The 277902-nt window shown below is 49.3% G+C and overlaps 15 protein-coding genes, 2 non-coding genes and 2 pseudogenes across 30 annotated transcripts; 8 read left to right on the top strand and 11 right to left on the bottom strand.

The window, feature by feature from the left end:
* The first annotated feature begins 39704 nt into the window (after positions 1-39704).
* On the top strand, positions 39705-45189 carry Eid2 (EP300 interacting inhibitor of differentiation 2). Its single transcript, XM_075987205.1, has one exon. The coding sequence runs from the start codon at positions 39858-39860 to the stop codon at positions 40563-40565; it is 708 nt and encodes a 235-aa protein (XP_075843320.1). The 5' UTR covers positions 39705-39857; the 3' UTR covers positions 40566-45189.
* Positions 45190-56567: 11378 nt separating this feature from the next.
* Positions 56568-58380, top strand: Eid2b (EP300 interacting inhibitor of differentiation 2B). Its single transcript, XM_075987191.1, has one exon. It carries the CDS (start codon positions 56643-56645, stop codon positions 57096-57098), a length of 456 nt encoding a protein of 151 aa, XP_075843306.1. The 5' UTR covers positions 56568-56642; the 3' UTR covers positions 57099-58380.
* A 6905-nt stretch (positions 58381-65285) lies between these two features.
* Selenov (selenoprotein V) lies at positions 65286-68418 on the bottom strand. The gene is made up of 5 exons (XM_075958282.1): positions 67611-68418; positions 65904-65928; positions 65736-65789; positions 65461-65535; positions 65286-65363 (listed from the first exon to the last, which is right to left on the bottom strand). The coding sequence occupies exons 1-5, from the start codon at positions 68354-68356 to the stop codon at positions 65286-65288; spliced, it is 978 nt and encodes a 325-aa protein (XP_075814397.1). The 5' UTR covers positions 68357-68418.
* Positions 68419-70431: 2013 nt separating this feature from the next.
* On the bottom strand, positions 70432-79672 carry Dll3 (delta like canonical Notch ligand 3). The gene is made up of 9 exons (XM_075958269.1): positions 79498-79672; positions 79078-79359; positions 78017-78074; positions 76287-76529; positions 75896-76113; positions 73741-73963; positions 71577-72159; positions 71276-71357; positions 70432-71166 (listed from the first exon to the last, which is right to left on the bottom strand). The coding sequence occupies exons 1-9, from the start codon at positions 79558-79560 to the stop codon at positions 71161-71163; spliced, it is 1758 nt and encodes a 585-aa protein (XP_075814384.1). The 5' UTR covers positions 79561-79672; the 3' UTR covers positions 70432-71160.
* Positions 79673-84939: 5267 nt separating this feature from the next.
* On the bottom strand, positions 84940-92775 carry Timm50 (translocase of inner mitochondrial membrane 50). Its single transcript, XM_075987178.1, has 11 exons — positions 92624-92775; positions 91628-91778; positions 90939-90970; positions 90720-90741; positions 87965-88023; positions 87753-87872; positions 87376-87480; positions 87196-87294; positions 86452-86608; positions 86042-86148; positions 84940-85407 (listed from the first exon to the last, which is right to left on the bottom strand). Exons 1-11 carry the CDS (start codon positions 92729-92731, stop codon positions 85306-85308), a joined length of 1062 nt encoding a protein of 353 aa, XP_075843293.1. The 5' UTR covers positions 92732-92775; the 3' UTR covers positions 84940-85305.
* Positions 92776-97109: 4334 nt separating this feature from the next.
* Positions 97110-124815, bottom strand: Supt5h (SPT5 homolog, DSIF elongation factor subunit). Of its 4 annotated transcripts, none has more exons than XM_075987220.1 (30): positions 124600-124815; positions 124276-124359; positions 115664-115826; positions 114897-114962; positions 114336-114350; positions 113854-113923; positions 113668-113736; positions 113508-113573; positions 113281-113311; positions 112928-112996; positions 110692-110943; positions 108715-108804; positions 108547-108617; positions 107366-107471; positions 107127-107220; positions 106900-107036; positions 104703-104858; positions 104455-104601; positions 103416-103562; positions 103201-103326; positions 102257-102341; positions 101908-102018; positions 101383-101485; positions 101150-101277; positions 100959-101064; positions 100465-100623; positions 100192-100360; positions 99891-100094; positions 97577-97672; positions 97110-97501 (listed from the first exon to the last, which is right to left on the bottom strand). In XM_075987220.1, exons 2-30 carry the CDS (start codon positions 124348-124350, stop codon positions 97355-97357), a joined length of 3258 nt encoding a protein of 1085 aa, XP_075843335.1. In that variant the 5' UTR covers positions 124351-124359; positions 124600-124815; the 3' UTR covers positions 97110-97354. The 4 variants fall into 4 exon arrangements, with proteins under 4 accessions (XP_075843335.1, XP_075843355.1, XP_075843345.1 ...); XM_075987240.1 differs by having other exon boundaries at positions 114336-114347; XM_075987230.1 differs by having other exon boundaries at positions 124466-124615.
* A 6232-nt stretch (positions 124816-131047) lies between these two features.
* Positions 131048-131144, bottom strand: LOC142842841 (small nucleolar RNA SNORA40; annotated as a pseudogene).
* Positions 131145-131625: 481 nt separating this feature from the next.
* Rps16 (ribosomal protein S16) lies at positions 131626-134078 on the top strand. 2 transcript variants are annotated; one of them, XM_075987153.1, is made up of 5 exons: positions 131626-131785; positions 131913-132014; positions 133554-133650; positions 133740-133787; positions 133880-134078. In XM_075987153.1, the coding sequence occupies exons 1-5, from the start codon at positions 131738-131740 to the stop codon at positions 134023-134025; spliced, it is 441 nt and encodes a 146-aa protein (XP_075843268.1). In that variant the 5' UTR covers positions 131626-131737; the 3' UTR covers positions 134026-134078. The 2 variants fall into 2 exon arrangements, with proteins under 2 accessions (XP_075843268.1, XP_075843278.1); XM_075987163.1 differs by having other exon boundaries at positions 133717-133787.
* On the top strand, positions 132422-132547 carry LOC142842838 (small nucleolar RNA SNORA40). Its single transcript, XR_012909499.1, has one exon. It is a non-coding gene; the product is annotated as a small nucleolar RNA SNORA40 (small nucleolar RNA).
* Positions 134079-140255: 6177 nt separating the features above from the next.
* Plekhg2 (pleckstrin homology and RhoGEF domain containing G2) lies at positions 140256-153308 on the bottom strand. 3 transcript variants are annotated; one of them, XM_075987130.1, is made up of 19 exons: positions 152501-153308; positions 151739-151869; positions 150859-151118; positions 150680-150780; positions 149337-149403; positions 149179-149225; positions 148835-148985; positions 148531-148668; positions 148181-148381; positions 146042-146134; positions 145871-145957; positions 145495-145528; positions 145302-145403; positions 145171-145218; positions 145057-145095; positions 144890-144906; positions 143600-143776; positions 142611-143475; positions 140256-142003 (listed from the first exon to the last, which is right to left on the bottom strand). In XM_075987130.1, the coding sequence occupies exons 2-19, from the start codon at positions 151845-151847 to the stop codon at positions 140493-140495; spliced, it is 4047 nt and encodes a 1348-aa protein (XP_075843245.1). In that variant the 5' UTR covers positions 151848-151869; positions 152501-153308; the 3' UTR covers positions 140256-140492. The 3 variants fall into 3 exon arrangements, with proteins under 3 accessions (XP_075843245.1, XP_075843253.1, XP_075843236.1); XM_075987138.1 differs by having other exon boundaries at positions 150859-151115; positions 152501-152628; XM_075987121.1 differs by having other exon boundaries at positions 140354-141674; positions 141711-142003; positions 145057-145218; positions 152501-152628.
* Positions 153309-153629: 321 nt separating this feature from the next.
* On the top strand, positions 153630-153722 carry Trnai-uau (transfer RNA isoleucine (anticodon UAU)). The gene is given in 2 exon segments: positions 153630-153667; positions 153687-153722. It is a non-coding gene; the product is annotated as a tRNA-Ile (tRNA).
* Positions 153723-157189: 3467 nt separating this feature from the next.
* Zfp36 (ZFP36 ring finger protein) lies at positions 157190-159618 on the bottom strand. The gene is made up of 2 exons (XM_075987107.1): positions 159520-159618; positions 157190-158881 (listed from the first exon to the last, which is right to left on the bottom strand). The coding sequence occupies exons 1-2, from the start codon at positions 159559-159561 to the stop codon at positions 157949-157951; spliced, it is 975 nt and encodes a 324-aa protein (XP_075843222.1). The 5' UTR covers positions 159562-159618; the 3' UTR covers positions 157190-157948.
* A 5964-nt stretch (positions 159619-165582) lies between these two features.
* Med29 (mediator complex subunit 29) lies at positions 165583-172125 on the bottom strand. Of its 2 annotated transcripts, none has more exons than XM_075987322.1 (4): positions 171853-172125; positions 171037-171095; positions 170796-170880; positions 165583-167443 (listed from the first exon to the last, which is right to left on the bottom strand). In XM_075987322.1, exons 1-4 carry the CDS (start codon positions 172063-172065, stop codon positions 167090-167092), a joined length of 711 nt encoding a protein of 236 aa, XP_075843437.1. In that variant the 5' UTR covers positions 172066-172125; the 3' UTR covers positions 165583-167089. The 2 variants fall into 2 exon arrangements, with proteins under 2 accessions (XP_075843437.1, XP_075843436.1); XM_075987321.1 differs by having other exon boundaries at positions 167223-167513; positions 171853-172119.
* A 204-nt stretch (positions 172126-172329) lies between these two features.
* Paf1 (PAF1 component of Paf1/RNA polymerase II complex) lies at positions 172330-178358 on the top strand. Its single transcript, XM_075987289.1, has 14 exons — positions 172330-172669; positions 173050-173079; positions 173892-173984; positions 174247-174368; positions 174454-174520; positions 174594-174695; positions 174777-174882; positions 174956-175024; positions 175109-175212; positions 175438-175554; positions 175638-175766; positions 177427-177532; positions 177631-177721; positions 177799-178358. The coding sequence occupies exons 1-14, from the start codon at positions 172623-172625 to the stop codon at positions 178221-178223; spliced, it is 1608 nt and encodes a 535-aa protein (XP_075843404.1). The 5' UTR covers positions 172330-172622; the 3' UTR covers positions 178224-178358.
* A 139-nt stretch (positions 178359-178497) lies between these two features.
* Samd4b (sterile alpha motif domain containing 4B) lies at positions 178498-217664 on the bottom strand. 3 transcript variants are annotated; one of them, XM_075987266.1, is made up of 13 exons: positions 217549-217664; positions 203486-203886; positions 192179-192649; positions 186986-187225; positions 186490-186599; positions 186263-186349; positions 185346-185664; positions 184984-185069; positions 184531-184649; positions 182865-183063; positions 182606-182729; positions 180799-180882; positions 178498-180592 (listed from the first exon to the last, which is right to left on the bottom strand). In XM_075987266.1, the coding sequence occupies exons 2-13, from the start codon at positions 203679-203681 to the stop codon at positions 180564-180566; spliced, it is 2064 nt and encodes a 687-aa protein (XP_075843381.1). In that variant the 5' UTR covers positions 203682-203886; positions 217549-217664; the 3' UTR covers positions 178498-180563. The 3 variants fall into 3 exon arrangements, with proteins under 3 accessions (XP_075843381.1, XP_075843372.1, XP_075843390.1); XM_075987257.1 differs by lacking the exon at positions 217549-217664 and adding an exon at positions 216902-217063; XM_075987275.1 differs by lacking the exon at positions 217549-217664 and adding an exon at positions 216902-217063 and having other exon boundaries at positions 187151-187225.
* On the bottom strand, positions 193554-193650 carry LOC142842798 (U6 spliceosomal RNA; annotated as a pseudogene).
* Positions 217665-217699: 35 nt separating the features above from the next.
* Gmfg (glia maturation factor gamma) lies at positions 217700-230263 on the top strand. 3 transcript variants are annotated; one of them, XM_075987301.1, is made up of 8 exons: positions 217700-217764; positions 221523-221572; positions 223751-223847; positions 223961-224010; positions 225236-225285; positions 228689-228771; positions 229723-229796; positions 230096-230263. In XM_075987301.1, exons 1-8 carry the CDS (start codon positions 217701-217703, stop codon positions 230165-230167), a joined length of 540 nt encoding a protein of 179 aa, XP_075843416.1. In that variant the 5' UTR covers position 217700; the 3' UTR covers positions 230168-230263. The 3 variants fall into 3 exon arrangements, with proteins under 3 accessions (XP_075843416.1, XP_075843434.1, XP_075843425.1); XM_075987319.1 differs by lacking the exons at positions 217700-217764; positions 221523-221572 and adding an exon at positions 218187-218306; XM_075987310.1 differs by lacking the exons at positions 217700-217764; positions 221523-221572 and adding an exon at positions 223229-223325.
* Positions 230264-235038: 4775 nt separating this feature from the next.
* Lrfn1 (leucine rich repeat and fibronectin type III domain containing 1) lies at positions 235039-251141 on the top strand. Of its 3 annotated transcripts, none has more exons than XM_075987073.1 (5): positions 235039-235206; positions 237654-237686; positions 240980-241034; positions 241670-243097; positions 249447-251141. In XM_075987073.1, the coding sequence occupies exons 4-5, from the start codon at positions 241707-241709 to the stop codon at positions 250345-250347; spliced, it is 2292 nt and encodes a 763-aa protein (XP_075843188.1). In that variant the 5' UTR covers positions 235039-235206; positions 237654-237686; positions 240980-241034; positions 241670-241706; the 3' UTR covers positions 250348-251141. The 3 variants fall into 3 exon arrangements, with proteins under 3 accessions (XP_075843188.1, XP_075843197.1, XP_075843208.1); XM_075987082.1 differs by lacking the exon at positions 235039-235206 and adding an exon at positions 235287-235498; XM_075987093.1 differs by lacking the exon at positions 235039-235206 and adding an exon at positions 236080-236706.
* A 7237-nt stretch (positions 251142-258378) lies between these two features.
* LOC142854180 (interferon lambda-2-like) lies at positions 258379-260441 on the bottom strand. The gene is made up of 6 exons (XM_075979432.1): positions 260316-260441; positions 259966-260094; positions 258928-259071; positions 258743-258829; positions 258633-258659; positions 258379-258477 (listed from the first exon to the last, which is right to left on the bottom strand). The coding sequence occupies exons 1-6, from the start codon at positions 260439-260441 to the stop codon at positions 258379-258381; spliced, it is 612 nt and encodes a 203-aa protein (XP_075835547.1).
* Positions 260442-277902: the final 17461 nt, after the last annotated feature.

Genomic DNA, 277902 nt, shown 5'->3' with positions numbered 1-277902 from the left:
AATAAACAGGAACTGTTAAAAACACTGAGGTATGCCAGGCAGTGGTGGCTCCGATTTTTAAACCCAGAACTTGAGAGGCAGAGGGAAGAGGACCTCTGTGAGTTCAAGACCAGCCTGGTGTACAAAGTGAGTTCAAGACCAGCCTGGTGTACAAAGTGAGTTCAAGACCAGCCTGGTGTACAGAGTGAGTTCAAGACCAGCCTGGTGTACAGAGTGAGTTCAAGACCAGCCTGGTGTACAGAGTGAGTTCAAGACCAGCCTGGTGTACAGAGTGAGTTCTATGGACAGCCAGGACTGTTACACAGAAGAACTCGAGCTGGAGAGATGGCTAAGCAGTTAAGAGCACTGCCTGCTCTTCCAGAGGTCCTGAGTTCAATTCCCAGCAACCACATGGCGGCTCACAACCATCTGTAATGAGATCTGGTGCCCTCTTCTGCATGCATGGTCTCATGCATGCAGACAGAACATTGTATATATAATAAATAAATGTTTAAAAACAACAAGAAATAAAAATAAAAACAAAATATTGAAGGTGAGACATGAGGGCTGTCATCTCTAATCTCAGTACTCAGGAGGCAGAGACAGAAGTAACTCTTTAAATTCAGGAACAACCTGATCTGCACAGCAAGTGCCAGGCCAGCCAATGAGACCCTGTCTCAAGAATAATGTAATATCAACGCATGCTTGTAAATCAGGCATGGGGGACATGTGCCCACAATCCCAGCACTGCTGGAGGTGGACGAACTGAAGTTCTAGTCCAGTCTCAGACACAAGACATGTTCTGTCATCAGATCAAAAAGCCAGGTGGTGATAACATATGCCTTTAATCCCAGCACCAGAGAGACAGAAACAGGTAGATCTTTTAGAGGTCAAGGCTAGCCACGTCTACAGAGCAAGTTCCAGGACAACCAGGACTACACAGAGAAACCTTGTCTCAAAAAACAAAAACAAAAACCTGGACAGAAAGAGGGTGGAACTGGAGAGAGGCTCAGCTTTAAGAGCACATGCTGCTCTTGCAGAGGACTCAGGTCCACTCCCAGCACCCAGCACATATAACTCTTTCTCCATGGGACAGGACGCCCTCTGCTGGACTCCTCAGTCACCAGGCATACATGTGGTGCACACACAGAAAAGCAGGCACAAACATATATAAATAATATTAAAGCTTTAAATGACAGCGACAACGCTCACAGAAGCCTTTCCTAGTTGGCTACTGTGAGCCATGATCCGCACACAAACCTTCACCACTGTGTCCTTAAGCTGGAGCCCTGAAGCCAGTTCCTGGGTTTCCTGCTCTGTGGGGAACATGTTGAGGTGAAAGGCCTCTTGCAAGACCCTGATTTGCTCCAGACTGAACATGGTGCAGTACTGGTGAACTTGCTGGGGCTGTCCTGCTGAGGGAAGAGACAAGAGGACTTCCATTTTAAAACATTTAGTTTGGTTTGTTTTGCTTGCTGGTTTGCTGTTTTGTTTTTCAAGACTCAGTTTCTCTGCATTGCCCTGGCTATGCTAGAACTCTCTCTCTCTCTCTCTCTCTCTCTCTCTCTCTCTCTCTCTCTGCAGACCAGGCTGGCCTTGAACTCACAGAGATCTGCTCGTCTCAGTCTCCCGTGCACCACCACCACCAGGCACATTTTAAAACTTCTTAAATTACATTCATTTCTTTATTCTCTGTGTGTGCATACACATACCACAGCACACATGTTGCGGTCAGAAGACAATATGGAGGAGTTGGTTCTCTTCTTCTACCATGTGAATACCAAGGACTGACCTCAGGTCTCCAAGCTTGGTGGCTGCCCATTTACTCAAAAGCTATCTTGATTGTTCTTATTTAAATATCCCAACTGTGGGCAGAGCATGGCACTACATGCCAGTAACCACGGCACTTGGGAGGCTGAGGCAGGCATAGCAGTATATGATTGATAATCAAATGGGAAAGTACTCAACATCTCTAGCTATTAGGAAAATGCAAATAAAATCGACCACAAAGGGATGGAGAGATTTATGTGGGAAGTCCTTCTGTAACAGTCTAAAGTTGGGGCTAGAGAGAGGCAAACACTCTTCAACTGAGCTACTTCTGCTCTTGCTAATTTGCTTCCCAGCACAACAGGGCAGCTCACAACCATTCATTTCCAGTTGCAGAGGCTCTGATGGCTCCTTCTGATCTCCTTGGCACTTCACACGCAGTGCACAGACACAGGTGCCGGCAAACACTCTATTCAGGAATGTGACTGGTGATCTTCATGTTCAACACGGCTACATCTGGAATTAACTGAATCGCATGCAGTTGGGCACACCTGTGACAGATTTTTCTTAACTAGAACATTAGAGATCAAGACGCACCCTAGGGGCTGGAGAGATGGCTCTGAATTTACGAGCACTGACTCCTCTTCCTAGACGACCTGAATGCAATTCCCAGCAACCACATGGTGGCTCACAACCATATGTAATGATAGATGGTGCCCTCTTCTGGAATGCAGGCAGAACAATGTATACACAATAAATAAATAAATATAAAAAAAGACCCACCTTAAACCAAATCATCTGAGATTAGAAAACCTACCCTGTCCAGGCACTGATAGTGCACACCTTTAATTCCAGCACTCGGGAGGCAGAGGTGAGCAGATCTCTGTGAGTTCAAGGCCAGCCTGGTATACAAAGTGAGTTCCAGGTCATCAAAGTTACACACTGAGACTGTCTTTTTGGTTTTTTTTTTTAGACAGACCCACTATAGTGCTCTTTGACCTGGAACTCAGAGATCCTCCTGCCTCTGCCTCCCAAGCACTAGGATTAAAGGTGTGTGCCACCAGGACCAGCTAATAATCAAAAGAGAGCGTGCAAAATGCTGGTGAGGACGGGAAAGGGGTCACTCTATACTATCAGAGGAAATGTAAAATAGTGTGACGACTGTAGAAACCAGCAGGGAAGTTCCTCAGAACACGAGAATTAGAATTACTGTATGATCCAGCTGAACTATTCCTCGGCAGAGCCAAAGCGTCGGAATCCAGCGGATTACCTGGACACCCTGTTGACTGTGGTCTTACTCACAGTATCCAAGAGATGGGATCAGCTTAGATGTGTCTCAGTGAGCCAGTGGATGAAGAAAATCAAGCTAGGATTGCTGCTTGATCACATTGACTAAAACTGGGATGTTTTATTTGAGGACAAGGGAGAGGGAACTGTCATGTGCAGAAAACAGTAGACTCGGAGACCATTCCCTTAGCTAAATAGCCAGGCTCACAGAACACCATTGCTCTGCGATCTAAATGAAAATAATGATAACTAAGTGGAACACAGTGGCCAACTTTAATCACAGCCCTCAGAAAGCAGAATTAGAAGGATCTCTGAGTCTGAGCCCAGCCTGATCTATACAGCAAGCTCCAGAACAGCCACTGTTAACTACAAACCCTGTCTCAAAACAAAAAAAGAAGACAGGAAGACAAGAAAGATGGACATAGAGAAAGAAAAAGGCAGAGAGAGACAGAAAGAGAGAGAGAAGGGAGGGACGAAGGGAAGGAGGGAGGGAGGGAGAGAGAGAGAGCAAGGGAGGGAGGAAGTAAAAAGAGAAAGAAAAGGGACTGGGCAGTGGGGGCACAAGCCTTTGATCCCAGCACTCAGGAAGCAGAAGCAGAGTGATCTCTATGAGTTGGAGTCCAGTCTGGTCTACAGAGTAAGTTCCAGAGGAGTCAGGACTACACAGAGAAACCATGTGTGTGTGTGGGTTGGGGGGGGAGGAGATAAAGAAAGGAGAGCACCATAGGAAAAAGGTGGAAGGGATTTTGGAGATAACAGTGGAAGAATAAATATAATACAAAAATAAAAGACTCATTATTTCGTACAATTAATAGGTAGTAATTGATATTACAATTTTTTTAAACTGTAGTGCAAGAGATAGAAAAATAAATACTTTTGGGGCAAGAAGGTTCGAGATGAGGTTTCTCTGTGTAACTTTGGAGCCTGTCTTGGAACTTGATCTGTAGACCAGGTTGGCCTCGAAATCACAGAGTTCCACCTGCCTCTGCCTCTTCCTTCCGAGTGCTGGGATGACCTGTGCCACCGCTGCCTGGGGAGAACAGGCACTGTGGGCTTACCCTGCAGATGAGCAGCTAATAAATTTGCGGACGGTGAAAAAAAATGCATGCACACATACATACACCCATACAAACATACATATTTTTAAATAAATGTGGGTTTTTCTTTATTTTTAAATGGGCTGTATAGGTGGCCCTGTGGTTAGGGAGCACTTGCTCCTCTGATAGAGGACCCAGTTCTGGTCCCCCAGCACACATCAGCAAGCCAACTGTCAACATCAAATTAAATGAAGAGAAACTTACGCGATTCCACTAAAATGAGGACTCCGAGGCCCTGATGGGCTATCTCTCCCCAAATTAGGCATCTCCCATTTACAGAAGCTACAGCCATCCGCACCCCAACCCGGGCTCCCACCCTTAGCCCACCTGACATCGAATCCTCCTCCGGTTGCAGATTCTGTCCAAGACTGTGTCCACGGCTATGCAGAGCTTGAAGATTTAAACAAAACCGTCTTCTCAACCCCTCTCTGAACCAGGAGCAAGTTCTGTAGAACTCATTTGACTTGGGTTGTTCTGGAGGATACAGGTCAAAAAAACGTAAAGTCTAGAGTCATTCGAACGGTGCAAGAACCCAGAAAGGTAGTCACATGAGCAAAGAAAGCTACAGTCCTGCCTGGTGGCCTGTCATTGCTGTTCTGGGGACGTCGAGGGAAGAAGCATAAGGTCAAGACCCAACTGAGCTACACAGTGAGGTAGCCTGGGCTCTTCTGTCGTGACTACGTCTCAAAGTACTTTTCTTAAATAAGAGCTGGGGGCGGGGCTACACGCGCCTTTAATCCCAATAACCGGGAGCAGAGGCGAGTGGATCTCTGCTTGAGCCAGCAGTTGCATGAAGAAACCCTTTCCAAGACGATGACTGGTTAAAAGCATAAAATGTTAAAAAAAAATAGTGTTTCAAAAATATTTAAACTTCACTGGCGTCAGAGACTCACTACGTAGCCCTCTCTTACCTGGAACTCTCCTCGGAAGTCAGGCTGGCCTCAAATTCACAGCGATTCGCTTGCCTCTGCCTCCAGGGATTAAAGGTGTGTGTCACAATGCCTGGTGTGAAGCACACGTTTATTTTTTGAAGCCAGCTTCTGGGTTTTGTTTGTTTGTTTTCCCTTGTTTCCAGGGTACTTAGTGAGGTGTCTTTATGGTTTTTGTTTTGTTTTCCAGACAGGGTTTCTCTCTGTAGCCCTGGCTGTCCTGGAACTCGCTCTGTCATTCAAATTAGCCTTGAGAGATCACCACTCCACGCCTCAAGGTGCAGGGACTAAGGCGTGCACCCCCAGTGCCACACCCCATGCCTGGAGTTTAGTGATTAAGAAACCACACCCAGTTCCAGACTGCAAAAAGCCACTGTGCAGCTAATGTTATAGTGATGGCTAGAGTTATGTTTAGAGTTAAAAATTACTGTTCTTAAGAGAACTATAAAGTACTGGGCAGTGGTGGGGCTCGCTTTTTAACCCGGCACTAAGGAGGCAGAGGCAGGTAGATTTCTGAGGCAGGGTTTCTCTGTAGCTTTGGAGCCTGCGTTGGAAGTCACTCTATAGACCAGGCTGGCCTTGAACTCACAGAGATCTGCCTGCCTCTGCCCTTTGAGTGCTGGGATTAAAGGTGTGCCAGCCCTGCCGGGCAATAAATAGATATTTTTAAATAAATGCATTTCTAAAAATATTTTATGGGGGCTGGAGAGATGGCTCAGAGGTTAAGCGCACTGACTGCTCTTTCAGAGGTCTGAGTTCAATGCCCAGCAAACGCATGGTGGTGCATAACCATCTATCATGAGATCTGGTGCCAGAGCGAGTGCCAGGACAGCCAAGGCTACACAGAGAAAAACCCTGTCTTAAAAAACAGAAAATAAAAGCCGGGCGGTGGTGGCGCACGCCTTTAATCCCAGCACTTGGGTGGCAGAGGCAGGCGGATCTCTGTGAGTTCAAGACCAGCCTGGTCTGCAAGAGCTAGTTCCAGGACAGGCTCCAAAAAAAACCCTTTCTCGAAAAAAACAAAAAGAAAACAGAAAATAAGCTGGAGAGATGACTCAGAGGTTAGGAGCACTGACTGCTCTTCTATAGGACCCAGGTTCAACTCCCAGCACCCACACGGCAGCTCACAACTGTCTATAACTCTAGTTCCAGGGTATCAAGCACCCTCAGAAGACATACATGCAGGCAAAACACCAAAACACATAAATCAAAAAATAAATAAACTATAAAAAACAAAAACAAGAGAATGTGAGAGAAAGTCTTAAAGCAAAAATAAACGCACTGAAAGTGAAGGACTAGCCGGGCAGTGGTGGTAAATGCCTTTAATCCCAGCACTTGGGAGGCAGAGGCAGGTGGAAATCAGTGAGTTCAAGGCCGGCCTAGTCTACACAGCGAGTTCCAGGACAGCCAGAGCTGTTACATAGAGAAGCCACGTCCTGAAAAACCAATAACTTAGTGAATACATACATATATATATATATACATATATATATACATACAAAAATACGGAATACACAATTACATAAAATAATAGGAGCTAAGGCTTGTTTCTAAAACTGCCTGGTCTTTTACAAATCTAAGACAACTGGGTTTTTTTATAGTTGATTTTTATTGATCTCTATATCTTTCTCTGATTTCCTCCCTGCTTCTCCCCTCCTCCCTTTAACCCACCCTCAAGGTTCCCATGCTCCCAATTTACTCAGGAGATCTTGTCTTTTTCTACTTCCCATGTAGATTAGGTCCATGTAAGTCTCTCTTAGTGTCTTCATTGTTGTCTAAGTTCTCTGGGATTGTGGTTTGTAGGCTGGCTTTCTTTGCTTTATGTTTAAAACCCACTTATGAGTGAGTACATGTAAAAGCGTAAGTCACAAAACAATTCCACACCAATTTGGAATTATGATTAATAAAAGAGTTATTTATTTAAGGGGAAAACTTACAGATCACTGTCCTAGACAACAGCCCTCTGAACAACAAGAACAGATTCTAGCATCCAGAAGCAGGAGCTGGAAGCAAGAGAGAGAGAGAGCAAGGCTATGGTTGCTTTCTAAAGCAAAAGAGACCACACCCAATTAGGTTGAGTTGATCTTGTATCCTGCCACATCACTGAAGGTATTTATCAGCTGTAGGGGTTCTCTGGTAGAGGTTTTTCGGATAACTTATAAACACTACCATATCAAACCGGTCTGATCCAGTCTAAACCAGTCTTGTCCAGTCAGAAGGGGTCTAAATCAGTCTGGTCTGGTCTGGTCCCATCTGAACCTGTCTAAACTGGTCTGGTCCAGTCCAAACCGGTCTGGCCTGGTTGGAATTCCCACCCCACTGTGAAAGGAAAGGCTTAAAATTTGCTTACAGTGGGGGAAGAGCTAAACCCCTTTAGCAGTAGTTCCGTCCACTGATAGACTGTAATAGTGTAGGGATTGCTGCCTGTGATACTGACCTGGATGTATGGTAGGTCATGTTGTATCCATAAGAGACCTCCATCCTTGATGTCCCTCAGGATGAGGAAGGTCATTTTGGTATATCGTACTTATCTAAAAAATGTCCATTTCTTTCACATTTTCCAATTTTGTGGCATACAGGCTTTTGTAGTAAGATCTAATGATTCTCTGAATTTCCTCTGTGTCCTGTGGTTATGTCCCCCTTTTCATTTCTGATCTTGTTAATTTGCGTGTTCTCTCTCTGCCGTTTGATTAGTTTGGATAGGGGTTTGTCAATTTTGTTGATTTTCTCCAGGAACCAGCTTTTTGTTTCATTGATTCTTTTTTTTTTTTTTTGTAATTTTTTATTAAAAATTTCAGACTCCTCCCCGCCTCCCTTTCCCCTCCCCCCCACTCCCTACCCCCCACTCCCCTCCTCCTTCCTCTCCAGTCCATAGAGCAGTCAGGGTTCCCTGCCCTGTGGGCAGTCCAAGGTCCTCCCCCCTCCATCCAGGTCTAGGAAGGTGAGCATCCAAACCGGCTAGGCTCCCACAAAGCCAGTACATGCAGTAGGATCAAAACCCAGTGCCATTGTCCTTGCCTTCTCAGCAGCCCTCGTTGTCCACCATATTCAGAGAGTCTGGTTTTATCCCACGCTTTTTCAGTCCCAGTCCATCTGGCCTTGGCGAGCTCCCAATAGATCAGCCCCACCGTCTCAGTGGGTGAGTGCCCCCTCGTGGTCTTGACTTCCTTGCTCATGTTCTCCCTCCTTCTGTTCCTCATTTGGACCTTGGGAGCTCAGTCCATTGCTCCAGTGTGGGTGTCTGTCTCTATCTCCATCCATCGCCAGATGAAGGTTCTATGGTGATATGCAAGATATTCATTAGTATGGCTATAGGATCAGGCCATTTCAGGCTCTCTCTCCTCAGCTGCCCAAGGACCTAGTTGAGGACATCTCTCTGGACCCCTGGGAACCCCTCTAGAGTCAAGGCTCTTGCCAACCCTAAAATGGCTCCCTTAATTAAGATATATACTTCCCTGCTCCCATATCCATCCTTCCATTATCCCAACCATCCCATTCCCCCAAGATCTCTCAATCCTCCCCTTCTGACTTGTCTCTCCCCATCTCCTCTTTCCCCCATCCCACCCTACCCCCAGTTCCCAATTTTTGCCCAGCAACCTTGTCTACTTCCATTATCCAGGAGGATAACTATATGTTTTTCTTTGGGTTCACCTTCTTATTTAGCTTCTCTAGGATCGCGAATTATAGGCTCAATGTCCTTTATTTATGGCTAAAAACCAATTATGAGTGAGTACATCCCATGTTCATCTTTTTGGATCTGAGTTACCTCACTCAGGATAGTATTTTCTATTTCCATCCATTTGCATGCAAAATTCAAAATGTCATTATTTTTTTACCGCTGAGTAGTACTCTAATGTGTAGATATTCCACACTTTCTTTATCCATTCTTCCAATGAGGGCCAATCTAGGTTGTTTCCAGGATCTGGCAATTACAAATAATGCTGCTATGAACATAGTTCAACAAATGCTTTTGTAGTATGATTGGGCATCTCTTGGGTATATTCCCAAGAGAGGTAGGTATTGCTGGATCCTGAAGTAGATTGATTCCCAATTTCCTGAGAAACTGCCACACTGCTTTCCATAGTGGTTGCACAAGTTTGCATTCCCACCAGCGATGGATGAGTGTACCCCTTCCTCCACATCCTCTCCAGCAAAGGCTATCATTGGTGTTTTTGATTTTAGCCATTCTGACAGGTGTAAGATGGTATCTCAAAGTTGTTTTGATTTGCATTTCCCTGATTGCTAAGGAGTTTGAGCATGCCCTTAGGTATCTTTTGGCCATTTGAATTTCTTCTGTTGAGAGTTCTCTGTTCAGTTCAGTGCCCCATTTTTTAATTGGGTTAATTAGCATTTTAAAGTCTAGTTTCTAGAGTTCTTTATATATTTTGGAGATCAGACCTTTGTCTGATGCCCATCAAGATTCACTATCAGTGATGTTGAATGTGTTTTCCTACATCAGTTAGCCACTCCTAGATCTTCTTTGAAGAAATATCTATTTGAGTCCTTTGCACATTTTAAAGAACAATTGTTTTATTTTCTCTTGGTGTTCAGTTATTGGAGTTCCTCACATATTTCATGAATTAACCCTTCATCTGAAGATGGTTGGCACACGTTTTCATCATTCCACATTGCCTTCTCATTAATCATTGTCTTTGCTGTGAAGGAGCCTTTTGTCATCCCATTTGCTCAGGTTTTTCTTCTTACCCACACTTCTGGTGTCATGTGTGAAAACAAGGCCAGTGTCAAGAACTTTCTCCCTGTGTCTTCTTCTAGAGAGTTTGCAATTTTAGTCTTATTGTCAGCCTTTCCATCATTTTGAGTCAGTTTTATGTACGATTTAGGGGAGAGGGGCAATTTCACTTTAACTGTTCAACTTATGTAGCATCTTTATGCCAGTACCATACTGTTTATATCCCTTCAGTTTTTGTGAGAAATTCTGAGATAAAAAGTTGAGTAACTTTCAGCTTTGGTCGTGTAGCTGGTCGATATCCTTTGAGAGTGCATAAGGATTTTTTTTAAATTTTTTAATTTTTTTTTAATTTATTTATTTATTAAGGATTTCTGCCCCCTCCCCAACCGCCTCCCATTTCCCTCCCCCTGGGATTTTAAGATGGGATGAGCTCAAAAGTAGATTGCTTATTTAACCCAAGGAAGTTACTTAGTTTGACCTCTAGCAATGCACACACACACACACACACACACACACACACACACACAGCTAACGCCATTGGAATCTTGACAGGGATTACATTAAATTTTTGGATTAATTCAGTAGTATTGATGTCTCAACAGTATTAAGTCTTCCAATCCACAAAGGAAGGATTTCTACTTATTTGAGTCTTTAATTTCTTCCAGCAATATTTTGTATTTTCTATTGTATTATTCTGTCATTTTAAGAATGCCACAGGTATGGAGGTCATCTAGTACATAACTTTTTATAATTAACTTTCAAAATACAGCTAGTTCTTTTTTTTTTTTTTTAGTTTTTCGAGACAGGGTTTCTCTGTAGCTTTGGAGCCTGTCCTGGAACTAGCTCTTGTAGACCAGGCTAGTCTCGAACTCACAGAGATCCGCCTGCCTCTGCCTCCCGAGTGCTGGGATTAAAGGCGTGCGCCACCACCGCCCGGCTAAAATACAGCTAGTTCTTTTGGAGAGAGTTGTGTTACTCACAAGGGTTTGGTTGTTTACATTGCTGAGTAGTCCTTCCTGGAATGAAAGTACCACATTGTAACTGTTACCTGTTGGAGGTATTTGATTTGCTTCTGTTTGGGGCTCAGATCTAAGCTTTTCCCCACTTTCAAGCCGGATTGTTTCCAGGTCTACAAAATCTAGAGCTACCTGATGTAAATATCCAGCGACTGGGCGTGTGAAACATCTGGCAACATCAGCTGTTTAACACAGACTTCGTTTAAACCCCACCCCCATATCCCCCAATTGGTGTATAAATGATACTTCTTTGCCTCCATTTGGTGACAACTCTGACAGCAACTGTTCTGGGTTCGTTTTGATTGACTATGGCAGGAGCGTGCTCTGCGCCAATTCTGCGCCAACTCTGCATGGTTCCCTTGCTGGAAACACATGCTCATCTCTGATTTCCCATGGATGCCGCTTCTGCATCTCCTCAAAGCTTGGTCGAGGAGATTCGACCTAATGTGCACCTTTCCTTCCGGTCCCTGAAGTCTGTAAGGAGTACCCCAAATTTCTCACCTCAGGGAATCATTTCCTCTAAAAACCACACCGCTCTCAAATGAAGGCATCAATTCTCTAGGTTTTGTTTTGTTTTTTTTTTTTGCCAGTGCTGCTTAAAATCTATTGTGTTAAGTACTTTCTATGCAAACCACCATAGATGACAGCAGATGCTGTCAGAGGAAGCTTCTGAAATATTCAAGATGCTTTTGGGTTTTTATTTCTACACAGACTTAGTTTGAGAGGCCTGGTGTGCTGTTTTGACATGTGTATGTGCGTGGAACTGCTGAGCCTATCACCTATTGTTTCTTTGTGCTGAGACCATTTAAAATCCCCCCTTTTTGCTCTTTTTTTCTACTGCATATTCCAGGCAAAACTATGGGAGATTTGGCAGAGCTATAAAGAACTAATCAATCAGCATCATGCAACAGTTAGAAATGGCAGGATTTGGTATTGACAGAACGGGGGGTGGGTAAAGAAAGACACAAAAAGACTCTGAATTTCTGCTTCGTGCGTTCACCGAGCCAGAGATCCCTATAGAAGGAACAGATTACTTATTATGTGGAGACTTAGTGGGAGGACTTGGAGCTCCATTCAGCAGATAGGAGAAAATGTCAGTCAGCAGTTGCATATACATTTTCAACCTTTAGAAGAAAGGTCAGGCCAGCAGATAAAAATTTTACCTTTAACAATGGTTTCCAGGGCCATGAGAATCATAATTAGGAGGAATAGAACGATTAGAGTTGTTTACGTTAAATCTAAAAGTTAAAGGTCGGTTGGGTGGTGAATCAGAAACAATGCTTTTAGTTATATATAATTAGGGAAACCCAGACTTATTTGAAAACAAAAGGTGATGTAGTAGGAACTGGAGGATGCCTCAGTTGGTAAAGCATTTGCCTTGCAAACATGAGGATTAGGTTCAACTACAGAACCCATTTTTTAAAAAAAGCCAGGCATGGTGGCACATTCTTAAAATCCCAGTTCTAGGGAGGTAGACCCTGGAACTCGATAGGCAAGCAGTATAGTCTGCTCGGTTGGTTCCAGGCAGTGAGAGACCCTGTATCAAATAAAGATGCCCGAGGAATAACACTTCATGAGATGGGCCAGCCCAAAGGGAGGTAGGCTTCTGGGTGGATTAGATGCAGTAGTTGAGCAATGCCATCGATTTCCACATTCCTTTCCACATCTGGGTACTGTTTTTATGTGGTACAAGTTTCCTTTTAGGCTGAATCCGTTATGAAGTTGTAGGGTGGCCGTCTTTACTCTCCATGATACATAGAACAAAAAAAGAATGTGTTTGTTATTTCCTCAGAAACTGTTTTATTTTTTCTTAAACGTTCCCAGCAAAGCCTGCCTTTCTTTCTTTCTTTTTTTCTTTCTTTCTTTTTTTCTTTCTTTCTTTCTTTCTTTCTTTCCTTCCTTCCTTCCTTCTTTCCTTCTTTCTTTCTTTCTTTCTTTCTTTCTTTCTTTCTTTCTTCTTTTTTCGTTGGGTAAAATTGGGTCACTTACTCATATCTGATCCTATCTGATCCCAATTTTGTTATCCTCAGAATGAGATTATATTGACTGACACATATTGAGAGAGGAGTCTAGTTCCTTATTGCTCATTGGTTGTGGCAGTGAATCTCGAGGCCTGCAGATTTGAACAACATCAGTTGCAATGTATCAAAATAAGGTAGCCTGAATTTGGGAGAAACAATTGCAACTGACCCATCAGAACCAAGAAGAAAGATGGATGGAGAGGCTGACGGTCAAGAACAAATGAAGACAGCGCCACATCATCTTCATGTTCAGAATGGGAGCCGTGGTTGACTGGGAGCTCCTACTGACTGGCCTGGCAAAAGGAGAGAAAGGGACCTTTAGCTAGGATTGCTGGTTCCGAGGGGCCACAGTGCAGAGCAGAGGCAAATAAGGAGACAGGGTTTAAGCATCCTTTTGAGAAATGAGGATGGGAGAGATGCAATCTGCGGTGGAGAAAGTATTTGCTTGAATGCTGGTGTGTTCGCTTTGAGTATAGAAATTGGTGTATCTGGCCGGGCGGTGGTGGCACACGCCTTTAATCCCAGCACTCGGGAGGCAGAAGCAGGAGGATCTCTGGGAGTTTGAGGCCAGCCTGGTCTACAAGAACTAGTTCCGGGACAGGCACCAAAGCTATAGAGAAACCCTGTCTCGAAAAAAACAAAAACAAAAAACAAAAAAAAGAAATTGGTGTATCTAAGTTATTATTAGAAGAATCTACTACAGAGAGGTCGTCTCTTCATGAGCAGGAGAACAGCACATGTGTGCATATATCCCAGTACATACTGTGTTGCTGGACCAGCATCCCTTGACAAACTGTCTAGGATGACAGGGGGCTCCTTGGTTGTGAGAAGGATTATTAGGCAATGTTGCCTTCCTAGAGATGCCCTGCAGTGCTGGTTTTCCTGTTTATACAACTTTCTTCAATAAGAGTCAATTTCCTGCAGTGCAGTAAGGTGACTGGAGTTCACCACACTTGGTCACTTATTTTATAAAACAACTCAAACTTTGAAGCTTCCCAAATCAAAGAACTAATTTATCATCATCATCATCATTAGTGTGTGTGTGTGTGTGTGTATGTGTGTGTGTGTGTGTGTAGCTAACTGTGGAGGCCAGAACAGGGAGTCAGTTTCTTGGGGCTGGAATCACAGGTATACATGAGCCACCTGATGTGGGTAGTGGGATCCTAGTAAGTCTGGTCTACATGACAGAGCAGCAGGCTCACAGCTGATAAGCCATTTCTCCAGCCACAGAAAATGATGCGTATTTAGGAAAGAAATACCAATGTCCCTAAATTTTTCATTACATATTAAATACACATTAATTATCCTACCATAACCTATAAATATATAAAATGATTATAAGTCAGTTAAAAATGGTTGGTACCGGTCTGGCAATAAACATCGCTCTGGCAGGTACCTCTGCCATGAGCCTGGAATCTCAGAAAGCTAAGGAATGGGCTGGATCCAGCTGTCAAAGCCACGGCTTTAATCCTACCCATATTGCTTAGCAAATTAAAGACTCATGTGGTCAGAAAAAGAGAGAGAGACACAGTAAAGAGAGATTCAAAGATGAAAAAAAACCTCTAAATGGTTTACAGTATGTTAAAAACTAAATGCAGGCTTAGGAGAAAAAAAAAGGTTAAAGTCTGATCCCCAAAATATATAAAGAACTCTAGAAACTGGACATGAAATTTCTAATTAACCCAATTAAAAAATGAGGCTCCGAACTGAACAGAGAATTCTCAACAGAAGAAGTTCAAATGGCCAAAAGATACCTAAGGGCATGCTCAAACTCCTTAGCAATCAGGGAAATGCAAATCAAAACAACTTTGAGATACCATCTTACACCTGTCAGAATGGCTAAAATCAAAAACACCAATGATAGCCTTTGCTGGAGAGGATGTGGAGGAAGGGGTACACTCATCCATCGCTGGTGGGAATGCAAACTTGTGCAACCACTATGGAAAGCAGTGTGGCGGTTTCTCAGGAAATTGGGAATCAATCTACTTCAGGATCCAGCAATACCTACCTCTCTTGGGAATATACCCAAGAGATGCCCAATCATACTACAAAAGCATTTGTTGAACTATGTTTATAGCAGCATTATTTGTAATTGCCAGATCCTGGAAACAACCTAGATTGGCCCTCATTGGAAGAATGGATAAAGAAAGTGTGGAATATATACATATTAGAGTACTACTCAGCGGTAAAAAAATAATGACATTTTGAATTTTGCATGCAAATGGATGGAAATAGAAAATACTATCCTGAGTGAGGTAACCCAGATCCAAAAAGATGAATATGGTATGTACTCACTCATTAGTGGACTCTAGCCATAAACAAAGGACATTAAGCCTATAGTTCACAAGGCTAGAGAAGCCAAATAACAAGGGAACCCAAAGAAAAACGTATGTAGATCGTCCTGGAAATTGAAAGCAAACAAGATTGCAGGGCAAAAGTTGGGAGCATGGGGTTCAGAATAGGGATGGGGGTGAGGTTGGGGGAAGGGGAGAGGGGGAGAGAGAAGGGAGAAGAGAAAGACTGGAGAGAGCTTGGGGGAGTGGGAGGGTAGAAATGGAGGAAGGGCGTATATAAGAGCAGGGAAGAAGATATCTACATTAAGGGAGCATTTTAGGGTTGGCAAGAGACTTGGCTCTAGAGGGGATCCCAGGTGTCCACGGGGATGTCCCCAGCTAGGTCCTTGGGCAACAGAGGAGAGGGTGCCTGAACTGTCCTTCCCCCACCATCACACTGATGATTATCTCGAATACCACCATAGAATATTTGTCTGGCGACAGATGGAGATAGAGACAGAGACCTTCATCAGAGCAATGGACTGAGCCCCCAAGGTCCAGTTGAAGAGCAGAAGGAGGGAGAAGATAAGCAAGGAAGTCTGGACCACAAGGGGTTGGTCCACCTGCTGAGACAGTATGCCTGTTCTAATGTGAGTTCACCAAATCCAGCTGGACTGGGACTGAATGAGCATGAGATCAAACTGGACTCTTTGAATGTGGCTGACAATGGGGGCTGACTGAGAAGCCATTGATAAAGGCACTGGGACTTGTTTCTACTGCATATACTGGCTTTTTGGGACCCTAGTCTATTTGGATGCAAAGCTTCCTAGGCCTGGAGGTAGGGGGAAGGGCCTTGGACTTCCCACAGGGCAGGGTTCCCTGCCCTCTCTTAAGGAGGGAGGGGGAGGGAAAAGGGTGAGTGGAGGAGCTGGAGGGGAATGAGAGGAGTGGAGGAAGTGAAAATTTTTTAATGGAAAAATAAATAAATTTAAAAAGAAAAAAAAGGTTAAAGTCCTTAAAATAAAAAGGAAAGATGGAGAGTAGTTGGGTTTAGTGGTACACACCTTTAATCCCCAACACTTGGGAGACAGAGGTAGACTGACCTCTGTGAATTCAAAATGTGGTGGCACAGGCCTTTAACGCCAATGTTTGGAAGGCAGAGGCAGGCAGATCTCTGTGAATTCAAGGTGTAGTGGTACACACCTTTAATCCCAGCACTTGGGAGGCAGAGACAGCTGGATCTCTGTGAGTTCAAGGACAGCCTGGTCTACAGAGTGAGTTCCAGGACAAAGATACATAGAAAACCTGTCTCAAAAAGCCAAAAATTAAAAGTAAAAATAAAATAGAGGTTAAAATAAAGCCATGTAAAGATGAAAAATACACAGAGTCTGGATACTGTATGTTATTATGATCTCTTTGAATTGTTTGAATACTGAGGAAGGAGCAACAGCTGCTTAAAGTTATTTGTTTATAAATGCTGCTAAATTAATCCAATATAAGTATTTTGAAAATACCTTGACTTCAAAATTGAAGTCAAAAGGTATGTTACTTTGGAGAAGATGATTTGCTTTTGTTTTCACAGGAAATCAAAGGCTATGGATTTATTCTGAGTTAAGAAAAATCAGGTTTTCCGGGCGGTGGTGGCGCACGCCTTTAATCCCAGCATTTGGGAGGCAAAGACAGGCGGATCTCTGTGAGTTTGAGGCCAGCCTGGTCTACAAGAGCTAGTTCCAGGACAGGAACCAAAAAGCTACGGAGAAACCCTGTCTCAATAAAAAGAAAAAGAAAAAAAGAAAAATCAGGTTTGATCAAGGAAGACCACTTGAGAAATGACCAGTAGGAACAGATGTCCCGCATGTCTGATTTCTACATCCAGAACAGAGTCAAGACTGCTGCCTGAGATGATCAAGACTCACAGGATACTACTCCCTGTGAGGAAGTCCCTAGAGGGCTGGGGTGTTTACATCTCATGTATCCCCATGTATGGCACTCTAGAAGCACTGAATTTTAGCCTTGGCACAGGAGAAAAATAAATAGAAGGCAAGAGTTTGTTACTGCGGGCTGAGGATGGGGGGGGGGACTTGATTGGGGAAGGGGGAGGGAAATGGGAGGCGGTGGCAGGGAAGAGACAGAAATCTTTAATAAATAAATAAATAAATAAATAAATAAATAAATAAGAATACACGATGAGCCCTTTCCATTCAGAAGCAGAAGCCAAACAAATCAATAATGCATGAGCAAAAGACTCAAACAAAACAATTTCCAAAGAGATGTGCGAATGGTTAATAAACACATAAAGAGGAAAAAAAAAAGAGTTTGTTACTGTTCTATGCTATGAAGAGACACCATGACCGAGACAACTTTGATGAAAATAAGCACTTAGTTGGAACTTGCTTACAGTTTCATAGAGTTAGTCCATAATCCTCATGGTGGAAGCAGACAGGCTTAGCGCTGGGGCAGGAGCTGAGAGCTTTACATCCTCATCCTCAGGCAGCAGGCAGAGGAAGGCTAGGCCTGTCAAGGGTTTTGGCAAACTCAAATCCCGCCTTCAGTTACACACTTCCTACCCGGCCACACCCCTCCCACTCCAACAGTTCTACTAACTGGAGACCAAGCACTCAAACATAGGAGCCTGCGGGGGTCATTTTCATTCAACCACAGCAGGTTTAATCAGTGCACCATTTTCTATGTGTGAGTTAGCCAGGGAGGAAATTCTAGGAATTGTCCAGCACCTGCTTGGGTCTGTGGGACCTCTACTGCCCCTGTCCAGTTAACTCCCTCAGGAGGCAGTTTGGGAACTCAGCCAGGAAGAGTGTGAGTTCAGCATCCTGGTAATCTCCCTCTGAAAAGATCACAGCTGTGAATTTCCAGATCTTTCTTCAAAGCTACAGATGGGTTTCTAGGTTGTCTCAACCCTCTGTCTCAGTCCAGTCACCCTGTGTGGAGTTACTATTCAAAGTTATGGGGTCATCATCCCCAGGCAAGGCATAAATTTTTGCTAAAGTGTCTACGTCAAAGGGCATGGTTTCCCAGGGAATCTGTACCAAGCCCAGGCTGGTTTGGTAAATGTACAAAAGCTCAGAATGCTCTAGGGACCTCCCAGAAGAGTCCCAGGCATCTTCGGGTTGCTGTATTCCAAAATTCTCCCATGATTCCTGTTGGCTGTTGTCTGAACTCCAGGTACTCAGTAGATGAGCATAGTCAGGCTTTGGTGCTAAGATCTTATCATCTTTCAGGAAACTCACCTGCTTGCAAGGTGCTTCTCCATCTGCCTCAGACTGGTTGGATGCTGCATCCATCTCTCTTGTTACCTGGTTGGATGATGCACCCATCTCTCTCACTGACTGCTTTGATGATGTACCCATCTTGCTTGTTGCCAGGTTGGATGATGCACCCATCTCTATCATTGCCTGGGTGAATGGGACACTTCTACCTTTCTTGGCCTGGTTGGATGATGCACCCATCTCTCTTGCTGTCTGGTTGGATGATGCACCCATCTCTCTTATTGCCTGGTTGGGTGATGCACCCATCTCTCCTATTGCCTGGTTGGGTGATGCACCCATCTCTCTTGCTGTCTGGTTGGATGATGCACCCATCTCTCTTATTGCCTGGTTGTGTGATGCACCCATCTCTCTTATTGCCTGGTTGGGTGATGCACCCATCTCTCTTATTGCCTGGTTGGGTGATGCACCCATCTCTCTTATTGCCTGGTTGGGTGATGCACCCATCTCTCTTGCTGTCTGGTTGGATGATGCACCCATCTCTCTTATTGCCTGGTTGGGTGATGCACCCATCTCTCTTGCTGTCTGGTTGGATGATACACCCATCTCTCTTGCTGTCTGGTCAGATGATGCACCCATCTCTCTTGCTGTCTGGTTGGATGATGCACCCATCTCTCTTATTGCCTGGTTGGATGATACACCCATCTCTCTTGCTGTCTGGTCGGATGATGCACCCATCTCTCTTGCTGTCTGGCTGGATGATGCAGCCATCTTTATCGTTGCCTCAATGGATGATGCACTCATGTATCTTGATGACTGATTCGATGATGTACCCATTTCTATTGTTGCCTGACTTGAAGATGCACCCATCTCTCCTGCTGTCTGGTTGGATGATGCACACAACTCCATTGTTGAGTGGTTGAATGGGACGCTTATACCTTCTTCCTTAGCAGGATTGGATGATGCACACATCTCTATCATTTCCTGGTTGGATGATGCACTCATCTCTGTCATTGGCTGATTGGATGATGCAGTCATCTCTGTCATTGGCTGATTGGACGATGTACCCATCTCTTCCATTGGCTGATTGGATGATACAATTCTTACTCTTATTGTCTTTTTGGATAATGCACTCATCTCTCTTGTTGCCTGGTTGGAAGAATCTCTTCTCACTCTCTTGTCCTGGATGGGTGATGCAGCCTTCTTTATCACTGCCTGGGTAGATGGTGCACTCACCTCTACCACTGACAGGTTGGATGATGTACCCATCTCTCTCTTTACCTGGGTGGATGGTGCTTCCATCCCTTTCATTGCCTGTTTAAATGTTGCACACATGTCTATTATTGCCTGGTTGAATCTCACAGACATCTTTCTCATTTCATTATAAAATGATGCATCCATCTCTATAGTTTCCTGGTTGGATGATGCCCCCATCTTTCTCGTTGCCTGTTCAAATGTTGCACGCATCTCTTTCACTGCCTGATTAAATATTGCATCAATCTTTTTCAATTCCTTGTTGGATGAGGTGACCATCTCCATCACTGCCTTGCTGGATGAGGCTCTTCTAACTCTCTTGGCCTGGTTAGATGGTGCCCTTTCCACACTCTTAGAATGAATGGAAGATGCATCCACCTTTATCATTTCCTGGTTGGGTGGTGCACCTGTCTCCATCACTGCATGATTGGGTGAGGCTCTTCTACCTCTCTTGGCCTGAGTGGATGATGTACTTCTCACTCTTCTTGCCTGGATGCAAGATGTGCTCATCTCTATCATTGCCAGGTTGGATGGTGAACCCGTCGCTCTTGTTGCACCCGTATCAATCATTGCCTGATTAGATGATGCTTTTCCTGCTGCCCTGAACTGGCTGGATGCTGCTGAAGGTGAAATCCAGTGATAGTTACCCTGCTGTGTCTGAAGTTTGTCTTGTTGACTTTTAAACCACATCTGAGAAGAAAGAAATGATGGTTTGGGATCTTTGTTAAAAGAGATTCATCTTTTTTAAAGGTACTTTAATATATTTTATATTATGTCCTATATATCATAATATAATTTATGATCATATTTTAGGGTATTTTGAGACAGGCTTTGTCTCTACTGTCCTGGATCTCTGCAGACCAGACTGTTCTGGAATTCACAGGGATCTGCTTGTCTCTACCACCATCAGACCTGGCTATTTTATTGTTATATTAATTATGTTTCTAAGCACATGAGTTCAGATTCCATGGACACTAAAAAAAAAGCATTACTTCCCATCAATCGGGAATTACAAGTGGCTGTAAGCCACCATATGGGTGCTGGGAATAAAACCCAAATATATTGCAGCAAGAGCCAGTGAGTTCTCTTAACCACTGAGCCCTGTCTCCAGCCCCAGCAATTCATCTCTTAATTATTTTTTTGAGACAGGGTGAGTCAATTCTGTGCCAGGGAGAGAACTCAGGACTTGTGTTCAAGGGTGACTGAACCCATCACCGTTAGCCTGAGAGCACATTAATTAAGGGTCCAGTATAGTGGAGAAATACACGATCCTCAGGAATGGGGTGTGGGTGTGAGAAGGCTAGTTCCTAATCTCCTCATGTTTATCTAAATATGCTCTTTCTATGCTTTGTCCTGGATCCCAGAAGGGAGGTGTTGTGGGACTCTCAGTGGCTGAAACAGGCAGCCTTATACAATCCTAGGTCACAGACATTAAAAAAAGAAGTTCAGATGTCAGGGACAATATTCTGGGCCATAGGTGGTAGCACACATCTGTGAGGCCATCACTTGGGAGGTGGAGACAGGAAGGTCAGTAGTTCAAAGTCATCCTCAGATATGTAAGTCTAAGGCCAGCCTTGGCTAAACAAGACATAGTTTGAAAAATAAAATAAAATAATAAACAGTGAAAAATAACCCAATCTGAAGCACACTGTTTTCTCAACACAACACAGAGCCTAGGATCTGCACCCTCTAAGAAAGGGTCTTCATTAGCCCTGTGTGCTGAGGGCAGAAAGAGTTGGGGTCGAAATGCAGATCTTGTATTTATTATCTTCTAGAGGAGCCTTAGTGCAACTAAATAAAATGATTGGTCATAAATGTAAAACCATCCACGGTCTAGCATCCTTGCTTGGGCAATACCACTGTCAATAAACAGGAACTGTTAAAAACACTGAAGGTATCCCAGACAGTGTTGGTTCAGATATTAAAGAACTTGGGAGGCAGATCTCTGTGAGTCTACAAAGTGAGTTCCATGGACAGCTGAGCTGTTCCATGGACATGCTGCTCTTGCAGAGGACTCAGATCCACTCCTAGCACCCAGCACATATAACTCTTTCTCCATGGGACAGGACGTCCTCTGCTGGACTCCTCAGTCACCAGGCATACATGTGGTGCACATACAGAAAAGCAGGCACAAACATAAATAAATAATATTAAAGCTTTAAATGACAGCGACAACGCTCACAGATGCCTTTCCTAGTTGGCTACTGTGAACCACGATCCACACACAAACCTTCACCACTGTGTCCTTAAGCTGGAGCCCTGAAGCCAGTTCCTGGGTTTCCTGCTCTGTGGGGAACATGTTGAGGTGAAAGGCCTCTTGCAAGACCCTGATTTGCTCCAGACTGAACATGGTGCAGTACTGTGAACTTGCTGGGGCTGTCCTGCTGAGGGAAGAGACAAGAGGACTTCCATTTTAAAACATTTAGTTTGGTTGGTTTTTGCTTGTTGGCTTGTGGTTTCGTTTTTCAAGATTGGATTTCTCTGTATAGCCCTGGCTATGCTAGAACTCTCTCTGCAGACCAGGCTGGCCTTGAACTCACAGAGATCTGCTTGTCTCAATCAATCTCTCAAGTGCTGCGGTTAAATATGTGCACCACCACCACCAGGCACATTTTAAAACTTCTTAAATTACATTCATTTCTTTATTCTCTGTGTGTGCATACACATACCACAGCACACATGTAGCGGTCAGAAGACAGTATGGAGGAGTTGGTTCTCTTCTTCTACCATGTGAATACCAAGGACTGACCTCAGGTCACCAAGCTTGGTGGCTGCACACTTACTCACAAGCTATCCTGCCTCTTTTATTTTTAAATATCCCAATGTGGGCAGAGCATGGCGCTACATGCCAGTAACCACAGCACTTGGGAGGCTGAGGCAGGCATACCAGTATATAACTGATAATCAAATGGAAAAGTATTCAACATCTCTAGCTATTAGGAAAACGCAAATAAAATTGACCACAAAGGGATGGAGAGATTGATGTGGGAAGTCCTTCTGTATATGTGTTGCTTTTACTGGTTAATGAATAAAGACATTTCTTTGGCATCTTATAGGACAGAATAGAGCTAGATAGGAAACCTAAACTGAATGCTGGGAGAAAGTCGGCAGATTCATGGAGAAGCTATGGAGACAGAAGCTGGAAACTTGCCGATGGTCCATGACCTTATGGTCATGCACAGATTAATAGATATGGATTGATTGAAGATGTTAAGAGTGATCTAGAAATGCGCACACACTATTGAACTAACAGTATTGTAATTGATACAGATTTCTGTGTGATTATTTTGGGAGTGTGAGCGGCCCGGAAACAAACGAATGCCCTCCACCTACATATTGACACCCCAGTGTGGTCTGAAATTTCGGGGGCTGATGCCTGCCCCTCACTCTGGATCCAGATGCTTCTGTGCCCACTCTGGGTTGGTAGGAAAGTAGCTGAGACCATTCACATGGCTCAGGAAGAGATGGTTAACAATACCGACTTGCCCTTGTAGAGGACCAGAGTTTAGATTCCAGCCCTGATTGGGTGACTTGTACTGCCGGCCTTTATCCAGCCTCCCTGGGCACCTGTGACTCACACACACACTTGTGCACAGATATTCATATTAACACGGTGTAAAAATTGGGGCTAGAGAGAGGCAAACACTCTTCAACTGAGCTACTTCTGCTCTTGCTAATTTGCTTCCCAGCACAACAGGGCAGCTCACAACCATTCACTTCCAGTTGCAGAGGCTCTAATGGCTCCTTCTGATCTCCTTGGCACTTCACACGCAGTGCACAGACACAGGTGCCGGCAAACACTCTATTCAGGAATGTGACTGGTGATCTTCGTGTTCAACACGGCTACATCTGGAATTAACTGAATCACATGCAGTTGGGCACACCTGTGACAGATTTTCCTTAACTAGAACATTAGAGATCAAGACGCACCCTAAATCCAAATCCAAATCATCTGAGATTAGAAAACTCACCCTGTCCAGGCACTGATAGCGTACACCTTTAATTCCAGCACTCAGGAGGCAGAGGTGAGCAGATCTCTGTGAGTTCAAGGCCAGCCTGGTGTACAAAGTGAGTTCCAGGTCAGCAAAGTTACACACTGAGACTGTCTTTTTGGTTTTTTTTTTTTTAGACAGACCCACTATAGTGCTCTTTGACCTGGAACTCAGAGATCCTCCTGCCTCTGCCTCCCAAGCACTAGGATTAAAGGTGTGTGCCACCAGGACCAGCTAATAATCAAAAGAGAGCGTGCAAAATGCTGGTGAGGACGGGAAAGGGGTCACTCTATACTATCAGAGGAAATGTAAAATAGTGTGACGACTGTAGAAACCAGCAGGGAAGTTCCTCAGAACACGAGAATTAGAATTACTGTATGATCCAGCTGAACTATTCCTCGGCAGAGCCAAAGCGTCGGAATCCAGCGGATTACCTGGACACCCTGTTGACTGTGGTCTTACTCACAGTATCCAAGAGATGGGATCAGCTTAGATGTGTCTCAGTGAGCCAGTGGATGAAGAAAATCAAGCTAGGATTGCTGCTTGATCACATTGACTAAAACTGGGATGTTTTATTTGAGGACAAGGGAGAGGGAACTGTCATGTGCAGAAAACAGTAGACTCGGAGACCATTCCCTTAGCTAAATAGCCAGGCTCACAGAACACCATTGCTCTGTGATCTAAATGAAAATAATGATAACTAAGTGGAACACAGTGGCCAACTTTAATCACAGCCCTCAGAAAGCAGAATTAGAAGGATCTGAGCCCAGCCTGATCTACACAGCGAGCTCCAGAAGAGCCACTGTTAACTACAAACCCTGTCTCAAAACAAAAAAAGGAAGAAAGACAGGAAGACAAGAAAGACGGACATAGAGAAAGAGAAAGGCCGAAAGAAGGAGAGAGAGAAGAAAAGGAGGGAGGGAGGGAGGGAGGGAGGGAGGGAGGGAGGGAGGGAAGGAGGGAGGGAGGAGAAAGGAAGGAAGGAAGGAAGGAAGGAAGGAAGGAAGGAAGGAAGGAAGGAAGGAAGGAAGGAAGGAATAATAAAATAAGAAAGAAAAGGGACTGGGCGGTGGGGGCACAAACCTTTAATCCCAGTACTCGGGAAATAGAAGCACAGTGATCTCTATGAGCTGGAGTCTAGCCTGGTCTACAGAGTGAGTTCCAGAGGTGTCAGGACTACACAGAGAAACCATGGCAGGGGCAAGGGGTGGAGATGGGAAGGAAGAAAGAAAGGGGAGCACCATAGGAAAGAGATGGAAGATATTTTGGAAACAAGAGTGGGGGAGTAAATATGATCCAATGTGTACAGAAATAAAAGACTCATTACTTCATACAATTAATACGTACTAATAAATGTTACAATTGTTTAAAAAACTGTACTGCAAGAGATAGAAAAATAAATACTTTGGAGGGTAGAGGGTTTGAGACAGGGCTTCTCTGTGTAACTTTTGAAGCCTATCCTGGAACTCACTTTGTAGACCAGGTTGTCCTGGAAATCAAGAGTTTCACCTGCTTCTGCCTCTTCCTCCTGAGTGCTGGGATTAAAGATGTTCACCTCTCTCTCACCTGGGGAGAGCGGGCACTGTGCGCTTACCCTGTGGCCGAGCTGCTAATAAAGTTGCAGTACGTGAAAAAAAGTACATACATACATTTTTTAAATAAATGTGGGTTTTTTAATTTTTTTTAAAGATTTACTTACTTATTATGTATGCAGGGTTCTGCCTGCATGTATGGCTGCAAACCAGAAGAGGGCACCAGGTCTCATTATGGATGGTTGTGAGCCACCATGTGGTTGCTAGGAATTGAACTCAGGACCTCTGGAAGAGCAGCCAGTGCTCTTAACTGCTGAGCCATCTCTCCAGCCCCCAGGGTTTTTTTTTTTTTATTTTTAATGCGGATATATAGATGGCCCTGTGGTTAAGAGCCTTTGCTCTTCTTACAGAGGACCCAGTTCTGTTCCCAGCGCCCACACCAGCCAGTTCACGACTGCCTTGAACTCTAAGAGTACCAAATTAGATAACATTATACTCTGGCAAATGAGTCCCAGCACACAGTACCTCTGGCTCACAAGGGATCCCTTGCATGCTTCTGGTCTCCAGGGACACTCGAAATCACCCCCACACACACACTGACACATACTTATAATTAATTAAGATGTTTGAACAAACAGCTGGGGCATGGCTCTGCAGTAGAACCCTGGCTTAGCACATGCAGCTCCATGGGTTCTAGCCTCAGAAGGCAAAGGAAGTAAAAGGAGACAATAGGGTACCAGAGGTTATGGAACACGGAGAAACAGGACTCCGAGGCCCTGATGGGCTACCTCTCCCCAAATTAGACATCTCCCATTTACAGAAGCTACAGCCATCCGCACCCCAACCCGGGCTCCCACCCTTAGCCCACCTGACATCGAATCGCTCCTCCGGTTGCAGATTCTGTCCAAGACTGTGTCCACGGCTATGCAGAGCTTAGAGACTTAAACAAAACCGCCTTCTCAACCCCTCTCTGAACCAGGATGGATAATCTTTTCCGGAGCAAGTTTTGTAGAACTGGCTTTGACTTGGGTTGTTCTGGGGGATGCAGGTCAAAAAAACGTAAAGTCTAGAGTCATTCGAACAGTGCAAGAACCCAGAAAGGTAGTCACATGAGCAAAGAAAGCTACAGTCCTGCCTGGTGGCCTGTCATTGCTGTTCTGGGGACGTCGAGGGAAGAAGCATAAGGTCAAGACCCAACTGAGTTACACAGTGAGGTAGCCTGGGCTCTTCTGTCGTGACGATGTCTCAAAGTAATTTTCTTAAATAAGAGCTGGGGGCGGGGCTACACGCGCCTTTAATCCCAATATCCGGGAGCAGAGGCGAGTGGATCTCTGCTTGAGCCAGCAGTTGCATGAAGAAGCCCTTTCCAAGACGATGACTGTTTAAAAGCAGAAAATGTTAAAAAAAAATAGTATTTCAAAAATATTTAAACTTCACTGGCGTCAGAGACTTTCTACGTAGCCCTCTCTTACCTAGAACTCTCCTCGGAGGTCAGGCTGGCCTCAAATTCACAGAGATTCTCCTGCCTCTGCCTCCAGGCATTAAAGGTGTGTCTCACAATGCCTGGTGTGAAGCATGTGTTTTTTTGATTTCTTTAAAGCCCAGCTTGTCTGGGTTTTGTTTGTTTTTCCTTGTTTCCAGTGTGCTTAGTGATGTGTCTTTTTGGTTTTTGTTTTGTTTTCCAGACAGGGTTTCCCTCTGTGCCCTGACTACCCTCAAACATGCTCTGTTCAATTGGCCTTGAGAAATAGCCACTCTCGGCCTAGGTGGGGTGGGGGGGGCTCGACTAAGGCAGCGCCCCCACAGCCACACCCCATGCCTGGAGTTTAGTGATTAAGAAACCACACCCATAGCCAGGTGGTGGTGCATGCCTTTAATCCCAACACTCAGGAGGCAGAGGCAGGCAGATTCCTGTGAGTTTGAGGACAGCCTGATCTACAAGAGCTAGTTGCAGGATAGGATCCAAAGCTACAGAGAAACCCTGTCTCAAGAACATAAAGAAAAAAGAAAGAAAGAGAAAGAAACCACACCCAGTTCCAGACTGCGAAAAAGCCACAGTTTTGGCTAATGTTATGTTGATGGCTAACGTTATGTTTAGAGTTTAAAATTACTGTTCTTAAGAGAACTATAAAGTACTGGGCCATGGTGGGGCTCGCCTTTTAACCAGCACTGAGGAGGCAGAGGCAGGTGGATTTCTCAGTTAGAGATCAGCCTGATCTACAAAGTGAGTGCCAGAACAGCCAAGGATACACAGAAAAATCCTGTTTCAAAAAACACCAAACATGGGCTGGAGTGATGGCTCACTGGTTAAGAGCATTGCCTACTCTGCCAAAGGTCCTGAGTTCAATTCCCAGCAACAACATGGTGGCTCACAACCATCTGTAATGAGGTCTGGTGTCCTCTTCTGGTCTGCAGGCATACACACAGACAGAATATTGTATACATAATAAATAAAAAATATTTTTTTTTGGTTTTTCGAGACAGGGTTTCTCTGTGGTTTTGGAGCCTGTCCTGGAACTAGCTCTTGTAGACCAGGCTGGTCTCGAACTCCTAGAGATCCGCCTGCCTCTGCCTCCAGAGTGCTGGGATTAAAGGCGTGCGCCACCACCGCCCGGCTCTAAAAAATATTTTTTTAAAAAACACAAAACAGGCTGGAAAGATGACTCAGAGGTTAGGAGCACAGGCTGCTCTTCTAGAGGACCCAGGTTCAACTCCCAGCACCCACACGGCAGAAAAAAACTGTTATAACACCAGTTCAGGGGATCAAGCACCCTCACAAGAAATACACACAGGCAAAACACCAACGCCCATATAGCAAAAAATAAGTAAATCATAAAAAACAAAAACAAGAGAATGAGAGAGAAAGTCTTAAAGCAAAAATGGACACACTGAAAGTAAAGGACTAGCCGGCGGTGGTGGCCAACACCTTTAATCTGTCTGAGTTTGAGGCCAGCATAGTTTACAGAGGGAGTTCCAAGACAGCCAAGAGAACCTAGAGAAATCCTGTCTCTAAACAAAGCAAAATGCTACAAGCCGCAACATTATATAGCAATTGCTCAGCCTTTTTTGTTTTTAGGCGACTTATCAAAAACAAGGGATCTGATAAAGGTTAAACCAGAAAGCAAGGCTTTGGCCACTATTGCTTTGTGAATAAAGGGGCTACCCTTTGCTGTAGCTAACTCTCTTTCTCTTACATGTTTGGGGATTAATTTCCACAGTTAAGAACTGTTTTGTGAATACAGTTTCCCACTGCCAGGCCTCCGTTCCTCTCCCCTAGGTAAGCGCAGAGATCTGTCTTCCTGCAATTATTTTTATTAGCAGGTGTTTGGTCAGTATTCAGGCAAAGAGCATCCCATTTAAGATCTCCAAGGAGGGCCGGGCGGTGGTGGCGCACGCCTTTAATCCCAGCACTCGGGAGGCAGAGGCAGGCGGATCTCTGTGAGTTCGAGACCAGCCTGGTCTAGGCTAGCTAGGAAGAGCTAGTTCCAGGACAGGCTCCAAAATCACAGAGAAACCCTGTCTCGGAAAAAAAAAAAAAAGATCTCCAAGGAGATAGAATTACTTCCCGTCCAAGCTGCTACTCTGGTTTTACCTCATGACCAGAACCACTGATAACAGCACAGCCCAGGACTGATAATAATAATAGTAATACTATTTTAAAGTGAAAATAGGAGAGTCTGTGCCACCATGAGATGAACTGGGGGGAGGGTGCTCAGAAAGATCCCCAAAGGAAACACCTGACTTTTTAAGCTTTGGGGGCCTGGTGGGTGGTTTTTCACCATGTAATTTAGTTCAACATAGTATGCACAACAGAAAGCATGGAGGAACTAGGGACCACAATTCAGAGATGTTAGCCACAGAAGGTTACATTTTGAGGGGAGGATTTTCAAGACAGAGTTTCTCTGTATCCTGGAACTTATTATGTAGACCACTATCTCGAACCCGGAGAATATGCCTGCCTCTGCCTCGCAAGTGCTAGGATTAAAGTCATGTGCCGCCACCACCCAGCAGAAGGTTGCTTCTTTATTCTGTCCAAGAGAGAGTGGCAAAAGGTGGGGCCTGATGTCATGAGTTCTGATTGCTCCCCATTATGGTCTACCACCTTCAAGGTCCCAGTGACAAGCCCAATTAACTCCCACAAGATTCAACCTGGGGAGCCCATGAACATATTGGGATTGTTTACAGAGCATGGTGAGGGGCCGCTTACAAGATCCTGATCATCCCAAAGCTGCAGCATGGCGAAGTCTCACCTAGCCGGATGGTGACTGCCCCCATCCCCATGGATGGAGTTCACTTCCACTAAGTTCACACTGGATGCCTCAGAACTGCTGAGACCCAGACGACCACAATTAGGGCAGAATGGCAGACAGCTGTATGGAGGGCATCAGGTGCCATCTCAGGAGACTGTCCAGTGACTCTCCCTAAGCCCTCGTCCTCGGAGGGAGCCTCAACGTCTTCAACAGATCCACTCTGATGGGCTCCAGTCATGGTGGGCTCCTGCAAGCCGGCAAGGCTGATCTGATGAAGACACTCGGAAGACTGACTTCTGTCCCTCACGTGGACATCCAGTTGAAGAACCTTTGTACATCAGGCCATCCCTTCTCCCACTGAAGGTCTTGGCACCTTCTCAAGGTCAGGTGACAAGGAGCCAGACGATGACTCAGTGAGTAGAACACGGTAGCTCCTGCTCCAGGAGTTCTAGTACCTTCTTCTGGAGTCCGTGGCCATTCCCAGCCACGAGTACAAACCAACACAGAGATACACACACACAATGCAGCCTTTCAAAGGGGGACCAGTGAGATGACTCAGAGAGAAAAGGACCTTGCTGCCAAGCCTGACCTGGTGCTGGGACCAGACCTATTCCTTATATGTATCTTTCCTGTTTTTTTTTTCCTGCTGTTGATATTCAAAAGTTATATTTCAGATTTTAAAAAAAAAAGTCTGAAAAGCCAGATGTAGTGATGCCCTCTTTGAATTCCAGCACATGAGAGGCAGAGGCAGTCTTATCTCTGAGTTTGAGGCAAGCCTTTTTAACAGTGTGTGTTCCAGGAAAATGCAGGGCTAGTAGAGAAACCCTGTCTCAAAAACAACAAAGAAGTCTGAACTTCTGACTTAAGCATCCAGTATTCAGGAGTGAGTGCGAGCGTGCACACATATGACGTTCAGAGGACAGCCTGAGTATAATCTGCTGTGCCACAATATGCTGTGCTTGCCTCCGGCTCTAGCAAACCAGGCGCCCTCTGTGGTGCTGTCCATGGTGCTGACTGGCACTGCAGCTGGTCCTCTGCTTCCAAGGACTAGGCAAGGCCTGGAGCGATGACCCTGTAGTTAAGAGATGCTAGAAGCTAGCCAGGCCGCGGGACGCATGCCTTTAATCCCAGCACTCAGGAGGCAGAGACAGGAGGATCAATGTAAGTTTGAGACCAGCCTGATCTACAGAGCAAGTACCAGGACAGTCAGGGCTACACAGAAAAACCCTGTCTTGACAAAGAGACAGACAGACAGACAGACAGACAGACAGACAGATAGATAGATAGACAGACAGAGATACTGGAGTCATGCTCTGGCAAAGGGCCCAGGTTCAGTTCCCAGCCAACTCATGAGTTGCTCCACAACCACTTCTGCCTCCAGGATATCCGGAGATGATAGATAGATAGATAGATAGATAGATAGATAGATAGATAGATAGATAGATAGACAGACAGACAGAGATACTGGAGTCATGCTCTGGCAAAGGGCCCAGGTTCAGTTCCCAGCCAACTCATGAGTTGCTCCACAACCACTTCTGCCTCCAGGATATCCGGAGATGATAGATAGATAGATAGATAGATAGATAGATAGATAGATAGATAGATAGATGATAGAGATAGATAGATGATTGATAGATGATAGATGCATAGATAGATGATAGATGGATGGATAGATAGATAGGATAGATAGATAGATAGATAGATAGATGATAGATAGATAGATAGATAGATAGATAGATAGATAAAAGGGGTTTCCATTTATAAAGGTCATCTGCTACATAAGGAGTCTCTACTCTAGAGCAGTCTCCTTCACTTTATAGAGGTCTCCCCACCCCCATTGAGATCCCCCATAAAGGTCTCCCTGGTTTTATTTTTTCCAGTGGTAAGAATAGAACTCATGGCCTCATACATTCTAAGCAAGAGCTCTACTACTGTGCCACACCCCAGTCCCTCACTAGGGGACACTAGGCAGATGCTCTGTTGTGTGGCAATGCTTTTCCTGGGGGGGATGCTACATGAAGGAGACCACTACACAGTGGGGGCCCCCTCTCTGACCCTGGATTAGACACAAACCACACCCTCCTTGGTGGCTAGCTTTAGGAATGTAATCTAATGGTTTTCAGCAAGGCAATGAGAATTGGGGGGAAGGGCAAGGCCTGCCAGAGCCACCTGCTCAGGTGGGACAGTGTCTCTTCATTCCCATATTTGTTTTATTATTGGGTGCCTGGGTATTGGGTAAATGGGTGTCGTCTAGCTGACTGCTTCCTGTTGACATTGGGGCACGGTTTTTAGGGGACCCAAGGAAGCTGGATTGTTGGTCAAAGTCTGGAAGAGCAGGCTGTGTCAGTCGACATCCAAGTTCTGCAGGGTCACCTGAGGCTAGGGACGTGCAGTCTGTGAGGCTGGATCAGCGTACAGATTTCAAGGATGGGGCCAGCACTGGAGCTGTTGATCTGAAATCTGTCGGCGCAGACAGACTAGGGACAGAGGTGAAGTTAAAAAGTTTAGGAAAAAAGATCTTATATGTACATTTGAAACTGTTGGATTCACCATTAGGTAGTTGGGAAGAGGAGACCCAAGACCAGGGAAATGAGGAGAGATCCCATCCTTAGTAATACACAGAAGGCAGGAAACCTTAGGCTGTTGGTTGGCAGGAGTACTTATCTGGAGTCTGTTGTCCTGGAGAGGAGCCAGGACAATTTAGATTGGCAATATAAGGCTAATTGGGGAACAGCTGTTATCTGAAGCAGGGTCTGGCTGTATTGGGGAGAATACAATTGGAGAGGCAGAATTGTCTTTCCTTGGCTGTTCAGGTGGGTTCTGAAATTGGAATATTTTGGGAACATGGGTGACTGTGGAAATTTTTGCCAAAAGGTGAGAGGGACATTCTATAGCAGATTTTGGGGATTGGATAGAGAGGCTAAAAGAATTCATCTTTGACTCCCACAGGGACTTCAGATGGCAGAGAAAAGTGATCATTGGAGGGGGTTGAGACTTGGCGACTGGAGCATCACCAGCAAGAGGAACTGTGGCCAGGGAGGGCATTGGGGAGAGGAACAGAAAACGCACTGGGAGACTCTGAAGAAAGTAGAGGGCAAGGACATTTCAGGATATTTGAGGAAAGGAAGAAAAGAGACTCAGGAGTGTCCTGGAAACTATTGTGAAGGTGGGGCAAATTCCTTCTCAGACAGACAACTGCAAAGAAGACTCTTAGTCCAGACCCAGAAACCAGCTGAGCCACTTGGAAAGGCCTCTCTCCAACCTGTTGAGCTGCCAGCGGGCTGTGCAGTGGGCTCCAGATTCCCAGGTTTGTGAGCTGTCACCATGCTGGGGTGGGTTGTGTTGATGAAGCTGTCTGAGTCATTTTTGTTCCTGTAGTAACCCCAATAAAACTCATATGTTCACCAAGTGGTCTTTGGTAATGTGGTGGTTTGAAGGAAAATGGCACCCATAGGAAGCAGCACTACTAGGAGGTGTGGCTTTGTTGGAAAGGGTGTGGCCTTGTTGGAGGAAGTGTGTCACCGTGGAGGCCTGCTTTAAGGTCTCATATATGTTCAAGTCACACCCAGTGTCTCAGTTCACTTCCTGTTGCCTTTGGATCAAGATGTAGAATTTTTTTTTTAGAAGAAGGTGGAGGCTTCTTTTTAAAAAATATTTATTTATTTATTATGTATACAATATTCTGTCTGTGTGTATGCCTGTAGGCCGAAAGAGGGCACCAGACCCCATTACAGATGGTTCTGAACAACCATGTGGTTGCTGGGAATTGAACTCAGGACCTTTGGAAGAGCAGGTGATGTTCTTAACTGCTGAACCATCTCTCCAGCCCAAGATGTAGAATTCTTGTCTTAGGGTTTTTGTTGCTGTGAAGAGACACCATGACCACAGCAACTCTTAAAAGGAAAATACTTTTTAAAATTGTATTTGCTTATTTATTTTTTACTTACTAATCCCAGTTCCCCCTCACTCATCTCCCACTTCCCCTGCTTTCCCCTACACTCCCCCCCCCCGTCTGCTTCTCAGAGAGGGTAAGACCTTCCCTGGGAAGTCAACTAAGTCTATTCCTTTACCTTGGTGAGGCAGGACCAAGGTCCCACCCACCCGTGTCTAGGTTGAGCAAGGTATCTCTCCATAGGGAATGGGCTCCAGAAAGTCAGCTCATGTACCAGAGTTAGATTCTGGTCCCACTCCCAATGGCTCCGTATACTGCCCAAGCCACACCACTGCCACCTGTCTACTTCAGTCCTATGCAGGTTCCCCAGTTGTCATCTGGAGTCAGTGATCTCCCACCAGCTCGAGTCAGCTGATTCTGTGGGTTTCCCATCATGGTCTCGACCCCTTTGTTCATATGACAGCTCTGCCCTCATTTTGATTGTACTCCAGGAACTTGACCCAGTGGTTAGTTCTTCTGGAAGAGGGTCCTAGCTTTCTGGGGTTGGATATTGTAAGTTGCTTGTCCTTTGCTTTATGTCTGGTATCCACTTATGAGTGTCTTTCTGGGTCTGGGTTACCTCACTCAGGAAGGTTTTTTCTAGTTTTGTCCATTTGCCTGCAAATATAAAGATGTCATTGTTTTTTACCGCTGAGTAGTGCTCCATTATATAAATGTACCACATTTTCTTTATCTGCTCTTTGGTTGAGGGGCATCTAGGTTGTTTCCAGGTTCTGGCTATTACAAATAATGTTGCTATGAACTTAGTTGAGCACATGTCCTTGTGATGTAAGTGTGCTTCCTCTGGGGATTTGCCCAAAAGTGGCATTACTGGGTCCTGAGGTGGACTGATTCCCAGTTTTCTGAGAAATAGCCATACTGATTTCCACAGTGGTCGTACAAGTTTGCATTCCCATCAGCAATGGAGGAGCACTCCCCTTACGCCCCATTCTCTTCAGCATAAGCCGTTATCAGTGTGTTTGATCTTGGCCATTCTTACAGGTGTAAGATGGAATCTCAGAGTTGTTTTGATTTGCATTTCCCTGATGACTAAGGATGTTGAGCATTTCCTTTAGTGTCCTTTGGCCATTTGAGATTCTTCTGTTGAGAATTCTCTGTTTAGAACTGCATCCCATTTTTAATTAGATTATTTGGTAGTCTGATGTCTAGTTTCTTGAGTTCTTTGTATATTTTGGAGATAAGCCTTCTGTCTGATGTGGGGTTGATGAAGATCTTTTCCCATTCTATAGGTTGCCCTTTTGTCTTGTTGACCGTGTCCTTTGCCTTACAGAAACTGCTCGGTTTCAGGAGGTCCCATTTATTAATTGTTTCTCTCAGTGTCTGTACTGCTGGGGTTCTATTTAGGAAGTGATCTCCTGTGCCAATGCGTCAAGTGTACTTCCCACTTTTTCTTCTCTGAGGGTCAGTGTGGCTGGCTTTATGCTGAGGTCTTTGGTCCATTTGGACTTGAGTTTTGTGCATGGTGATAGATGTGGATCTATTTGCATTCTTGTACATATCAACATTCAGTTATACCAGCACCATTTGTTGAAGATGCTTCTTTTTTCCATTTTTTATTTTTAGCTTCTTTGTCACAGATCAGTAGTTCATAGGTGTGTGGGTTAGTATCCGGGTCTTCTATTTGGTTCCATTGGTACACCTGTGTGTTTTATGCCAATACCAAGCTGTTTTCATTACTGTAGCTCTGTAATAGAGCTTGAAGTCGAGGATGGTGTTGCTTCCAGATGTTCCTTTACTGTACAAGGTGGTTTTGACTATCCTGGCTTTTTTGTTTCTCCATATGAAACTTAGTATTGTTCTTTTGAGGTCAGCAAAGAATTGTGCTGGGGTTTTGATGAGGACTGCATTGAATTTGTAGATTGTTTTTGTAAGATTGCCATTTTTACTATCCATGAGCACGGGAGGTCTTTCCATATTCTGATGTCCTCTTCAATTTCGTTCTTCAAAGAATAAAAGTTCTAGTCATACAGGTCTTTCACCTGTTTGGTTAGAGTTACCTCAAGATATTTTATGTTGTTTGTGGCTATTGTGAAGAGAAATGTTGCTCTGATTTCTTTCTCGGCCTGTTTATTATCTGTATACAGGAGGGCTACATTTTGTTTTAGTTAATCTTGCATCCTGTCATATTACTGAAGGAGTTCCCTGGTAGAATTTTTGGGGTCATATTTCTATACGATCATATCACCAGCAAATAGCAAAAGTTTGACCTCTTCCTTTTCAATTTGTATCCCTTTGATCTCCTTTTGTTGTCTTGTTGCTCCAGCTAGAACTTCGAGTACTATATTGAATAGATATGGAGAGAGTGGACATATAAGGAAAATATTTAATGAGGGGGCTCACAGTTTTAGAGGTTCAGTCCAATGTCATCATAGCGGGAAACATGGCAGCAGGCAGGCAGATGTGGTACTGAAGAAACAGCCAAGAGTCCTACATCCTTCTTTATACATTTTTTATTGATATTTATTGAGCTCTACATTTTTCTCTGCTCCCCTCCCCGCCTCTCCCCTCCCCCCTTCAACCTTCCCCCAAGGTCTCCATGCTCCCAATTTTCTCAGGAGACCTTGTCTTTTTCTACTTTCTACTTCCCATGTAGATTATATCTATGTAAGTCTCTCTTAGTGTCCGCATTGTTGTCTGAGTTCTCTGGGATCATGGTTTGTAGGCTGGCTTTTTTTTGCTTTATATTTAAAAACCACCTATGAATGAGTACTTGTGATAATTGTCTTTCTGTGTCTGGGTTATCTCACTCAAAATAATGTTTTCTAGCTCCATCCATTTTCCTGAAAAATTCAAGCTGTCATTTTTTTCTGCTGTGTAGTACTCCATTGTGTAAAAGAACCACATTTTCCTTATCCATTCTTTGGTCGAGGGACATTTAGGTTGTTTCCAGGTTCTGGCTATGACAAACAATGCTGCTATGAACATAGTTGAGCACATGCCCTTGTGGCACAATTGAGCATCCTTTGGATATATACCCAAAAGTGGTATTACTGGGTCTTGAGGAAGGTTGTTTCCTAATTTTCTGAGAAATCACCACACTGACATCCAGTGGAGTTGTACCAGCTTGTATTCCCACCAGCAATACAGAAGTGTTCCCTTTCCCCACAACCTCTCCAGCATAAGTTGTCATCAGTGTTTTTTATCTTGGTCATTCTTACAGGTGTTATATGAAATCTCAGAGTTGTTTTGATTTGCATTTCTCTGATGACTAAGAATGTTGAACATTTCCTTAAGTGTCTTTCAGCCATTTTAGATTCCTCTGTTGAGGGTTCTCTGTTTAGGTCTGTACTCCATTTTTTATTGGATTATGTGATCTTTTGGTGTTCAATTTCTTGAGTTCTTTGTATATTTTGGAGATCAGACCTCTGTCTGATGTGGGGTTGGTGAAGATCTTTTCCCATTCTGTAGGCTGTCATTTTGTCTTGTTGACCATGTCCTTCGCTTTACAGAAGCTTTTCAGTTTCAGGAGGTCCCGTTTATTAGTTGTTTCTCTCAGTGTCTGTATTGCTGGGGTTCTATTTAGGAAGTGGTCTCCTGTGCCAATGTGTTCAAGTGTACTTCTCAATTTCTCTTCTATAAGGTTCAGTGTGACTGGATTTATGTTGAGGTCTTTGATCCATTTGGACTTGAGTTTTGTGCATAGTGATAGATATGGGTCTGTTTTCATTTTTCTACATGTTGATATCCAGTTATGCCAGCACCACTTGTTAAATATGCTTTCTTTTTTCCATTTGATATTTTTGCTTCTTTATCAAAGATCAGGTGTTCAAAGATGTGTGGATTGATATCCGGGTCTTCTATTCGGTTCCATTGGTCCTCCTTTCTGTTTTGCCAATACCAGGCTGTTTTCAGTACTGTAGCTCTGTAGTAGAGTTTGAAGTCAGGGATTGTGATGCCTCCCGAAGTTCTTTTATTGTACAGGATGAGTCTTACATTTTGACGGCAAGGGGAAGTCACCTGAGACACAGGGTGGTACCCTGAGAATAGGAAACCTCAAAGTCCATCCCCACAGTGACACACTTCCTCCAACAAGGCCACACCAACCCACTCCAACAAAGTCACACACCTTCTAATAATGTCACTCCCTGTAAGATTATGGGGGCTAATTACATTCAAACTACCACAGTTCTCCAGCACCATATCTGTCTGCATGCCGCCATTCACCCAGCTGCCTTGCTCCCCATCATGATGTTAATGGACTAAACTTTTGAAACCATAAGGCGCCACCTCAATTAAATGTTTCCTTCATAAGAGTTGCCATGGTGACGGCATCTCTTCACAGCAATAGAAACTCTAACTAAGACAGGTGATATCTGTTCTGGGGGAAGTTCTGCCCCAAGCCCCCTCCCCCAACTCTCTCCAAACCCTGCCATATCTCAGAAAGCCTGCCAAATGGTGACCACTCCCCCAGAGATGCTCAAGATCACTCCCACAGTGTATTTAAACTGCCCACCAGAAAACAGACATGTGGTTTTCCGGTCTCTCTTTCCCATCTCCTATGGGGGTGGGGGGGGAATGGAAAATCATCTGGGAGCATTTTACGCATTAAACCTGGGCTTTTTCTAATTTGGTTTGATTTGGTCTGATTTGGATTGCTGTGTCTATTGTGTGCTCTTCTTATCTGGGATAAGGAGATGTGTATGTACTGAAGGGAGTCTAGCCCACTCCAGCGTGTGGCTCTGGCAGGCCTTGCCCTTCTCCCCATTCCCCCTGCCTTGCTAATAAAAACCATTAGATTACATTCCTAAAGCTAGCCACCAATGTCTAGTCCCTTATTTGGCCACTGCCTCTTCCTGAGACTGACTACCAAGGTCCAGCTATCAAAGTACTGAGTCCAGCACTCAAAAACCCCCATTTGGTTCGTCAAATTAACATGCCCAATCAAAATATAACAAGTGCTAGCACATTCTAATGTAGACCTCCCTTTTTTCTCCTCTTAAAATTACACCTGCAAGGTTATTTGGGGCTGTTTTTCTGCCCGAGTCTGAAAGCAGCCACTTTTAATTTTTCTTCCCTGTTTAATAACGAATCTCTGTGAAACAGGTGTTTGGGTGTGGTTTGTGTCTAGCTGGAGGTCTGAGGGGGAGCCCTGCTGTATAAAGGGGTAGATACAAACAGAACTACCAAAGCCCCCAAGTGATAACACCCCCTTCTGTCTTGACAGCCTTCCTGTGGTGTGGGAGAAACAGACGCAGTTTGTCATCCTGCTTGAGCAGCCTGCTCTAATCCCGTCTTTCCCGTCTGCGTTAGACCCTGAATTGTGCAATCTCAGCTAGACGTAGCCATTAAAGTGCCACATGGCCAGCATCAGTCAGTCTGGAGGTCAGAAACCCCTGCAGTTTCCAAAGGTGATTTCTCAACTTGGGATCTGATTTCGGGGAAGAGTATTTAAAGGAGTCCACAAAGAAAAATGGGTAATTGACTAAGAGAAAATGGTGATGCCAAAGAAGGGAAAGGCTTCAGCCTTAGCTGCCAGTACATGCCAAGCCGTTTGTTCCCACAGCTTCACCAGAGTTCAGCGCAACGTGTGGGCAGTGAACTCTCAGCAGACATCGGCTCTCTTTTAATGTTCAGTTTATTGGTTTTTCTTTGTTTTTTGGGTTTTTTTTCTAGACAGGTTTCTCTGTGTAGCCTTTGTTGTCCTTGTACTCCCTTTGTAGACCAGACTGACCTCAAACTCACAGAGATGCACCTGTCTCTGCCTCCCGAGTGCTGGGATTAAAGTGTGAGCCACTACTGACTGGCTCGGTTCTTTTTTTGTTTGTTTGTTTGTTTGTTTGTTTGTTTGAGACAGGGTTTCTCTATATTATAGCTTTAGTGCTGTCCTGGAACTTGCTCTGTAGCCCAGGCTGGCCTCGAACTCACAGAGATCCACCTCACAGAGACCCACCTCACAGAGATCCACATGTCTCTGCCTTCCAAGTGCTGGAATTAAAGGCGTGTGCCACTACAACAGGGCTTTTTTGTTGTTATTGTTTTGGTTCTTTTCTTTACAATTATTTTGTGCTTGCACACAGGAAGAATTCAGAGAACTTCTTTTGGGAGTCAGTTTTCTCCTTCAAGGTCATCCTTGGCTGTCTGGGCTTGGTGACAAACTCTTTCAAAAATAGAACCAAGGGGTAAAGACGTGGCTCCAAAGTTAAGAGCACTGGCTACTCTGGTAAAGGTTCAGCAGAGGATCTCTCTTCCGGCTTCTTCCGGCATTATATGCATACGGCAGACTTACAAACATGCAAGCAAAACACTCGTACACATAAAATACAAATAAACAAGTCTTTAAAGACTAATTGAAACTAAAGCTGAAACTAGAAACAGATTGGTAGGAATATAGAGCCCCACCCTCAACCGAAAGGGTGCAACGGCTCTTCTGACCGCTAGGTGGCAATCTCAAGGCTCGCCCCTAAGCGCCCGGACGAGACGCACGCGCACTGCTCCTCGGCTTCGCTGTTGGAGCTACGCCTGCGCGGGCGGCGGGGCACGCGCCGTTTATCCGTGCGCACTGCGCTCGTGTACGCGCCCTCGCGTGCACGCCCTGCGTCTCGCCGTCCCGTTATTCCCGGGTCTCCGCTAGCGGCAGTGCTGACGCCGCGGTCCGACATGTCCCAGCTGCCCGCAGTCAGCAGCGCCCAGCAGACGGGCGCAGCGAGCGGCGACCGCGGGCCTCCGCAGGCCGAGGTAGGCGGCGGGCGGCGTGCGCTCCCGGGCCCGGCGCGACCGGAGGAGATCCGGGGAGGCCCGATGGCAGCGGCCCGGGAAGGCCCCGCAGCCCCGGGAGCGGCGGCCAGGGGATGCCGGGTGGCTGCAGCTCGAGAAGGCCGGGCGGCGGAGGCCCGGGGAGCCCCCGCGGCGGCGGCCCGTGGTGGCGCGGCGGCCCGCGAAGGCCCGGTGGCGCCGGCGTCCAGGGAAGCCCGGATGGCGGAGGTGGCCCGGCTGCTGGGCGAGCCGCTGGAGGAGGAGGCGCCTGAGGGCAGGCCCCGGTCCAGGGCGGGCGGCTTGGCGGCGATGCCGTACCTGCGCCTCCGCCACCCCCTCAGCGTCTTGGGCATCAATTACCAGCAGTTTCTGCGCCACTACCTGGAGAACTACCCGATCGCCCCGGGCCGGATCCAGGAGCTGGAGGAGCGCCGGCGGCGCTTCGTGGAGGCCTGCAGAGCCCGGGAGGCAGCCTTCGACATAGAGTACCTGCGCAACCCTCAGAGGGTGGATTTTGACATTTTAACGTTTACCATAGCCCTGACTGCGTCGGAGGTGATCAATCCTCTCATAGAAGAACTGGGTTGCGATAAGTTCATCCATAGAGAGTGAGGAGGCAGGCGAGGGTGGGCACGGCATCAAGAAGACCTCGGCATCCAAGACAAACCCCATCCTACAACTTGGTTTTCGAAAGTCAAAAGGATCTTAAGAATAGTCAGCGTGCATCGTTGGAGGGAGGAAAAAGGCGTCAGAAATTTGGGGGGGGGGATGTCCAAAGCATCCTTAGACTCCTGTGACGTTTCTTGAGTTAGGGAAAACATCCATCCATGTGGCTTCGGTAATAAGCAAATGATGGTTTTGTAAAATTTTGAGACTTAAAGAAAATTGCCAGTAAAAGAGCCCACGATGAAGAAAGATCAGCGTGAGAGTTTAAACTGGTTTCAGGACCAAGTTTATGTCAAGTACTTGACCTTTGTGAGCACTCCTCTCATGTCCGAGTCAATGAGACTGAAGAGTTAAGACTCATTTTGTGTTTCTGAGACATTGGGAATGGCAAGCAACATAAATATTGTATATAGTATGTGATAAGTAGTGTTTTCAGACATATAAAATTTCTGGAATTTGGATTCCATTTTCCAAAAGTTTTTCTTGTTTTTTTTTTGTAAGTCATCTATTCATAAGCACCAAGAATATGAAGACTGAAGTCTTTTGTCCTTCCCTTCTTGTCCCCATACCTAATGCTGCCCCCAACATCAGTTTCCTTCCTACTTTTATTATATATACACATATATTTTTTTTATTTCGTCACAAAGTTGACATATTTTGGTTTACATGTTGTGATTTTATTGAGAAAATATCTTGAAGAACCTTCCCAGCCAGTATATTTACTCCTTAAAGCTGTGTTTGCATTCTGTGGCTATGCTGTGATCAACCAGAAGGATGCTGGACGCTTGGGCCGTTTCCCATCCTCTTCCCCTCTCCCGGGCATCTCCGGTGTTTATCACCAGGTGCTGCTTTGGTTCTGAACTCATTTCTCATGTTTACCTTCTCAAGTTGGAATACGTCTTATACTTGATGGTGATAGAGACCACATTTTTCTTATTTTTCCTTTAAATCTCCATAAAATCGATGGTTCATCTCACTAGCTTCTTAGGCTTTTTGCTCTTGGTAATGTCTATACTCTGATTTCTAGAAGTGACTGTCCTGGGCCAAAAGGTTGCCTTTGTAACTTTACAGATACAACTGATTGATCTCTGTACACTCCCACCAGGGGTTGGTAAATGGATATTTTCTGATTGTCTCGCCAATGTGTTCAACCGTCAGACATTTAGTGATTACCAGCCTGGAAAAGGGTGTATCAGTTTCAAGGATTTAACGTAAGCTATATTTTCATTTAAGAATCAAAAGGGGGCTTTCTTGGTGATAGCACACTCGCCTAGAATAACCTAATGATAGCACACTAACCCCACTGAGGGGCTGGGGACATGGCTCAGTGGTAGAGCCTCTGACTAGAATCCCCCAGTGAGGGGCTGGGGTGTGGCTCAGTGGTTAAGCCCTTGCCTAGAATGCTAAAGTAAGTCTCTAGGCCTGGTTCCCAGCACCACAAAAATCTGACTTTTCCTCTCTCATGACTGTCCACATATTTTTTTGGTTGGTTGGTTGGTTGGTTTTGTTGTTTTTTTGAAGCAGGGTTTCTCTGTATAGCCCTGGCTATCCTGGAACTCACTCTGTAGTTGACTGGCCTCTGACTCTGAGATCCACCTGCCTCTGCCCTCTGCTTCCTGAAGGCTGACCCTGGCGGTCCTGGAACTTGCTCTGTAGACTAGGCTGTTCTCCAACTCTGAGATCTGCCTGCCTCTGCTTCCGGAATGCTGGGATTAAAGGTGTGTGTCACCACCACCCGGCTGACTGTCCACATTCTCTATCCATTTCTCCCCTCGATTTTTTTTTACTGACTCTAGTTGTTGATTTGTATTAGTGGCATTAGGTATGACAATAGTTTGTGATATGAGTTGCAGATATGTTTTTCCAGTTATTTGACTGGCTTTTCTGAAAGATTTTTATCCTTAATGTGGGTTCAGGGGATCAAACTCAGGTCACCAGGCTTGTGTGGTACCCAAAAAGTCAGCACAACTGCCTGGATTGTTTACCCTGCTCTCCCTAGATTGTGCAATATTAGAGTATGTGAAAGATGTCATTTTTTGTTTTTGTTTTGGGTTTGTTTTGTTTTAGGTTTTTCAAGACAGGTTTCTCTGTAGCTTTGGAGCCTATCCTGAAACTAGCTCTTGTAGACCAGGCTGGCCTCGAACTCACAGAGATCCATCTGCCTTTGCCTCCCGAGTGCTGGGATTAAAGGCATGCGCCACCACTGCCCGGCAAAATGTCAGTTTTTTCACTTGGACCGTTTGGGATTTATTCAGAGGCGTAATAGTCTGAAGGAAGGACCCACTTTTCACTTAGCAAACCAGCTCCTCTAACGAGCTCTAAGTTTTCTGATGCTGAACCCACCCATGCTCTCAGAGTTCCTGCTTGTTTTGCTCATGTTTACTTTGGAGGGGGCATTGAAACGTTTCTCTGTGTAACTCTGGCTGTCCTGGAAATGATTCTGTAGACCAGGCTGGTCTTGAACTCAGAAATTCACCTGCCTCTGCCCCTGTTTGTTGGGATTAAAGGCGTGAACCACCACATCCATTATTACTTTTATGTATTACTATTATTACTACTATAGTACTATTATTTCAGACAAAACTTTTTATTGGAATCATATTTCTTATAGCCAGGGGATAACTTCTGTCTTTAAGGTACTGAGTCTTATGTTTTAAAGATTTTGTTTATCTTCAATATGTATGAGCTGTTGTTTGCATTTAGGTATGTCTACCATGTATGTGCAGTGCCTCAGAAGGCCAGAAGAGGGCACTGGATCCTTTGGAAGTAAAACTATAGATGGTTATGAGTCACCGAGTGGGTGTTAGAAACCAAACCTGTGTCTTTTACAAGAGCACAACCTCTGAGCATCTCCAACCACTGACTCTTAGGGTGTGTTTTGTCATGTTTGATTTAAGACAGAATCTCACTGTTAACTCACACTGGCATGAAACTTAAGGACTCGCCTGTCTCGGTCTCCAAACTCTGGGTTACAGGTACGAGCACCCTCATCTAGCAAGGAAAGAGGCTCTTCTAGCCAGGTGATGGCAAAGCCCTTTAATCCCAGCAGAGGACGGTGAGTCTCTGAGGCCAGTTGGTCTACAGCATGAGTTTCAGGCTTCGCAGAGAAACCCTGTCTCGAAAGAAAACATAAAGAGATGGAACTCTTCCTATGCAAATAAACTGTTTTTATACTTTTTACTTATTTATTTTGGCTTTTCAAGACAGTTTCTCTGTGTATCCCTAGCTGTCTCTGAACTCACTATGTTGACCAGGCTGGCTTCCAACTCAGAAATCCGCCTGCCTCTGCCTCTGGAGTGCACGGATTAAAGGTGTGTGCTATTTCATAGTTTTTAAAGACTGCCTGAACCAGGTGGTGGTGGCTCATGCCTGTAATCCCAGAATGTGGAGGATGAGGCAGGAGGATCACTAGAAGTTTGGGATCAGCTTTGGCTAAATCTCCTGGCTCAAAAAAATAAGGGTTGGGAGGCAGCACAGCCTGTAAAATGTTTGCTTTTAAAGAATGGTGACCCAGGTTTGTCCCCAAAACCCAATGGAAACCTGCATGAGGGGTCCCAGCACTGCTGACGTAAAGGGAGGATTCCTGAGGTTCACTGAGGACCCAGCAGCCCTGGGTCTCAGTGAGATGCCTGTCTCTGACCTCCAGGCACACACACAAATTTTTAAAACTTCATTGTAGCCTTAAGTTGAGTATAAATGTTTATTTGGAGAGCACTAATACTGTTAAATGAATTTCCCTATTCATGGGTCTAGCCTTTTCATCTTTTGTCTGCATATATGTCTGTGTACTTGAATGCCTGGTGCTCAAGGAGACCAGGAGAGGATTCAGATCCCCTGGAGCTGGAGATACAGATGGCTGGCTGTGAGCCACCATGTGGGTGCTGGGAATCAAACCTGGGTCCTGTGGAAGAGCAGCCAGTGCTCTCAACCACTGAGGTTATTCCTATTATGTTTTCTGAAAGCTTCCATATCTCTTCAAGATGATTAGTTCCTGCTCGTTCTCAGATAGCCTGTCAGTGTACTCTGATATGTGTCTCTGTGGTGCACACACATGGGTATGTGTGTGCATATGCATATACACAGAGGCCAGAGCAGGACGTCACATGTCTTCTATCACTTGCCAAGACAGTCTCTCACTGAACCTGGAGCTAGGCTGGTAGCCTCCCGTCTCTACCTTCCACAGCGATAGGGCCATAGGCATGTGACCATGCTCAGCTTTTTACATGGATGCTAAGATTTGCATTTCAGGCCCTCATGGGTGCAGAGTGTGATGGCCAATCTTGATTGCCAACTTGATTTATCTGGAGAGAATACTTCTAGCATATTGGCCTATGAGGCATTTTCTTCATTGCCGATTAATGTAGCAAGACCCAGCCCACATGGGCAGTGCCATCTCTAGGAAAAGTAGCTGACCAAGCCAGAAGAGAAAGCCACTAAACAGCACTCATCCATGGCCTCTGCTTCCGTTCCTGCCTCCAGATACCTGCCTCGTGTTCCTGCCCTGACTTCCCTCCAAGATGGACTGTGACTATAGAGGGATAAACTGAAATAAACCCTTTCTTCCCGCGTCTGTTTTGATCTGTCTTTTATCACATCAGCTAGAACACAGAGTAAGTGCTCTTACCCCTGAGCTGTCTGTCTGGCCCTCTCTCATCTCTACTGGCTCCTTGACCACTACATTCTATATAATAATCGCAATTCATGAGAATTCTTTCCATAGCCCCCCCCCTCGTGTGTGTAAGAATGGATGTTAGAAGTTGGGCAATGGTGGCATGTCGTGGTCCAGGTACCAGTCCAGGCCATAAATTATTTCTCGGACCAGCAGAGAGGCATGGGAATAAAGACAAAACTCATGACTTTGTCGGGAGGGAGTTTTTAGGGATCCCTCATGAAATCCTGAGTTCACATCCTGAAACACTCGCCTGCATTTATCCTCCAAACAGCTTTTATACCAAAACATAGACTGAGGGGGAAGTTCATTAGCATTCTGTTTCCTAGGTAACCAGGAGAATGACTGTGGTCACATCCACACCTTTCTATGCCCATTTTGTCGTCTTCCTACCTATGCCTGCTCTGTCACGTAAACTGAATTAACACTTCTTTCCCAGGCGAACTCCCAAATTACAAAGGAGCAGAGCGACAGTAACATATCCTGATCCTTTATTTAGGGTGGCATCAGTTTGTCTGGAAAGGCTAGGTGACCATCTTCTGTGTGGCCAGGCACACATTGTGGCCTGAGAGTCTGGCTGCCGTACACTGTAGAAATATGGGCCTGTAAGATGCCCTACAATCCACTCACCTCTTACTAATTTTAATAAAGTCTGTGCTTCTGCAACAAGACAGATTATCAAGTGTGCATTAGGCAAAGACTTCTCCATATGCCCAAATTTACCTATCCTTGGAACAGGCATTCCATTCATGCAAGCTCCTGTCTTAGGCACCTGGGAAGAAGAAGCTTCAAACCCGTCTCTGACTGCCAACCTCTGTGAACAAAAGAGATTAGGGGAGAGAGATACCTTTGGGCTCTGTGTCTCGGAGCCATACTTTCTAGTCAGGAGAGATCATAATGTTTTATGAACATTCATGCTCCTAAAGACTACAGTCTCCTAGTTAAAGGAGAGGAGGATCACCTGAGTTGAAAATGTTCCTTCTAGAATGGGGATTAACAATAAATCCACAATTAACATATCACAATCTTCTTAAATCCATATTAATCAGAAGACAGGAAAAGCTCTTCTGATGGGTGGGAACAATGACGTCGCTGCTGTCAGACACCAGTTCCAGTCTGCGCAGCAGTTAAACCCCCAGGCTGCCTCCTCTAAGTGAAGAGGGCTTCAGCCATTCCTTATTGAGTCTTTCTTTCCCTGAGGGGAGAGCTTAGGTCTCAGTTCTCAGGTCCAATATTTCAATCAAAATGAGTTCTGTGTCGCAGAGACTAAAACAGTCAAATGTTCAGTCTGCCTCTCAGCTCCAAAGCAAACAGGACTCAGGCTGCAGAAAACTGCAGTCATCAGGCAGCAGGGCTCTGGGTCTGTGTGTCCCGAGTCTGGCAGCAGCTCAGCATCTGTCCTCAGAGCAGCATGGCACCCTGCAGCACAGCGCAGAGCAGCAGATCCCGCAGACCGGGCACGCCTCTCTGGGTGCCGGGGAGACTGGACCATGGACTCCTCTCCAGCCTCTATGGGGCGTTTGCAGCTATGATGTCATCGGGTCCGCCACTCCTTTACTGCATATGCAGTCATCTCACCCAGTTTTATTTCTTTCTGTGAAAAAGCACAAACACATCCTCAGCCCCAAGCTAATATAGGCCGGGTCTTTTTATAATTCATTGCAAAGGCCTTTTCACCTTGCCTTAGCAAAGGTCACCTTGGTGTCACCATGCCAGATCTGTCTGCAACTTTTATCCTTTTGTTTACAAGGAGCCATGACACACTCCACAATTCCTTTTCATTATTAACCATATATATAGTTCTTCCATTGGCAGAGCCATTTGAAAATTTAGCATGGCATCCTTTAAGGGATCTTTAGCTATAACATTAGCAAAATATAGTTTTGTGAATAGCAGCAGTGGTCAGCTGGGAAAAGATTATTACTCTGGCTTTTTAATTGAGCACACACAATTGCCCAAGAATCACTATCTTAAAATTATCAGTTAATCTGTTGCGTAGTATAAGGAACAGTGACCATAGTCAGTTCTCTGCTAAATCATCTCCTAGGTCCATCCTGCTCCTCTGTACTGACGAGCTTCTGCTTCAAATTAAGAGTTTAACATCCAAACTGGAAAAATGGGAAGGTGCAGTCATAAAAAGCAGAGTGTTTTTTCATAAAACTGCTGTAGAATAAGTTTTTTACTTTTTTTTTTTTTTTTTGGTTTTTCGAGACAGGGTTTCTCTGTGGCTTTGGAGCCTATCCTGGAACTAGCTCTGTAGACCAGGCTGGTCTCGAACTCACAGAGATCCGCCTGCCTCTGCCTCCCGAGTGCTGGGATTAAATGCGTGCGCCACCATCGCCCGGCAAGTTTTGTACTTAATATACACATTTGCCATAGCTGAATCATGATTAATATACTCCACCTGCTCGAGTACCTGTCTGGCAGCTTTTGTAAGCTCTCTGTTGGAAATTGGCTCATTGCTCCCTTTAAGAATTTTACAATCCAGGGGCTGGAGAGATGGCTCAGTGGTTAAGAGCACTGGATGCTCTTCCAGAGGTTCTGAGTTCAATTCCCAGCAACCACATGGTGGCTCACAACCATCTGTAATGAGATATGGCGCCCTCTTCTGGCATGCAGGTATACATGGAGGCAGAATGTTGTATACATAATAAATAAATCTTTAAAAAAAAAAAAAAAGAATTTTACAATCCAAAATGGCAACTCCCATGCATTGGCTCATAGCTCGGAGACAAGCTGAAGCCAATAAGCAACATGTATGAATGCACAGGAAAAAGAAAGTACCTGCACAGGCCTTCCAGAACAGCCCAGCTGAAGAAAGCTTTAACAGAGAAAGAAAATAGATTCTTGCAGCAAAGCATTGGAGAGACTAATGTAGAGAGAAAGATCAAGAAGAGGTCTAAGAGTGTCACGAGTTCCAGTACCTCGAGCAGTGACAGTTCGGCCAGTGAGTCTTCATCAGAGAGCAAGACATCTGCCTCATCCTCCTCAGAGGACAGCGCTCTAGCTCCTCCTCCTCAGCTTACACCTCCTCGTCTTCCTCCTCCTTGGACTCAGACTCGGACTCCAGCTCCTCCAGCAGCAGCAGTTGCAGTACAGAGAGCAGCTCTGATGATGAGCCGCCCAAGAAGAGGAAAAAGAAATAGAACTCTCCCTGCACCGGACTAATGGACCAAAAACATCAGTTTGACTCACAGGGGAACTGAAAACACGCTCAAGCAAGCAAGTTAGCTGGTCAGCTTATTCGAATTCAGAACTTTCTACATATTCGCCATTGTATGAAATATTAATAAAAGATATTATATATATAAAGACATTTATTTTAGGAGTGAATATTGTGTTATTGCTGTTTTTCTTTCTTTCTTTTGCTATTTTTCTGTTTTTCTTCTTTTAAAGATGAGGGGGTTTCTCTTTGTAGGCCTGGCTGGCCAGAAACTAACCTATGTAGAAGAGGCTGGCCTTGATTTTACAGATCTACCTGCTTCTGCTTCTCCTGGAAATGTGCTCCCATGTTCAGCTTTTGTTGTTGACTTTTTTTCCTAGTATTTTAAGTGTATCTGTAAAAAGATAAAGCTGAAAACCAGGAAATCTGTTTCAGTGATAAGGCATTTTTCTGCCTGTGACATGGATACTTTATGTGGGTATGTGGTAAGGAGTGTATAGGACAGGCTTTGAAGATACTGTATCAGAATATCAAGAAGTTGCTCTTTTTGCTGTTTATTATGTGAGATTTGATACATTGTTACAGCAAGTGTAGCTTTCCTACCTTAATAAATGTATTTATTTAAAAAAAAGAATTTTACGTAGTGGCTCAAGGTCTCCTATAAGAATATTATAACTAAGGCTTTAGCCATTGTATATCTAATTAAAAGTTTGTAAACTATCTTCCTTATTAGTTGCAAGTCTGCCTAGCTGATAGGAAAATGGAAAAAGGAAAGCATATTCAACTAATGGTGCTGGCCTCATTAGACATCAACGAGTGGGAGAATGAAAACAGATCCATATTCATCTCTATGCACAAAACTCAAGTTTAAATGAATCAAAGACCTCAGCATAAAACCAACCACACTGAACCTCATAGAAAAGTTGGAAGTACACTGGACTGGATTGGCACATCTCAAATACAGCCTCAGAGGCACAGACATTGAGAGAAACAATAAATAAATGAGACCTCCTGCAACTGAGAAGCTTATGTATAGCAAAGAACACAGTCAACAAGATATAATATCAGGGGCTGGAGAGATGGCTCAGTGGTTAAGAGCACTGGCTGCTCTTCCAAAGGTCCTGAGTTCAATTCCCAGCAACCACATGGTGGCTCACAACCATCTGTAATGAGGTCTGGTGCCCTCTTCTGGCCTGCAGACATACACACAGACAGAATATTGTATACAGAATAAATAAATAAATAAATAAATATAAAAAAAGATATAATATCAGCCTATAGGATGGGATATGGTACAAACCTAAACTGAAAACTCTTAACAGATGAACTTAAAATGACTGAAAGACACTTAAAAAATGTTCAGCATCCTTAGCCATCAGAGAAATGCAAATCAAAACAACTCTGAAGGGGCTGGAGAGATGGCTCAGTGGTTAAGAGCATTGACTGCTCTTCCAGAGGTCCTGAGTTCAATTCCCAGCAACCGTATGTGGCTCACAACCACCGGTAATAAGATCTGGTGCCAACTTCTGTCTGCAGGCATACATTCAGGCAGACCATTGCATACATAATAAATAAATAAATCTTTAAAAAAAAACAACTCTGAAATTCCGTCTTATCCCTGTAAGAATGGCCAAGATCAAAAACCCTGATGACAACTTATGCTGAAGCAAATGTGGGGTAAAGAAAAACTCCAATGCTGGTGGGAGTGCAAATTGGCACAGTTACATTGGATATACTAGTATGGCAATGTCTCAGAAAATTAGGCAACAAATTACCTTAAGACTCAGCAATATCACTTTTGGGCCTATACACAAAAGATGCTCAACCATACCATTAGGACATGTGCTCAACTATGTTCACAGCAGAATTATTTTGTCATAGCCAGAACCCGAAAACAACCTAAATGCCCCTCTTGTACGCATGTGATAAATGAGAACCATCATCCCTTTACCATAGCCATAAACGCCATAACATATCTTAGAGCAACTCTAACCACACAAGTGGAAAAACCTGTATGATAAGAACTTTAGATCTTCGAAGAAAGAAATTGAAGACATCAGGAAATAGAAAGATCTCCTATTCTTGCCGGGCGGTGGTGGCGCACGCCTTTAATCCCAGCACTCGGGAGGCAGAGGCAGGCGGATCTCTGTGAGTTCGAGACCAGCCTGGTCTACAGAGCTAGTTCCAGGACAGGCTCCAAAGCCACAGAGAAACCCTGTCTCGAAAATAAAAAAAAAAAAAAAAAAAAAAAAAAAAGATCTCCTATTCTCTTGTGAAGGTAGAATTAACATAGCAACAAATGGCAATTTTTATCAAAAGCAATCTACAGATTCAATGCAAATGCCCATTAAAATTACAGCAAAATTCTTCACAGCCCTCGAAAGAATAATCCTTAACTTCGTATGGAAAACAAAAACTCAGGATAGCCTCATTAATCCTAAACCATCCTGTACAATCAAGGAACTTCTTTTTTTGTTTGTTTGTTTTTTGTTTTTTCGAGACAGGGTTTCTCTGTGGTTTTGGAGCCTGTCCTGGAACTAGCTCTTGTAGACCAAGCTGGTGTCGAACTCACAGAGATCTGCCTGCCTCTGCCTCCCAAGTGCTGGGATTAAAGGCGTGCGCCACCATCGCCCAGCTTCAATTAAGGAACTTCTGAATGCATCACAGTCTCTGACTTCAAACTTCACCACAGAGCCACAGTACTGAGAACAGCTTGAAACAGATGAGGATCAAAGGAACTGATAGCAATCCACACCTACAAACAGATTTCGATGAAGAAGCAGAAATGTGAAATGCAGAAGGAAAGCATATACCTAACCTGCTTATTTTTTTTAAAGAATAAACTATTTTATTTTTATTTATTTATTATATTATGTGTATAGCATTCCTTCCACGTGTGCCTGCAAGCCAGAAGGGGGTGCCAGGTCTCGTTACAGATGGTTGTGAGCCACCATGTGGTTGCTGGGAATTGAACTCAGGACCTCTGGAAGAGCAGTCAGTGCTCTTAACCTCTGAGCCATATCTCCAGCCCTAACCTGCTTATTTTTAATTGTCCTGAAGCTTCGGTTCCCTGAGGCTACCTTTTTCAAACCTGCCTGTCAGCTCCTAGCTGAAGCGGAGGGGGGGGGGGGGGGGACACGGACACGACACGACGACAACAGGTCACTCCTCTGTTCTATTGGGCGGCTCTGGGCTGCTGACTGTGTGGGGTTAAGTTTGCTCTCTAAAGTTGCTCCATCTCCTCGTCGCCTTTCACCCACAGGTGGGTTAGATTCAGCTGGCTAGTGCGCATGTGCGTGGCGATACTTGGGCCAAACGCCATATATCCTTTGCTTTTCCTACCCGTTTAGCAGTGATAAAAGTTGTATCTCCGCGACTATCACACTTACAGATTCTAAACATCTCTGTCATTGTTTCTGTTCCACTTCAACTTCCTTTAGTATCCACATATATAACTGAATACTCTTTCCTTGTCATATATGTGTGTATGTATGTCATATACATATGTATATATATCTTATTAGTTACAAAATTTTTACTCCCGATTTAATTTTCCCGCTTCTCCATATTTCTTTAAATTCTGACCTCTATTTCTGAGCTCTCTTTACTCACCTTTCCACCTGTGGTGCAATTTTCTCTCGCGGGTTCCTCACGTTCTCCTCCGTATGTTTGGTCACTCCTTCCGTGTTCTGGTGCATGAATCAATCCCACGTCTGGGCATTATATGTCATGGTCCTGGATGAGCACAGACCATAAATTATTTCTCGAACCAATGTGGAGGTGTGGGAATAGAGACACAACTCACGTGACTTTATCAGGAGGGAGTTTTCAGGGATCCCTCATGGAATCCTGAGTTTACATCCTGAAAATTCCTCACGTTTATTCTCCAAACAGCTTTTATACCAAAACATAAACTGAGGGGGAAATTCATTAGCATTCTGTTACCTACGTAACCAGGAGAATGACTGTGGTCACGGCCACACCTTTCTATGCCCATTTTGTCGTCTTCCTACCTATGCCTGCTCTGTCAGGTAGACTGAATTAACACCTCTTTCCCAGGCGACCTCCAAATTATGAAGAAGCAGAGCGACATTAGCAGATCCTGACCCTTTGTTTAGGATGGCGTCAGTTTGTCTCGGTGACCACCTTCTGTGTGGCAGGTGTGAACTGTGGCCTGAGTCTGACCGCCATACACTGTAGAAATATGGGCCTGTATAATATGGCTCTACACTGGCACACACTTTTAATCCCAGCACTCGGGAGGCAGAGGCAGGCGGATCTCTGTGAGTTCGAGACCAGCCTGGTCTACAGAGCGAGTTCTAGGACAGGCTCCAAAGCTACAGAGAAACCCTGTCTCCAAAAACGAAACAATTAATTAATTAAATGTGCATAGCTACTCTTGCAGAGGACCCAGGTTCAGTTCCCAGCACCTGCATGGCAGTCCACACTCACAAATGTCTGTGACTCCAGTTCTAGGGGATCTGATGCCGTTCTGGCCTGCGCAGGCATCAGGCACACATGTAGCGCACACACATACATGCAGGCAAAACACTCATAGTCAGGGTCCAGTGCTAGCCCGGAACATAAATTATTTCTCTGGACCAGACCCCAACATAAACTATCTCTCTCTGGAGCTGCGTGGAGGCGCGGGAATCAAGACACAACTCACATGGCTTTATCGGGAGAGAGATTCTCAGTGGTCCCTCATGAAATCCTGGGTTCACATCCTGAAGAATTCCCCTGCTTTATTCTCCAATCAGCCTTATATATCAAAACATGAACTGAGGGGGGAAATTTCATTAGCACTCTGTTTCCTAGGAAACCAGGTGAATGGCTTTTAGTCAGGTCCACATCTACCTATGCTTGCTCTCATGTTTTTCTGCTCTGTGTGCTAGCTCAGTCACATAGGCTGAATTAGCATCTCTATTCAGGCATCCTCCAAATTACAGAGAAGGAGCAGAGCAACATCGTGACCTTTTGTTAGGGTAGCGAGCGACAGCCTGTCTGGAAGGTCACATGACCACTTCAGGTGTTAACTGTGGCTTGAGAGCCTGGCTGTCCCACCACGTAGAAATCTAGGCCTGCAACTCAGAAGCATAAACTTAAGAAAAGAAAAGAATGACTGTTGGGGCTGCCAGCTCAGCTGGTAGGAACATTCACTGCTCAGTCATGAGGACCAGTTTGGGTCCGCACCCAGGTGGGGCAGCCCACAACCACCTGTGACTCTGGCTCCAGGGGATCCTGTCCCCATTTCTGGTCTCCAAGGCCACCCCATGCATGTATGCATACACATGCACATAGAAACATCAGCACACACGTATGCATGAAAATTAGCATCTGTGTTTAAAAAGAAGGTGGTGAGTCGGGTGTGGCGGTGCTGCCTTTAATCCCAGCACTCGGGATGCAGAGGCAGGCGGATCTTGGAGTTCGAGGCCAGCCTGGTCTACAGAGCTAGTGCCAGCCAAGACATGCTCCAAAACTACACAGAGAAACCCTGTCTCGAGAAAAAACAACAAAAACGTGGTTGACTTTGTCAAAGGCCTCTTCTTCAGGTTATGAGCATGTTGTACTTGGTACACACCTGTAATCCCAACACAGGGGAGGCAGAGGCTGGAAGACGGTAAATTGGAGGCCAACTTGTATTATAGTAGCAAGACTCTGTCACAAAACCCAGAATCTGCTGGGCAGTGGTGGGGCACACGCCTTTATTCCCAGTACTCAGGAGGCAGAGGCAGGCAGGTCTCTGTGAGTTCATGAGTTTGAGGCCAGCCTGGTCTCCAAAGGGAGTTCCAGGCCAGCCAGGGCTATGCAGAGAAACCCTTCTCAGGGGAAAAAGAAATCAAAACAATCTCTGAGAGTGATCCTGGGTTATGTCCAATATCCACGATGAATTGTGAAATCATGTCAAGAATAACTAATACTGCATCACCTTCATGTCTTTCAAGTTTACTAAGAAACTCTGTGTGTGTGTGTGAAAGAGAGAGAGAGGTAGGAAGGGAGGGAGAGACTCACTGTGTAGCCATGGCTGGCCTGGAACTCGTAGAGTTCCTACTGCCTCAGCCTCTCGAGTGCTGCTGAGTCCAGAGCATCACCACTATCTCTGCTCCCAGTCAGTGTGTGTGCATATGCCACAGGTGTGCCACAGGTGCCACAGGTGTGCCACAGGTGCCACAGGTGTGCCACAGGTGCCACAGGTGTGCCACAGGTGTGCCACAGGTGTGCCACAGGTACCATAGGGTCAGCGGACAACTTGCAGGAGTTGGCTTTTCTTCCACCATGTAAGTCCCAGGTTCATCACTCAAGATGTCACCTTTACCTACTGAGGCATCTCCTGCCCCCCCTCCTTTTATTTACTTTGAGACAGGGCTTTACTAAGTTGCCCAGGCTAGCCTTGAACTCAACCCTGTAGCCCAAGCTGACCTTGAATCTCATCTTCCCACCTCAGGGACCTAAGTAGCTGCAATTACAAGCTTGAGCCAGCAGGCCCAGCTGCCACAGTGTTGACAGGTTGGTGACATGGACTCTGGATTCATCAAAGGACAAGAAGGTAAGTACAGAGTAGAACTAAATGACATGATAAAGCTGCATTCCAGACAGAAACTGGGCCATTCGAGGGTGACTGGATGCAAATGGCTCTCACGTACTTCAGGCAGGTTTTAATATAGCCCGGGCTGGCCTCGAGCCTGCCATGCAGCTAAGAAGGACTCTTCCTGCCTCCACCTCCCAAACACTGGGACTCCAGAGACAGCTCTCTTGTATAGTCTCTCTTGGCAGTTGCAACCAAAGGAGAGCTTCCAGACAACAGTGTATCACATGCAAGTCAATGAAGTGCCGCCGACCGCTGAAAAGAGGCCACACGGAAGTACCAAGGGGACAGCCGCAAAAGCCGTGAGGGGAGAAGAAAATGAAGGCCTTTCCTGAGAATCAAGAAAGCTACACATGGGGGCTGGAGAGGTAGTTCAGCGGTTAAGAGCACTGGCTGCCCTTCCAGAGGTCCTGAGTTCAATTCCCAGCAACCACATGGTAGCTCACAACCATCTGTAATGAGATCTGATGCCCCCTTCTGGAGTGCAGGCAATGCAGGCAGAACACTGTATACATAATAAATAAACTTTAAAAAAATAAAAACTATACCAATAGACCAGCAAGATGGATCCCTGGATGGAAATGCCTGCTACCAAGCCTAGCAACCTGAGTTCAGTTCCACATAAGACGGAACTGACTCCTGAAAACTAGGTTCTGATCTCCACACACAAGCCATGGATTGCACGTGTGTCCACACACAACTGAGACAAGTGGGCACAGGAGCCAGAGAATGGTGCAGTAGGTAAAGGGCTTGTCAAGCAAGACCAGGAACCTGAGATCAATGCTCTGATTCCATGTAAGCGTGGAAAGAGAGAACCAGCTCTAAAAAGTTGACCTTGGCTTCCACAGGCACCCAGTTCCAGCTTACACATACAAAAATAAGTTGTAGATTAAGAGCACTTTTTCTTGCAGAAGATCCAGGTTCAACTCCCAGCACCATCTTGTAACTCCATTTCCGGGGAATCAGATGCCCTCTTCTGACCTCCGTGGAACCCAGGCAAACGAATGGTGTACATATACAGATATGTAGCAAAACACCCATACACATCTTTTAAAGCAAGAGAAATTAGCCAGGCCTGGTGGCGAAGGTCTTTAATTCCGGCTTTCTGGAGGCAGAAGCAGGCAGATCTCTGATCACCTATATGATTTCCAGGCCAGCCACGGCTACCTAGTGAGACGCTGTCTCAAACAAAACAAAATTAGTAAAATTTAAAGTATGTGATGGAGCCGGGCGGTGGTGGCGCATGCCTTTAATCCCAGCACTCAGGAGACAGAGGCAGGCGGATCTCTGTGAGTTCGAGGCCAGCCTGGTTTACAAGAACTAGTTCCAGGACAGGCCCCAAAGCTACAGAGAAACCCTGTCTAGAAAAACCAAAAAAGTATGTGACGGAACCCTTTGGTTGAGAGCTGGAGGCGGACGCGGCGGCAATAGCAGACGGCACCGCTAGAGGGCGATAGAGGTCCAAGCACGGTGCTTGCGCACGCACACCGTTTTCCAGCGCGCCGAGGCCCGCGCATGCGCATGGCTTCACTGCCGCTGGAGCGGATGTCGAGCGCTCCTGAGCTCAGCGCTCCCTGGTGACCCTAACGGAGTCCACGGTCGGCGATGTCCGAGCTGCCCGGAGAGAGCATGGTCCCCGACCTGAGCCCCATGACTGGCATCGGCAACGTTCTGCAGGGGTTCGTGGGCGGAGGCAGTCGGGTCCCCGGGGCTCCGGAAGATCCTCTGGCCGGAGCCGCCGGGTCCATGCCGTGGGCCGCGGGCCCGCTTCCCAGGCGACTCCCCGGCGTGGCGGGCCTGATGGCCATGCCGCACGTCCACGCGCCGCTGCGCCTTCTAGAGCTGCACGAGCAGCGGATGTTCCAACACTACCTGCACACCAACCCCCTGATCCCCACCCGGCTGCTCCGCGACATCGAGGAGCGTCGCCGGCTGTTCGTGGAGGGCTGCAGAGCCAGGGAGGCGGCCTTCGACGCCAACCCCCCGCAGATGGACTCGGACGCCCGCGCCTTTACGATGGCGCTCACCGCCACCGACGCCCGCGGTCCCACCGCCGACTGAGTGGCGGCCTTCGCCTCTAATCCCAGCCCTCGGGAGGGAAGAGGCTAGAGGATTTAGGGTTCAAGGTCATCCTTGGCTACTTGGCGAGTTGGAGGCCAACCTGGGCCACAGGAGACTCTGTCTTTAAAAAATAAAAGATTGGTGGCCAGGTGACTCTTAGGGTCAAGGGTAAAGGCAGAAGTCTGGGCAAATGTCATGAGGTGGGAAATTCACTCAGAGTGCAGCAATGAGTGCAGTGGAATGAAGCAGGACCAGGGAGAGGTGGACACTCGAGGCTTGAAGCTAGCTGGCAGAGGCCCCTTCCGACTTCCACCTTGTGATCATTAGCTATCGCTCACTACCCTCCACCCTCACCCTGTGGAATTTGTGGAAACTCAAGGTTGCTTCACCGTATCACTGTATAGGACGGTGGTTTTGTAAAGATGAAGTCTAAGAATTACCAATGGGGGAAAAACACAAAGAAATCAACCGAGATGCGGGGAGAAAGCAGGGAGACTGGTTCTTAGACACAGTTGCTCCTGGATTTTACTGGCATCAGTAGACTGTTGAGACAACCTGGACCTTTCAGAATTGAGGCGTCATCTCATCGTCAGCTGACAAGCCCAATGTGCTGTTAATTCTTGTGTTTGATGTTCTAGACAAGTTGTAAATAGGGGGAAATCGTTTGTGTTTGTGAGACCATGTGTAATTGTATCCTTGTGGGAGTAGATTTAATATTTAAATGATAAATGTACAATCAAGAGACTCAAAAGTAGCAAAAGATGCTATGGGAAGTTAAACTTTTCTCTCTGCCAAACTGAAAACTGTGCGAGCAAGGATCCATAGTGATTTGGGGTGGGGGTGGGGAGGTTGGTTGTAGGGTTTTAAAAACCGGTTTCCAGTGCATATACGAGTTGAGACAGTCTAGTACTCCCCCAGTGCTGAGTGCTGAGGATGGAACCCAGAGCCTTGCACACGTGCACCTTGCTGTGCAGCGGCCTTCCCAGTCCTTTTCAGTTATACAAGGCTGGCGAGATGGCTCAGGGGTTTGAGGTGTTTGCTGCTGAGCTCTGTTACTGCATTTGATCCCGGGACCCTCCTGTTTCTTCTGACCATCCACATGCAATGTAAAAAAAAAAAAAGAAAAAAAAAAACCTCGATAGTAGGTACCTATATCAGTATCTTCACTTTCTATATTTTCAGTTATATTGGAAGTAATTTTATATTTTTTTCTTTTTTATTGACTGCTACTTAAGGCTTGTATCTTAACATATATAATGAACTAGTCTTCTGGACATCTGAACTGTTTGAAAATTCTTTTTTTGTTTTAAAGATTTATGTGTGCATGTGTGAGCTCACATGAGTACCTGTGTATCATATGGGTGCAAGAGACTGAGGGGCTAGAAGAGGGTGTGGGAACCCCAGAACTAGCATTCCAGGCAGCTGGGAGCCCCCGTGTGGGTGCTGAGAACTGAAACCACTCCACTGAGCCATCTCTCCAGTCTGGGTCTCTCTGTTTGGTCCTGGCTGACCTAGAATTTGCTATGTGGTAGACCAGGTTGACCTTGGCCTCACAAAGATCTCCTGCCTCTGCCTCGTGCCTAGCGTTTTGTGTGTATGGTTTTTGGTTTTGGTTTTTTGAGACGGGGTTTCACAGGACTGGGGCTGATCGTGAAGCCCTGATCCACCTACCTCCCAGACTGTGGGACTAAAGGTGTGTGTCACCATGCCTAGCATTGTTTTGTAATGTTCTGTGTGTGTGTGCTTGCTCTTTACATAGAGAAAACTTAAGAATGGAAGCAGGCAAAGGGAAGGAGTGTTGGTATTTCTCAGAGGTATTGCCAGCCCCTTTGGGCCTCTGATAACTTCCATTTGCCCAGGAACTCGTGTGCATCCTTCTCGATACTCAGCCCAGTCCTTCAGACTCGGCTCTGTCAGCTGTGTTTGCATTTCTGCGTATGAGGGGGACTGCTTTCCATGTGCAATGGCCATTTTCTGTGAAACACTTGTCCGTAGCCTGTCACCAAGCTGTCCTAGAAGGGTGTGATGGCACACACCCGGACAAGAAGGCCCAGCTGTGATAGCGCACACCTTTAATCGCTGCATTCAGGACAGCAGCATCTCTGTGAGTTCGAGGCCAGCCTGATTTATAATTAAGTCCCAGGACAGCCAGGAACACAGAGTGAGATCCTCAAACAATAAAAGATCTAGATTCTCAAGTTGAGACCAGCCTGGGCACACAGGGTTGGCAAGATTGCTCAGTGGGTAAACAGCTTGCCAGGAAGTCCGGTGATCCCTGAAACCAAATGAAGCTGTGGTGACAGACCCCTCCAAAGGTGTCCTCTGACCTACCCCTGGCCCATTACCACACAATAAATCTTTAACAAGTTACCCCTTTTCATGCAAAACGGATGGTTTCTGTGCTGACCACACTGACCCTTCTGCCCTGCAGGCAAGTGTTTATGGCTGCGTGTGCTCAACCACCTTCCGTTACGGTTTCCAGACTGACTCACAATGGCTTTCCACATGTGGCCAAGTGTAGCAGTCCCCTCAGAAAGCTGGGACAGGATGACTGAGTTTGAGGCTGCCCTGGCACCACACTGTGAGTGATGAATGTGGATTGGCTGGAATACTGGCGTTGCTCTCTGTGCATCCGGGACACTTCCAGCTCTAGGAGAACTCTTCTCCAGATCTTCTGTCTCTTCCTTTTCTATTTTGTTTTTCAAGACAGGGTTTCTCTGTGCATCTGACTGTCCTGGGACTTGCTCTGTAGACAGCTGGCCTTGAACTAAGAGATCCACCTACCCTACCTCTGCCTCCCAAGTGCTGGAATTAACAGCATGGGTCACCCACCACTGCCTGGCCCATTTCAATTCTTTTTATTAATTTTATTAATTTTTTTAATCTATTTTACATACCAGCCAGTTTCCCCTCCCTCCTCTCCTCCCCTCCCCCCTCTTCCTTTCTACTCCCCTTCTCTTCTCCTCTTCTCAGGAAGGGTAAGGCCTCCCATGGGAGTCAACAAGGCATGACATACTAAGTTGAGGCAGGACCAAGCTCCTCCGCACTGCATCAAGACTGGGCGAGGTATCCCGGCATCGGAAATAGGTTCCAAAACTCCATGCTCCAGGGACCCTCCCCCACCCATTTCAACTCTTAACTATGCCAATATGATCTAAAGTTTTCCAAATATGTCTTAAGTTAGACTGTTGGAAAGGAAACCATGACAAAAGTAACAAGACGGCTTTGCTAGTGTGAGGAGCCGAGGCTGTCCTACCAGGAACAGCTGGTCCAGCCTTATAGTCCAAGGAGACTGTATGAGTCATATTCCTGTCATTGGCATGCAATACTTGAGACAATTGATTTCCAAGGAGGAAAGGGTAATTCTGGCTCACAGTTTCAAAGACCTCAGTCCACAGCCAGTGTCAGTCAGTCCACAGCCAGTGTCAGTCAGTCCACGGTCAGCGTCAGTCCACGGTCAGCGTCAGTCCACGGTCAGAGTCAGTCCACGGTCAGAGTCAGTCCACGGTCAGAGTCAGACCACGGTCAGCGTCAGTCCACGGTCAGCGTCAGTCCACGGTCAGAGTCAGTCCACGGTCAGCGTCAGTCCACGGTCAGCGTCAGTCCACGGTCAGCGTCAGTCCACGGTCAGCGTCAGTCCACGGTCAGAGTCAGTCCACGGTCAGAGTCAGTCCACGGTCAGAGTCAGACCACGGTCAGCGTCAGTCCACGGTCAGCGTCAGTCCACGGTCAGAGTCAGTCCACGGTCAGAGTCAGTCCACGGTCAGCGTCAGCCCACGGTCAGAGTCAGTCCACGGTCAGAGTCAGTCCACGGTCAGAGTCAGTCCACGGTCAGCGTCAGTCCACGGTCAGCGTCAGTCCACGGTCAGAGTCAGTCCACGGTCAGAGTCAGTCCACGGTCAGAGTCAGTCCACGGTCAGAGTCAGACCATGGTCAGAGTCAGTCCACGGTCAGAGTCAGTCCACAGTCAGCGTGGCCTTTACCTGGGCTGTGGCGACATGACACATCATGGCTCACCTCATGGTGGCAGGAAAGCAAGGAGAGAAAGGAAAGGTCTGGAGTCCCAATATCCCCTTCTGGAACTCACATCCAACAGCCTAACTTCCTCCCACTAGGGCCTCACCTCGTAACGTCTACACACACACATACACACACACACACACACGCATGTGCACGCATGCACCACAAGCAGCAGCCCAGCCTGGGGACCAAGCCTTCGCGTGAACCTTCCCATCCTTCCTCCCACGCTCTGTGGTGGACCAGATGGGGGAGATGCTAAGAGCACGGTAGCAGGTGACTGGCACAGACCTCAGGTGGAACATGGTGACAATGGACATTGTCAGAGGCCAACACAGGGAAACAGATTATATTCTCTTTACTTTCCCCAACCCCACCTAAGCCCCAGCCACCATCAGAAAAGGACCTGGTTTGGGAGCATTTCAGCCCTTCTCATCATCCCGCTGAGGTTCCTGAGATGGGAAGAAAAACAAAACAGTAAAATTCCCCATACAATATAAGTGTTTCAGTAAGGCTTAGTGTTCTAAGGCAGTCTGTGGATGGCGTTACTGAGTCCATATATATAGTTCATATATGTAGTTCTATATATATATATATATACTTATATATGTATATAGAGAGAGTCTGTCTGTGTGTAGGTATATTATAGGCCATATATGTGTGTGATCAGTATATATATAGTCCATATACAAGTGTGTATGTATATAGTAAAGATGAACTCGGGTCACAGAACCTCCTCCCTCCACCTCCCCAGTACAGGCCTGCACTACCTTATATGGTGCTGGGGATCAAATCCATGGCTTTTTGCGCACTAGGCAAGCAGTCTACGAGTGAGCTACATCCACAGCCCTTTTGTAGTTGACATGTTGGTGTATGTGTGCCTGTGTATGGGTACACGTGTGTGTGCCTGTGCACATACATGTACATGTGCTGTGTGCCTGTGCACATGCATGTACACGTGTTGTGTGCCTGTGTATGGGTACACGTGTGTGTGCCTGTGCACATGCATGTACATGTGCTGTGTGCCTGTGCACATGCATGTACACGAGCTGTGTGCCTGTGTATGGGTACACATGTGTGTGCCTGTGCACATGCATGTACACGTGCTGTGTGCCTGTGCACATGCATGTACACGTGCTGTGTGCCTGTGCACATGCATGTACACGTGCTGTGTGCCTGTGCACATGCATGTACACGTGTTGTGTGCCTGTGTATGGGTACACGTGTGTGTGCCTGTGCACATGCATGTACACGTGCTGTGTGCCTGTGCACATGCATGTACACGTGCTGTGTGCCTGTGCACATGCATGTACACGTGTTGTGTGCCTGTGTATGGGTACACGTGTGTGTGCCTGTGCACATGCATGTACATGTGCTGTGTGCCTGTGCACATGCATGTACACGTGTTGTGTGCCTGTGTATGGGTACACGTGTGTGTGCCTGTGCACATGCATGTACACGTGCTGTGTGCCTGTGCACATGCATGTACACGTGCTGTGTGCCTGTGTATGGGTACACGTGTGTGTGCCTGTGCACATGCATGTACACGTGCTGTGTGCCTGTGCACATGCATGTACACGTGCTGTGTGCCTGTGCACATGCATGTACACGTGCTGTGTGCCTGTGCACATGCATGTACACGTGCTGTGTGCCTGTGCACATGCATGTACACGTGCTGTGTGCCTGTGCACATGCATGTACACGTGCTGTGTGCCTGTGCACATGCATGTACACGTGTGTGTGCCTGTGCACATGCATGTACACGTGCTGTGTGCCTGTGCACATGCATGTACACGTGCTGTGTGCCTGTGCACATGCATGTACACGTGCTGTGTGCCTGTGCACATGCATGTACACGTGCTGTGTGCCTGTGCACATGCATGTACACGTGCTGTGTGCCTGTGTATGGGTACACGTGTGTGTGCCTGTGCACATGCATGTACATGTGCTGTGTGCCTGTGCACATGCATGTACACGAGCTGTGTGCCTGTGTATGGGTACACATGTGTGTGCCTGTGCACATGCATGTACACGTGCTGTGTGCCTGTGCACATGCATGTACACGTGCTGTGTGCCTGTGCACATGCATGTACACGTGCTGTGTGCCTGTGCACATGCATGTACACGTGCTGTGTGCCTGTGCACATGCATGTACACGTGCTGTGTGCCTGTGCACATGCATGTACACGTGCTGTGTGCCTGTGCACATGCATGTACACGTGCTGTGTGCCTGTGCACATGCATGTACACGTGCTGTGTGCCTGTGCACATGCATGTACACGTGTTGTGTGCCTGTGCACATGCATGTACACGTGCTGTGTGCCTGTGCACATGCATGTACACGTGCTGTGTGCCTGTGCACATGCATGTACACGTGCTGTGTGCCTGTGCACATGCATGTACACGTGCTGTGTACCTGCGCACATACATATGGAGGCCAGAGGACGATGTCAAATCTCTTTTCTCTCACTCTTCCTTATTTTTGTTCAGATTCACTTATTTTTTATATGTATGTTTCCTGGTACATATGTTTGTGCACCATATGCATGCCTAGCACCTGGAGAAGCCAGAAGAAGATGCTGGATCCCCTGGAACTGGAGTTACAGATGGTTGTGAGCCACCAGTGTGGGTGCTGGGGAGAAACTGGGTCCTCCACAAGAACCACCCAGTGCTTAACCCCTGAGCCATCTCTCCAGCCCCCACCCTCACCCTATTTTTTTGTTTTTGTTTTTTTTTTTTTTGGAGACAAGGTTTCTCTGTAGCTTTGGAGCCTGTCCTGGAACTCACTCTGTAGACCAGGCTGGCCTCTAACTCACAGAGATCCACTTGCGTCTGCCTCCCAAGTGCTGGGATTAAAGACATGTGCTACCACCACCTGGCATGGAATATTATTTTAACTGGATAAATATGTGTTCCATTTGTTTATGCTACAGAATATAACTTTGACTATGTGAAAGTGTGTTACATTTGTTTAGCATTTCTTTCCCCTTGCCTGCCTAAGACACCTGGTTGGTCTAATAAAATGGCCAATTGCTAGGCAGGCAGAGGAAGGCTAGACCAGGCTGGGAGGCAGAGAGAATAAATAGGAAAATCTAGGCTCAGAGGAGGAGGAAAGGATGAGGGAGATTACCCATCACTCTGGGAGTCCTCTCGTGGAACTGTCTCCATGATCTCATTGACAAGCCAAGCTTAGTGTTGCTGGACTGTCACCCAAGCTAATGGTAAGGGGGCAGGATTGCAAACCCAAGAGTAGCCTGGGTAATTTGAGGAGGAACCTATCTCAAAATAAGAAAGGGGAAAAAAGGGCGGTGGTGGCACATGCCTTTAACCCCAGCACTCAGGAGGCAGAGGCAGGTGGATCTCTGTGAGTTCGAGGCCTGCTTGGTCTACAGAGTGAGTTCCAAGACGGGCTCCAAAGCTACAGAGAAACAAAGGGAAAGGGGCAATGGCCGCAGCTCCGTGGTATAGCACTCGTCTCGGGTGTGAGGCCCAGGTCAGTCCCCAGCACTGAGGAGACAGGAAGAAGGAGGCAAAGAGCAGGGCCCGGGGTCTGGCTTCACTCTCCAGCCTAAGGAACTGGGAGTGGCGGGCACACCTGTAATTCCCAGAAACAGGGAGACAGAGGCTGTGGACCAGCAGCTGAAGGTCATTCTCAGCTTCAGAGCATTTGAGGCCATCCTGAGCTACATGATTCCCTGCCTCAAAAAAACGGGGGTGGGGGTGTCAAGAGTTGAAGGGCTGGAAGGGATAGCTCAGATCTGTAATCCCAAAACCTAAGAGGCTGAGGCAAGAGAATTGCTGGGAGTTCAAGGGCAGCCTGAGCTACACAGTGGCTTCTAGGACAGCCTGGGCTAAACAGACTGTCTCAAAGGGGGAATGGGAGGCTGACCACAATGCTCAACGAATAAAGGTGCTCAACGAATAAAGGTGCTGAGTTCAATCCCCAGAAACCACACTGTGGAGGAAGAGAACCCACTCCTACACCATGTCCTCTGACCTCCACATCTATGCGACATTCATGTGCCCCCCAATGTATAATAAAAAGAAGTGCTGCGCCGCGATTTTAGGGTGAGGGCCGGCAGAGCTGGAGCGGCCTGGGTGCTGCCCCCTGCTCTCACCTCCACGCCTCCCCCGGCCTCCAGTGCACCTCGCTCATCTTCACTACTGCTGCTACCTTTTCTTGATCTCCTCATCGATAATACCCATGAGTTTCTTCAGACCGGTTTCATCCACAAACCCATCGCCTTTCTGGGTGCAGAGGAGAAAGAGTCCAGATGGGATTCCAACCTCCCAGTACCCCCAACCCCATCCTCTGACTCTGTTCAGCCCCCTCGCCCAGAATCACCTTCTTGGAATGGACCAGCTTCCCGTCCACAAACACTTCAAACTCCCCTGTTGTCTCGGTAGCTCTTTCCTCCTCCTGGCGAGGAAATGTAGCAGTGGTGGAGGCTGAGAGGCTCCTCTGAGCCATCAGGGTCTGGGAACCCTGACCACTCCCCAGGGCCCCAGCACACTCTTGGCGAGGGAATGTAGCGAGGGGTGGAGGAGGCTGAGAGCTCCTCTGGTCAGGGGCCTGGGAACCCTGACCACTCCTTCTCCCCAGGGCACCAGCACACTTACAAAGTCCAGAAGGTTTGGAAAGTGATGCTCCAGGGTCTTTTTCAGAAGAATGAACTGAGAGGGAAAAGATGAGGTCATGGGGTCATGGGGGTCACAGGATAGGAAACGGACCCCCTTCCAGTCTTCGCATCGCATGTTCCCTTATGTTCTGAAGAAGAAATGACTCACCCGAAGGCCATAGCTTCAGAGGCCACTGGAAGCAGAAGGAGGGGGAGGAGGAGAGAGATAAGGGAGACATCATAGCAGCTGTGAGCCTGAGTAAGACCCCGTCCCTGACCCACCTATAGCATACCCCCCTACCCACCCATGGTACCATCTCAGGGAAAAACCGCCATCCTCCTCCTAATCCCTGAGTGGCTATGTGACTGTCCCCACCCTCCTTCCCTTCTCCCCCACCTTGTCCAGCTACAGAACCCTTCTCATTGGGCTTTTTGCTTTGTTGTTTTGTTTTTCGAGGCAGGGAGACATGGGAGAGAAGGGAGAGAGCTGGAGGGAGGCAAGCATGTCAAGAGGAGAAAGAGACGCTGTGGGGCGGGAAGAGTCGAAATGAACTGACAGGAAAGGCTGGCAGAGCCACAGGAAGGAACAGCCCCCGTGAGAAAAGGGCGTGGAGAGGCACTGGGAAGACCGCCCTGAGCAGGTCCTATTCAACCCAGTCCCAGGTCACTGCTTGAGCCTGAGGCAGCATCCAGACTCCCCAGCTCTTGCTTCCCAGCTGCCCCACTACTGCCTGGCCAGCTCAGGAACCAGCAGTAAGTGAGGCGGCTCAGCAGACCATGTCCAGCACCAGTGGACCAGGCAGGACCCTCAGAGTCCTGGGGATCAACAGATGAATAGATGAATGAAAATGAGTGGATGAAGGAATTGATGAATGAGAACGCAGTTTAGAGCCAGCAACCATGCAAATGCTGGATGAATGAGAGTAGATAAATGAAGCTCAGTGCTACTACCAATCATAGGAATGGATGAATGCATGGGAGTGCAAGCCGGGCGGTGGTGGAGCACACCTTTAATCCCAGCACTCGGGAGGCAGAGGCAGGCAGATCTCTGTGAGTTCGAGACCAGCCTGATCCACAAGAGCTAGTTCCAGGACAGGCTCCAAAGCTACAGTGAAACCCTGTCTCAAATAAATGAATAAATAGAACAGAATAGAATAAGAGTGCATGAAGTCGAATGAATCATAGGAAGGAAGGAAGGAAGGAAGGAAGGAAGGAAGGAAGGAGGAAGGAAGGAAGGAAGGAAGGAGGAAGGAAGGAAGGAAGGAAGGAAGGAAGGAAGGAAGGAAGGAAGGAAGAAGCAGGCATGAAGTCGACAGGGAGGACTCCTGCAGATCAAGGAATTCTTTTTTTTTTTTAAGATTATTTATTTATTACATATACAGTATTCTGCCTGCATGTGTACCTGCACCCCAGAAGAGGGCACCAGATCTCATTACAGATGGTTGTGAGCCACCATGTGGTTGCTGGGAATTGAACTCAGGACCTCTGAACCATCTCTCCAGCCCCAGATCAAGGAATTCTGACTGCCAGGTGGGAAATGCCCATCAGCGATTGACTAAAGGAGAACGCACGCAGCTCAGAGTCACTCACACAAACGTTTGAAGGAATAGGAGAGAAGGAATGAAGCCCAAAGACAGTAAACATGCAAATGAGAAAGAATGAGTGAACGAATCCCAGGAGCTGTGTGGGTGTGAATAAGGCAGCTGAGAGCCAGGGTGGGGAACTGAACAAAGCCTTCTAACCTCAAAGGGACAGACAGGTGGAAGTCAGAACTGCGGATCTGCCTCCCTGCCTAGGGCACACCTGGCCTGCACATACATGCCCAGAGCCCAGCAGCTGCCCGCTTCAGCTGTCACGGGTCGGGGGAGCCGCTCACCAGTAAGTCACACGAATCAAAATTCTGTTGGCCGCTGGGGAGTTGTCGCTGGTCGAGGGGACCGCCTTGGTGGAGATGAAGCTGGGTGATGGGGAAATTGTGGGGATCCGACCCAGAGCAGGGTCCTCCTTTCGCTGGGTGGTAAAGAACTGTAGTGCAGAGATGGGGCCCGGAGTGGGGCCCGATGTACTGGAGGCCTTGGCGTCTAACTGATGGGTGGAGCCCAGTGTCTTGGAGGCCACGGCAGTGAGCACCGGAAAGGGATCCTGGATGCCCTCCGCTGGGATGTGGGTCGAGGATTCCTCCTTTTGAGTGAGTGTGGGACCCTTCGAGAGGGAGCTCACACGCCTGGAAGAAGAGGGCTGAACCACGGGTGAGGCCGAGTTCGGCAAGGACTCCCGGGCTAGTTTGGGGGCTCTGACAGGTGCTGGGGGTCGCACCGGTGCTGGGGTTCGCACCGGTGCTGGGGACCGGGCTGGAGCATGAGTTGGAGCTGGGGTTGGAAACCGGATTGGAGGAGGGATCGGGACCCGGGCAGGAACTCGGACCGGGGTGGAGGTTCGGACCGGACTCGGATTGTGGGCCATGGTCGAGACCGGGGCCCGGGTGGAAGTTCGGACCGGAGTCGGGTTGTGAGCCGGGTTCGAGACTCTGACTGGGGTAGCGGTTCGGGTGGGAGTCGGTGTCCGGGAAGGGGTGTTGGCCCGGGCTGGGGAGGGAGCGGGCTTCCGCGCCTGGTTATTCATGGTGACCAGGTGAGACCCGGGTACCCTAAGCTGAGAGTCCCGCTTTGCCCTGATCCTTGAACGGGGAGAACATTCGCACCCCAGGGTTCTAAAACGGAAGCAACCACAAGCAGGAACCGTTACACACCGGTTTCCAGTCAGACACAGGGCTCTGGGTCTGAGAGGCGGTTCTGCCTCCTGATCTCTCCGAACAGGCCCCGCCCCTGCTCGGTTCCCAGCACCTGCGGACACCCCCCCCCCCCCCAGCTTGGCTCCGCTGACTTTCCTGCGTTTAGCCGCTATGACCTTTAAGTGTTAAGTGCCCCCTTTGCGCTGGGAATTCCCAGCACCGAGCATCTCCGCCAACCCTGCTTCCAGCCAATGATAGGAGCCACACCCAGTATCAAAGAGTGACAGCCTAAAGCCAGCAGAGCAGGGGAGGAGGTTAACAAGATCAAGATCCCAGAGAGGAGGCACAGGTCTACAGGATCAGAGAGGATCTCTGAAGACAGGTTACAGCTACAAGATCCGTAGAGAAATAGCAACGCCCCACACAAACAATGCAATTTACACAGAACCAGGAGCTGCCACCATTCTCACACCAGGTCGTGGATGCCCAAGTCCTGTGTTTTCAGCTCCCTGGGAAGGGTCCCTGAAAGTTGTCAAAGTGAGGACCTGTCTTCATACTGTATCCCCAGCTCCTAGAACAAGACCTAGATCAATAAATGCTTGTGCAACCAGAGTGGGTGAGATTTAAAAAAAGGTGGGAGGGAGCTTGCTGTGGTTGAGGGTTTGGTTTTGGTTTTCACTCTCCGGGCCCTACTGCCCAGCTCTCCAAAAAATACAGAGACTTATTCTTTCTTATGAATGCTCAGCCTTAGCTTGACTTGCTTCTAGCCAGCTTTTCTTAAATTATCCCGTTTCTCTTTAACTACGTTTTGCCTCTGGTTTTTTTTACCTTTATTTATGTCTTTCCTTCTTACTCTGTGTAGCTGTGTGGCCCCTGGTATCCTCTCTCCTTCTCTCACTTCTCCCTCTTCTTTTTCTCCTCCTATTCATTCTCTCTGCCTTGCTATTGGCTGTTCAGCTCCTTATTAGACCAATAGGTGTTTTAGACAGGCAAAGTAACACAGCTTCACAGAGTTAAACAAATGCAACATAAAAGAATGCAATACATCTTTGCATCATTGAACAAATATTCCACAGCATAAAGAATGTAACACATCTTAAACTAATATTCCACAACCACTTGCAGGAGAAAAGGGGATGGGTTTGGGTTTTTGTAGGCGAAAACCAGAGGTGGCAGGGATTGGGGCCAGGGACAGTACAGTGTAAGCCAGACAGACCTCTGAGGCCGTGGGAATCACAGAAGAATGTTTTGATAGAGGATGTGGCCAGTTGGTAGAGTTTTCATAGCATTCACAATGTCCTGGGTTCAAGCCCTAGTCCTGGCTGTATAGTCCCAGCACTCAGGGGCAAGCAAATCAAAAGTTCAAGGTCACTTTCGGGTACATATAAAAAACTCAGGATACATATCACCCTGTTGATACCCTAAAAGATGTCAGTCTTTGCCCTTGGTTTTGAGGCAGTATTTCTAAGCCAGGGAACATAGTCCTGATAGGTGGGGGTAGAGTAGGGAACATGTACCAGACAGCCAATGATAATGTGGATGATGGTGAGAGCTTGGGTCACACTCTGTTAGCTCAGCCTTGGGAGGGTAATTAACCCGTGGCTGCCTGACCAGGATCCCTTGGAAGCTCTGGGCTCCAGGATGAAGGTGTGCTTCCCACTGTGCAGTATTCCATATCCATTATCACACCTGCAGTCCATGGATCCACCAGCGAGGGCACCCAGATGTTTGTGCTGGGAACTCAGCTGGATCCTGGCCCACACCCTTCTCCTAATGATTTCAATCTGTCCTTCCCTGTGCTGCACCATAACCATGGGCCTAACGTCTGGTGAACCTTTCTATCAAAGGGCCAAGGCTAGCCCAGAGTGGGCGCACGTGCCTCTAATTCCCAGTATGCATGAACCAGAAGTCAGGAAGCTGCTGCAAATTTGATGCTAGTTTGGCTCACAATTCAGTGGTCCTCAATTTCCCTAATGCTGTGACCCTTCAGTACAGTTCCTCATGTGGTGACCCCAACCATAAAATTATTTCATTGCTACTTCATAGCCGTAATTTTGCTACTGTTATGGATTATAATGTAAATATCTGATATGCAGTATATTTGATGTGTGACCTTGAGAAAGGTTCATATGATCCCTAAAAGGGTCTTGACCCACACGTTGAGAAATGCTAGTTTACAGATTCCAAGCCATAGCATCCTGTCTCGATTTAAAAACAAAACAAAAAATAAGTCGCCCAGCATGGTGTCACATGCCTTTAATCCCAGTACTCGGAGGCAGAGCAGGTGGACCTATGAGTTCGAGGCCAGCCTGGTCTACAGGGCAAGTTCCAGGACAGCCAGCTGCTACACAGAGAAGCCCTGTCTGGAGAAAAAACAAAACAAGAAACAAAAACAAAGCAATTCTATTATTCTCCTTACGAGACATCTCTCTTCCTTAGTTCCAACATCAAAAACAAAGTTCTCAGCCTGATGTAGTAGATCGAAATAAGAGCCTTTATATAAATGCCTCTTGGGAGATGAGAAAAATTAGGTTATAAATAAGCATTATATACAACTTCCAACCGTAAAGTCCTCCCAAACACACTTTCCAGCCTCCAGTCAGTGTGTGTGTGAGTGGGGGTAGAGACTGGACACCACAAAACAAACAAAAACATTCGGGCTCCATCTCCAGGCGATGACAGAGAAGGGGCCGTATTATGCCTGAAAAGAAACAAAATGAGAAAGAAGCATTAGAAAAGACACATGGCAGGGGACAGCCTCCGAGCCAAGTGCCCAAGGCCTGGAGCATGAGAACCTGGGACTCAACTACCTCTCGAGCATAAACGGAAGGGGCCGGTATGACATAAATGGATCGAGAGTCTCCGTCTTCAGGGTGATTCCAGTCAGCGGAACTGTGGGAGGAGAGAAAGCGGGGACCACTCAGACCCCATGAGTTCTCTTTGTTTTCTGCACCCATTAAAGAGGGGAATCACAGACTGGCAAGGGGAAATTCTGCAATGACCCCATCAGAAGAAGGCTAGAACATCGGGGTAAGAGGGTCCAATCAGGAAGATGCATCAAGGAATCAGGACAATAGAACTGGCCACAGTGACAAAGTGTGCCGTCCTCACCTGGGGCCGTCCCCAGCACCATCTTGTATCCTCAGATTGTTGAGTGCATCGGGCAGCGTGTGGACTGAAGGCTCCCGGGTCCCAGACAGCAAGCGAGTCCCCGGATCCCGGGCAGGGCTTCGGCGACGCACGTGGACAAGCAAGAGCGCGGCGCCGGCCAAGCCCGCAGCCACCAGCAGCCCCAAGGCGGGAGGCAGAAGGAAGCGCTGTGGGTCTGCCTGCCTCAGGCCCCGCGGGACCGTGGGCACCCCGTCCGCACCGTCGAGGCGCACCGAGAACTCGCATCTCACGCCCATGTAGCCGGGCGCGCAGGCGCAGACGAGGCCGGAGAAGTGGGCGTAGCAACGGCCTCCGTGTGCGCAGGGGCGAGAGGCGCAGGGGTCGGCGCGCTCCCGACAGTCGCGCCCGCCGAAGCCCAGTGCGCACGAGCAGCGCCGCACGCCGCCGCCGCCCTCCACGCACGTGCCGCCGTTGGCACAGGCGCGGCCTGCGCAGTCGTCCAGGTGGTGCTCGCAGCGCGGCCCCGCGAAGCCCGCGCGACAGCGGCAGCGCAGGGCGTGGCCCAGGTCCAGGCAGAGGCCGCCTGCAGGGAAGCGGTGTCAGCGTCCGCGGGTCCCCTCCCGCCCCTCTGCTCTCTCTTTGACCAGACTTTGTAAGTTCCCGTCTCAAGAGCCACGTCCTTGAATCAACTGGCCTCAAATTTTGAACAGGTCTTAATATGTAGTTGGACAAATGCGGGGGTTACAGGTGCAGGCCACCAAGCAAGGTTGCCCAAGACTGCTTCTGCCTAGTCCTCCTTACTTTTCTCCCCTCTACCGCCTTCTTTTCCTTCAGGTCTCTGTCGGTTCATAGGCCCTTACCTTCGGTTCATCCCAGAGCCACGGTGCCCTGAGCCTCTCTCTTGAGTTTAGTGGGCAAAAGAGGAGCCCCTGAGAGAAGGCAACTGGTGGTACTTGCCAAAGGGCAGAGTCTAGTCCTGTCCCTCCTGTCACTCATTCCAAAGGAAACAATGGATCTGAATATTAACTCAGGCTAACTTTGAACTTATGATCCCCTGACACAGCCTCTGGAGTGTTCAACTACGCAACCATGTGGACTGGCTCAGAGGTTAAGAACACCGACTGTTCTTCCAGAGGTCCTAAATTCAGTTCCCAGCAACCATACAGTGGCTCACAACTATCTATAACGAGGTCTGGTGCCCTCTTCTGGCATGGGTATACATAATACATAAATTTTTAAAAAGCAAAACAAAACTATGCAACCATGCTCAGCTGCAAACCGTATTTTGGCATCACCATATCTACCAGACTGTTTACATGTCATGGTCTCATTTAACCCTTTATTTGGTTTTGGGTTCTTCGAGATGGCCATGCAGCCCGTGCTGCATGGAGCTCATTATATAGCCCAGAATCTTGAACTCGTGCTCCTCCCGCCTCTGCCTTCTTTCTAGAGTGCTAGAGTTATAGGCCCAACGCAGCCTCATCTAATCAGTAATACATCTGTCAAATCAGGGTTCTCTAGAATCTTCTGGTGGCTCCACCTCACTCAAAGGAAAAACAAGAGAGCACCTTCCCGCAGGACGGTACCTATAATCCCTGCATTTGGGAGGCAGAGGTAAGTGGATCTCTGTGAGTTCGAGGCCAGTCTGTTCCACAGAGCTAGTTCCAGGACAGCTAGGACTACCCAGAGAAACCCTGTCTCGAAAAACCAAAAAGGGGGGGGGGGGGCGAGAGAGAGCACCTTCCCATCAGATCCCCAGCCTCCCCCCCCCCCCCCCGCCCCCCTGCCGTCATGTGCCGGACCTTATCTCTCCACACTCACACACTGCCCTCACTCCTGATCCACAACAAGCTAAGCACACCATCTATCCTATCAGCTCCAAAACCCGCAGGGGTTTGGCCTTCCCTCTCTGCTACATCCTTAATGCCTAAGTCAAGGCCTGACAGACAGTAAATTCTCAACAAATATATGAGCTGACCATTCTGCCCGCTGTAGAATGGACTAGGTAGAGGGAGGAGGGTCAGGTCCCGAGGACTTATGGCCACATAGAGGCAGGATTCCCACCCCATCTGAGCCATGCGGAGACCCCACTCCGACCCCCTCCCCCAACTCTATATCCTCATCCCTCTCCGCACCGCTGGCCACTCTGGCTTCCCCACCTCACCATTCTGACATGGCTGCAGGCTACACCGGTCCACCCTCTTCTCACAGTTGGAGCCTTGGAAACCAGGCGGGCAATGACAGACATATGCAGAGTCAGGTTCTTCGCCACCAACACACAAGCCGCCATTGAAGCAGGGTCTATCTGCGCATGTCACCCCGCTCACCTCACATCGAAGCCCATAGAATCCCCGGGGACAGGTACATTCAAAGGAACCGGAGGTTTCCTGAAGGGAGAGAAGTTGGCTTTGGGCAGGAGGCTCCTTGGAGCCAAATCCCTTCCTTCTCCTTAACCACTGTGGGTGGCTCTTTGTCCAGCCCCAAGTCCCACGGTACAGGAAGTCCCCACTAGTGCCGCTCGCATGCCCTTCAATCTACTCCATACTGTATTCTGCACGTGGAATCCCAGAATGTGGGAGGCTCTGGAAGCCCAGGAAGCAAGCTGTTCCCACCAGACCTGCGTCTACCACACAACACCCACCCGCCGTGGCCACTCATACACACACACACACACACACACACACACACACACACACACACCAGCTCTATGCCCACTTCCCCCATGAAAGGCAGGAACCCAGGATGGCCTGGAACTCAGGATGCTCAGAGTCCCAACTGCTGGGATTACAAGGGTGAGCCTTCCCCTAGGAAGGCTTCTTTTCTGCCCCTCCTCGAAGACCAAACTCAGCACCCTCCATGTGCAAGGCAAGGATCAGAAACCGAGCTACAGTCCTCGCTTCCCCACAAGACTTCTTGGATTAAACTCTGGGCCTCTTGAGTGTTAAAAAGGCACTTGACGACTCCTGAGCCAAGACCCCAAACCCGCACTGGTGGACTGTGGGCAACTGCGCTTCTGCTGAGTCACACCCCCAGCTCCTTATTGGAGGATTCTAGGCAGGCCTTCCTCTATTGGCCCACGCCTCCAGCCCCTCCTCAGGAAATTCTAGCGGCGATATCTCCAGCAATGAAGGCGCCTTGAGCTCCCTTCTCCCATTCTTTCTCTGTAATCTGAGTCTCAGTGTCTCACCTACAATCAGCATCAGAAAGCCCGCCGGATTCTACTCTCCAGGCATCCTCCTTCCCAGCTCTGTTCCCTTGCTCCCTCATGCTCTTTCCTAGCCTGCCCTCTCTAGTTGCCGCCTATGGTCCAGCCTTGGGTAGTCCTCAGGACGAGCTGTCCGATGCCTCCACCCGCCATATGTGCCCCATGCCAAACCTTCAACTCACAGCGGCCCCACCAGACTCCGTTATTGCCACTCACACACCTTGTTACACCACACTGCCCACGCTTTGCTCTTCAATAACATTCTCATACCCTAACCTACTTTAAGGTCTAAGATGCAGGCAAGACACCACCAGGAAGGCTTCCCAGATTGCTGCTACCTGGCTGGGATTGCAACCTCGCAGGCTGCAATGTTACAGAGCCCAGAGAGGGGGAGATCTGTAAAAAGTTCTACCCCTGTCAGACATGGTGACACGTGACACGCACCTGTAATCCTAGCAATCAAGGTGCTAAGGCAGAAAAATTAGTTCTGGGCCATCCTGAGCTACTCAAAGTTCTTGTCGGGGTTACATTGCTAGAACCTATCTCAAAGACATCTGTGTGGGTGGGTTTGCCAGAGGTGATAGCACACCCCTTTAACCCCAGTGCTCATTAGGCTCTCCGTGAGTTCAAGACCAGCCAGGTCCACAAAGTGAGTTCCAGGCCAGCCAGTGAGACCCTGACTGGGAGGGGGCACTGAGGAGGTGGTTCAGGAGGTAAATGATTTCTGTGGCAACATGGGGACTTGAGGTCAGACCCCAAGCACCCACGTGAAAAGAGGACTTGGCGGCGCACATCTGTAATCCCAGCAGTACTGAAGGATAGAGACAGAAACCCTGCCCGGCCCCCTCTGTGCTCACTGGGAGACCCTGTCTCAAGAAATTAAGTGGAGAGTGATAAAGATACTGGTCTCCATGCACATGTGCGCATGTATACACACACACACACACACACACACACACGGAGTTGTAAATCAAGATGAAGTCGGATTCGAGACCAGCCTGGTCTACAAGAGCTAGTTCCAGGACAGGCTCCAAAGCCACAGAGAAACCCTGTCTCGAAAAACCAAAAAAAAAAAAAAAAAAAAAAAAAGATGAAGTCGGAAAGAGATACTGACGCTACAACTGCCCCCGTTGGCACATGGGTTCCCATCACAGGGCCCAGGTCCAGGTAAAAGGCACCCAGTGCTGGCAGGACCTGGGACCCTGGAGTTCAGGCAGCTGCTGGTGGAGACAGGGACAGTGCAGAGGGGTCCAGTCCAACCCTCTAGGCAGTGGCACTCATCAGGCTCTTCACAATAGCCGTGCTCAGGGCTGCAGCCCTCTCGACATATGGCTGAGGAAGCAGAGGAGAGGTAGAGAGAACACAATGTGAATGCTAGAGCAGGCTGAGAGCCAGGGCCCTCGGTTCCCTGAAGGATATGGATGGGATGTGGGAGGGGACTGGGATCCTCACTTAAACAAGAAAGGCAGGAGAGAGTGCGGGCCACGCCACCCAGAGGGACTCACGTGAGGCTTCACACTCTTCTGGGAAGGGCACACAGGGGAGCAGTCCCGGGGCACACCGCGAGGGGGCACTGCGCAAGCGGCACAGGCGCACGCAGGCAGCTCCTACAGCAGGGGGCTCGCAGCGTGCGCGGTAGGAGAAGTGCAATTCCCACGCGCCAGCACGCTGCACGTCACGGGCCCACGGACCCCCAGCTGCCAGGCGTCTGCGGCCGGCCACACGTGCTAGCAGGTTCCAGGCGGGTCCTGCGGAGAGAATGGAGGGCGCTGGGACTCAGGGAATCCCCATCCTTCCTTATCTAACCCTAGGCGTTCCTTGAGAGATGAAGGCTTGATGCTCTCCTTAGTAAGCATGCCTGCCCCCTTCCATAATGCACCCAGGAGCCTGCATGTCACACTTCATCTAGTGTCAGGATAACAAGTTTCTCAGAAACCAAATTACGCCCATATTTGTCCCAGAATGCTTGAATATTAAAATAGGAGACTTTTAACATCTTGTAACATCAATAGCTAGGGACGCCTCCGGAAGTGAGGTCATAGCGCCCCTGCATGGTCTTCCAGTTTGTAGTGGTTCTGCTCACGCCTGTAATCCCAGTAGACGTCTCAAAAAGAGCAAAAGATCGACCAGACGGATGGTCCAAGGCCTGGTATCAATAGAGTAACCTTATCTAGAAAGCTGGGAAGCAACAAGCCGGAAGCGGTGCCTCGTGTTATAATATCAGCACTAAGGAGGCTGAGGCAGGAAAACGGTGAATTCCAGGACAGCCTGGGATACACAGTGAGTTCAAGGTCTGTCTACATTATTCTAGAACCCATTTCAAGAAAAAGACTTAAATTTAAGCCCAGCATAGTGGTGGCAATTCCTATAATCCTAGCACTTGGGAGGTTGATGGGGGGGGGGGGTTAATTCAAGACCACTTAGGTTATATGGCCATTTCGAGGCTGTCCTGGGCTAAAGGAGACATTTGTTTCAAATAAAAAATCAGGGCCAAGTAGTGTGCCTAAAATTTACCAGTGAGGGGCTGGGGGCAAGGCTCAATGGTAAAATCCATGTCTAGCATACATTACAAAAAATAAGATCAAATAAATGGCCGGGCGGTGGTGGCGCATGCCTTTAATCCCAGCACTCGGGAGGCAGAGGCAGGTGGATCTCTGTGAGTTCAAGACCAGCCTGGTTTACAAGAGCTAGTTCTAGGACAGGCTCTAAAGCTACAGAGAAACCCTGCCTCAAAAAACAACAACAAACAAAGAAAGAAAAAAGATTAAATAAATGGATTTTGGAGCACTTTAGATGTCTCATTTTTGGATCAGAGATGCTCAACCTGTACCGTTGCTACCATTAGGACCCTTAAATAGATTTATTTAGTTTATGTGTATGAGTATTTTACCTAGACGCATGTAGGTGGCACAGGAATGAAAAGCACAGGAAGAAAGCATTGGAGAATTAGAGACATGGATGTGAGGCACCCCGTGGATGCAGGGAACTGACTGAGCCCAGTCCTCCACGAGAGCAACAAGCACTCCCAACCAGCGAGCCATCCTCCGGGACTCTTCTGTACCCAAACTGCCCACAGATTTAGAGCCACTATCCCAGCACCACATCTCAGGGCATCCCTATGATGACATCAGAGGCCTGGGAGTCCCATGAATGCTCCACCATAGAGGCAGCCCATGTCTGTCCTGAACCCCACATTGCCCCTGCCTACCAAAGTTCCAAGATGCAAGACACTCACCTCCAGCCTGCTCTCCCAGCTGCTCTCTCCAAGTTTCAATGATGAGGGAGAAGGTGCCCTGGTTGGGTGGAGAAGAAAGAGAAGAAAGAATGGAGGCTAGTGGTCAGAGAAGTCTCTCATGAAGGCCAGAACACGGCATGGAGTCTGGAGGCCAGTTATGGGCCTGAGTAAGGAACACTCCCAAAGGAGTGCTCAAGAGAGCCAGCAATATTTTGGCCTCATTCCGGATACCTATTGAGTCCCTCAAAAAGATCATTGTGCCAGCTGTGTTTGCACAAGCCTGTAACCCCAGCACTCGGGAGGCTGAGGTAGGAGGGTTTCGAGTTTGAGGTCAGGATGGAGTGCCTAGCAAGACCCTGTACAAAAGGAAAGTACATGGCTTCCCCCTCACAGGTGAGGAAATCGAGGATGGAAAAAGTGAAGCCCAAACTTGTGTAAATTCCAAATACGGGCCTGCTCCTTTCTGAGCTCTGCAAGCTGCACGGATGCCCGAGGACTCTGATCGGGACCCGGTAAGGCGGGTCCCAACCAGAACTGAAGCTGAAAACAGGAGAGATTAGGGGAGTCCAAGAAAGCACTTTGGAGGATCTCTGGATGCAAGGAGATCTAGAATGAAGACAAAGACACCCCCTCCCAACCCCAGCTTGCTGATTGCATGCCTATAATTCAGGAAGTGGGGGTGGAGTAGGAGGTAGAATTCAAGACCAGGCTCAGAAACACAGTGAGCTCAAAGACAGCCAGGATGAGGAGATAACACCAGATAATGATAGCCTGAAATGAGAGTTCAGTCCCTGGGTCTCACAGAACTGACATGACTCCCACAAATTGTCCTCTGATATCCACATGTCACTGTGGCACATGTGTGTCCCCCTCCCCAACTAAATACATACATACATAACCACAGAAAGATGAGAATCCCAGCTTTTAGACATTCCCAAGGATGGGTGCTGAGGGTTCTGGGAACGTGGGTTCCAGGGGTAGTTAAGGTTGTGGGACACGAGAAGGTGTCGGGAGCTGGGGATAGAAGGAGGTGGAGGGCTGGGTAGCAGGGGTGGGCTCACCGGCCAGGCATCGCGGAACGGCACACGGACGAGGCCGTCGGGTAGCGGCAAGGCAGCAGCTGGCGCTCTGGGCTGCTCCGTGTAGACGGGACCACGGGTGCTCGGCGCTGCGCCTAGGGCGCAAAGGGACTCGGCGGTCTCCTGGGAGGCTCCCGGCTTCAGGCAGACCCTGAAGAAGAGGCGGCAAGGGCCTCGGGCATTGCAGGGGGACCTCGGGGCCCCGGGGCCTGGGCCCGGCCCAAAAGAAATAATCTGCAGCTCGAAGACACCGGCTGGCAGTGCCTAGGACGGAGAGGGCCACAGGGTTAGGGGACCTCGGAGACCTGGGCATCTGTCTGCCCAACGAAACCTCCCTAGGACCTCCAGGTCTCTGCCCGATCCCGTCTGTCCCTTTCTTTTCTGTATCCCGCTGAGTCTGACCTGGGGAATGAGAAGAGCCAGGATCAACGTCTGGAGAAGCAGAGTCACCTGCAGGGAGACCATTGCTTTTGGGGACAGGGTGGGGGACAGCCTCGGGAGTCGCAGCTGCAGAATCCCGGAGCCTTATATCTGAGGGGACGCCCCGCCCCCTCAGCCAGCCCCTTGGCTCCCAGGGATCGAGGGGGAGAGGGTCTTAGGGGAAGGGACACAAGAACTCTTTGTGGGCGACTTGATGGGATTCATCCTGAGCGTGACTGCGGGCGCCAATCTGAAAGCGACAGGAGTTGAAAGTGACAATCTGTGTGCCCAACGAAGGCCTACTGGAAGACAAACTGACTTTGTGTGTTATGTGGCTCTGCGGTGTGGGGTGTTAACACGGATGCGAGGCTGTAACGGATTCTAAGATTCTGTGTCTTCCCGAGCGGGAGAACTGAAGTTCGGGTGACTTTACTATGTGGCTATGTGCATTCCTCTCTGTTCTGTAAGTGAACCTGTGAAGGCTGTGTATGCGTCTACAGCTGGCTGTGCGTGAGGCTCTAAGTGTTTGGGAGGCCCACGGACGTAACCCTTAGTTAATACGACGAAGATCCTGGATTCTTGGTGGAAGGCCCCACGTATGCTTGCATGAGTGTTTCCCCGCCTCAAAACAAAGCCTCTCTTCCCCAAATCCAGCATCACTAGACTCACCAGACGCCAGGCCAGGAGCCTCGCCTCGGAGGGGCCTCCCAGCTGTATGTAAATGTCGCCATCTGCCGGGCGGCCGCGCCCCTCCCCCTCGGGCCGCAGCTGGGCCTCCCGTTTGGGCTAAGGAAGGTGTGAGGGGCAAACGGGCAGGAAATGAGTCTTCAGGCACCAGGGGTCAGCTCTCCACCCCAGATAATGTAGCCCCCCCCGAGGGGGGTGGGGGAGGGAGGAGCCCTTTAGTATTCCAGGATCCAAGCAAATAAAATCACTTATGTGCAGATGCCCAGTCTCTAATCATTGTCTCTGCGGTGGGTGCTGAGCAAAGTTGCTTAAATGGAGGAAACCCATCATACACATACACACACACACACACACACACACACACACACACACACACACACACACACATACACACATACACACCGGTAAAGAATAAGTTAATACTCAGAGCTAATGATTTTAGGGAAAACACGAGTTACACCAATACCCACGTTTGTCTTACAGAGCGGAGGCAGTTATAGACCTGCTCAGTAATTATTTGGTAGAAAACGAGCCCTGGGTGGGCATGGTGGGGCAGGTCTCTGATCCAAACACTGCAGGGCAGGACAATCAGGAGAAAGAGGCCAGCCTGGACTTCATGAAACCTTTCCCAAAATACATCACATACCACAAAAACCCACCCCACCTGAGCCTCACTCACAAGACTGTGGGTTCAGTCAATCCCCAGCATCGTAAACTCAACCACAAGGCAAGATAGTTTCCAGAACTCCACGGCACACTGGAAGCGGACTTTCCGGGGTTTCTGAAAGGCTTCTTGGCTGTTTAGGACTTTTCCTTCTGTATAGACATAGAGGCCCTCTGAGGTGACATCTGTGTTAGGGTCTGAAGCCCATGCCTGCAGCACACCGGGCCATCTGCTGTCTCATTGCATCCTAGGCTGTTCTCAGGCACCTTCCCAAGAGGTCTTCCACGTTATCCAGCTAATCTAAACCAGCATCTTCTGATTAGTTTGGCGGCTTAGCTGAGGTGCTTGCCTCCAAGCCTGTTACCTGTGTTTTATCCCTGATCCACATGATGGAAGAACTGACCCCAAATGTGGCGGCATGTACAGACACACCCTACCCCCATACTAATAAAAGTAATAATAGCATCTCCAAAGCCCCAAACCACTGCTTCTCACCTGTTCCGTCTCTCCCTCTCTGCTAAAGACTGAATGTTCTGCATGCCTGTTAAGCAAGCACTCCACAGCTGAGCTACACTCCCAGCCCTTCTGTATTTTGAGAAAGGGTCTTGCTAAGTTACCTAGGCTAGCCTGAACCTTCCCAGCCTCAGTTTGCTGCATAGCTAGATTTGCAGGCTTGTGTGTTTAGCCTGCTCCCCTCCTTTTTAATTTAACTTATATTTTAGGTATGAGTGTTCTACATGTATACCTACGTGTCAGAAGAGGGCATCAGATCCTATTATGATGGTTATGAACCGTCATGTGATTGCTGGGAATGAAACTCAGGACCTCTGGCAGGGTAGCCAGTGCTCTTACCGGCTGAGCCATCTCTCCAGCAGCCCCCACCCCGTCCCCTTTCATCTTTCTTTAGGCTCCTGAGGATGGCCTCATCGCACCTTCCCCGAGGTAGCAGCACAGTGAGACTGTGCTTCCCATCACCGTTGTTCCAGGAGCCTGGCAGTTGGGGCCAGCGAGTACTTAAGCAAAAGAGTGCAATAAAACAGGAACTGACTTCCCAGAGGAGAAAGATGCTCAGGCCTTGCCCAAGGGTGGAACCTGGAAATCCAGATCCTATAACTGTGCGTCAGGGGGAGAAGGGGCCTGGTTACACACAAATGACTCCCAACAATAAAGCAGGCATTGGTCGGGCAGTGTTGCTGCATGCCTTTAATCCCAGCACTCGGGAGGCAGAGGTTAGCCTGGTCACAGAGCTAGTTCAAGACACTTAGAGCTGTTACAGAGAAACCCTGTCTTGACCCACCCCCAACTGCAAAAAAAAAAGAGAAAAAAAAAAAAACAAAAAAAACAAAGCAGTCCTCAAGCACAGGGCACTTGGAGTTAAAATTCCCAGGCCCCATCATATGGGCATTTTCTGAGGACTTCTGCACCTATGCCCAATTCTCTCCTCCATGTGAGTGGACAGGACACAGGGTCCAGGGCACCAAGGTGAAGGGAGAGATCTGAACGACCCACTGGATGCTGAAGCAGGCAGCACCCAAAGTACCAGAGCCCCGATCTCCAGGGCAACGGAGCAAACTTCTTCCTTATGCTGCAGGGAACAGACTCAAGTCACAGTTAAAGTCCATTCTAAAAGGGTGTGCAGCACCTGGCTGTAATCCCAGTACTCAAGGTCAAAACCAGTCCGAGCTACACAGCAAGAGTCCCTCAAAACAATGCCCTCATTAAAGGGTTCTGGGAAACAAAGTGTGACCCCCCCTCCAACAAGTAAACACACTGGGAGTTCCCTCCATGACAGCCCATCCCACCCAAGACCCTATCTCACACCACTTTGTCAAGCTTTGTCCCGCCACTGTTCCTTCAGACTCAGCCTCCAACTCAGGGCTCCAGATGCAAAAACAAGCATTCCTTAAAACAGAATCTTAGCCAGATGTGGCGGCACACACCTTTAACCACAGCACTCTGGAGGCAGAAGCAGGCTGTTCTCTATGAGGTGGTATCCAGTTTGGGCTACACAGTAAGTTCCAGAGTGAAACCCTGTCTTGGGAAGTCTTTGGGACGTGATAGGGTACTCCTCTATTGCCCGGTTCCCCAAGGGGCGAATTCTGCTGTGAACTATAATTCTCTGAGTCTTGCTACATGACCAGTCGTGCTTCAGACGCGGCCATTCTCCTGCCAGGTATGAATCTTAAGTGCTGAAGTTACAGCCCTGTGGCACTACACCAACCCTTCCTACCAACAAGGACATTTTAAACAGCCACAGTGCAGCAGCTAAGCTGGTCCATGGTTTCAAATTCGTGAAAGCATCATTATTATTGCAGCTGGGTCAACACAGATGCTGGCTGGGGCAGAGAGCTTAGGTAAGAGACAAAATGGACACTTTACCCTACTTTAGACAGGAACAAACTAAGACAGAAGCACCTTGCCTAAGGTTTGTGTGGTCACTACACGAGGGCCTATCAATTTGGTAAGAGCTATTATTGGTGGGCTGGGGAGATGGTCAGCAGTTACGAACACTGGCTGCCTCACCAAGAGACCAGCATTCACAAGGCCTCTGGGAACCCAAGCGGACTCAATGTCTCTCTGGTTTCCATGGGCACCCTAAGTACATGGGGCAGCGACAGAGTCCTCATACATAACAGAAAAAAGAACAAGTAGTGGGACTAGACAGATCAATCAGCAGTCAGGAGTATACACTGCTCTTCCCGAGGACCCAAACTCAGTTCCCAGCACCATGCTGGGCAGCTTTCAACTGCCTGTGAAGCCCAGCTCCAAGGGCTTGGATGCACACTTCTGGTCTCCACAGATGCATGTACTCATATGTGCACTCGTACACAAACACAATCAAAAATAAATCTTTCGGGGCTGGCGAGATGGCTCAGCGGTTAAGAGCATTGCCTGCTCTTCCAAAGGTCCTGAGTTCAATTCCCAGCAACCACATGGTGGTTCACAACCATCTGTAATGAGATCTGCTCCAGCTTGGATCTGCACCCATAGCTGGAACTCATGACTACACACCACACAGCTATGCTGTTTAAAGCAGAAGCCAGTGGACTCACATGCTTATTAAAATGAAGAGGCTCGGGGGCCGCTCACTGTAGAATGCTTGCTTAGCATGGAGTGGACTGGGTATGGTGGTGCACAGCTGTAATCTTGGCACTCACATCAAGGGGAGATCGGGAGTTCAAGGTCATCCCTGGCTACATAGCCACTCCAAAACCACAGATGACCCTGTATCAAAGCAACAAGCCAAAATCCCACAAAAGAAAACAAAAAACATGGGCTGGAGAGGGGGTTAGAAAGTTAAGAGCACTGGCTGCTCTTCCAGGGGACCTGAGTTCAATTCCCAGCAACTACACTGTGGCTCACAACCATCTGTAATGAGATCTGGTGCTCTGTTCTGGCCTGCAAGCATGCATGAAAGCAGAATGCTGTATACATAATAAATAAGTAAATCTTAAAAAAAATAAATAAAAAAGAAAGAAAAACAAAACCACAACAGCTCAGAAGGGAAAAAGAAGTTGCCACTCAGTACTGACTAGAGTTCCATTTCCAAGACTCACACGGTAGAAGAGATTCCCAGGTTGTCTTCTTGTCTCTTGTCACACAGAGACACACGCACGATCTGGGTTAGGATAGGGCTCACTAGCTGAGTCCCTGTTTGGCAGGTATCAGGCTGTACATTCCAGCTCTAGTACCATTGAGATAATAAAAATAAAACTAGAGAAATCTAATAAGCGTTTTTTGTTTTGTTCTAGCAGGGAACAGTGGCACATGCCTCCGGTCCCAGTTATTCAGGACAACCGTTTAAGCTATGTAATAAGAACCAGCCTCCAAAAGAAGAAAAATGGGAGGGGGCATAATGGTGAACACCTTTAATCCCAGCACCTGGAAGCAGAGGCAAGCAGATCTCTGAGATCAATGCCAGCCAGGTCTAAACAGTGAGACCTCATATTCAAAACAAAGAAAAAGAAAAAAAAAGTGATCCTGCTTTCTGGCTTCTATGACCTGTGGATGATCAAGCAGCTCCGGGACCATCTTCCCAAGGAGCCACTGGCAGCAGCTAAGGCAAGCGGCTGTTTCTGGTTCTCCAGAGCCACACTTCTCTTTATTTCCATAGCACACAAGGACTCCAGAGCCAGAGAGATGCTTTCTTTGCAGCTCATACAGTGAATGGGAAGACATGGTGCGACAGAAATTCAGGCCTTCAGCTTCTCTGGCTGGCACGAGCCCCGAATCACAAGGCACTCACTCTGCCTGATGGTGGTGGTCACTGTGGATGATGACCCGAGTCCCGGACCTCACCCCAACGCCCCATCTGGACTCTCTGGACACAGGCATTGTGGCATCTGGGATGCGCTTTATTGGACATGTGGCTGTCCAAGCCTTGCTCTGTGAGGACTGGAGCCTGGGGCCCAGACACCAAGTCTGAGGAGGCCTAGCAGTCAGGGCTGCTTGGATCGAGGCCACAGGCGGCTGGTGAGTGAGCCAAAGAAGAGGCTCTGCTTGTTGGATTTGGAAAGCTCGGCCAGGCGCTGCTGCTCCTCCTGGGGTTGGGGGACAGAAAAAGACAGGAGTCAGCATCGACCTTCCTTTAGACTTGGGCCCAGTATAGAACACTAGCCCACACGGGAGGATCTGGACCCTGGCAAGAGCAACTCCAAGCCCCAGGGGTGCAGGACTAGCATGCAAGAGGTACTCTTCTATCCCTAGCACAGTGAAAAACAATTGAAAAGTCAAACGCTACCAGCCAACACTGTCAGATATGGTGAAACTACACCTGTAAACCCAGCATTCAGAAGACTGAGGCAGGAGGACTGAGAGTTTAAGGCCAGCCTGACTATAATGAGATAGTGTCTCAAAACCAAAGCCAATGAAACACTTTCCCCAGACTCTGAAGCCACGCATGCACACATCTTTGTGGACTAGCTCTAAACCACAGTCCACCACGAAAGGCCATGGAGGACTTATCTCAAGCGCCGACTATTTCCTGTCTCCTGCTTCTGGCCCAGGCTGTAAAACCATTAGAACAGCCCTGCAAGACAAGCTGTGTGAGCCCCGGGTCACAGGCTGAGGCCAGCCAAGACAGTGCTCAAGTTCACACAGACATCCAGCGGACAGGGGCAGATGCTCCAGGGCTGGGGGGGTCTCAAAAGTGACCAGTGGGGATTGGAGACTAACCTGCTCAAGCCGGCTCTGCCGTTGTTTGAATGCTTCCAGCGGGTCATCCTCTAGGGCATAGTGCTCCAGTACAGTCCGGACGTCCTCCACTTGGTTCAGTGCTATGGCTGTAGGCACAACAGGTAAAGGGGTGCTGGTTAGTCAGGCTCAGCACGACCCAGAGTGAGAGGGTCAGCATGCCCTAGAATGCTGTCCACACTGTCCCATGCGCTGAGAGGGCTGCTCCAAACATGCCCAAATAGCCCAAGAGGAATGTCTGGATATTCCAGAAAGGTCCAGAAGACTCCAGGATACTCATAGGTCTCCTCTACTCATAGCTCGGTTTGACACTAAGGACAAGCCAGAAGCAAGCGTCTGCCATTGTCTGCACAGTCAAGGGCTCTGGATAGGACACCAGGGGTCAGTCTCACTCTTGAGGAAGGCAGATAAGTCCAGCAGGACCCGATCATCAGAATTGCCATCCCAGGGCCTCAGGGCGACACCGTTGAAGGGTTGTAGCCGGAAGGCCTCCTTCTTGCAGTCTACGACTACTACTCGGGCTGGGTCGCGATTCAGACAGGAGATGTCCTGGAAGTAGGTGTGACAGGTCAGGGTCACCAGGGCCCTCCTCCTGCCAATTGCAGAGGGACAGACACAGCACCATACACTGTGGGGTTGGCGTGGCTTGTAAGTCTCCTGAATACAGGCTCCAGTAGGTGACCTCGGGCTTCTGGGAAACTGGGGAGCTGGTCACCTGAACACCTAAGCCAGGGGTCTGGAGAGAACATGGGTTCTGGTGGGTTCAATGTCTCCCCAAGTCTGTGACAGGCTACAACTAGACCAAATACAACCCAGGAATTACAGAGAGGCCCTTGTCAAAGTCTGAGTTCTACCATGCAATAACACAAACCCTTGAGTCACTGACACAGGAGAGAACCTAACAATACACAGTTACTAGGGGCCAGGTCAGGTCAGCGTGTTTAGATGCATGGCTGGCGGAAGGAAGGGATTCTGGGACAGTCCCGAGCACAGCCTCTTAGAAGCCATTTACAGCTCCAAAAACACCCAAGCTGGAGGCAAGCACTGACATCAGAAGGGGCAAGGCCCCCATTCTCTCAGCAGTATAATCACCCCCAAATCCATCCCAGAGGCCCGCTGTGACCCCCACATGGCACCTTTACATGGTGTCCTTCCATGTATCTGGTGGCGTCCCGGAACAGCCGATAGGAGATGAAGCCGTGAGGGTCCACACTATCAATGAGTGGAAATGCAGTCTGCAAGGACGGAGGGAAGGTGAGGCTGGATCCCAGGCCCCTGCGTCTCACCCACCTGTCACTTCCGGCTCAGAGCCTCACCATGCCAGTCTCTGACGTGAAGATGACGATTTCATACAGAGGGGCAAGCTGCTGGAACAAGGTCTCGATGCCTGGACGCTTCTTAAACCTCCAGCCGGTGGCCAACTAGACAGTGAGGGTGGGGAGCATTGAGACCCAGCCTGAGGGCCCCTAAGCAGGTTTCTCTTTGCTCCTGGGCCTGTGGGAGCATTGTAGCTGGGCCTCACTCACATGGCACATCTACTCTGAGCCAGGGCAGACTCATCTTTGACAACCTAGAGCAGGTACCAAAGGACGCAAAGGCAGCAGAGGAAATACAGCAGAGTGAGGCTGACCCCCACCACTCCCAACCCAGCCCCCCAAGTGGAACCCGACCCACTGTCTTCCACAGGACACACCGACCACTCCGGATGCAGGAGGACGCCCGTGAGCTCCAGGACCAGTGTATAGGGTGGCTGGTAGTAGGGTTCCCGCAGAGGGTCTGGGAGAAGGCAGGGGCTGGTGGGCTCAATGATCATCTGCAGAACAGGATGGGCCACTCACATTCAGAAACAGAGCTGGGCACGGGAGCATGGGGGCTGAGCCCAGCACACATACCACCCCCACTCACCTGTCTGTAATCTTTGAAATATTTGTATGTCCGGCGCAACTGCTGAACCAGAATCGGATCTAGAACACCAGGCACAAAGGGATTCCAAAGTAAGCCACTGCTCCACCCCCCAAACAGGTCAGTTTATTTATTACTTCTTTACTTGCAGAACAAACATAGATTTCTTAAGGAAAAGTAGGAAAGAACTCCCAAGAGGGAGAAGGATTTTAAGGGAAGAATATGTAATTTTACTGTTCGAGATAAGCTTCATGTGGCCCAGGTTTGTCTTGAACTCCCAATCCCCCTGCCTATACTTCCCCAGTACCAAGATTACTGGCCTGCATCAGCAAGCCCAGCTCTAAGCACACTTACAGTCTACTAGACCTGAATAAGTATGCACACACACACACACGCTTTGTCTAATGTAGAAGATAACGTATTTCCCCTGCCCAGCTTTACTGTGAATACTTCTATCTCCACAGCACGCCAGGTATAAAACAGAATGTCTACCTATCAGCTCACTTAAAGAACACAAAGCCCTCCTGCGCAGACACTTGGTTTCTGTTGTTTTAGAAGACGCTGAAATTCTTGTTTTTAACATCTGTGTGCACATTGTTTGAGTTTAAAAGAGAGCCTCTTGCCTTTGTCTCCCAAGTGCTAGGATTTAAAGTTTCATGGAGATATTTTGGGTTGTTTTGTTTTCTGAGACAGGGTTCCCTGTGTAGCCCTGGCTATCCTGGAACTCACTCTGTAGACCAGGCTGGCCTTGAACTCAAGAGATCCACCTGCCTCTGCCTCCTGAGTGTTGGGGTTAAAGGCCTGTGGCACCACTGCCCAGCCATGAGATATTTTTAATGGTCATAATCTAGTGTCTATGAGCGGGTGGCCCAGAACACTGTTAACACATCCCACAATGCACTGGACAGACTGGAACCAAGAACTACCTGGTCTGAAGTGTGAACAGGGCTGGGTTGCAGTAGCACAGGCCTGTATTCCCACTACTTAGAAGGTTAAGTTAAGGCAGGAGAATTTACAAGTTCAGGGGCAGCCAGGATTACACAGTGAGCCTGAAGTCAGAATAGGCAAGACCCTGTTGATCTGGCATGTCCTTCTATATATGTGTTGGTTTTATTGGTTGATGAATAAAGCTATTTCAGCCAATAGCTTAGCAGAGTAAAGCCAGGCAGGAAATCCAAACAGAGACAAAGAGAGAGTAGGTGGAGCTGAGGAGACAGAATATTACTGGTAAAACACAGCCTCTTGGCGATCCATAGATTAATAGAAATGAGTTAATTTAAGATGAAATCATGTGTTAGGAACACGCCTGAGACATTGGCCAAACAGTATTGCAATTAACATAGTTTCTGTGTGATTTCTCGGGTCTGGGTGGCTGGGAAACACGAGTGCAGTCTCTGCTTACACCCTGTCCTACAAAAAAAAGGAAGAGGTGCGTGTCAATGTTATCAGGCCAGAGAGCTGGCCCAGCAGTTGGAGTCGGCACTGCTCTTGCAGCGCATTCGAACTGGAACCCTGGCACATCAGGAGGATGACAAACAGCTCCAAGGGCTCCAAAACTCCTATCTAGCCTTGGAGGACACTCACATGCCCCCACAGACACACACACATACACATAATTTAAAAATAAAACCATGCTGGGTGGTGGTGGCGTACACCTTTAATCCTAGCACTCAGGAGGCAGAGGCAGAAGGGTATCTGTGAATTTGAGGTCAGCCTGGTCTACAGAGTGAGTTCCAGGACAGCCAGGGCTACACAGAGAACCCCTGTCTTGAAAAAAACAAAAAATAAAATAAAATAAAACCATGCTGGGGATACAGATGAGTGGGAGAGCCCTTACCTAGCACCAGTCTTCCAACCCCAGAACCCACTGCCCTAATACAAACCATCAGCGTCAAAACAGGCAAGGTGAACACTTGGCCAAATGAACATATGACTGCAGTGTAATGCCCTAATGTGGCATTTCTAATTTAGCTGTCTCTGAGCTTGCCTCTTAAAAGTCTCAGTGTTGAAGAAGCCAGTATAAACCAGTGAACACAGGTCAACCTCCCATGTCTACCTGTACAATTTAAATAACTTGCTTAAACCAATGGGGAGTAGGGGACGGTGGGGTACAACTTTAATCCTAGCATGCAGAGACAAGGGATCTCTGAGTTCGAGGCCAGCCTGGCCTACCGAGTAAGTTCAGGACAGCCAGGACTACACAGAGAAACCCTGTCTCAAAAACCAAATAAATAAGAAAACAAAACAAGCATGGGTTCAATATAGGTATTTTAAAAAAACAAAAAAGAGGAGCTGGAGAAATGGCTCAGTGGTTAAGAGCACTGCCTGCTCTTCCAAAGGTCCTGAGTTCAATTCCCGGCAACCACATGGTGGCCCACAACCATCTGTAATGAGATCTAATGCCCTCTTCTGGCCTGCAGGCATACATGCAGACAGAATATTGTATACATAATAAATAAATAAATAAATAAAAAAGAGTCTGTCATAAGAGGTCAGGGGCTGCAGATGCTCAGATCTAAGGCCCAGGAAGCCTTGTGTCTGGGAGGGAGCACTGGGGCTCCCTGCCCCCATCTGTTCCTGACCATCTGCTCCAGGGCTGAGGGGCTTTTGTTATGTCCCTCCCCCAAGCCATCTAATTGTTGCACCTCCGTGGAAGGAGGTGGGGTTGGGGTGCAGAATAGGGGAACAGCACTCTAAACAAACGAAACAAGAACAGAGACAGACACCAGGGAATTCGAGTCTGTGTTTACTCACTCACCATTGTCGAATTCATCAGGAATCTGGGAGAGAAAAAGAAAGGTTTGAAATGGCAGAGGTAGGACCTCAGTACATCCACTCAAGGGGCTCCAGGCTGAGTAGGCAAAGGTCCCAGGGAGGGAGAGAGAGGCTCACTTCAGACTAAAAGGAGCCTAAACCAACCATAAGCAGCCCACCCGCTAGAACAGACTCTAGATCACTGGGTTTTATTCCAACTCACCTTAGTACCATTTTCATCCACAGGGTTGTTTCCTGCAAGGGAGAGAGACGGTTGAGAGAAACTGGACTCTAGCCAGCTGGGTCTGGAAGGTGTAGGAGAATGAGGCTTTGGACTCCCCACTCAGACAGAATACTGCTAGAGGCACAGCTCCTGGCTCAAGGGAGGAAGAGGCTGGAGGGCAGGAGTCCAAGACATTTGAGAGAAAGTAGGTTAGCCGGGCATGCTGGTGCATGCCTTTAATCCCAGCACCTGGGAGGCAGAGGCAGGCGGATCTCTGTGACTTTGAGGCCAGCCTGGGCTACAGAGTAAGTTCCCAGGGCTGTGAGACAGAGAAACCCTGTCTTGAAAAATTAAAAAAAAAAAAGGAAATAAAGAAAGAAAAGAAAAAGGGAGAGAATGTTGTCTGAGGCTGAGAGGCAAGGGAAGGTTAAGTTTTTGCTGCAAAAGGAGAGACAGAGACATAGCGTCAGGCACTGGGCCAGCCCTATTATCTCACAGTCCCTTAGTTCCTGAATTTAGGTACAGGAACCAACTAGAGGACAGAACTTTAGGTGCAAGGGGTAGAAGGGAACTTGTTGAGTTTCAAGGTCAGTATTGAAGTTGACAGGGGATGAACTTAGTTTGAGGAAAGAAGGGGAGGTTTCACAGTAGAAATCTGGGGGTCACCAAGCCAGTGGTATGTCTCTCACCAAAAATATAGACGATGCTGACAGTCCCACCGGCCCCAAGCAAACCAGCAAGCCAGAGAGCAACTTTTTTGGCATAGCTGGGACCTTCTGAGCCAGGCTGACGCTGTGGCCCCTGGGCCTTCGAGCCTCCACGGCCGGCGATCTCAGCAACCTGAGTGGAGGGGGAGGAGGCGATGTCAGCTAGGAGAGAAACTGCAGGATACTCTGACCTCTAATTTGGTCCAAGTAGACTCAAGATCAAGGGCCAGAACACCCACAGAGCCCCAGAAAACTATGTCCCTGGACGAATAAGTTGAAAGGTTAGTCCCCTCAGAGGGTCAAAACAAAACTGTTTAGAGGATCACAGGGGTTCAAGAGATGACAGACCGGATTGCCCAAGATCCTGGAAGCAACAGGACTGCAGGGGCTGGAGCCAGTTAGAATAGGGCAAGGAGAATAAGGGATGGTTGGAAGAGCAAAGCTACGGGGTCAGAGGGCACACGAGAGACAGTTAAGACATTCGGACACCAGGGCCTGAGATGGAGGGGTAGGCAAGGGAAGAAAACAGGGGCGAGGCTTACGGAACAGCGAGTGATGATGGATCTAGAGGTCAGAATGGCTAGGTCGAAACGGAAGGCAAGCTGGCTCCCTCCAGGCTCCCTCGCTCCCCACCACCGACGCGAACGAAATGTCCCAAAGGCCAGCCTGGGACCCTGGCGCCCGGGCCCCTCCCCCGTCGAGGATCACCTGAATGTTCACTGACACCAGGAACAGGTGACCTCGCCCAGCACCCACGTGGCTAAGACATGGGCTGCAGAGGATGCACTTGGGACTACCACACTCCGGCCCCGGGGGAGCAAGTGTGGTCCACACGAGAGGCACGGGAGCACCCCAAATCGCGGGCTCCGTCCCATTCAGCACCCTAAGGCGCGGTACTTTAGACTCGCCGGGGTGCGACCATACGCCCAAAACTTAGGGAGGAGCCCCGAAACGGGCGCCGATCCCGGTGCCGCTCACCTGCTCTGGGGTGCGGGGAGGCGGCGTCGCCAGCCGCGTGCACAGTCCCCGCGCGCCGACCCGGAGCCCGCTCCGCAAGCGCGAGAACAGCGCAGCCGAGGCCGCCATCTTGCGCTGACGCTAAGCGGCCCCGCCCACTTGCTCGCTCTCTCCCGCCCCTGGCAGGGACTGCGACCAATGGGATCGCTGAGATAAGGCGTGTGGACGGGAATCCGAGAGGGACACAAAGGTGTGTGCGGAGTTCCTTAGGTGCTCTCTTGGCTGCTGCGCTTCACACTGTCCCCGAGCGCACTAAATTGGAATCCAGTCACCTGGCACCACGCCCCCTGGCGCGTTAAGGACCGCCACCATCCAGTCTCGGAAATAGGAGTTCGCCTCTCGTCGTCAGAGATGGACCGAGGCTCAAAAAGCGAGGTGAATAGGCAGCCCTCACTTTTTTTCACGTGGATCAGAACCTGGACCGGTGTTTGTTCTCTCGCGTCCTCCGATCCCTTTTGACTCTAAAAAGGACTGGGGATCCTACCACTCATTCGGATTCATTCACCCAGAGGAACAGTGCATGCTGACTGGTCGAGGCTTCATAAGAAATCAGTGAATTTGAGGTACAGGAAGCCGCAATGAGTGTTCCCCAAGACGTTTTTAAAAGGCCAGATTTTTTTGCCGGGCGGTGATGGCGCACGCCTTTAATCCCAGCACTCGGGAGGCAGAGGCAGGCGGATCTCTGTGAGTTCGAGACCAGCCTGGTCTACAAGAGCTAGTTCCAGGACAGGCTCCAAAACCACAGAGAAACCACGCCTCGAAACCCCCCCCCCCAAAAAAAAAGCCAGATTTTTACACTTAAAATTAAAACAAAACCACAACAACATACTAAGATAGTAAAAAAATACAAAGACGGGCAAAGGAAAGGTACACAGAATTCAGAGAAATGGTTATTTCTGGGGTGGGAAGAAATGGATTAAGTTCTGCTAAGTTACACGTGTGTTTGATTGTGTGTGCTCTTGTGCCACAGGGCGCCGAGAGTTGCTTCTCTTCTTCCATCCATCATGTGGTTCTGGTTGGGTCATTTGGTTCATTTGAACTCAGGCTGTCTCCCTCATGGTTGACTTGGAGGAAATGTCTTCAAAGTCAGTGCTTAGGACACTGCCTTGACCTGGTGAGTTCTTGTTGGCCTTACATACTGTAACTGGGTGGAGAGGGCATAGGTCTTCATTATATATCTTAATTTTTTATTTTTTAAGAATACATCAATATCTTAATTTTTTAATGTAGTTTTATTTTGAAACAGGGTCTGTATAGTCCTCGCTGGCCTGGACTAGACTGGCTAGAGCTCCTAGAGATCCACCTGTCTCTTACTCCCTTAGTGCTGGGATTAAAGATGTATGGGCCACCTGCCTGGTTGGGGTGGTCAGATAGCTTGCAGGAATCTCTTCCATTGTAGGAGTTCAAGTGCCTTTACCCACAGACAAATCTCACCGGCTGTTTTTCTGTTTTTGTTTGTTTTTTTGAGACAGGGTTTCGTGTAGCTCAGGCTGGGGATTGAGGCATGTGCTACCATATATCCTGACCAAATGGCATGTCTTTAATACCTGAAAATTTTTTTTAAGATGTTTATTATGTATAGTGTTCTGTCTGCATGTATGCCTGCACTCCAGAAGAGGGCACCAGATCTCATTACAGACGGTTGTGAACCGTTATGGTTGTGAACCTTTATGTGGTTGCTGGGAATTGAACTCAGGACCTCTAGAGGAACAGCCAGAGTGCTCTTAACCTTATCTCTCCAGCTCCCTGAAACACTTTATAATATGGTTCACAAAAGTCTTTGTGAGCCGGGCAGTGATAGCACACGCCTTTAATCCCAGCACTAGGGAGGCAGAAGCTGGCGGACCTCTGTGAGTTCAAGGCCAGCCTAGTACAAGAGCTAATTCTAGGACAGGCTCCAAAGCTACAGAGAAACCCTGTCTCAAAAACTTGGGCCTATCAAATATTGGAAAGAGTAAGGTACAAAGTCTAATTCTGTTAGGGTGCTCATTCCGGTCCCTAAGGTATCAGAGTTGCGGGAGCAATCCTGAGCTCACTGCTTTCAGCATTCAAGATAAGACTGGAGACTGGAGACAGCTCAGTAGAGTGCAGGCAGCACAAGAGGAAGGAAGAGTCCCTGGGGAACAAAGTTGATCTTCACTTAGCCAGCCCTAGGATGTAATTTATCAGTCATATGGCAAGCTGTCTTAAGGCAATCACAAAACTCTGGATAATGTGAATTACATATCCAGTGTAAGTTAGTATTGTTTCATCTCTTCAATTAGACTCCTGGCTGTCTTTCAATTGCTTCTGGCACTTGAGGGCCGTACACTGGATACAAATTACAATAGTAGGCCCACCTTCCATCTCCGGACTCCACCAAGTTTTACTAAGGTACTTCCTGGGGACCAGTCTGGCATTCCCTGTCTCCTGACCAGGTGTTGTATCTTAAGTTTATTTACTTAAGGAGAGGATACCCCAGCATGCCTGTGGAGGTCAGAGGGCAACCTGTAGGAGTCAGTTCTCTCCTTTCCTCTTGGATTCTCAAGACTGAACTCAGAGCCACAGCCGCGTGGTGGTGGCGTATGCAGGAGGCAGAGGTAGGCAGATCTCTGTGAGTTCGAGGTCAGCCTGGCCTACAAGAGCTATTTCCAGGACAGCCAGGGCTACACAGAGAAACCTTGCTCAAGAAAAATAAAGGAAAAAAAAAAGATTGAACTCAATTCAGGCCACCATACTTGGTGGCAAAGTATTTTTCCCATCTGAGCCATCTGGCTGTCTCTGGGTGTACTATCTTGACTGTCGTTGGTGGCTGTTCTGGCTGAGGCAACCCATCATCAGAGTACTTGGCAACCACAGGCTCCAGCAGCCAAGAAAGATTCTTTTCATAGATCAGAATCTTGACTTGTTCTCTTGCATTTCACAGAGCTGCACCATAGGTCGAATAAGTTTTTTTTGTTTTGTTTTGTTTTGGTTTGGTTTTTCGAGACAGCGTTTCTCTGTGGCTTTGGAGCCTGTCCTGGAACTAGCTCTGTAGACCAGGCTGGTCTCGAACTCACAGAGATCCGCCTGCCTCTGCCTCCCGAGTGCTGGGATTAAAGGCATGCGCCACCATCGCCCAGCAGGTCGAATAAGTTTTGCGCAGTCCAAACTCCATTCTTAAAATTGGGTTAGGGCTGGAGAGATGGCTCAGAGGTTAAGAGCATTGCCTGCTCTTCCAAAGGTCCTGAGTTCAATTCCCAGCAACCACATGGTGGCTCACAACCATCTGTAATGGGGTCTGGTGCCCTCTTCTGGCCTGAAGGCATACACACAGACAGAATATTGTATACATAATAAATAAATAAATATTAAAAAAAATAAAATAAAATTGGGTTAATTTTTATATCAGGGGTTAAACCCATAGTGTCACACCTACTGTGTAAGCACTCTTCACGAAGCTATGTCCCAGCTGAGTCATTCTGAGTCCTGTGGTCTCCACCCCACACCCAGGGTCTCACTATGTTGCTCTGCCTGTCCTGAAACTCACTATGTAGACCAGGATGGCCTCGAAATCACAGAGACTTGCCTCCTGAGTTCTGGGATCAAAGATGTGCACCACCTTGCCCTGCTCTTTTCCTTTTTTTTTTTTTTTTTTTAAGACAGGGTTTCTGTGTAGCTTTGGAGTTGTCTTGGAATTCACTCTGTAGACCAGGCTGGCCTCAGATTCAAAGATCTGCCTCCTAAGTGCTAGGATTAAAGGTATGAGCCACCACCATGCGGCTCTTTTACTTTTTGAGATAGAGGTCCGTCCCCCCTACCAAAGCAGTGGTTCTTGACCTTCCTAATGCTGAAACCTTTAATATATTTCCTCATGTTGTGGTGATCCCCCAGCCATAAAATTATTTTCAGTGCTACTTTGTAACTGTACTTTTTTTTTTTTTTGGTTTTTCGAGACAGGGTTTCTCTGTGGTTTTGGAGCCAGTCCTGGCACTAGCTCTTGTAGACCAGGCTGGTCTCGAACTCAAAGAGATCCGCCTGTTTCTGCCTCCCGAGTGCTGGGATTAAAGGCGTGCGCCACCACCGCCCGGCGTAACTGTACTTTTGATGGTTATGAGTCATAATGTAAATATCTGATATGCAGGGAATCTGATATGTGACCCCTGTGAATAAGTTGTTCAACCCCCGCTCCCAAAAGGGTCAGGTCCACAGATTGAGAACAGCTACACTAAGGGGACCTGTTGTCCTCAACGGGACCTTTACCCACATAGGCTATGACTTGGTGACCCTCCTCCCCCAGTCTTCTGAGTAGCTTGAACCACAAGGCCCAACTCTAATCCTCTTTCTCCTGTCTTCTATATCCTCTGAAGAGCCCTTTGGAGTCCTAGAGGCATTATTTCCTAGATGGGGAAACTGAGACTTGGAATCCAGCTATTTGCCCTAACTTAATAACCACATTTAAACAAGACAACCCTTCCCACAAAACACACACATTTTTCAAACAGATAGCTTCTCTTTATTGAAAGACCTGAATACAAAAGCAAGCTGGGGCAGCAGAAAGAAGGTAGGAACCTTTCTCAGACTCTACTCTGATGTATAGAGAATATCGGGGCAGGAGGAAAAGAAAATACAGAATGATCACCCTGGCTTGCTCCAGACTCAGGGTTCCATGCTGGGCCAAGCAAGGCCAGAGGGTGGGCTGCTTGCTCCATGCTTGCACTGCACACTTGGGCTTCAGGCCTCCAGGAGCTTCCCTAGGAAGCGGAGGTTCAGGATCTTAATCTGCTGGTCTTCTAGGTCCATTCGGATGATGCCATCCTCACCATCAATACTCAGTAGGACCCCGGTGGCCTCTCGGTCCTCACCCAGAATCACTTTCACCTAGAGGCAACAGTAAGTGTCAGGTCCACCAGCAGCTGCCATGCCCCCCGTACCCTCTCAAAGGCCCCACCCTACCTTGTTGTTCTTGGTGGGGGTGATGGGTTCCAGGTGCTCACTGGAAATGCTGACCACCTTCTCACTGTCTTTCAGGTACACGGAACACATGCCTCCCTACAGAGGGAAGGATAGCCTGCTCACTGCTCTCAGGAGCCCACCCTCCAGGCACCACAAACTATGAGGGTGAGCAGGTAAGGTGACTAAGGGAATCACTAAAATGCTGCTAAGTCAGGTCAAAAGAGAGCCAGGTGTTGTAGCACATACCTTAATCCCAAATCCTCAGAGATGAGCCAGAGGCAAGAGGATCTCTCTGGATTCCAGGCCAGCCTGGACTATCTTTTGTTTGTTTGTTTTATTTAATTTATTTTCTCCCAGAGACAGGGTTCCTCTGTGTAGCCAGACTGGCTTTGAACTCATAAAGATCCACCTGCCTCTACCCCCCTCCCCCAGTGCTGGGATTAAAGGTGTGTGTCACCAATGGCTATATAGTGAGACCTTGTCTCAAAAAACAAACAAGCCAGGCGGTGGTGGTGCACACCTTTAATTAATCCCAGCACTCAGGAGGCAGAGGCAGATGTATCTCTATGAATTCGAGGCCAGCCTGATCTACTAGAGATAGTTCCAGGACAGGCTCCAAAGCTACAGAGAAACCCTGTCTTGAAATACCAAAAACACAAAATTAGATCAAAACAGAGAAAATTTAAAATATGACAGTGCATGCCTTGCACTCAGAAGACAGAGGTAGGCAGAGATCTGTGAGTGATTTCCTGAACAGTCAGGGTCATACAGAGAAACCCTGTCTTGAAAAACAAGCATAAAAAGAGATAACTTTCAAAACATTTGACTCTACATGTCCCAAACTAGTCTCATCTCTAGAACCCTGGTCTCAGGATCAGCCCCGACTTGAACCAAGTTCCTGGTCATGGTCACCACCTTCCTGCTCTGAACCCTGCCATCAGTCACTTGCCTTCTTCCTCCCTTCCCTACTGCCCTGCCATACTACTCCAACCTGGAGAAGCAAGTCCACACCATAGATCCAGTCCTACCACTTAGTGCCCTCTGGACAGTCTTAGCTGCTCAGTCTGCTCTGTCATCTAGCCCAGCCTCACTGCTCAACTTCCCTCCCCCTGGGTATTCCTTTTTTGTTGTTTTCCAGAGAGGGTTTCTCTGTGTAGTTCTGGCCCTGAACCTGGGACTAAAGGTGTGCACCACTACTACCCAGCCCACCTGGGCATTTCTAGTCTGGCCACAATGAGTACACTTCAGCTTCCCTGGAGGCTATGCACATGCTTTGCTTGGCTTACTTTTGGTTTTTTGTTTTGTTTTGTATTTTGAGACAGGGTTTCCTCTGTGTAGCCCTGGCTGTCCTGGAACTCAATCTGTAGACCAGGCTGGCCTCAAAATCAGAGATCTGCCTGCCTCTGCCTCCCAAGAACTGGGATTAAAGGTGTGTGCCACCAAGTCCAGTTCCTGATTTACTCATATTATTCACCCTTCAGGTCTCAGCTTCAATGTCTCCTCCAGAAAGTCCTCCTTGATTCCCAAAGTTGGGAAATCAGTTCCCCCTGCTCCTCAAGCCTTCTAAGCTTCTCATGCCATTCTGCCCACTCTGGGCACATATCTCTCTACCCCAATGCAAGGTGAGGTCTGTGAGGACAGGGTATAGAGCTGCATTGATCCTGGTGTTTGATCAACCCTATCAGAACATCTACTGGAGGGTTAACAGGGTTTAAGCCTTTCTACAGAAAGTTGGACTCCCGAGGAAAAGAACGCACATGTTTCCCCCTGTAAGAATGCACTGAACACCTCCAGCCCCAAATACAGACTTTGTCACCCAAGCTAGGGTTGATGCTCAACTTTGAGGCAACAGGTGGGTAACATGAAGACCTCCTCAGACCCCTAACACACACGCTCAGACAACAACTGCTTTCTGAAGGCTCAAGGACTAGCCAGACGAGACTGGATGGAAGACAGGGGTGGGTGTGTAAAGAGTGGGAACTCACTGAACCACTTGGCACACTACTGAGTCCACCTTTCCAAAGTCCCTACGCTCAGGTGTGCCAGGTGCCCAGGCCTGAGCTGTTAGCACATGAGGCAGAACTACCCATCCCCTGGATTCACATTCACCCAGCCTTCCATATCTGTCTGTCCATCACGGCATACCAGACATTAGAGCTGCAAAGTTAAAACTAAAACTATAAACAAATAAGTTGGAGATATAGCTCACTAGCCTAGCATGTATGAGGCCTAGGATTCCATCCATAGCACCACAGACACAAATAAGTAAGTACATAGTTGGGGGACTTTGCCCACCCCCTAGGATCCTACTTACCGTGACACTGCGGATGACACCCGTCTGCCCCACTACTTGTGTGTCCAGATAGGTGTCTCGCACCTTCACCTGGATATCAGTGGTCACCCAGTCACTGGAGTTCTGCTCAATGCCTGAGCCTGGCGTATGTGGGTTGTAGCCTCCAGGAGAAGGTGCTCCGGGGGTCATCGGACTGTAGCCAACAGGGCTGGGGCTGGGACTGGCCTGAAGGAAGACAGGAATCAGTGTCTGAACAGTCACTGGGCCTGGCCATTCCAAATGAGGCCCATTGAAGTCCACAGTCTTCTGTGACATAGCTTACCTGATAGGCCATTGGTGAAGGTGTGGGGTGGTAGCTGGCCGGGGAATGGGTGTTCTGATAGCCTGCTGGGCTTGGTGCCACTTGGTGGTAGCTCTGAGGACTGGGGCTGGGCTGGTAGGACCCCTGAGGAGAAGGGGCAGCGTAGGGGGAGAACTGGTCTGTGTTGTACCTGTAGACAGAAGAAAGGGGTGTTGGTACCGACAGAAAGGGTAGGAGGCAGGGCGGTGGGCAGCTGTGTGCAGGGCTTTTCAGGCTCAGCCCTGGTGGACTCACATGGCTGGCGTCCCTGGTGTCTGCGGGTTGTACTGTGGATTGACCTGGGGGGATGATGGGTCTGGGTAGCCGGGTGTTTGGGGATTCGGGGTTCCCCCATATGCCTGTGGGGATGGGGTGGGCTCGTCGTCAAAGGCATACTCGTATTCCTCCTCAGCCCTGGTGGGACAGAAGTCTGTTGAGAATGACGGTGGTAACAAATCTGACGAAGCCTGCAGAACACCACTACACACTGGATCCTCAACAGAGGCAACTCCATTCGGACAGAAGCCCCAGACAAGGCTTTCCTGATGCTAAGGCAATGCCACAGCTGAGTCGATGATGCAGAGATCCAGATCACACACCTGGCAATGTCTCCAGGCACAGGGTACCTGCACGTTGAGGCTGGTGATGTGGACAGGACAGTGTATTCCCAGCCTGGAGCAGTCACCACACTACTCAAATACAACCACTTACACCCTGGCCAACACAGCCCATCCTAAAATGGCCCTCACCTGGAAGGCGTGTTCGGGTTGTTGGGGTCCCAGGCTCCACTCTGAGCAGGAGTGCGGCTACCGTCATGCAGGGGCGTCTGTGAGCCATAATGTGGAGTACGGCTCCCTGGATAAAGTAAAGAAGCATGAACTGTATTCTGTCCTATCTGCTGAGCCCTCTGCTTCATCCCTAGTATTGTGGACATACTTACCATCCTGCAAAGGTGTCTGGGAGCCATACATGGGTGTTCGTGAACCAGAGCCATACATGGGTGTCTGAGAGCCATACATGGGTGTTCGTCCATAGGTGGAGGTCATGCCACCTGGACGTTGGGAGTCGCTGTGGACACAGAACAGTGGAGTGGGTGGGATTCCTAGCATGCCCACGCTCCTCCCTAGGCTCAGCCATCAACCCCACACTTGTCTTTCCTAAGCCCAGACATACACTGTGGTGAGCCGCTGGCGGTCTACAGAGATAGTCTGGCAGGTTGAGTGCAGCTCCACTCGGGCTGTGGACTCCGTGGCATCCTTCACCACACCAATGTAGCCTGGAAGGAGTTAGGCAGTCAGGTGGGTGGGCTCCCAGCATAACCCCTGCCTCCCCGCACTAGAAGGAGTTAGGCAGTCAGGTGGGTGGGCTCCCAGCATAACCCCTGCCTCCCCGCACTAGAAGGAGTTAGGCAGTCAGGTGGGTGGGCTCCCCAGCATAACTCCTGCCTCCCCGCACTAGGAGTTAGGCAGTCAGGTGGGTGGGCTCCCAGCATAACCCCTGCCTCCCCGCACTAGGAGTTAGGCAGTCAGGTGGGTGGGCTCCCAGCATAACCCCTGCCTCCCCACATTAGAAGGAGTTAGGCAGTCAGGTGGGTGGGCTCCCAGCATAACCCCTGCCTCCCCACACTAGAAGGAGTTAGGCAGTCAGGTGGGTGGGCTCCCCAGCATAACTCCTGCCTCCCCGCACTCAATGGCTCACCTTTGTAGGGTCCCTGGGAGATACGCACAGTCTGGCCTATAAGCTCGTTATCTCTTCGCCCTCGACCCCTGCTCATGCCACCACCTGGGCTACCAAAGCCACCATGCTGGCCTGTAGGATGGAAGAATGTTGTGAGGGTCCAGGAATTATGCCTTTCCCTCTTATGCTGTCCCCACAGCTGGAACACCCTCAAATTTCTTCCAGCTTCAGCCACCCCAAGAGGGTTAGGAGCCTCCTCCACCCACTCCCTTGCTCTAGGGCCCTCTGACTCCACTCTGGCCACAAGACTTTCAAGCTGAACACTCAAGGCTGCCCCCATGCTAATCTCTGAGCTCTGACCCCATCTCACCTTCACCACTGGGGTGCATGGGGCTGCTGATCCGGGGGCTCATAGGAGTGAAGCCACCAACAGTTAAATTGGTCACATCCCGGGGCTAGGGAGGGATAACAAGTGAACAGCCAGGCAGGAGATAGAGGTGAAAGGCCTCAAGCTCCCTCCCACAATGACTAGGTTAGATCCTACTTGTGGCAGCCCATCAACCAGCCTTCCTTTCCCCAGGGACAAAGTTCCTGGTGAGGAAGTGCCACCCCTCTGCCTCTATAGGCCTCTCCAACAAGAGGCCTCTCTCTCCCCTCATCAAGATGTGCACCTTAACCAAAATGAGTCTGACATAAAAACACAAGTTGCAGGTAAAAATCTTGTCTGCTTTTTTACTTTTATTTTTGAGACAAGGTCTTGCATAGCTCAGGCTGGCGTTGCATTTACTACGTAGCCAAAACTGACCTTAAGCTCAGCTGCCTCCTGCCTCACTTCCCAGTGCTGGTACTACTGGCCTGTGCTAGCACATCTTGCTTCAGATTTCCTTTCCAGTATCTGGTTCTGTACAACTTTCCTGCCAGTCCTATCTCAAAGCCTGGCAAGGGCAGTCCCCAAGTTACTGGTGGCTCTGTAGTCCTTCACCTTGATCCCTGCTGTGACACAATCAGCAGCCCCCTTGTCACTGTCTGTGCACTGTACTATCACTTCTGAAAAGAGGGGCACTCAGGGAAGGAAGCCCTGACAGGGAAAGCCTGCCGCCACCTCTCTGTCCCCGGCACCCTGCAGCCTCGGATCCAGGAGGGTGGAGGTTCCTCAGGGTGTCTACCACCCAACATGCAACCCACAAAGTGAGTGACAAATGACAGGAGAGCAGCTCGAGACTCAGAGAAACCTTGTGCACCTTCTGCAGTGGCTTGGCAGTGACACCTACTTAGTCCCCACCAGCCTGGTCTTGATGCTCCTGATGTTCTCACCTTTGAGCCCCCGGCCAACACCAGGTGCCGTGCCTTACAGACAAACATTCCGCCATTCTCTACTAGCTTCTTGCAGTGCAGGAAAGCAAAGCTGCGATAAAGATGGCGGATCTCCCCCTCTCGGCCCTGGGAAGAAGGGAGGGGGTCACATGAGGGAAGGGCAAACCCCACCACAACTCTTTTAGACTCAGCCAGAGAACAGCGCTGACACTTACTGAGTGAGGGCCATCAATGACCTTGACAATGTCCTTCACATGGATATTGTTCTGATCTGAGTCCAGGGCCACAGCGAAGCGGTTGTCCTTTTTCTGAGTCACGGCCTGGTGCCTAACGGTCACCACTTTCCCATGCATGTTCAGAACCTTTGGGGGGGGAGGTAGTAGAGGATGAAAGGGGATGAGGTGGTGAGGTGATCTGTCCCTTCCTTGGGAGAGACAATCTTGAGACCCTGAGCCCTACGCAGCATCCTGACTGCACATGGAGCAAAGTCAGAGAGAGCACCAACCAAAGTCAGGTACTAGGTAGGCCAAACATTCTAGATCATTCCAAAAGATCCTTTGGAGGGTTGGGATGTCGCTCAGTTCTGAGTGCTGGCTTAGCATGCATGAAGCTCTGTTGTGTTGGACTCTCAACACCATATAAACTGAGCACTCTATAGTCTGGTACTCAGTGTGGACGTAGGAGTTGAGCAGTTCAAGGTCATCCTCAGCTACACAGGGGAAACAAAAGGCTCTTTGGGAGGAGACTCTACCTTCCTGACTGAGCATCAGGGGCGTGAGGAGTCCACTGATTACCCACCCTGCTAAACACTTCACACACTTCTCTCTGAGAGGAACACAATCACAGTTCCTACCTTACAGTGGCCCTGAGAGGGCAAGTCAGGAGGCCAGGGTCATAAAGTACAGAAGCAACAGAGCTGACAGGTTCAGGGTTCTAGGTACTATGTTAATGCACACATGGGGTGGGGATGGGGAAGGGCAGAGGTGTAGCAACTGTAGCATGACGTCTTTGCAAAACCATCAAATTCTGGGTCACATATTCAACTTCTCAGCTGATGAGGTAGATCTCCACCTAACTAGGTGTGAAGCTTAAGGCAGTCAGGAAAAATGACAAGCCACTTGCCAGCATTACATAGACAGGCTTCAGAGAGCCTTACCAGGTCTATAACCCAGCACAATTTGTGAGCTTGGTCACCACACTACTACCTCCTGGGATGTGGGGTGGGGCTCTTGGGATAGAATCATAAAGACACACCTGGAAGGTTTCTCGCTCTAGCCGCACGATGACACCCACGGTGCGGGGATCCAGCTGCACCAGCTCACCCCACTCATGCTGGCCCCCAACATCCACACCTGAGGCTGTCTCTGAGCAGAGCTGCAGGTCCCGGGGAAGTACCTTCAACTATGAAAAGACAGCGGAAGGGGTGAGGCAGGCCCCAGGGAACTAAGTACCAGGGTCTCCTCTTGTACCAATGATGCTGTGATGTTCTTCCAGGCACTTACCTCATGCATGGTGAGGTCTGAGAAGAGAATGACAAAGTTCTCCTCCACCCTCACAATGAGACCTGTATCACCCTCAAATCGGCCAGCAATCACTTTTACATGGTCCCCCATCTTGAAGTACTTCCGAAGTTCCTGGGCTGGGAACTCAAGCATGTCCTGGAAGATTTGGCCATGGGGACAATGAGTATGTAACAGAAACGAGTCACCTGCCCTATTCACTTTTAGCATCACCTCAGTCTCAGCTGAGAGCTGGACATCCCACTTTAGCTTCCCCACCACCCAACCTGAGACACTTGCATTGGTCCTCCAGAAATAGTTGTCCCAGGCAGGACTTTGAGCTAGACAACCCTTTACCACAGAGAGGACCAGGCCATGAAACACACGCATATGCCTGAACTCACAGGTAGCTTGTCCTCAAATACATGGAACTCTCTTGGACCAGTATTTTGATGCCATTCCCTAGCCCAAGACTGTATATTGGCACCAATAGCTCCTCATCCACTCAGGCACACACCTCTGTGACTGACAGCAGGCATTGACCTAGGTTACTCCATAGTCAAACCCTAAACCCAATGTGACCCAGGCATGCTACTCCTCAGAAACAACCAACACAGACAATGTCATCAAGCCACAGCAGACTCTAAGTCAGTCCTTCAACAATACATCAGGAAATATCCCATAAAGGGGACCTAGTGTTACAAGCCAGTCAGCTACTAGAGAGGATGAGGCAGGAAGACCACAGGTTCAAGGTTGGCTTAGATAATTTAGCAAGTCCCTGACTCAAAATGTAAAAAGAGGGAGCTAGAGAGATGGCTCAGAGGTTAAAAGCAGGGTCTTTCAGAGGACCCAGTTCAAACCCCAGCAAACACATGGTGGCTCACAACCATCTGTAATGAGATCTGGTGCTGTCTTCTGGCCTGCAGGCATACATGCTGGCAGAACACTGTATGCATAATAAATAAATCTTAAAAAAAAAAAGTAGCCGGGCGGTGGTGGCGCACGCCTTTAATCCCAGCACTCGGGAGGCAGAGGCAGGTGGATCTCTGTGAGTTCGAGACCAGCCTGGTCTATAAGAGCTAGTTCCAGGACAGGCTCCAAAGCCACAGAGAAACCCTGTCTCGAAAAACCAAAAAAAAAAAAAAAAAAAAGTAAAAAAAGAACCAGTGAGATGGCTCAGCCTGAATAAGGCAGCCAAGGCTGACAACCCGAGCTCTATCCCTGCCCTCCATATACATACACAATGATTAAATTCCATTTTTTAAAGTAAAAAGAGGCTGGGCATGGTGGCAAATGCCTTTAATTCTATCACTTGGGCGACAGAAGTAAGCAGATTTCTGTGAATTAAAAGACTGGCCTTGTCTATAGAGTGAGTTCTGGTCCAGCTAGAGCTAGAAAGCTACAGAACGAGACCCTGATTCAAAAAAAAAAGGGGGGGGGGCAAAGGGGATCAGCAAGATGATTCAGTGGTAAGGGAGCTTGAGCCAAGTCTGCCAACATGAGTTCAATCCCAAGTAAAGACCGGTGAATGAGGGAATAGACTCCGATCTCCATATGTGCTATTGTATATGCACACACAAAATAAGTAAAAGCGCAAAGAAACAAAAACGGGCCAGGCAGTGGTGGTACACACCTTTAATCCCAGCACTCGGGAGGCAGAGGCAGAAGGATCTTGTAATTTCAAGGCCAGCCTGGTCTACAGTAAGTTTCAGAACAGCCAGGGCTATAGAGGGGAGGGGGGTTAACACACTCAAAGAATATGACTCAGTGATAGAAGCCACCAGTGAGGGGTTGGGGTGAGGCTACAAGGTAGGGCATTTATCTAGCATGAGCAAAGCCCTGTGTTCCCAGTACCACACATAGGCACCAAAGAGGAAAGTGGGGGGCATCCCTTGGATGCATTCTTCCTCTCCTCTAAGCAGCTACACATCAGTGCACATCACTATCGGGCTGTCCTTACTCACAAGCAGGACAGCCTAGGCACAGCCTGTACCCACAAAGTCCCCTACAGACAGGCAGAATCAGGCCTGAGAAACAATGGAACACCTGCGGAATTTCCCAGTCACAGAAAGTAGGCCTGAATACTAAGCAAACCAAGGAAACAGAAAAAGATCCAGACATGTCCTCCATGAGGACAGAAACCACTGTCTGGACCTACACAACCTGCCATGACCAGACACGGCCAGCCCTGTGGTGTTACCTTGAGGTCCTCATGCTTGGGCATTATGGTAATCTTGTTGCCGTCCACACTGAGAACCTTGCCTTGCAAGTTGATGAGCTCACCCTCGCACACCTCCACATTGTCCCCAGGCTGGAAATTGTGCTCCCGCTCCTTCCCTGAGGGAACAGAACAGTGTAGGGCTGACTGGGCAGCCGTCTCCAGAGCCACCCTCCTCCTTGGCCAGGTGTGAGGCCAAAACCAGATACCTGTGCCTTCAGTCACCACTTCCAGGTCGATACCCTCAGGCTGATCTTCAAACTTTTCCAGTTCTGATAGGGTGGGCTTCACACCCTCTGTAATCTGATAGCCAGGGTGAAGGGAAGGGATGGACAGGGTCAGTGTTACCAACAGCAAGCACCCCTGCCCAGGACAAACCACTGGAGAGCACGGCTCCAGGAAGGAAAGGAGCTGCACCGCCCCATGAGCACTGCCCACTGGGCCTCACCACAGCAGACATGGCGAAGCTCTTGAACAGGAAGCCCTTCCGGCTATAACGGTTCCCCTCGAAGATGAGGAAGTCACCATCAGAGGCAACATCACCCCCCAAAGACCTGAGATTCAGAGGAGACAGAACTGATAAGGAGGGGTGTAAGCCTTTTCCTGGATGGAAAAGGGGTTCAGGACTCTGCAGGACACAACTCTGGTGGCTTAAATGACTTTTCACACCCAAAGTCAGCTAAATGAAGGAACTCCTGCCTTAGTAATCGGCAGAGCAGGGCAGAGTGGCTGGACAGTGAGTGCTGGGCGTACAGCAGGTTCTCAGAAACACGGATGAAATAAGCTTTACTCTTGAAGGGCAGGGGCAAGGGTCACTGCATGTTCACAGCTGTGCAGATGCCCCCAAGCCCTCAGAAGCAGGGCCTCACTCTCTACCTGAGGGAAGATGGACTCAAGATGGCTGAGAGCAAGGCAGGTGGACAGAAGCCAATCCTAGGCCCTAACTCCAGACCAGACTTGTCAGGGACCCTCACCCTGCATACAGGGGTCAAGCACTTGGCTTAGGACTCCAATATGGAAAGGAAAAATAGTGGCCACTCTAGAGGAATGTTTGAGTGTCTGTTTCCTCTGCCATCTTTGCCACAAAGGGAGTCTGGGCAAAGGAAGTAGTGTGCTCTGATGGGCACTGAGGGCCCCCTCTGCCCTCTGCTGAGCATGGCGTATGTGGACAATATGCCCAATGCTCTAAGTTCCATCCTAACACCAAACCAAAAATCTGCCTGACTGCCTCAAACATAGCGGGTTACAGAGCAGGACTAGAAAAACTCCTGTCCCCTCTTTTTCCTGTCACCAGGAACCCCAGTCAGTCCCAAACACATACGCACAGCAATGGAGGCTGGGGTAGTTCATTACTATTAGTAACATGCAACAGACTAGGATATGGCTCAGAGGCAGAGTGCTTACTTAGCACGCATGGGACCTGCCACTCAATCCTCAGGACCAAAAAAGAAAAGGAAATCAATCTGCAGCAGAGGAAACTGAGGTCCAAGATAGAAAGCACCTGCCTGAGGCTAGGCTGCTCAGCTAAGTGTTCACACAATGCACCCGAGGGGGACTGTCCTGAAGAGACCACCAAAGCACACTGTGCCACACAACCAACAGCCAAGCCTGGTCCCTCGGCATGCTCACCTGATCTTCTCAGCATCAAAGAGCCTCTGTGGAGGCCGCTTGAACTTCTTCCTTTTGGCAAACCAGTCTTTCTGGGGAGAACAAAGGCCACACAAGGGAAAGGTGAGGGAGGGCTGGCCACTAGCAAGGACACAGTGTTCCCCCAAAAGGCACCACAGCTTAGAGTACCAAGCTCATGCGGGCTTTGATGCGGTCATAGTCGATGCGTGGGATCATCTTGAGGGAGATGGTGTTCTGGCTGGGCTCAACATAGTCCACCTGGGAGAAAGCAGCAGGTCAGCAGAGCTCAGCTGGACAGCAACGAACCCCAGCAACCTGAACAGAAGGCACTAAAGCGGCCAGAGAAGGACATGGAAGAGATCTGCTTGCTCACAACCCCCAAACTCTGTCCTGTCCAAAACTAATTAGCACTAGAAATGAACATACACCACCCACCTGCCTTCCCCACTTGGATAAATGAAAGGTCCCACAAACACAAGACCACAGCCTAATGGCCGTTTTCTCCAAAGTGCCCCTCTTTCCCAAAGCCTCCCACTTGATTCTGCTCAGCCCACAATCAAAAGTAATTTTCTTATCTTTAAAGACAGGGTCTTAGCTGGGTGGTGGTGGCGCACGCCTTTACTCCCAGCACTTGGGAGGCAGAGGCAGGCAGATCCCTGTGAGTTCGAAGCCAGCCTGGTCTATAAGAGCTAGTTCCAGGACAGCTAGGGCTGTTACACAGAGAAACCCTGTACTGAATAAAGACAGGGTCTCACAGAGCCAAGAATAGCTTTAAACTTGCTGAATAGCTGAGGATGATCATGGGCTTTTGACTCTCCTCCTCTACACCACCTGAATCCTGGGATTATAGGCATGAACCGCCATGCCTGGTTTTATATAGAACTGAAAACTGAAGTCAGAGCCGCCTACATTCTAGGCAAGCACTCCACCAACACCAACTGAACTACAGTCCCAGTCCTTTCTTTTCCATTCCACCCACCACCCAAGTGCAAGGGATCAAACCCACAGCCTCATGCAAGCAAAGCAGGCAACTATCAGTTTAGAAGCCCTGGCAGCCCTTTTCTCAATTCCTTCATTCTTACACACTCGCAATCCCCTCAGCTATGAACTTTAAGACCCCAACCTCCCAGCTGGGAGAAGCAGTAGAGCATTTCCCTGGATGAATGTGGGGGATGGTGTGTGGCTCAGCTTGGAGAACATGTGCCAAGAATGTGTAAGGCCCTAGGTTCGCTTGCCATTGCCTAAGAACTTTTAAAAATTGGACTATATTCCCTAGAACCCTCCCATCTCCCTCCAGTGACAAAGTTACAGTCTTTAATCCCAGCACTCCAGAGGCAGAGACAGGCAGATCTCTGTGAGTCTGAGGTCAGCCTGGACTATAGAGTTAAGTTTCAGGCCAGCCAAGGCTACACAGAGCAACCTTGTCTCAACAAAACAAAACAAACAAAAGAACAATGGACTATAAGGTCTGTCACCTCCAAACTCAGTTCTGTATCTCTTACTCCCTGCTCTAGACATCTTGATTTTATCTTATCTTGCATGTGGGGGGTGGTGATCCCCCCACCATGTGTGCCTGTATCATGTTGGTCCTGGTCTCCTCAGAGGCCAGAGGGCATGAGATCCCCAGGGACTGGAATTACAGAAGGTTGTGAACCATCAAGTGCTGGGAATCAAACCCAGGCCCTCTAGAAGCACAACTGATTCTTTTCTTTTTTTAATTATTTATTTATTATGTATACAATATTCTGTCTGTATGCCTGAAGGCCAGAAGAGGGCGTCAGACCTCTTTACAGATGGTTGTGAGCCACCATGTGGTTGCTGGGAATTGAACTCAGGACCTTTGGAAGAGCAGGCAATGCTCTTAACCACAGAGCCATCTCTCTAGGTTCAGGCATCTACCTCACATGATTGCCTTCTCCCTCACACTCCACGCGGCTCATCATCACTCCCTTTCCTCGGTCTTTACTCAACTTGCCTTTGACTGTCCTAACAATAGGCATCCACCTCCTGTGTGCCTTGAGCTAAACCCTCACCTTGTTTTCCTACTCTGAGGGAAGGCTGTTCTTGACTCTTGGAAAGGGAGGTGGAAGAAAAGAGGGCAGTGTACAGAAACCTGGCCCACTCAGCTGCTCCATCGCCTCCCACCTGAGCAATGTCGTCTTTGTAGATGCCTCGCTTGAGGCGGACCCAGGACTTTGGCTTCAGGTTGGCCACCTCCTTCACCACCTTGAGCACATCAGTCATCTCCTTGATAGGCACCATCTGCTGGTTCCAGTAGCCAAGCCGCAGGTTGCCCACACCCTCAATGGCCTGCTTCACATGGGTTTGCTTGTAGGCCTCCACGTAGATGTAGCCCTTCACGTGCTCTGGAGCAACCACTGACTTAATCTGCAGAGGCTGGAGACACAAAGGTGGGAAACATGGCTAGCAACAGTCAGGACTCTCTGGCCCTCCAGGTGAGTCCACAGAAGCGCACCACCACAGTGGCATGGACACTGGGATGGTCACAGCAACCACAACGGAAGCTTTAAAAATGACTCAAGTTTTGTTCCAAGCTGGCCTCAAATTCTTGTTCGCTGCCTCCACCTCTTTAATACTAGCAGGTCTGGCAAGGGACTGATTATGTTATTGTTGAACTACACTGCAAAGCACAGTGCAACCATGAAAAAATAGTGAGGAGCTAGTAGGAATGGGGAGTGGCCACTAATGGTGCTTTCTTTTCTTTCTTTTTCTTTTTGGTTTTTCGAGAGAGGGTTTCTCCTCTGTGTAGCCTGGCTGTTCTGGAAATCACTCTGCAGACTCACAGAGATCCTCCTGTCTCTGCCTCCCGAGTGCTGGGATTAAAGGTGTGCATCACCACCGCCTGGCCTAATCCTCCTGCTATAGTCTCCCAAGTGCTAATATTTTGGGGCTACCATTAATAAATAAAAATTTTGGTCAGGCAGTAGTAATGCATGCCTTTTAGTCGCCGCCCCCTCCTCAACTTGGGGGGCAGAGGCAGGTGGATCTCTGTGAGTTTGAGGTCAGCCTGGTCTACGAAGCAAGTTCCAGGACAGCCAGGACTGTGACACAGAAACCCTGTCTCAAAAAAACCAAAACCAAAAACAGTAAACAAATTAAACAAAAGATATGATTATTTTGTATTTGTGTATGTGTCTGAAGAGGTCTGAGAAGTATCAGATCTCCCGGAGTTACAAGCGGTTGTGTGATTGTGAGCTGCCTGATGTGAAGACTAGGAATCAAATTCTAGTCCTCTGCAAGAACAATGTACATTCTTAACTAATGAGACATCTCCGTAGCCCTGACAAAAGGTTTTAATTTACACACTTACACACAGAGAGCACTAGAGAGACAGTTCACTCATTAAAAGCATTTGCTTCACAAGCACGAGGGCCTGAATTTGGATCCCTAGCAACATGTAAAAAGTCGAGGGGGAAGATTGGGCTGGAGAGATGGCTCAGCAGTTAAGAGCATTGAATGCTCTTGCAGAGGACCTGGGTTCAGTTCTCAGTGACTCACAACCTCCTACACATCTAGCTCTGACCTGTGTGAGCACTGTACCCACATGGTGCATACATAAACAAGCAGATGCACACACATGCATATAAATTTAAAAAATAAATAACATTTAGAACAAAAGTCAGGGGGTAGGGAGATATGAAATGAGACAGGAAGATCTCTGGGGTTTGCCAGCCAGCCAATCTACCCCCCCAAAAAACAAAAACAAAACAAAATAAAAAAGGAACTCCAGGTTTAGAGAGACCCTCTCTCAAGAGAACAAGGCAGTGACCAATAGGAAGGTATGTGATAGTCTCTCTGGCTTCGTCACGAATGCACAGGTGTGTGCACCCATGCAACAGGTGAACACACAGACACGACAATACTGCACACACTCCAAAACAAAACAAAACAAGAGCTGGAGAATGGCTCAGTCATTAAAAGCTAACGTTCACAACCAAAAGGGCAAGAGTTGGGCTGGAGAGGTGGCTCAGAGGTTAAGAGCACTGACTGCTCTTCCAGAGGTCCTGAGTTCAATTCCCAGCAACCACATGGTGGCTCACAGCCATCTATAATGAGATCTGGTGCCCTCTTCTGGCATGTAAACATACATGAAAGGAATGTTGTATATACAATAAATAAATAAATCTTTAAAAAAAAAGGGGGCAAGAGTTCAGTTACCATCACCCCACAGCTGACTTTCCAGCTAAAAACAAACACCACCAACAAAAACAAAGTCCCAGATAGGCAAAGCAGTCTTATTCCCTGTTCTGGCTCATCTGCTCGCTGGCTCACTGCTCTGTTTACCCTAGGGTACTTATTGTCTATAAACGTCTTGCACCTGGCTTAGCCCTGCTCCACACAGTAGTCTGCCCTTACTTACTGTGTCTGTGAACTGATAAGCGATGAATTTGCGCATCAAGGAAATTGCTGTGGCTCGTTCCTCCCCAATCTGGAAAGAGAGGTGGATTTGGAGACCTGAAGAGGAAGAGAGCAGGACACAAGAAAACTGGCAGAAAACAAAAGGGGTAGGGGCAGGTAGAGGGCAGGAAGGTGAAGCAGGAGAGAGATGGGCTGCGAGGAAAAAACACTAAGGGGGATGAGAGTAGAAGAGGGAAGGAAGAAGGAGGCAAAAAGGGGCATAGAGAGGCAGCTACAGAGGGACCAAGAGACTCGCTTCCCAAGAAGATCCAGAGAAGATAAATGGTCCTCCAGCAGCCCAAAGCTAGAACACACCTTACACTTGACAGTCCACAGGTTGGGGTCCCTACACAGCACAGGAAAATGAAGACAGATTACCAAGTCTCCTCAGTAAGACACGATCCACACCATCTTCCCCTCCAGCCCAGGGCCCCACTCTCATTGACCGCACACAGGGGTCTTCCTTCCCCCACCCTTGTGTATGTCTGGATCCCATATGGGATTCCCACCACTGGACTTCTACCCTTCTCCCACTCTCTTACTTGACTCCTGGGAGCAGCTGCTGCTGGGTGATGTCGTCTGAGAGCTCATCAGACCCTCCATACACCCTAGAGGAAGAACAGTGCTGGGAAGGAATGCTGTCACCCCACCAGACCGCATCAGCTTTCCACCCAGGGCTGCCTGCGCCCACCAGGCACTTACGTCTCTCCCACAGATGATTTTGCATACTTCTTCATATAATACTCGCCCAGTTCTTCTTCTCTCTGGTCCCTGAGGTATGAGGGGGAAAGCAGACATGAAAGAAAGTGGAAGACGGGAGGGCAGGCCGACCTGCCCCACATCTGTCCTAGGAAGCTGGTTCCCACCCAGGTCTCCTCACTTGCTCACCTCCAGAGATTCTGCAGACGACGAGCCCCAGAGCGGTCTTCATCCAGGACAACATTATCAATGTTGGAGGCTGGAAACAGAGGTGCAGGGAAAGTCAGGCGGGAAATGGGCTTGGGGAGTCCAGGGGCCAGACCTGGCCCTGGGGCAAGAAGACATCTGGCTGAGGATACCCCCACCATGGTCCCCCATCCTCTGTCCTACTCAACTCCCACTTCTCATCACATGTGCTCAGGGGTGGTCCAGTTGCTAGGGAGCATCCGTCAGTTCTCCCCCTCACAGTCACCATCTAAGCATGGCCTGGGCTCCCCGACCTCATACTCTCTCCTGTACTAACTACATCTTGGCTTAAGGACACAGACGTGTATAAGCTTCCTAGGGTCAGACACTCAAGACTGCCTATCCCTGCACCCATGTGAGTCACAGCCCCAGGGCCACATAGGATATGGGAGAAGAGCCACAAACCACACTTGCCCAGTTCTTACCTTCAATCTCTTCTACTTGGAGGAAGAAGAGAAGGTGGTGGTGGTGGTGGTGGTGGTGGTAGTGGTGGTGGTGGTGGTGGTGTGCAGGGTAGACAAAGTATGAGCCAAATTATAGCAGCAAAATCAACCAATGGGGTGGGGCGGAGGGAGGGACACAGGAAGGTCGAAAACCAAAAGTAAAGGCCAGGCACCAGGTGGGTGGGGAGAAGCCGAAATGTATGAGGCGCACAGAACGGAAAATAACAGGGAAGGGGCACTGGCCCAGCAAGTGGGGGGTATTGTGGGACAGAGTCCACCCACCCTACACCCCACAAAAGGGATACCCAGAATATTCTCCCCACACCACCACCCACCCAATAGTCCCGTCCCCGCCCCCACTCATGGGCCTAAAAGGAAAAAGGTTTGGGGAGCCGTCTCTCTGGCAAGGACAGAAAGAAGCAAGGTGAAGAGAGTGAGTATTGGGGTGGTTGCAGGGCATGGGGTATGGGGAAGGGCTTAAAAGACACCCTCCCAGGCACAACCCGCACCCAACGTGGTCTTGCAGGCAGGTCCCACACACACCTTTCTCCAGGATGTCTTCTGCTCCATCTTCCCATTGGTCCTCATCCTCATACTCATCATCTACATCTGAAATGGAAAAGCCAGGCGGTCAGCAGGGGTAGAAGGTGACCTCAAGCCAGGCAGTGGTGGCACACACCTTTAATCCCAGCACTCAGGAGATAGAGGCAAGAGGAGTTCTGTGAGCAGAACAGCTCCAAGATTGAAACATTCACTCTGGGAGACAAGCCTCAGAAATCCACAGACCTGAACAGAGGCTCAGAAAGGAACGTACAAGAGGTCATACCACAAACCAGTACAGCGTGGAGGTACGACATGGATCCACCTAACTCTAAAGGCCATTTCCTCCACTCCGCACCAACCACACATATTCCTTCTAAAAGATTACGACCAGAGCTGGCATGGAATGCTGTAACCCCAGCATTCTGTATCCGGCCCCATGGTATAGGCCAGTCACCCCAACTACATGAGAGGCTAAGCAGAAAATTGCAAGTTCAAAACCAATTTAGGCTACACTATCAGTTCAAGGCCAGCCTGAGCAATTTAACAAGATTCTGTCTCTGAGAGTATTCTGAGTATGGCTCAGTGGATACGGCGCTTACCTAGAATCTACCAGTGAGGGTCTAGGGGCTGGCTCAGCAAAGGGTAATGATGTGGAAGAAATTCCCACTCCATCACATGCATGTACACAAACACAAACTAGAGCCAGACTACCTCATGTCTTGTGTACTCTTCAAGCTTGCTCCACGCTTCCAGGCCCTATGACATACCAGCCTCATCCAAAATGAAGCCTCCATGGCGTGGTTTCTTCGGGGGCCGGTCATCATCTTCCTCCTCCTCTTCCTCATCGTATTCCTCTTCTTCCTCCTCCTCCTCTTCCTCAGGCTCCTCCTCCTTTTCACTGCCTGCTGCACTCCGTCGTTCATCCTCTGCCTATAGGGGTCAAGCAGAGTTGGAGCACCAGATCCAGAAACCCTTATGTCAATGTCACAGACAGACGTCCAAACTGCCCCCACAGTCCCAATCTGACCAGGCCTCTGGTTACTGTCCTAACTCAAGTGACAGGTCAGCCATGTTCCAGCCACCCAACCAACTCCTGGGAGCCAATACCTTTACTGGATCCCTTGTCCCAAGGGCCATTAAGTGGCAGTTCCTTGTGACTTGGTCCTTAGCCCTCATCTCCATGCTTTCTGTAAGAGTCCTGCTCCTGCCTCCTGGATCTGTTTCGGGTGCTTAATATTCAGCAATGGCTATCTCCAGTACTTCCCTTGCACTTCCTCTACCACGAATCTAAAGGTCAATGTGCTACTTCTGGTAATGCAGACTGCCTTGGAACTAAGTCTAAGCTAGTCTTGAACTTGTGGCATCCTCCTCTCTCTGTTTCCCACGCAGTGCACTATAGGTATAAGCCACACCTGGCTTCCACTCACTTCTTAAAAGCAGCTTCAGATGGACCTAGTGCTCTGTCTAGGGCCATGATTCTCCTTCCTCCCACACCTCTCTCACTGGGCCACTTACCTTGCATTACCTCAGCTCCCGTATCTGCTGCTGATGCCCCCAATTCCTCTACTTCTCCACTTTTTCCCAGAAACAGAGCCCACTACCCACAAGCAGCAGCCTCTGAGTTGCCTCCCTAATATTCTCTGGATATGCCACGTCCTATTGTGACCACAGTGCTGTCCCCAGAGCTATGCTGGCTCCAGCTCCCTGAAGGCACCAGATTCTGACCCTTTCTGCCTGTGAATGTCACTGCTCCAATCCCTCCCCATCCCAAGTCTAGGCCACCATGCTGCCCTTCAACACTGGATCCTTGCCTTGGCTTTCTCTGGAGCGTTGTCACTCCCCACCCCCAGGTTTCTAATGCCTGTTCTATAAACAGATGTTTCTTTGGGCCACCAGCTCACAAATAACCACACAGAGACTTATTACGAAAGCTCAGTCTTAGCTTAGGGTTGTCCCACTAGCTCTTCTAACTTAATTGACCTCTTTCCCATTCTGTGTATGTCTGACTCATTCCGCATGTCTCTTGCACCTAGATTCATCTCCTCTTCCTTTCTCACCTTGGAAGTCCCACCTATACCTCCTGCCTAGCTATTGGCCACTCAGCTTTTTATCACACCAATCAGCACATACATCACAGTGTACAAATATCTCACAGCACTGTTCCTGTACCACTCACACACAGATCCACACAAACTCTACTGCCCGAGCATCACTCTTTAACTCACCACCTCAAGCTTTCCTCCATTTCCACACTGCTACAACCTAGTTATCCAGGATTTTTGTATATTTGTTTTTATCTTAATCTGCTTATAATTGTGTGTGTGTGTGTGTGTGTGTGTGTATGCATGCACTCCTCATGCTTGTGTGAGTAACTGCCAGATATTTGCAGGTGCCTTCAGAAGGTGTAAGATCCACGGAAACCAGAGTTACTGGTAGCTATCAACTACCTGACCAGGATGCTGAAAACCAAACCCAGGTCCTCTGGATGAGCAAATGCTCTTAACCACTGAGCCATCTCTCCAGCCTAGTTTTTTTCTTTAAATTTACTTAATTATTTCTTTTTCTTTTTTTTAAATATTTATTTATTTATTATGTATACAATATTTTGTCTGCATGTATGTCTGCAGGCCAGAGGAGGGCACCAGACCTCATTACGGATGGTTGTGAGCCACCATGTGGTTGCCGGGAATTGAACTCAGGACCTCTGGAAGAGCAGGCAATGCTCTTTACCACTGAGCCATCTCTCCAGCCCCTACTTAATTATTTCTAAATAGCTTAAAGAGACAATAAGTTGGGCTGGAGAGATGGCTCAGAGGTTAAAAGCACTGGCTGCTCTTCTAGAGGTGCTGAGTTCAATTCCCAGCAACCACATGGTGGCTCACAACCATCTGTAATGAGATCTGCTACATGTAGGTAGACATGCAGGCAGAACACTGCATACATAATAAATAAATCTTAAAAGAGACAAGTAAATTAAAAACAAATATGTATATAGGCATACATATAAACTATATATATACATACATACATGCTGGGCATGGTGGTGCATGTATTTAATCCTTGCTCTTAGGAAGCAGAAGCAAGTTGATCTCTGTGAGTTCAAGGCCAGTCTGGTCTATGTACTAAATTCCAGACCAGTCAGGAGAGTGAGACTCTATAAGATACTGCTGCAGTCTACTGAGTCTTCCCCTGCAATACCTAGGCTCCACAATCTTTTTTTTTTTTTTTTTTTGATTTTTCGAGACAGGGTTTTCTCCGTAGCTTTTTGGTTCCTGTCCTGGAACTAGCTCTTGCAGACCAGGCTGGCCTCGAACTCACAGAGATCCGCCTGCCTCTGCCTCCCGAGTGCTGGGATTAAAGGGTGCGCCACCACCGCCAGGCTATAGGCTCCACAATCTTAAAGAGAAATTCGATGGTCAAAACACTGAGGCACCAGGCTGAAGAGATGGCTCAGGGGTTAAGAGCACTGGCTGCTCTTCCAAAGGCCATGAGTTCAATTCCCAGCACACAGTGGCTCACAACCATCTATAATGAGATCTGGTGCCCTCTTCTGGCATGCAGATATATATGGTATATATACAGAGCACGTATATATATAAAATAGAAAGAAAGAAAAAGAAAACTTAACCAAAAATGGAAATAAAAAAGACACCAAGGCACCAAAAGGACACTCGTGTTCCAATCAGGCTCAGAGCTGCAAAGCTGCAAGAGAAGTAACACAAGCCCTAAAGCACCAGGGCTGCCTTATCCTCATTCTACCTGAAAGTGCCCCTGAACCACCTTAAGTGCTGGGAAACCAGCAACTAGCCCTGAACTTGAATCTAGGCCACGGTGGGGCACCCTTGACTGCTGAATGTTCAGTCCTAAAGACATCTACACCATCCCCACAAGGCTCAGGGAGTACCAGGAGAGAGGAGGCAGAGTGTAAGAGCCAGAGAAGGGCTACTCCAGAGGAGTATCAGGAAAGGCTGTCTCTTAGTTAAGATGTGGCCACTGCCTTGGTGAACTCAGCACAAGTTCAAGTCAGCTAACAAGGTTAGATGATGAGGAGCTACTGGCAATTAACGGGGGCTGGGAGAGCAGGAGTCATTTTTCTTGGGGGTGACACTGTTAGAAGGTTGTGTATGTAATGAAGGCAGCACTAATTGAATTCAGTGGATTTAAAAAAAAATAACAAAGTTGGGGGCACATTGGAGGGGCAGAAGAGGAGAAAGGGGTTGGAAGTAGACATAATCAAGATCCATTACAACCAGGCGGTGGTGGCCCACGCCTTTAATCCCAGCAGAGACAGGAGACCCATTATTAATGGTCAAGAGTGGTTGAGCATGCCTTAAGAGTCCAACATTGGGGAGGCAGAGGTGGCGTTCTGAGTTTCAGCCCAATCAGGGCTACAAAATGCAACCCTGTCTCAAGAAAGGGGGTTAAAAAGATACAATGTATATACCTGTGACCCTGCCAACGAATAAAGAAACATTGTGTGTTAAATAGAAAAGTAGCTAATAGGATGCTGGAGAAATAGCTCAGAGTTTAAGAGCGCTGGTTGCTCTTCCATAGGTCCTGAGTTCGATTCCAGCAACCACATGGAGGCTCACACAACCATCTGTAATGAGATCTGGCTTCCTCTTCTGGCCTGTAGGCATACATAAGATAAAACACTATATACATAATAAATAAATAAATAAAATCTTTTAAAAAAGATTTGCCAAGACCCCAAAGCTACACAGAGAAAACCTGTCCTGAAAAAATAAATAAAAATAAATTGACAAGAATTAATAAAATACTTTATTATTAAACCCTATTCTAGTCAGGCATGATAGGCAGTGAATGGTTTTGATCCCAGCACTCAGGAGGCAGAGGCAGGCGGATCTCTGTGAGTTCCAAGAAGAAATCCTGTCTTTTTTTTTTTTTTTTTTTTTTTTTTTTTTTTTTGGTTTTTTGATACAAGGTTTCTCAGTAGCTTTGGTGCCTTATTCTGGAACTAGCTCTTGTAGACCAGGCTGGTCTCGAACAAACAGAGATCCGCCTGCCTCTGCCTCCCGAGTGCTGGGATTAAAGATTGTGCTGCCACTGCTAGGTGAAACCCTGTCTTGAAAGAAACAAAAAAAAAAAAAGGAAAAAAAAGACTAAGAGGGATGTGTTCCATTTAGTCTACAAAGTGAGTTTTCCAGGACAGCCAGAGCTACACAAAGAAAGCCTGTCTTGACAAACAAACAAAACAAAATGGAAAACTAACCAGGTCCTCCTACCTGGGAAGTATGGAGGTGGAAGCAGAAGGATCCGGAGTTGAAGGAGTCTCTCTGACTGAACAGCAAATTTAACTCAACCCGGGCTATATGATACCCTGCTTCGAAAACTGAGAAAAGGGTTAGAGTGGGCTCAGCGATTAGGAGGAATTGCTGCTCTTACAGAGGACCGGAGTTCAATTCCCAGCACCCACATGTTGGTTTGGGCTATTCATAACTCTAGTTCTAGGGGATCCAATGCCTTCTTCTGATCTCTGCTGACACACTTGTGGTGCACAACTATACAGGCAGGCAAACTACTCATACACAAAAGATAAAAATAAATAAATCTTAAAAAATTTAAAAAAAAATCACTGACCCAGGTGTGGTGGTGCCCACCTTTAGTCTCAGCACTCAGGAGGCAGATGGATCTCGGAGAGTTCATTGCCAATTGGCCAGGCCTAGATAGCCAGTTCCAAGGCAGCCAGAGATACAGATGAGGCCCTGTCTTAAAATAAAAACACTTGAGTGTGGAGTCATCTGCAGACAACTAGCTCTGCGTGTTTGTTCTTTTACAGCTAAGAAGTACAGTTTCTTTCCTGATCCTGCAGCCCTTGACAAACAACTCTTTTCCTTTCAAATTATATTATGATGTTTAGATTTTTAGCAACCGTGAAACCAACCACAAAGCTGATAATCTTTCTCAAAAAACAACCCAGTTACAGTAAGAAGTAACAAGTCTTATTGCAGAAGTATTTTTCCAAGGAATTAAGAGAGAAAATACTTGCTGTATCCTTAAGTTAACTGCACTGAAGTAAAGCTGAACAAAACAGAATCCCAGCGCAGAGCTTTCTGAGTTTGCACTTCAAATATTTGACATTCCTATAAATTGTCTCGTGAAATCTGTGCTGAAATTCAGAGATACAAGCAGTTCACAGTCTACCTCGTGGAGATGAAATGTGAACAGCTGTTTAGACATTAATGTCAACTAATCTGGACTGGCCACATGATGCTTAGTTCTGTCCAAATGTCCCAGGAAGAAGAAATCTTTAACTTCTTTTTTTTTGAGAAAAAAATATTTAAAATTTCACAATTTCAGTATTGCAGTTATCAATGTATAGTGAATTTGATGCTTATTAAATTTTTTCCCAATTAAAAATAAAATAAAAACACTGAGAGGAAAACAATGGATTTCCTTAATATTGATACTGACTAGGCCACAATATCTCACACAGCAGTTTTTTACACGTGTTTTGTATGTGGGCTCATGTATGGTGCAACCTTCACGAGTAAAGTTGTTTCACCACGAGGATCCTAGGACTCCAACACAGGTCCTTGAACTTGGCAGTAAGAACCAGTCCAACATCTCACATTTTATTCCTTTTGTTGTTGTTGTTTTGCTTTGTTTTGTTTTTCAAGATAAAGTTTGTTTCTCTGTGGAATAACTCTGGCTATTCTTGGAACTTGCTCTGTAGACCAGGCTGCCCTTGAACTCACAGCGATCCATCTGCCCGGCTTACATCTCACATTTTTATTTTTATTTTTTTTTTTTAAGAAAGGCAGACTGCCACATGCAGCGCCTCATTTGGATGTGTCTGGAGTCTTGGAAGCTTGACTACCCTACGTTCTCCTACAAATGGACCTTGAGAGCTTGTTTGGAGGTTCTAACAGGGGAGCGCAGCTACTCGTATACCCTTGACCGAAGACCGGTCCTCCTCTATTCGGGGAAGGTCGTCCTCTTCGACCGAGCGCGCAGCTTCGGGAGGGACACCCGCCTAGCCAGCCAGATCAGCCGAATCAACCCTGGCGATCAATGGGGTGACAGATGTCGCAGCCAGATCGCCCTCACATCCACATCTCACATTTTTAAAAGCTAAGTTTTGCCAGGTGGTGGTGGCGCACGCCTTTAATTCTGGCACTCGGGAGGCAGAGGCAGTGGATCTCTGTGAGTTTGAGGCCAGCCTGGTCTACAAAGCGAGTTCCAGGACAGATAGGACTGTTACACAGAGAACTCTGTCTCAAAGGAAAAAAAAAAAAGCCAAGCTTTACAGGTCTGTTTCAAGCCATCTTTCACTATGTCATCTTCTGGAGCCTTCCTTCCTGAGGCAAGGGCTCCTGCATATGGCTGTGTTCCCTGGGGTTGGACCAGTCTTTGATTTGTGTTCTGTTTTGTTTTCAGGAACAATCTGAAATTGTAAGCATAGACTGGAATGACTTATTCTTAGGAGGTCTCGGACCATACAGTGAAACACTCAGACACCAAAGAACGCAGGAGCCTGGTGGGTAGCACGGCACAGCTACAGTTCTGAGTCTACCACACTCTTACACTGCAGTCAGTACCCCTGCAGTCTGTATGTACTGTGTGTCTATAAAACCATCTCTGCTGTGGACTTAGCTCAGGAGGGAGGCCATGAGCCACCACCCAAACTAGCCTTGCTGAATGAATGAAGGGGATGAGAATGGGAAGTCCGTTGATTTCCTTCACAGCAAGCAGCATGTTTGCCCGACAACCTACCTATCTACAGAATACAGGACAACATCTGGCCCAGGCTCCAGCAGCTCCTCACACCTCCTGCTTGGTGTCAACAACCAGCCAGCAGATGACTCATGAGTCTGACAGATGCTCAGTGACAAACCTCTGCAAAGAAGGAGCCAGGGACCCTGGTCTCATTACCACCAGGCTACATACAAGTGCCAGCAGTGACCTAGAGCCATGAGTCACTACAAAGGCTAGTCCCGTCCCCCACCACCACCTGCCCTCCTGCCCTACATCACCATGGATGAATGCCTGCCTGGGAGAAGAGGACCGCCCCCAAAGGCACACAGACTAGCAATTAAATACCTAGGACAAGCAGACCATGTAAGGAAGAGGATACATCAATAGAAACCCATAGTCCTAAACCCTCCAGGACACAGATCCATAACATCTTTGCTTTTCCAAACTCTGCCATGAAGTAAAGGCAACCAATGCATCCCAGTACTCAAGAGAACCCAAGTATGCACAGAGCAGGCCGGAGAGAAACACTGCTGAGGAGCAGAGCAGCTGCCAAGCATGCTGAGGCCAGGGGTCATCCCCTCTCCTGGAACAGAAGGCGATGGCAACTTATGAGCAGAGATGCTGTAAAGACCGCCCCAAGCTCCATGCTGTCAATCCCTTCTGTTTCCCACTAACACAGGGGACAGGGAGCTTCAGGTTACTGTGTGGCGGCTGAAGCCTGATGATGGTAATGACACTGGAGCCCTAGCTCCTTCCTCACAGAGCTTTTATATTGTGTACGGTGAAATCTCTGAAAGCACTGATGACTCATTTAAGAAATTAATTTAGGGCCTAGCCCAAAAACTCTGTTTCTTGGAAACACACACACTCACACACACACACAGAGAGCTAAATTTAAGGGAAGTGCACACTTCAGTGGTAGAGCTCATAGTTAGTGTGTACAAAGCCCCACATTCTATCCCCAGCACCACTATGACATGAATTCATTCACACATTTCGTAAGTATCTTACACAGAAATTTAATACAGTATTTTTAGTGCGCCAGGGTTTTGACTTTGACCTGTCACATTAAGTGTGGAAATTTCCATTTGTGGCACATAGGGGCTCAACAAGTTTCAGATTTTGTATCTTCTATTCATTGGCTACATTCATTCCCATTAGCAAATACGTGTTCGCTCATCGGTTGTTTATTTATACTTTAAAATCTGTTAACTGGAGCCCAAGGACCAAGAATTATGCCTGGCACACAGTAGGCAATACAAATACACTTCTGGGAGAACTGGGCACACCTAAAAACAAAAACATAAAAAATACTAATAGTCAAACTGTAACTCGACGACAGAATGTCTACCTAACACGACTAAAGCCCTGGACTCAATCCTAGCACCGCAAATAATAATAAGCAAAATGAAACAAATCGGGCACATGATGCTAAAAAGCCAATGAAGTCTGAACACATCATCTACTGTGTCAGTGACCCTGGCGCACCCCCACCTTCCAGAGCCTGTCCCTCTGCTCCACTCTGAGTTGCCTGCTCGCCCAACTCTCCCGACGATCTGAAAACCCCCAGGCGCTCCGAGTCCTGGGCTCCCGCTGGGGCCTCTCTGCCCTGTCCCCGTCCACAGACGCAACGTCTCCCCCTGGAATCCAAATCACTGACCTCGGCCTCCTCCGCCTCGCTGCTGCGCTCGCTGTCCTCCTCCTCGGAGAAGTTGCTGTCTTCGCTGTCCGACATCTTCAGCAACTGCAGAGGAAAAACAGCGGCCTCAGCGCATCCCAGAAGCCGGAGCTTCACCCCGAGCCTCAGTTTCCCTGTAAGTTCAACTGGAAAAGAAAATGCCCCGGCGCACTTCCTGCAGCCCGGTTCTGGCGATCGCGACCCCGAGCTCTGCCCACTCCAGCTAACACATGCGCCTCTGGCTCCGGCCGGGTCGCCAGCCGGCCCCGGCAGCCTAAAGGCCTACACATCGGCAAACCCGCTTACCGATCACTTTACACCTGAAGCTTCCGCGCCAGCTGCGGCTCACACAACGCCTAGCTGGGCTGACGTGCTCTCGCGCGAGAGCTGGCGAGTTAGCCTCGCCTAACGCGAGATTCCTAGGGATCTGCCCCGAGGAAGGCCTTGGGCGCCGCCATCTTGGAAGTGGCTAAAGTGGCTTAAACGGATTTTGAGAGCCGCCATCTTAAGAAGGTAAAAAAGACCGGGCGATGGTGGCGTACTCTTTTAATCCCAGCACTGGACGAGTAGACGGCCTCCGTGAATTCAAGGCCAGCCTGATCTACTAGAGATCGTTCCAGGACGGCCAGAGCTACACAGCGAAATCCTGTCTCGAAAAACCAAAATGGAAAAAAAAATTGCCACTTTAGTACAGCATGGTTTTTTTTTTCCTTTTTTTTTCTTTTTGGTTTTTCGAGACAGGGTTTCTCTGTAGCTTTGGGGCCTGTCCTGGAACTAGCTCTTGTAGACCAGCCGGGCCTCCCTCGAACTCACGGAGTTCGAGTGCTGGGATTATAGGTGTGTGCCACCACCGCCCAGCAGTGAAGCACGTTTTATTAAAGACTTTTTTTTTTTTTTTTAAGACAGGGCCTCGGGCTGGAGGGCTGGAGAGATAACACAGTGGTTAAGAGCACTGGCTGACCTTCCAGAGGTCCTGAGTTCAATTCCCAGCAAACACATGGTGGCTCCCAACCATCTATAATGAGATCTGGTGCCCTCTCCTGGCCTGCAGGCATACTAACAGGCACAGATATACAAAATTTAAAAAAGAAAAAGAGAAGGAGACAGGGCCTCACTGTGTAGCCTGGATGATCTCGAATTCACAGATATCAGCTCACTTCTGCTTCTGCCTCCCCGAGGCTGGAATTAAACGTGTGCGCCACTTTGTCCCGTTACTAAAAACACTTTAATATAGACACAAGATGGAAGGTTGAGAGAAAGTGTGTAGTGTGGAGCGCACAAAACAAGCAAGTCCATGCAGTTCTAGGACAGCCGGGGTCAGAGTGAGACCTTGTAACCAAAAGCAAAAGCCCTGAAACTGGAGACGTGACTCAACTGTCAGAACCCTGGCTGCTCTGGCCAGGGCCTGGCTTCCATTCCCCGCACTCACAGCTCACAACCATCTGTAATTCCAGTCTCACGGAATCTAACACCCTCTTCTGGCCTCTGGAGGCACTGCATTCATGTAGTGAACAGGAATTCACGCAGACAACATAAAATATGAAGAAAGAAAAAAACAGAAATAAATAAGAATGACACATTCGGTTCATCTCTATGGCTCACCAGATTAAAGGATCTTGCTGCCAAGCCTGAGAATTCGAGTTTGATATAGTTGTCTAAAAGTTGTCTTCTGACCTCCGTGTCCATGTTATGTCACGCACGTACTCTTCCCCCCAACACACACATATATACACACAATAAACAAAGTCCCATGCTTCAGCTAGAAGTAGTGGTACCCACCTATAATCCTAGCACTTGGCACTGAGGGAGGAGAATCTGAAGTTCCAGGTGACCTGGATGAAAAAAGGAGACCCTTTCTTCAAACAACTAAATGGGGGAGGGGGAGACAAAAATTACACCAAACTACCGAGAAACACATATTAATTTCCAACACCAGTGAAAGAGCCAGGGAGCTGGATCTAGCAGAGCCTGTGATCCCATTCAGACAAAACTCCCCAGCAAGCAAAACCAAGCTATTCACGGGGAAAGCAGATTCGTGGGTGCATGTGGCTGAGCCTGGAGGCAGACTGGGAAGGGAGCACAGCACGGGAGGTAGAAATGGGGCAGTGTCTGCCTGAACCCAGAATATGCATGTTACCTGGGGCCTTCCACTGTGTGTAAATCAGGCCTTCATAAAGTTTAGTTTTGGTTTTCTTTCCTTTTTAAAAAATTCATGACTTGGGCTGGAGAAATGGCTCAGCGGTTAAGAGCACTGATTGCTCTTCTAGAAAACCCGGGTTCAATTCCCAGCACCCACATGGCAGCTCACAACTGTCTGAAAATCCAGTTCCAGGGGATCTGACACCTTCACACCAATGCACATAAAATAAAGATAAATAAATCATAAAATATTTTTAAAAAAAAATTCATGACTTGCAGGGTGGTGCAAAAACCAAAACCAAAACAAAACAAAAACAAAAAAAAAAACCCAGCCTGGTCTACAGAGCTAGTTCCAGGACAGGCTCCAAAGCCACAGAGAAACCCTGTCTCGAAAAACCAAAAAAAAAAAAAAAAAAAAAGAAAGAAAGAAAAAATATGCTTATCTATTAAGTATACAGTGGTCTGTTTGCATATGTCCTTGCAGGCCAGAAGAGGGCAGCATATTTCACTACAGATGGTTGTGAGCCACCATGTAGTTGCTGGGAATTGAGCTCAGGACCTTTGGAAGTGTAGCCAGTGCTCTTCACCTCTGAGCCATCTCTCCAGCCCTGGTCTTGGTTTTTCGAGACAGGGTTTCTCTGTAGCTTTGGAGCCTGTCCTGGAACTAGCTCTTGTAGACCAGGCTGGCCTCAAACTCACAGAGATCCGCCTGCCTCTGCCTCCCAAGTGCTGGGATTAAAGGGGTGCGCCACCATCGCCTGGCTAAATAAGTAAATCTTAAAACAGACAAACAAACTAAACCCAAAACAAAAATGGATGACTTGTTTTAAAAAGACAAAGTCTCACCCTGTGGTTCTGGCTGGCTTTGAACTCATTATATATAGACCAGACTAATTTTGAATGAATCTCATGGCCTCTGCCTCCCAAACGCTGGGATTACAAATATGAATTTTTTTCTTTTCAATCTCAAGGACAAATTTATTAGATTTTCAAATTTTTATTTCTATGTGTGTGGATATTTGCCTATAGGTATGTCTGTGTACCATGTGTGTTCCCGGTGCACCTGGAGTTACAGATGGTTGTGAAACTGAAACACCATGAAGGTGTTGGGACTCAAAAGGGTCCTTCGGAAGAGCACTGAGTACTCTCACAAGCTGAGCCATCCCTCCACCCAGGTTCTGAGACCAAAGCAGCAGGACTAAGAAGCTGTCACCCCCAGCAGTTGCTGCCAGGAGCAGGGAGATGTAGATGAAGAAGTGACCCGTTTCTTTTTGAGTTAGGGTCCAAGAAAGCAAGTATATTCAGTAATGGAGGTTGCCAAGCAGCCGCGTGGTGGAAAGGGAGTGGGTTTTAGAGAGGGTCCAAGAATAAGAATATAAAAATGTTGATTCCAAAGATAAGAATGTAGAAATAAAAAAACTTTATAAAGTTATAAGTCTAGGAGAATGAGAAGAGTCAGCAGCTTGAGGATTAACTATTAACAGTGGGTTATTTCGCTTTACAACCCATAGCTCTATTCACAAGGCCAAAGCATCTCTCTGCAAACTGAGAGCTAACCCACAGATATGAGCTGAGTCAACTTTTAGGAAATAGATATATGACCTCTGGGTTACACATTATCCCTGCTATGTGAAGCTGGTAGCATCAAAGGGGACAGCACAGGGCTTCAGTAAACACCACCTGGAAGTACTAAGACAAGAGTAAGTACAAACACTAGTTTAACTAAGACTCTGTTAATGGAGATTGTAAAGTAACGCAATCTGTATCTGAGTTTTACCTTGAGATTATAAAAATTCCTTTGTTCAGACCTAATGCTTGGTGCCCCTACTATAAAAAGATGGATTCAGAAACCGGCCTCTGCCACAGTCTTATACAAACCATCTCTGGCTGTGGTCTCAGCTAGCTGATAAGCTTTTTGTATCCCATGGAGATGTTTTTTAATTTTTTTCCTGGATTCTGGTTTCTGGAATAAAGTTTACTTCTGGTTTATTATACTTTGGTGGTCTGTTCCCATCTTTGTGCGACCCCCCTGGACACAACAGAGAGCATGAGAAAGCTCGGAGTCCGAGCATCAGTGAAACCATGCTTAGGCTTTTTAGGCCAGTATCTGGAGGAAAAAAGAAGTGGAGGAAGAGGGAGATAGTGTTTGAGTTACAGTTTAGGAAAGTAGGTGAGGGCTGGAGAGATGGCTCAGTGGTTAAGAGCATTGCTTGCTCTTCCAAAGGTCCTGAGTTCAATTCCCGGCAACCACGTGGTGGCTCACAACCATCTGTAATGAGGTCTGGTGCCCTCTTCTGGCCTGCAGGCATACACACAGGCAGAACATACATAATAAAAAAATAAACAAATAAATAAATGAATTAATTTTTTAAAAAAAAACAGAAAACAGGAAAGTAAAACAACCAGCTACTGGTTCTTACCTCTACCTCAGTCTAATGGCAGTCCTGCCCGAGACTCTCAGAATTAGACTGAGATTGAGGGCTGTCTTCTCCAGTTCTATAATCTTCTCTAAGGCTGGGATTAAAGGCGTGCACCGCCCGGTGTCTGAGGAACTAGTGTGTCTACTGGGATTAAAGGTGTGTGTTACCACTGCCCGGTCTGTAAGGCTGACCAGTGGGGCTGTTTTACTCTCTGATCTTGAGGCAAGCTTTATGTATTAAATTACAAATGAAATATCACTCCATAGGACAATTCTAAAACTGGATGTAGTTGTGCACATGCATAGCCCCAGAACTGGGGAGGTGGAAGCAGGAAGATCAGGGGTTTAAAGCCGTCTCTTAGTTACATTGTGAATTCCAGCCAGTCAAAGAGACCGAAGGACAGACTGGGGGGTAAGGGCTGGGCAGGCAGAAGAACCAATGGATTAGGACAAGGTATTTTACTGTCATCTGCTGTCAGTTGACAAATATGAATCTACAGTGTCCAGGACAAATACTGTGTTTTGTAGATGTCAAACCTACACATGGTGGCCCTGCCCACCTCATGGAATTATCGTGGAGAGTACATCACCCAACATACTCAATGCATTTAGATTAGATCAGCACCTGGCGTAGAGTAAGCACTGGTTAAATGTGGATGTAATCATTATAATTACCATCTGTGTCTGAACTACATTTATCTTCCAAAGTGGGTCAGAAATATGACAGCCAGAACATCTGCCACACTGTTTTCCTGTGAACATGTTCAGGCATGCGTCAGTGTATACACACAGCGCCCAGTGGTTTCTCCCTAATTTTCCAGCTTCGGGAAGGCGTTGCCGCTACCAAGGGGGTGGGTAGTGTGGACAGTGCCACATTTTGCTTTGTTTAGACTACTTAGCCCTGGCTGACCTGGAACGCTCTCTGAAAACCAAACTGACTGTGTGTGTGTGTGTGTGTGTGTGTGTGTGTGTGTGTGTGTGTGTGTGCGCGCACGCGCGCGCATTTAGTTTTTATTACATTTAAGTGGGAGTCTGTTTGTATGTACCACAGTGCATGTGTGGAGGTCGGAGGACCTCTTGCAGGAGTTTTCTCTTTTATCCTATGAGTCCTAGGATCAAACTTGGGTCCTCAGACTTGGGCATTTCACCAACTTGTTTCTTTCCGAGGCAAGGTCACATGTAACCCAGAAACTCGTACTGTATTGGAGGTTTGGAGAGGAAGGATCTGTACCCCTCCCAATCCTTCTTCCTCCACCTTCCAAGTGCTGGTATTACAGCTGTACATGACCCCACCTTGTCATCCATGTTGACAACCCTGCCCTCCAACTGTTTCCAAGTCTCTGACATGGGGAGTCCCTACACCCTGTGCTGCCAGAGAGACAGAGGCGACTGTACAAAAGCCACAGCCCTGTGAGGGAACCCCTTGACTTAGGAGAATTCTAGGGGTGGGTAAGATGGAAAAACTAAAACCTGGGTTTCCTCAGATGGGATTGGTAGGCTGGAGAATCCTGTGGGGTACAGACTTAGGGTGCGGTGTATAGGGGAGCACTGGAATTTGGAGGCCCGAAAGATGGCTCGGTAGGTAAAAGCACCTATTGCTTTTAGAGGACCTGAGTTTCGTTCCTGGTGCCCAAGTTGGGTGGCACACAGACACCCTATAAACCACACTTCCAGGGAGATTGGAAGTCTCTCTCGGGAACCTGAACTCATAAAATTAAATCAGGCCGGGCGGTGGTGGCGCACGCCTTTAATCCCAGCACTTGGGAGGCAGAGGCAGGTGGATCTCTGTGAGTTCGAGGCCAGCCTGGTCTACAGAGAGTTTCAGGACAGACTCCAACAAACCCTGTCTCGAAAAAACCAAACTAACCAACCAAACAAATAAATAAAAATATTAAATCTTAAAACAGGCCGATTTGGGGAATTCCAGATAAAGATCGTTTAGGAGAACCGCTCTGAAGATGGGTCTAGGTGAGGGCCATCCTGGGAGGAATAATTTCAAAGGAGCAGTTCCCGAGGAGAGGAGCTGCCAAAGAGGTGGTAATTCCGGCGAAGACGGGTGCAGAACGGGCACGCTAGGATGAATCCAGTTTAAGACTTGCAGAAGGGAGTTCAGGAGAGCTTTGAAAGCGGCCTGTAAGGGTGTGTCTCTGAGTGGCAATATCAGGAATGCAGTCATCACTGAACTGTCTGGAGCGCGATGTTCCTTCTTACATGTACCAAAACTCATACACCAATGAGTTCTGGGTTGCAAAAGAGGATTTATTTTTGCACCTCTTTGCAAGGAAGAGGAGACTCCGATAGGCAGGGAAGTCTAGTGAATGTACATTCGCGGGGGAGGGTCCGAGGAGACAAGAATTTTAGGGAAGAGGGGTTCTGGGGAACAAGATGCTGGGGGACTGACTTAGTGAGTTGGAGTTAGGAAGACACGGATGGGGATCCTGGGGCGGGGGAAAAGTCAGGGAGGGAGGAAGGCGGTCAGTATGGGGGGGAGGGTGAGAATCAGCCAGAAGGAGGGCCGAAGGACAGAATCACGAAGCAGGACTGTACACGAATTGGCCAAAACTCAAGACGACCACGCCCGCGGAAAAAACAATGGAAAGGCAACCCCGCAGCACTTCTCTGGAGCTGCGGACCAAGTCCCCGCCCAATCCCTCTCCGCTCTGTCCCTTCCGCCCTCCAGGACTGCCCCACCCCTCGCGAGGGCGTTCCCTCCGCGAATCAGTCGTCCCCGGCTGGGTTTTAACGTCGGCCGCAAAGCTCGCTTCTGTCGTGAAACAGCGCTCAAAGCGCCTGCGCAGACCCTGAAAATCGGCCGAAGCGGCCCCGAGCTTTCCTTTTCCGGTTGCGGCGCCGCGCGGTGAGGACCTCGTGTTCATACTCGCAGCTATGCCAGCCAAGGGTCCGCTGCAGTCCGTGCAAGTCTTCGGACGCAAGGTGTGCCAGGGGAGGGATGGAAGGAGCCGGGGGAGGCTGGGGCTGGGAGACATCAGAGATCTGGAGTCCATCCTGAGAGCCAGGGCCCCGATCTCACGAGCCTCTCTGTCTCCCTCGCCTTCCACAGAAGACAGCCACAGCCGTGGCGCACTGCAAACGGGGGAATGGGCTCATCAAGGTGAACGGACGTCCCCTGGAGATGATCGAGCCGCGCACGCTGCAGTACAAGGTTGTTGGGGTCGGGCGCGGGCATCTGGGAGGCGGAGAGACGGAAGCAAAGGCCCCGGGATTATTAGAAGTTGAGGTGTGAAAAGGAGAATGACTTACGTATTGGACTGTGCTTGTCCTGGGAAAACGTGATTTCCTAGCTGGGATAATAAAACGTAGGACGTTGAAGAGTATAATCTGCCCTGCGAGGAGCGAGTGGCCCCGGGGGATAGCATAGTGTATATAGTACATGATTGTCGGTTTCTCTAGTAGAAATGTCCTGGTTCATGTGTATAATTCTAGCACCCAGGGGAACAGTGCCACGAGTTAGAGTCGATCCTAGCAAAGTGCGGTTTAGGTCGGCATGGGCTACAGGGTGAAAATCTGGGAAAGAAAATCCAGCGGGGTCCTCCGGAATCTAAGATTGGTAGCACTTGTATGGGTTTTTGTTTAACTGGTGGACAAAAATTTTAGAGACAGGTGCAAAAATAAATCCTCTTTTGCAACCCAGAACTCATTGGTGTATGAGTTTTGGTACATGTAAGAAGGAACATCGCGCTCCAGACTGTTCAGTGATGACTGCATTCCTGATAATGCCACTAGAAGCCTCGTGGTGGCGAATTGTCTCTTTAATCCTATCATTCCATACCCAGAGACAGTCCTCTCTCAGGACAGCCAAGGCCACACTAAGAAATGCTACCTTGAAAAAACTTTTTAAGTGGGAGGGGCACCTTCAGAGTGTGGTAGCTGAGTAAGTGTAAATAAGATCTGAGCCTCTCTGAGTTAAGAGAGGTGTGGAATTTAGATCGCCAGTTTCTCCATACGGTTTCTCTGTATAGCAGTCCTGGCTCTCCTGTCTCCCAAGTGTTGGGATTAAAGGTGTGTGCTACCACTGCCTGTTGTGAAGATACTTATCTTAAATTTCATTCCTCTCAAAGGATGAGAATGTATTGCTTGTGTGGTGGGATTTGGTTATTGGCTGTCAGTTTATTTATTTGAAGGATTTTTATGTATGCCATGTTGTGCATTGGGGAAACAGCAGTGGCCGAGTTGGCTCTGGACCCGGTCGCCATGGAGCTTCTAGATGGGCTAGTCCTAAATGCTGGACATAACTTGATCCAAAATAGTTGGGCCTGGGGTGTGAGCTAAAGCAGTAAGGAAGGGTCAGGAGAGGAGGGAAGGGCAGGCTGCTCGGGTCGGAGCTCGTACTGTCAGCAGATTGTCTTGGGGATGTCATCCCTACCAGTATTCTGAGACCAGAGACCATGGCTTTGTTTCTTGTTCAGGGGATGTCATATCTGCCTGTCATTCCATGATTCTAGCTTCAGGGTATTTGGGACCCTCTTCCGTTCTCCATGGGCATAGGAATCTGAAGGACACCGGGATTCCAGGATAGGTTGCCTGTGGCTTTTTGCCCCTGCAGCAATAATCTTTCCATTTAGCTGCTTTGAGTCTTCCTTTGTCGTGGTGTCAGGGTCCACACCGAGAAGCAGAACTCCTGAGGGGGGTGACTAAGCTGTCCGGGGTCGGACCTAGACCTGTTCATCTTCCATTCCTCTAGTTACTGGAGCCTGTTCTGCTGCTGGGCAAGGAGCGATTCGCAGGTGTGGATATCCGGGTCCGTGTGAAGGGTGGTGGCCATGTGGCCCAAATTTATGGTGAGTCTCAGGATCGGGGCCAGTGGCTGTGACATCAGCTCCTGGAGCAAGACTGGATTTTCACAGAACTTTTCCCTTGTGTCTTGCAGCTATCCGGCAGTCCATCTCCAAAGCCCTGGTGGCCTACTACCAAAAGTGTGAGTGAGCCATGGTCCTTCCTGGTGGGAGGGTGAGTGTGGAGACCAAGTTGAAGACTTTGGCTATTTGAATCTTGTCCCTTCATCTTCAGATGTGGATGAGGCCTCTAAGAAGGAGATCAAAGATATCCTCATCCAGTATGATCGGACCCTGCTTGTAGCTGATCCTCGGCGCTGTGAATCCAAAAAGTTCGGAGGTCCTGGTGCCCGTGCTCGATACCAGAAATCCTACCGATAAGCCCAACTCAAGGATCAGGGTTAACCTTTGTAATAAACATCCTAGGGTTTTAATGTTTTTTTTTTTTCTGTGTTATGGTCTTTTTGAGATACGGTCTCTATATTATAGCCCTGTCATGGAACTCATTGTGTAGACCAGACAGGCCTCAAACTCAAGGTGTGTGCCTGCCCTGCCTCCCTAGTGCTGGGATTATAGGTGTGTGCCACCACATCCAGCCACTTTAAAAAGCATCTTCTCTGGTCCATGTGTGATTTGGAGGTGGCAGGAAGGACTTGGCTTAGTTTGTTGTGCAGTGCATTATGGGCAGAACCCAGGGGATACAGCCTAGCCTGTGTGTGCATGGTTTTTATGGATATGTGTAAGTGCATGTGGGTTTGTTCAATTGCTGTCTATTTAAAAATTCTAAGTTATTTATGTGTGTGTGCAATATATGCCCAGGTTCTGCAGAGACCAGAAGAGGGTGTCGCATCCCCTGTACAGACTGGTGTGATCCACCATTTATTTACATGGCCGAATCCAAGTCCCAAGTTAAGTGTGCTTAACTTCCAGCCAACTCAGATCTGCCTGTTTCTGCCAAGTGCTAGGATTGAAGGTGTATGCCATCAGTGTGTTTAGAAACCTCAAGTATTCAGTCACCCCTCTGAGCTGCCTCAAGCCCCTCAACTTTATTTTTGGTTTTTTGAGACAGGGTTTCTCTCTGTTACAGTCCTGGCTGTTCTGGAACTTGCTCTGTAGATATTTTTTTTTTTTTTTTTTTTGGTTTTTCGAGACAGGGTTTCTCTGTGGCTTTGGAGCCTGTCCTGGAACTAGCTCTGTAGACCAGGCTGGTCTCGAACTCACAGAGATCCGCCTACCTCTGCCTCCCGAGTACTGGGATTAAAGGCGTGCGCCACCATCGCCCGGCTGTAGATATTTTTTTTTTTTTTTTAAAGGTTTATTATGTATAGTGTTCTGTCTGCATGTATGCTTGCACACCAGAAGAGGGCACCAGATCTCATAGTAGATGGTTGTGAGTTGCTGGGAATTGAACTCAGACCCTCTGGAAGAGCATCCAGGACTCTTAACCTCTGAGCCATCTCCAGCCCCGACTTGGTTTTTTTTTTTTTAACCCAGTTTTGGGGTTGAACCCTGGTCCTCGTGCTTCCAAAGTTTTGCCAGTCAAGCTTTCTTCCTACTCCCATTTTGGTTTAGAAGAGTCTGGCTGTCTTATGCTAGGACTTGGGAGTGCACAACTGGTTGCTTGGTATTTTAGACAGGGTTTCTCTGTGGCTTTGGAGCCTGTCCTGGAACTAGCTCCTGCAGACCAGACTGGCCTCGAACTCAAAGAGATCCTGCCTGCCTCTGCCTCTGGGATTAAAGGCGGCCCTGGCTGGCATTATCTTGTGTTTGTTATCTGCCTGATTTGTAACACAGGGCAGCAAGCCCAGGGCTTTGCACCAGGTGTGATGTCTCCGCCTTTTGCGCTTGGCTGAGCTGTCACACTCCAGACTTTGCTCGTCCTGAACTCCCAGGGCTCTGGAATCCTTGTGCCTTAGCCTCCTGAGTGCTGGGACTGGGGTTGTGAAGCACCACACCCACCCCACTATTTAAATACCAGGAAGAGCAGAGGAAATGTGTAAGGCTATAGTCTTTGTTACAAAGAAAGCAAATCCAGACTGGGTGATGGGAGAACTAAGAGCCGTGTTGGGCTGAGGAAGCTTTGAATGTCAGCCGATACTGACACCAATAATACCCTGGAAGGGTCACCCAGGTTTAAGGAGCCTCCCATCTGTACACAGTAGGTCAGGCAAACTCAATGCATCTGCCCTTACAAGTCAGTGGGGAGAGGCCATGGAGCTTGTCTCTGGGTTTGGGTACATGCCTGTTCCCAAAAAGGTGGGAAAATCAGAAGTTCAAGGTCATCCTTGGCTGTGGAGGAGAGTTTGAGTTCAGCCCAACTTAAGACACTTTTTTGGGGTGGTTTTGAGCCATGTGGTTGCTGGGAATTGAACTCAAGACCTCTGGTAGAGCAGCCAGTGCTCTTAACTGCTGAGCCACCTCTCCCAGCCCCTTAAGATACTTTCAAAACTATTACAGGGGCAGTTCACAACTAACTCCAGTTCCAAGGGATGTGACATCCTCACACAAGCAGGCAAAACAATTTATGCACATTAAAAAAAAAGGCAACTGGAGCCAGAACTTGGGAGCCTCTGGGTGTCAGTCCTGTGTGTTCTTTATATGCAGAGAAGGTAAGAATGGCAGGAAGTGGCTTACTGAAGAGCCCACAGTGGAAGTGATACTGGGTCGGAAAGGCCCAGCCCCTTCATAGCATGCTACAGGCTCTAAATTACCTTACACCCAGTCTGCCTTGCAGACCTAGGACAGTAATTGGTTATGGGAGAAGCTCAAGCCTACAGAGTAGCAAACCCAGCCCAGCAAGCCCAGTGGCTTTCTTGGGGGTACAACTCTGTACAATTGGGTCTTGTACACACACATCTCAGATGGGATCTTGGCAACCAGAACCTACTTTCTAACAAAACGTTAGCTGCAAGAGTTGGCTTATAGAAGCAGTTTGGCCAATGAGCTGCACTGGTGAGTGCTGGCCTGAGAGGCTATCAACACAGCTGAAGACCACACATAGGCACTGAGAGCTACTCATCGTTGAGACAAGGTTTCGCGTAGTCTTGGCTGACCTAGAACTTGCTATGTACAACCCCAGATTCTCAGAGATCTGCCTGCCTCTAGAGTGCTGGGATCAGAGGCATGCACCACACCAGACCCAGCAGATAGGACACCCCCATAGGCAAGACCGGCTCCACTGGGCAGCACTGACAGCGGGCACAGAGAAGTGGAATGAGGCTCAGCATCACCTCACACGCCGCCTTGTAATGGTGATGAGGATGTCCCTGAGAAAATGTCTCCAGTGAAAAAGGTTCTGAAGCAGGGAGCTGAAGATAATGGGAACTGGAGGAGGGCAGCAGGCCCTTTTTTTCTTTCTTTTTTTTTTTTTTTTTTTTTTTTTGTTTTTCGAGACAGGGTTTCTCTGTGGCTTTGGAGCCTGTCCTGGAACTAGTTCTGTAGACCAGGCTGGTCTCGAACTCACAGAGATCCGCCTGCCTCTGACTCCCGAGTGCTGGGATTAAAGGCGTGCGCCACCATCGCCCGGCTCCCTTTTTCTTTTTGAGACAGGGTCTCCGTATAGCCCTGGCTGTCCTGGAACTCACTATGTAGACTACTGGCCATAAACTTAGAGATCCACCTGCCTTGGCCCATAAGTGCTGGATTAAAGGCAAGCGACTATCTGGCTCAAAGTCCACTTCCTGATTTGATTTATTCTTTTCTGGTTTTTGTTTTTTCACTCTTGTTTTTAAGAAAAGGCATTTGATGTGTTGCCAAGGCTGACCTCAGGGGGCCTCCTGCCTCAGCATCTGGAGCAACTGGTACTCCAGGTACTGGCCACATAACCCCTTTTTGAGCCAGACTGTAGCAGTAAGCAGGCTGACCGTGGGCAAGAATCCTGAAGCCCTGGCAATCTGGAGCTGCAATGCCTAGATAGGAGTTGGGGGTAGGGATACAGCTCATCGGCTGAGGTTAGCTTGGGACCAGAGAGACCAGAGACCCCTTCGCTGAGGCTCATGGCTCCTCCCAGAGGCACAGCTGAAACACATCTAGTGAGGGAAATGCTTCTCCTTGTGCCAGGCTCTGGAGCAGACAGCCCTTTCTCCCTCCCTACCTCCTTGAATACCGGGAATTCCGGCGCCACTGGGAGCCTGGGCCAGGCTGGGAACTTTCCTACAGCTGGCGGTGGCTGGGAATGTGCAACTCTGCAGAGGCGGGGAGGACAAGCCTCAGCCACTGTAAATGTGTGTGTGTGTGAGGGGAACGCAGGACTCCTAAGGAGCCCCCAGTACACAGCCCTGTGGGCACAGTGGCATTCAGGAAGCAAACAGCTCCTTTTATTGAGTCTGGTTTGGGGCTGGTTGACTCACAATCACCTCTTGTAACCCTGGTGGCTCTTGGCACCAGACAGGCAGCTCAGACTGTGAGGATCTGTCCCTAGCAGCGAGACTAGGCAGGTCATTTCTCCTTTTCCTATTTTTGGACCGAGAGAGGGTCTCACTCTGTTAGACCAGCCTGGTACCTCATCTCTATAATGATTAAAAACAAGAGGCTGGAGAGTTGTCTGAGCTTAAATGTGTATACCGCTCTTGTGGATGGCCCAAGTTCCTAGCATCCATGCTGGTTGGTGCATAACTACCCCCTATAACTCTAGCTTCAGAGGACTCTGACACCCTCTTCTGGACTCCAAAGACACTTGCACTCATGCGCGTACACAGAATTCAAGCAAACCCACCAACAAACAAGGGCTGGGGATAGATAGGCTCAATGGTGGAGCACTTGCCTAACAATCCCACGGGCCTGAATTTAATGCCTAGCACTGAAAACAACAAAAGCCATCCTCTCCTCGTGGTATGGGAGGTGACTTACTGGCCAAGCTCTGGAATATCAGGCCCCCAAGAGTCTGCTTCTCAGACTGCAAAAACTAAACCAAACAAAACCCTCATTAGCCTCTTAGGGATGCCGAGGGTCAAAACAGAAATGAGCTCACACAGAGTGACAACCTTAAGGCCAGCAGCTAGTCTGTACTAAAGCACGGCCTCTGGCTGCTCGCCAATGGCTAACAACCAGATTCCTGAGCTCTGTAGGTTAGGACTAGACCCTGTGTGTGAGCCGAATGACACCCTGGTGAGTCACGGGTTAAGATGCATTTGAGAAGTGACAGGATGTGCTTACTGGATGCTAAGAGCATTCCAAGGAGACAGGAAAGCCAGAGCTCCGAGAGAGGAATGTCCCACACCAAATAAAGGGGACTTGAGTTTACAGCCTCAGACACAAGGATGCCTCAGAATTCCAGGGAGGATCATGGACAGTGAAGGAAGGAGCTGGCATTCTATCATAAAACAAACTGTTTAAACTGTGCTACCCAGTAAACCACTGCTGGGAGGGAGCAGGATGCAAACATAAACCCCTTTTTGTCCTACAGCTTGAATTATTCTGTGGGAGGCAAGGGCATGTGGAGGAATTACAGAGATCCCAAGTGAGAGGGGATGTGGCGTGTGTGTGGTTGGGCAGGGGTGGGGCTGTTGGAAATAATAATCAGGATATTCATGGGAAAATGGGGCCTGGGTGTTTCCAGGGAAACCAAATGAGGGACAGAGCTCCTACACCCCCAACTTGATCTGCCCTGGCGTCAGCATGGAAAGGACCCCATGAAGGAGAGATGGTGGAGGACAGAGGAGGTGGTGCTGATGGGGAGGTGTTTGGATGACTGAAGGGCAGACAGACAGCTGGGAGGATGGGCGGGCAAATGGTGGGCGGACATGGAGAGGTAGATATCGGAGGCATTCGGATGGAAGAGGGATAGAACTGGAGGTAGGATGATGAATGAATTGGATGGAAGGAAGGAAGAACGGGATAAAAATCAATGGGAAAATGGACACATCGCAGGGCCAGAGGTGCAAGACAGCTGATGGCAACTGAGGGAATGATTTCAAGGGGGCTACCCAGAGGAGAATTTTTGCCCCTGTAGCCCAGGTTGTCCCCCAAACTCCTGGGCTCATGGGGTCCTCATTTCAGCCTTTCAAGCAGCTGTGACCAGAGGTGTGCACAATCACGCATGCCCAGTTTGGGCAGGACTGGCTTTCTTGGATGAATTATTGAATAATTTTAAATGCCTCAAAACTACAACCCAGGTTCTAACAGTTTCTAATGATTCCCAAAGATCTTGAGGCTCCCCATTTTTTGCCTTTTGTTCTTGGGTTCTTTTTGAGACAAGGTCTAATGTAGCTCAGGCTGGTTTTGAACTTACTATGTAGGGAAGGATAGCCACAAACATCTGGCCCTCCCTCTCCACGGATTACAGGTGTGCACTAGCACACCCAGATTAGGTAGTGCTGGGGACTGAAACTAGGGCTCTGCATTCTAAGCAAGAACCAGCCGGGCGGTGGGTGGCGCACGCCTTTAATCCCAGCACTCGGGAGTCAGAGGCAGGCGGATCTCTGTGAGTTCGAGACCAGCCTGGTCTACAAGAGCTAGTTCCAGGACAGGAACCAAAACCACAGAGAAACCCTGTCTCGAAAAAACCAAAAACCAAAACAAACAAACAAACAAAAAACTCTACCAATTGAGCTACACGCCCACCCTGAGATACCCCAAATAGTCTTAAGAGTTTTCACACTTAGGCCACATCAGCCCTTCCCATTCATCATGTTTTACATCTCCCACTACTTAAAGAATGGCAAAACACAGCATTTCATAAAGTTAATTAACAAAATAACCATGACCTCAGAAGGGTCATCTATGAACACAGATCCCAGGGCCTGGAAAGCTGCAGCCATTTCCAGACCCGTGTCCTGACTCCGGGTGGGTGGCACCCAGTGAAAGTTCTTGAAGTTTAGGATGTCCAGGTTTACATATGAGAAGGGGCATCAGGAGCCCCCTGGGCCTTGGGAAGGCCCACAGGTTCCCGGGTTGGGGGCTGCCAAGAGAGCAGGGTGGTTCAGCCGAACCTGGGCTTTGGCTGGACGTAGACGCCCACCACCACCTACCTGGATACTAACTGTGGTGGCGTAGCTGAGCCTCCTGGCTGGAGGGGCTGGGGGCTGGGGTTGAGGTGGTGGTGAAGGTGCCCGTGATGTGGGGGCAGAGGAGGACCAGTGACCCTGGGAGGCTACCAGGCTGTCTCCACCAGGTCCCTGACGCCGAGCCAGGCTCTGGCTGATGTACGAAGCTGCCAGGTACCTTGAGAGGGCAGCTGCACTGGGGCCCAGGAGCTGGTGAGTGGAGAGTGAGGGGCTTTGCAGTGGGGTCGAGTCTGAAGACTCTGACTTGGCAACGGGAGAGACCAAATGGCCTCTTGGGTTAGATAACTCCACGGTGGTCTGAACCGGGGTGGTTACTAGGCCTTGAAGGTCCTCAGAGCATCCTTGTTCGGTGAAGTGTGTGGCAGCTGAAACATGGCCATCTGTGGGGTTCTGCTGGCCCAGTGGAGAAGGTGAGAGTCCGGGAGGTGGTGGGTTGGTGAGGCTGGACTCTGGACCCAGAGAACCTGGAGCTCCCTTCTGCTTGGGGAACGAGGGAGCTTCGGCCCTGGTGCCTGTAAGGACTTGGGGCTGGGACATGGGTATGGCAGCTGGCATCTCAGTGTCTTGGGACAAAGACGGCAGCGGGCTGTATGGGATGCAGCAGTCCGGATGACCTCCCTGTGCCGGGAGAGGTAAGGCGCCAGGACCCTCGAAGTCTGGGAGGTCAGGTGACAATGGCCGGGAGATGGTGACTGGGATCTGATGGTCAGGGCTGCTTGTGTACATTGGTAAAGGGCTGACAGCTCGGCCACCGATGGCAACTGGGCCCTGATCAATGCTGACCTCTCTCTGCTGGCTTCCTGGGGCACTGTCTGAGTGTTGACTGTCTTCGTGACCTTCTTGCTTGGGCAAGAGGGCGGTGGCTAAAATCATGACGCTAGCACAAGCTCCCTGGTTAGGCAATGCCACAGTGGTTTGCATTTGGAGTTCTGTGTGACACTCTTGCCCAGGAAGGCAGGTACTGGTGGACGGCACCTGGATTTCCACATAGTTTCTGTGCTCCGTTGAAGGAGCGGCAGCTGGGACCTGACCCTGATCAGGCAAAGTGGAGGCAGCTGGTACCTGGACATCTGGAGGCTCTTCTTGCTTGGGCAAAGGGGATGTGGGTGGAACCTGGATGCTGTCGAAGTCACTTTGCCCAGGTAAAGGGATAGGTGGACTGCAGCTGCCTAGATGGTCTTGTTCGGGCAAATCCGAAACATTTAGACTCTGGACATTCAGGTGAGCTCCTTGCTCAGACAAAGGTGTGGCAGCTTGAACCAGAGAAGCAGGGCCCAGAGAGACAGACTCCTGGGCACAGTTCAGTGGGAAGGCCAGTTCACATACAAGCACATGTCCAAAAGCAGGCAGGGGCCCTGTATACAAAGAAAAGAGGATCAGGGGCTAAGGATGCAGCTCAGCCAGAGAGCCCCTGCCTAGAATCCCCAAATGAGGGGCTGGGGTGTGGCTCAGTGGTGGAGCCCCTGCCTAGACTCCCCCAGTGAGGGGCTGGGGTGTGGCTCAGTGGTGGAGCCCCTGCCTAGAATCCCCCAGTAAGGGGCTGAGTGTGTGGCTCAGTGGTGGAGCCCTAGAATCCCCCAGTGAGGGGCTGGGGTGTGGCTCAGTGGTGGAGCCCCTGCCTAGAATCTCCCAGTAAGGAGCTGAGTGTGTGGCTCAGTGGTGGAGCCCTAGAATCCCCTAGTGAGGGGTTGGGGTGTGGCTTAGTGGTAGAGCCCCTGCCTAGAATTCCTTAATGAGGGGCTGGGGTGTGGCTCAGTGGTAGAGCCCCTGCCTAGAATCCCCCAGTGAGGGGCTGGGGTGTGGCTCAGTGGCAGAGCCCCTGCCTAGAATTCCTTAATGAGGGGCTGGGAGTGTGGCTCAGTGGTGGAGCCCCTGCCTAGAATCCCTCAGTGAGGGTCTGGGGTGTGGCTCAGTGGTAGAGGCTCCAGGCCCTAGCACCACAGAAGAAAACGTTTAAGTCACCTGGCTCAGCCTCCTCCTGGGGTGGGCAGGGGGATGGCTGGGGTTGGGCCAGGACTCGAGGTCGGCGGCGGGGTGCATTGGTGGATGCCCTCGTCTCAGCTCGCTGCATCTGCTGAATCCGCTCACTGTAGAGCCGAGCCAGCTCTCGCACCCTGGACGCTGAGCGCTCGGAATGTGGCATTCCTGCCTTCCCGCTGGTGCCGCCTCCACCGAGATCAGAGTCCTCCAGGATCAGCAGCGGTTCTGGGAAGCCAGGCCGGGCCAGCTGCCCCTGCTCCAGCGCTTGCCAGGCACTTCGGATTTCTGAACAAGAGCGATATTCCAGTTCCTCCGGGAATCCTTGGACCTGAGTGCCACCCTGGGTCTGCACAGCTGGAAATGACACGCCTTCTGCGTCTTCCTCCTGCCCCACTCTGTTTTCTGAGGGTGGCTCGACCAGTCTTCCCGGACTGCTCTCAGTCTCCTGCAAGGGTCCAGGGAGCCAGGAGCCACAGGGGAAGGAGGGGGTGCTGGCAAAGCTGGGAATGTCGGGGACACTGGACATGGGTGAAAGGCAAGGCATCTCAAAAACACCAGGGATGTCAGGGAGGCTCGGAAGGCAGGGAACCTCGGGAATTTCTGGAAGGCTGGGCGTGTCGTTGGGAATCTTGGTAAGGCTGGGCATGCAGGGAATTTCAGCTGGACTGGAACCTTCCAGCCCCTCTAAGACGTGGAGTGGGGACGGCTCCCGTTCATCTGCCTCCAGCTCTTCTTCCTCCTCCTCTTCTGAAGACTCTCGGCTGGGCAAGGCTTGGAACGAGAGGGGTTCGCTTTCAACTGGCACCCTGGAGTCTCTGGGGAAGTTGGGAATGTCGTGGGTGGCTGGCTGTAGTGGGCACACAAAGAAAGTCAAGACATCAGGGGGATGGGGTGGTGGGCTGCCCTGGGCTGTGTTCTCTGCCTGCCCAAGGCCAGCGCTTCAAGGCTGTTATGATGGCGCTGCAGCTCACCCCTGGGTCTCTGAGGCCTCTCTGGTTAAGCAACTCTAGAATTTCCTCAGTGATGGAGGTCCCTGATGGCTCCAACGTGGGAGACCCAGCATCCTCCAGGTCTTCAGGGGGACCAGAAACAGACATGGGTGGCTGCAACTCAGGTGGGGGATGGAGCTCCCCTTCACTGCCAGCATGCTGTAAGGAGTAGAGGGTTGCAAAGCAAGAGCCAAGAATGCTCTGTTCCCCAAATTCCCAGTCCCTTCTCTTGTACATGGGGGAAGTCAAGGATCCTGACCCCCCCACCTTCTTATAACAGGGCCATATGTGGCCCAGGCTGGCCTTGAATTTCTAATTCTCCTGCCTTCCCACCAGAGGCAGTTTGGGCTTCATCACCTCACCCCTCTTTTGTTTTTTGGTTTTTCGAGACAGGGTTTCTCTGTGTGGCTTTAGAGCCTGTCCTGGCACTCACTCTGTAGACCAGGCTGGTCTCGAACTCACAGAGATCCACCTGCCTCTGACTCCCAAGTGCTGGGATTAAAGGCGTGTGCCATCACCCTCCTACCCCTTTTTGACATGAGGTATAGAGGATGGAATGCATACCAGAAACTTGACCATTGAGTGTTATTCCCCCAAAACGACCCCCCATTTTTTGAGAGACAGGGTCTCACTATGTAGCCTGAGCTGGGCTAAAACTCATTACGTCGACTAAGCTAGCCTTGAACTCACAGACCTCTGCCTGCCTTTGCCTCCAGCTGGGATTAAAGACCTGCCAGCCAGTTTTTATTGTGAGACAGATAACTTGCCCATGATGGCTCAAACTTTTTATCCTCTTCAGTTTCCAGTGTAGCCTAAATTGTCATTTGCCAGGACACCTGGCTTAAGGCTCTCGCCCCCTCTCCAAGTCCCGCGTAGTCCAGGCTAGACCAGAACTTTTGCCTATAGTCAAGGATGACCTTGAACTCCTGACCCTACTGCCTCTATCTCCCTTGTGCTGTCTGTCTAATTTACGTGCTGCTAAGGGCTCAAACCTAGAGCATGCTGGGAAAGCACAGAACCAATGCAGCTGGGTCCCCAGGTCCCTAATCTGTGCTTATTCTGACCCAGGGCATTTCTCATTTCTTTTCTTTTCTTTTCTTTTTTTTTTTTTGTTTTTCGAGACAGGGTTTCTCTGTGGTTTGGAATTTGTCCTGGAACTAGCTCTGTAGACCAGGCTGGTCTCGAACTCACAGAGATCCGCCTGCCTCTGCCTCCCGAGTGCTGGGATTAAAGGCGTGCGCCACCACCGCCCGGCCATTTCTCATTTCTTACCTTGACTTGAGGCTTCTCTGGGGATGGAGAAATAAAAAACAGAAAAGAGACACGGAAGTAGATTATTCCCTGTAACCGACCAGCTGGCCCCTCCTCCCTCTCCATCTACCCCAAGCATCCCTGGAGAGAGCAAGGACAGACTCACAGACAGACAACCAGTCACTAACCGTTCTGGGGAGGATTGACATAAGATTCCTTTGCTGGCTCTGGGGGAGGGACACAGGGTATCAGGAGGCCAGGCCCTTGGGTCCCTGGGTCCCCTTGAAGGGGTGAATACTCACCAGACTTCCTGCGGCCACGACGACTGCCAGAGAGTCCCGGAGACGGAGCTGTGGGACAGATGGTCAGACTCCATGTCAGCCCAGCCCTTCAGCCTTGGGGCAGTGACCCAAACCCACATTCTCTCTATTACCTGGGTTTCTTCTGCCAGGGGTGAAACTTCGAGCGTCCCGAGGGCGGGGAGAGTCCAGGGGGGACTTTGGGGGTTCTGGGATAGATTTGCTTTTTGGAGCACCTGCGGGGGAGAGTTAAAGGACTGTCTACTTTCTCGGAAGCATCTCCTCTTTTAGGACCACATAAGCCCACAGCCCAGGCCCCTGACTCACAGTGCAGGCTGTTCTCCAAAAGAACTTGCTTTGCCTGAAAGACAGGGAGGTGGGTGTTTGAGAGGTGGGGTCCAGAGAGCAGGCCCTGAGCACAACCATTCCCAGGAATGAACAACTGCTTCTAACACCAGGCCAACGACGACAGGTAATTCTCACCCCTACTGCCCTGCTGTTGTTGGCACTATTCCTCCAGGTGAGGAAATCCAAGGCCAGGGATCTTGTTGCCCAAGATCACAAAGCAAGAATGTGCTGCAGCCCAAAGCCAGAAAGCCTAATTCTGCAGGGTTGGCCATCAAGGTGGCAAGCGCCCCCACCCACATTATTCGGGTCTGCCACGAGACTAGGCCCTACGCCGCTTGCTGTGGCAGGTCCATACCTTGGCAGGGATGGAAGCCGGGTGATTCTCAAAGAAGAGGCGCTGGAGACAGTGGATCCACAGCCGTTTCTCTTCTTGGTTCTTGGCCTGGGGTAGGGTGGGTAGAGGTCAGGGATCTGGGCTCTGAGCTAAGGCAGGGGTAGGTGTTGGCCCAGCCCACCTTCTGCATACCTGGAGCAGGTGTCTGTGCTTGGGGATGGTCAGATCCGACACCTTAAATCCTAAGGGGTCCCGAGGCGTCTCAGTGACACTCAGGTTACAGCACTGAAGGAGAAACAGATGGTGAGATAGTACCTCCTGGCACTAGGTACACTTCAGAAAATACCGGGGTTCTAATATCCTAGAAAGCAGCGCCTCATGGGCTGTTTTGCCTCTCACCCCACCAGGCTGGACTCCCCTCACTCCCCCACCAGACTCCCTCTACCTCCCCTTTGGACTTAACTCCCACATTTAAAATGTCGGAGTCTCACTATGTAGCTCAAGCTGGTTTTCGTTTTTCTTTTTTTTTTTCTTTTTTGGTTTTTCGAGACAGGGTTTCTCTGTGGCTTTGGAGCCTGTCCTGGCACTGGCTCTTGTAGACCAGGCTGGCCTTGAACTCACAGAGATCCGCCTGCCTCTGCCTCCCGAGTGCTGGGATTAAAGGCGTGCGCCACCACCGCCTGGCTGGTTTTCGTTTTTCGAGACAGGGTTTCTCTGTAGCTTTTGGAGCCTGTCCTGGAACTAGCTCTTGTAGGCCAGGCTGGCCTCAAGCTCGCAGAGATCTACCTGCCTCCTCCTCCCAACGGCTGGGATTAAAGGCGTGCACCACCACCACCCAGCTAGTTCCCCTTGTTTTTTAATTCAAGGAAAATGCTGGCTGGACGTGTTGGCACGCACCTGTAATCATAGCACTTGGCAGCCTGAGGCTGGAGAATTAAAGCAAGTGTGAAGTCAGCAAGGCCTGCATAGTAAGCTCCAGGCAGCTAGACTATAAAGACCGGAGAGAAGGCTCAGTGGGGGCAGAAGTGTTTGTGTTCCAGCCTGAAGATCTGAGTTCAATCCCCAGATTCCACAAGGACATAATTGAATTATGAGAGCTGTCCTCTCGTTTGTTCTCTCTCTCTCTCTCTCTTCTCTCTCTCTCTCTCTCTCTCTCTCTCTCACACACACACACACACACAATAAATAAATAAATAAATAAATAAATAAATAAAACGTGGGCCATTGCCACATGGTTCAACCTGCCCTTCATTCTGAAGGTCAGTGAGTTTGAGGCCACCTAGAACTATTTAGTGAGATACGAGAGAGACTATGTTTCAAAAACAAACTATATGTCTGAGGGGGTGTGCCACGGGCATGTGAGCTCCTGAGGCTGCGGAAGCCAGAGTTAGGCTCCTCCGTCACTGGAGTTCAGGTGGTTTGGAGCAGCCTGGTGGGAATTCTGGGATCACATCTGGATCCTTTAGAAGAGCTATCTCTCCGAGCCTTCCACTTTCATTTATTTTACATTTAATAGTGGGGGGAGCAGGGGTACACACCACCAAGGGCGCCTGGAGGTCAGAGGACAGCTCTGTGGTAGCTTTACTCCGAGCCAAGTTGCTACCTGCCGTGGTCACTGTCGCCTTTTTGGCTTTTGGTTTTGCGACAGGGTCTTGTTCAGCCAACAGTCCCAGCTAGCCTAGAACCAACACAGATCACTGTGCCTGCGTGGGATCTGCTTTTGAAATAGGATCTCACTGTGCAGCCTACACTGGCCTTGGGCCCACTTACAGGTCTGACTGGCCTCAAAGTTGCAGCAACCTTGCTTCCGTTCCCCAAGTGCTCTGTTTTCAGGTGTGAGCTACCACATCCAGCGCTTAGCCTTTTTCCCCCCTCCCTTTTGGTTTTATTTTATTATTTTTTTTGTATTTTTTTTTCCATTCAAAATTTCCACTTCCTCCCCTCCTCCTATTCCCCCTTTGGTTTTCTTGAGACAGGGTTTCTCTGTGTAGCCGTGGCTGGTCTTGAACTCACAGAGATCCACCTGCCCTTGCCTCCTGAGTGCTGGGACTAAAGGCATGCACCACTACCCCTGGCCTAGCCTTTACTTTTTGATACAGAATTTCATCAAGTTTCCCAGTCTGGTCTAGAGCCTTCTCTGTAGCTCAGGCTAGCCTTGAACTTTTGATCTCCCTGTCTCAGTTTCCCCAGTAACTGGAATCATAAGTCTAATGCCACTGGGCCTAGCTAAATACGTCCGTGGAAGCCAGGCTGTCCCCTACAGGGTATTCAAGTGAAGATATATTGAAGGTATTTTAGTTGTGTCTGCATCGGACCCCATCCCATACTCACAAAAATGTGGCCCTTGTAGGTGTATTCAGGCCCCCGTCGTTTGGCCACAAGCAGCATCCGGGAGAACAGGAAGAGCAGGCGTTCACCCCCTCGCAGCCGAGGGCCTCCCCCGCCGCCTCCACGGAAGGTGCCTTCCAGAACCAGTTCTCCAAAGGCACTGAGCTCAGGGCCAGTCCAGCCACCTAGCCGCCGCTGCACTTCCTGCCAGGACCACACCAGGCACAGAGACAGGCCCGGGTTGGTAGCGCACACATATGGGCCAAAACAAAGGTGTGAGTGACAGGGATGCCACCAGGACTGTTCCCCAGCTCTGTCCCCAGTCAAGTTGGCCCAGCCCACCCTGGGGCCACCTGAAGGCGTGCTGCATGCTCCTGCTTGCGCTTCATGTCATTGATGTACCAGGCCACTGCGGTCATGGACACAATAGCTTCCTCTACCATCTCTCGTCCTCCGGTGTCCGGGCCCTCTGCCCAGTGTTTGCCCAGTTCCTGCCAGTCATCCATCGGAGGACACAGGTGAGGGGGAAAAGAGAAGGAAAGATGAGAACCACAGGAGGCAGAGCAACATGGACCACACAGTCCAGGGAACCACGGGCGGCTGCTGGACCCAATCATGCCCCTCTCCACAAGCCAGGCGCCAGGAGCCACAGCTGACCTGCAGCAACAGATGGTACTTCAGGATGCGCTGAACGGGCTTCAGCAAGAAGCTCTGCAGAGGCAGGGAGTGACGGAGCTGGGCCTGACGTTCCTGCAGCCACAGAGTGGCTGGCGGAGACAGCGACAGCTCTCGGAGCAGGGCCAGGGAGCTGGAGGCACAGGACGAATCAGTGGTCAATCAGTGGCCAGTGGCGGCTGGTGCTCCAGAAGGCAGGGCTGGGAGGGGTGGGCAAGTGGCCAGGGCTCAAGGGGTCATCAGGTCAGGGTGGGTTAGAGGGTAGAGGCCAGCACACTGGCTCATGGGCATGGCCCGGGGCCAAGCAGGGACTCCCTCTGCCTCACCTCGGGTAGTTCATGCAGTACAATGTGTAGATGTCAAAATCCTCGCTCTGTGGGGACACAGGAGTCAGCATCACCGATCTTCCTATGGCCCCCGGGGAAGCTTAGCCAGCCCAACCATCCCCTAGCCTTGGGCTGCTCTGGCGCTGGCTCATGCTCACCCTTTGCACAAAGCACTCCGCGATGCCCCCTGCACTGTTGCTGCTCTCCAAGTCCTCCAGCAGCTCACTGCGGGGGGAGGGGAAAAGTAAAGAACAGCCTGCCGCCTGTCCCGCCAAGACTTAGGAGTTCAAGAGACCGCCAGGAAGGAGCCTAAGTAAGATGGCTACAGGAGACGCCTGCCCACTCATTCTGTCTCTGCACGGCTTCATAGTCTTCAGCCTGATAACCCTGTCACAGCTGGCACGTCACAACCTAAGGGCTGACAGCACAGCCCTGGGAAAGAGGGTGCTGGGAATTCCCAAAGAGATGATCTTAAAATTCGATTGTAAGCGGGGGAATGGTGGCACTAGACCGTCACCTCAGTTACTTGGGAAGCCAGGCACTGGTGGCGCAAGCCTTTAATCCTAGCACTTGGATCTCTGGGAGTTCAAGGCCAATCTGGTCTATGGAGCAAGTTCCTGGACAGTTATGACTGTTACACAGAGAAATGTTATCTCAAAAAAACAAAACAAAACAAAAAAGAAAAAAAAAAGAGTTTAAGGTTGGTATGGATGACTTAGTGAGACTCTTGTCTCAAAACAAAACAAACGAACAAACAAAAAAGAAAAAAGAGAGAGAGAAAAGCTGAGGACATAGCTCAGCAATACAGAGCTTGCCCAGGATGTCCAAGGTCCAGGGTTCAATCTTCAGTCTTTAAATTTAAAAAAAAAAAGAGCCTCTGTTACTCTGCTACAAGACAGGCACACCTACAATCTCATCCCCAGGAGGCTGAGACAGGAAGCTTTCAATTTTGAGGACAGCTCGAACCACACCAGGAGACCCTATTTGGAAAAAAAAAAAAAACAACAACCCAGGACTAGATGGGTGTGGTGGTGCATGCCTATAATTCCGGCACTTGGGAGGTAGGGGCAGGAAAATGAGTTAAGAAGTCCCAGGCCAGCCTAATTACAGGAGACCCTGTGGGTCTCAAGTAATAAAACAAACCACCAAAGCTTTTCCTGTGATCCTGACATGTTACTCTCAGGCCCCAGTGTCCCTTCACCAGGGTGAGCCAGCTGGGTTTGGCCAGGGCTGAAGGTGGCCCCATGCCCAGGGAATCGCACCCAGGCCCCACATGACCTGACTCAGGTCTCAGATCCCAACTAACAAATGGCGTCTGTGTGGTTCCACGTCTTCCCTACCTTCAGTCCTCAACTATCCCCTCAACCTTACTGCTCAGTGTCAGCACACCTCACACGCCAGCCTTCACAGGGCCACTATGAGGCACTCAGGTTAATGTTAGGACACAGCCCCTCCCCTGCCACAGCAGCCAGTTCCCTTGTGGCCCCCACCCGTCCCTGACCTGCTAAACTCATAGATGTCCTCGATGTTGGCAAACAGCGTGCCCAGCTGCTCCATGCTCAGCCCCAGGGCCCTGCCGTCCATCAGGGGACCCAGGTAGTCCTGTGGGGATGAGAGGGGTTACAGAGGCCAAGGGCTTGGCCTGGGGCCCCAGTGTCTTCAGGTACCCGCCCACCTCACCTCCACAATGCTGCGAAGGTCCCGGACATATGCCCGTTCTGTCTCCACGATCTCCTTGGCCACTCGCTCCAGCCTTGAGGGTTTCACCGAGTCCTGGATTCCCACGGGCAACAGGTGTAGGCGTATGGGGGGCTCTGGCAAGGGCTCTGGCCTGGAGGCTGAGCAGGTTGGTGATGGATCCCCCTCAGAGCCCACAGTGCTCAGGGAGGTGGAGCTGCCGGAACCCCTCGGGGAAGCCATGATGGGGGCTGCTGGGGCTGCTAAGGTAGGGAGCAAGTGGTCAGGTCACATGTTTCTATGGCCCCCACACTCCCTCACACTCGGCTGACAGTTTCCATAGGTCTCTGCTCCACTGTCCTAATCTGTCCAGTTTGATCCTGTACCAGAGTCCTTCCCCTCTGGGCCTTGGGCCTCTATTGCTTTAATTCACCTCCTCCATCAACCACAGTTATTGATTATGAGTCTGTCCCACTGACCTGCCACTCCCACAAGCACAGCCCCCTTTATGTTCAAATTCCTCAGATCCATAGGGCCCCATTCAATGAAGCTACGGCTGGTCCTTTCACCCAGTTCCTTTTCCACGACACATCTCTTTACTGCCCCCCCCCCCCCCTTCACACTCAACTTTGTCCAATTACTTCGAGGTGCAGCCTTGGGCCTCTGCACATGCTATTTAGTCCTTGCATGCAGAAGAACACTTTCTTTGTGTCCAGCTCCTTTCTCCTGAATTCTCAGCTTATCCGTCTCCTCCGTGGCAACAGGGCTGCGCTGCACTGTCTTGGTCACGGTTGTTGGCAGCACTGCTCAGGCACTGAGGGATGCTCAGTGTCCTGAAGGAAGGAACAAATGCCCACAGGCTCCACCTGTCGGGACTGCTCACCTGTCGGAGTAACGCTCACAGCTGCGCAGTCGCAAGCTTCACCTTGGTGGCCACACCCGAGCCTAAGGCTGGGTTTGGACGGGCTGAGTCCCCGGGCTCCCTCGGGCATGGCTGAGTGGCACAACTCGGACCTACAAAAAGACCCACTTCTTGGGAACTGGATTTCACTGGTCTTGCTGACGCTCCAACTCACTGATAAGGGTGCAGAAAGTTGATATAAAATCCAAGGAAGGGCACCACGAAGTGATTACTAGAGGAGATACAAAGTGACAGAAAGAAGGGGCCGAGAAAACAAGCTAAAGACCGAAAGGTTGAGACAAAGAGCGAAGACAGCAAAAGTGCCCGAGTCTGCAAGTCCCATCTGTCTGGGCGCCCCCCCTCCCCCGGGCTCGGGATCCTGGGAACTCTCAGGCTCAGGCTGAAGCTGAGGGCGAGGGGCAGGGCTGGGAAAAACCGTGGGCGGGAGAGGCCGCGGGGTCCCAGGGGAGGGCGGAGGCTGGGGGACCGGATGCCAGGGTCCTGCAGACGGCTCCCTACCCCGCCCAGGACTGGGCGCTGGGCGCTGGCCCCGGGCCCTCTACCCAGCTCCAACTGGTCCCTCGGCAACCCGACTGCGGTCCCCACCGTCCGAGCGTCCCCTGTGCTGTCCCAGCCCCCGATTCCCGCCGGCGCCTCCGCTACCCCCCACCGGCACGCCCCCTCATTGTTCCGCCTCGGCGCCGCCCCCCTCCCCCCAGCCCCGGGCCCCTCGCTTCCCCTCACCTCCCGGGGAGCTGCGGGCCCCGGGGTTGGGAGTCCGGCGCGTCTGGACCGTAACAACGCGGTCCCTGAGGAGGCTCACAGCCCGGACTCGGGGTCGTGAACTTGGGGGTCTCAGACTCCAGAATCCGGGGAGAGTTGGGATCCAGAGTCCGAAGTCTCGATGTTCTAAGTGGAAGATGCTGCAACCCTCCACTCGAGTCTCAGACCTGGGCGCTGGGAACACAAATTCCTGAGTCTTCTAGGTAGGGCTGTGTATGGTAGGGGGCCCGGGATTCCAGAGTTTCCAGTACCCTAGGGGCAGGGATGAAGTCACCTCCGGAGGGAGAGCAAGGACTCGCAAACTCCTCCGTCTCTTGGAAGTGATGGATGTTGCAGCCCTAAGTCGAGGAGTGAGGTCCGGTCCCCAAGTGGCTCCAGGAGGAGATCTTGGACTAAAGAGTTAGAACCCCAGGTGCGGGGGGGATGCGCGGCTACGGATCCTACGGTCTTCAAGCCGGGTGCAGGGACGGGCCTCCAGCCTCAGAGCTGACGTCCGGGACCGTGGCTCCTTCAAGAGGCGCTGGGCATCAGAGGTCCCGGCCCGGCGCGGGAGCCTGGACTTGCGGGTCTCTTTAAAGACCGGGATAGAGATCCCGGACGCCCGGGTCCGACACTCTGGACGTCTAGGGCTCCAGGATAGTTGCCCCGGGGCTCCGGGGGCGGCGGCGGCGCCGCATCTGGGGCGGGGAGAATCAGGTCCCAGATGTGGGGCGGGGGGCGGCCGCCCGAGGCTTCCCCTCCCCCTTGCCGCCGCTTGGGCTCACATCCTGTTCCCGCCCGCTGGGGGGAGGGGCTGCCTTCCGGCACGCCCTCCCTCAAAGGGTTAAAACCCCCGCCCCCTACTCTGAATATTCGCGAGCAGGCGGGCCCAACGGCAGGCCACCGCCCACATTCCAGGGACCGGGAGGACTTTTATCTTTTACAGCACCGGCCGGCAAGGCGTGAGAATCAGGAATGGTTGCACTCTCTTGTTCTTATTGGTCGATCGGAAGGCTTTATAATTGCATATGCAATGTTGGGTGGAGCTTTCCAGCAAAGTCGCACGACTACGACTGACTGAAGGACTTAGTGGCGCAAGGGTGCGGCCGGAGCTCCAGTGGCGCAATCGGTTAGCGCGCGGTACTTATATGACAGTGCAAGCGGAGCAATGCCGAGGTTGTGAGTTCGATCCTCACCTGGAGCACTCTCTTTTCTCTTTTATCCGGGTGTACTTTGTGTTTTCGCATCAGTTTTAGTAGTCTTCACATTTTGTAAATCAATTAAATGGCTCGTTTGACACAGGATCTCACCATATAACTAGGGCAGGCCTCGAACTTACAAGAGATCCTCTTGCTTCTGCCTCCTGAGTGCTGGAATTAAAGGTGTGCGTCACCATGCTAGGTACCTACAGCATTTTTGAAGAATGAACATTATTTCCATGTGAATTTTTTGCAGTGGTTGATTGGAACAGCCCCAAAGGTACAGTTTCCATTCTGGTCACCAGGGGGCAATATAACCCCTCATTAGATGGCCTGGGCATCGAATGGAATCTAAACCTCAGGTCCTAGTGATGGATGGTTAGAACAGGTTTTGCCTCTTTTCGAATATTTCTTTTTCAGGTTTCTAAATCAATTTTTTAAAACACATACTAAACACTCATTAGGTACTGTTCTTCCTGTCCCTGAAGACTTGACTTTTTACTAAAGAGATTGCTACAAATCTATGAATTAACTACATAGTTTGACTTTTACCATGTTGCCCAAAGTGGCCTCAAACTCTTGTCTCCATCACCATCTGCGAGTGTGAGTCTATTTTTAGATTAAGTAGTGATAAATATGGAGCAAGTAGAGCAGGATGGGATGGGGACTGTCACAGTAGTCAGTGATCCTTTTCTTTTGATTTTGTTTTTGTTTCTTGAGACAGGGTTTCTTTGTGTAGCCTTGGCTGTCCTGGAACTTGAACTCAAGAGATCTGCCTGCCCCTGCTCCCGAGTACTGAGATTAAAGGCATGCACCATCAATGCTTGGCTCCTAGTTTTGTTTTATGTGTATGGGTGTTTGTTTGCATGTTTGCACCATGTTGCATACTTGGTGCCCCAGGAGACCGGAGAGGGAATGGTAGATTCCCCTGAACTTGAGTTACAGAGGGTTGTGAGCTATGTGGTGCAGGGAATGAAACCAGATCCTCTGTCTGAGCGGTGTTCTTACGCTGATCCATCTCTCCAGCCCCAGGGAAGATCTTTAAACAGACACCTGGAGGAGGGGAATGAGTCGAGGGAACACTAGGGAGAAGTTCCAGCTAACACCCTAGGGCTGAAGACCAGTGCAAGGAGAGAGGTGTGTTTGTGTGAGCGCGCGTCCGGCTCATGCGCGCGCGTGCAATAGACGCGGATCCAAACTGTGGTGAGGCTTTAGGACTTTGACTCTTGGTGATTTTACTCCGGTGTTGTAACAAACTTCCCTGCTCTCCTAGGGGAAAGCAGCTAGGGGTGGGGGTGGAGCACAAAGAGCAGTTACTTTGAGACCTGGGTAGGAGCAAGGTAGCTTTCGATGAGGGGCTCTGGGAGCTGGAGTGAATTGTGGATGAGGGCGGGGTGTCCAAGACAGATCTGACCGTCTAAACAACGGGCTTGTGTCATGATTCGTTTTAAAAAGTATTTGTTTTTGCCGGGCGGTAGGAGCCTGTCCCTTTAATCCCAGAACTCATGAGGATCTCAGTGAGTTCGAGGCCAGCCTGGTCTACAGAGTTCCAAGACAGCCAGCTACACATAGAGACCCTGTCTCAAAACAAATCGTTTTTATTTTATGCATAGGAGCGCTTTCCCTGCACACAACTAAGTACACTGCCAGCACGCCTAGTGCCCAAGAAGGCTTTGCAGACGCTAAGTAGGCTCTCTGCTACATCCTCAGCTCATAGTGTCTGTTTGTTAAGAACAAGAGGCTGTTATTTTTAGGGGGCAGTGGGTAGCGGGGAGACGAGTGCCAGGGGCGGTAGCTGTGTGGTTCTTCTAGTGTCCTTCCATCCGCCTCTCTCAAATGTCCAGCACTGCTTGAACTCATTCCCTCGACCTTCCCGAGGCCTCTGGGTCTTGGACTTTCTGTTTCCCTCTCCCAACCCTGTTCCACATACCAGGGCCTGAGACTTTCCCACAAGGGAGGCATTTCCTGGAAGAGGAGACCAAAGGTCAGTAGAATGGAGTGAAAGACAGGCAGGGCTTGGGGAGAGAAGAGCAAGGTTAAGGGTACGGTTAGCGGAGGAAGGACAAAAGAACGGCGAGGGGAGCAACTCGGAAGCAGAGGGCCTAGCAGACATTGCTACTGCGTGAGCCTGTCTGAAAAGCAAGTCCAATAAAGTACTAGGGTCTGAGAGGCGGAGGGAAAATAGGGAGGAGCATAACAGTAGGTGGGAGGAGTTAGGGAGAAGAAGAAAGAAAAGAGGAATGAGGGGGTGGAGGCTGAGGTGGTGGTTGGGGGCGGAGGAGAAAAGGAGGGGCTGAGAGCAGGCCCTGACGTGGGCCCCTTCCGGGCGCGGCCCGCCCAGCTAGGGCTGGCCGTTGCCGCGGTCTCTTGCCTTGTTTGGTCGGAGGACGCGGCTGCCCTACCCATGCGCCCTGCGAGCTGAAGCAGACGAAGCTCCGGAAATGCCAGATTGAGATCGGACCCAAGGTTCTGGGGTCTGCAGATGCTAGAGGGCCGCGACCCCAACAGTGTTTGCACTCCCAATTTGTCAAGTCCCGGAACCCGAGAGTCCTAATAGAGCCCGGAATCCTCGCACTTCTTTAAAACCCCTACCCCAAACCCGGAGGGAGCGTGTCTACAGTCCTAAACATTCATGAGATTATGGCAAAGAGTTACAGGCCGCTCGGGGTTCAGAAGGAGACCCAGGCTTCCCTTCTTTCCCGGCATAAGTAAATAAATAAGTTCCATAGAGGCGGGTAAGAGGGCTTAGCAAGTAAAGGCTCTTGCTGCCAATCTGGAAGATCTGGGTCTATCCCCGGGACCCACTTTGTGGAAGAGAACGGATTCCTGTAGGTTGTGTCCTGACCTCCACACTAGTTCGCGCACGAGCGCTCACACACACACAAGGCAAAGCGTTAAAAAATGAAGCCGGGCGTGGTGGCTTGCGCTTGTTATCCCAGCATTTCAGAGGCTGAGGCAGGAGGTTGCCGAGAGTTCCAGGCCAGCTTGAGCTAGAATTGACTTTGTTTCAAAACAAACAAAAAACTAAACTAAAAAAAAAAAAAGTCCTCTGTCAAGAATTTGAAGTCCACCCCCGCTCTCTCCGCCGGGTGCAGGGTCTCCTAGGACCCGGCTTCGGGGTGACCCCCTGCCCCGGCTCGCGTTCGGGCACATTCCGTCCTCTCCGCCCCGCCCCACCCCGCCCTCCACCCTTGGCCCCGTGGGGACGGAAACATCCCGTCCCTGCCTGAGCTGGGTCAAGAGCCGGAGGGACAGGCCTGGAGCGCCCCCAACGCCGGGAGAACTAGCTCTCCTTGTTCCTAGTGGGTGACCTCATCTCACCACGCCCCCTCAGGTGAACAACCGAAGCTGGTAACGTCATTTCCTGCCAGGTAAGCGCCACCAGGTAGCACATCTCTAGCAAGTGTGGATCAGTTTATGTACCGTCCCGTGGCTGTATGCCGTAGCAAAAAAACAAACAAAACAAATTCCATCTCAGCTCACACAAGATTTTATTTAAAAATTCCAAAAATCCACAAAAATAGACCTGTAAGGTAACAATATATTACTTAATATATTATAGTATACTTTATACAGTATCCATTTTAATATTACAAAAAGGGAAACGAAGTAGACGACCCAATATATATAAATACTATAAAATCTTATTACAATAAATAAAGTCGTCATAAATAAAGGGCCCACTGGTTGGGGAAGGGATTTGGCAATGGCTTTGGCTATTTTCTTTCGGAGGGAAATTTGAGCACCAGGATTCTCCTCAGGGGAGGATTCAACCATCAGACACTGAACGTGGAACCTCGGGTCTAGTAAAAACTGGGATGGGGTTGTGGGAGCCAGCTCTTCACAGCACTTTCCGATTCCAGGAAACCAGAGTTGGGGAGGGGCTGGTGCACACCTAGATAACTCCGCAACTGGGAAGGAAGCTAAGGCAAGCTTTTCTAGAGTTCAAGGACAGCCAGGGCCACACACCAGCGCCTCTCTCAGAAACAACCCAAGAAGACAAACTGTCAACTGTGTCCCTCAAATATGCTACATCTTAGGGATCCTGGGAAGCAATCCAAACACTGAGCTTGCGAACTAGGGACCTGCCCCAGCACAGCACCAGGGGAGGGTTAATGCTTTCTGGAATGTCAGGGAGGAGGCACTTACTAACAGGAGTCTCCCTAGGTCTCCACAGCAATAAGCGCCACCCTCCTTGAGATCTAGCTGATCCATACTGGGTAGGCATTTGTCACTCAGAGACGGAGATGCGATTGAAGATGGGGAGACGCCTTGGGGGTGCAGGGGGCTGGGGAGGCCCAAACACCCCAGCCTCAAAGACGGGTGAGTCTGACCCACCCAGGCTGCTACCGCTGCTGGCATAATCATCAGGATCGGATCCCAGGGAGTGTGCAGACGGGCTCCGAGCCAGGCCACCCAAGGGCCCCCAGATGGTGCTAGGAGTAGACCTTCGGCAGGAGGGGCAACAGGCTGGAATAGGGTCTCTTCGAGACACAGGGGTCCCAGGGGCAGCAGAGAAAGCAGAGGGGGAAAGCGGAAGGTCCCCAGGTGGTGGTGGGGAGCTGGAGGGCGAGAAGGAGCAAGAGGACAGGGAAGGGTCGGGAAAGCCAGGTGGTGGTGGGGAGGTTCTGCGGCCTGAGGGCAAGCCTGAGAAGCTGATGCTTTGGCGAAGCACGTGGGGCTGGCCCGGAGCAGCCAGGTCCTCGTTGGGGTTGTGGATGAAGTGGCATCGAGAGCCATAGGGACAACGGCCCTGGAGGTAGAACTTGTGGCAGAGTTCCGTTTTGTACTTGGGATGGCGATTGGCCTGGCGCAATTCACCCAGGCCGTGGGCAAACTGGCACTTAGCCCCGTATCGACAACGCCCGCTCTCTGAGTAGGTCCGACAGAGCTCAGTCTTGTATCGAGAGGAGGTGGTGGGAGTTGCAGTAGGCGAAGTAGGTGAAGGTGACAGTTCAGGGCCCTGGCGGGGAGCCAAGGGTGCGAAACCAGGGGGTGGGGGTACCCAACCACAGCTTCGGCCCTCCACCAGGCTGGTGGAGCGGCCAGTTAGGCGAGAAGTGACCCCAGATGGGACGGAGTCAGACGAGTTTATGCTCCAAAGTGCTGAGGGCTCAGTCCCTCCGTGGTCGGATGAGAGGTCAGGGTTCAGCGACAGGAGGCTCTGAGAGAGGAATAGGGTTGTTGGTTAGGCCACCAGAAAAGGTAAGGTGACGACGCCCCGCCCCAATTGTAAAGAGCTTCACAAGCTTGCCATTCCGGTTTGTGGGTTCTCGGCCTGAGCCCCACCCGGATCACACAGACTCCAGGGAGAACTTGATTTGAGTGTTTCAACACGACTGAAGCTAATCCAGAAGGATTTTGGAAGCCCAGTATCCCCGACAGAACACGAGACGGGACCCCCAAACCAGAGCACACACACCCTGTACCCCAATTTTGGGCCTTTAGACCTCCCCGGATATGACCGCCCATGGTCGCTTCAGTTTCACAACTTGGAGGAACCGGCCAAAGCCGACCCAGGCCAGATCGCTCTAGAACTCTGACCGAGTCAACTTCCCCCTCAACCCTACACCCCCTAGGGTGCCAAACTGCGCCAGAGGCAGCGAAAGGAACCAGGCAGGTGTGGGGCTGCTTCCGCCCCGCGCCAGTGACAGCAGTGCGCCAGCTTTCCGTCCCCGGGGGCCCGTCGATATCCCTTTCTCACTTCCAGCCAGTTAGGGCTGGACTGAGAAGGAAGGCGGGAGTCCACGGCCTAAGTTTGGGGTGCCGGGGACCCGGGCGTGCCGTCTAGCCTATACTCACCTCATAGATGGCAGAGAGATCCATGGTGGCGCGAATGGCCATGGAGAGGAGACCGACAGTCGGGCCGCAAAAGTCTGGCTGTGGCCCGCAGCGAGAGCGTTCGCCTTTTATAGATCTTTCCGTCTGGGCGTGGCCAAGGGAGCTTCCCGGACGCGCCCCCGCGCCGTAGCCCCGCCCGCCGGGTTCTAGGCCCCTTCCGCCCCTCTGCTGGTTATTTTGCTGAATGTGCCTGAACTTGGCTGGCGGGCAACCCCAGCCCCTCTCAGGAGGTAGTGGGGTGTATCTAAGACTGACTGGTGGTGATGGTAGTGGGGCGTCTGAGTAGTTTTCAAAGGTTGAAGACAGTGGGGAAGGGAACTGGGGCAGAAGTGGGGGCAGGGCTCCAGGGACAATTGACAAGGGCAGGGACTGAGAAGAGGGCGTGTGCGTGTGAGACAGACGGGGGCGGGGAGAGACAAACTGGAAGAGACAGAGATTGCCAGAAGCTGAGAGAAAAACAAAGAGACGGAGTGAGAGACACATGCAAGTTAGGCCAGGTGGTTTAGGACTGTGGTTCCAGCCACTCCGGGAGGCTGAGGCAGGAGACTAGTAAAATTCAAGGCCTGGCTGGACTAGAGAGTCAAAAATGAATTCTAGGTCAGCTTGGGTAACTTAGTGAGAGTTAAAAGGGTTAGCCAGGCAGATCTTTTGAGTTTGAGGCTAGTCTGGCTGACAGAGCTAGTGCCAGGACAGCCAGGGCTACTCAGAGAAACCTTGTCTCGAAAAAGCAAACAAAAAACAAGTAAAAAGGGTCAGGCGGTAGAAGTACACACCTTAAAACCAGTTTAATCACAGCACTCCCGGAGGCCGAGGCAGGTGGGTCTCTGGAATTCAAGGTTAGCCTGGTCTGTCGAGTGAGTTCCAGGCTAGCCAGGGCTAAGTAGAGAAAAACCCTGTTTCAAAACAACCCCCCCCCGCCGGGGGAGGGGGGGGGGAGCCAGTGGCACACGGCTGTAATCAGGACACTTCAGAGGTGGCAGAAACAAGAGCGGGCGGTCAGTGCCAGTCCCAGCTATCGATCGAGGTCCAGGTCCTATTTCTAAAAAGAGAGAAACTACTGAGGTGGGGACGGGAATAAAAAGAAGGCTCGGCGCTCGAGCGGTTTCTTGGCTCTCCTTGGCTTCAGTGCCTATTCCCGAAAGGAAAACAAAGAGGCTGGAGAGACGGTAGGGAGAGAGTGTTGGGGGAACAAAGGTAAAGAGGAAGTGGGTTACAGAAAGATAAAAAGCAAAGGTGAAATAAAAACTAAAACCTCCAGGCGCAGAACCAAGGAGGCTGGACAGGGCCCCTTTCCCCAGTTGCGCTTTCAATTATTAAGAGCCTTCGTTCCCGAAAACTCAAGGTTGGAATAGCTTGAGTCTTTATTAGGGAGGAAGCTCGCCTCCATTGAAAAGGGTGGGGGGCACTGGGCACCTTCAACGTTGAATGGGTCTCTTGTAATGTAAGCAGTCTTAACTAAAGTTTAAATTCTCTCGAGGGGGGGCTGGAGAGATGGCTCTGTGGTTAAGAGTGCTGACTGCTCTTCCAGAGGACCCAGGTTCAATTCCTACCACCCACATGGCAGTTAACAGCTGTCGGTAACTCCAAGATCTGACACCCTCAGATAGACATACATGCAGGCAAAACACCAATGCCGATAAAATAAATTATTAAGAAAAAAAAAATAAATTCTCTCGAGGATCGTTCTTCACCAGATCTGTAAGGTTTTTGTTTTTCAGCAGGACCTTCTGGCTGGCCTGGAACTCGGGATCTTCTGGTCCCCACCTCCCAAGTAGTGTTAGGATTAGAAGTAAGCCCCGCCGCCACACCCAAGTTTTAAAAAAGTGTTTCTTCAAGGGTATCACCAGTGAAAAAGTGTATTTGGGTACGGAGGTTATCATTGCTAGAAGTGTAATTACAATGTTGGGAAGTTCTTGCACGGTGCGTTGCGCTCTTGTATTGAGGTGGGGAGATTCAGCTAGGCTTCTCACTGGTTTGCTTCATCGGAGCCCGGGGGAGGGGGGGGAATCCCTGGTGCAGCGCTTTCTGGGGCCAAGGGGCCTTCCTGGGCTGGTCCCGTGAGCTGGGCGGGCCCTAGGCTGCTGTGGCACGGTTGCGGCCTCCCGCTTGCCCGTGACTCACTCGCTTAGGGCGCGGGGGGGGGGGGGGGGGGGCGCTTCCTGGAAGCCGTGACGAGGACGCTCAGCCCGGACGCTTGGGTTCCTCTCCTGTAACCAGGGCTCCAGTCTGTTGTAAACAGTCTCGAGGACAACGGGAAAAGAAGGGAAGGAGGGGCCCCAAAAACTTGCCTCCCGCCCAGTTTACAAATCCCTGAGCCAGCCGATTTTAAGACCAAGCGCAGGGAAAGGGGGTTGGGGTGGGGCATGCTGGGGTTTTCGGAGGCCAGCTGGGTCTGGATCATGGAGAAGTAATTCCAGTTTCGATTCCCTGGGGACTGGGAGCTTTTGCCATCCCTGACTCAACTTGGACCCCTTCTCTATCTGCTGAGTCACTGGGACGAAAGCCTGGCCGCCTGGGTCTCGGCTACTCTCCAAAGGGTGCTGGGGGGGGGGGGCAGAGGTGTAAGAATGACGATCCTCTGAAAATCATGACTTTAGAAGCAGTAGGACTCACGAAGTGAGCCGTCTTTATCTTAGAATACCCGGTCAGGTGCTCGGCTCTTCCCTGCTCCACCACCACCCCTCTCTTCGCTTGGCCAGGGATCCAGACACAGGTGATCTTAAGTGGGGCATGGCCTCCTTCAGACCCAGGCGTCCAGGCTCCACTCATTCTCCCTTAGAACCCTGGCCCTCCTCCTCAAACCTAGAGGCGTCCAGGCCCCACTTCCCCCTCACACTTGATATCCAGGCCCCAGCCCTTATTCTCTGGAAATAAGGGTCCTGTCCAACTCCAGCTTGGGTGTCCTCATCCCAGCAGGAAGTTCATGGCCTGACTCCTCCCTGCTCCCCACGTAGCCAGCGGGGAAAATCCGCGGCCCTGGCAGTGGCCGGGAATCCCCTCTGGAATGACGGTGGGGAAGGGGGGGGATGGCCAAGGTCTTGCGAGGCACTTGGCCACGTCCTGTGCGCGCTGGGGTGGGGGCTGGGGGAGCGAAAGGGGGTGGAAACCAGAGAGGCTAAAAATATAGCAAGCACTTCCGGCCGAGGTGAACGGGGGGGGGGGGGGGGGAGAACTTAGAGCTGAGTTTCCAGAAAAACAAGCGGGGACAGGAAACCTGGGGGTGTGAGAGCCGGTGGGCCGGCGGGTAGGCGGGCTAGGGCCCACGTACTCCTGGCACGTGTGGGCCTGTCGTGATTGCCTGTGAGTGTGGTCTAGGCAGGGTGTTGCAGGGGAACAGCCAATATGCCAGCCTCCAGCGGGAGGGAGGTGTGCTTGCTATATGTGTGTTGTGGGGAGTCTTAAAGTTTCTAGGTAAGCAATTGGGGGCTTAGGTGCGGGCGACAAGTCTGTGTGTGTGACCTGTGCTTAAGGCCCCCATAGAGCAGGATTCTGTAAAAAAAAAAAAAAAAAAAGTGAAGCCACCTGTGTGCCACTGACTAGACCCTGTGTGCTGCAAGTGGCCTCCGGAGGATTGTCAACTGTAACTCCTGCAGCTGTCTTTGAGGGGCTTCGTGGGAACTTCCACCCCACCCATCTGTGTGTAACGGAACCGCTGTGAGACGTGTGACTAAAGTGTGTCATTCCTAGCAGGTGCCTGGGTGATAGGATTCTGCATGCAGGACCTTGAAGTAGAGTATGAGCTTTCTGTGGCTCGCTTGGCCCTGTTGTACCATGTATACAAATGGTATTTGTGGATCTGTTCTTATTTGTGGCTGTCTTGGAGGTTGCCTGTTCCTGAGTGTGGTAGACATAGTTCCTCTATGGACCAGTCACAAGGCAGTGGAAACCAGTGGACTTTGGTGCCTGACGTAGCAGCCGGCACATGATGGGGCGAGTTGCTGGGGTGCTGGTTGTGTTGCGCTCTTGAGTCTGCCTGTGGGCAGAACAGACTTGCACACACCCGCACCTAGATACTGAGTGTCTGAGCCAATCTTTTTTTTTTCTTGTCTGAGCCAATCTTATCTGTCCCCAGCGAATGAGGCTGCTCTGCCACAGAGCTGACTCAGCATGTGATGGGCAAAGTCTTGATGGGTGAGAGATAGCGGGTTAAGTGGTGGTTACAGGGTTCGGTAGTCACGTGGTCAGATAGTTGCTTTAGTACTTGCTCACGGAGCAGGGTCCATGTATGTGGGAGGATGGCCGGTGTGCTAATCCCTACCGGACGGGGGTGGGGAGCGTGCCCATGGTCAGTTAGCCTGCAGATATGAGACGCAGATATGGGACTTACAGCAGCCCTCCTACCCCTACCTCTCAAGTGCTGAGATTCCAAGCATGAGCCACTTTGGCTGGCTCTGTGGTTTCTCATCTCATACATAGACCCTCCCTGGCGTGGGGTTTTACACAGGCCTGTACAACTTCTCTGTGCCGGTAAGGTCAGGAAAAGGCCCTTTCGTGACTCCATCTAGGCTTCCTCCCCTGTGCTCCCTGAACCTAGCTAAAACTTCACTCTTTGAGAGCACATTCCCGTCAGAGGCTGGCCAGTGCTCTGTGCTTCTCTACACTTTTGCTGGTGGTATCCGTAAGATCTAATACCTTCTCCCCTCCAGCCTGCTGTCACCTGCCTAGCAAGGGTTTCTTTGACAGAGTGCCTATTTCTGCCCAGGTGGTCTCAAACCATCCTCCTGCCTCAGGCTCTCAAATGCTAGTACAAGTGTAGGCCACTAATGCACTTCTTTTTTAAACAAGTGTGTGTACAAGTCAGAAGACAACTTGAGGCAGTTCCCTCCTTCCAACATGCAAGTCCCAGGGCCTGAACTGAAGTCACCTAACTTGGTAGCCAAGCGTGGTTACCCATGGAGCCACCTCAAGGGCCCAGACACCCATCTTTTTTCTCATTGGAGACAAGATCTCACTTATGTAGCTGTCTGGACTCAAAACCTGCATTGGTCCTCCTGCATGCTGCTATTACAGGCTTATGTACCATGCTGCATTTTGTTAATCTCTAGGAATATAAGAATCTTTGCTCACATTGCACAGAGCTGCCATCTTTTTTGAATGACTATAGCTTGGTGCCCATCTTCTATGGTGTGGGATTGTGGAATATACACTGTTGCCCCATGGTCTGCTGTCACCTTGAGTATGGTTTTAAGTAGTTGGACCTTGTATCTGATGCTAGATGCCACACCTATCAGCATGTGGTATGTTGACATCAACTCTGTAGGGCTGTACCTGTCTTCCTATACCACAGACTGCCATGTCTTAGCAAATGTACGGTGCGAGTCCCTGGCTGTAAACTCTCGAGTTCTGCCTTGGACAGGTCAGTGTGTTTTCAGTTGTATGCAAGATCACTACATCCCTGAACCATTTCTAGAAACAAGAAATGGTCTAGGAGATGTGTGCTGGGTGCCCAGGTGATCAGTTGATGCATCACTTTGGGAAATAGTTCCAGTTACTAGTCATATGGGACTCTAAGTACCTACTGCTGAGGGCTTGGCTTTTTTCTTTTGGCTGAGATGAAGTTTTAGTATGTAGCCCAGGGTAGCTTTGAACTTGCAATTTTCTTGCCTCTACGTTAAGACATTTTGTAAGTGTAGTTAAAGCAAATGATGGTATAGCCCTGTAGTCCTAAGAGTCGTGAGCCTGAAGCAGGAGAATCCCAAGTTCAAGACTAGCATGGGCTACAGAAGTCCCTGTCTCAAAAAGAATGATGAACATGGTGGCCTGCATCAAATCTGTAATTATCAGCACGTGTATGGAGACAGGACAATCCCCAGGGAAGATCCTCCTGTCTCAAACCATCTAAGGTCTGTCTCTACCTCCATACGAGTGCCCCCCTTGTGTGTATGTACACACACACACACACGCACACCATGCACGCACAGTGCCTGGGAAGCTGAGGTGGACGGCAGTCTGGACGTATTCTGAGTATGGTCTAGGTGATGGACCCCGTCTCCACAACTCCAAATAAAAGAAATTAGGACTGGGTGGCAGTGTTGCACATCTTTAATCCCAGCACTTGGGAAGTAGAAGCAGGCAGTTCTCTGTGATTTCGAGGCCAGCCTAGTGTACAGAGCGAGTTCCAGGACCGGTACCAAAGCTAGAGAGAGAAACCCTGTCTCGAAAACCCAAAAATAAATAAATAAGTAAAATTTAAAAAGTGAAAAATTAGGCTCAAGATCAATGACCTTAGGTAAGGACCTTTACCCCAGAGACCTGGGGAGACAAAGGGAGTGATTTAACTACACAAAGGGTGGACTCAGGCTTCCCAGCACTGAAGGGAGGCAGGGAGGAGTGCCTAGGTAGTGTGGTCACACTGGCATCTCGATGGCTTTCCAGCCTTAACAGTAGGGGAACGTGAGCTCCTGTAGATCACAGATGTCCCCAGGGTCTCAGGGTTTTTTTTTTGTTTGCTTGTTTGATTTATTTTTATTTATTTATTTTTTTTTGTGTTTTTCGAGACAGGGTTTCTCTGTGGCTTTGGAGCCTGTCCTGGAACTAGCTCTGTAGACCAGGCTGGTCTCGAACTCACAGAGATCAGCCTGCCTCTGCCTCCTGAGTGCTGGGATTAAAGGCGTGCGCCACCATCGCCTGGCTTGATTTATTTTTCGAGATAGGATTTTGCTGTAGTTTGGGAGCCTGTCCTGGAACTAGCTCTCGTAGATCAGGCTGGCCTCAAACTCAGAGATCCGCCTGCCTCTGCCTCCCAAGTGCTGGGATTAAAGGCGTGTGCCACCACCGCCAGGTGGTCTCAGAGGTTTTTGAAACAGGGTCCCGCCCATGAGGCCACTGGTTCGTGGCATGGGAAACAGTCTGTCACTCTAGCCTTTCAGCTGGCAGCTGGGCCCAGGATGGTAGCTCTATCTAGCACTTATCCAGGCCTGCAGCCTGTGGCTGAACTCCCACTCCCCTTGGGAAATGGGGTGCTTGTGGGGTTCTCCCTACCTCCCTCAAGCCCCCTCTCCAGGGCCTGCTTCCCGGAGGAGCTGGGTTCTTCCCCAGAACCCATGATTCATTCCTGCTAGGGCCTTTTCACTTCTGCTTTGGTGCTAAAAATATAGGGACCCAGGAGTCCCTTTGAGCAGGCCACATATTGCACAATGCTCCCTGCTAGAGCTCTGCTGACGCAGGGTCGAGCTGGGACCTAAACTGCTCGTAGTTGGTGTGTGCTGAGGTTAGGGCCTACATTTCTGCACTTCTCCTTTTCTGGGCCAGGAAGTCCCTTTTCTAGCCCCAGGTAACCCAGCAATTTGGTTCCCCTTACATACATATGGTCACACTTAGGAGTTGGGGGCAAAAGGCAACAAAAGGGGACTGGTAGAGAGAGGCAAGATTGGAGGAAGATGAGTTAGAAACTAGTGCATCCACTGGGATAGATGGAGGGAGATCTAAAGGGCCCCGTCAGTGCCACACCCGGGGCCAGGTGGGAGATGAGGTGAGGGAGGAGGTAGAGTCCTTGACAGAGGTCATCAGTGGCCCGGTAGGGAGGTCCACCCTAGGTCAGGGAGCAGAGTGGATGGCAGCAGAGGCAAGGCCTGGTCTGTGCGCCTATAAGCCTTTGCTGCCCCCTGCTGGTTTCAACTACATTGCCCTGGCATGACAAATAAATCAGAAACAGGAGCCACCTGTTTTGCCTTAGGCTGCACTTCATTCTCCCTGCCCCTGCCCCCAAGACCTCAGAGACTGCCCCCAGGGCCAGCTGAGGCTGCAGTCGTCTTGCCTGTGACCTTGTTGGCACAGTCCAGCAGGGCAGTGTGAATGTCTTTGGCACAGGTAATCTGGGCTTTGATGACAGCCAGGTACTGAGGATAGGGCAAGCTGTCCGGTTGCACTGCATCTGGCTTGGTGGCTGTGGGTACCAGTGTCGGAGAGTGCTTGGCGCTGTCACAGCTCTGTGAAAGGCATTCGTGGGCCAGGCGCTGTGGGAGGGCAAGAAAGAGAACAACAGCATTGTTTCCAGGGACCTGCAAACCCCACCCCCCCATCACTCAATCTGGGGCTAAGCTGACCAGCTCTGGGTCTCCTAGGCCAGTGTCTGCTCTTGCCAGCCTCTTGCTGGATCACCTAGGACACAGGGCCATGGGATCTCACTGGCACCAAGCTATTAAGTGTTTTTGCGGTGGCTTGAGTCACAGACTTGCTATGCAGACAAGGCTGGCATCAAACTTTTAAACCCGACAACTTTATCCTCCTGAGAGCTAGGATTATGAGTGTACACAACGGGCTAGTGACAGGTGGCTCTATAGGAAAGACACTTGCTGCCAAGCCTGATGAACTGGGTCCTGTTTGCCCAGGATTTACACAGAGGAAGGCAAAAAGAAAACAACTACCGCAGAGCTTCTTCTGAACTCTCAATGTGCACAAGCACACCCTGCCCACAACAAAATGTAATAATTTAGAAAAATTTAAAGTGTTGGGCTAGAGAGGTGGCTCAGAGGTTAAGAGCACTGGCTGCTCTTTCAGAGGTCCTGAGTTCAATTCCCAGCAACCATATGGTGACTCACGACCATCTGTAATGAGATCTGGTGCCCTCCTGCCCTGCAGACATGTATGCAGGCAGAACACTGTACATATAATAAATAATTAAATCTTTAAAAAAGTGTAACGTCATGCCTAATTCCTTAAATGGGTTGAATAGGCGCCTCTCTTGTCTGGTGAGAATGGAACAGGTGTGTGAAATGGTACTGGTGCTACACTGTTTTGTCCTAACTGATGAACATTAGCTGCTGTTGTTGTGCCTGTCCTAAACCCCGGGCTTGAGTGCCAACCCCTGGATGGCACCCGCACCTAGTGGTTGTCCTCTCCCTTAGGGGCAGCACTCTATCCTGCCCCCCCTCCTGCTCAGGTCCCTCCTCTGCACACTGATGGGGCTTGCACCTCTGCTCCTTGCCTCCCACCCTCTCCCCAAACTGCTGCTTCTTGTGAGGCCTTGTTAGAGCAGACTCCCTTGGTAGGAGTAGTCCTCCTAATCCAGCCAAAGTAGTTCCATCTTGCAACAAAATCCCGATTAGCTGTTCTGTGTGGTAGACTGCAGTATCCTTCTCCTAGCTAGACAGTGCTGCTGAGGCCAGCAGAAAGCCTGATAAGAGCTGGGCGTAGGGTACATGCCTACACTCCAAGCCACGGGGAGGTGGATCAAGCCAGCTTGTTTCTTTCTGTTTTTCCTCTCCCCCTCAGACACACACACAAAGCTGGGGAGCAAGGGCTGGATTTTGCAGTGGTGAACCTGGGTCATGGTACCCATCCCACCATGTGGCCAATGAGCTCGCATCACCACGCTGGACTTTGAACCTGGCTTCAGTTCTTGTACCCTTTTTAGGGGGTGAACAGCTCCAGAAATCATCTAACATGCTTCCTAATTTCAACTATAGCTCTGGCTCTCACATGGAAACCCCTTCCCCAGAGTCCAGCAGTTGGATGGCCTGGCAAAGCCTTCAAGCTTCTATTTCTTATTTCTACCTGCCCCTCCTCCTTCCTTACAGCGCAAACATGACTGTCTCCTTGGGGCTCCCACCTCCAGTTTTAGCTGTTCTTTTTGTTTGTTTGTTTGTTTAGATTTGGTTTTTATGAGACAGGGATTCTTTGTGTAGCTTTGGAACCTGTCCTGGAACTCACTCTATAGACCAGGCTGGTCTCAAACTCACAGAGATCCACCTGTCTCTGCTAGGATTAAAGGCACGCACTACCTCTGCACGGCTTGCACTTGGATTTTATCCAGAGTCTAATGAGACCTAGCCTATACACCTCAGATGAGTCTCCTGACATTCCGAGGGGAACTGACTGGTAAGTGTAGTACTGGGGATTCAATCTACAGCTTTACTTGTGTTAGGTAAACCCTAACACTCAGATACATCACCAATCTTCTTGCTTTTTTTTTTTTGAAATAGGTTTTTCTCTAGCCCAGGCTAGCCTGGAACTCTTAACTATTAAGATTACAGACATGAGCCACCATGCCCAGTTCTTTTTCCCTTTAAAGCAAGATCTCACCTACTCACCCAGTCGGGTCTTGAATTTTGGCCCTCCTGCTTCAGCCTCTTAAGCAGCTGGGAAACTAGGACTCCACCAGCAGGCTTAGTCCCTTAGGGGAACGTGTGTGTGTGTGTGTGTGTGTGTGTGTGTGTGTGTGTGCGCGCGCGCGCGCGCGCGCACGGATGAGGCAGCGTGGACAAAGATCAACCTCATATGTTGTTCCTCAGGACCTGCCCCCCTCCCTTTTGGACAGGATCTTTCACTGCACCCTGGAGCTAGTCAATTAGGCTGGATTGTTGGCTACTAAGCCTCAAAGATCAAATTATCTCCACCTCCCAAGCACTGGGATTATAGACACGCACTGCCACGCCCAGCTTTTTATGTGGGTGTTAGGAAGCAAACAGGTCCTACTGCTAGCATAGCAAACACTTTCCATCTACACTACCTCCCCATATGGCCACGGACCTGGCCTATGCTCCACACCTGCTTCTCGGCCTGCCCACTCAAGAGTCCTGGGTTTGCCACAAAGCAATCAGCCATGCTCACTCACATCACAGGTCCCCATGCCCTTCTCCCAGCCAGACTGTCAGGTGGAGCTCCCTGGTCCACGAGCAGCCTTCTCTGTCACTCTCCCTACTCCAGGCTTCCGCATGCTCCTGAACGTCCTCGTCCCACACAGGTTTCACCACTCTGGTCCAGACTCCTGTCATCACACCCTTGGTCACACCGACCTGTTCCTCTATGGTCTTACATCTGTCACTCCACTGAACTAGAAGGCCTGTGAGGGTAAAAATCAGCTGAAGGACAGGTGTGTCTCAGAGGAAGAGATGATGGGTGACCGAGTGACTGAGGATTCAGAGCTAGCTGTGGTACTGCATGTCATCTCAACACGCTCAGAATTTGGAGGCAGGAGAATCACTGCCTCCAAAGTCTGAGGCCTGTCTGTTCTACAGATTAGTGTCAGAAGAGTCTGTATTACTATGTGGTTTTATCTCAAAACAGCTCAAAAACAAGGTTGTTGCTAGGCAGTGGTGGAACGCACCTTTAAGCTCAGCACTAGGGAGGCAGAGGCCTCTGAGTTCAAGGCCATCCTGGTCTATAGAGCTAATTCCAGGACAGCAAAGGCTACACAGAGAAACCCTGACTCAAAAACCAACTAAACAAACAAACAAAAATGTTCTTGTGCGGAATTAATCAGAGCTTGGTCACAAAGCATCTAGAAAGTTCCTTACCAAGCAGAGTTCCAGCTGATCACAGAGAGCGTAGAACTCTTCCAGACACTTGTCAAATCGCTGTATGGGTCCATCACTGCTCTTCCTATGATGGCCAGGGAGAAAAGGCTGTTTGAGGAATAATTTCCAATCTCTGGGACACCAGCATCAGTGCAGAACTAGAGACCACAGACTGGGGGTGGGGGTGGGGCAGTGGGGGAGGAGTTTCTAAGGCAGAGGTGGGGAGAGGGGCTTTACTCACTGTCCATTGTCAATGTTAGTGTTCTGAATCAGGTTCTGGGCTGCAACCTTCATCAAAGTCTAGTTTTCAAAAGATAATGAGAGAAAAGTAAGATGTAGGAGGTGATGTGGCCCGAGGAGGAGCTGCACTCTCGAGAGCCTCAGGCCTTCTTTTCAGCTGGCGCCTCCATCCTGATAATATAGACTAAAGCTCATTGCCATCCCCAGAGGAATCTCTGCCGACATTTTCCTAGAGGCCTGCTCTCATTTGGGAACTCTCACCAGTAACTTCCGACATACTCTTTACCAGTCAGCTCTGCTAGAAACGATACGTATGCCGGTCTTCTGCACAGGACTCAACGATCAGGTCTGTTTCTCCTTCAAACCTCAACAGGATTTCTCTGTGCAGCCCCGGCTATCCTGAAACTAAGTCTGTAGACCAGGCTGGCCTTGAACTCAGAGATCCGCCTGTCTCTGTCTCCTGAATGCTGGGATTAAAGGCGTGTGCCTCCAAAACCCGGCTAAAATTCTGTTCTCTCATTCATTCTCATTTTCTCTCTCTCCACAGGGTCTCGCTATGTGGCCCTGGCTGGCCTGGAACTCGCTCTGTAGACCAGGCTGGCTTCGAACTCAGAGATCCCCCTGCCTCTGCCTCCCGAGCGCGGGGATTAAAACCTGCACCACTACGACCGGCTGGACAGAGCCTCGCTTTGGTTGGGCACAGACACACTGACAGCAAGTCTAACTTCGCTTCCCTGTCTATCTCTCCCGGAACACCTCGCGCATCTTCTCGATCGCCCGCCAAACCCCGCTCGCTCCCCGCAGTGCAGTTCATCACCTGGAGACTCTCCTTCAGCTGCGGGATGAGCATCTTGTAGCGCTGCACAGGATCGAAGTCCTGTTGCTGCTGCTGCAGGAGCCCGCTTTGGCCGGGTCCCACCAGTTGCGTCGGTTGCGGCTGTTGCTGGGGACCCGGGCCACCGGCAGAACCCGGACCTGACACACCCGCTGCAGAGGAAACCGCCGAAGCCTGCTGCTGGGGCGCTGCCATTTTCCTCAGGTAGAACGCCGGATATACGTCACAAGCGCGTCTGCTCCAGTCTGTCTTCCGCCTCTTCAGTGTGCGGGCTTAGTTTGCTAGTTAGCTCCGCCTCCCAGACAGGTTAGCCAATGAGAGGAGAGGATGTGTGTTCGCCTCTGCCGTCTCAAAACCGAGGCCGAGACAGGGATATCTTTCCACCAATCACAAGAGCGGTTCTCGCCTCGCTCCGCCCCTTCGCCTCCAGCTTGCCAATCAGTGCGAGAGACTGACCGCACTCTGTTTCCCCGCAGGCCTTGCGGCCTGAGGCTACCTGTCCGCTCGTCAGCGTCTCGGTGGCTGTTGGGGCGGCAGCTGCGAGTCCGTGGCCGGCGCTCCCCGCGCTTTTCTTGAGGCTTACGAGGCTCGCCCGAGCCCTTCTCGCCGGTCCACCTCATACCGCCTTTACCCGCGGAGCCCGGCGCCCACCGGGGCCTGGCCTCAGATCCGGCGTCTCGAAGTCGGCACGCCCCTCCGCGTCGGCCCGCGGCCAGCGAGGACGCAGTCCGCGCCGCCGTCGCCTGGTCGCGATGGCGCCCACCATCCAGACCCAGGCCCAGCGGGAAGATGGCCATAGGTAGGTCTCCTGCCACCTGCAGTTTGCTTTTGTGCTGTGAGCTGCTAGCCGGGGACTAGGCCGAGGGGTGCAATCGCTGGTTCCCTCAGGTCGGCTCGCGATGCCCTGTAGTGTTCACCCCTGACGGAGGGGCGGCCCCTGCTAGGCCTCTGTGGTCATTCCCTGGTTCTCTGCCATCCAGTTCCGGAATTGCACCTTGGGGAGTCTCAGGAAGGGACCTAGTCCTCAGCGCATTTCAGTGAAGCATGCGGGGCTCCGTCCTAAGGGGATCGAGCATCTGCCTTCTTTCGCGAAAGCATCACTCCTTCAGAAATTCCGGGAAGCTTCTTTGCACACACCTGTCAAGCCCTTGACATCATTCTCTTTCTCAATCCCCCCAGGCCCAATTCCCACCGGACCTTGCCTGAGAGGTGAGCCCCACTACGTTTTCCTGGAGGGTGGAACAGGGACGCTGGCAGCATTGGCAGAGTGGTTGAGGGCCTTTTTTTTTCTTTCGTGCTTTTGAATGTCTCATAAAGTGGCCTAGAATGACCTCAGACTCGCTATCGTGGCCATACCCAGCAGCAGAAACCTAGTTTTTTTTTTTTTTAAATCGTGTGTACACACACCTAGGCTGTGTGTGGCAGTCGAAAGAGTAGTTATAGGGTCAATTTTTTCCACACTATAGGTATAGGTCTGAGAGATTAAACTCAGGTCCTCAGGCGTGACAGCAGACGCCTTTACCTGCTGACAGTCTTATCGTGAGGCTGTTTGTTGTTTAAAAATTATTATTCCTAATTTTTTCCTTGAGACAGGGTTTGTGTAACTGGAACTCACTCTGTAGACCAGATCTGCCCACCTCTGCTTCCTGAGTGCTGGGGTTAAAGACCAGCAGCAGCCCAGCAATTCTTTCTTTTGAGACAGTCTTACTCTACAGTCCTGACTAGCCTGTAACTTGCTATGTAAACCATCACTAGCCTAAACTCTCAGCCGTCTGCCTGCCTCCCGAGTGCAGGGATTAAAAGCCTGTGCCACCAACTTCAGCTGTTTCTATTATTGCATGTTTTGTGCAACTGCCTACAAAGAAAGGCCCAGATGTCAGATCCCCCTGGATCTGGAGTTGCAGGTGGTTGTCAGCAGCCCGGTATGGAACTTGTCTACAGGACAAGTACTCCCTCTTAACTGCTGAGTCACCTCTGCAAGCTTGTGAGACCTAATTTTGAGGCAGCCACTGTTTCCCTAGGTCTGGAGTGGTCTGTCGAGTCAAATACTGCAATAGCCTTCCAGACATCCCATTTGACCCCAAGTTCATCACCTACCCCTTCGACCAGAACAGGTAAGACTGAGCTCAAGGATGGAAAAACTCCCAAGAAATAGTTCACTAAAGGTAAGGAGTACTTACTGCATCTTCCTCCCTGTGCCAGCACATAGGTGCTCCATAGATACTAGTAGACAAAGCAGCATGTGATACTCCTCTGAGAAGCTGCCAGTGCTGGAAACATTGAGTTCCTCTCCATAGAGGCTTAGCTTCTAAGAAGGGAGGATGTGGTAGATGAGGGTGGATCAGGAAATTATAATAGGCATGTTTTCCCACCCAGGTTTGTTCAGTATAAAGCAACTTCTTTGGAGAAACAGCACAAACATGACCTTCTGACTGAGCCTGACCTGGGGGTCACCATTGATCTCATCAACCCTGACACCTATCGCATCGATCCCAATGGTGTGTGAGGAAACAGGGAGGGTCTGCTTTAGGCCAGCAAGGGCAGGCCTGGGCATCCCTCACAGTCCTGCCCCTCACTCCCTAGTTCTTCTGGATCCAGCTGATGAGAAGCTTTTGGAAGAGGAGATTCAGGCTCCCACCAGCTCTAAGAGGTAAGGTGGTACTATATGGATACTGGGTTGGCTTTGCCAAGCATGGGACCCTGAGGTGCCTGGTCTACTCCAGATCCCAGCAGCACGCGAAGGTGGTGCCATGGATGCGGAAGACAGAGTATATCTCCACTGAGTTCAACAGATATGGCATCTCCAATGAGAAGCCTGAGGTCAAGTAAGTAACAAACAGGTGGTAGGGGAAGCGGGCAAGACTTTAGAGATGTCCAGAGGCCCCTGACTTTCTCTTCACTTCTAGGATTGGGGTTTCTGTGAAGCAGCAGTTCACAGAGGAAGAAATATACAAAGACAGGGACAGTCAGATTACAGCTATTGAGAAGACTTTTGAAGATGCCCAGAAATCGGTAATTGGAGGAAAGGGATAAAAGCAAGAGAGCGCCTCAGGTTCTTCCTTTCTCACCCTTTTTGTTCTAACAGATCTCCCAGCATTACAGCAAGCCCCGAGTGACACCAGTGGAGGTCATGCCTGTCTTCCCAGACTTCAAGGTCAGGTTTGGGATGGGAAGGAAGCAGGGTCAACTTCCTGTGCCTAATCAGTCCATACTAACTTTAGTGTCTTCTATTTCCCAGATGTGGATCAACCCATGTGCTCAGGTCATTTTTGATTCAGACCCAGCCCCTAAGGACACGAGTGGGGCAGCTGCACTAGAGATGATGTCTCAGGCCATGATCAGGTCAGTGGTCTTGCTTTATACCTTGGCCTGCTGCTTGTTGCCTCTCCCCCATTTGGGTGTTTTTGAAATAGGGTATGGTATGACCCTGTTGCTCAGGCTGACCTCCAACTCCTGGCATTCCTCTTGCCTCAACCTCTGGAAAGGTGAATTTACAGGCATGTCTCACCACACCCAGCTTTGTTATTTCTTTGCCTTTGACCTTTACTTTCTTCTCCCCACAACCAGGGGGATGATGGATGAGGAAGGGAACCAGTTTGTGGCTTATTTTCTACCTGTGGAAGAGACACTGAAGAAACGAAAACGGGACCAGGAGGAAGAGATGGACTATGCACCAGATGATGTGTAAGGGTTAGGCTTTGGAATTCTCAAGTGTGTCCCATTTACTACTCAGAACAAATGGGGCTGACCCTGTACCTCCTCCACAGGTATGACTACAAGATTGCTCGGGAATACAACTGGAATGTGAAGAACAAGGCCAGTAAGGGCTATGAGGAAAACTACTTCTTCATCTTTCGGGAGGGCGACGGGGTCTACTACAATGAACTGGAGACCAGGTATTCAGCACTGTACCACTAGTTTGGCCCGTAGTTTTAACAGGGTTTCTCTCTGTAGCTCTGGCTGACCTAGAACTCGCTCTGTAGACCAGGCTGGTCTCAAATTCAGAGATCCAACTGCCTCTGCCTCCTGAGTGCTTGGATTAAGGTGTGCACTACTGCTCTGCTAGCCCTGTGGTTTTTGAGGCCACACAATAACTACTCTGAGGTCATATGTATCTAAGGATATGCTCTATGTTTGTGTGAGCAGCAGGAGCATGCTTATTAATGTGGGCTTGACCTGGTTCTGATACCGTAAACCAGAAAGAAAATCTTCTCATAATACAGGATATAAATATGGTCATTTTTCTCACACGGTAGGCAAGTCCCCTGATATTGATACATTCCTAGTTTCAACAGTTTTTGTGTGTGATGTGTTTATGTTCATTGAGGGCTGCTATCAGTTGTTTTCCTGTTGCTCTTATTTTGTGTGCATGCATACAGAAATCAGGATAACTTGGGGGAAAGAGTTTTCTCCTTCCTCCATGGCTCTTTACCAACCAACCCTTCAGCAGGTTTTAAATGAAATATTAGATACAACTGCAAGAGTGTCACTTCAGAATTCTTTGAGGGCTAAAAGCTAACTTGTCCTGTTGGCTGTGGTTTGAGTCTCTGTTCAGTACAGAGGTGACAGGCTCTGATCCTGGAGTCTAGCTGAAGATGTGAAAACAGATGGGGTAGCTGGGCAGTGGTGGTACACGCCTTTAATCTCAGCACTCAGGAGGCAGAGATAGGCAGATCTCTCTCAGAGTTTGAGGCCAGCCTGGTCTACATAGAGAGTTCCAGGACAGCAAGACTGTTTACAGAAAAACCCTGTCTCAAGGGGGTGGGGGAACGGACGGACACACCAAAACAGGCAGGGTGACAGCATTAAGTTATTATTACAGTCCAGCTTCATTATACTGCTGCTGTGTTGTTCTTATTTAAAAGCCAGAAACCCAAAATTTGCCATTCCCTTGTTTTTAAGAGTTGGGTAGTTCCTAGTTCCAGGACAGGAACCAAAAAAAGCTACGGAAAAACCCTGTCTCGAAAAAATCCAAAAAAAAAAAAAAAAAAAAAGAGTTGGGCAAGGGGCCTTGGGAAATTGCTCAGCAATGAATGTTGGCTGCTGTTTGGTTCTTATCCCAGTTCTCACACAGCATCTAACTGCTTAACTCTAGTTGCCAGGAGAATCTGATGCCCTCTTCTGGCTTCTGACAGCACTGCATACACAGTACACACATAAATGCAAACAAAACACCATTCACTTAAAAGTATATGTATCTTAAAAGAAACCCCTTAAAGTTGGATAAATCAAATCAGAGACATTAACTGCCCTTAATTCCCATGTACATGTATGTATACTCTGTATTCTGATATGCTCTGGGCCATACATTGATAGGGAACCAGGTATCAAGTGAGACTGGTCCCAAAGATTTGTTATGTATATTGTTCTGTCTACAGGCCAAAAGAGGGCATCAGATATTATTACAGATGGTTGTGAGCCACCATGTGATTGCTGGGAATTGAACTCTGGGTCCTCTGGAAGAACAGCCAGTGCTCTTAACTTCTGAACCGTCTCTTTAGCCCCCTAGTGTAGTTTTTAACTGACTCTTCCACCTTTTACAATTGTCCACTGCAGGGTCCGTCTTAGTAAGCGTCGGGCCAAGGCTGGGGTTCAGTCAGGTACCAATGCTCTGCTTGTGGTCAAACACCGTGACATGAACGAAAAGGAATTAGAAGCCCAGGTAACAAGCTCTATTGGCCCAGGACACCCACAGGGAGGTTAGTGGTGGGTAAGGACAGGGTCAGAACATCTTCCATCTTCCCAATTCACTGGTTCCAGGAGGCACGAAAGGCTCAGTTGGAAAACCACGAACCAGAGGAAGAGGAGGAAGAGGAGATGGAGGCTGAAGAGAAAGAAGCTGGGGGCTCAGGTAAAGGATGGGTCACACATCCGGGGAGCCCTGGGAGGGTGGGCAATGGGATCTCACCTGTCCCTGCTTCCTTACAGATGAGGAGCATGAGAAGGGCAGCAGTAGTGAAAAGGAAGGCAGTGAGGATGAGCGCTCTGGCAGTGAGAGTGACCGGGAGGAGGGTGACAGGGACGAAGCAAGTGACAAGAGTGGCAGCGGCGAGGACGAGAGCAGTGAGGATGAAGCTCGTGCTGCTCGGGACAAAGAAGAGATTTTCGGTAGTGATGCTGATTCAGAAGATGATGCTGACTCTGATGATGAGGAGAGAGGGCAGGCCCGTAGGGGCAGTGACAATGACTCTGACAGTGGCAGTGATGGGGGTGGCCAGCGGAGCCGCAGCCAGAGTAGGAGCCGCAGCCGGAGCGCCAGCCCTTTCCCCAGTGGCAGTGAGCACTCGGCTCAGGAGGACGGCAGTGAAGCTGCAGCTTCTGATTCCAGTGAGGCTGACAGTGACAGTGACTGAGCCTCAAGGCCTTCAGAGGAGGCCAGCACAGACACCATTAGGGCAGGGAAGCACTTTTCTAGCTGTCTGTTTTGTGAGCCCTTTGTTCATCCCCACCCCTCAGTCTTTGCTGTTAATAAAGCTAACTTCTCTTGACTTCACCTCCCAGAGCTTGTGTTCCCCTTCACCTAGCCCATCCCTACCCCCAGGTGTTCAAGGATCTCCACTTAAGTGACGCACAAAATCAAGGCCCCATGGATTTCCCAGGAAATGCATTGTAACAAAACTCACAATCTTTTAGGTTTTGTTGTTTTTTTTTTTTTTTCCAAAATAAGCCCAGACCATTAACAATTGAAACTCCAACAAATAAGTCTTCTCCAACAGCGAGAAAATGTACAGTTACTCAAAGCTGATTCTGCCAGTGGGGCTGGGGACAGAAGTGGGTAGGATAGGGTGAAACCATGGAGAGGGCTCGGGAGTCGGAGGGTCAGGGTCCTGCCTGTCAGAGTGGGGCCGCCTGCGTCCTGCACTCTGCTGTCAGGTGGGGGGGGGGGGGCAAGCTCTCACCTCCCTCTGGGGGAGGGTATCCCTTACCACCTTCCAGTGCCAAGCAGGGTCAGTCACCCTGATGGGAAGTGAACAAGACAAGACTAGACCAGCTTGTGGAGGTGAGGGTCCCATGAGGGGGAAACCTGCTTATTTCAAACAGGTGGCCTTTCACCCCACTTTCCACAGTTAGTGGGAGGGGCCAGAGAAGCCTGGGAGTTAGAGGGGAATGAGCAAAAGGCACAGAAACCTGGAGGGCCGGGGTGGGGACTTGCATAGGTTGATGAGTGTGCAAGAGGTACATAAATACACCTGACACCCCGCCCAGCCCGGCACTGGGCGAGGTGGTGGGGACCACAGGCAGGTCCCCATTGCCACTCCACCCCCTGGCTTCTTCCTCCCTGGGCTCAGAGCAGGGGAGGTCCATAGACCAGGAGGCAGGGGCGAGGTCTGGGGGATGGGCTGATAGTGCAGGGAAGGCTGTGGTTTTCAACTTTTTTTTTTTTGGTTTTTTGTTTTTTTCCCAACATTTTGTATCTTTAATAACATACACAATGGTTACCAGCCATATTCATAACAAAAGTTATTCATAAAATGTATCTAAAAATAACATTTTTTTCCTTTTCATGTGAAAAGCTTGAGAATGTCCCAATGAGGGTGTAGGTTTGAGGGGGGGAAAAGGAGTTTGGAATAGGGGACCCTGGCTTCCCCACAGCCTGAACCCCCAAATTCCCTCCCTCCTGGGCCCCAGCACCAGCCCTCATCAGTAATGGGGGGCAGAGGGTTTGTGTGACTCAGGCTGGGCCGCACCTCTGGGTTATGATATAGTGTTCCACTTACATGAGGTCATGACATAATGGGGGTAGGGGAAGGTTGACAGAAAGGGGATAGGCAAGAAAATAAAAACCCAACTATCCCCTTTCCCTGGTTCCAACCCACAATCTTTTGCTAACAGACCTGGGGAGCAGAGAAGGGTTATGTTGGTGGGGGAAAGGGACATTAAGGCAACAGACTTCCTGACCTCACTGCGGGCCCGGGGCTGCCCACCTTCAACCTCTGCATCTAGGAGCCAGGGCTGGGATGGGGAAGGGCGAGGGGGTCTGGAGGAGGGGGCTCTGCCCTCTCCTCTCATAAAGTTCAGGTTCCCCCTGCCACTGTCCTGGCTCAGAGAGAGGCCTGGGGATTCTAAAAATGACAGGGAATGATCAGAGAAAAACCGTTAAGAACTATATAAATATGTATCTTAAATAGGCCTAAGAAATTAATTGTAGAGAACCTCTGATAAACAGGGCAAGGAAGAGGGGGAGGAAGATGGTGACTGTCTGGGATAGAAATGATGAAGGGTAGAAACCAGGGGAGAGGGGCTCTTCTCCAGTGACATACTGGTGAGCAGGCTGTCCACACTGCTTCCCCCACTGTCATGTTTCTGAAGGGCAGGCTGCACAAGGTGGTGGTCAGTATCTCTAAGAAGTCTGCTCTCTTGGGGAAGGACAGGTGTCAGCAGTCTAGGAGGAGGCAGGGGTGGGATAGGGCTGGTGGGAGATTGGGGAGGGAAGGGGTAGGCAGTCTGGCCAGTCCTTGCCCCTTGCCCCGGCTGCCCTCTCTGATCCCTGGCCTCAGTCGAGATCCCTCAATGGGCCTGGGAGTGAGCAAGGCATGTGCCAATGTTAAACAAAAGTTAAGAGGATGAGTAGAAAAATATCAGAATGTATAGCTGCGCCAGCCCACCCTCTCGCTGCCGAGAAGAAGCCTGTTGGGGGATAGCCCCCGCCCGCCGCCCAGGGAGCCTATGAGTGCGCTGGACTGTGGGTCCCGTCAGATGGTGGAGGTTTTGTCTGTCCCATCTGTGGTAAGAAAGGGAGGAAGGGAGGAAGATCAGGAGCTGGTGGGAGGCCTGAGGAAAGGCACTCACATAGCCTGTCATCCCAGGCAGGCCCTCCCTGGAGTCTGGCCTCCCCTTGGGACCCTCAGGACGGCTCCAAGTTGCTGGGTTCAGAGCTGGAGATGCTGGGTAGGTGGGAGCTAGGTCAGGGGAAGAGGAAATGCTCACCACCCAAGGCGTGTTCTGTCATGCTCAGACACAGAGACTCCAGGGTGGGATTGATCTCCAGGTCAGGCCCAGGTACCGGGCAATCTGGATGGGAGAGAAGAGAATGGTGGTTGTGAGGAGAGGACCAATTAGAATAGAAAGAAGAAAGGAATGGGAGACAGAGATTGCTGGCATGGGGCTGGGGCCAAGAGATAAATAGTTCAAAAAGCATGCATACAAAAGGGGTAGAAGAAATGGCTGGGAAGAGACAAACACAGGCCTATGGGTGTCACAAAGAAGGCAGAGAGACAGCCAAGGCAGGAGTTTGGCAATGCAGAAAAAGCCAAATTTTTTCAGACAGAGGAAGTGATGTGAAGCTGAAGGAGCATTCCTGGAGGCTACACATAGGCTCTGACTATTATGGACACGGATTCCAAGTTGCCTTGGGCAGTCTAGGCACCTGCCCTAGACACTGGGCAGTTTCTTGCCGACTAATAGCCCACCCTCTATGCTTGGTGTAAAAGCTAAGATAAAGCCCTTCTTGTGCCCACTTGGACTTGTTCCTCCAGACAGGATATACGCCAGGCAGGATGAACAGGAGTCCTGAAGAGGACAGCAGCCACGAAGCCTATCCTCAAAACACTTCTCAAAAGGACCTATTTAGCACCTGCAAGAGAGCTTGGGAACCACACCAAGTGCCTCATCTCAGAACTACTGAGTTTTTGAGCTTTACCCTATGGTCTGACTCCTATCTCAAGTCTCATCTCTCTCACCCCCAGCCATCTATAAACCCTGAGATTAGGTCCTAAGGAGACCCCATCTCTCTTAAAAACAAGCTTTGAACTTGAACACTTTGAACTTGAACTTGGTAACTGGTGAGATGAGAACAAATCTGAGCACCCCTCCCACAAGTATCAAAGAGGGCTCCATCCAACAAGTGCTGGAAGGCTGCTTGACAGATCAATACACTGCCTGGAAAAATTCCTACCTTTTGCACCCATGGCCCACCCATTCACCTAATACCGTTTATACAATATATGCTCACAGTGCACCAAGCCCAGCCCTTGGACAAACACAGTCTCTCTGGTACCACAGTTGGAGGCCTACAGTGTCTCATCAATTCAGAAACTTTACTGGCTACAAACTTTCTGACTGTAGAACTTAGGTCACCTGCAAATCTAAAACCTGTCCAGAGCAGCCCACTGAAGCCAGCTTCCTGTCACAGATGTCATGCCTAGCCCAAGCATGCAGAAGACCAGCCAGGAGCCACTATCCCTTGTCCAGTTAAGCAGGGACTCAGAGCTAGCATACCTTTGATCTGCCACCTGCCATTCACCCCTTCTGACCTCCAGGCTGGTGTGAGTGGAGGAGAAAGAGTCCACCTTCACCACCCTTTACCACAGTATCTCATTTAAGAGGTAGAGTCATTGGTTCCAGAGGTCAATGACCTCTGACAGAACATACGTGGGCTGACAGATTACAATCTCCTCTACGAAACTCTCACTGACCTCTCAGACTCAACCCCTTCTGAGTACTAAGTGAAACCCTAAAGGAGACAGCGACAAATCAATACCAACACTGAGACCATGGCATAGAAGAAAAGGCATGTCAGCAGAGGGGAGAGAAGGTACTCGGTGAAGGGGAGAGAGTCCCAATAGACTTAACAGCTACAGAAGGAAAAACACCTCCATAAAGACAGGGAGATGGTGCATAGCCTGGAGAGACCTGCTACAAATTCAGATGGGAGAGTGGCTGTGAGACCCAGGTGAGGAGACAAAAGTCACCTGAGGAGGCAGGCCAGTCTGAATGCCACAGGCAAGCACCTCACCTGGAGGGAACATGAGAATAGCCTGGGGTGACGAGTGGACTGGGAGCGAGTGAGTGCGCTGCACAGAGCTGCGGCTCTGGCTGGGCATGCTGTTACTGCCTCCAGGGTTGGCAAACCACAGGTTCTGCATAGAACATGGGGAGAAAGTCTCAGGGTGAGTAGGGGAGACCAAGGCCCAAGGGCCGAGGCACAGACACATATCCCAGATACCCCCACCCTAAACCCAGAAGTACTTGGACTTCCATACTAGCCGGCTCACCTGTCGGCCCTGACCCCCAAGACTGGGGCTGGTAAGGGCATGTCGAGGAGAGACACCCCCAATGCCTGAAGGGCTCAGGAGGCCCATCCTGCCAGGTGGGAGGGCCCGAGGAGGCATTGGGAACTGCCGCTGGGTCCGCCGGGCCACACCCATCCCCACAGAGCCAGCTATGGGGAGTGAGTTGGAGCCAAATGCCCAGCTGTCAGAGAGCAGAGGGCAAGGTGTTAGCTTAGGCAGAAGGGTCCTTATTTCTTGTTCTTCCCTCAACTCCAGTGGGTAGGACAAAAACCCCAATCTTCTCTGAGCAAGAATTCCCTGATCATGTCCTTGCACCCTACATTCCTGTCTCTTCCTGACTCAAGGTGGATATAGGGAGCATAGAGGTTTCCTTGCTGTACCCTCAAAGCAGCTCTCCAAATGTCACTTCTCAAGGGGGAAGTGTTGTCTGGTATGAGAAAGGACCCCAGAGTCTTCTGCATATAGGTAAGGAGACAAAGGTCCAGGAGTAGTGTCTACTCCACAGATATGTGCTGGGTTTTGGCCACCCCAGCATCCTGCTCTTTCTCTTCTGTGGTGCTGGATAGAGCCAGGGCCTCAAGCACAGTAGGCAAGCTCTCTGAACACAAGGCCCCAGTCCTTGCATACTTGTGCTCTAACTGCTGGATCAGACTCTGGCTGCCTTATTTTGCTGTTTCCCACAAGCCAGGGCACACTCCCTGTAGCTCTCTCTCTCTGGGAGACAGAGCTGATAAAAGTATACACTAGGTCCACAAGAAGGCTCAGTAGGTTAAGGTGCTTGCCACCAAGACCAATGGACCAGAGTCTGATACCTGGAACCCAGAGAAATGACTCCTAAAAGCTGTCCTGTGATCCTCACTATGGCACGTGTGCCCCCACACACAAACATAAATAAGAGCTGAAAGAGCACTGTGCTCTGCGTGACCTTGGGCCTCCCTCTGGCAGCTGCAAAGCACCTACTACCTACTTCTATAGCATGTAAGCTGATCATGTGGCATGAAGCTGCCCACTTCCCTGGGAATCTGGTAAGAGTCAGAACTCCACTTTGTTCTCCAGATTTGAAAGGAAGGCTCTCTTTGTCCCTTCAAAGCCCCATTGTGGCTGCCTATGGACATGATGATACATCTCCCCTAATGAAGTTTCTCTGGACTAAAGACCAGCTCTCCCTCTTCAGAGCCCTATCTCTTAAGAATTTTTTCTCAAGGATGATCAAATGTCAGCACCTTTCCACAAATCAGTCTCTTTCCAAGAATCCCACCTCCCCATTCCTTCAGTCATAGATCTACTTGCCTTTGCCTCTTGAGTGCTGGGATTAAAGTCCTGTGCTATCACACCCATCCATTTTCTCTCTCCCTCCCTTTTTTAAAAAATTTTTTTAATTAATTAATTTAAAATTTATTTGAGACAGGGTTTCCCTATGCAGTCATGATATCCTTGAATTCAGAGATAAACCTGCCTCTGCCTGCCTAGTTCTGGGATTAAAGGTGTGCACCCTCACACCTGGCATTCATTTTTCTCTTTTAAGTTGTACATCACCTTGATTTTCTAGAAACTCTGTAAGTATAGTAGGGGGTCCATTCCAAAACACAATCATCCCTTTAGGCACCCACATGCCACACTCCATGGGCCTAGGAAAGTGCCCACCTACCCCTTCTGGTGCCGGTAGTTCTGCATGTCCAATGCAGCTTTTCGCGGAAATGTCCGGAGGAGTTTCAGCACTTGCTGCTTCCAGGACAGCAGCCGCTTCTTCTGTGTCTCTGTGAAAGCCTAGAATTGGGGAGAAGGGGGATGCTGGAAAGAGGACCATGCTTACAGGTTAGCTGAGGGAGACTGAGTGCAGTCATCTCTCCTTGTGAAAAAGGGCCAAGGCCTTGAACCAGCAGATGTATTTTGTGAGGTGACTTGGGAAGCTTGGACAAGTACTGGCACCAAGAACAGGTGGGAGGTGGCCTCTTCCCACAGGGTGTGTACAAAAGCTGAGAAACCTTTGAAGGCAACACTGGAGAGGATGGACTGGAACCTGGGCCCTGGTGCACTATGGGCAGCTCTGAGAGGGGTAAAGCAGTCTCTTTCCCTCTTGGGAACCTAGTGAAGGTCTTACCTCATGAGTCAGGCACTTTTCAATGAGCTGGAGGTAACTGGTGATGTTCTCCTCATCTGGTCGGGACACCAGCAGCTGGGTGCATACTGAGGAACATGGGAAAGGGCAGAGCTTAGTCACAACACCCCACTGCAGCCTACCCAGTACCAGTTGGTGGGTGCAGAAGGACAAGAAACTTGGACTGGGTGAGTCTCAATCTTGGGCTTTGAAGGCAAGGGCTAGTACCATCAGCCCAGAGTCGCCTGCAGGCAGAGGTTTAGACCCACTTAGTTTCAGCTACTCTGAAGGTTCACCTCTAAGGTCTTTAAGATTCACTTAGTATTCTGCTTCAGGATTCTGTGCTAGGCACTGGCTGCTCTCACCTTTGCCCATCACCCGTGTAAACTGGCTGGGGATGTCTCCGTCGGCGACGGGAGCTGGGGCTGGCTCACTGCTATCAGTGGGAGCTGGAGCTGGTGGAGAAGGATAGTTCTCTACAGCTGGAGGGTCCTTGGCCTCAGTGCCCTTGTCTGTTCCAAGATGGGTGAGGGGAGGCTCAGCACCTGGCAGTAGCGGCTCCCCCCGACCCCCATCCTTGGCAGTAGGGGTGGCCTGAAGGACACTGTAGGCCTTGATAGGGGTGATGATGATCTGCTGCAGCTCCTGCAGAGCGTTCCGCAGATTGCCACCTTCCAGCACATCCTGCAAGGGAGGATGTAGCTACGTTAGGCACAGACCTCATGGTGGCACAAAAAAATGACCACACAAGCATGGTCACACAAAGGTCAGAGAAGCCCACATGGTATGCAAGGTTCCAACACAGAGATCAGATGAGAAAAGTTCTGGCTCTTCAGCCAGGTAAACTCTTTCTTCCCTTCAATAAGCAAGCAGAGAATCAGACTAAGACAGTCAAGGAGGAGGGCAGCAGGGAAAGGAGAGGAGGATAAATGAAAGCAGATGCAGGATTGAGTAGAGAAGAAAGTAAAATGAAAAGATCTCTTGTACATCTGCAACTCACCCACAAAATAAAAACCTATCATGTCTAATGTTGAAAGATGGAGACATTCTTGAATCACAAACCAGGACAGGGAGGGAACAGAGGGAGAGGGCAGAAGGAAGCCTCTCAGGCAGCACTAAGTGAGTCCTCTGATGACAACTTGCTCAAGGTCTTTGGAATCCAGCTGCCCAAGGTTGGGGCCACCAGAAGCAGACTGCAGGAATGAGGAAGCCAAGGCAGCTGCCAAAAAGTTTGATCCAAAGCCTTCCACCTGCCTGGAAGATGAGGATCCTAGGTACTTACCTTCTCTAGGGACTTGAGGACGCTCTGTCTTTCACGAAGCTTCTGGATGCTCAGGGCTATCTTGTGCCGGGCACCTTTGGTGACATTCTGTGACGAGGACAGAAGGAGACAGGAAGCTGGATACTGGTGAGGTACATGGGGTGTCCCAACAGAGACCAGGGACAAAGGAGGCTTGACAGCACCCACGGTGCTGGCCTAATACCTCCCCAGTAGTCCCTCGGATTCACCTGCGACTCTAGGTGCTGCTCTGTTAGGGTCATCATCTCTTCATAGCTCATCTGTGAGAACAAAGCAGCATACTTGTGCAAGCGAAGGCTCTTGAGCCATGAGGGCACATCTGTGGAAAAGGAGGGAGGGTAGGTCAAGAGATGCATAATGAATACTGGTGGTGGTGGAGTTGTGGGGAAAAGATTAGGCCTAAGTCACCTTAGAAACTCCAGTGAGTTGGGATGGGTTGGGATCAGAAGCTACCTCTACTGGCCTAGTGAGGCCCTTTCAGACATTCTTCCCCAGCAGACACCTGACCCACTGAGCTGCTAGGATGGCCTCAATGATTTAATCTCTTCTATCAATTATCTTGAGCTCTGGTTGCCTGTGAGGGGAGGGGCTATCTATTGCCTTCAGACCTGTCCCCTCCCTGAGGTGGCAGCTACAGCAATGTTCTGTCCTTTCAGCCCGCCCCATGCCCTGGAGAAGGGTTCTGGCACTGTCCTCTGGATGCACCTTTCATCCCGCTGCCATCCTCCTGGAAAGTGTTCCGGCTGGAGCCCTGCTCCTCCGTCTGCTCACTGCCAGAGGAGGCCACACTGCTCTGTGGCGAGAGGGGTGCGTGGTCGGGCGTGGTGAAAGCAGCCCGGGCCCCAAGCTCCTCTGGACTCGGCCACTCACCAGGGGCCTGGGGGCTTGTAGGGATGAGTGACATGGAGCGCTTCAGCGGGCTAGGGTGGATTTGGCAGGGGAGACCTGGCCAGAAAAGGAAAAGCAAGAGGTCAGGTTGGGGGATCTGAGTATAAAAAAGATCATGGCCAGCTCAATTCTGTAATCTAATAAGTGGAAGGGAAGGAGCCAAGGGGCCTATAGGTATTGTTCAGCCTCTCACCAGACACCCAACTTCCCAGCTTGCTGCCAGATTCCTCTGAACTTGCCCTATTACTTTGCTCATACTCTCATCTAAACTCTAGTAGCTGTGGTTGGAATTATTGGCATGCCTAACTGGATTCTTCCCTTCATTCTCACCACTTACAGCCCCCTTTCCTTTTTTTTTTTTTTTTTTTGTTTCGAGACAGGGTTTCTCTGCCCTGGCTGTCCTGGAACTCCTTGCTCTGTAGACCAGACTGGCCTTGAATTCACAGAGATCCAAATGCTGGGATCCAAATGCTGGGATTAAAGGCATGCAGCCCCCCTCTCTTTACAGCAGCCATGCTGACTTTTTTTTTTTTTTTATGGGTGAGGGCTTTTTAGAGATGGTTCTTAATTTGTAGCCAGGCTGACCTCAAACTCAGTGATCTTCCTATGTGATAGAATTACAGGCATGTGCCACCGCACTCAACTACACAGTGACACTTCCAAATATGCAAATTTGGCCTGTTTAGATCCTGGTGGCTTCCTTCATACTGATAACAAAATTCAAACTCTTCCACACACCTGAAAACTCTGGCCCCTAGTCACCCACCTCTCATCTCCTACAGCCCAGACCTTGGCTTACGTCTTTTGAGACGGGGCCTCTCAAAGCATTCTTGTGGTTCTGTCTCTTAAGTACTAGCAGTAGTTATATGTGACCACCCTGGTTCCTGAGCACCAAATGTTTGCTGCAAACACTCAAGTTTACACCAAAGGATTCTGACGTTGGCTCATTTTCTTTCTGTTCCCTTTTCTGTGATATTGAAGAACAAACCCAGAGCTCCTGCAAACCAGACAAGTACTCTACCACAGAACCCTACCACATTCTCAACTCCCCAATCTTAGCAGCTGGCAGTCTCAAGCCACAATTAACTGTCATCTTGCCAATGCCTTCTAGTCCTTCCCTCCCAAATATTCTCACCTTTAAGTACTCATCACAACCCAGACTCTCTTACATAGTTGTTTGCGTATTAACTAAACCCCTTTGCTAGACAGACAATCCATGAAGCAGAGATCTGTACTTGACATCATCAGATTCTCAGCAATCACAGAGGTGATGGACTAGGAAATTGTTTCCCTAATACTTACAAATAAACCAAGTGTGTTGAGTCCCTTTTTACTTTGTGTGGGGTTGGGTGGGTGGGTGGAGCTCAAGAAAGAGTATTGCTATAGTGGTCTGAAACTCACTATACAGCTCAGGCTGACCTCCAAACTCATAATCCTCCTGCCTCAGGCTCTTACATATTGGGATTATAGGTATACATACCGTCATGCCTAGCTAATAAACAGCTTTTTAAAAAAAAATATTTATTTATTTATTTAGTATACAATATCCTTTCTGCTTGTATGCCTGAAGGCCAGAAGAGAGCACCAGACCTCATTACAGATGGTTGTGAACCACCATGAGGTTGCTGGGAACTGAATTCAGGACCTTTGGAAGAGCAGGCAATGCTCTTAACCGCTGAGCCATCTCACCAGCCCCAATAAACTGCTTCTCTAACATGTCCTTTGACTGGACCCTATGTCTCCATTTTTTCCTGGACTGAATTCAAACTGATCACTAAGCAGCCTGGTAACTCAGGTGAAGTCAGTACCCTCTTCCCTAAGAGAATCTGCACGTGGTCTACTACATTTCTGAGGTAAGCAAAGGGCTCTGCGTTGATTCTCTAGACAATGCAGTATCCTCTGAACATCCAGACCTTGTCACTGCCATTTCCCTGTCCTAGCACTGCTTCACCATCCTTTTCCATCAACTGCTTCGGCCTCTGTGTCTTGCTCAAGCACCTCCTTTGGCTACTGCAAGCCAGACACTTGTTGCCCTTGTGCTAGCCAGCTTCTTGTACTGGTCTGTGGACTTAGAAAGGAGAGCAACTTGACCCAATCATTTCTGCACCCCAAGCTCAGGGGCAGGATACAACACACAGGGGCCTTCCAATTGAATTTCATAAAGAACAAATGAGTGTTAAGAGAGCCTGTGAGCTCAGCACAGGGAATCTAGAAGTTCCCGTGGCAGCCTAGAGAGAAACAGAGAAAGCCAAAAAGCCTGGTTAGATGAGGACAAGGCCCAGGAAACTGAACTACTTTGCCCCAGTTCCCACAGGGGACTATGAGGAGAAAGAAAGAGTACAGGATGGGGTTCCTGTAAGCGTCCCAGTGACACCACACCCAGGAGGCCAGCCTGGTACAGACCCAAAAAACACCTTCTCTTACAATCTGGGACAATATCGATGCTCCTAGCCAGAAAGTTACCTAAGGGAGAAGACACGGATTGCCCCCACTGCATACAGATAGTGTCAGGCTCTGCTACTGCCCAGGATCCTGCTGGAGTCCTCTACTCCGGGCTCCTTCCGAGTTTATGGACACTGTGGATTCTGGCTTCTGCCCCATTTGGGGCCTCTTGGAAGAAGATGGCACTCCAAGCCCCAGAGCTGGAAAACCCTCAATACAGGCCTTTGTGCCTGTCTTGGTACCCCTGGCCACCTCCTTCCTCCCTTCTCAGTCAAGAAGTGGGCTGGTGAGGCTGAGAGGGCAGGAAATTACCCTGACTGGAGTGACCACGCAATTCCTGAGGAGTCTTGCTTGGCCTGCATTGGGGTGGAGGCTGGCCACTGCCTGCGGATTATAAAAACAGGAATGCCGGCTGCAGATCCACAGCCTCACACTCTCCAAGAAATCCTGGTCTGTCCTTGGCAGTACACCAAACTCACCCTGCCTGCCCTCCCAGGCCAATCTTTGCTTCCCACTCAAAAATATTTTAATGGTTTCCTGCTTCCTGCAACTGTCTGACATCCAAAAGTTTCGTTTATTCTTCAAAGTCCCAAAGAGTGTCCTTAAGATCTGACTTCAACTCCTAACTCACCATCTCTGAAATAGTGGTCTCGGACAGAATTTGTCTCTTTGTCCATATGAAGTCTTCAATAGGTACAAGTTAGCTTAGCATGCACCAATATGATCACTGGAGAATCTTTTTTTTTTTTTTTTTTTTAAAGACAGGGTTTCTCTGTAGTTTTGGAGCCTCTCCTGGAACTCACTCTTGTAAACCAGGCTGGCCTCAAGCTCACAGAGATCTGCCTGTCTCTGCCTCCGGAGTGCTGGGATTAAAGGCGTGACTGATGACTGGAGAATCTTAAGATCTGCCGCACAATGACTGAACACTGTTATGCCTTTCGATCATGGGTGCCCTCTACATGGAATGGCTCATTCTTTTCTCTTGGTTCTTCAAAGCTGCTTGGAGTGCTGGGACTGCAGCTCAGTGGTGCAGCCTTGTCTAGTATAGTCAAGATTCTGAGTTCTACCCCTAGTGTTGCCAAAACAAAACAAAACGTCTACTACTAGGGTTCTGAGCAAGGAAGCACAGTGGGTCATTTTTTGGCAGAGGTAGTGCAGTATAGGTATTCGGACTCTTGAGCTCCACAGCCATACAACCTGGATTTAATTCTGACATCATCTTGCCAAGATGATGAACTAAGCCAAGTTTTAGTTTATAGTTATGAAGTCTTCCAAAAATCTTCTAGCAAAGTGCTCAATATTTCCCAGTCAGAACAATCAATGTTAATATAGCCTCCAAACCTGGTACAAGAAGTGTGGTACTCCAAAGCTAGAAAACAATCCAAAGTAAATGGGGTTGCTAGAGTTCCCTGGAAATGCCTGAGAACACGATCATACCTGGCCTACTTTAACCAGAAAGGGGCTGGTGGAAGGGGCTGACCACCTAAGGCTAAATTGTGAGCACTCACCTTCAATTATCACAGTTTGGAAAAGCCAGTGCCTCACACTGTTCGTCTCAGCTAACAACTCAAAAATGTACCTTAATACCAACTCCTGTTTTACCCAACCTCTTGGGCCTAGCTGGTTAGCAGGACAGCACTGGTCAGAGGCAGTTCTGGCCTATGGCCTAGACTGCTCAAGTCTGAACCTTGGCCAGTTCCACTACTTGTTCTCCATGTGATCTATGATTTGTGAAGTCAGAGGCCTAATGGTGTGTGAGGAGGCTTAAGTGAGACTGTATTTGCAATAGTGCTGCTGATAACACCTGGCACCAATGCTCCACTATCAACAGCTGACGTTCTGCAGTGTCAAATTTAGATACTTCTCATGCTGGAAGCTAATAAGACCAGAGACCAAAATCCTAAGTGAGGTAGAGAGACCTCAGGGGATGGTATCCATCCCTGCCAGGGGTCCTCAGAAGCCAGTCAGGGATGAGAAATGTTGATAGGGAGGGCTGGAGAGATGGTTCAGTGGTTGAGAACACTTGTTGCTCTTGCAGAGGACCAGAGTTCAGTTCCCAGAATCCACATGGTGGCTCACAACCATCTGCAACTCTAGTTCTAGGGAACTCTCTTCTGGACTCTTCAGATACTGTATGCGCATGTTACACAGACAGGCTAGCAAAACATCCACCCACACATTAAATACGTAAGTAAATAAATAAAGGAAAGAAATGCTGAGGGGGTCTCAGGGGCTCATGTACGAGTATAACTACTTAGCTCTCCCTCAAAAGTTGCCACTAGGAATATAGTCTGTGAAGCTCTAGATCTCTATAGACTTTTCCAGAGAAGCTAGAAATTTGATTTTAAAAATATTATATATATATATTACATTTGTTTAAGACCAAATCAAATGTGAGTTCCTAAGACACATCTAAAGGTCAGATTCAGCTCTGAGAAGACCACTTCAAACTTCTGTACTGCCTTCCTCATAAAGCTGAGGCTCAGAGGGTGATGGGGCCACAAAGCAAGAGAAGACAGCCCATTCTATTTTCAAGCGGGTACAGCCACCTAGGAAGACAGCCCTCACCTGTGTTTGCATTGCTCCCAATACTGTTGATGGCCGGCGGCACTGAGCTGGATGGGTGGAAGGGTACATGTCCATTTTCTCGGGGTGGCTTGTCCTGCCAGCCTGGTCCTGCCTCTCCAGGGGTCAGCTCTGCAGGTCCCCCCCACTCATCTGAGCCCTGGCGTGAATGGTAGGAGGGCTCTGGTCGGGTGCGAAAACCACTAGCCAGCCGCTCTTCCAGATGGCTCAACCAGAGGGCGAGAGCATTGCGGTCCTCCAGCGTGGTGGCTGGGTGGATGAGGGCATAGGAGAGAAGTTGGCGGCTCTCCTCAATGAAGGCATTGCTCTCGATGGAGTAGGCCAGCACCTTCTGCAGCAGTCTCATGTACTCGGACTTGGCCTCTGTGTTGCCTGGTTGGAGTAGGGGCAGGTGGGATAGCAAGAGGGATACCACCTTCTCTTTGGACTCCTGTTGCCACTGGCTGACGATGGCTACAGAGGAAATAAAAATGAACATTAGGAATATGAGTAGACACTATCAAAAACCTAAAGCTCATGGTCTCTCAGTTCAAGTCTCCTCTAATTTTCCCATTTATTATTCTTGACCCTGTTTCCTTGTAGAGCTGAGATTAAGCCCAAGTTCCCTGCTTCTAAAGCCATTTTTCCTAGTTCTATCACTCCTGTCCTCAAAAACCTGCAGTGACCTCCAACCCAATCAGTCACATGGAAGCGCCTCCTACTACATGAAGGCTTGTTCCATTGCTATATCTACTTGCCAATATTTCCTTTCCTCCATCCTGCCTAAATGGAGAAGGTGTTAAAATACAAGTTAAAAGCTTATTCTCGGGATGGAGAGATGGCTCAGAGGTTAAGAGCACTGGCTGCTCTTCCAGAGGTCCTGAGTTCAATTCCCAGCACCACATGGTGGTTCACAACCATCTATGAGATCTGGTGCTCTCTTCTGGTGGACAGGCATACATGCAGACAGATCATTGTATAAATAATAATTTTTTTTAAAAAAAGCTTATTCTCAGCTGTGTAGTAGTGGCACATGCCTTTAATCCCAGTACTTGGGAGACAGAGGCAAGCGGATCTCTGGGTTCAAGGCCAGCCTGGTCTATAAAAGCGAGTTCCAGGATAGCCAGGGTTACACAGAGAAACCACATCTTGAAATCACCCCTCCTCACTCCCCTCCAAAAGTAAGAAAAGAAAAAAGTTTGTTCTCTGGTATAAGATGGTCTAGATTCTTCACCAGTTAGATTTTAGGTAAGTTATCGTAGATGATCCTCCCTGCATACAGCATGACCCAACTTAAGGTGTCAGACTCGCCTGCAAGTGCATTTACCAATTCAGTCACCTGCCAGCCCATTTTGGTTAATTTAACTCACCACACAAAAACAGTATGGAATACTTCATAAATTTGAGTATCATCCCTGCATGTTAATTTTCACTGTATTGTTCCAATTTTAGCATATGTTAAAAGCGAGCTTCAAATTCCACAACTTTCCCCACCCCCTTTAAGACTGAGTCTCACTAGGTAGCTCAGACTGGCCCCGAATCCTAAATCCTCTTGCCTCAGCTTCCTGAGTGTTCCACTGTGCCCAGTCTCCGCTCTACTGTATCTGTAAAGGGAACTCAGAATCATTCCTACTCAGCATAACTGCTAGAACTAAGTAAGGCAGATCATAACTTAAGGTTAGTTCTCAGGAAACTGTATTTATTTATTTATTTATTTATTATGTATACAATATTCTGTCTGTACGTATGTCTGCAGGCCAGAAGAGGGCACCAGACCTCATTACAGATGGTTGCGAACCACCATGTGGTTGCCGGGAATTGAACTCAGGACCTTTGGAAGAGCAGGCAATGCTCTTAACCACTGAGCCATCTCTCCAGCCCCCTACTTTTTATTACTATTTAGTATATTCTGTTTTTTTTTCCTTTTCAACAGTATACAAAGATTCCAAAGAAAACAGAATGGAATTTGGTCTCAGAAACCTAGATATAGCCAGGCCTGAGAGTGTGGGCCTATAATCCCTGTTCAAGGCCTGGTAAATTCAAGGCCAACCTTAGCAAGATCCTATCTCCAAAAGAGAGAAAGAGGCAGAGGCAGGCGGATCTCTGTGAGTTCGAGACCAGCCTGGTCTACAGAGCTAGTTCCAGGACAGGCTCCAAAGCCACAGAGAAACCCTGCCTCGAAAAACCAAAAAAAAAAAAAAAAAAGAGAGAGAGAAAGAGAGAGAGAGAGAGAGGATGAGAGGGAACATGCACTGGGGATATGGCCCAGTAGTAAAGAGCACATACCTAGCATATAAGAGGCCTCAGATTCAAGATGGAAAAAAGTCATGTGTCCTCTAGCCACAAGGCAGAATGGATACACAGAAACTTGCCAAGGGCTCTTCTGTACCTTTTGTCCTAATTCTGTAGCCTGGAATTCACATTAGTTTCTAATTCTACTTAAACCTGTAGCTCTTGGAACGAATCATGAAACTCCCAACTCCTGGGGCCTGGCCCGGCTTGCAGGTCTCTGCTCCATGCTTTCTTGGAGAACTCCTGTTAAAAGTGCTTGGGAATTCATCCACTCAAAGCCATCAACTTCGGCACCAGCCCAAGAGTAGCAGAACTAGCATTACAGCAAGCACTCCTCCTAAGGTCAGCAGTGATGGCTGACACTTACTGAGCCCATGCTAAGAATACTGACTGCTGTCCATCCTTCCCTTAACCATTTTACTATTTCTTTCTTTCTTTCTTTTCTTTTCTTTTTTCTTTTTTTTTGGTTTTTTTGGAGACAGGGTTTCTCTGCAGCTTTGGTGTCTGTCCTGGAACTAGCTCTTGTAGACCAGGCTGGCCTCGAACTCACAGAGATCCGCCTGCCTCTGCCTCCCGAGTGCTGGGACTAAAGGTGTGCGCCACCACCGCCCGGCTCATTTTACTATTTCTATACACACATAAGATTTGGGAAACTGGTAAGTAAGAAAGCTGAGAACTATGCCTTGACAAAATGCAAAGAAACTTTCACAAAATTTTTTCTTCCTGGTTTTTTGAGACAGGGTTTCTCAGTAGCTATCAAGCCAGTCCTGGAATTCACTCTGTAGAGCAGGCTGGCCTCAAACTCACCGAAATCTACCTGACCTGCCTCTGCCTCCCGAGAGCTGGGCTAAAGGCGTGCACCCAGCCTAATTTTCACAACTTTAAAAACCTTTTTCCTTCATTTTATGTGTATGCGTGTTTTGTCTGTGTGTCTGTGCACCATTCACATGCAATACCGGTGGAGGCCAGAGGAGGATGCCAGATCCCCAGATACTGGAGTTAAGACAGTTGAGAGCTGCCATGCGAGTGCTAGGAATGGACTTGGGTCTCAGTGATAACACGAGTCATCCTCAACGCTTTATGGTAACTTTCTATCTTCCACACAGTACCTGCCACTCAAAGCCAGGAAATTGCCTCCCTCATCTATCTTTATCTGAATCAGCTCTCCAGGACCACTAAACTCTTCCTCCAACCACTGCAATATTTAAAGGTCCTTCTGAAGTGGGGCAAGTCCTTCCTCAAGTCAGGAAGCTGCTTCTTCCCTATTCTCCCACCTCCATCTGGCACTGCGTCCCATAACTCTTGGATATCCCTTTTTTGGATTTATTTCCTAAACTTTTTAAAAATTATTTTATTGGTGTTTTTAGCCTGTATGTGTATCTGTGTGAGGGTGCTAGATCCTGGAGTTACAGACAGTTGTGAGCTGCCATATGGGTGCTGGGAATTGAACCCAGGTCCTCTAGAAGAGCAGTCAGTGCTCTTAACCACTGAGCCATCTCTCCAGCCCCCTATTTCTTAAACTTTTAATTCTTGATAAGCAATACAGCATGAAGAAATACAGTAATATTAAGGACAAAGTCAAAAGTCTTGCTGTCTAGCTGTCAGAGCAATATGCTTTCTCTTCTGTAAAAGGAGTACAGGGTTCCTGAGATCTGGGCTGCTCAGATTTAGGGAATGGTGTCCATGAAAGATTAACAGTCTGCATGTAGTAAATGTGCAGGATGTGGCTCAGTGACGGGTGTTTCTCTCCATGCTCCTCTTGTAATCAGCCAGCCCCTTCATCCCTACCCTGACTTCTCAATTGCTGTTGTTGAGGCCTTACAGTGTAGCCAGAGGCATCTAGGACACAGAGAATCCTTGTCTAAACCTTCCCCCACTCCCAGAGTACTGCCAGGACCCCAGGGCTACGGGACGCAGCTTCTCCTCTGGTACTGCCAGGGACGTGACAGAATAGTCTCAAGGGTTGGGCTCAAAGAAGGACCTTGTTCTACTGCCCAGAAAGGAGAGTAGTTTTGGACCAATGAAGGCTAACCCTGGGGAAATGTGTGTTCATGTGTCTGAGTGGTGGTGGTGGGAAGGGCGGGCCTCCCAGGACTGGGAAGCATCAATGAGCACTGGAATGAATCCAAGGAATGTGCACAGCCTCAGGCCCCTTGGGGTGAGCACAGCTGGGGCTGCAGATGACGGGTGGAGATGAACTTCTAGTTTCCAGCCCAGATCAAAAAACTTTGGCCCAGAATTAAGGTAGAGCAGGGGCCCAATGAATACCTGCACAATTGAACCCAGATGGTCTGTTGGTAGGTAGTGGTGTCTGTGGATAGTGTGCCCTCTCTGGGATCTCACAAATTCAGTCATTTGCCTTAAGTTCTGGCAGAGCATATTCTGCAAGTTCAAAAGGAAAAACCTGCCTGGGTAAAAAAAATCTGAGCTGGGCAGTGGTGGCACATACCTTTAATCCCAGCTCAGATCTTTAATCCCAGGTGGATCTCTGTGAGTTCGGGGCCAGTCTGGTCTACAAAGCAAGTTCCAGGACAGCCAGAGCTACACAAAGAAGCACTGTCTCAAAAAAGACAAAACATAAAAACAAAAAACAAACAAACAAAAAATTTCTGTTTCTATGACTTAGTACACTGTAACCGTGAGCCAGCTCTTTACATTCTCTGAATCTTGGTCATTTGTCTATATAATGCTGGCTATTAAAGTCCTGAGGTGACAGGGTTGCAGAGAGTCAACAGAAGGGCGCAAAACACCTGGCATGAGCATGTTCTCAGCACACAAACCCTCACTTCCACTGCTCCTGAGTAGAAATCTTCCAGGTTGACTCAGAGGTGCTGAGCTAGTGGTTCACTTAGCAGAGAACATCTGGGACTCCCCCTTAAAGTTCCCCACAGGGGTGGGGAATTTTACAAAATTATTTACCAAAACCAGACACATGTCTGGCCTTAGAGTTAGAAGCATAATTTGTAGTGATGAAATTCTGGAGATGGGTGGACTGGGGTTGGGGGACCAAGTAATGCTGGGATGCCAGCAGTTGCTTCTCTCCTAACTGCAATTTTGGACTCTGAGGACAGAGAGAGAGTAAAGGAGACTGTGTGAGTGCCCTCCTTAGCACAGCGGCCACAGGGTAGACTGGTCAGACAACCCAAGCTAAGTAGGTCATGACCCTGGATTCTGGCAAATCATAGGAGCCAAATATATCTTTGAGACGATCATAAGAGCAAACCCATTTTTATGTGCTTAGCTATTGCAACAATCATGCTGGCCTCTGGCACTAGTCAGAGGGGCTGGGGTTTGGTTCCAGACATACCCTTCTCTGGCTTACCCCAGTTAACGCAGACATCAGGGAGAACCAGAGGTTCACATTTTTGTTTGATGAACTATGCCAGTAGAGCCTGAAAGGGAAGGGTGGGGGCATCAGAGGATGAGCTCTGATGACTCACTTGCCATGGTCCCTTCTGACCTCAGTTTCCCCACCCAAATTCACAGAGCCAGAGAGGGAGAAGCTTCAACTTGCTAGATATGGGGACTGACTCAGAAGACTGGACATGAGAAGTGCAGGAAATGTAGCCCAGGAAGCCATAGGGTAAGGAAGAAGAGATTTTAGCTGCCTAGGCTCAATCACCTCCTACCACAGGACTCCATGGGAACACCCTTATGGCCCAAGGCATACTCAGTAAGAAAGAGAGCGGGGAGAAGTAGGGATGATAACAAGTGGGAATCCTAGACCTCTCAGTCCTGGTTGGCGGTTGTTGTTTTGTCAACCTAATACAAACTAGAACTTTTCTAGAAAAAGGATTCTCAGAAGACTGGCCTGTAAGACATTTTCTTGATTTATTTTCTATGGGTGAGCCCAGACCACTGTAGGCAGGTATAAGAAGGCAGGTCAAGCAAGCTACTGAGGAAAAGGCCAGTAAGCAGTGTTCTTCAGTGGTATCTGCTTCAGTTCCTGCCTTGATTTCCCTTTAGGATGGACCATAAGATGAATAAATCCTTCCCTCCCCATTTTGATCAATGCTTTATCACAGCAATAGAAGGCAAACTAAGATACTCTTCTCCCCTGCTCAGGGACCTGGAGTCCCGCTTTTCTTTTCTGGTCTTGGATGTTACCTCAGATTCTGTTTCCTTAAAACCTACATGGCAACCTGACAGGGGTGGGGAATATCCGCATGCCCTCCCAGATGCTTAAGTGGAAGGGCAGGCCTGGGTGGAGTCCTTTTCCACAGCAGTAAACCCATTTCCCTTCTTCTGGAGAACTGGAGGAGGCAGCAGGGCCTCTCTTCTTAGGCATCCTGATCTGAGGGGATCTTAAGAAATTCAGAGAAACTTCCACTGGAATAGGTGCCTCTTAATTAAGGACTATTAGGACAAATGAACTCAAGATTTGGCTAGTTGGGTAAGTATGACTCTTTCTGGGGAGGGCAGAAAAGGGGCAGATACCATGAGGAGGGCACTTATTATATTTTAATTTATTTTTGTTAGTGCTGAGGAAAGAACTCACAGCTTCACATTTGTTAAGCAATCTCTCTACACTCAACTATATCCTACTATGTGTTAGATACTAAGAGCTATTGCTCTAGAATGTGCTGGAACCTCCTCCACAAAGAAAGTAGTATGCTCAGAATGGCTAAGCCCACTATGGCACATGTACTCATAGCCAAGGCTGCAGACCTAGATCTAGAACCCTCATGTGCCTGCCATTCCAAGACAAGTATATAGATGGACCAAAGGACATGGATCACCTTGGTCATTACAAGAACCTGGATCCCAGTAGGTGCAGGTGGCAGTGGTTCACGCCTTTAATCCCAGCACTGAGGAGACAGAGACTGGCGGATCTGTGAATTCGAAGCCAACCTGGTCTTGTTCCAAAACGGCAAGTTCCAGAATAGTCAGGGCCACACAGAGAAACCCTGTCTCGTCCCCCTCTCTTGCCCCCCCCCCCCAAAGAACCTAGTTCCCAGATCCCTCTCTTAGGCCCATTCCCTCGAGAGTCTCACTTACTGTGTCTGGGGAGGAGAAAATTGAGAATCTGGATTTTAGTCATTCCACTCCCCCTCCTAAGATTCTGATGACACAAGTGTGGGAAACACAAAGCCATGAAGAGCCATAATTTCTCTTGTAGAACAAGAGAAATATCAGACAGAGTTCCTCCCAAGAGCCAGATTCCGGTTCTAAGAGGTAGAAACAAACAGGAGAGTGGAGGAGTCTACCTAAGGGTGTAACTGACAGGAGATGCCACCTCTTTAGTCTTAAAGATCTCACATTCATTAGGAAGAAGCATTCAAGGCCTCACAGACTTACCCATGAACACTTCCCTACAAGTGATGTTTTGCTATAATCCTGGCAAGCACCCTTCCTGCCCACTATGAGATATGCAAAGGCCTCCCCCTCTTCCCTCATTCTGTTTTCCTTACCTCTCTACACATCAAGTGCCAGCTTCATTGAAAACATGACAGGGATGTAAGACCTTGATTCATATATTCACCATCATACAATTCATTCCACAGTAATCCTCCAGCCCTGGCTGAGCTCTCCCCAAAATGCCAATGCAACTGTTTAGAAAGGGGCCTTCACAGCCAGGCATGATGGCACACACTTTTAATTCCAGCTTTTGGGGGACAGAGGCAGGAGATCTCTGTACGTTCATGGCCAGCCTAGTCTACAAAGTGAGTTTCAGGATAGCCAGGGCCACATAGAGAAGTCCTGGTTGGAAAAAAACAAAAAACAAACAAAAAAACCCCAAAACAAAAACAAAAGAAAGCAAGGATCTAAAAAAAAAAAAAGAAAGAAAGCAAGGATCTCCACTATTTTTATAGAATATTGTTCACTGGCAATGTGGTAAGAGCAAATACTTTAGAAATACTTCCAAAGTAGGCATTCCAGAGTCACCTAGGGATTCATCCTAGAGCTGCTTAAAAGATCCTTACTACAGCCTGGAGGAGCAAAACCAAGTGGCAGACAGAGCTAGCAGCAACTGCTCCCAAGTCAAATTTGATTCCTACCCTCCAGCCCTGCAGGTTTCAATCTGTGGGTTGTGAACCCTCTGGGGGTCGCATAACAGATATCCTCCTGCATATCAGATATTTATACTATGATTCATAATGGCAGCAAAATTACAATTATGAAGTAGTAACAAAATAATTTTATGCTGCCGGGCAGTGGTGGCGCACACCTTTAATCCCAGCACTTGGGGAGGGGGAGGCAGGCGGATCTTTTTGAGTTCAAGGCCAGCCTGGTCTACTTCCAGGACAGGCTTCAAAGCTACAGAGAATAATAATTTTATGGTTGGAGGGCATCACAACATGAGTTATGTGTATATCAAAACTGTATTAAAGGGTCGTAGCATTAAGAAGGTTGAGAATCACTGCTCTAGCCTATTTGTATCTCAGGGCAGTCACTTAGCTTCCCCATTCATAAAACAGACTTTCCTTACAGGTGCCATGAGGGTTAGACGACAATAAAGACAATGTCACTGAAAGCATGAGGGCCCAGGCCTGTAACTCCAGACTAAACAGGCAGAGTCACTGCACTGCAAGCCCAATGGCCTATTGGCTGAGATCCTGTCTCAAAAAAACAAACAAACAAACAAACTATGAGGTTGGAAAGATGGTTCAGTGGTTAACAGCATTGGGTGCTCTTCCAGAGGTACTGAGTTCAATTCCCAGCAACCACATGGTGGCTCACAACCATCTGTAATAAGAGCTGGCACCCTCTTCTGGCTACAGGCATACATGCAGATAGAACATCATATGTAAGAAATAAATATATATTTAAAAAAAACTATCAGCGAATGTAGTGGTGGTAGTGGTGGTGCATGCCTTTAATCCCAGCACTCAGGAAGCAGAGGCAGGCGATCTCTAAGTTTGAAGCCAGCCTGGTCTACAAAGAGTTGCAGGATATCCAGGGCTGTTACACAGAGACGCTGTCTCAAAAATAAACAAAACAACTATTTTTTTTTTTTTAAAAAAAGGCCAAGAGTTGGGGTACACACCTTTAATTCCAGCACTCAGGAAGCAGAATCAAGTGGATCTGTGAGTGTGAAGCCAGCCTGGTCTATATAGAGGGTTCCAGGCCAGGTAGGGCTGCAAAATGGGACCTTGTTTCAAAACACACAAATAACCACCCCACCCGTAACATGGCAAAATTAAGAGGAAATGTCTTTACTCGTATTGCACAAATCATCTCATAGAACATGAGAATAGGGCAAGGAGACCCCACCTTTAACCTTCTGCAACAACTGGTTTTACTTGGAAGTTCTGAAAAGAATGAAAACCCTGAAAGTGCTCTCAAATCAACAGCAGCAGGGCTGGAGAGATGGCTCAGTGGTTAAGAGCATTGCCTGCTCTTCCAAAGGTTCTGAGTTCAATTCCCAGCAACCACATGTTGGCTCACAACCATCTGTAATGAGGTCTGGTGCCCTCTTCTGGCCTGCAGACATACACACAGACAGAATGTTGTATACATAATAAATAAATAAGGTCCCTCATTTAAAAAAAAAAATCAACAGCAGCAAAGTATACAGCTGACCTGATAAACAGATAAGGCTGGTGCTCAGGACAGGGTAGTAGGGGTGGGATGAAACTGCATAAAACACAGGCTTATTCCAAAGGAATACCACCTCATCTCTCCAGTGCGGGTAGCGCCTACACAGACCTCCATCCTTGGGTTCCAGAGCAGGGGAGCCTTTTTTCCTGGTAGAGAGGCTGGCAAGGGTGGGAGACTGCTGAGCTCTAAGTCTGCTATGGCTAAGCTGGGCTCTGACTGCTCTTTATCTGCCTCATGAACATCAGGCCAACATGACTCCTAATCTATGTAACTATCTTCTGTTGTGCCATGATGCTTCTGTAGCTTGTATATCCAATTCAGTAAGAAATAACGGTATTTCTATGATGACTGGGCCTGGGGAGTTAACAGAGGACAGGTAGCTCTGTGGTTCCCTAAATCCCAATCTTAGAAACACCGCTGGAGTCCTCCCATGTAAAATAGGGATGATAACAGTACTAATCTCATAGGGTAGTTCTGAGGAGTATAAGCGTGACTGACAATAAAGACAATTGACAGTTACTAAGTATTTACTGCTTACCAGGCACTCCACCTGCATGAACTCACAGGCTCCTCAGAAGCACCCTAAACATATGTGGAATTACCATCTTTAAAGATGAGGAAATTGAGGCATTATTATGGCAAATAATAACTATGACTTCAGCCTAGACAATGTGACTCAAGAGACATCAGATGACCTGATACAGGTTAAGGGGCACTTGGCTTGCAAAGGTTCATGGGAACTGCTGTTATAAGGCTGAAGGTAGAAAGAATATGGGTAACTCTACAAGGGGTCCCTCAGTTCCCGTCCCAGCTAAATTTTGTTATCCACAACTCTCCCCCTTCTCTGACCTCCATCTCCCACCTGTGTCACTGAGATCAGCAATGTTGCACCCAGCTAGATGTCAAGGCTCAGAAGGACCTATGTTTTAGCAGCAGCCCTTGAGATGGTTCTCTGGACTGATTGACTGTTCCTGAATTCTAGGGACGGGTTCTAAGGATGTCTGGCTCACCCATCCCAGTGTCAGCTTCAGTGGACAGAGTGCCTCTCCACTGGGTACTTAGGGAACTCTCTTGGAGCTGTCGTGCCTGTGGCCAATCTACTTTTGGAGGTGAACCTAGCACAGACAGCCTCTTCTATGAGTTCTGAGATCCTTTCCTAGCTCTGGTGTCCTAGAGCCAGGAAAACAAATCACCACTCACCTTCCACCATGTCACTTCATGACTTGCCTGTTCCTTTTGACAGCTCATACAAGCTACCCAACATCACCCTTCCTCTATATGGGCAGTTCCAGTTTGTATTGCCCTCCTGGGAATCCCTGTTCCACATCTGAAGAAAGCTGACAACAACACAGCCCCAGGAGAGCAGACAAGCACAGAACAGACATTTCTCAGCACCACTGTTGTTGGTCTCCATAGCATCTGGCACCTGCTCTTGCTCTTCCCACAGTACTCCCATCTCTAGGGGCAGACACTCACCAGCACTGTTGGCCTCTGACTCCAGCAGGTGGATATCATTGCAGTCCGCCAGCGAGTGCTCCAGGCAGAGCTGCAGAAAGCGGGCTTGGGTACGGGTGACCCGCTTCAGAAGCGACAGCAGAGCCACTGTCTGCTCACATTCATTCCAGCCCTTGAACCAGCTAGCGAGGATGCCTACTTGGTCTCGGAACATCATGGTGCCAGGCCTGGGGCCAGGGTTGGGGGACGGCGGTGGCAAGGGCCAGCGCCGTCACATGGTCTCGGCTCTGGGCTCCTGTTACCTCTCCCCTAAGGGCCAGGGCTTGAGGATGTCCCCTGGCGTGGTGGCAACGGATGGTGGGGGAGGAGGGAGCCTGCTTACATCAGGGGAGGTCTTGGTCCAGCCACACCTCTCCAGGCTCCTGGAAAAGAAAGCAAAGGGATCAGAGGAAGTGCAGGGCTTAAACTGTTATGATGAATATGGGCTGAGGATACTGTTCATGTTTCATGGAGTTTCTTCTGAGTTTTTGGGAGAAAGATGAAGCCAGTAGCAGACACTGAACCAGCTCCTCTCCAACTGTGGACCCAGGGAACAGGCATGACTGGCACCCCAAGACCAGACCCTCAGACAATGAACCAGCTCCTCTCTAACTGTGGACTCAGGAAACAGGTATGACCGGCATTTCAAGACCAGACCCTCAGAGACTAAGGGGAAGAATTGTCTCACAACTGGGCAGCACAGAACCAAAGGAGGTTGACCCAAATCAAAGATTAAGTCAGAAGGGTGTACAGAAACAGGAAGGAAGAGATGCTGTGCATTTGGGAAAAGATCTGAAGGAAGGAAGGTCTGGCTCAAGGTGACACGACAAAACAGACACATGACCCAGAACACATCTTCTGACCTTGTTAGTCTCCAGCTGACTCCTCTCAGAGCTAGACAGTGACTGCTCATCAGCAAGCTCCCTAATTAACCAAAACCATCAATTCTGACTCAAGGGTGGAAGGTGGGATGGTGAATGCAGGAGATACCCCAGGTATGCAGATAGTACATGTTGACAGCAGATAACAATCTGGTCACAAACTAGCTGATAAATATGAGCCCAGGGGCACAAACATGGACAGACCTGTTTAAAGATCACCACCATGAAGGGATCTCACGCCCTTCAACACAGCTCTTCTACTCTGGAACAGACTTGGCTCTGAACTCTAAGACTCCACCTTTCTACTACAAGGTCCCCCCACCACCCGCCCTCCTCTTCAGTCCTTGAAGTCAACCTCAGCCCCAGACTCCAACGTGAAAGTCCCTTGATTTTCAGAGCACCAGAATGTTATCCAAGAGACAAAAGAGTACCAACTTGAAGGGAATGAGGCAGAATAAAAAGCAAAGACACTTGGTTGGGCGGTGGTGGAATATACTTTTAATCCTAGGGAGGCAGAAGCAGGCAAGTCTCTCTGAGTTTGAGGCCATTCTGGTCTACAGAGTGAGTTCCAGGACAGTCAGGACTAGACAGAGTAACTGTCAACAGCAGCAGCAGCAAAGACACTCAAATAAGAAAATGTCCAAATTCTTAAGCAGGGACTAAATAGAAGTTGTTTGAAGTAGGCAAACAGCAGGTTTAATTTTCGGCTAACTTGTTTCTAGAGGCCTTTCTCAAGTGTCTGGAGCTTAAAGTAACCACCCAACATTTCCCCCATCTGTCTCTTGCAAACAGTGCCCTAAGTTCCATTCCCCTAGGGCTGCCCAAGAACTAAGAACTATACACAGACCTACAGTGTATAGAACCTGCAGGGCCCAGGCTTTAGGACATGGCTCCCATTATCCTGGCCTTACACACCCTGTTGGGGATAGCTGTATATGGCTAAGTAGCCTTGAAAAAGCCTGGTTGGATCCCAAAAGAGAACAAACTAGTATAGCTGTCAGTTCTTTTTGATGGAAGCAGTGGGGAAAAAGATGAGAGAAAGTGAACTTTGTTCCAAGTTACACAGGTCTCCCATCAATAATTTTAAAGGAGAAATCACAAGTCGTCTCCTGGCATAAAGTCTCCAATGACTTCCAATTGCACTTAAAGAATCTAAATAAATCCAAATTTACCTTGGCCAAAAGTACCCTGCATGACTCCTATTGTCTCTCCAACCTCATGACACAGTGCCTTCTTGTTCACTGGTCTCCCTTCCCCTGCAGGCTAGCTCCTAAATTGCTTGGGTCTCAGCACAATATCACTTCCTCAAAGACAGTCTCCCTGACTCTCTTCCACAGTCACTCAAATGTATTAGTGCTCTCATTTCTTATAAGACACTATGAAATACTGTCTTATGTTGATTTTTCTTCTCACCAAAATGCAAGCTATGCAGTCAGCCTGAGCCTAAAGTAGTACTTTATTCATTAAAAAAATCATTACATTTTATTTACTTTGTGTGTAAATGCCTGTATATGCACATGACACAGAGTACATGTGGAGGTCAGAGGACAACTTGTGGGAGTTGGTTCTCCCTTTCGATCATGTGGGTACCAGAAAATTAAAGCTTGGTGGTAAGTGCCTTTACCTGCTGAGTCATCTCGCTGGTCCAGAGTGTACTTTAAAAACCAACCCAGACAGTTGTGGTAACACATGCCTTTAATTTCAGCACCAAGGAAGCAGAAACAGGTGGATTTCTGAGTTTGAAGTCAGCCTGTCTACATATCGAGTTCTAGGATAACCAGGACTACATAGTGAGGCTATCTCAGAGCAAAACAAGGCAAAACCCAAAACACTGGGGTGGAATGAGGCCAAACAAGATTTTTAAAAACAAATACAAAAGCCTGCCTTGTTATCTTCTGGCTGATTCCTTTTAACTTCTGTGTGTGTGAGTGAGTGTGTGTGTGTGTGTGTGTGTGTGTGTGTGTGTGTGAGAGAGAGAGAGAGAGAGAGAGAGAGAGAGAGAGAGAGAGAGAAAGAGAGAGAACACATCATAGTTGCTTGCATGCAAGCATTTATGCACATGTACACATTGCATGACAAGTAGGTATCTGAAGTGCCCAAAGGCTTTAGTTCCCCTGAAGTTGGCAGGTGTAAGCCACATGATATGAATGCTGGGAACTGAACTCAGGTTCTCTGAATGTGTAGTTAGTATGCACGCTTAACCACTGAGCCATCTCTCCAGACAAAACAAAGGGTCTAATTTATGTGGCCCAGACTGGCCTGAACTCACAATCTTCCTTGCCTTAAACTAGAGACCTGAGATTACAGGCGTGTATCACAATACCTGGTTCAACGGGAATACCCATCAATAGGGTATAACTAATAAACTGAGGCAGATTCTATGCAAGGGGAGGTAAAAGCAAATCTAGTGAAGAGGGACAGCATGAGATACACAAGAGGTGGCTGTCTGTAATCCTAGCCTCCAGGAAGCTAAGGCTGGAGAATTAAGCTATGAGTTCCAGGTCAATCCAAGATACAAAGTTAAGATTCTGTAAAGAAAGTTATATAGAAGTACGTATTTTGCACCACTAGTGTTTCACATGTAAAAGGATGAACTCTTAAGCTGTTGAGAAGGGTTACTTTGGGGAGACGGGAATTACTAATAAATTGTTATACCATTTCACCAGTTACAAGTCAACACATTTTTAAAAAGAATTTTCAGCTTTTAATTCTAGTTTCAAGAGGCAGAAGGTGGAGTTCAAGGACAGTCAGGTCTATACAGCCCACAGCTGTTCTAGAACAGCCAGGGCTACACAGAGAAAAACAAAGCAAAACAAAAGTTGTTCCCTAACCCCACACCCCAAACTGAGGCTTCTTTCTACTTACAGCAAGAAAGCACTGTGCTGTCCTGGATACAGGGTGGGTGAACGGAAGTTCTGCACCTCCCCTGCCCTCCCTGCTCCAACATTGTATAGCTGCAGGTTCCAAAGAGGAGTCAGTTGGCTCAACATAAAAAATACTTTCTATATAATGGATCTGTCCAAGGATAGAGCTGGCCACCAAGTGAGAGGTGTAAATGCCTGGTTGTTGGCAGTGGTCAAGCAGAGGATGAGTGGACACCTCTTGGGGGTGGGAGCAATTCCTCCACTAGGTAACAGCTCATCCAATACGAGACCATGTTACTGTTTCGATGGAACATTTGTGATGGGAGGTTTAATATGTCGAGAGCATTTACAGTAAAAAGGATGACCAAATTCTCAGGCAAAAACTGCACAATACTTTTTTTTTTTTTTTTTTTAGACAGGATTTCTCTGTATATCTTTGCCTGTCCTGAAACTCACTTTGTAGACCAGGCTGACCTCGAACTCACAGAGATCCATCTGCCTCTGCCTGAGTGCTGGGATTAAACATGTGCACTACCACACCCAGTCAACTGTACACATTTCTGGGTTGTTAATTTTCCTAAGCAACAAGGCTATATCCCCAACAGCTGCTGACATCAATTTAGCTTCTTCCAGCAAAGCTTTGGGACAGAATAGGGTCTCAAATGTGATGCTCACCAGGCTAGGCTTTGAACAGAGCTGACTACTGGGGACTACAGTGAGCTACGAGGTACACAGCCTGTTTAAAGGCAGAATACACTATTCCACTCTAATCAACTGTTGCCATGTGGGAATAGATTCATATTATTAGGTCTTCAGATTTTTGTTTTTAATAGAACAGAGGAAATCTGGCTCTGAAAAAAATTCCCTATTTTTAAACCTTGGAAGCTAACTCACATTAAAACAGCAACTATGAACTACTACACAGCACAACAAAACCACAAAACACTGTGTCCATGGTTCTTGAAACCAACTAGAAATAGACCAGAAGCCCAGAAGCTGACTAACCACCACCCCCAACTCCATGGCTGATGGTCTGCAGTGGGCACTAGGGTTTCCACAAATACACCTGTAAAGACAAAACTAGAAAATCATCCCTTAGCTAAACCCAAGGACCTGAGTTAACTACTGAGGAAAGTAGCTCTAGGTTATTAGTCACTACCTCTGCTATCGTGCGGCTAGCAGCTACTTTTCTGAATGAAGCCAATACAGATGGAGCATTCTCAAGAGGTAAGGGGAGAAGACCTAGGTCCACAGAGCCTGAAGCCTCTTTACTGGCTAGACTTTTCAGTTCCAGAGGCCAATAAATATACTCCTTAGGCCTATCCAAACTGGCTTTTTACTACTTAAAACAGTCTTGGCTACTTAAATGTAAAACTGCATCCACTGCTGCTCTGGTCTCTGTCTTCACATGGTCAAACCTGACTCCCTATTTTTGAGAAAGCCAGAAGAGATGGCCTACTATAGCAAGCTTCTAGACAACCAGCAACACTGTTGGCATCTGACCAGATTTAGAATGTGTAACTTTCTTGGGAAGTACCTACCAACCCCAGAGGTGAAAACTGGAACCAAGCAAACAGCTGAGATGTTCCAGGGAACACTTCCCCAGGCTTTTTCCCTGAGCTCAAAAGTAAGACGGGGTCCACAGATAAGTGTTCAGCCAGCTCTCTTCATTTAGAAACAGACCTGGGTAGTCAGGGAACTTGGCTCAAACCCTAGTTCTCCCACAGACACTTGCTACTACGACTTTTGGCAAATAATTCAGCTTCTTCAGTGAAGCTGTAAGAAGACTGGGACTAAACAATGTATAGGAAGATAGCTAGCCCAAAGACTCTGCTACTCCATCACATCCTGTCCCTCACAAGTCCTATTCTAACAGGTAAGCTCATCACAGGTAAGTTCACCTGGATCCCCAGACATCTATTTTTATTGTTTGTTTGAGACAGGTTCTCCAGCTGGCCTTGAACTTGAAATACCCCTCCTTCAGCTTCTCAAGTGCTTGGGATCTAATTTAAAAGATATATGTAAGGCTTGAGGGAAGAGGGGTGTAACTCAATAGCACTGTGTTTGTCAAAGCATGTGAAAAATCTGTGATTTCATCCTTATCATCACACACATACATAACAAATAAATGGCAATACATTTATGAGACATAAATAGCCTTTTATAAACGGGAAAAATAAGTTAGACAGAAGGGAAGGCACTACTTACGACTGTGTAAGATCTGCAGGGCCCAAACACTATGCCTTCAGATCTCCTGTTCTTTTTTTCTTTTCTTTTCAAGATTTATTTATTATGTATATAGTGTTCTGCACCAGACTTCATTACAGATGGTTGTGAGCCACCATGTGGTTGCTGGGAATTGAATTCAGGTCCTCTAGAAGATCAGTCAGTGCTCTAAACCGCTGAGTCATCTCTCCAGCCCCAGACCTCCTGCTCTAAATAAAGATGCTGAAGCTTCCCGGAAGTCCCCACTGATGCCCAGAAGTTGGGCTTATGGGTCATCCTTTAACACCAGACCTCTGGTGCCTAGATCTTCTATAGTTCTTGACCTAGGCCTTTGAGAAACACATATTTTATGAACAAATAGGCTAGTTACCAGAGTGTGTCAAAAGACAAAAGAATCAAAAGTATTTTTTTGTAAGAACTATTTTTTTTAGAAATTTCAAAAATATGTACACACAAAAAAGTATACACTGTCTCAGCAAAAAAGCCTTTTCTGTTAATGAATTCTCCTAGGGAAACAGAGAGGAGAGAAGTCAAGCAGGGCCACTGGACGCTAAGTGCATCATAGGCACTCTGGGAAACCCTAGAGTACAAGGAAGTTGCTATTCCTTTTCCTATCCCAAAATCTCTTGACTCTCTATCTCCCACAGAACATTCCCTACTCCCTTATCCTCTAAGTAAATCATCACCTCTGTGGACATCTCAGACTCTTCTGTCATCTTAGTTTCTTTACTGTCCTAAAGATGTAGTCCCATCGTTCCCCCGCCCCCAGTCCCAGAACCACATGGTCTTGTTATGAAGCTGAGCTGATTTAGAACTGGAGATCTCCCTGCCTTCTGAGTGCTGAGATGACAGGCATGTGCCCCCACAATCTCATGTTTTTCATGGGGTGGGGTGAAATGGATAGGGTCTGGCTATTTAGCCCTGGATGACTTGGGACTCATGTAGGCCAATGTTGTTCCTAAACTCATGATGTTGAACTTCCTGCCTCTGCCTCCCAAGACTTGGAATGTTGGGATTTCAGGTATGAACACCCACCTGTCTTTTTGTTTTACTTTAAAGAAAGACAAATAATAATAATAAATAAAACCCCCAAACCAAGTTCATTGCGCATACAAGTGTACAGCAGGTATGGCAGCAACAGGAGAACTATCTGTCTAGCTGTATTTTTCTTAAAGATTTATTTTATTTTCATTCTATGTGTGTGGGTTTTTTTTGTTTTTTTGTTTTTGTTTTTTTTTTTGTTTTTTCGAGACAGGGTTTCTCTGTGGCTTTGGAGCCTGTCCTGGAACTAGCTCTGTAGACCAGGCTGGTCTCGAACTCACAGAGATCCGCCTGCCTCTGCCTCCTGAGTGCTAGGATTAAAGGCGTGAGCCACCATCACCTGGCGTGTGTGGGTGTTTTTGTCTGCAAGTGTGCAATAGCTGAAAAGGTCAGAAGAAGGTGTCAGATCCCCTGGAACCAGAATTTTAGATGGTTGTGACCGGTCATGTGGGTGCTAGGAACCAAAACAAGGTCCTCTGAAGAACAGCCAGTGATCTTTAACTGCTGAGCCATCTCTCCAGCCCCTAGATATTTTTTCTTAGTGGCAGCTACATATGTTCTTATTTGTGCCAGCAACATGGCTAAGCAGATTAAGATGCTTGTTACCAGCCGGGCAGTGGTGGCACACTCTTTTAATCCCAGCAGTCAGGAGGCAGAGGCAGGTGGATGTGAGTTCAAGGCCAGCCTGGTCTACAAGAGCTAGTTCCAGAATAGGTTCTAAAGCTATAGAAAACCTGACAGCCTGAGTTGGATTCTTAAAATCCACATGGTAGAAGAAGAACCAATTCCCACAAGCTGTGCTCTGACTTTCACATGAGTGCATTATCAGTTTTGCTCATAAACACATAAATGTTCCCAATCCTCCTCATCAGACTTCAGATCAGACCTGTCCCAATTTCCCTCACTTTCCTCAAAAGGAGTCTGATACAGGTGGTGTTTATTCAAAGGCTGTAGCTCCTTCAAGAGGCATGAGGGAAGGGAAAGTTGTGGTTGTATGATCCACTGCTACACCATAGCATCTGACAAAGAGCAGGTTCTCAAGAAACAGCTGTGATATGTTCTCCACCGTACAACAGTCCTTCCTCTGCATGCAGCAATGCTAGGTTTAGAACATCTCACTTCCTGGTCTTCCCACAACCGGTGCACTCCTCTTTCCTGCTTATCAGGCTCAATTGTCACCTCTTCAACAAGGCCAATTCTGGCCACTCCGTCTATAGAGATCACCTTTACACTCGTTCATTTCCTTCATAGATAGTACATATCACACTCATATTTCTTTTTAAAATGTTAGTGTTTTGTGTCTGAGTGAACACACATTGCCACGACATGCATGTGGAAGTCAGAAGACACCTTGTGGTGTCAGTACTCTCTCCTTTCACCTTTACATGGGTTCTGGGAATCAAACTCAGGTTGCCAGGCAAATGCCTTTACCTAATGAGCCACCTTTTAATGCAGTACTTGCTCTTCTCCATCAAAATAAGAACTTTGTGAGTTTTAAGTCTTTGTTTCATTCTCAGCTATATCTCCAATATCTAAAATATCTCCCCCTATAAATTACTTAACGATCACTCACTGATAGGGATATTTAAGACTTGCATAGTTCTAGTTTGCTGAGCAGTGGTGGTGCTCACCATTAGTCCCAGCACTTGGGAGGCAGAGGAAGGAGGATTTCTGAGTTCAAGTCCAGTCTGATCTATAGAGTGAGTTCCAGGGCTACACAGAAAAAATCCTTCCTCACAAAAAAAAAAAAAAAAAAAAAAAAAGGAAAAACCCTTGCATAGTTCATATATTGCTGTTTTATAACCTACTTTCAACCACAATCTATTTGACCAGTTTCCACTAAAACAAACAAAACCTCTCCAAAGTTCTAGGCCCTAGAAATCCAGACTATTACATTCTATGTTCTAAAGCCAGCAAATCAAGCCACTCATCTCCTTCCTGCCTCTCCTAATGAGAGCCAGAAACAGTCTGTAGGATCATATTGACCATTATATTTCTTTGGACCCAAATAATCACAGAGCAGAGGATTAGTGGAAGAGAAAAGAAGAACCGCCAATACTCATAAAGCTCATGGGACGGACTCACAATCCTATATGGTTCAGTAAGACAGCCAGTTGCAGAGCACAGAACCCCAAACACAGCCAAGTATCATCAACTGTCTCATAACTACTAGGGAGAAAAACTGTTTCAAACTGGGACTTCTAAGAGTTTTTTTTTTCCCCACTGCGGCTGCTAAAGAGGTAGAGTTTAAAGCTGGGGTTGCTGAGGATAGTATCTGTCACCACAAGCAGAAACCTGTTAAGGAAGAAGCGACTAACTTAGTGGAGAAATGTGAAGGTCAGGATTATTATCTGAACCTCTGGATGCAGCTATAAGCAATCTGGATTTTTCAGTAATATGGGCCAATTAACCCTCACCCCACTCCCCTGCACACCTCCCTCCCATGCCTGCTGGTGTTCAAAATCTCTTTTAAACTACTTTGTGTTAAGATTCTACCTTGGCTAGCATTAACTACTTTCTGCTCACAGCCCTCAAGCATGTGTAAGACATTGTTCTAAGTACTTTACATCCATTAACTTAGTCCATAAAGTAAGATATCATTATCACCTTCATTTTTTTCAGTTGTGGAAACATAAGGGTCACTCCCAACCCCTATCCAAATAGAAAATCCAACTCTCTGACCCAAGGCACTATCATTTTGGAATGGGCAAGGCCCACAGACCTTCTATTAGTTCCACCTGTCCTTCACTTCATCATATGTAAAATGAAGATAATCGTAGTTTATCTACCTCAGGGTCCCGTGGGTATGAGGCCACACGGACAAGGCACTTGAACAGCACCTAGCAAACATAAGTAGTCAGTAAACAGCAACTCCTGTTCCAGCTGTGGGTCACTCCAGTGCAGCAAATCAAAGAGTGCTTCCTTCAACTCTGCTCATATACAGAAGAAACTATGGGCGAGAGTGATGCTTTCTTGAGACTTCAGATGTAGCTCAGTCATTAACCACCTGTCTTTTGTGCCCCAGGTCCTGAGTTCAATTCCCAGCACCATAAAAACAAAAGCATAGTGTTTATTTAAACTGTGTTCCCTGCTTAGGAACCCCTCATTGTGATCCTGATTTCCATGAAACACTACCTCACCTAAATACTTTTTTCCATGAAGTCTTTCCAAATAGCTGAATCCCCACAGCATATAATCTGCATCTCATGTACTCTGTGGTGCATCTGCCCAAGCCCTCTACTAGACAGTGAGCCCCCTAAAGACAGAGTTTATCTTGGGCTTTTCTATTTCTTTTTCTTGGCCCTACAGAGGAATGAATTCTCTTGGAAAAAGTTGAGAGTACTATAGAGATCTCAAACTTAGAGAGACTGAGCAAAGCTAACCAAGATGGGGTGAGGTAGGTCACCAGAAGAGAACACAGGACAGCTCAGAATCAGCGCCAAGAAAAGTTCCATGAACAGAAGCAGTGGGCAGGAGGATAGACAAGGGGACTGAACAGAGTGATGGATGAAAGGGAGAAAGGGGCAGGGACAGTGTACTGCTCGCTAGTTCTCTGGAACACCTGGCACATTCAGATACAGCCTGTCCTTCTAGCTTCCTGTCCAGTGAGGGTTAAGTCAATATAAACTACAAGCAGGAAAGTGACTGGTGCTCTGTGGTGCACGGAGGGCCCTTGGCAGTTAAGACACAGAAGACCTGAAGTTGCCCACATGGAGAGAAATGAGATGAGTGGGACATGTGTGTTCAAGGAGGTAGCAATTTAAAGCAAAAGCAGCAAAAGCTCTAGGGTGGGCCAGAGGGGCAGGTAGAAGGAGAAAGTGCTGAGGAAGAGCTGAAAGGGAACCATTCAAAGGCAGAATCTGAAGTAATTACTCAGAGGGTGGGGTAACCTTGTGGAGAAGCCGAGATCCTTCAAAGTGGGTAAGAAGTCTTTCTGGAGGATGGGTACTTCACACAGTAGATTCCCAGGAAAATAGGGATGCATAGCAGCGCTTAGAGGCACATCTTTAGGGCTCTTATAGGACTTTTTACAGAGAAAGAGAGAACCTCTTAGAAGCATACATCGGAAACAGGATCATTTATTAAAAACTCAGAATGCTGGGCTCTCCTCCGAAGTTTTCTGATTCTGTCTGAGTAAGACCCAAGAATTCACATTTTCCAACCAGTGCTGCTGCAGTTCTAACCATACTTTGAGAGCCACTGACAGAAGGGAAAGGGAATTCTTCAATAAGGGGTCTTCAAAAATGAAAGGGATGAAATCAAAGTCCTCAACAAGTCTCTAAGTGAGTGTTAAAGATCTTTCCATGTCTGAAAGGAGAGAGACCTATGAGGATGAGGAAGGAAGGAAGGAAGGAAGGAAGGAAGGTAGGTCAGTCAATCTGACAGAAGAGTCTCCAAGCATTGGAATTTTCAGAAGTAGAGGAATTGGGGAGCTGGGAATCTGAAGGATGCTGGGGTCTCTGAAGAAATAGTGGGGGAAGTAGGCTGAGACTCCAGAAGAGTCTATGATTCCAAAGGAATGAGAATGGGAGGATAAGAGAAAGTGAGAACAGATTTATCCTCATTGGGATAAATCTAACAGAGCCCTGAAATAAGATTGCGAATGTCAGAGGGGAAAACTGAGGGAGGGTTCCCAGAAAGTATCAGAGATAACTGACACAGAGTTTGAGAGGAAATTTCTCTAAAGAGTATCTTGGGGAAAGGAGTGGTCTTCTGAGAGAGGTCCTGACAAAGGGATCCTTACACACACACACACACACACACTCACACACCCCACATGGGGAGGTGGCTTTGATGAGAAACCTCAAGTAAAGTTAAAAAGAGCACACAGGGGATAGGGTGGGACAGGACTCCAAGAGAAGACCTGGTGTTATCAGAGTAGGCTTTTCACAAAATATTCTGGACGTTCATTCATAGTGAAGGAAGATTAGGTAGGTGTGGAAGGCTTTCTAAAGATGGTTATGGAGAGTGGGGGGTGGGGGTTCTGAGGAAGAGATAGCTAGGAGAAAGTCTTTTAGTAAGACAGTCAAAGAAATAGATCCAAAGGTCCGAGGGATGTCAGGGCCTCTGAGTAGTATTTTAAGGGCCGTTTCAGGGTTACCGGGGTTTCTGATGCTAGGGCATCCTGAAGGCTGTATCTCAGAGGGATATTTCAGGGTTGTACAGAGGAGCTTGAGAAAGCTATCTAAGGCTACAAGGGGGCAGTTTCAGATTTTCGGGTTATCCAAGAAGAGTTCTAGAGAATACAGAGGCTGTGAGGGAAATTTCTGGAGTCCTTAGACAATTTTTTAAAATATATGGTGTGTGTTACTGACAAGGAATTGGAATACATAAGAGGGGATTTGGAACAGGTTTTTGGAATATGAGAGGAGCTCTCTGGAGACTTTCAAGATTAGTAGGTGTGGGGGTTCAGGAGAAAATAGTTGGGGTACATAGAGGTGATCTAGTCTAGAGCATTCCAAGGTGGGAAAGATTTGCAGAACATGAGGTCTCTGGGCCGGATTTTTAGGGTCCAAGAGATCTGACAAGGGGGTGGGGTGCATATGAGAGATGGAAGCAATGAGAGGAGTGGTCCTCCAGGTGGGTTTTGGGATTGATGAGCATTTCAGTAGTATCTGAAGAAGATTGCTCTGGGATACGCAAGCTTCTCAAGGAAGATGTAGGGTTCACCGGGCCATTCTGAAGGATTTGGGGGATAAGAGCGAAAATCTCTAAGATTTCTAGAATGAGGAAGGATGAGAGGGTAAAATCCTGGGGTATGTGAAGAGGAAGTATGAGGGAGATGGATGGAATATGTGATGAGATTGGGGAGGGGTCTAAATGTCGAAGGGGTGTCTGGGGGCTGTTTGGGAGTTCCAGGGAGGTTCCTGAGGGAGATGCCTGAGATCTGTGCTGCGGAGACTGACGAGGAGTAGTCATCAAGGAATGTGTTGCGATACAGGAGGAGGATGGGGGGGGGGGGGGGGTGGGAGCAGGGACGAAAGGGCGGGGATCCATAGGGAAGGTCCCCGGAGGAGGCAGTTGAAAGCTGAGGGTGGTCTCCGGGGAGGCCGCAGGAGCCGTGCGGGAGGACCAGGCAGATGCGTGCCGGGTCAAGACAGAGGTCCCCGCCCGGCCCCTCGACTATCCCCGGGGCGTGAGGGCTTAGGGGAGAAGCTGAGGAAGGGGCCCGGGTGGGGAGAAGTGGGCTGAGCGCGGGGTCCTAAAGGGTCCTCCGGGCTCCCCCGGCCTCCCGAGGCCCGAGTTCGCCGCCCGCCGCAGCCAGCGACGCCGGGTCCCTGAGGGGGCGGGGCCGGCCGCGCGGCCTGGGTCGCCCTGAGGGGAGCGCCGCGCGCCTCGACCGCCGCCGCCCCGCGCCCTCAGGCCCGGCCCTGCCCGAGACTCACCGCCTCGGCCTCCGCCGCCGCCGCCACCCGCGCCTCCTCAGGCAGCCGCCGCCACCCGCGCCGCTGCCGCCGCCGTCGCCGCCGTCGCCCCCTCTTCGGCCCGAGAGCTCCCCTCCCTCCTCCCGCACCGACCACCACCGCCGCCGCCGCCGCCGCCGCCGCCGTCGCGCTGCGTCACCGCGCCGTGCGTCACCGCCCCTGGCCCCGCCCCGGAGGGACACTGCGCGCCAGCATTAGCTCACACCCTATTGACGGACGGCGAACCCAGCCAACTGGCGGCGAGGGCAGCCCGAAGGGTGGGAGGTGTGCGGCGAGAAAGGCGGGGTTCTGGCCGGGAAGGGAGAGATGGGGGCTGGAACGAGGCCTGGAGGCCCGCCCTATCCTCACTGCGATTGGTCGGACTTGGGGGTGACGGGCAGACGGCCAGGCCCCGGGCGGAGGGCAGAGGGCCGGGAAGGGGAGGGGCGCGCGCCGCGTTGCCCCGGGCAACAGGCTGGCGGAGCCCGCGATTGGGCCTCCCGGCCCGCAGGGGGCAGCCTCGCGGCCCTCTAACTCAGCAGAGGCGAACCGAGTCACAATTCCTCATTCTGGCGTTCAAGGCCCCCCTCCTCCCCGCCCCTCGGTCACGCCCGGCCCTAGGTCTGTACCGTGTAGTGCCTTCGCCATTTGGGGTGACAGTGCTGCATTCCGGCTCCTGATGCGGATCGGCCGCGCCTAAAGTGACACAGATGAGCGAGGTGGGCCCTTTAAGAGTGGAAAGAAGACCTCCCCCCCCCCGCACAAAAGAGACCGTCAATAAATGGAGATCGCTCCCGTCACTTTTGTCGTGATCTTAGTCCGTCCACAAATTGTCCTGTGTCGGGGTGAGCTGAGAAAGGAGCCGGCACTCCAGAAGAATGACAGCAAGAAATACAGTCAGGGTGGAGTGTCTAGTTTACGACAGGCAGTAGTAGGAAATGAGCGGCGACCAGATGTTTGCCCGCTGGAGGGAGTTTGCACTTGTGCTGAAAGTGACTTGGGGGATGCGGAAGGGATTCAAGATCGGGGAGGTCTTGAGTTAGGAGTTTAGAAGCGACGCCTCTAGCTTACACAAGGAGGTGGGATGGGAAGGAACGGGACGCCGGAGGAGTCCAGGGAGCTACCGGGGTAGTTGGGGCGGGGTTGCATTTGGGAGGGACTCTGGGGAGGGGAGGAGATGGGAGAGACGCCTAGGTGGCCCTCTGAACTAGCCTTTTGCCACTGCCTGGCTCCAGGGCGGAAGAGAAAGGTCCAGGACAAAGCTCTCTGGGAGATAGGGTCCCAGAGAAGAAGCTCAGTGTAGGACGCCCAACAGCGAAGTCAAGAGCATTGCCCCACCCGCCACAAACTCAGGCTGAAGACCAGAATTTAAGGATCATTAGAGATGGTAATTGAAACTTTGGGAGTGGGTGACCATTCCCAAAGAGTGTATGGGGGATGAATGAAGACTAGGATCAGACTGAACTCTGAAAATGAGGACACTTGGTTTGAAAAAAGAAATGGACACTAAACGAAGACTGTGAAGTGGCAGCAAGAAGGAGTAAAAGGAACTGGGCGTAGTGGCGCAAGCCTTTAATCCCAACAAAGACAGAGGGGTAGGGGTGACTTCTCTGTAAATTAGAAGCCAGCCTGGTCTATGTATGTAATGAGACCCTGTCTCAAAAATAGGAGAGGAGAGGAGGGAAGGGGAGGGGAGGGAAGGGGGAGAGAGGGAGAGAGAGAGGGAGTGTGAAAAGGGTAAGGAAAGGCCATTTCATACCAGGGGACATCACAAGTCCCATCTGTTGACTTGATTTGGAGTTTTTGAATTAGGATCTCATTCTAGTCGTGACTGGCCTAGACTTTTTCTTATACTATACAAGTTGCACTTCTCCTTTCAAGTGTGAGCTAACCACACACACCCCCTACTTTTAACTTTGCTTTGTTTAAAGACATTTTTCTAGCCGGGCGCTGGTGGCGCACGCCTTTAATCCCAGCACTCGGGAGGCAGAGGCAGGCAGATCTCTGTGAGTTCGAGACCAGCCTGGTCTACAAGAGCTAGTTCCAGGACAGGCTCCAAAACCATAGAGAAACCCTGTCTCGAAAAACCCAAAAAAATAAAAATAAAAAAAATAGGGGCTGGAGAGATGGCTTAGCGGTTAAGATCATTGCCTGCTCTTCCAAAGGTCCTGAGTTCAGTTCCCAGCAACCACATGGTGGCTCACAACCATCTGTAATGGGGTCTTGTGCCCTCTTCTGGCCTGCAGATATACAGACAGAATATTGTATACATAATAAATAAAAATTAAAAAAAAGTTTAACAATAGTTTAAGAGCCAGGTGTGGTGGTGCATGCTCTTAATCCCAGCACTCAGGAAGTGGAGGCAGGTGGACCTCTGAGTTGGAGGCCAGCCTGGTCCACAAAAGTGAGCTGCAGGACAGTCAGGGCTACTCAGAAAAAAACCCGGTCTCAAAATATATAAATAAATAAAAATAAATAAATAAAAAAGCTAGCATTGTGGCATGGAGTTTAAGAGAAAATTGGGAAGTAGCAAGTATAGACAATTGTTTTGGGAAAGTTTGGAAGAAAATCAGCAGCAGGTGGGGCTGCCAAGTGACAGAGAACAGGAAGAATCAGTTCTGTTTTACCGTATGGGTTCAAACTTACGTGGTCAGGCTTTGCACCACACACCTTAATCTACTGAGCAAACTCCGTGATCCTGTTTGCTTTGAGACAGGGTCTCACTGTGTAGCCCTAGCTGTCCTGGAACTTGGCTGTGTAAACCAGGCTGCCTTCAGATTCATAGAGGATCCATCTGCCTTTGGCTCCTGGGTACCTGGGTGAAAGGTATGCACCACCAAACCCAGCTATTTCTTTTTGAGACATCTCTTCCCAGTTGGGCCTCTTAACTCTCCAGGTAGCCGAGAATGACTTTGAACTGTAGACCCTCCTGCCTGCTCCTCTTGAGTGCTAAATGTGCTACTTTATATAGTTTATATGGTGCTGGGGATTGTGCCCAGGGCATGCATGCTAGACAAGTACTCCACCAACTGAGCTATGGTGCCAGCTAGATTAATGTTTGTTTATAGATCAGTTTTTATTGTATGTGTATGGGTCTTTGCCTGCGTGTTTTTCTGTGTGCCACATGTATGCCTGGTGCCCATGGAGACCAGAAGAGGGCATTGGATCCCCTGGAAGTAGAGTTATAGACAGTTCTTAGACATCACGTGTGTTTGGGAAATGGAACGTGAGATCTCTGGACGAGCAGCCAGTGCTCTTAACTATTGCTCTATTCCCCCCCCCCCTAATTTTTGGTCTTTGGAGACGGTGTCTTGTTATATACCCCTAGCTGGCCAATACTCCTGCCTCAGCCTCCTGAGAATTACTCGTGTCTCACCACACATGGCTGGAGACGAAGCTGTTCATTTTGAAAGTGGAAGAACTAACATTTCACGAGACCTCAGAGGGAGAGTCATCAAGGGACAGGGACAGATTACGGGAAGGGTTGGAGAATAGCTGTAGTGGTGGCCTGGCAGGTGGAGTGGAGACCAGTGGTGGGGTCTGACCATTGTTAGAAAGGAGAGCCAGCACGGAAAGCCAAGCCGAGCTAGGGATTAGGAATATTTTTTTCTTGCCTGTATTTCTTCACTAAAATACATATGATTTTCTCATAAAGTACTTTGTTTGTATAACTTCTTTGTAGAACACTTGGGTTTATTCATTGATTTTTTAAAATCTATGCACTTAAGTAGGTCATATTACCCAGTATTCTATTTCAAGAAGGGGACAGGAACATGAGTACTTCGTGTGTGTGTATGTGTGTGTGTTTTGCATGAGAACAAAAAGCCAGGCCTTGTGTGTGTTAACACATGCTTTTGCTGAGCTACACACAACCCCTCAACACTCCTTTGTTTGTTTTATCAGATTTTTCTGAAGTTTTTGCTTGTTGTTCCTTTTTATTCTTTAAGATTTATTTTGGGCTAGAGAGATGGCTCAGAGGTTAAGAGCACTGGCTGCTCTTCCAGAGGTCCTGAGTTCAATTCCCAGCAACCATGTGGTGGCTCACAACCATCTGTAATGAGATCTGGCGCCCTCTTCTGGTGTGCGGGCATACATGGAGGCAGAATGTTGTATACATAATAAATAAATAAATAAAATCTTTAAAAAAAAGATTTATTTTATTTTGTGTGAGTGTTTTACCTGCATGTATGTATGTATACGACATGTATGTCTGGTGCCCACAGAGGTCCGAAACTGGTGTTGGATGCCCTGGAACTGGAGTTGACTACTGTGTAGGTGCTGGGAATCAAACCCTGATCCTCTTCAAGGGTAACCAGTGCTCTTTTGTTTTGTTGGTGTTGGTTTCTCGAGACAGGGTCTCTCTGTATCGCTCTGGCTGTCCTGGAACTTGCTCTCTAGACCAGGCTGTGTTCTACTCACAGAGATCCTCCTGCCTCTGCCCTGAGTGTTGAGATTAAAGGTGTGCACCAACACCTCCAGGCTGCCAATGTTTTTAACTGCTCTTAGCTGGTGAGCCATCTCTGGAATCCTGTTGTTTTTGGTTTGTTTGTTTTTTTATTTTTTTGTTTTCTCTCTCTCTCTCTTTCTCTCTCTCTCTCGACAGGATCTAGGTCCAGGCTGGGTTCACTGTGGTCCTTATTGGCCTCAGACTTGGTATGTAGCCACAAGTGGCCTTAACTCTTCATCTCCTGTCTTTATCTTCCAAAGGCTAGAGGGGGAGGACTGGCTCTGTTTTGCTGCATTTGACAAAAAGCTGAACTATGTAGCCCAGGATGGCCTGCAATTCTCCACTCTCCTGCTTTTGCCTCCCAAGTGTTGGAATTACAAACATGCATCACTATGCCCTACTAGTATCTACTCTTTCATTTTTAAAATTTTTCAAAAGATTTATTTATTTTATGTATATGAGTGCATGTACAACTTTATGCCCAGAGCACATCAGATCCCCTGTAAATGGTGGTGAATCACCATCTGGGTGCTGGGAATTGAACTCAGGACCTCCAGAAGAGCAGCCAGTGCTCTGAACCTCTGAACCATTGCTTCAGCCCTCATTTAAAAAATTTTTATTAGATTTTTTTTATTTTTTTATGTTTGTATATACATGAAAATGCCATATCCCATTTGTGGAGGTCATAGAATAATTTGTGGGAATTGGTTCTCGCCTTCCCCATGTGGGTTGCAGGGACTGAACCTAGTTCCCCAGGCTTGGTAGCAAGTACCCTTACCCACCGAGCCATCTCACAGGCCCTATTCCAGTCTTTTGGGATGTAGTATCTATGTGTAACTCTGCCTATCCTGGAGTTCACTCTTGTCAACCAGGTGGCCTCAGACTTGCAGCCATCCTGAGTGCTGGAATAAATACATTATATACCATTTTTATTTATTTTTTTTATTTTATTTTTTTTTTTTTGGTTTTTTCGAGACAGGGTTTCTCTGTGGTTTTGGAGCCTGTCCTGGAACTAGCTCTTGTAGACCAGGCTGGTCTCGAACTCACAGAGATCCGCCTGCCTCTGCCTCCCGAGTGCTGGGATTAAAGGCGTGCGCCACCACCGCCCGGCATTTTTATTTATTTTTGAGACAGGGTCTCTCTTTGTAGTCAGTCACCACTCTAGAAACTATGAGACCTTGGAGAGTGAAGTTGATAAAAGAGGCGGAGACCTAGCCAGTCATGGTGGCACAGGCCTTTCATCCCAGTGCCAGGGAGGCAGAGGAAGGAGGTTCTCTGAGTCTTAGGCTAGCCTGGTTTAAAGAGCGAGTTCCAGGACAGCCAGGGCTACACAGAGAAACTTTGTCTCGAGAAACCAAAAAATAAACAAACAAACAAACAAACAAAAACCATGTTTTGAAGAAACTCACAAGATGCCTGTCTAGTTTTCTTGCAGTTTGTCATAAGCACTCAGAATCCTCACGCAGCTCCATCCCTGGACTATGTTCTAACAGTAGCCCTGGAAGAGCTGTCCTAGAACTCACTATATTGACCAGGCTGACCTCAATCTCACAAAGATCCTCCTGCTTCTGCCTAAGTGCAGGAACTGAAGGTGTATTCTACAACACCGGACTTGCTAACTATTGGGCACGTCTATCAACCTGGGGGATAGCTGAACCTATTATCTTCACAGCGATCCCAGACCAGAGTCGTGGATTTCCTTAGCTAGGGCCGGACAGTGGGGCAAGCCTCACCGTGTATTCGAACCTCCATCTCAGTGGCCACAAGGCCTCCTGGGTTCTGGCAGATACAGGGAAGGAAGGAAGGGGAGGAGCCCTTTGTGACAGTTGTCCCAGGCTGGGCATAAACAGGATGTGGTGTTAGGTGAAGCCTTCCCCTTCCCAGTCCGCCCCTCAGCCTGGGTCCCCACCTCTAGAAGACAGCGGAACTGAGAGGAGGCCTGAGGACAGAAAAGCCATGGTCAGAGGGCCTGGGTGGCAAGGAAGGGCTTGGTCCTGCTGTTTAGGGTGGACTGGGGCAAGGAGGGTGCCTGGATGAAGGTCAGCTGAGGATGAAGGTCACAGGCAGGGAAGGAAGGTACCCAGCTGAGGCAAAGGATATAGCTAGGGCAGAGAGGCGGTGGTTCTATTTTGGCCCCAAGCAAGCAGATCCTTGGGTTTTCTGGAGTAATCCATGAGAACCTAGCAGGAAGGTAGAACCTGCCCTCTGTGTATACCCCGGAGCTGAGCCGTGTGTCACAGTGACTGGCACCCACAGAGGTGTTTGCCAAAGTCCTCTCACATGGGCTAGCTTCAGCTTCTTCCCTGGTTTATGGGGAAACTGAGTCAGGAAAGGAGCCAGGCTAGAGGCCAAGCCAGTTCAACTCCTCCCTGTCCCATTGGCAGTCGGACTCCCTGGTCGTGTGTGAAGTGGACCCGGAGTTAAAGGAAAAGCTGAGGAAATTCCGCTTCCGAAAAGAGACCGACAATGCAGCCATCATAAGTCAGTGACTTCTGCCCTATGAAAGGGTGGGGCAGGGGTGACAGGGAGGGAGGGCTGGGCTAATGTCCCCTGGGATGGGAGGGACCTGTAACCTGTGTTCTATCCCTCTCCAGTGAAAGTGGACAAAGACCGGCAGATGGTGGTGCTGGAGGAAGAATTCCAGGTGAGGGCCGGGATGTAGGACCCCTGAAAACAGTGAGAGGTCTGGGGACAGGGTTGGTAGACTGCTTCCTGGGTACGTCATAAGCAAGGTACAATGACACATGCTTATAATGCCTGCGCTCTAGAGGTGGAGATGGGAGGGCCACAACGTTAGCTGGAGGATAGCCTGGGCTGCAAGAGGCCCTGTATCAAAAAGTCAAACAAAGGTTGGGCACAGTGGCTCTGGTTTTTAATACCAGAACTCAAAAGGCAGAGGCAGGCAGATCTCTCTGTGTTGGAAGCCAACCTGATCCTACATAGTGAGTTCAAGCCTTACCCCTGCCTTTTAAAAAAAATAGCCGGTTATTTTAGCTAGGGTTAACTATTGCTGTGATGCCATGACCCACACGAGCTGGGGAGAAAGGGGTTATTTGGCTTGCATATCCTGAATCACAGTCCCACTGATGGAAGGCAGGGCAAGAACTCAAAGCAGACAGGAACCTGGAGGCAGGAGCTGAGGTGGAGGCCATGGAGGGAGCTGCTTACTGGTTTGTTTCCCATGGCTTGCTCAGCCTGCCTTCCTATAGAACCCAGGACCAGCAGCCCAGGGAGTGGCCCAACCCACAATGGTCTGAGTCTTCCTGTATTACTAAAGAAAGTGTCTTACAGGATGTCTACAGCCCTTCTAATAGACACAATTTCTCAATTGTGCTTTCTCCCCTCAGACGTCAAGGTGACATAAAACTAGCCAGCACCTGGGGCTTCCGTTACAGATAAGGTAGCTCAAAGCCACCAACGACCCTGTATAACTGGATAAGCCTTCCATTTTGTGACTTCGCTGTCCGCATTAGCCTGCCTTCCTTCCTTCTTTCTGGGGTTGAGGCTCTTGGCAAGGGAGGGTATTGACCAGGAGGAGCCGGGCTTCCTTGGGCCCCCTGAAAGGAAGTAGAGTGCAGTGGTTACCATGGGAACACTGATTCAAATCAGAACTCCGGCATTTACTGTCTTGCAATGTGGAGCAAGTCCCTTGACATTGGTGTGCCTCAGTTTCTGTAGCTGGCAAGTGGGTATAATAAGACCTCCCATATAGTTCTGAGAAAACTCAATGAATCTGCCCACGCTTTTCTTCTTAGAACAACGATCACATTTCAAGTGCTCATTTAACGAACTGAATGATGGTTATTTGTTCCCTCCCTCCCTCCTTCTCTCTCTTTCTCTGACTGAATGATGGTCATTTGTTCTCTCAGAACATTTCTCCAGAGGAACTTAGATCTGAGTTGCCAGAGAGACAACCCAGGTAGGAATCCTGGAGGAAGGGGTGGTGTGGAGGACTATGGGTAGGGAGTGATAAAAGACCTACAGATTGGGGAGCTATGGGGCTCCAGTTCTGTCTATGTGCTCAGGATCTCTGAGTTTGAAGCCAAAAAGTCATAGTCTAGAAATTTTTTGTTGATTTGGTAATATTTTATTACAGAATTTTACGCTAGTATGATAAGGATCTATTTATTTTGTTTTATGTACATTAGTATTTTGCCTGTAGGTGTGTCTATGTACAATATGTGTGCCTGGTGCCCGTAGACATCAGAAGACAACATAGGATGTCCTGGACTTAGTTGTCAGCCACCACGTGGGTACTGGAAATGGAACCTAGGTCTTTGAAAGAGCAGCAAGTGCTCTTAACTTCTGAGCCATCTTTCCAGTCCTTATGCTAATAGTTTTTTTTTTTTTTTTTTTTTTTTTTTTGGTTTTTCGAGACAGGGTTTCTCTGTGGCTTTGGAGCCTGTCCTGGAACTAGCTCTTGTAGACCAGGCTGGTCTCGAACTCACAGAGATCCGCCTGCCTCTGCCTCCCAAGTGCTGGGATTAAAGGCGTGCGCCACCATCGCCCGGCTGCTAATAGTTTTTAAAGGGTAAACAAACCAGGAGGACATTTTAAAAATTAAAAAGTATTTAAGGCGAGGTTTGGTGGCACAGCACCTGTAATCCCACACTTGGGAGGCGGAGGCAGGAGGATATCTGTGAGTCAGAGACCAGCCTGGTCTACAGAGCGAGTTCCAGGACAGTCAGAGCTAGATAGTGAGCTCTTGTCTCAGAAATTTTTTTTGTATTTATGTGTATGGGCGTTTTGCATGCATGTATGTCTATGCACTACATGTACTCAGAGGCCAGAAAAGGGCTTTGGATGCCCTAGAACAGAGTGTCGTGAACCACCTTGTGGGTGCTGGGAACTGAACCTAGTCCTCTGTAAGGGCAAAAACTGTTAACTGCTGGGACATATCTCCAGAAATTTGGCGGGTGCTGGTGGTGCTCACTTTTAACCCCGGCACTCAGGAGGCAGAGGCAGGAGGATCTCAATGAATCTGAGGCCAGCCTGACCTACATACAGAGTGAGTTCCAGGACAGCCAGGATTATTACACAAAGAAAGACTGTCTCAAGAAACCAAAAAATTTTTTTTGAAATTTATTATTTATGTATATGTGTGTATGTGAACCACTTGGTATGGGTCCTGGGAACTCATCTTCTGTCCTGTGCAAGGAAAAAAAAGGACTCAACCATAGAGTCATCTCTCCAGCTCCTCTTGCTGTTCCTTTGAAAAATGGTCTCGGGTATCCCAGGTTGGCCTTGAACTCATTATATAGCCAAGGACAGCTTTAAATTCCAGGTCTTGGGCTGGGGAGATGGCTCTGAGATTAAGAGCACTGGCTGCCCTTCCAGAGGTCCTGAGTTCAATTCCCAGTTACCTCAGGGTGGCTCACAGCCCACTTTAATGAGATCTGGCGTCCTCTTCAGGCACACAGGCATACATACAGGCAGAAAATGGTATACGTAATAAATAAATGAATTCCAGGTCTTGCCTCTACCTCCCAAATGCACCCTGCCCTCTCTGATTTCCATTCATTTCTTACTCAGCCTCCTGAGTGCTGGTACCACAGGCCTATGCCAGGCTCAGCCTCCTGAGTGCTGGTACCACAGGCAATGGCCAGGCTCAGCTTCCTGAGTGCTGGTACCACAGGCAATGGCCAGGCTCAGCCTCCTGAGTGCTGGTACCACAGGCCTATGCCAGGTTCAGCCTCCTGAGTGCTGGCACCACAGGCCTATGCCAGGCTCAGCCTCCTGAGTGCTGGTACCACAGGCCTATGCCAGGCTCAGCCTCCTGAGTGCTGGCACCACAGGCCTATGCTAGGCTCAGCCTCATGAGTGCTGGTACCACAGGCCTATGCCAGGCTCAGCCTCCAGAGTGCTGGTACTACAGGCCTATGCCAGGCTCAGCCTCCAGAGTGCTGGTACTACAGGCCTATGCCAGGCTGAGCCTCCAGAGTGCTGGTACCACAGGCCTATGCTAGGTTCAGCCTCCGGAGTGCTGGTACCACAGGCCTATGCCAGGCTCAGCCTCCTGAGTGCTGGTACCACAGGCCTATGTCAGGCTCAGCCTCCTGAGTACTGGTACCACAGGCCTATGCCAGGCTCAGCCTCATGAGTGCTGGTACCACAGGCAATGGCCAGGTTCAGCCTCCTGAGTGCTGGTACCACAGGCCTATGCCAGGTTCAGCCTCCGGAGTGCTGGTACCACAGGCCTATGCCAGGTTCAGCCTCCGGAGTGCTGGTACCACAGGCCTATGCCAGGCTCAGCCTCCTGAGTGCTGGTACCACAGGCCTATGCCAGGTTCAGCCTCCTGAGTGCTGGTACCACAGGCCTATGCCAGGTTCAGCCTCCTGAGTGCTGGTACCACAGGCCTATGCCAGGCTCAGCCTCCTGAGTGCTGGTACCACAGGCCTATGCCAGGCTCAGCCTCCGGAGTGCTGGTACCACAGGCAATGGCCAGGTTCAGCCTCCGGAGTGCTGGTACCACAGGCCTATGCCACTATGCCTGACTCAAACTGGTCTGTCCACATCTTTCATCTCGACTCAATTCTTTTTTGGTCTCTCCAGTTTTGAACCTCATTCCCAGGCTCAGGGACCTTTGATAACTGCAAAGACCCAGGATCCAGAACTGGGCCTCGCCCCTGGGAAGTTCAATGCTGATGTTCTTCTGAGTTTTAGCTTAGACTTTGTCTTTTGTGTGAAATCTGACCCGTTGGACGGTGGTGCTTAGCATCTTGACTCACATCCAGTTCCACCTCCTGGGTCAGGCACCAGCTCTCAGCATCTCCTTGTGATTGCTGTGCCCTCAGGTTTCACTGCTGGGATAGGGAAGCGTGGGGCCCAGCACGAGTCTCACATCACACGCATGTTCCAGGGCATCTCCCTGGGAGTCTGAGCTTCAAGTGAATAACCCCGTGGCTGAGAACGCTCAACATTAATTTACGTTTTTTTTTTCCTTTTGGTTTTTCGAGACAGGGTTTCTCTGTAGCTTTGGAGCCTGTTGTAGAACTCACTCTGTAGACCAGGCTGGCCTTGAACTGACAGAGATCTGTCTGCCTCTGCTCCCGAGTGCTGGGATTAAAGGCGTGTGCCACCACTGCCCGGCCAAATTACATTTTTTAAGTAGTTGAGACAGGAACTGATGAAGTCCGGGCTGGCCTCAAACTCACTGTGTAGCTGAGGTTAACTCAGCTTCAGCTCCTCCTGTATCCCTCGCAAGTGCTGGGATTACAGGTAGGTCTGCCATAACCAGCTCTGGATCCGAGGACATGAACTCAAAGAACAGCAACTGGACTGCTTCCTGGGTCCTAGTGTGACTTTCCTTTCTCTGCCGTAGGTTCGTGGTTTACAGCTACAAGTACGTGCATGCCGATGGCAGGGTGTCTTACCCTCTGTGCTTCATCTTCTCCAGCCCCGTGGGTGAGACACGGCCCTAACTGTCCTGAGGAAAGGGTCTTAGATGCCGAGGAGCAGTGCGTGCATGCATGCGTGTATGTGTGCATGCGGGTGTTTGTATGGCTCTAGAGGTGTATGTAAGTGGGTATAGGCACCTACAAGTATGGATATGGGTAGAGCACCAGCCCGGTTTGTTGCAAGCCCTGAGTTCTATTCCCAGCACCATCAAAAAAAAAATGAACACAGGGCTATAATAGTAGCTGGGTATGTTGGTGCATGCCTTTAATGCTAGCACACAGACTGTGAATTTGAGACCAGTCTGGTCTGCATAGTAAGTTCCAGGACAGCCAGGGCTATAGAGAGAGATCCTGTTTCAAACAAACAAACAAACAAACAAACACAAAACAACCCCCTTCCAAAAAAAGTACTCTGAAGGTACTGTAGCCAGACATAGTTGTGTTCTGCCTGTAGTCTCAGCCCTTGGGAGGCTGAGGCTTGAAGGAGCTTGAGTCCCAGCCTAGCCTGGGCTACAGAGTGAAACCTTATCTGAACAAACGGGACAGGCAAAGCCCTTAGCTCCCGCACCAGGAGGCAGGGGCAAGCAGATCTTTGTGAATTCAAGGCCAGTCTGGGCTACATAGAGAGACCCTGTCTAAGGAAAAAAGTGTAATCATGTATATGTGTGGGGTACGCTGTATGTGGGAGCCGTGAAGTGGAGGTAGGCACTTAGGTTCGTCAAGAGTGCACACATTCTTGTTCATGTTACCAGGAAGTTCTCACCAGAGGCCTGAATCTTCCTTCTCCCAGACACCTTCACTGTAACCTGAAGCTCCTAAACAAATCTAGAAACCCTGAGTACAGCCTTCAGGGTCCTGCTACAATCCTCCTTAAACTGCAGTGTCTACATGACTGCTTGAGTTTTACCAACCCGGAGTCATGCCCCCAGCCATACCCGTTCTTCTCTTCTCCACACAGGCTGCAAGCCTGAGCAACAGATGATGTATGCGGGGAGCAAAAACAGACTGGTGCAGACGGCGGAGCTTACGAAGGTCCAGAAGGAGCCCTAGCTCTGGAGAGGCTGGGTGACCCTGGGGTCTGGGGGAGGAAGCCAGGGGTTGAGCCCCTGGGACTGTGGAGCAGACCCCTGGATCTGAGAGAGGAGGGTTGGGCCTGGATCCTCAGATCTGAGCGAAGAGCTGGGCTTGGACTCCAGGGTCTGAGGGAGGATCCACATAGAGGTCTGGGCTCCTGGGGTTGAAGGAGGAGGGCTTGGATCTGGGCTCCTTAGTCTGAGGGGTCAGGAAGTCTCACTGGATCATAATGCTGAGACCTCTTTCTCTCTACCCAGGTGTTTGAAATCCGCACCACAGACGACCTCACGGAGTCCTGGCTTCAAGAAAAGTTAGCTTTCTTTCGTTGACCATTGAGCCAGGGATATGGAATCTTTACGCTTGAATACTCAGACTCCTAGGCTGATGAACATCCAAGAGCTAAATAAACGTTAAAAAATCAGGAATTTAGCGACCCTTAACTGGACTCTGATGCGGTTCTGATGTCTCTTTGTCCGTGCGGGCCGACAGTCCCTGCAGTTCCAGCTTGTGGCCGGCAGGGGGCGAACGTTTCCAGGGGAACAAAACTGGCCCGGGGAGGAAAAGACACCTGTTTCTTAGACACCAAGGGAGGGGACTGTGGAGCTTCCTGGGATGGAATGGGAAACTGGGGTGGCCGGGATTCCCTAAGGGAATTTTGGGAGGGAATGTTAGAATTTGTGAAGGGGTCACTCCTAAGAGGGAAAAGGCCCCTGATTGGAGAAAGTGCAGTACCCCCTCTCTTCACCTCTTCTTCCACTTTGGGATTAGAAGGCATCTTTTGGTACTAAATGCTTTGTGTCTCAGATGAGCCCTCAGGTAGGAAGAATTTAAAGGCATATATATCAAACTGGAATTGCTTCTGGCACCAGTAGGATGCTAGTGATGGACAGCTTCAAGGTTGGACAAGCCTGAAGGCCCAGGACTGTGGGCAGTGAAGAGGATTTAGGGCTCAGTGACCCTAGAGGGCTTGAAGACTCAGGGAAGCGGAGACGCCCTACGCTCTTGTCTTTTCTCTTTCTTTTCTTCCAGGACCTCTGGGGGCTGAATTCTCTCAGACCTTTCTCTCTGAAGGCCATGTATTCAGCACCCAGGATATACAGGGCTCTGAGCCTGGCCGTCCTGAGAGAGGTGGGTCTATTTCCTGTACTATGCTCCCTATCACCCAATTTTCTCAGTCCTCACACCGGGGGGGGGGGGGGGCTGGAACTCCCTTCCTCCACCTTTTTCCAGGTTCCCTGTTGAGAGGTGGCCGTTGCCATGGTAACAATGACACAGTGACCTTGGTCCTGAGCTGCCCCCCCCACACCCTAATGCTTCTAGGGGCGGGCCTAGAAGGGAATTCGTGTCCTGCCTCTCCTCCTGCTCCCTCAGATTCTTCGCCCCACCCTGCCTTTTCTTTTCCTGTCTCCAGTCAAGATGAGCCCTTCCCAGAGAAATTCTGGATAACATATCTCTAAACTGGGCCATGGAGAAATGTCTTTAGCCTTCCGTGTTCTGGGAGCTTTTGGATCAAGCTTGTCTCCTCCCTGCTAGAGGCCCCACTCCCCTAAATTTTGAGACATGGTTTCTCTGGGTAACCTTGGTTGTCCTGGAACTCTCTGTGGACCAGGCTGGCCTCAAACTCAGAGATCCACCTGCCTCTGCCTCCCTCCCCAGGTTCTGGGATCAAAGGTGTGCCACCACTACCTGGCCCCGAGTTATTTCTGATTACAATCTTAGTCCCCAATGACTGGGGGTGGGGTGGGAAAGAGAGGTCTGGGGATCACAGGGACATCTAATGAAGAGGTCAAGGAACCCCTGGCTTGCCGAGATTAGAGAGGCAATGAGACTTGTCCGAGATTACACACTCATGACCACAAATGCTTGACAAATACAGGTACCATACAGGCATTCACTTAATCCCTACAATGTGCGATGAAGAGGTAGGTGGCCATGATGAAGAAACCGAGGCACAGAAGCTGAAGCCACAGACTATCACACATCCAACTGCACTGTTCCGGGGAAGAATCTCAATAGCCTTTGCCTTCCTTCCCTTCTCCCTCCTCCCTACCCTACCCTTCAGAATTGGGCTTGCTTTTAGGTTGTAATGTATGGGACTCGCCCAATCAAGAGCAAGTTTGGAAAGCAAGAACCAATCAGAGGGTCCAGAACAGATTATCCGATGAAGAGTCAGTCAGTATAACGGGGGCTTTTTGTTGATGTAATGTATTTTATTAATGTATGTATGTATGTATGTGTGTGTGTGTGTGTGCACGGGTGTGTGTTCATGCAGGACAGCCAGAGGACAACTTTCAGGACTTCTTTCCTTCCACCTTGTGGGCTCCAGGGATCAAACTCAGATCTTCAGTCTTGGCCAGAGGTGCCAGTGGGTACCGAGCCATCTCGCCAGCCCAAGCTCTCTGTTTTGAATCTGCACTCCATGTTTTCCCAGGGCAACTTCTTTCTATTCTTGGACATGGGGCAGGGCTTATGTTTGAGAAGCTCAGAAGGGATTTAGCACAGAATAAAGACTCCCAGCCTAGGCCAAAAGTCAGGATTCTAAAGGGCAAGAAGGCAAAGATGGAGGGTGTGGTTTACTCAGAAGAGGTGGGGGGCTTGTATTTGTGGGCAGAGCCTAGGATGGCTATTATTTACTTACTCACTAAGAATCTAGAGTTTCAGGCAGGGCATGGTAGCACACGCCTTTAGTCCACACACTGAGAGGCAGAGGCAACTTGGTTTACATAACAAATTTGGGACCAGCCCATTACATAGAGTGGGATTTATGCTTTGGGGCGGGGCCTAAGAGACAGCAGGTAGGACCAAAATTGGTGAAGAATTCTAGGCTTGGTTATCAGTCTGTATTGGAAGTCTGCTGCAAGAATTGGGGCTCTAATTAGGAACTGCAGTGTGGTACTTTCAGTGGTCCATACCCCTGCCTGCTTCATAGACTCTTCACTCCCTCTTCCCCTCACCTCCAGCCCCAGCCTGACTTCACCCCTCTTTCCCTGTGTGACCCTGGGCAGGGGACTACGCCTCTGTCTGCCTCAGTGATTCTCATTTGTGAAATGGGGATAGTCAGGGCAGCTCCTCCGTACCCGAAGGCCCCGGAACCACCCCCACCTGCAGTATGGCTGCATCTATGCTCACGTTTGTTGCTGTGATTCTCCTGCTCCCTTATGTGTGGTACATGCGTGTACATGTGTGAGTGTGAGTGTGTGTGTTGGCCAGAGGTCAACTTCAGGTGTTCTTTCTTAGGAGTGGTCCATCTTTTTTTTTTTTGAATTGTAAAAAGTCATATGCCAGGCTGGAGAGATGGCTCAGTGGTTAGGAGCATTGCCTGCTCTTCCAAAGGTCCTGAGTTCAATTCCCAGCAACCACATGGTGGCTCACAACCATCTGTAATGGGGTCTGGCGCCCTCTTCTGGCCTTCAGGCATACACACAGACAGAATAATTGTATACATAATAGAAATAAATAAATATAAAAAAGAAAATTAGAATGAGTATTTTTTTAAAAAGTCATATGCCTGGGCAATGGTGATACCTTTAATCCCAGAACAAAAAAAAATTTATGTGTACGGGTACAATGTCTGTGTAGCACTTGCCGATCTGGTGCCTGTGGAAGTCAGAAGAGGGAGCTGAATCCCCCTGAAACTAGAATTACAGAGAGTTGTGAGCTGCTATGTAGGTAGGTGATGGGAATTGAACCTGGGTCCATTTGAAGTCAGTGTTTTTAAGAGATGAGCCATCTCTCCAGCACAGGTTTTACTTTGTTCATGGGACAGATTCTCTCACTGGGACCTAGGGCTGGCAGGTTAGGCTACACTGGGTGGCCAAAAAGCCCCAGGGATCTGCCTGTCTCCGCCACCATCTTTCCTGCTGCACGGCAAGGGCTTCACAGGCTGAGTGATCCCCCCCCAGTCCCTCTTTCTACTCTGTTTCTTCAAAGCTGTAGTGCTAGAAGGTGGAGTGCAGTTGGTGTTTGGAGGGTGTGGACAGGTGGAGTATGGAGAGGGGAGACTAGGAGCTCCCCTGGGGCTCCTCTTGGTTTTGACTTGAACCATCATTCACCGAAGAGATCTGTGGTGGTGAGTTGGTTCTGGGAGTGTGCCTAGGAAGGATTTACAGGGCTTGGGGGAGGGGGAGGAGTTTCATGGCGGGGGTGCCTAATGGGAAGTGTTTGAGACACTGGCGCTGCAAAAAGATAGATTAGATTTTGACGGAAGGCTTTGCTGAGTTTGGGGTTCCTATGTGTATCTCAAAAGGAGATGCAACATGGCCTGAGATACCCATGGGCTCTAAGGAAAGGATGAGGAGGTCAGCTCTGTGCAGGGCAGAAGCTGGACGCTAAGGGTGGAAAGAAGGAAGAAACAAGGCATTCTGGGATCCCTGGGAGTCACAGAGGTCGCAAGGGCTGAAGGTAGCAGGACTGATTGCTGGGGATGGGTGGGAAATGGGGGCAGATAAACCAAGGGGGGTCCTGAAAGGAACCGTGACAGTTCCAAGGTCCCCAAGGGTGTTGGATGATGACCAAAGCATTTAAGGGTCTTCCATGGGCAGAAGAGAAGTTTGGGGTCCCTTAGACATTAGCCATCACTACAGTTCCTCCTGGTGGGCAGGGAAATGAAGGTCCTTGATGGAGGAAGGACATTGTTGGGGTTGGACCTAGTTTTTTTCTCTGAATGGCTATGAAACACGGTCTGGTTTCCCAGAGTTCCCCAAAGAGTCAAGCTATGGCGGGCTCTTTCTGGACCCTGACATATAGTCTGAGTCCTATGTGGATTTTGGGGTGTGGTCTGGGGGCCATCTGAGTGTTGGGTATGGGCGTGGGGGTGGGATCTGGATCCCCTAGGATGCTGTGATATGATCTGAGGTCCCTCTGGAATTAGAGGTGTATGGTCTAGGTTTCCTGACAGGGTGTGCCCACCCCCGCCCCCATCTGAGGTCACGAAACAGAGTAGAACACAGTCTTGCTTCCAGGTGGCTTACCAACATGGTCTGGGGTCTCAAAGGAGGTAAGACCCGCCACTCCGAGGGTGAGATGGAGAGAGCTGGTGTGTGTGTGTGGGGGGGGGGGTCAAGAAGCCGCTGGGGCGTGGTCTGGAGGGACAGAGGTGGGGCCGGGGCCCAAGCTGGACCACAGTGAAGAGGGGGTCTGCGGCGACCTGGGCGTGCGTGTGGCCGCCCCACCTAGGACCGGCGCCCCTTCCCCCCCTTGCGGCGGCGACGCGGAGGGCGGAGCGCGGCGGCGCGCGGGAGGGCGGGCGGGAGGCGGGCGGGAGGCGGCCCCGCGGCACCGCGCCCCCTCCCCCGGCCCTCCCCCCACCATGGCGCGGCGCGAGGCGGCGGCGGCGGGGCCGGGCCCCGGGCCCCCTCCCCCGGGCTGGGTGAGCGCGGCCCGCGGCGGTCCCCGGGGCTCTTTGGAAGCGGCGGGCGGGGGCGCGGGGACGAGCGTGCCCGTGTGTCCGCGGCGCTGCGGCGGGGCCCGGCGTGCGCCCGCCCGCGGCCCTGTGTGTGCCCGGCGCCCCGCCGGTGTGGCCATCCGGGCGTGTGCGGGGCCGCGGTCGGCCGTGCGTGTGCATGTGTGCATGTGTGCGTGTGTGCGCGCGTGTGTCCCACACACTCCGGGGCGCCGGATCTGGGGGGCTGTGGCGCGCCCGTCCGAGGGGCTGTGTGCAGGTGTGTGCGGGGGCTGTGCGTCCAGGTGTGCGGGGCTCCCAGTGGGCCTGTGCGCGCGTGCGGCTGGCTGCGTTGGGGGTCTGTGTCCGGAGGGGTTGGATGTCCATCCGAGGGGCTGCGGAGCCGGGTGTGTTCGCTCGGGTGTCCATCCGTGGTGTGTGTGTGTGTATGTATGTGTGTGTGTGTATGTGTGTGTGTGTGTTGGATGCGGGTTGGATGTCTCCGAGGGTGTGTGTGTGTGTGTGTCTGTGTGTGTGTGTCAGGTACCCTGCTGGGGTAGGGGCTGAGGCTCAGCACATAGTGGGGCCAGGCCTCTGTATGGATGGGGGGGCTTGGCTGCTCTGGCGGTCCATGTCAACTGGGGGGGTCCTCAGTGATCCTTGGGGGAGACGGCCATGTCTTCCTCCTCTTCTCCGTCGCTGGTTGGGGAGGGGGATGGGAGGCCGGGAGGTGGACAGATGGAGGGATGAGAGGCCGAGGGGATGGACAGATGGGCCCTGGGGTGGGGGGTGAGGGGTGGAGAGTGGAGGGTGGGGGTGAAGACCTGGCCCTTTCCATCCCACTCCACCCTAACTCCCCCACCTGCCGGGTATCTGCAGATAGGGCCTCAGTTGTCTATATCTTTGATGACAAGGCTGGGGAAACTCTAGGGGTTGCTGGTGGCAGAATCTTTTGGGAACTGGGCTTTGGGACTCAACCCCTTCCCCTCCTTATGAAGTCCCACCTGCTGAACTATGAACTTTGACCCTGGCTTGTACCTGGTTCTTTTGGGGGCGGGATGTAAAGGGTGTTAGAATGTGTTTGGCCTGGGAAGTAGGTGGGGCAGGAGTTCAGGGCCCTGAGGACCGGGTGGCAGCGACCATGAGTGTGGAGCTGTTTGGGCTGTTGACTGTGCTTGTGCTTTGCTATTTTGTGTGCATTTACAAGTGTGCTAGTTCCTCACGGGACTGTGGTGTGAGTGTATCTGTGATGCGTGAGCCTCTCAGAGTGGCTGCAAAGTGCCTGTGTGCTTGTTCACGGCTCTCAGCTTTGTCAGTGTGTGCCCGTGCTAAGGGTTTTGTGTACATGTGTGAAGTGTGTGTCTGCTGTACCTGTGTGTGTCTGGTGGTGCTTTTGAAGCTTCATGGCTGCACAGTGGGAACATGTGAAGTTGCATGAATGTGTCTAGGTGTGTAAGAGTGTGCACCTATGTATCTTTCATTGTGCAGGTGAGTCTTGTGTGTGTGTGAGCCACTGTGTGTTGACAAGGGTGCAAGAGCTATATAGATGCAGATGCCTGGCTCTCTGTTAAGGGGCATATAGGTCTCTCTGTATCTGTACATTTGTGAATGTGTAAGGGAAACTCTCTCTCTTTCTGTATGTCTGTGTATGCAGTCCTTGAGGGTGTGTGTCTCTCTTGGGAGTCCGCTTCTACTCTAGTCTCTGGGGATCAGGTGCTGTATGTTTAGGCATGTACCTTGCACCTGTGCCTTGGGCACAAGATTGACCCTATTTCTGGGTCTTAAGTGTGGCCTGTGTATAGCATGCAAGGCATAGTCTGTGGTCCTGGAACTCAAATGTGACTGTATCCTGGGCTCCGTGCCCTGGAGGGTAGGGAGCAGCCAGACTGAGGTGATGCCCCTGTAGCTTGGGTTAGGGCTCACATGCATTTGGTATAGGCTCACCAATGTTGACGTGGATTCAGATGTGACGGCATGATAGAAACCGCCTGACCTCTGCGCTCTGGGTGCCACTCAGGTCTTGGAAAATGGGGAGCCCATTTGAGAACTCTTGAGTTCTAAAGGATAAGATGTCTAGTCCAGGCTCCTGGGGCTCAAAAAGAGAAGCCTGGGAATTTAGAATTCTTGGGCTGCTAAGAGTGGTGGGTAGATTCCATACTCCAGAAAACTGATGCAGATGGGGGAGGGGATAAGGGGCCAGCGCTTCTGAGACACCAGAGGGCAAAGCTCAACATCTTGGACTCCTGGGGTTTGGCTCAGTCTCCAAAGGTTTGGACATGACTTTTGGGTCCCTCTAAGAGTCTGAAGCTCCTGTATCAGGGAGCCTGAGAAAGTGATCACTGTAGGGTTTCCCTTGACTCAGATGCTCTCCAAGCTAGGCCTCAGCGACTAGAAAGAAGCTGGAAGATGCTGACAGTGGTTTTGTTCCTTTGCAGGTACCGGCCCAGGCCCTGACTTCTTGAAGAGAGGTAAGTATAGTGCCTTGGGCTGGGCAAGGGATGTGGGGTGATAGCACCCATTGCAAGCCAGCGCAGGCCCAGAGCTCTACCTAAGTGTATCTAAGTGCAGAATGCCACAGTGTCCAGGGAGGCAGGGGCCCACTCCCACTTAAGTCACTGAACATTGTAGTTGGGTAAGAGTTCATCTCATGCTGGTTAGGAGGTTCAGAGGGGCCCTATGTCAGGATATGACATCTCTCAAGATAGGTAAGGGGGTCATGAAAATGGGGTCCCACTTTATCAGTAAGGGTTCATAAATGTTTCTAGGTATGGATTAACCCCTGCCAGTATGGTGATACAAGCCTATCATCCCATTACTCAATGGGCCGAGGCAGGAGAATTGTGAGTTTGAGGCCAGCCTGGGCTACACAGTGAAACCCAGTTTCAGAAAAAGAAGGAGGAGGAGGGAAAAAGGCAGGAGGAGGAGAAGGAGGAGAAGAGGAAAAGAAGGAGGAGGGAATAGTATACTTGTAAAGCACTCGCTTAGAATCCATTAGTGAGGGACTAGGGGTGTGGCTTAGCCCATAGCACATTTGCTTAGCATGCACAAGGCCCTGGGTTTCCATCCCCAGCATCTCACACATACACACAATGTTTGTGTCATCTAACATTTATGTAGCATGTATATAGTCTAAGGATAGGCTAAGCATGATATTGTGTGTGTGTGTGTGTGTGTGTGTGTGTGTGTGTATGCTGTTCTGGAACTCACTTTGTAGACCAGGCTGGCCTCGAACTCACTGAGATCCGCCTGCCTCTGCTTCCCAAGTGCTGAGATTAAAGGCGTGAGTGCATTACCACTGCCCAGCTACTAAATACTTTTACTGAACCCTCTCCAAGGCCATGTGAGGTAGCCAGGTGTCATCATTGTCACAAATGAGTACAGGGGGCCACAGAGGGTGATATTGTTTCATCCAAGTAACACACAGCTGGGCGTTGGGGTGTGAACCCTCGCAGAGGGATGGGCTTCTGACCCCAGGTGCTACAGTGCCTTCCGGTAACAGATGGCTGTCTTCACTGCAGCTGTCCTACCTATGAGTCTGCTGCAGCTGTACAAGGAGAAACTCTATGCTTGCTTCAGAGAACAGGGTTCTGGGCCTACAGACCCAAAGCAAGCAGGTGCCTGCAGGGCTGCCAATGGTGGAGGCTCACATGCCAGACCTGGGCCTCAGTACAGAACGGCAACCTAGAGGGAGAGGAAGGCAGAATGGGGGTGGGGTGCTCAGAGATGTTGGGCTGCCCTGGCCCTGCCTCAGTTTGTTTCTTTCCTCCCCTGTTTTGTCTCTCCAGCTCTTTCCTCCACTGTCTCTCCCTTCCTCCTTCTCTGTCTATCTCTGGTTCAATCTCTTTGCTGTGTTTTCTTCTTCACTGAGATTTTTTTTTTTATTCTTTGTTCAACTGTTACCTGCCTTTTCGTCTCTTGCTTGGTTTCTTGAGACTGGGTCTCCATATGTAACCCAGGCTAGTCTACATCTTTGAACCTCTTGAGTGTTGGGATTAAAGGTGTCTGCCACCATACCTGGCTGTCCCCTTTTTGCAGTGCTGGGGAGGGAACCCAGAACTTCAAGTATGTTAGGCAAACATGCCACCACTGAGCCACACCCCTAGTCTCTCTTGGTTGGATTCTAGGCAAGTGCTCTCCCACTGAGCCACGCCCCCAGCTCCTCATTGGGGGATTCCAGACAGGAGCTCTACCACCAAGCCACGCCCCCAGCTTCTCATTGGGGGATTCCAGGCACATGTTCTGCTGAGCCACACCTGGAGCCTACTTCACTTGGGATGCTGCTTTGTCTTTTTGCCCTGCTCCCTTTCAGTGGCTCTCTGTCAGTCCATTCCTTACCCACTTGGGCCCTTCTGACTCTCTCAGCCTTTCTCCAACTTTCTTGGTCCCAGTCTTCTTCCCTTGGGCTAAAAGATCTAGGTCACACATGGCCCGCAGATTCTTGGAGGTTGGTCAGCAGGGGCTGGGGCATAGGGCAGGGTGGGAGGAAAATAGCTTCAAGGATGCCCCCTTCCCATCCTTTCCTCTTTGCCCCCCCACTCTACCGCCCACCCTGTGTTGTGATGGGAGCTGACACGTCGTGGGTTGCAGCTGCTGGAGGGGGAATCCCCGCCGGAAGGTTTTGCCTGAAGCAGAGGCATAGTGTGTGTGCACGCATGCGCCTCTGGGCATGTATGGGCCTCCTGTGTACTTACTGTTGGTACCAGTCACCTCCTGCTCAGGAGCTCAGCTGAACCTAGAAAGAAACTGTACTCAGAGGAGGTCTTCCCCAGACTGATGCTAATGCTTTTTTCTTAACCTTTCCCACCTTTTCTGTTCTGTTTTTTTTTTTTTGTCCATAACATTCATGGAGTGCTTACTGCGTGCTGGGCTCCGTCTGTACTCAGTGGTTCCCATGCATACACTCAGTGAAGATGTTATTGTCTTAGCATATAAAGTCCCGAAATTTTAGCCTGTCCCGGTGTGGTAGCATGCTCCTGTGATTCCAGTACTTGGAAGGCTGAAGCAGGAGGATCAAGACTTCAAAACCAGCCTCAACTATATAGCAAGTTGTAAAAACAGGGTGTACTGCATACTATCCTGTATTAAAGAACAAGACAGATGTGGTGGATAGGCCCTTAATCAGGCAGATGGCTCTCTGAATTCAAGGCCAGCCTGATGTACATAGTGAGACCTTGTCTCAGTAACAACAAAACTTACTACTGAGGAGATTTGTGAGTTCAAAACCAGCCTGGGCTACATAGTAACACCACCACGCTGCAAACAAGTGAAAAATAACAATGAAAACTTAAAAATGGGAGAAAAATAAAGAAATTATGGCTTAGGTATGGGAATCATTACTGCGGTCTCCTAGAGTTAGTAAATGAGAGAACCAGAATTTGTGCTCAGATGTCTTTGATTGCAAAGCACCTGTCAGCCAGCAAGATGGCCCATTAGAGAAGGAGCTTGCCGCACAAGCGTAGCAACCTGTGTTTGCTTCCTGGGAGCCGCATGAAGGTGGAGTGGAAGAACCAGTTCCACAAAGTTGTCCTCTGACCCTGCCACACATACGCAGTATTAATAATATTTAAGATGATAGCACCCACTCTTCGCATCACACACAGTTCTGTGTTTGTATGTGTTAGGCGCTCAGTGGTGTTGCAGGGAATAATTTTTAGTATGTGTTAAACCCATTGTACGTGGCAGGTCCTGTTCTAACAGCTGCACTCGTGAGTGTACATAATTCTCACCAAAGTAAGGCCTGTTTCTTCTCTCCATTTTACAGATGAAGAAACCGAGATTCAGAAAGGTTCAGACACGTGCCCGAGGTCGCACAGCTAGTAAGTGTCACAGCTGGAACTCGAACTAAGAGTGTCTGTTTGACATCCTTGGTCCTAAGTTTCGGCCAACAGTGATTTGAGAATATTTGGTGGGCTGGGAGGTTGTGGGCAACTGGGGAACTCTTAGAATCATGGCAGGTAGAGGGTAGATGACTTCAGAGTAACGCAGTGGTGATTTGCCAATTATTATGGAAATTTTGTGATCAGATCTGGGTGTTTTGGCCCAGATCTGTAATCCTAGCACTTAGAAGGCAGACACAGGAGGATCATGAATTCAAAGCCAACCTGGGATGCAGTGATACTTTGTCTCAGAAAAAGAAAGGCTAGGTGGTGGCCTGGTGTTTAATCCTAGCTCTTGGAAGGCAGAGGCAGGCTGATCTGAGTGAGTTTGAGGCCAGCCTGACCTACAATGGGTGTTCAGGCCAGTCCAGGCTACACAGTGAGACCCTGCCTCATACATGAATGAATGAATAAATTTTTTAAAAAGTGGTCATGTATGTCAGCTGCTTTGAAGTCTGTTGTTCAGAACTCATTCATTGGAAGTTAAAGGATCCAGTTTGACTTTCAGCAGCACATCCCAGGGTTTCAGGGGTATCGAACCAGGTAGCCTGGTTGACTATCTTCCTCCCCTCCAGGTATCACCTCCCGCTTCTCCTACCTTCCCCCTGCACCATGGCTCCAGGGCTCTTCTCGCCAACACCTGCTGCTCTCCCCTTTCTGCTGCTGCTCTGGGTAGGGACATCTCGCGGCCAGCCCTGCCCCGGTCGCTGCATCTGCCAGAACGTGGCACCTACGCTGACCATGCTGTGTGCCAAGACTGGCCTGCTCTTCGTGCCACCCGCCATTGACAGGCGCGTGGTAGAGCTGCGGCTCACTGACAATTTCATTGCGGCTGTGCGTCGTCGAGACTTTGCCAACATGACCAGCCTGGTCCACCTCACCCTGTCTCGCAACACTATTGGTCAGGTGGCAGCCGGCGCCTTTGCTGATCTTCGTGCTCTCAGGGCCCTGCACCTCGACAGCAACCGCCTGGCAGAGGTACGCGGAGACCAGCTCCGGGGCTTGGGTAACCTCCGCCACTTGATCCTCGGCAACAATCAGATCCGTAAGGTGGAGTCGGCAGCTTTTGACGCCTTCCTGTCCACTGTGGAGGATCTGGATCTGTCCTACAACAACCTGGAGGCACTGCCGTGGGAGGCGGTGGGTCAGATGGTGAACTTGAACACCCTCACGCTGGACCACAACCTCATTGATCATATTGCAGAGGGTACCTTCGTGCAGCTGCACAAACTCGTACGCTTAGACATGACCTCTAACCGTCTGCATAAACTGCCCCCCGACGGGCTTTTCCTGAGGTCCCAGGGTGGTGGGCCCAAGCCACCCACCCCACTGACCGTCAGCTTTGGTGGCAACCCGCTGCACTGCAACTGTGAACTGCTCTGGCTGCGGCGCCTGACCAGGGAGGATGACTTGGAGACATGTGCCACGCCCGAGCATCTCACTGACCGCTACTTCTGGTCCATCCCGGAGGAGGAATTTCTGTGTGAGCCCCCGCTCATCACGCGGCAGGCAGGGGGCAAGGCCCTGGTAGTAGAGGGCCAGGCTGTCAGTCTGCGCTGTCGGGCGGTGGGTGACCCTGAGCCCGTGGTGCATTGGGTGGCACCTGATGGGCGGCTGCTGGGGAACTCCAGCCGGACCCGGGTCCGTGGGGATGGAACGCTGGATGTGACCATCACCACCTTGAGGGACAGCGGTACCTTCACTTGCATAGCCTCCAATGCTGCCGGGGAAGCCACTGCGCCGGTGGAGGTATGTGTGGTACCTCTGCCACTGATGGCGCCCCCGCCTGCTGCCCCACCGCCTCTCACTGAGCCTGGTTCTTCTGACATCGCCACACCAGGCCGACCTGGTGCCAATGATTCAACCACTGAACGCCGGCTTGTGGCTGCTGAACTCACATCCAGCTCCGTGCTCATCCGCTGGCCGGCCCAGAGGCCAGTGCCTGGCATCCGCATGTACCAAGTGCAATACAACAGCTCTGCGGATGACTCTCTGGTCTACAGGTGAGTGGGGTGCTGCTGCCCCGGGAATTCCTCTCCATCCTGCCCCCTGACCATCTGCTCATCCATCTCATTAACCTTGCTTAGACGGGGCTTTGCATAGATCTGTAGTTGCCTCCTTTTCTGCTGCGCTGTCTTTGTGTTTCTTGAACTTAGGAGATGTTTGTGGAAAAATGTGAGCCAGTGTTGGGCTGGGCTGAGTTATAAAAGTGACCAGGGCCTGGTGCTTCAGGCTTCTGATCCTAGCCTTTGGGAAGCTGAGGCAGGAGGATTGCAAGGACAAGGCTGGCCTGGACAACTTGGAGACATTCAGTCTCAAAATTTTAAAAGTAGAAAAAAGAGAACTGGAGTTGGAGCTCAGTTATAGGGAGATAGAGCCCCTGCCTAGAATCCCCCAGTGAGGAGCTGGGGTGTGGCTCAGTGGTAGAGCCCCTGCCTAGAATCCCCCAGTGAGGAGCTGGGGTGTGGCTCAGTGGTAGAGCCCCTGCCTAGAATCCCCCAGTGAGGAGCTGGGGTGTGGCTCAGTGGTAGAGCCCCTGCCTAGAATCCCCCAGTGAGGAGCTGGGGTGTGGCTCAGTGATAGAGCCCCTGCCTAGAATCCCCCAGTGAGGGGCTGGGGTGTGACTCAGGGGTAGAGCCCCTGCCTAGAATCCCCCAGTGAGGGGCTGGGGTGTGGCTCAGTGGTAGAGCCCCTGCCTAGAATCCCCCAGTGAGGAGCTGGGGTGTGACTCAGGGGTAGAGCCCCTGCCTAGAATCCCCCAGTGAGGGGCTGGGGTGTGGCTCAGTGGTAGAGCCCCTGCCTAGAATCCCCCAGTGAGGAGCTGGGGGTGTGACTCAGGGGTAGAGCCCCTGCCTAGAATCCCCAGTAAGGGGTTGGGGTGTGGCTCAGTGGTAGAGCTCCTGCCTAGAATCCCCCAGTGAGGGGCTGGGGTGTGGTCCAGTGGTAGAGCCCCTGCCTAGAATCCCCCAGTAAGAGGGGCTGGGGTGTGACTCAGGGGTGGAGCCCCTGCCTAGAATCCCCAGTGAGGGCTGGGCATGGCTCAGGGGTGGAATACCTGCTAAGCTGGGGAGGCACTGAATTCCATTCCCAGTACCATACAACAAATATCTCACGGGGTTCATGGACAGCATCACTTGCTCTCCAGAGGCCTCTCATCATGAATTCCATCAGTTAAACATTATGGCACATAAAACACACGTGTTTATGGTTATGTTTCTATTTATGTCACTAGTACTATTCCAATCAGATACATTATAGAAACAGAAAGCAAAAAGCATGAGAAAAATAGAAAGTAATGTTCTAGTTTGGTTTCTATTACTGCAATAAACACTGTGACCAAGACAGGCGGTGGTGGCACATGCCTTTAATCCCAGCACTTAGGAGGCAGAGGCAGGCGGATCCCTGAGTTTGAGTCTGGTCTACAGAGTGAGTTCCAGGACAGCCAGGGCTACACAGAGAAACCTTGTCCCAAAGCAACAACAAAACATAATAAAAAACACTATTGCCATCAAAAACCAAACCAAACCAAACAAACAAATCCCACCCTGACCAAAAACAACTTGGGAAGGAAAGGGTTTATTTTTTTTTGTCTTACAGCTCTAAGGCCACAGTCCATCACACTCAAGGCAGGAACCAGGAAGCAAGAACTGAAGCAGAGGCCATGGAGGAGTGCTGCTTACTAGCTTGCTCCCTATGCTTTCTTATACAGTTCAGGACCTCCTGCCCATGGGTGGCCCCGCCCACACTGAGCTGGGCCCTCTCATTCCATGTCAATCATTAGTCAAGAACATGCCCCCCAGCCTTCCCTACAGACCATATGATGGGAACATTTTCTCTGTTGAGGTTCCCAGGTGACCCTAGCTTGTGTCAAGTTGCCAAAAGTCTAATGTGTACTCCCAAGTTCCTTCCGCATTGTCTGAGGTAGAACAGGCCTAGCGCGGATAGCTGTCAGCTGCTTTCCTCCATTGCTCATTTCGGCTCAGCACTGCACAGGGCCCTGACGGGTGCGGCTGTGGGTTATAGAGGAGAAAAGAGAAGGGTAAGCTGGAAATGCACAGAGATTAGTTCATATATTATTTATTATTATCTGAGACAGGGTTTCTCTGTGTACCCCTGACTGTCCTGGAGCTCACTCTGTAGACCAGGCTGGCCTCAAACTCACAGATATCTGTCTGCTTCTGCCTCCCGAGTGCTGAGATTAAAGGTGTGCGCCACCACTGCCCAGCCCTGAAAATAAGAATTTATAAAGAAATAATTACCTACCTCGCTTCCATCCTTACCTGGGAGACAGTAGGTGTTCAATATGTGTGTTTTCTGAATACAAAGGTCAGCTCTGAGGCAGACGTGGTGGCACATGCCTGTGATCCAAGCACTTGAGGGGCTGAAGCAAGAGAATCTTCCACTCAAGGTCAGTCCATAGTATGTAGTGGCTGAGGTCAGTCCAAGAGCTACTCAGCGAGATCTTGTCTCAACAAACAAAACAATTTTAAAAAAAGGCAGCTTATCTGCTTCCAATGTGACCATTGGTCCCTGGGTGCCGAGGAGACCAGTGGGGCTTGAGCCCTGTGGCCTGTCCATCTTGGTAGTGTGTCGGCGTGGCTCTCAGCCACAGACCCTGGCACACAGCAAGAGTGACACAGAGGGCACTTGGTAAAGGGCTGCAGGCTGCATAGACACATCTTGTTTGCCCTCCTTGTGCACTGTAGATGGCTGCTGAGTGCCTAGCCCCATGCTTCTCTTCCTTTGGGTTATCAGAGGGTTTAGAACTATTTCCTCATCTGTGGTCGTCCCAACAACTTGACTGTTCTCAGCCCTTTATAAAAAAGCCTGTCTCTTGGCCGCACCTCTGCTTGCCAGGGGCCTCTTTTTCCTCTTGGCTCTGCTTGTCTTTTGGTTTTGAGACAGGCTTTCACCCTGGTAGTCTAGACTAGCCTTTGACGGTGTAGTCCCAGGCTGGCACAGAATTCTGGATGCTGAGATTTCAGGGACTATACCAAGTGCACAATTCCTCCTTTTGCTTCTGGCTGTCAAGCACTGATGACATCGTTGACTCTCTCATGTGCCCTCCCTAGATAGATTAGACTGACCCATTCTTACAAGCAGTCAGCAAGCCAAGACACCAAAGAGAAGCCTTCATAAACTATGTCCAAGGCTGTGGCCGTATTCTACTTCCAACTTTTCTATGAAGCAGTTGCCATCACTCCATTTATTTCATTTGAAGAATTTAAAGTTACTTTTTCTTTTGTGCGTGTGGCTCACTTAACATTCTTCAACTTACGTTTATTTGTGTGTGGGGGGGCTTTCATGTCATAGCGTGCATGTAGTGATCAGAGAACAGCTTGTGGGAATCAGTTCTCTCCTGCCACCATGTGAATCTTGGGGATTAAACTCTGGTTGATAGGTTTAGTGGCAAGTTCCCTTACCCACGGAGCCATCTTGCCAGCCTCTATTTTATTTTATTTTATTTTAATTCATTCATTTCTTTGTAGTATTGTTGATTGAAACCAGGCCCTCACACGTGCTAGGCAATCTGTAATTCTCCTAGCCTTTTACTTGGGAATTCTAGGCAGGGGCTCTACCACTGAGCCACTCCCCAACCCTCACTGGGGGATTCTAGGCAGGGGCTCTACCACTGAGCCACATCCCAGCCCCTCACTGGGGGATTCTAGGCAGGGGCTTTACCACTGAGCCACACCCCAGCCCCTCACTGGGGGGTTCTAGGCAAGGGCTCTACCACTGAGCCACGCCCCAGCCCCTCACTGGGGGATTCTAAGCAGGGGCCCTACTATACCCTCCATTCTCTTTCTTTTCAGACCCAGAACTTGAGGCGCTGTGGGAGAGATCATTTGCTCTCAGACGCAGAAAGCGGCAGAGCTATTTTTCATGTGCTTGAACGCACACTTATTGAATACCTAGTGTTTGCCAGGCAGGGATGGAGGGGAATGGAGGATGCATATCTGTCAGTCATTCAGATTGTGTGTGTGTTTCCCCATCTCTCTTCTCTGCTCCTCTCTGATCCACAGTCACCATGTGACAGGGTGGGAAAACGTTTAAAACTCAGCCTGTTAGCAGCTCTTGATGACCCCAACCTGGGCAAGTTCCCAGGACTCCTCTTCTCTCCAGAGGGCCTCAGTTCTGCCCTGCATCCTCCATTGCGGATGCTGTACATAGACCAGCACTGCAGGAGTTAACTTCCTCTCTGCAGCCATGGGCTGAGGTGACAGCCAACGAGAAGCCTGCTTGGCTGCTTGCTCTGGTCTGGCAGCCAATGAGAAGCTCGTGGGCTCTGGCTTTCTTAAGGAGCCAGTGACTGTCCTTGAGAAGGGGGAAGCCCCTAGCAACTGGTTATTTGGGGAGAAGAAACAAGGGAATCTAAGCCTCTGGCAGAGAAAAAGGGAAAGTTAATTCAAGAAGGAAGTCAGGGCAGCTGGAGGTGGGTGGCCTATAACAAGCAAGGAGCCTAATGAGAAAATCAAGTGCCTTTTTGATACAGTAGGACCTATGCTTGAAGTCGTGGAGTGAAGGGTAGTGGCTGGTGACAGGGACCTTCATGGTGGGGGTCTCAGGACCAAGGCTGGCAGGCCTGTGGAGCTCTGACAGGTAAGCCAGGGCAGGGATGAGGCAGGACTTTTAAGAAGGGCTGGGACTTGTTCTCTGGGGTCTCAAACAGAGGAAGAGGTGGAGCTCATCCGCGGTTAGCCACTCAGGTCCTTGGCAGGAGAGAAGAGTTTGTAGGTTTGGGTGCTGGGTGTGCCACTCAGGGTGCACTTCACACTCCTGGGTTCCCCGAGGCTGGAAGTTGCCAAAACAGACTGTGCCGAGATACGCTCATCAACAAAAGAGAACAAAGTCTGGGAGGGAGTGCCCTAAAGTGGATCAAAGAGGAATATAGAGAGGGTGCAGCTGGTTAGATGGCTTAGGGGGTCAAGATGCTTTCTACTGAGTCACACATGTCCCAATCCCTGGGACACACATGGTGGAAGGAGAGAGCATACTCCTGCAAGTTGTCCTCTGACCTCCTCTTTACACACGCACACACGCACACACATTAATAAATGTGATTTAGATGAGGTCAGGGCTGCTAAGGATGGCATTGCTGTAGACCAAATGTAATTTATAAAGAGAGAGAGAGATGTAGAAGAGGGCAGGTAGCCTTAGAATGGGAGCCCACAAGAGCTGCTAGCAACATGATGGGATATTAGCTCCTGGTGAGGTCCTTAGCTTTAGATAATCAGGTTTTAGATGTTAACTCATCCATTCCCCATGCTATCACTGGGATGTGGGGATTCTTACTGTCCCCAGGAGAAATGTTAAATGATGCACAGAGAAGTTAAGACACTTGTGTATGGTGGGGGTGGGGGCGCAGAGAAGAGATCCTATCCAAGAGTTGTGACTCCCAGATGTTTAACTGAAGAATTTTGCTATACAGTGTACCTCATTTGAGGAGACTGGCCTATAGACAAAAAAAAGAAAAGGAAAGAAAGAAAGAAAACGGAAGAAAAGAAACCCATGCTTCTTAGTCAATTGTAGATGAGATTTGGGGAGTATGGGTCAATGAACTGATTTCTGGAATTCTGGTGGTACAGTGATTGTCATAAATATAACAGCTGGTTGCCTCTAGAGGAGCTGTCTCAAGGTGACTCGAAGGGACACGACTTGTAAGCCAGAGTACAATTAGAAGGGGAATGAATGGGAAATTGTAGCTGAGGTGCTTGGGAAACTGAGCTAGGAGCCAGAGCTTTTACCCAGAGCTGGGGCATATTCTACAGCATGCCTTCTCCCGCAAAGGCAAGAATGTATATCAAGGTGGATATGGCTGGGAATGGAGCTAAACTGGTAGAATGCTTGAAGGAAGATGGGGGTCTGATCCCTACCTCGCAAAACGAAACCAAACAAACTAAGACGACGTGGAGGTGCATGTCTGTAAGCCTGAGATCTTAGCATTCAGGAGGTGAGACAGGATGAAAACCAGGGACCGAACGTTCAGCCATTGCCCTCGCAGGGATAAACCAATTATTGACGTCAGTATCCATCTGAAGGAAGGAAGGACATGTAGATTAAAAGGAGTGGCCACAACACTGAGCTCCTTAAATGGTAGATATATGCAGATGACAACTGTCCACCCTGGGAGTAGAGAGTCCCAGTAGGTGATGCTCAAGGTAAGTCAGTCTGAAGGCAGAGCATGTAGATACGGGGGCGTGGTCCTGAGTCGCGAACCAGTAAGGCTGACTTTATTGATGGAGGAGGGCCTCAAATGGCTGCTGTAGACACCAGTAGCATTGTTTCCCTTGGTCGGGGCATAAAGTGATGGGGTGTGGTTAAGATCCGTCCTGATCCCACCCCTTTCCGCAGGATGATTCCATCTACCAGCCAGACCTTCCTGGTGAATGATCTGGCGGCTGGCCGCGCTTATGACTTGTGTGTGCTGGCAGTTTACGACGATGGGGCCACCGCTCTGCCGGCTACCAGAGTGGTGGGCTGTGTGCAGTTCACCACGGCGGGAGATCCCGCACCGTGCCGCCCGCTGAGGGCCCACTTCTTGGGCGGCACCATGATCATCGCCATCGGGGGCGTCATCGTAGCCTCGGTCCTCGTTTTCATCGTTCTACTTATGATTCGCTACAAGGTGTACGGCGATGGGGACAGCCGTCGTATCAAGGGCACGTCCAGGTCGCCCCCTCGGGTCAGCCACGTGTGCTCTCAGACCAACGGAGCCGGCTCGGGCTCGCAGCAGCCCTCAGCCCCACCGGCTCCAGACCGCTACGAGGCTCTGCGGGAGGTGGCGGTCCCTGCAGCCATTGAGGCAAAGGCAACCGAGGCGGAGGCGACTTCCACTGAGCTAGAGGTGGTGCTTGGACGCTCTCTGGGTGGCTCGGCCACCTCGCTGTGCTTGCTGCCCTCCGAGGAAACTTCTGGGGAGGAATCTAGAGCTGTAACTGGTCCTCGAAGGAGCCGTTCGGGAGCCTTGGGGCCTCCAACTTCAGCGCCCCCGACGCTAGCTCTGGTTCCTGGGGGAGCCCCGGCCCGACCGAGGCCACAACAACGCTATTCCTTTGATGGGGACTACGGAGCGCTGTTCCAGAGCCACAGTTACCCGCGCCGCGCCCGCCGGACAAAGCGCCACCGGTCCACGCCACACCTGGACGGGGCCGGAGGGGGCGCGGCCGGGGAAGATGGAGACCTGGGGCTGGGCTCCGCCCGGGCACGCCTGGCCTTCACCAGCACCGAATGGATGCTGGAGAGTACCGTGTGAGCGGCGGGCGCACGGGCACCGGGACGCCTGTGGGGCCGCACTTAGTTGCCCAGCCCGGCTGGATGCAGGGAAGGCTGGAGAGAAGGGATGCGCGAGGGGCGGGGCCAGCCGCAGTCAGGGCCGAGCCCACTCGAGTCCGTGATTGGAGGTGGGCCGCCGGCCTCTCCGACTCCACTCCTCCGCCCCGCCCCCCGCGCGCTCGCGGACCTTGCCGGAGCCGGTGCCTTACACAGCGAAGCGCGGGGAGGGGCGGGGCCCCCCCACACTGCAGCACTGAGACACGAGTCCCCTCCCCCACCTGGGACCCTGGGGTAGGGGCGAGGGGCCCATTCCTTGTATCTGGCTGGACTAGATCTCATTCTGCCCCGCGGCGGCCTCCAAAGCCTCCAGTCCCCAAGACCCCAGTCCCCTCCCTGGTCCCACCTAGTCTGGTTTGGAAGAAGGGGCTCCTCCTTCCTCCTCTCTGTGTCCTCGTTATTTCCTGCCCACTGTCGTCGGTCTTTCCGTACTTGTCTCCCTTTTTTCTGTCCCATGGTCGTCTCTTCCTCCGACCGCCGTTGATTTTTTTAGTTTATTTATTTTTTTTGTCCTGTGTCCTTGTCTCTCCTGATTCCCTCTGCTCACCATCTCCCGGGCAGGTCCCACAAAGGACCAGACTCTTCCCTCTGCCTTCCTCGTCTCCACAACAAATCCCCACACAGACAAAATCCAAAAACCAAATCCCTCTATCGGAGCCGGGACCCTCCGCCGCAGCAGAATTAAACTTTTTTCTGTGTCTGAGGCGGCTCTGCTGACCAGTGTGTGGTGTGTGTGTGTGTGTGGTGTGCCCACGCGCCTATCTCGGGGGAGGAGGACTCTGAATCAGACTGAAGAGAACACGACAGTAAGGATCGAGAAACTGGCAGGCAGATTCGGAGGCGGGAAGTAGCAAAAAATGACTGACAGGTGGCCACTGTGTGGGTAACCTTTAAACCAACCAATCCTCACAGTAACCCTAGGAAGTCGGTACCGTTAGCTCACTCTGCAGGTGAGGACCCTGAGGGCAGGTGGGTTAGACAACATGTCACGGCATAACCAGAAAGGTGGAAAATTGAGATGAGTTTATTTAATAGTAATTTCAGCTGGGCATAATGACCCTTACCTTTAATCCTACAACTTGCAGGGCAGAGGCAGGCGGATCACTGTGATCCCGAGTCCAGCCTAGTCGACATAATGAGTTCCAAACCAGCTAGGGCTACATAGTAAGTCTATCTCAAAACAACAAAAAAGTAATTCCACATAGTATTTATTTACTTATTTGGTGTGTGTGTAAAACATGTATGTGCTGGTACACTCATCCATATGTGTGAATGGGGAGGTCAGAGGTACATGTTGGCTATCTTCCTCCGTCATTCCCCACCTTAGTTTTTGAGGCAGTCTCTCACAGGATGCATCAATTTGATTAGACTGTCTGGCCAGTGAACTCCTGGGTTCTCTGATATTCACTTCTGCCTCCAGCACTGGAGTTATAGATGTGTTATTTATGTGGATTCTGGGGGTCTTAACTGAGGTCCCCATGTTTGCATGACAAACATTTTACCAACTGAGACATGTCAGGCACATACACCTATATATACATACAGGAGTTTGTGTATGCTTATATATGTGTGTATATATAGTTTTTGACAGGGTCTCCTATGTAGCACTGAGTTTCTCTGAAAACCCCCTATAGAGGGTGGGTTAACCTCCCAACTTTGTGATTTTCTTGCCTCTATCAAATGCTGGGATTGTGGGTTTGCACTGCCATGCCTGATCTCAGACTGGCTTCAAATGTGTGGTAGCCCCCCTTTGTCTCTGCCTCCTGAGTGTAGAGACTGTAAGCATGCAACATCACAACCAGCAGGGTTTTTTGGGTTTTTTTTTTTTTTTTTTGACAGGATCTTGATATATGTAGCCCAGGCTGGCCTTGAACTTTCAGTTGTCTTCCCTTAAACCTCTGGAGGGCCAGGTGTATGGGTATATATCTTGGGGAAAACAGATTTAACAGTGAGGGTAGAAATTGGGCGTGGGGGAGGATGCCCATAATCTTGGGTGGTAGAAGCAGAAGGGTTAGGAGTTCAAGACTGTGCTGGCAGGTTGGCTCAGTGAGTAAAGACACTTGCCACCAAGCCTGGCAATCTAAATTTGACCCCTGGGATCCACGTGCCATAGCAAATGTACACTCCCAACAAACAAGTAAACAAAAAATGTTTTTAAAGTTCAAGACGAGGGGCTCCGTGTTAAGAGCACTTGCTAAATCTCATGGAGAGCCCAGGTTTGATCCCCAGCACCCACATGGCAGCTCTCCAGTTCCAGGGGATCCTGTGTCCTCTTCTGGCTTCCATGGACACGTGTGTGATGCACGGGCACACACACGTAAATCAAAAATTTTAGAGAATAGAAAGTTCAAGACTATCATCTACATGCAGAGTTTGAGACCAGCATGCAGCTACATGAGACCCTGATTTTGTCATTGTTTTGGTTTTTTTTTGTTGTTGTTGTTGTTTTGCTTGCTTTTGCCAAAGTAAGTAAAGAATGAAAAGGCAGGTGGATTTGGGCAAGATGACACACCTGGACTCCCAACTACTCAGGAGGCTAAGGCAGGATGATTTCTTGAGCCCAGGAGTTTGAGGCCAGCCTGGGCAACATAGCTAGACACTGTCTCAAAACTGCAAACATCAATAACAGTAAAAGGCAGACGGACCGATTTCTGATCCATCCTCAACTTTAAGCCCTTTCAGCTGGGCAGTTACCGCCCCTCCTGGCTGCCCACATTGTGGAGGATAGATATCCATGGTCCTATTTTACAGACAGAAGGCAGAACCAGAAGAAAGGGAAGTCTCTGTCAGAGGGCTCCACCCTGGTCTGCTTCCCATGAAGAAAGTGGAATTGGCAGTTTGCCCCCAGAGTTGTGTCTGGAGGCTGGGGAATGGCTTCAGTGACCCTAGCTGAACTTGAGTCTCCAAAGCCAGCTGTTAAGGGAGTAGAACTCTGCTTACCTGTGTGAGCAAGAGGGAAGGTAAGTGAAGCAGGGTCTCCTGGAGCAGTGGAGGGTGATGGAGGAGGGGCTCACTAAAGACTGAGAACTTGCCTGGGGAGGCCAAAGTGGTTTGGGGTATGGTAGGGGCTCTGGGCATCTCAGTCTTTGCAGATACCTTGCTATGAAAACTTGTTCCTAATTCTGGGGAAAAATGAAGAAGGCTTCAAGCCAGCCAGGGGCCCCCTGAGGCCTGGGGAGGAGGAAAGCAAGACAGAAATAGAAACAGAGCCAGAGGGAGGAAGCTGGTCTGGGCAGAGAGGGTGGGAGGCAGCAAGGACAGCAGCTCTGGAGAATTCCAGGCCAGGTGGATCCCTCACCCACTGGCCCAATATACATATCACTCACAGTGATACCTAGGTATGGCGTGCTCCCACCAGCTGGGCCCTGTGCTCACATATCCTGCCTAACATGTGAGTCAGTACAACGTGACGAAAGGTGGTTTCTCCAGTAAGAAGCAGGCTCATGATATGTAGCTCTGGTTGCCCTGCAACTCATGGGTGGATAAGCTTTACTGAGCATGTATCTTATGCTTGACCCAGGGGAGGAGCCTTAGCAATGAATAAAATAGATGAGCTGCTAGGCATGGTGGCATATGCCTGCAGTTTAGCACTTGGGAGGCAGAGGCAGGAGGATCTCTGTGAGTTTGAGGCCAGAGAGTTCCAGGACAGCCAAATTGTTACACAGAGAAACCCTATCTTGAAAAACAATAAAATAATATAAAATAAAATAGGCCACAAAGAAAGAAATGGTCCTGGTGGAGCAGGTCTATGATCCCAGCACTCAGGAGGCTGAGGCAGGGGGATCGGAAGTTTGTCATCATTTGCTACATAGTAACTTTGAGGCCAGCCTGGAGTAATTGTTTCCTTCTTCAATATACAAAAAAAGAGAGACATTTTTCATTTGTTTTTCTCCTTTCTGCTTAATTTATTGGTTATGAAGATATGAGACTTGTAATTTCCACAGCCATTTTGTAGCCATGCAGCACTGAGAATAGAATGTAAGACTATCATTAGTTTTTAAAGGAAGGTAGAGGAAAACACAGGAAAACAGGTCTATGACAAACCCCTAGACTCCAAATAGTCAGATGAAACCAGAAGGTACTAATATTTTATTTATTTTTATTTTATGTGTATGGGTGTTTTGCCTACATGCCTATCTGTAGGCCAGAAAAGGAACTGCAGTTACAGATGGTTGTGAACTGTTGCCATGTATGTACTGGGACTCGAACCTGGATCCTCTGGAGGAGCAGCCACTGCTCTAAAATATGAAGCTACCTCTCTAGCCCCATAACAGAATGTTTCAGATATTTAAAACGTATTAGCTGGATTCTCTTGTCATCTACCCCCAGCCCCAGTGTCTCACTATAGAACCCTGGCTGACCTAGAATTTCCTACTTGAACTCACTCGCTGAAATCCACCTGCCTCTGCCTCGAAAGTACTGGGATTAAAGGTGTCCACTAACCATGTCAGGTTTTTGGACAAGATCTTACGTAGCCAAGGATGGCCTTAAATTCATGATCCTTCTGCCTCTACCTCCAAAGTGCTGGAATTATAGGCATGAACCACTGTACTTGGCTTTTCTTTCTTAAACTACATACACCCATCCATCCACCCACCCATCCATCCATCCATCCATCCATCCATCCATCCATCCATCCATCCATCCATTCAGTGTGTGTATGCATGTGGTGCATGTGGAAGACAAAGAACAACTTGCATGATTAGTTTTCTCCTTTCCACCTTCTGAGTCCCTGGGATTGAATTTAGGTCATCAAACTTAGTGACAAGTGCCTCAACTCACTGAATCATCCCACCAGCTCTTTATCCATCATCTATCTATCTATCTATCTATCTATCTATCTATCTATCTATCTATCTATCTATCTATCTATCTATCTATCATCTCTCTCTATATATATTATCTATCTATCTATCATCTATATTTCTACCTATTTACCTTTATATCAAATGTTATTTCTATTTGTTGATTTTGTTTTGAGACAGGGTCTTTCAACATGGCCTTGGCTGTCCTGGAACTCACTACATAGACCAGCTTGAGCTACAACTCACAGAGACCTGCCTGTCTCTGCTTCCTGAGTGCTAGGATTAAAGGCGTGCACCACCACCACCCAGCTTCAATTTTTTTTAAGTGTGTGTGAGGTGGGTGTGCACATGAGTGTAGTGCCCACAGAAGCCAGAGATGCTGGATCCCCTGCAGATTCGGTTCCAGACAGATGTGGGTCCTGGAACTGAACTTGGGTCCTCTGCAAAAACAGCAAGGGCTCTTAACAGCTAAGTTATCTCTCCAGCTGCACCCCAACCCCTCAACTCCTCACATCATCATGCCCCACAGTTCCACAGAATCTTGGGGGAAAGTGTGATTTTATCAACTACCAACAAAGTAGTCTCTATCTATCCATCTATCTATCTTTCATCTATCTATCTTTCATCTATCTATCTATCTATCTATCTATCTATCTATCTATCTATCTGAGTTTCACTATTTCCATATTTTGATGATAGAAGCGATACACTCTTGGGGCTGGAGAGATGGCTGGCTCAGGTGGTAAAGTGCTAGCCCCACAAGTATGAGGACCCGAGTTCGATTCTCCAGAGTGGAGGGAAGTCAGGCATGGCGGCATGTGCTTGTAATCCACCACCAGGGATGCAGAAATGGGAGGGTCTGTGGTGTTCACCGTACAGCTAGCATAGCCTAATTGACAAGCCACAGGACAACTAGGAAGTAAAACAAAGCGAGGTGGACAGCCATTGAGGGGTGGCAGCTGAGGTCCTTTGTCCTCCAGGTGCACTCACACAGAAGCACATCTACATGCACATGAACACACACAAGCACACATATATAAGCAAGCATGAAGTTGCAAGATCCGTGTACAATAGAATGTTGCCCTGACCACCTTACCATCTCTCTGCTTTTTTTTGAGATATGACATCAAGTCGCCCAGGCTGTGTAGCTTTGGATGACTGTGAACTGCTGATTCTCAGGCCCTCACTTTCTCAGGGCCGAGATTGCAGTCATGCCCCACCATTACACCCAGAATAATACACATGTTCTTTTATTTATGTATTTATTTAATTACATTTGGGGGACTGGAGAGATGGCTCAGTGGTTAAGAGCACTATCTTCTCTTCCAGGGGACCTGGGTTTGAGTCCCTGAACCCACACGGTGGCTCACAATCCTTTGTAGCCACAGTTATGGGGATCCGATGCCCTCTTCTGGCAGTGTGGGTACTGCATGTACATGGTGCACAGACACACCAGAACACCCATGCACAGAAGGTAATAATAATTTTAAAATGTACACAGTCTAGGGTGGCTGTGGGGATCAGAGCATGAGTTGAGGGTAAGGGTAAGTTCTTTCCTTCCACTGTGTGGTTCCTGGATACCAAGCTCATGTCCACAGTGTTAGTGCTGAACAGTCTTGTGGAGTGCAATACATTTTTTTTTTGAGATAGGGTTTCTCTGTGTAGTCCTGACTGTCCTGGCACTCACTCTGTAGATCAGGCTGGCCTCGAACTCACAGAGGTCCTCCTGCCTCTGCCTCTCAAGTTCTGGAATTAAAGGTGTGTGCCATTACTGCCCGGCAATGCACATGTTCTTATGTGTGATGACAAATTTCTTTTTATTTCTGCCATATGAGTTGGGTTTTCTTTTTTCTTTTTTTACTTTATGTGTATTGGTGTTTTGCCTGTCTACCTGCATGTTGGTGTGAGGGTGTTGGATCCCCTGGAACTGGAACTACAGACAACTGTGAACTGCCATGTGGGTGCTGGGAATTAAAACCAGGTCCTCTAGAAAATCAGCCAGTACTCTTAACTCACTGAGCCATCTCTCTCCAGCCCCAAGTTGGGTTTTCTTTAGATGTATGTGTGTCTGTGCTTTGCATGCATGTGTATGAGCTTATATGTGCATGTGGAGGCCAAAGGTCAACACCAGTTGTCTTCTGAATTGATCTCCACCTTTTTTTAAGCATGTGATTATTTTTATGTTATGCACACACAAGTGCCAGCATATATGTATATACACTAAGGGTATGTCTGATGCCCATGGAAGCCAGAAGAGAGCATCATATCCCCGGACTAGAATTATGTATGTGACGTTGTGAGCCACCATGTGGGTGCTGGGATTCCAGTTCAGGTCCTCTGCAAGAGCAGCCAGTGCTCCTAACTGCTGAGCAGTCTCTCCAGCCCCTAGTCTGCATGTTTTAATGTGTGTGTACTTGCTCGGACATGTACCAGTGCATGGAGGCCTGACATGTGTGTTATGTGTCTTCTCAATTGTTTCTCACTTTATTTTTCAGCCAAGGTCTAGAACTAAATCTGAAGCTTACCAACTGCTAGACTGGATGGAGAGCTAGCCCCAGGGATCCTTGTCCTGTGTCCATTTCCAAAGTTGGCTGTATCTTTTTTTTTCCCTTTTTACATGGGCGCTGGGGATCAAACCTAAAGTTCTCACCCTTGTCCAACCTCTGCAGCTCGTGTTGGGTTTTCTGATTACTTATTATAAGGAGACAGATTCCTGAATGAGAGAGACCCCCCCATCTGTCCCAGAGACGTTTAAAAGAGAGATACACGGTACATACAGACTAGAGAAAGACTTATTAGCATGTTTGTAAACGTGTGAATGTGGACAGGCCACAGTGACACATCTTTGGTTAGTTGCTGGTTTGGAGAGGTGTCACAGAAGACAGACACACAAACGCACAGTCTCGAATGTTCTCTGCACCACAGTCATCCACACTCATCTGCATGCCACAGCCACACATGAACACACACGCAAGGATCACAGAAGGGTCCAGCTCCTCGCTGTTTATTTGCATATGTTGTATAAAAATAGGAAAAATAAACCCAGCTTGGACCACAGCCTCATAAATAAAGAGTGAGAGGAAATAAGGGAGGGGTGGGACCCAGTGTGAAATCCGGAGCCTTGGATGCGCTGTGCCGGGCCACTGCACTCACACACACTGATCTCCCGCGGCCACACACTCCGGGTCCCGGATGAGCAGGCGGACAAGGTTGAAAGTGACAGAGGCCGGCCGGGCGGTGGTGGCGCACTCCTTTAATCCCAGCACTCGGGAGGCAGAGGCAGGCGGATCTCTGTGAGTTCGAGACCAGCCTGGTCTACAAAAAGCTAGTTCCAGGATAGGCTCCAAAACCACAGAGAAACCCTTTCTCGAAAAACAAAACAAAACAAACAAAAAAAAGTGACAGAGGCCTCCAGGCAGCCGGGGGACTCCTGAAAGGACAGGGCTGGCTTAGGGGCTGCCGGGACTCAGGGCTCCGAGGTGCTGCAGATCCAGGTCCCCTCTCCAGACTCACCTTCTCCTGGGCTTCCTGGAGCTTGTGCAGCCAGCGGGAGAGGTGGTGACTCTGGGACCCAGGCTCTGCTGTGGGCTGAGACTGTGTCTGTGGACAGAGGAGGGGACTGTAAGCCTGCTGCTGGGACACAGGAAGTCCCCGTGGCTGGAGGCACAGTGTGGAGGAGCCGGGGACCCAGGACTCACACAGGCCTGCAGCTGGGACTGGATGTGGCGCAGTGTGTGAAGAGGCTGGTGCAGGATGGGGCCCAGGGCTGAGTCAGTCACGTTCTCCAGGACCTCCAGTGTCAGGGTCAGCTCAGCCTGCAGGGCCTTGGGGCGCTCCTGGACCTGAGAAGAGGCGAGAAATAACAGGTAATCAGGAGAAACAGGTAAGAGAGCTGAGGTAATGGCTGAGAGTGTGGCTCAGAGTGCTTGACCAGACCTTCCAAGGATGGCCTGGGGACATAGCTCAGTGGTAGAGCCCCTGCCTAGAATCCCCCAGTGAGGGGCTGGGGTGTGGCTCAGTGGTAGAGTACTTACCTAGCCTGTGTGAGACCTGAATTGAGTTCCTATAACCACATACACACCTGCCCCAAACCCCAAAAGGCAGAGGCAAGTCGGGTTGTGTAGGGAATACAATACAGGGGGAAGGTGGTTCAGGACACTTGGTGGAGACAGATGTGGACAAGAGGGATCCAAAGATGAGGAGTGTTTGAGAAGGAATACAGATGAGGAAGGTCCAGGTGAGGAAAAAAGGAAGGGAGGAGATGGGTGAAGGCAAACAAAAGGCGACTAGCAAACAGGACTCTGGGCTCACAGAGCTTTAGTAGATCGGGGAGAAGAGAACAGAATAGGGAGGTAGGGGAGGTGGAGAAGGCTGTATGGAAAGATGGAGGATGGAGAGGAACGTAGGCTGGGAGAGGATCATCTTAAGAGATGAGGGGCAGAGGGGAGAGGCTGCGTGAGGGGAAACGGGGTAAGAGAGGAGACCACAGGGAGAAGCAGAGAACAGGACTGGGCACGGGTGCCAGACAGGCTGGGTGAGGAAGGAAGAGAAATATGAGTCAGGTGTAGTGCCATGTGTCTATGATCCCAGTGTAGTCAGGACGCTGAGGCTGAGGGTCTCCAGGACCTCATGACTGAGGCCAGCCTGGGCTACATAGTGAGACCCCACTGTCCCTCCTGCCCCCCCAAAAGAGACTGAGCTGAAGGAACCAGATAAGCATGGGACTGCGGAGGCACTTGAGGGACACGGGGTTTGGGGACAGAAGCAATAGGGCAAGGGGGTGACCCTCCCCTGGCTTCCAGTTTCTGGCGGCTGGGACAGGGACTGATACTGCACTGGACATCCTTCCGGAGCAGCCGTTCCTCCTGAAGAGAAAGACACAGGTTAGCTCACACAGGAGAGACAGGGCCTAGTTCATAGCAGCAAGAGTGACTCTTGGCCTGGCGGGAGGGATAGACAGGTCATAGCTGGAAGACTCAAGCCTAGCTGATAGCAGAAGGTTAGAGGTTAGCCCACGGTGCCAGGCTGCCATCTTCATCCCAGTAGGAAAGATGGAGGGTAGCCCATTATGGTAACAGCAATGCACCAAAGACTGGAAAATGCCAATGCGACAGCCTGTTCTGGCTGGAGTGGGCTTGGAAGGAAGGACAGGACCAGCTGTAGCCAAGCCCAGCATCATGGTCACCAGACCCAGCAGCAATAGTATAGCCATGCTCAAGTCCCAAGTGTCCCCTGAGCTTCATGGTTCTGCTTTTTCAGCCTTGATGATGTGTACAAAGAGAAAAGGAGGTGAAGGGACACCAAAATTTACTCTCCAGAGGCATGGAGCCAATTCCTGGGCCAGGTAGGTGAGCAGGTGTGGGCGTGGCCAGGTGTGTGATGCTGTTCCAGGAAGGAAAGAGAAACAGAATCCAGTGTCGGGAGTCTGCAAAACCATCTCTTTCAGGACATCGAATATATTGGAGATGGGAGGGGGACAGTAGTGGGAATGGGCAGAAGGCTCAAGGTCACAGTGGGAACGGGAGGTGGAGGGTGGGCAGGTGTGGGACAGGCTCTCTGACTGAGAAGGATGTCTCATGAAGATTCCTGCGAGTGAGTAATTGCTGTTGCGGTTGTGAGGATTATTTTCTGGGTGTTGTCATGGTCGGGAGGTAGCTGGAAAGGATTCCTTTCTGGGTACTTGAGGGTGTTTGGGGAAAAGGCAGGCCTGTGAGTCAGTGGGCTGTATGAGGAAGGAGACTCCTGTAGAGTGAGGGCGTTGATAGAAGGAAATTTGGAGCTGAGCACCCTTGACTGTAAGAAAGCCCCATTCCTGGCCAGGCCGTGGTGGCGCACGCCTTTAATCCCTGCACTGGAGAGGCAGAAGTAGGCGGATCTCTGTGAGTCTGAGGCTAGCCTGGTCTACAGAGCGAGTTCCAGGACAGTCTAGCTACACAGAGAAACCTTGTCTCAAAAAACCAAAGATAAAAAAGGAAAAGAGATCCACATTCCTTACTGATCTCGTAGAGGACCTGGGTGCTGTTGTTTTTGATCTTTTGCGGGGGGCACCACCCAACTCCCAAATAGATCACATATGGAAACTTATTCTTCATTATAAATGTCTGGCCTTAGCGTGGCTTGTTTCTAGCCAACTTTCCTTAAATTATCCCGTCTACCTTTTACCTCTGAGATTTTTCCATTCTCTTACTTCTGTAAACCTTACTCTTATGCCATGGCTTGCTGTGTATCTGGGTGGCTGACCCTTGTTGTCCTCCTCCTTTTCTGACTTCTTTCTCTCCCAGATTTCTCCTTCTATAGATTCTCTCTGCCTGCCAGCCCCGCCTATCCTTTCTCCTGTCTTGCTATCGGCTGTTCAAAGAATCACAACTTCCCAGAGTCAAACAAATACAACACAAACAAAAGTAACCCACCTTAAAATAACATTCTACAACACATGGGTTATCCACGTACAGCTCATAAGTGTCTATGATTTCAGTTTCAGGGTCTCTTATGCCCTCTTCTGGTCTCTGTGGGCACCAAGCACAAACACGATAAATACATACATGCAGACAAACACCAATACACATAAAATAAAAATAAATCAATCTTCAAACAACAACAATAAAACCCCTCTACACTCTCTGACTGGGCTTAGTGGTCCACGACTGGCTGTGTGCTGTTGAGGGGTACATGACTCTGTGTCCTGGGATTCTGCCTCTCGGAAGAACCCTGATCCAAATAATGGTGGCCCCACTTTTCTGATGACTTCCTTGGGGTCCCTCCAGTGGTCAGGAACAGGCTAGGGTGTGTACAGAATTCTGTTTCACCCCCACTGTGCCTACTACTGAGAGATGGGACAAGAGCCCGGACAGAGCTGGAGCTGGGTGTGGTGGCAGGAGCTTCGACTCCCAGCATGTAGGAGATGGGAGGAGAGATTAGCTGGACAGCAAGACCATCTCCAGAACCAAAGTAACAGAGGTGGGCTGAGGGAACGGCTTGCTCAGGAAAATTGCCGTGTCACAAGCTGCAGGACCTGAGTTTGATCTCCAGGACACATACTAAAAGCCAGTACCATATTTCATGCCTGCAGTCGCTTCGCTGGGGGAGGCAGGCAGAAGGCTCCCTGGGGCTAGCTAGCTAGCCTGTCTTACCAATTGGTAAGGTCCCAGTTCAGTGAGAGACCCAGAAAACAAGGTGAAGAGTGACTGAAGAAGACACCTGGTAAAAGCTTGTGTGTGTGTGTGCGCGCACACACACACATACACACACACACACATGCAAAGCCTCAGCAGTTAAGGTGTCTCCTTTCTGACTGTTGGGTAATATGAAACAGGGAAGAAGGTCCTCATTTGCTGGGGACAAGGGCACTTCCTAGGGAAGACTGGGGAAGGGTCTGGGACTCTGATGTCACCCATCACCTTTGGAGTCTTCAGATCCGCATAACCAGAAAGCAATTGCTGCGATGTGTCTGCAGTTTTTATTTCTTCCTTTCTTCTTAGCCCTCAGTGCCCGAGGTCATTAATCATACTTTTCAGATCACAACACAGAACCACAATCAGCTCATAAAAGACTCTCCTCCTCTCCCCATCCCCACCCCTACCCATCCACCTCCCAGACACCCACTTCAGCGGGCCCTGATATACAACTGCCAAGAGGCACCGTTTTAATTTGTGACTTTGTGTGTCTCTGCGTTTCCAATTTACACAAATGAGATTGTGCTATAAATCTACTAACTTTGAAAAAAAATTAAAACTTAACGCTTCATTTCTGTGCTCTCCCCACACAGCTGCGGACAACCAGTTCCCTGTCTGTAACTGTGGCAGTGCGCCCACAGGGCCTGTGCTTACCCACTCGCCCAGAGATGGGCATTTAGGTCGCCTCCAGCTCCACGTTCCCGTAAGGCCCACACCTGTTCTCTGTGTGGGAGACTTTTTAGAGTCTGCTGCTGCAGCCACCAGCTGGTACCCTCCCACCTCATCCCATGGGCTCACTTTCGCACTCACTCGTGAAAAGGGTGGGCAGTCCCCACACACTGACAGCTTCCCACCCGTGTGCCTGGATCTCCCTGCTCCTCTGGTCTCTTTTCTGTGTGGATGCTGAGCAGACCGGAAGTGGAAGTACCATTAGGGCTTTCTCCAGGAACAATCCCTACCCAGGGATGCAGCCGGAAGCTAAATGTTACAGCTTTTGGGTTGGTGAGCAGATCAGCTGGTGCAAGAGCTTGCCACGAAGCCTGGCAACTCAGGTTCAAAACCCAGAACCCACTCCTGCAATTTGTCCTTTGATATTCCACATCCACAATAAATAATGTAATTTAATAAAAGTAAGTGTAATTTAAACACATGCTTCTCTGTCAAGTTGAAGGTCATCCAAGGGCTGGGAGTGCGGTGAGAGAAGTGAATGGCATAAGATGTAGAATTTAGGGTGCTCACTCTTGGGGTGGGCAAGTACACTAAGTTTCCCCCACTGCTCCGGCTTGTGCCTGTTGTGTGGCTTCATGAGGAGTCTGTTTCTATTCAACCCAGACAGAGGGAGCAATGACAGACCAATGGAGGAGCCCATCCGAGTCCAGCTCGGGGAACCAGAGTTGTCTGGGAGTGACGAGATTCCGAGGGAAACCCCCTTGCAGCTGCGTTACAGAAAAGCCCACCCCAGCATGGACGAGGACTCATAAACGCTGCATGCCGGGCTGGAGAGACGGATCAGCAGTTAAGAGCACTGGCTGCTTTTTCAGAAGACCCGGAGTTCAATCCCCAGCACCCAAATGGCAACTCACAACTGTCTGTAATCCAGCTCAAACTGATTTGACACCCTCATACAGAAATAAATGCAGGCAAAACACCAATGCACATAAAATAAAAAAAAAAAAGGAGCCTCATGTCTGGAGTTCCCTGGACAGCTTTTGGGCACCTCCACCCAAGAGCCTCCCCTCCCTGCCCAGCAACCACCTACTGGATTTGTCCCTCCCCAGAGGTCCTCTTGATTCTCGTAGGTCTTTGTGCTTTTGGGCTCGGTTCTCCATCCACTTTGGGGGAGGGGCATTCCCTCACTCTGTGTTCCTGTCTCTTGGGCTTGGGAGAGAACTCAGACTCACACATGCATACTCAGAAGAAGGACAATGATGTCATGGGGTCACAGGTCACGCCTGTGTCTACATGGTCTACCTGGTGCTGTTCACCAGAACTTCCCCAAATGGTGGAGCTGTAGTGTCTCTGTCCTCTCCGGGACAGCACAGTCGGCTCTCCGTGTGGACAAGCGCCACAGCCACAGAGTCAACCCACTGAGGAGTGCTGTGGATTTGTTTTATTTTAATTGAGACAGGGTCTGGATGTGTAGCCTTGGTTGTCCTGGAACTCACTGTGTAGACCAAGCTGATCTTGAACTCAGAGATTTACCTACTTCTGCCTCCCAAGTGCTGGGGTTAAAGGTAAGTGTCATGGCTTCTGGGCTTTGTCTTTTTCTTTTTCCTTTTTTTGTCTCATTCTGTAGCCCAGACCTACCTGGAATGCCCCCTACACCCCAGGCTAGCCTTGACTTTATGGGTCATCATCTCACCTCAACCCTCTGAGTGCTGGGACTGTGGTTCTGTGCCACCACTGGATCCAACTGTGGACTGGAAAAAGAAAAACTGCATCTGTACTGAGGTTGTACAAAGGTTTTTTTCTTTTTTACTTTTCTTCTTCTTTTTTGAAACAGTGTGGCCTGGACTAACCTTGAGGCTTGAACTCATATCTGCTGCCCTAGCCTCTCAAATACTGAGAATACAAGCAAGTGGCCTCACAGCTGGTTGTACCCCTGTCGTCACCTCTCAAAACTGATCCAGGGGCTGGGGAGATGGCTTAGTGGACAAGGCACCTGCTGTGCAAGTGTGAGATGACTTAGGACCCCTGCACCCACCTACAGAGCCTGGCACAGCGGCACATACTTGTAATCTCAGCACTGGGGAGGCAGAGGCAGGAGGATCCCAGAAGCTTGCTGGGCAGCCAGCCTAGCCAGATCGGAGAGTTCCAGGCTTAGAGAGAGACCCTGTATCAAAAATTAGGTGGAGGGTCTGGAGAGATGGCTCAGTGGTTAAGGCATGTACTGCTCTTGCAGAGGACCTGGGCTGGGTTCCCAGCACCCACATGGTGGCTCACACTGTCTGTCTTTCCAATTCTTGAGGATCTGATGCCCTCCTCAGGCCTTCTTGGACTACTGCACACAAGTGGTGCGCATGAGCTCAGGCAGGCACATACACATAAAAATAATTCAAACTTGGGGATGGGAGAGAGAAAGAACTTTATAAAAAGTTAGGTGGAGACTGGGTATATTGATGCACCTTTAAACCAGGTGGTGGTGGCACACGCCTTTAATCCTAGCTCTCGGGAGGCAGAGGCAGGCAGATCTCTGTGAGTTTGAAGCCAGCCTGGTTTACAGAGTGAGTTCTAGGACAACCAGAGCTATAAAGTGAGATCCTGTCTTGAAGAAAGAAAAAAAAAAGTTAGGTGGAAAGTGATTGAAGGAGATGCCCTACGGCAGCCTCTGGCTTCTGCGTGTAGGTGTACGTACATGTGAACACATACATGCATACCACACAACACGTACACGCACAAGAATTAAAAAACAAAACAACCTGTTCTCTAAACTGAGCACATGCCTGTAATACCAACATGAGGGAAGCTGAAAAAAGAGGAAGAATATGAGTTTGGGGTTAGCCTGGGCTGCATAGCAAAACTCTATGTCAAAACAACAACAAACATCCCAAAAGGAAACAGGCAGAAGACAAGAGCAGATAGACAAAGAGGGGAGGAAGAGAGCACTCGGAAGCCATATGGAAACCATCAGTGAGATACGAGTGCAAAGCCCGGCTGAGCTTCCTCTAGGAGACCCGTGGGATGACCATGGCTGCTAATGACAGTTAGGGGTAGACGCTGTCGAGGCTGAGGGAAGGAAGGGGCTCTCTCACACCAGCCTGGAGGAAATAGGATGCCACAGTCAGTCACCTCTCTCTGTGTGTCCTCCCCTCCTCTCTTTCTTTTTAAAATTACGTGTTGTGTGTGTGGTATGTGTGTGTATGTTGTGTATGTGGTGTGTGTGTGTGGTGTGCAGAGGTCAGTTCTCTCTTTCCATCATGTGGTTCTCAGATTTGAACTCAGGTTGTCAGGCTTGGTGGCAGGATCCTGAACCCTCTTGCCAACATTTCTTTTCTTTGTCTTTATTTTACTCCTTCCTTCCTTCCTTCCTTCCTTCCTTCCTTCCTTCCTTCCTTCCTTCCTTCCTTCCTTTCTTCCTTCCTTCTTCCTTCCTTCCCTGACAGGCTCCTGGCCTCTGTGCCCAACAAGAGACTCTCCTGACACTCTCGCCAGAGGCTGTGGCTGTTGTTGGTCTGTGAGCCACCCTTTGGGGTAAGAAGGCGTTTCCCCGTAGGTGATATTTTTTAGTTAGTATACAGAATGATGGGTTTCATTATGACATCTTACATATGTCATTTTTTGCTTTATTTCTATTCATTATTTTTTAAAAAATGTTATTTTTGATTTGTATAAAGGATTTATTTATTTTTATTTTGTGCATACGGGTGTTTTACCTCCATACATGGCTGTGCAGCACATGCGTTCAGTGTCCTGAGAGATCAGAAGAGCTCTGAGTATTTGGAACTGGAGTTACCAATGGCTGTGAGCGGCCATGAGAGTGCGGGGCAGTGCATCCAGGTCCTCTGGAAGAGCAACGAGTGTTCTTAACTGCTGAGCCATCTCTCCAACCCCTTGTTTTTTGTCTTTGTTTGGTTGGTTGGTTTGGTTTGGTTTGGTTTTTCCAGACCGGGTTTATCAGTGTAGCTTTGGATGTTCTGGAACTCCCTCTTTAGGCCAGGCTGGCCTCGAACTCAGAGATCTGCCTACCTTTGCCTATCCAGTGGGATTAAAGGCAAGGCGTGTGTCACCACCACCCGGCTCAGCCCTTGTTTTTAATTGTAGTTATGTGGATGTGTTGTGTTCGTGGTGGGGAGGGACGGCGTTGCCTCCTTGGGGCTGGAGTTACAGGTGGTGATGTCTCTCTTGTGCCCCCTCACGCCCCACACTGTTCTCTTCCCTGTTCCAAATAATTCCCCTTGTGCTTTTATGGCTTTCCTACATACAGTGCTAAATGTAGATTCCGCATAAGGGAGAAAATTCGTGATATTTGCCTTCCTGAGTCTGGTTTATTTCGCTCGACACGAGGCTTTCCAGTCCCACCCATTTTTCCTGCAAATGGCACAGGTTCATCCTTCCTCACTAGGCACATAAATTATTTTAACCATTTCCTCTCGCCACCGCAGCGATTCTCACCGCGTGGGTCACCTGGGATCTTGTTCCGCAGGCACGTTTTCTGAGCTCCTGAGAGTTCTGAGTGGTTCTGAGGCCGTGTTCCCCAGTCCGTGCGGAAGGCAGGCCTCCAGCCTTCTCTGGATAGCAGGGTAGTTTGGACTTGGAGGTGGGGTATGGCCACTGTACTAGTCACGCCTCTGGGACTGTCGCCTGGGTGTTCCCTAGCCCCGCCTAAAGAGTTCCCCAGGAGCCGGGCGATGGTGGCGCACGCCTTTAATCCCAGCACTCGGGAGGCAGAGGTAGGCGGATCTCTGTGATCGAGACCAGCCTGGTCTACAGAGCTAGTTCCAGGACAGGCTCCAAAGCCACAGAGAAACCCTGTCTCGAAAAACCAAAAAAAAAAAAAAAAAAAAAAAAAAAAAAGAGTTCCCCAGGGAGGGGCCAGGAGACCATTCTGCTGACGTATTCGAAGGGCGGGGTCAGTCAGGAAGGGGGTGGGGAGATGCCTGGTGGGCAGGGCCAAACGATGACGGACAGAAGACCGGATCTGAAAGAAAAACCCAGGAGACTGGAGCCAAGCCTGGAACCGATTGGAAAATCCTCAGAACCCAGAGGATGGTGGGAGGATAGGAAGTTGCCCTGACTCACCCCAAATTCCTAGCGATGGCGAAGGCACACAGCAAGGAGGGAGATGTTTTTAAAGAAATTGGGGCACGGAGGAGGCCTTTCTTGGAATCTTAGGGGACACATGTAGGAGTTTTGGGGGGGTGCCAGAAGAAAGATGATGGGTTTGGATGACTTGTGCCACACACCAGTAATAAATAATGATGACGGTGCCTGTGTCTCATGGAATGTGCTAGAAACCGGCTTTTGCTTTTTTTCCCCCTTAGGTTCTTTTTTTTTTTCTTTTTTCTTTTTTATGAGACAGGGTCTCAATCCGGAGCCCTGCCTGGCCCGGAACTCTCTATGTAGAACACTGGCCTGGAATTCACAGAGATCTTTCTCCCTTTGTTTGAGGGCTGGGATTAAAAGCCTGTGCCACCGGCAGCTCCCTGTCCCCTCTTTTATTCAAAACCCCAGGTAGTCCAGGTTGGACTTGAACTCTACGTAGTCAGGAATGACCTTACATTCTCGATCCTCCTGCCTCCACTTCTGGAGTGCTGGAATTGCAGGCATGAACCCTCCCCCCCCCCCTCATACCCAGGGCTTCCTGTATGCTAGGAAGCATTTGACCACTTAGTTGAATCTCCAGTCCCTATAACATTTTATATCTATAATTATGTAGATCCCCAAGATAGACTTATGCAGTGCAGTCTGTACTGAAATGTCACTGTAGACATGAAGCCATCCTTCCAGCTCATACACACAAACACAAAGACCCACACCACACAGGTCCACCTCACACACACACACACACACACACACACACACACACACACACACACACACTGGCATTTTGAGACAGGGGCTCATATAGCCTAGAATAACCTCAAACTTGCTGTGTAGTGGAGGATGGCCTTGAACTCCTGATGTTCTGGCCTCTAATTTCCAAAGGCTTGGCAATTCAGGCACTCCCACCATGCCCTGCTTATAGTTTGTTTGAGACAGGGTTTTGCACTGTAGGAAAGACTGTCTAGAACTCCTGATCCTGCTGCCTTAGTGTCTTAAACTCTGTGACTACAGAAGTGCCGCTTCACCTCAGAGTCTCCCCTCCCCTCCACCCAATCTGCTATGGATGTGCATGATTGGCTGAGCCTAGGTCACGTGTCTGCAGAATGGCTGTGCATGATTGGCTGGGCCTAGGTCACGTGTCTGCAGAACTACTTCACAGGTGCCAGGACCCTGGAAGACTGAGAACTGAGCTTCCACAAGGAAGACTAGGTCTCAGATTATCCCTGTAGGATGGCATATGTATGAATGGGTTTTCAATGTCCTGCTTCTTGACTCCATATTCTTTTTTTCCAACTAATTTTTATTTTTTTATTTTTTATTTTTTTGGTTTTTCGAGAAAGGGTTTCTCTGTGGTTTTGGAGCCTGTCCTGGAACTAGCTCTTGTAGACCAGGCTGGTCTCGAACTCACAAAGATCCACCTGCCTCTGCCTCCCGAGTGCTGGGATTAAAGGCGTGCGCCACCACCGCCCGGCTTTCCAACTAATTTTTAAAAACAAACTCTCTCTCTCTCTCTCTCTCTCTCTCTCTCTCTCTCTCTCTCTCTGTGTGTGTGTGTGTGTGTATGTGTATGTGTGTGTGTGTGCACATATGTAACCTAGGGCATGGCCCATGTTAGCAAGTCTCTGCCACTAAGCCACAGCCTTAATTCCCCTCCCTCTTGTTTTGGAAACAAGGTCTCCCATAGTCCAGGCTGACTTTGAACTCAATACTTACCCTAGGATGCCCTTGAACTTGAGTCTACTGCCTCCACACTCAAACTGCTGGGATTACAGGTGTGTGCCACCATGTCCTGCTTTCTTTTGCACACTCAAATAACTTTAGATTTCTGTGCAATACCCAGTACATTTGCTGATGCTATGTGCATCGTTATTACATTGTGTTATTTTGAGAATAAAGACAAGAAAAAAGTGAGGAGCATGGGTGTGGCTCAGTGGTAGAGCCCCTGCCTAGAATCCCCCAGTGAGGGGCTGGGGGTGTGGCTCAGTGGTAGAGCCCCTGCCTAGAATCCCCCAGTGAGGGGCTGGGGGTGTGGCTCAGTGGTAGAGCCCCTGCCTAGAATCCCCCAGTGAGGGGCTGGGGGTGTGGCTCAGTGGTAGAGCCCCTGCCTAGAATCCCCCAGTGAGGGGCTGGGGGTGTGGCTCAGTGGTAGAGCCCCTGCCTAGAATCCCCCAGTGAGGGTCTGGGGCGTGGCTCAGTGGTAGAGCCCCTGCCTAGAATCCCCCAGTGAGGGGCTGGGGTGTGGCTCAGTGGTAGAGCCCCTGCCTAGAATCCCCCAGTGAGGGGCTGGGGTGTGACTCAGTGGTAGAGCCCCTGCCTAGAATCCCCCAGTGAGGGGCTGGGGTGTGACTCAGTGGTAGAGCACTAGCATAGGCAAGGTTGTTGGTTCCACCCCAGAGTCACACACATGAGATGAGATGAGGTGGTGTATACCTATAATCCCAGCACGCAAGAGGCTGAGGCAGGTGGATCATGGTTTGAAATCAGCTTGGGTGAAAGGAAGAAAAAAGTAATAAAAACCTTTCTTATGGTTTGAATTGGATATTTTCCCCAAGCTCCTATTTGATGTGTTTGTTCCCTGACTATCTGGGGGGCTATGGAGTCTTTAGGATGTAGGTGCTGTCTGGCAGATGCAGGTCACTAGGGGCTGGCCTTTGAGGATTAGTCTGGCCTTAGTTTCGGTAGCTCCCTGCTTCCGGATTTTATTCTGTGTGAGCAGTGTTGCTGCAGGCTCCCACTGTCTGGTGAGCCACTCCGCCTTTTCCTTCACGGGGTGGGTGGCTGAAACCCTATCAGCCTAGGAGCCCAAATGAATCTTTCTTCCCTGGAGTTATTTCTGCTAGCTTTTTGTTTGCTTGTTTGTTTGTTTTTTGAGACTGGGTGTCCCAGGCTGACTAGCCCTTCATAGATAACCCTGAAATGACCTTGTACTCCAGCTCTTTCCGTTGGACCACAGAGCACTGGGATCTCAGGCAGGCACGTGCCAGCACATCTGGTTTATAGTGCGCTGGGGATGGAACCCAGGGCTTTGTGCACGCTAGGCAAGCTCTCTACCCACTGAGCCACACCCCCAGCTAGGCAAGCTCTCTACCCACTGAGCCACACCCTAGCTAGGCAAGCTCTCTACCCATGAGCCCACCCCCAGCTAGGCAAGCTGTCTACCCATGAGCCCACCCCCAGCTAGGCAAGCTGTCTACCCATGAGCCCATCCCCAGCTAGGCAAGCTGTCTACCCATGAGCCACACCCCCAGCTAGGCAAGCTCTCTACCCATGAGCCCATTCCCAGCTAGGCAAGCTGTCTACCCAATGAGCCCATCCCCAGCTAGGCAAGCTGTCTACCCACTGAGCCACACCCCCAGCTAGGCAAGCTGTCTACCCATGAGCCCATCCCCAGCTAGGCAAGCTGTCTACCCATGAGCCCATCCCCAGCTAGGCAAGCTGTCTACCCATGAGCCCATCCCCAGCTAGGCAAGCTCTCTACCCATGAGCCCATTCCCAGCTAGGCAAGCTCTCTACCCACTGAGCCACACCCCCAGCTAGGCAAGCTGTCTACCCATGAGCCCATTCCCAGCCATTAGGTGTTTGTCACAGTTACACAAAAATAACTGAAAGAAAAGCAACACATGTTCAGTGTAGACATGCCCCACCTGTAACGTCAGCTTTGACGACACATGTTCAGTGTAGACATGCCCCACCTGTAACTCAGCTTTGACAACACATGTTCAGTGTAGACATGCCCCACCTGTAACGTCAGCTTTGACGACACATGTTCAGTGTAGACATGCCCCACCTGTAACGTCAGCTTTGACGACACATGTTCAGTGTAGACATGCCCATCACAACCACCTGTAACGTCAGCTTTGACAACACATGTTCAGTGTAGACATGCCCCACCTGTAACGTCAGCTTTGACAACACATGTTCAGTGTAGACATGCCCCACCTGTAACGTCAGCTTTGACAACACATGTTCAGTGTAGACATGCCCCACCTGTAACGTCAGCTTTGACAACACATGTTCAGTGTAGACATGCCCCACCTGTAACGTCAGCTTTGACGACACATGTTCAGTGTAGACATGCCCCACCTGTAACGTCAGCTTTGACGACACATGTTCAGTGTAGACATGCCCCACCTGTAACGTCAGCTTTGACGACACATGTTCAGTGTAGACATGCCCCACCTGTAACGTCAGCTTTGACAACACATGTTCAGTGTAGACATGCCCCACCTGTAACGTCAGCTTTGACAACACATGTTCAGTGTAGACATGCCCCACCTGTAACGTCAGCTTTGACGCCCCCCTCTGGCCTCCAGGGGCACTGCACAACCTTACTCTCTACCCCAACCGTCCACACACATGTAAATATATAAAAGTAATTTAATTGTGTGTGTGTTCATGCGTCATTTTATGTATGTGAGTATGGGCGTGTGTGGACCTTGGTGCACATGTAGAGGTCATATATGTGAGGTTGGTTCTCACGTTCCATCTTTATGTGGGTTCTGGGATGGCACTGAAGTCATCAGGCTTGCAAGTTAGTTACTTTTACCTGCTGAGCCATCGTGTTGGCCCCGGGTTTATTCTTATTTATTTTTGGTGCGCACATGCACACACTCAGAGACCAACCTTGGTTTCTGCCTTTCTTTTCCTTTCCTTTTTTTGAGATAGGGCCTCTCGCTGGCCTGCTGCTGGACAAATAGACTGGCCGGCCAGCAAGCTCCAGGCTGCTGCCTGTCTCCTCCTCCCTGGCTTTCCATGAGGGTCTAACTCAGGTCCTCGCACTTACGCAGCAGCAAGCACTTTGCTGACCGAATCATCTCCCCAGGCCTCCCTCCATCCTTTTTTTGAAAAAGGGTCTCATTATATAATTCAGAATCCTCCTTTTTCTTCCCTCTGAGGGCTGGAATTACAGACCCACACTATTATGTATGGCTCGGCATCCCTGCTACCTCGGTTTTTTGTTTTTTTTCCTTTTCTTTTTTGCCCCCCTCCCCCAACAGGGTTTCTCTGTATACAGTCCTGGCTGTCCTAGAACTCACTCTGTAGACCTGGCTGGCCTCAAACTCAGAGATCTGCCTGCCTCTGCCACACACACTCGCACCCCCCATCCCCCAACCCCAGTGTGTTATCCTTTGTAGACTAGAGGCTTAGCCAGTCTGGACAGTAGAGGGTGCTAGAGGACACCGGCAGATAAGAGGGTGACTGACCAGACAGTAAGGGTTCTGGCCTTTCCACCGCCTGGCTCTCTGTGGTTCCTTTGGGTGGGAGGAGGGGACGCACAGAGGCCGAAACGGAGCAGCTGTCTTGGCCGTGTCCTTGTCCCCCACACGCTCTAGACTTAGGAGGCCACAGGGTGGCTAGACATTTTCTGCAGAAGCCATCCTGGTGACTGTTTTCATGCCCTCTCCCCAGCTCCAAGTGCACACATGTTGGGGTGGAAGGGGAGTGTGTGTGTGTGTGTGCATGTGTGCATGAGTGTGTGCGTGTGTGAGTGTGAGAGAGAGAGACGTGACCAGGAGGCAAAGGAAGTCTTCATCCATCCAACTAGCTCAGGTTGTGCACAAAGTGCCCGAGGTTCCTACAGCTGTCCTCTCGAACTCCCGGATCCATCCCCGCCCTCAGGGCCACCCTCCTCCAAGCACCTCCCACTTGCCTTGCTCCGCCTGCGCCTGCCTTTGGGATCTTTTTCTGTTGCCGGTTGACTCAGAGAACTTTGCTCCGCTGGTAGCACTCTGATAGCTATCATCTCATTTCTTTCTTTCCTTCTGTTTTTGTTTCTGTTTTGAGACAGGGTTTCTCTGTGTGCCCCTTGGTATTTCTTTTTTTCTGTTGTTTTGTTTTGTTTTGTTGTTTTTCGAGACAGGGTTTCTCTGTAGCTTTGGAGCCTGTCCTGGAACTCGTTCTTTGCCATGTTGCGATACCACCAAGGGGTCAAATAGATAGTATTGTCCAAACCTTGGCCTTTTAGCATCTAGAACTATAGGCAAAATAAACCTTTTTTCTTTAGCAAGTACCCAGCCTTCAGTATTGTGTTGTAGCCAGAGGAGACCGGCTAACAGAGAGAGTACGGATCATGTTTTTATTTGTGTCCATACGGAATGTACAAATAGCTGGGTGCTCTGAGTACTTGTGGGACACAGAAGCCACCTGGTTTGCTAAATGAAGAAAGTAATATGATTATTAAGAAATACTAAGGAGCCAGGCAGTGGTGGCACACGCCTTTAATCCCAAACCCAGGAAGCAGAGGCAGGCAGATCTCTGTGAGTTCAAGGTCAGCCTGGTCTACAAGTGCTAGCTAGCTCCAGAACAGGCTGTAAAGCTGCAGAGAAACCTTGTTTTAAAAAAAACCAAAAAAAGAAAGAAAAAAGAAAGAAATGGAAAGATGAACAGCTTTATGTAGAAGGGTCCAAGCGTACAAAAAAGCCCTGCTTCAGAACAGCATGCTCTTAGGAGAACAAACTCATCCCAGGACACAGGTGTTTGCTGCTAGCCCTACCTGACACACACGTAGTGTTCTTCTTCTCTATTCATTCCTCTCCGACGAGAATGTGGACGGCAAGAGACACACACCGGGGCCCATGCGAGGCCTAACATCATGCCCAGAACGTAGCAATTGCCTAACATTGGTGCTTTGACTTGTAATTAAATTTTGATTGTGCTGGGAGGTGGTGATACACACTGTTAATCCCAGCACTTGGGGGGCAGAGGCAGGCAGATTTCTGTGACTTTGAGGCCAGCCTGGTCTACACTGAAACTAGGCTACACAGAGAAACCCAGTCTTGAAAATCAAACAAACAAGCAAACAAACAAAAACAACAAAAAAAGTTTGAGTGTAATAGTTTGAGAGATGGCTCAGTGGTCAAGAGCACTACCTGTTTTTCTAAAGGTCCTGAGTTCAATTCCCAGCAATCATATGGTGGCTCACAGCCATCTGAAATGAGATATGGTGCCCTTTTCTGGCCTGCAGGCATGCATGCAGGCAGAATACTATATACACAATAAATAAATAAATCTTTAAAAAAATAGAAATTGCTATCGTTCCTTCCTGATTTCCTTTGCATCTACGTGTGTGTGTGGTGTATGTGTGAGTGTGCAGGTGCCTGGGCCCATGTGCACGAGCATTCAAGTCCAAAGGAAGATGCCAAGTACCCTCCTCCCTGTCTCTGCCTTATTTGCTTGGTGCAGGGTCTCTCACTGAACCCAGCATGTTGATGTGCTAGTCAGCAGGCTACTGTCCTGTCTCTACTACACCCTGTCCATCATTGGCGGTCTTTTTCTCTACATGGGCCCTGGGGATCTGAACTCAGGTCCTCATGCTTGCTCAGAAACACTCTCACCCACCAAGTCATTTCCTTGTCTCTCTTTCCTTTGTTTATTACTGACTGGCCTGGAACTCACTAGGTAGACCACACTGCTTTCAAACTCAGAGATCCACCTGTCTCAGCCTCTTGAATGCTGGGACAAAAGGTTTGTGCCATCATGCCTGACAATCCTCTGCTTCCTTTTAGTTTATTAAAAAAATTTAAAAAATTTATGTCCATTGGTGTTTTGCCTGCATGAGGGTGTCAGAAGCCCTGGAATTGGAATTACAGGCAGTTGTGAGCTGCCATGTGGGCTTTGGGAATTGAATCAAGTTTTTCTGGAAAAGCAGCCAGTGCTCTTAACTGATGAGCCATCTCTCTAGCTCACCACCTTGCCCCTCCTGCTTCTTCTTCTTCTGTTTTTTTTTTATTATATTTTATATATATTATATATTTACATATTATATATATATAATATTTATACAATATTCTGTCTGCATGTATGATTGCAGACCAGAAGAGGGCACCAGACCTCATTACAAATGGTTGTGAGCCACCATGTGGTTGCTGGGAATTGAACTCGGGACCTTTGGAAGAGCAGGCAATGCTCTTAACCACTGATCTATCTCTCCAGCCCTCTCTTTTGGTTTTTCAAGACAAGGTTTCTCTGTGTAGTTTTGGCTGGCCTAAAACTAGCTCTGTAGACCAGGTTGGCCTCAAACTTACAGAGATCAGCTTGCCTCTGCCTCCTGAGTGGAATTAAAGGTGTGTACCACCACCTCCTGGCCAGTCCTCTTCCCCATTAAAAAGAAAATTAAATATTCATGGGCTGACACAAGCACGATTCATCAACATCAAAGGCATTTGCCTCTAAGCCTGATGACCTGAGTGTGGCCCTCAGAACACACAGTGGAAGGAGAGAATTGATGCCACAGATATTTTTTTTAACCTCCAGCTGTGTGCATTTTGACACATGCACACACACACACTAACATACAAATAAATAAATGTAAAAAACTTTTATTAAAGGTTTATTTTTATATTTGTGTTGGTGTGGGCGGATACTAACTTTTGTGTGTGCCCTTGGAGGCCAGAAGAGGGTAGCAGGTCTCCTGGAGCTGGGGTTTCCGGTGGTTGTGAGCTCCTGACGTGGGTGCCAGGCACTGAACTTGCTCCTGGCTGAGGAGCAAGTGCTGTGGATGTTGAGGCCTCTCTCTAGGCCCCTTACTTGCTTTGTGAAATATGATCTTGTTTTGTAGCCCAGACTGGACTTGAACTTGAGATCTTTTTTCCATCACACCTAGCTGCCTTCAGACTTCATTTTAAAAATGAATTGATTTTAAGAAACAACTTTATTTAGTATATTAGTCAGTGTTGTGCCAGGAAAAGGGGAACAGTTTTTAAAAATGAATTGAGGGTGGTGGTGGAGGGGGAGGGGGCACAGTGGGCAGTTCAGGGGCTTGAAGCACAAGGACCAAAGTTCAAAGTCTGCTTGGGACATAGAGTGAGTTCCAGGCTACTTGGATAACTTACTGAGACCCTGTCCCCACCTGTGATCCTAGCACTTGGGGGTGGCAGGAAAAGAATCAGGAATTCAAAATCATCCTCAGCTACATAGCAAGTTCAAGGCCAGCCTGGGCTACATGAGACCAGTTTCAAAAAAGTAAATATAAATACATTAAATACATGAAAAGTAAAAAGCAGCCTTCTATGCTCCTCAGTGGTTAGTGCTCGCTTAGTCTGTTCAAGGCCCTGGTTCACCCCCAGGAGAGGGAGAGGAAGGGGGATAACACAGGCTCTCAGCCTGTATGAGAAACCATACTAGAGGCCACAGATGAAATTTTCCTACTTCAGGCAAACCTTGGCTTTTTGTTAATGCCTCTCAATTGATTGAAAGTCCACCTAGAGGACAGATGCTGATCTTTCTTTAAGTCACCAGATTGTGGGTTTAATGGCTCTGTAAAGCCTCTCCCAGAGCAGCCAGCTGCGTGTGTAATGGGATAACTGGGTCCCGCAGCCTATCGCTGGCTGCAACATCAGCGTGTGATTTACATCAATGGACTGCACACATTTAACATGGATCATCGATGAGTCTTGACATCTCTTCCTCTAGAAGCAACAATCTACGTCCTGTCTTTATGAATCAGGTTGCATTTTCCAGGATTTTATGATAGGTGCTGAGTGGAGGAAGGGAAGGAGGGAGGGAGGGAGGAAGGATGGATTGAAGGGAGGGAGGGAAGAAGGATGGGAGGGAGGGAGAGAAGACGGAAGGAAGGAAAGACCCCCTCCCCCAAGTGGCAACAGCTAACCCTGAAATCGAATCCTGCATTTGCAGTCTCCTGGGACAGGACCCATTCTCTGACTCTTTGTCACTTCTGTTGTGTCTGATCAAATGTTTGACAGAAACAAACAAAGGAGGAAGGGTTTCTTTTAGTTCATT

The sequence above is a fragment of the Microtus pennsylvanicus genome, chromosome 1 (genome assembly GCF_037038515.1).
Source record: "Microtus pennsylvanicus isolate mMicPen1 chromosome 1, mMicPen1.hap1, whole genome shotgun sequence".
NCBI classification, from domain to species: domain Eukaryota; kingdom Metazoa; phylum Chordata; class Mammalia; order Rodentia; family Cricetidae; genus Microtus; species Microtus pennsylvanicus.
Note: the sequence above shows the minus strand (reverse complement) of the source record. Positions and strands in the feature narration are given on the sequence as shown.

What these genes read in the sequence shown, in the direction of transcription:
- Eid2 (XM_075987205.1), top strand. Translation starts at nt 39,858, where the DNA reads ATGTCCCAGCTGCCCGCAGTCAGCAGCGCCCAGCAGACGGGCGCAGCG.
- Eid2b (XM_075987191.1), top strand. Translation starts at nt 56,643, where the DNA reads ATGTCCGAGCTGCCCGGAGAGAGCATGGTCCCCGACCTGAGCCCCATG.
- Dll3 (XM_075958269.1), bottom strand. Translation starts at nt 79,560, where the DNA reads ATGGTCTCCCTGCAGGTGACTCTGCTTCTCCAGACGTTGATCCTGGCT. An exon ending in CGTTCCGCGATGCCTGGCCG is followed by an intron (nt 78,075 to 79,077) that starts GTGAGCCCACCC and finishes CCACCCAACCAG; the next exon opens with GGCACCTTCTCCCTCATCAT. An exon ending in GGTGCTGGGGACGGCCCCAG is followed by an intron (nt 71,358 to 71,576) that starts GTGAGGACGGCA and finishes CTCCTCCCACAG; the next exon opens with TTCCGCTGACTGGAATCACC.
- Timm50 (XM_075987178.1), bottom strand. Translation starts at nt 92,731, where the DNA reads ATGGCGGCCTCGGCTGCGCTGTTCTCGCGCTTGCGGAGCGGGCTCCGG. An exon ending in ATTTCAAAGATTACAGACAG is followed by an intron (nt 87,873 to 87,964) that starts GTGAGTGGGGGT and finishes CCTGTTCTGCAG; the next exon opens with ATGATCATTGAGCCCACCAG. An exon ending in TCACGTCAGAGACTGGCATG is followed by an intron (nt 87,295 to 87,375) that starts GTGAGGCTCTGA and finishes CCGTCCTTGCAG; the next exon opens with ACTGCATTTCCACTCATTGA.
- Supt5h (XM_075987220.1), bottom strand. Translation starts at nt 124,350, where the DNA reads ATGTCGGACAGCGAAGACAGCAACTTCTCCGAGGAGGAGGACAGCGAG. An exon ending in CCAAGCATGAGGACCTCAAG is followed by an intron (nt 104,859 to 106,899) that starts GTAACACCACAG and finishes CAAATCTTCCAG; the next exon opens with GACATGCTTGAGTTCCCAGC. An exon ending in TAGAGCGAGAAACCTTCCAG is followed by an intron (nt 103,563 to 104,454) that starts GTGTGTCTTTAT and finishes CCCCCCCCAAAG; the next exon opens with GTTCTGAACATGCATGGGAA.
- Rps16 (XM_075987153.1), top strand. Translation starts at nt 131,738, where the DNA reads ATGCCAGCCAAGGGTCCGCTGCAGTCCGTGCAAGTCTTCGGACGCAAG. An exon ending in CCATGTGGCCCAAATTTATG is followed by an intron (nt 133,651 to 133,739) that starts GTGAGTCTCAGG and finishes TGTGTCTTGCAG; the next exon opens with CTATCCGGCAGTCCATCTCC. An exon ending in GGTGGCCTACTACCAAAAGT is followed by an intron (nt 133,788 to 133,879) that starts GTGAGTGAGCCA and finishes CTTCATCTTCAG; the next exon opens with ATGTGGATGAGGCCTCTAAG.
- Plekhg2 (XM_075987121.1), bottom strand. Translation starts at nt 151,847, where the DNA reads ATGCCCGAGGGAGCCCGGGGACTCAGCCCGTCCAAACCCAGCCTTAGG. An exon ending in TGTGAGCGTTACTCCGACAG is followed by an intron (nt 151,119 to 151,738) that starts GTGAGCAGTCCC and finishes TCCCTACCTTAG; the next exon opens with CAGCCCCAGCAGCCCCCATC. An exon ending in GACATCTATGAGTTTAGCAG is followed by an intron (nt 149,404 to 150,679) that starts GTCAGGGACGGG and finishes CTCCCCCCGCAG; the next exon opens with TGAGCTGCTGGAGGACTTGG.
- Zfp36 (XM_075987107.1), bottom strand. Translation starts at nt 159,561, where the DNA reads ATGGCCATTCGCGCCACCATGGATCTCTCTGCCATCTATGAG. An exon ending in ATCTCTCTGCCATCTATGAG is followed by an intron (nt 158,882 to 159,519) that starts GTGAGTATAGGC and finishes TTCCTCTCTCAG; the next exon opens with AGCCTCCTGTCGCTGAACCC.
- Med29 (XM_075987322.1), bottom strand. Translation starts at nt 172,065, where the DNA reads ATGGCAGCGCCCCAGCAGCAGGCTTCGGCGGTTTCCTCTGCAGCGGGT. An exon ending in ACTAACATTGACAATGGACA is followed by an intron (nt 170,881 to 171,036) that starts GTGAGTAAAGCC and finishes TGGCCATCATAG; the next exon opens with GAAGAGCAGTGATGGACCCA. An exon ending in ATCAGCTGGAACTCTGCTTG is followed by an intron (nt 167,444 to 170,795) that starts GTAAGGAACTTT and finishes TGGTACCCACAG; the next exon opens with CCACCAAGCCAGATGCAGTG.
- Paf1 (XM_075987289.1), top strand. Translation starts at nt 172,623, where the DNA reads ATGGCGCCCACCATCCAGACCCAGGCCCAGCGGGAAGATGGCCATAG. An exon ending in TACCCCTTCGACCAGAACAG is followed by an intron (nt 173,985 to 174,246) that starts GTAAGACTGAGC and finishes TTTCCCACCCAG; the next exon opens with GTTTGTTCAGTATAAAGCAA. An exon ending in ATGTCTCAGGCCATGATCAG is followed by an intron (nt 175,213 to 175,437) that starts GTCAGTGGTCTT and finishes CCCCACAACCAG; the next exon opens with GGGGATGATGGATGAGGAAG.
- Samd4b (XM_075987266.1), bottom strand. Translation starts at nt 203,681, where the DNA reads ATGATGTTCCGAGACCAAGTAGGCATCCTCGCTAGCTGGTTCAAGGGC. An exon ending in AGCAGCACCTAGAGTCGCAG is followed by an intron (nt 186,350 to 186,489) that starts GTGAATCCGAGG and finishes TCCTCGTCACAG; the next exon opens with AATGTCACCAAAGGTGCCCG. An exon ending in TTGGGGGTCAGGGCCGACAG is followed by an intron (nt 182,730 to 182,864) that starts GTGAGCCGGCTA and finishes TGTTCTATGCAG; the next exon opens with AACCTGTGGTTTGCCAACCC.
- Gmfg (XM_075987301.1), top strand. Translation starts at nt 217,701, where the DNA reads ATGGAGATCGCTCCCGTCACTTTTGTCGTGATCTTAGTCCGTCCACAA. An exon ending in CGACAATGCAGCCATCATAA is followed by an intron (nt 223,848 to 223,960) that starts GTCAGTGACTTC and finishes ATCCCTCTCCAG; the next exon opens with TGAAAGTGGACAAAGACCGG. An exon ending in AGACGGCGGAGCTTACGAAG is followed by an intron (nt 229,797 to 230,095) that starts GTCCAGAAGGAG and finishes CTCTCTACCCAG; the next exon opens with GTGTTTGAAATCCGCACCAC.
- Lrfn1 (XM_075987073.1), top strand. Translation starts at nt 241,707, where the DNA reads ATGGCTCCAGGGCTCTTCTCGCCAACACCTGCTGCTCTCCCCTTTCTG. An exon ending in GATGACTCTCTGGTCTACAG is followed by an intron (nt 243,098 to 249,446) that starts GTGAGTGGGGTG and finishes CCCTTTCCGCAG; the next exon opens with GATGATTCCATCTACCAGCC.
- LOC142854180 (XM_075979432.1), bottom strand. Translation starts at nt 260,441, where the DNA reads ATGGCTATACTATTGCTGCTGGGTCTGGTGACCATGATGCTGGGCTTG. An exon ending in TTGGCATTTTCCAGTCTTTG is followed by an intron (nt 260,095 to 260,315) that starts GTGCATTGCTGT and finishes CTTTCTCTTCAG; the next exon opens with GAGGAACGGCTGCTCCGGAA. An exon ending in AGTCCCAGCTGCAGGCCTGT is followed by an intron (nt 258,830 to 258,927) that starts GTGAGTCCTGGG and finishes CTCTGTCCACAG; the next exon opens with ACACAGTCTCAGCCCACAGC.